At 37.9% G+C, this 256,551-nt stretch overlaps 1 protein-coding gene and 1 pseudogene across 1 annotated transcript; both read left to right on the top strand.

Moving 5' to 3' along the window:
* Positions 1 to 28,822: 28,822 nt before the first annotated feature.
* PTH2R (parathyroid hormone 2 receptor) lies at positions 28,823 to 133,825 on the top strand. The gene is made up of 13 exons (XM_012446226.2): positions 28,823 to 28,897; positions 58,865 to 58,967; positions 77,230 to 77,340; positions 77,454 to 77,575; positions 83,267 to 83,364; positions 84,240 to 84,429; positions 85,636 to 85,789; positions 91,315 to 91,375; positions 99,568 to 99,634; positions 120,805 to 120,899; positions 128,355 to 128,493; positions 129,943 to 129,984; positions 132,586 to 133,825. The coding sequence occupies exons 1-13, from the start codon at positions 28,823 to 28,825 to the stop codon at positions 132,979 to 132,981; spliced, it is 1,653 nt and encodes a 550-aa protein (XP_012301649.1). The 3' UTR covers positions 132,982 to 133,825.
* LOC105712856 (glyceraldehyde-3-phosphate dehydrogenase-like) lies at positions 56,150 to 57,138 on the top strand (annotated as a pseudogene).
* Positions 133,826 to 256,551: the final 122,726 nt, after the last annotated feature.

The following is a 256,551-nucleotide window of genomic DNA, read 5'->3' as shown; positions in this document are numbered from 1 at the left end:
CTTGCTGGAAATAACAGATGTCAATGACATGCAGCTGTGCCCACAGCAAATTTGTCCTGTGGGCCCAGCACACACAGTGCGTGGGGGCTTACTTGCCCAGCCTGTCAGCATCCACACACAGGCCTTGCGGCCTGTGCCACAGGTCATGATGAGGTTACTCTCTGAGGTCCAGTCGATGCCTCATACCTGTCTGTTCTGCTCCTTGAGTTCGGGCACCTTGGTCCACTTGGCCCCACGCTTACAGCACGTGCACCTCATGGTTGTTGAGGCAGATGGTGGCCATCTGGATATGGCCCTTGCTCCAGGCTTGGCAGCCATGGGTTCCCGTAGGCAGCTGTGGGAAGCTGTAGCTGCTCTCCTTTCAGAGTGACCCAGTTGCAGACTCTAGGCAGGATGCACCCAGCCAGTGCTCTGATTTTTTGTAGTTAAGTGCATAATGCAATTTTACCATCTTAACCATTTTTTTAATTGTAAAATCTGGTAGTGTTAAGTATAATCGCGTTGTTGTGAAACAGATCTCCACAACTTTTTCATCTTGCAAAACTAAGTAACTCCTCTTCCCCCACTCCCAGACTCCAGATAATGACTGTTTCTGTTTCTATGAATTTGATTACTTACATTAACTATATAAATAGGTTCATAAGTATTTGTCTTTTCGTGTCTGGTTACATCACTTAGCATAATTTCTTAAGGTTCATTCATGTAGCATGTGTCAGGATTTCCTTTTTTTAAAAAAAGGATGAAGGGTATTCCTTTGTATGTATATGCCACATTTTGTTTATCCATTCATCTTTCTTCAGATGTTTGGGTTGTGTGATGTTTAATTATGTGTCAACTTGACTGGGCAAAGGGATACCCGGATAGCTGGTAAAACATTATTTCTGGGTATGTTAGTGAGGCTGTTTCCAGAAGATATTAGCATTTGGATTGGCAGGGTGAATAAAGGCGATCTGCCCTCATCAATGTGGATGGGCCAGAACAAAACAAAAAGATTGAGAAAGGACAAATTCTCTCCCCACCTCCCCCCTGCTCTTGAGCTGGGACATCCATCTTCTGCCATCAGACATCAGAGCTTCTGGTTCTCAGGCCTTCAGACTCTAGAAGTTATATCAGTGTCTTCCCTGGTTCTTAGGCCTTTGGACTCAGACTGGGGTTTCACCATATGTTTCCCTGATTCTCAGGCCTTTGGAATTGAATTGAATTACAACATAAACTTGCCTAGTTCTCTGGCTTGCATACAGCCTACTGTGGGACTTCTTGACCTCCATAATCATGTGAGCTAATTCGCATAATAAATCTCCTCTTATGTATCTATATTTCGTATAGATATGATACCTATATATCAATCCCATAGATAGATGTCTCATATGTATATGATATCTATATCTCTATATATAGATGTCTCATATATGATATCTTCATAGATATTATATCTATATCATAGATACATAGATATGTATATATCTGTTTCTTTGGAGAATTCTGACTGATACAGGTTGCTTCCACTTCTTGGTTATTGTGAACAATGCTGCTGTAACCATGGGTATGCAAATACTTCTTTGAGACTCTGCTTTGAGTTCTTTTAGGTAAATACCCAAAAGTGGATTGCTGGATGATTTGGTGGTTCTACTTTTAATTTTTTGTGGAAATTCCATACTGTTTTCCATAGTAGTTGCACCATTTTATAATCTCACCAGGAGTGCACAGGATTTTCATTTCTCTACATCCTTATCAGCACTTATTTGTGTGTGTGTGTGTGTGTGTGTGTGTGTGTGTGTAATGGCTGTCCTAATGGGTGCAAGGTGATGTCTCACTGTGGCTCTGATTTGCACCTCTCTGATGATTGGTGGTGTTGAGCATCCTTCCATATGCTTGTTGGTCATTTATATATAATCTTTGGGAAAAAAATGTCTGTTTAAGTCCTTTGTCTATTATTTTTCCTTCCAACTTTTATTTTAGGTTTGGGAGTACATGTGCAGGGTTGTTACATGGAGAAATTGTGTGTCACGGGGATTTGGTGTACAGATTATTTGGTCACCCAGGTAAATGAGCATAGTATCTGATAGATAGCTTTTTGACCCTCACCCTTCTCCCACCCTCCACCTTGAAGCAGGCCCCAGTGTCTTTTGTTCCCTTCTTAGTGTCCATGTGTACTCAATGTTTAGCTCCCACTTATAAGTGAGAAAATGTGGTATTTGGTTTTCTGTTCTTGCATTAACTTGCTTAGGATGATGGCCTCCGGCTGCATCCATGTTAATGCAAAGGACATGATTTCATTCTTATTTATGGCTGCATAGTATTCTGTGGTGTATATGTACCACATTTTCTTTATCCAGTCCACTGTTGATGGGCATCTAGGTTGACTCCATGTCTTTGATATTGTGAATAGTGCTATGATGAACATATGTGTGCATGTGTCTTTGTGGCAGAACAATTTACATTTCTTTGGGTATATATCCAGTAATAGGGTTGCTGGGTCGGGTAATAATTCACTTTTAAGTTATTTGAGAAATCTTTAAACCTCTTTCCCCAGCGGCTGAACTAACTTACTTTACATTCCCACCAGCAGTGTCTAAGCATTTCTTTTTCTCCACAACCTCTCTAACATCTGTTATTTTTTGACTTCTTAATGATAGCCATTCTGACTCATACGAGATGGTATCTTACTGTGGTTTTGACTTGCATTTCTCTAATGATTAGTGATGTAGAGCATTTTGTTCAAATGCTTGTTGGCTGCATGTATGTCTTCTTTGGAGAAGTGTCTGTTCATGTCCTTTGCCCCCTTTTTAATGGGCTTGTTTTTTGCTTGTTAAGTTTTGTGTAGATTCTGATTATTAGACCTTTGTCAGATGCATAGTTTGTGAATAGTTTCTCCCATTCTATAGGTTGTTTACTCTGTTGATAGTTTCTTTTGCTGTGCAGAAGCTCTTTAGTTTAGTTGGTCACAGCTTGTCAATTTTTATTTTTGTTGCTTTGTCTATTTTAAAAAATAGAGTAATTTGATTATTTTGTTTTTGAATTGTAGGAATTCTTTACATACTATGGATGCTAACTCTTATCAGGTATATGATTTGCAAACATTTTCTCTTATTTTATAGGTTGCCTTTTCATTACTGTGTCCTTTGATTAGCAAAAGTTTTTATGTTTGATGCAGTCTCATTTGTCCATTTTTTTTTGTTATTGTTGTTGCCTGTAATTTTTGGTTTAATATCCAAGAATGTGGAACATGTCATGTCCACATTCAATGTCCTCAAGATTTTTTTCTACATTTTCTTTTAGAAGTTTTATTGCTTTGGGTCTTTGGGTTAAGTCTTTAATCTATTTTGAGTTAATTTTTGTATGTGATATAAGAAAAAGGTCCAACTTCATTCTTTTGCATGTAAATATCCAGTTTTCCCAGCATCCTTTGTTGAACAGACTATCTTTTTTCCATTTAGTGCTCTTGGAGCTCTTCTTGGAGATCAGTTAGCCATGTATACATAAGTTTATTTCTGGGTTCTCTATTCTGTTCAATTGATTTGTCTGTCTTTATTTCAGGACCACACTGTTTTATTCTTCTTTTTCAAAATTGTTTGACTCTTTAGGGCCCCTTGAGATTCCATATGAATTTTAAGATGAATTCTTCTACTTCTGCAACAAATGCTATTGGAATTTTGATAAGGATTGCATTGCACCTGTAGACTGTTTTGAGTACTATTAACATCTTAATAATATTAAATCTAATCCATGAACATGAGATGTTTCTATTTATTTATCTCTTATTTAAATTCTTTTTGTAATGTTTTGTAGTTTTCATTTTATGTTTTTTTTACCTCCTTAGTTAATTCCTAAGTATTATTTTCTTTTTGATGCCATTGAAAAGGGAATCATTTTCTAATTTTTTTTCAGATGCTTTCACTGTTTGTGTACAGAAATGTAACTAATTTTTTTTGTGCAAGTTGATTTTGAATCTGGTAACTTTACTGAATTTTTAAATTAGTTCTAACCTTTTTATTTTTTTTGGTGGAATCTTTCATATGTTTGTTGGCTTTATACATGTCTTCTTTTGAAAAGTGTCTGTTCATGTCCTTTGACCACTTTTGAATGGGTTTGTTTTTTTCTTGTATATCTGTTTAGTTCTTTGTAGGTTTTGGATATTAGCCCTTTGTCAGATGGGTAGATTGCAAAAATTTTTTCCCATTCTGTTGTTTGCCAGTTCACTCTAATGATTGTTTCTTTTGTACAGAAGTTCTGGAGTTTAATTAGATCCCATGTGTCTATTTTGGCTTTTGTTGCCAATGCTTTTGGTGTTTTAGTCATGAAGTCCTTTCCTATGCCTATGTCCTGAATGGTTTTGCCTAGATTTTCTTCTAGGGTTTTTATGGGGTTAGGTCTTATGTTTAAGTATTTAATCCATCTGGAGTTAATTTTAGTGTAAGGTGTCAGGAAGGGGTCCAGTTTCTGTTTTCTGCACATTGCTAGCCAGTTTTCCCAACACCATTTATTAAACAGGGAATCCTTTCCCCATTGCTTGTTTTTGTGAGATTTGTCAAAGATCACATGGTTGTAGATGTGCGGCATTGCCTCCGAGGCCTCTGTTCTGTTCCATTGGTCTATATCTCTGTTTTGATTAATGTTAGGCTTGTAGTATAGTTTTAAGTCAGGTAGTGTGATACCTCCAGCTGTGTTCTTTTTGTTTAGAACTAATTTGGCTATGTGGGCTCTCTTTTGGTTCCATATGAAGTTTAAGGTGTTTTTTTCCAGTTCTGTGAAGAGGATCATAGGTAGCTTGATGGAGCTAGCATTGAATCTATAAATTACTTTGGGCAGTATGGCAATTTTCACGATATTGATTCTTCCTAACCATAAGCATGGAATGTTTTTCGATCTGTTTGTGTCCTCTCTTATTTTTGCCCATTCAGTATGATATTGGCTGTGGGTTTGTCGTAAATAGCTTTTATTATTTTGAGATACGTTCCGTTGATACTTAGTTTATTTTTTATCATAAAGGGCTGTTGAATATTGTTGAAGGCATTCTCTCCATCTATTGAGATAATCATGTGGTTTTTGTCTTTGGTTCTGTTTATGTGGTGGATTATGTTATAGACTTGTGTATGTTGAACCAGCCTTGAGTCCCCGGGATGAAGCCTACCTGATCATGTTGGATAAGCTTTTTGATGTGCTGTTGCAATCGGTTTGCCAGTATTTTATTGAAGATTATTGCATCTATGTTCATCATGGATATTGGCCTGAGTTTTCTTTTTTAGTTGAGTCTCTGCTGGGTTTTGCTATCAGGATGATGTTGGTTTCATAAAATTATTTGGGAAGGATTCCCTCTTTTTGGATTGTTTGGAATAGTTTCAGAAGGAATGGTACCAGCTACTCTTTGTATGTCTGGTAGAATTCGGCTGTGAACCCATCTGGACCTGGGCTCTTTTTGGTTGATAGGCTATTAATTTCTGCCTCAATTTCAGCCCTTGTTATTGTTCTATTCAGGGTTTCAACTTCTTCCTGGTTTAGTCTTGGGATGGTGCAAGTGTCCAGGAATTTATCCATTTCTTCCAGGTTTACTGGTTTATATACATAGAGTTTTTTTGCGGTGATCTCTGATGGTAGTTTGTATTTCTGTGGAATCAGTGGTGATATGCCCTTTATTGTTTTTTATTGCATCGATTTGATTCTTCTCTCTTTTCTTTTTTTAAATCTGGCTAGCAGTCTGCCTATTTTGTTGATCTTTTCAAAAAACCAGCTCCTGGATTTATTGATTTTTTGAGGTTTTTTTTGTGTCTCTATCTCCTTCAGTTCTTCTCTGATCTTAGTTATTTCTTGTCTTCTGCTAGATTTTGAGTTTTTTTTGATCTTGCTCCTTTAGCTCTTTCAATTTTGATGACAGGGTGTTGATTTTAGATCTTTCCTTGCTTCTCATGTGAGCATTTATTGCTATAAATTTTCCTCTAGACACTGCTTTAAATCTATCCCAGAAATTCTGGTATGTTGTGTCTTCATTCCATTGGTTTTGAAAAACGTCTTTATTTCTGCCTTTATTTCATTGTTTATCCAGTCCACATTCAAGAGCCAGTTGTTCAGTTTCCATGAAGTTATGCGGTTCTGAGTTAATTTCTTAATTCTGAGTTCTAATTTGATTGCACTGTGGTCTGAGAGACTGTTTGTTATGATTTCCGTTCTTTTGCATTTGGTGAGGAGTGATTTACTTCCAATTATGTGGTCAACTTTAGAGTAGGTGTGATGTGGTGCTGAGAAGAATGTATATTCTGTGGATTTGCAGTGGAGAGTTCTGTATATGTCTATTAGGTTTGCTTGGTCCAGATCTGAGTTCAAGTCCTGGATATCTTTATTAATTTTCTGTCTCGTTAATCTGTGTAATATTGACAGTGGAGTGTTAAAGTCTCCCACTATTATTGTGTGGGAGTCTAAGTCTCTTCATAGGTCATTAAGAACTTGCTTTGTATTTGAGTCCTCCTGTATTGGGTGCATATATATTTAAGATCATCTTTGTTGGTTTAAAGTCCATTTTATGAGACTAGGATTGTAACTTCTGCTTTTTTTGCTCTCCATTTGCTTGGTAAATCTTTATTTTGAATCTATGTGTGTCCTTGCATGTGACATTGGTTTCCCAGATGCAGCACACCGATGATTTTTGACTTTTTATCCAATTTGCCAGTCTGTGTCTTTTGATGGGGACATTTAGCCCATTTACATTTAAGGTTAATATTGTTATGTGTGAATTTGATCCTGCCATTTTGATGTTAGCTGGTTGTTTTGCCCATTAGTTGATGCAGTTTCTCAATTGCGTTGGTGCTCTTTACCATTTGGTACATTTCTGGAGTGGCTGGTACTAGTTGTTCCTTTCTATGTTTAGTGCTTCTTTCAGGAGCTCTTGTAAGGCAGGCCTGGTGGGGATGAAATCTCTCAGCAATTGCTTGTTCGTAAAGGATTTTATTTCTTCTTTGCTTTTGAAGTTTAGTTTGGCTGAATATGAAATTCTAGGTTGAAAGTTCTTTTCTTTAAGGGTGTTGAATATTGGCCCCCACTCTCTTCTGGCTTGCAGGGTTTCTGCTGAGAGATCTGCTGTGAGTCTGATGGGCTTCCCTTTGTCAGTAACCCAACCTTTCTCTCTGGCTGCCCTTAGCATTTTTTCGTTCATTTCAACCCTGATGAATCTGACATTATGTGCCTTAGGGTTGCTCTTCTTGAGGAATATCTTTGTGGTGTTTTCTCTATTTCCTGGACTTGAATATTGGCCTGCCTTGCTAGGTTGGGGAAGTTCTCCTGGATAATATCCTGAAGAGTGTTTTCCAGCTTTGATTCATTCTCTCCGTCACATTCAGGTACACCTATCAAATGTAGATTAGGTCTTTTCACATAGTCCCATATTTCTTTGAGGCTTTGTTCATTTCTTTTCACTCCTTTTTCTCTAATCTTGTCTTCTCGTTTTATTTCATTGAGTTGATCTTCAATCTCTGGATATCCTTTCTTCTGCTTGGTCGATTCAGCTATTGAAACTCGTGTATGCTTTGTGAAGTTCTCGTGTTGTGTTTTTCAGCTCCATTAAGTCATTTATGTTCTTCTCTAAGCTGTTTATTCTCGTTAACATTTCATCAAACCTTTTGTCTAGGTTCTTAGTTTCTTTGCATTGGGTTAGAACATGTTCTTTTAGCTCAGAGAAGTTTGTTATTACCCACCTTCTGAAGCCTGTTTCTGTCAATTCATCAGACTCATTCTCCATCCAGTCTTGTTCTCTTGCTGGTGAGGAGTTGTGATCCCTTGGAGGAGGCGAGGCATTCTGGTTTTGTTTTCATCCTTTTTGGGCTGGTTTCTTCCCATCTTTGTGGATTTATCTACCTGTGGTCTTTGTAGTTGGTGACTTTCGGATGGGATCTCTGAGTGGACATCCTTTTTGTTGATATTGAAGTTATTTCTTCCTGTTTTTTAGTTTTCCTTGTAACAGTCAGGCCCCTCTGCTATAGGACTGCTGGAGGTCCACTCCAGACCCTGCTTGCCTGGGGATCACCTGTGGTAGCTGCAGAACAGTAAGGGTTGCTGCCAGTTTCTTCTTCTGTTATCTTCTTCCCAGAAAGATACCCACCAGGTGTCAGCCTGAGTTCTCCTTTATGAGGTGTCTCTTTGGATATACAGGAGTCGGGGAGCTGCTTGAGGTGACAGTCTGATGCTTATAGGAGCTCAAGTGCTGAGCAGTGATCTTTGTTGTTTCGTTCAGAGCTGCTGGGCAGGTACGTTTAAGTCTGCTGCAGCGGAATTCATAACCGCCTTTTTCCCCAGGTACTCTGTCCTAGAAGGTGAGGCTTTATTTATAAGTTCCTGATGTGCAGCTGCCTTTTTTGAGAGATGCCCTGCCCAGCAAGGAGGTAGCCTAGTCACAGTCTGCCAGCAGAGGCATTGCTGAGCTGACATGGGCTCTGCCCAGCTGCTGTGTGAACTTCCTTGTGGTTTTGTTTACAGAGGTATAGTTAGTACTGCCTTGGTAGTGGCAGCCTGCCTCAGTAATGATGGACTGCCTTGGTAATGGTGGACTGCCTTGGTAATGGTGGACTGCCTCGGTAATGGAGAACTGCCTTGGTAGTGGTGGACTGACTCAGCAATGGCTGACACCCTTCCTGCCACAAAGCTAGACTGTCCAGGGTCCAGCTGTGCTTGCTGCAAAACTCTTAATCCAGAGAGCTTCAGATTGCTGGTCTTTGTCGGGGTGGGACCCACTGAGCCAGGTCACCTGGCTCCCTGTTTCAGCCTCCTTTTTTTCAGTTGAATGGGTGGGTCTCCCAGATGTTCCAGGCACCAATTGAAATGGCCACTCAGATTTGTGTGAGTTTTTGTGTGGAGAACTGCTACACTGGCTGAAACAGACGTACTGGAAACTCGTGGTGCTTTTCAGCCCAGGAATTTCCTGGTCTGTGGGTAGTAATAACTCATTTGGAAATGCAGTGATCACTCACCCTCTCCATTGTTCTTGCCGGGAACTACACTCCAGAGCTGTTCCTATCTGGCCATCTTGGATCCTCTCCAAGCTTAACATTTTAAAAATACAAAATAACTATTCTTTACTTAAATTTTTTTTTTTTAGACACAGAGTTCTGCTCTGTCACCCAGGCTGGAGTGCAGTGGCACAATCATAGCTCACTGCAGCCTCAAACTCCTGGGCTTAAGTGATCCTCCTGCCTCACACTCAGGAGTAGCTGGGATTATAGGCCTGAGCCACAGTGTCCAGCATGCGCTTAAATTTTGAATAAGTCAGACTTACCAATTAATATACTGCTGCATCTGAAAGAGTAATGCAACAATAGAAGCTTTTTAAAGTAATTATTTGTGGTGGGTAGACGACTCCCAAATGACCCACACCCTTGTACAATCAATACCCTTCCCCTTGAGTGACAGTGACTTGCTCTAATCAGTTGACTTTCAGTTAATCAAAAGGGAGATTATCCTGGGCTGAACTAAACTAATCTCAGCAAGATAGCAGGGACTTCAGTCTTACAACCAGAAGCCATATAAAGAGAATCATAGCTGCACATTTGGTTCTTGGGCACTGGGCAGGAATTTGCTAAAGAGCATGGATGTGAATAAAGGTGGGAAATAAAGGTGTATCTGCTGTCTCTGTTCAAAAGCTCACCTGTAGCTATGAGGCGGAGATTTAGGGGAGTGGTATATACAGTCAAGAAGAAATAATACATAGCCTTTGACTCTGGCTTCTTCCAATTAGCATAATGCTTTTGGGGGTCATCCATAGTGTTGCATCAGTAGTTTTTAAATTGTTAAGTAGTATATTACATTGTGTGGATATACCCAGTCTGGGTTTTTTTTTAGACAGAGTTTTGCTCTTGTCACCCAGGCTATAGTGCAGTGGTACAATCTCGGCTCACCACAACCTCCGCCTCCTGGGTTCAAGAGATTCTCCTGCCTCAGCTTCCCAAATAGCTGGGATGACAGCCATGCGCCACCACACCCAGTTATTTTGTATTTTTAGTAGAGACGGGGTTTCTCCATGTTGGTCAAGCTGGTCTCGAACTCCCGACCTCAGCTGATCCGCCCACCTCGGCCTCCCAAAGTGCTGGGGACTACCCAGTGTGTTTATCCATACACATTTATGGATATTTGGGAGTTCCTAGTTTTTAGGCGTCATGAATAAAACTTCTATGAGCATTCGAATATACATGTCATTGTGTGAAAATAGGTTTTCATTTCTCTTGGGTATATATACAGGAGTGGAATTGCTAGGTTATGTGGCAAATACTGCATATATTTAAAATGATAAGAAACTGTTAAACTATTTTCCAAAATGTTTCTACCATACTTGATTTTTCAGAAAAGAGGAAACACACCAGCAATTTTGATGCTATATGTCCACAACCTAAGAGAATCTAATAATAGCGTCCTGGTCTGTCAGTGTAGGAATTGCCTAGGTAATACATGGGAGGTGTGGAGGGAGCAGGTGCACAGGAAATGTGCATTAGAAAGTTTTGCTTTTCCCATCCCACCTCATTTCTGAGTCTGATCCTCCCTACTACTCACAAATAGATTGGTAGATTCATCTGCTGTTGGGTCCTTTTCTGCTCTAGTTACTGAACTCTCAGAGACTTCAGGAAGAACTTAAACTATTCCAGGGAAGTTTTGGTGTTACTCTGTACTTATAGACTCCTGTGTGGCTGAACCTGTCACCCCAGCTGCCAACTTAACTTTGAGTTTATTAGCCTGGCATTGACCAGCACACTGTGATGGTGTCTGAGGCTCACTGCATGCTGTTAGTGTGCCCTGAAGCTGGGCCTTCAGCATTGATCCCACTCTAAGTCCCTTGCTCTGTCTTCCCACTGCTGTCCCTTTGGGGGATCTGGGGGTCTGACATCATTTGCATTATTAGTCAATTCCAAGAAATGCACCTGTGCACTAACCAATTCACTTTTTCTTAGTGGGCAGGTCTAGCCATAGCTCAATCCCTCAATTTCTATACTAAGCCTTTTATTTTAGTAAAACTGTTAGGTTACCTAGAAATTCATCAGTGGGAAAATTACTTCAAGGGAGGTAGAAGCTGTGAGGTGCTAAATATTTTTCTTTCTCTTTAAATGTAATTTGGATCTAAAGTAAGGGTGATTTTCCTTTTATTATTTGTTCAGAATATACCAGTAGGTTCTGTTGGCAGAAATTTATTAAGGGGCCTTGATATGAAATAACAATGTATCTCGTATTGCTTCTCAACAGCTCACATGTAGCTACAAGGCAGAGATTTAGGGGAGTGGGATACACTGCCAATTGAGAAATAGCAACATTGTCAGGGTCTCCAAGACACTTTGGAAGATGTAAAGAATTCCTTGAATTTTCTAGTAGAATTGTTGCAAAAGGCAGACATACTTAAATGGTCATAACTAAAGAGAGCTTTAAATAATGTTTAAATAACATTTTTGTAAAACTCATGCAACTTCAATCATAACTCCTAACAGTTCTCTAAAATTTGATTTATTCTGGCCATATTATGCAGCAAAGAAATACTTGGCTGTTTATTTAAATTTCTTCTGGCCTGTAGATAATCCTAGGAAATAATCTAGAAATATATTTTATTGAAATAATGCATGTGGTACATATCGATTGCCAGTCAATAGTTGAGCTTCAACATAATGCATGAGTGTGGGGACTGGCATTGATGATTCACAATTAACACAGTTGAATATCACTTCCCTGCTGAAACTCGGATATAACCCAATACTACAATGAACATCAGTGGGGATCTGCATGCTCTGGTCAAGACTGATCTTCATGCTGAGTGTCTGTTTGCCATGATGATGAGAACAGTCTGGGAGGAGTGAATGGAGGATGGGGACATGAGGGAAGATGAGGCTGTCTAGTTACAACCCTTTGTGTGGAAGTTAGGAATAGGGTATAAGTGTTTCTGCCTAATATTTAACTTAGAAGGGAAGATATCCATGTGAAAAATACTTAAATACTCAAATGAGAGCATGTGACTAAGCAATAGCATGTGTGGCACAGAAAACCAGTGCAACAGCAGTTTAGCAAAGTGAGAGTTCAGTGTAGGCTGGACTGTTTAGAGCAGGTTTCTGGATGAAGGTGGGGATTGGCAAGAGTTTGGATTGGTGGAAAGTGACAGGGAGGACATCTCACATTAAGAAGTTATGCCAGTGGCTTTCAGGAGTGTTTGTGCAGAAAAGCCTGTAAGAATAGGGCATGATAGTGTAATGAAATGCATGAAAGTATGAAGGATCATGATATTTAGTTTGAGGAGTGCTAACTAGAGGCTCTGAAGATTTGAGAAGAAACATAATGAAAGCTGTTCTTAGCCTGATCTTGGTATAGAGGATCAGTAAACCCCAAACACCTTACCATTCTATTACCTCTCCCTCAAGGAATTTCCTGTAAAAAAGATTGTCAATTCAGTGCTGCTGCTGAATGCTGGTTTCTTTAAACACACACAGTTTTATTTTGAGAATTTTTTTAATTAGATAGATGAACTATTATTTAAATGAAAAAGCACACAGTCCCATAAAACAATTACACATTTTGGTGATAACTTCAAAAGGAGAAATTAAAATGTTCTTATGTTTTGAGCAAGCATTTCCACTTCTAGACTTTGCTGCATAAAGATCTGTAGTTGGGCCGGGTGCAGTGACTCATGCCTGTAATCCCAGCACTTTGGGAGGCCAAGGCCGGCGGATCACCTAATCAGGAGTTTGAGACCAGCCTGACCAACATGGAGAAACTTCGTCCCCGTTAAAAATGCAAAATTAGCTGGGCGTGGTAGCACATGCCTGTCATCCCAGCTACTCGGAAGGCTGAGGCAGGAGACTTGCTTGAACCAGGGAGGTGGAGGTTGCGGTGAGCCAAGATCACGTCATTGTACTCCAGCCTGGGCAACAAGAGTGAAACTCTGACTCAAAATAAAAAATAAAAAAAACCATCTGTGGTCATCTAGGAGAAGGCTTGATCTGGTTCAGAGTATCAGAGCAATTTAGAGTCGTGGAAGTGCTGCAATTTTATCCTGGACTGTCATCATTTTGCAGTGGTCCATTCTCTAATTTTCAACCACATATTACCAGACAATCTCTTAAGTCATACACAACAAAATAATTCTGTTTCAGTGCTTAGAATTAGAATAAAAAAGCATAAGCAAAACTAGCACAAACATTTGAAAAACAATCCTCTTTTCCACCACTCCCTTCTTAGAACAGAAATACAAGCCCTGTGCTTTAAGAAAATGGATGGAAGAATTTTCTTTGTACTTGGCATTCTCCAATTACGTTTACTACCTGATAGTGTTGATACCTTTGTGTAGTACCTTTCTTTAAAATATACAGGGAAATGATCTGTTCCAAGAAACTGTGTTTTTAAATTTAATTATAGTGTGCTATGATGATTTAAAAAATGGCCTTTTGAGTAAAGGACATGAACAAAGCGAGCAGTAAGAGTGGTCAGTAAACACATCAAAAAGGTCCCCTCACTAATATTCAAAGAAATGCAAATTAGAATAATAATACCCTTGTTGCTTGTCAAGTTAATACTTTAACAATTATTATATAAATTTAATGGATAGGATTACGAAGCAACACACCTTTTCTGGCAACTAGTGTACATAATGGAAATTCTAAAAATGTTCATATGCTTCAACCAAGCATTTCCACTTTGCTGCACAAAGATCTGTGGTCATCTAGAAGGCCTGACCTGGTTCAGAGGTATGAGAGCAATGTAAAATGAAAATGTTGCAATTCTATTCTGGGCTGTCATGATTTTTGTAGTGGTCCATTCATTAATTTTCAACCACATATTACCAGACAATCTCTTAAGTCAAATGTATTTGTAGGGCTCTGGATTTGAAATGGAATCAGGCTTTCAACCTTGATGTGGCCACTTCCAACTTCTAAAGGACCTGTGAAGACCTAGACACAGAATAAAACAGAAGATAAGAAAACCAACTTTGAAAGAGAATTTATTGTCAAAATTACTACTGGGTCAATTGAGCAAAAAATTCAAAGAGCATTTTCATGTTAACCAAAGCATCCCTCCTCAATTGAAACATATGAAGAACTTGTTCACCCCTATCCTGACTCAGAGACCCAGAAATCTGGGCATTCATCCTCACCATATTCTGTGCGTAATAGTTTTAAGCAGCTGAATTACTGTTCTCTACTCTTGAGTTTCCTCCATCTCTTCAGATACAGAAAGTTCTGTAAAATACTCAAATGATCAAATCTTTAATTCATTCCATATATCTGGCTCAAGACAGTGTCCCAATAACCTTATTCTAGAGAAAGTCAGATTTAGACTTGTGCTCATTATACTCATGTTCTTGGCATCATTTTAAGCTCCGAGGAGACATGCTCACATAGCTCGCATTGATATGTGTATACATGTTTAACACTCTGTGCTGTGCTGGATGGGCTTAGATGTAGATGTGCATAGATGATGAAGCAGATGGCTGTGGATGCGGTACTGGTGTAGATTTAGTACAGCTGTATAATTGCATCTGTGTTTCACATATCTTGTGTACTGTATCTTGACTGTATCTGTGTTAATACCTAATTGAGTTATAAGGCATAAATATGTGGAACTCTTAACACAATACCTGGCACACTGCAATCAGTCAATGTGTGTGTGTGTGTTTGTGTGTGTGTGTGTGTGTGATAGAAACAGAACCTGCTAATATGCGTAATAGTCAGGTTGGGTTGTTATAACACGGCCGAGGCAGGAGTTCAAGACCAGCTTGACCAACATGATGAAATCCGGTCTCTACTAAAAATACAAAAAACAAACTGGGTGTGGTGGCAGGTGCCTGTAATCCCAGCTACTTTGGAGGCTGAGGGAGGAGAATCACTTGAACCTGGGAGGCAGAGGTTGCAGTGAGCCGAGGTGGCACCATTGCATTCCAACAAGAGCAAAACTCCATCTAAAAAAAAAAAAAGAAAAGGGAAAAAGAAAAAAGAATCATTGTAAGGTTGAGTAAAAGTGGAGAAATAAATACAACTTTAGAAAGGAAACTGTCAAGGACTATGACCCAACCATTAGGATATGAGACATACTAATTCACTGCCCCTATTCTTGAACTTATGCTTCTCCTGATGTTTGATTATAATTCTATCCCCAGGAGGTATAAAGGGTGTTTTTACTTAGCACTTACACCAGGGGAGAGAATACTAATCCAGAGTCTGGCACTATCTTAATAAGAGACAGCATAAGTGCCTTAAAGGAACTGAATGGCCATTTTCCTGCTGATGGGACAATATTGAGACTAAAATTTGGCTATGGAAGACATCTTACTCCTAAGAGTAAGTATACAAAACTTTCCTGTTCCCAGAAGAGGCCTAGAGTCTGATTTCTAACAGTGCAAAAGGAAGCTGCGGTATTACTGTGAAAAAAAAAAGTCCCTCATGTAGAAGATTTCTATTTCCACTAGGTGGTGCTGTTGGCTTAGAAATACTACGAGCTCGCCTGCGACTTGATAGCAAGAAACCTCAATACAGGGGAAAGGAACGCTGTTCCTTGAAGATTTCAATGTCATTTTCTTGATCTTGCCTAAAAGGATAACTTTCCTAGGCTCTAAAAATCTCTGCACATTTCACACAGAGAAAGAGTATGAGACCGTGGATAGAGAAGGAAGGAGAGTTTTGCCACAGGATAGCTGAGGATTCTCTTCCAACACCTGGAATGGACTGTGGGAGGCTGGGCTCAGTCCAGAGGCCTTTGAATCACACCAGGGTGTACTCTGGCCAGAAATTCTCAGTTACCTCAGGACTTTCCCAGCCTCGCGTGATGGCAAGATCTCTCTGTGGAAAGAAGCTGGTTCAAAACATGGCCTACATTCCCAATGATCCTGGGGTATTGGGAGGTTCTCCATGTTTCCACCAGCAAGTCTCTCATCCAAGTCTTTAGTACAGCAGCCAATGCTAAGCGATTGTACCTGTCTGATGGATGCCCATTGATTTATTTGATTTTATTTTAAAATAGAGGCCAAGACCACCTTGGATTGATAGAACAGATTTTAAGCTCGCTCCCATACTTACCACTCTGACAAATTCTGTACCTTGGATTCCTGGCCAGTGCACCAAAATGATGTGGCTCCAATGAGTGAAGGAACACGAGGGTCCTTGGTCTTGCGCCAGTTTGAATAAAACAACACGGACACATGTGGAGTGGTTTTAGGGAGCAGATAATTTAATAGGCAAGAAAGAAGAAAGAGGATCTCCCTGTACAGAGATAGAGGAGGTTGGGGGGCGGGGGGGGGGGTCCTCCAAGATGCAAGAGGGAACCACAAGAGTGGTGAAAAGCTGCCAGTTATATGAGGAGGCTGGAGGAGACGGTGGCTTACTGACATAGGGCCTAGGGGATTGGTTTGACCAGGTATGTCATTCAAGCAGCCAGTGAAAAAGGCTAGGCTCTCCCACCCTAGCCTTTTAATATGCAAATACAGGGCGCCATAATATTCTACGTATGTGGGGATATGTGGAGGCGGCCATGTTGCCAGGCACATGTGGGGACAAGAAGAAGACGGTGGGAATCGCTATGTTTGGGTGGACCCAATTTCTAATGGCCAGCATTTGCATATCTAAGAGCCAGGGCTTTTCTGCTAGACAAGAAACATTTTTGGAGCTGCTTTAAAATTAAAAAAAAAAGTTCCCAAGGACCCCTTTTCTTATCTGCTTAAAATAATTTTTTAATGACTCCTGTAACATAATGATTACTAGAAAGCAATTTATTCATGTATCTTAAAACTAAAATCAAATAATAGAAAATTAATTTATGGGGCTTTGATATTAATATTCTTTAAGCCACAGAAGTCATGGAAAAGACTGTATTTGCCACCCTAGGCATTTCATTAAAAAAAATTAGTTTCTTTTGTCTCAGGATGAAGTAGTCTAAGTTTCAGAGCAGATATATCCTCATTATCCTTAGTGAAATGGTGATGTTTACTTCATTTTTAATGTATAAATAGAGTCCATGTCACATTTATCACTCCTTGGCATTCTCTTCAAGGATCTGATGCTAGAATGGCCATGGAAGTCAACCATGTCTCATGCAAGAAAATGGAGCAAAAAGCATCTATGAGTTTATGGTAATGGTTGGATGGAAGTGTTTACTTTTTGTAGCAGCTGTTGTCAATGTTCCAATCATTTCTGATGTGATTTGGTAGATAATTAGATGTGTGTCCTTAGACCAAGAAACTGCAAAGGCATAGAAGAAAGACAATCACGCTCTGGTGTTCAAAATGAAAAGCTTCTTTAGGGGCATTGTATCATTACTTAGATAATCATTTTAGAGGCTTATAAGAGGTGTCTGGATGGGGTTTGGGGAACGTAATTAGATCAGTTCTCTTAAAACTGTTTAAAATGATTTCTCTCTTTCCATAAGTTATTATATTACTAATTAATTTATTTACTGTCTCAATTTTGTGCGGTTTGAATCTTAAGACAGAAAAGAGTTGTCTCATCTACCTGTATCTCTTGTGATAACAAAAATACTGGAATTATATAATTAAACTCTCTTGAATTCTAGTTCTTAACCAGCACCAAACTTGACTCAGAATTCAAAGGATCAGGCAAACACCAGGCACAAATAAAACAGTCTTTTCTTGGAGAAGTCTGAGATCATTTGGCACAGATATCCAAAATAACCCTATTCTCAACAAGCTTCTTTATAAGCAATATGTGCAGAGACATTGTTCAAACAAAAGGAATAATTCCAGTTATGCGACACCTCTTCTTCACATCTTATTGTTTGCATAATCATCTCTTATTTTCCCACATCATCCATAAATCTGTGAATTCTAAGTTTATTTATAGAAAAAAACCTATACAGTCAAGATGTGTGCTCCTAAAAACAACATATAGGTTTGGACTCTCCATTATCTTTCCATTCCGAGTAAATTCTTAGTGTGTTTATTGGAAAATTTGGTCATTGTCATGTCTGCAGGGAAGGGTTAACTCAGTAGGTCTGAGTTGCTCAAATCCTGCACATCTCCAAGAAAGGCCAGTCCTGAGGACTGGCCCTCGGCTGGCTTCCGGGAGATGAGCTCTAAGTCCTCAGCATAATCTGCTGGATAAGAGTGGTTTGTATACTTGCAGCCTTGGCTATGCTGTACCAATTTGACCATGTAGTTTATGCTAACAATGTGATCTATGGTGAATGCCTGTTTTTGCTTAGGGTGGGGTTATGGTGGGGGTGGATTCCGAGTAGATGATTAAAAACCCTGGACACCAGGACTCAGATAAACTTCCCTGGTTGGCAACACTTTGCACAAGTTGTCATAAATCATTGCTGGGAGAATTAAGATCATCTGTGTGACTCCACTGGGAGAAGACACCTGGAACTTGTTTCTGGTTCTGCCTGAACATCACCTTCTGTGACTTTTCCCTATGTTGAATTTAATCTGTAGCCTTTCACTCTAAGGAATCATAACCATGAGATAACATCTTCTGAGTCCTATGAGTCTTTCTAGGAAATAATTAAGCATGATTGTGATGGTTCTGGGGACTTGCAACACAGCATGTTTACCAAGAGATTTATTTGAGGTTTTTCTTTCCTTTCTGATAGAGAAAAGTTCACACCTGCTGTTCACCTTTTCCTTCCCACCATGTAGTGTGGAGCTATGAACCTGTATGATGATGTCCTTCTACCCCTTTTTACTGATACTCATCCTGTCTCTGGGGCCTTAAACCTTCATTAATAACCCTATGGAAAGTAATAACTCTGTGGAAAGTATGGACACCTATTTCAATAGGTCTCCAGTTATAGCACCTGGAAAATTAAACTCTTCCTAAAACCCAAGTTACTTCTTTCAGCAATTTGATCTATTTTGTTTTTCAGAAAATATTTACTAAAATATTATGTTGTAGAGCGTACATGTCCAGAGGCTAGTAGAGTACTATTGAAAACAAAATAAAATATAAATTCTAAATAGTAATGTCCAAATTCTTCAAAGTGTAAGTGGTAGAATTGGCTTTGGTAGACCATTTCTCCTTTGTAATATATTGTTATAATATCCTGAGACATACTCAGCATGAATATCTGCCCAGTCATTAAATTAGTCATCAGCACCTCTATCTGGGGACTGCCTACAGTGAAAGGATGTGTTCTTCAATGGAGTATTCTTATATTTCCAGGGGTAGCAAGATATATTGAATTTCTCATTAGAATGTCTTTTTCAGATGTCTAGTTTAACCTGGAAACCTAGTAAAAATAGCAACATTATCTGGATCACTAAGGGATGGTTCAGAGTAGATTATATTAGTGGTTATTTTGGTATTAGGTTTGTGGTACTATCTATTGCTTTTTATACAGATGCCATTAATTAATTAAATTAAATTTTTTAATTTTAGTAGAGACAGGGTTTCACCATGTTGGCCAGGCTGGTCTCGAACTCTGACCTCGCGATCTGCCTGCCTTGGCCTCCCAAAGTCCTGGGATTACAGGTATGAGCCAGTATGCCTGGCCAGTTTTAATGTAGGGAAAGTCATTTTAGACATGGATGAATCAGTTAATAACTTAATTTTATCTAAGTGTTGCAAATTAGGTCAGCAAAAGTTCAGTATATAATTGCTAAAATAGTCTCTTTAATTTCTAAAGCATATTTATATTTTATTGGAAATATGATTTATATGCATTATATTCAACTAATAAACATTATATTTAATGTCTCAGTAAGTATTTAACCCAATGTATATGTATCTCTTGAACTTTTATTGCACAAACATAAAAGCTTCGTGGAGAGTAAAAGCAAATTTCATAATAAACCTCAATATATATTTGACAAGTGTTGACCTCATAGTTCTAGAGTAGAAACCAACTGGGTATGATGCATGAGAGTCAGTAGACCTACCTTATGATCATTATGCTAATTCATTGGTTGTATATTCCAAATATCAGAAGGAGGTATACAATAGGATTATGCTATGCTAGAAATATTGGATGAATGTGTATGAATCCTATGAAGAAATCATTGATATTCTCAGACACATGAAGTTTCTTCGCAATCTCACTTTCCACCTGTATGGGAAATATTCCCAAATCTGTTTTCAGCACTTACCTGAGCCCCAATCTCCAATTTCACATTCTTTTCAAAAGCCTCCAAATTCTCTCCTACCTGCCACTTGTATGTTCCAATGTTACCTGAAATGGAACATGAGGAGAGTTAAGGTTCACATCTGTCCCCTGTAATAACAGTGCCCTTTCCTGCCTTCCCACTGCTACCAACACTAGTCTTGTTCTTGGCCTCCGAGACTTGCAAAAAGGTTTTTTTTTTAGCCCTGTCATTCCTTTTACCTTCCAAACTGCTCAGTGACCATGTCCTGTTAATATTTTCTTCATGGTGTCGCTCCTTCCTGTGTATTTTTTAAACTATATCCTTTTCCTCCTCACGGTTTGCAGCCACCCTTCTTCCTCTGTGGCACATCTGCTTTCAGAATCCCTCCTGTTTTGCACGTCTTCGGCTTTGCACATGTTCTTCTCTGCTTCAAATGCCCTCTTCAGCATCCTTCATTGGGTCACATGCAGCCGTTCTTCACACTCAGTTGGGAGGACTCCTCTGGAAATCCTCTGTCTCCACACAGGGCTTAGAGGACTTCTGTTGTCTTCGAGGCTCTGGAAGTGCACTGGGAACAGGACGGGATCATTCTCCTTGAAACTCTTGTGCCTACGAGACGCTAGTTACAGTGTGTTGTTGTTATTACAGGTTGTCCCCTTACACAGCTCCCTGGTTCCTCTCCACTGCACCTGTTCTACAAGAGCAAACAGAACACTTTTTCCTACAAAAACATTTTTGTATCTCAACCATTTGGTGGCACATGACAGGCTACCATACCATTGCAAAAGTCATATCTTAGCCAGGCTTTGAGGGACTCCCAGTTCCTGCTCCTCCTCCTCATATTCCCATTGTTACCAACAAGGCAGTTTTCTTCCTGTTTTTGCACATTATATAGCACACCCAGCTTCTTGGTGTGCTTTTGCCATTCAGAACACTTAAAATGCCCTTTCCCTTTGTCATAGCATCTGAGAAGCTTTGCAGATTTTCTCACTATGCTGGAAGACTTCTTTAAGTAACCTTAGCCCCAAACTAATCAGTCCTTCCCTCTGCAGCCTGTAGCTATGTTTATATTACATTATTCTGTCCCTGTTGATATTTTGCTTTGTCATATAAATCTTTTTTTTTTTTTTTTTGTGAGACGGAGTCTTGCTCTATCATCCAGGTTGAAGTGCTGTGGCGCAATCTCAGCTCACTTCAACCCCGCCTCCTGGGTTCAAGCAATTCTCCCGCCTGAGCCTCCTGAGTAGCTGGGACTACAGGCGCGCACCACCATGCCTGGCTAATTTTTGTATTTTTAGTAGAGACGAGGTTTCACCGTGTTAGCCAGGATGGTCTCGATTTCCTGACATCGTGATCCGCCTGCCTAGGCCTCCCAAAGTGCTGGGATTATAGGCATGAGCCACCGGGCCAGGCCTATCATATAAATTCTTTAGGGCAAAACCAGTATGTTCCTGTTTTTTTTTTTTTCTTTTATCAATATTTACTTCTATAGTGATCTTTCTTGTCTAGAAAGTACCTAGTATAAATTGCTAACAAAATGTCATAGCTCCCTACATCTTAAAAAATCCTTAATCAAATTTTCTTTTTCAAGGCTTCTTGTACTTAAGTGATAAAGAAACAACTAGATTGAAGTTTTCAGTGTTCTTTCCTAATTTATCTCCTAATTAAAGGGTTGTTACTCTTCTTATCTAGGTGAAATTTCTCTTTCTGTGTTATTTGGTACATTCTTGGGAGCCTATGCTTTTGTGTGCTGAAAGACTCGACATGACTTGCTCATAGATATGTCATACTGCCTGCAATGTCGACTGATCCTTTGGTTTAACAAGGATTAAAAATGTAATTTTATTGGGGAGTTATCTCTGTGGGGGAAATGAGAAAATGAATGAGAAGATGCTTAGTACATCTGTGAAGTTCTATGGAAATGCTAAAGCACATTCTATAGGGGCACGGTAGAATAATAGAAAAAGTGATAAATGTGGAAACAGAAGACCTAGGCTGAAGTCTTCACTGGCTGCCATGTGTCCTCCTGCAAGTCATTTAGCTTCTTTCTGAGTTGTGGTTTCTTCATTTAAATGGATACTACCACGAAAATAGGTGTTTTAGTTTATGTACCTCAAAGGCTTGTTTGGGGCATAGGGATATTTTGCTGGATGCAAATAACATTTTGCAGAATGCAAATTTATGAAAGAAAATTGGTAATAAGTTAAAAATATGACGTATTGTTATAGCCAGCAAATGATAGTCATTTAATCCGTGATATTGGCTAGTTAAGTCAGATGTTTTCCATGGAGGGAGCAAGATTTTCATCATTAGAATTGTTTGATTGAGGAAATATGCTGTATGTATGTAGCAATGATTTAGTATTGGGAAGAAGTTAAGAGATTTTTCACATACTAAAATCCTATGGCATTTCTAGAGAAGACTTTACAGCTGTCCTAAATTCTTGACAGAAGAATGTGTCAACTCTGAGAAAGTCATTTAATTTTAGAAAGACAAAATGGAGGTACAAAGAGCAGAAGGGGCTACTTGTCCAGTTAGCATTTGGACAGGATTAAATCCTGGTGCTAAGTGATCTAACGATCAATGAAACCAAATTGTGCTCACATCAGATGCTAGCAGCTAGATGAGATCTTCACACTGCAAGCACAGGAGTTTGATGACAGGATGGTGTTCAGTTATTATTGCTGTGTAGCAAGCTACCCCCAAACTTAATGGCTTAGAGTAAGGACAACCATTTACACAGCTCAGAACTGTGGAATTTGGGCAGGGATCTTCTCTATTTAAGTTGGTATCAACTAAGGCAGCTCAGCTTGGGTTAGCCAACGTGGCTCATTCATAGGGCTGATGAGTTGCCACTGGTTGTTGCCCGGAACAGCAGTTAGGATTGAGACCTGACATCTTCAGTTTCCTGCACTGGGCTTCTCTGTGGGCGCCTTAGACTTCCTCACAGCATGGTGGCTAAATTCCAAGACTGAAAGGAAGTCCTAGAGCCTAGAACTAGAAGCTGTCGGTTTCTTAAGCACAGGGTTTATTTCCACTATATTCTATGGGTCAAGCAATCACAGAGCCCATAATCATGGGAAGGAGACATAGACCCTCACCTTTCAATGAAAAATGTGAGTCCAAGAGTTCTGGGAACATATTTAAAAACCTCTACAGTCAGAGCGTAAAGGAAGAACAGAGAGAAGAACATCAAATCTTAGGAGGATAAGCTTGAGTTGGGCTGTTAGCTACTGAGAAGAAAGTTCTCATCTAATTATTTGAGAAACAAAGACAGAACACTGGTTATTTGACAAGTAGCGCAGTGTAGATTTAAGAGAGAGGAAATGAGATGGTGCCAAGCACATCATTGTCCAACTTCTTAATTTTCTTCAGGTTTTATCTTGACTGAGGTGGGCCTTGAATTTGTTAATAATTTTCTTTAAACCTGAGTAGGGAAACTTTAAGATTGGCTATTGCTTCCTTTCCATTGTCTTCCTTAAGCCACAAATTAATTACTGAGTATTTTCATAATAGACTTTGCATATTAATAATTATAAATTGAATGCAATAGTGTATATGAAAGTATTCTGCAAATACCTAGCTTATTGTCATTTGTATAACTCTGTACGGCTGATAAGCGTTTCTTCGACATTGTCATTATCTCATTTAATTGTGACTTGGTCTTACAAAGTAAGTTGTTATTAGTAATAGCAACCTTTCCTAATTACACAGGGAGAAAGACACCTGCACACGAGCCACTGCACATCAGTTTGGAGTCAAGACAGAAACCCTCACCTTGGGGAGTACCTTTTTCTCTCCAGAAGTGCCCCGAGAAGGACCTGTGTTTGAATGGCCACACTTCTCTGTTGTTATCTGCCTACTTCCTGAGTTCCAGTGAGAAAGTCCTCGGGACTGAGCTTTAGAGGCCTAAGTTCTTCAGCTTTCCAAATCTAACACTCAGGCACTCAGAGGAAAGATTGCCAACCATCTGATGGAGGTGTTTCACATCTGAGTTTGATGAATGGTATTTTACCCTGGATAAACTGGACAGATGCTCTATTCAATCATTTGCAAACCCTGCTTTGAGTTCTAAGCCTCTTCTCTCAGAGCAGCCTTACACAGAGCGTAAGTTGTGATTTCAGAGGCATTAGCAAACTTTCATTCTCCACCTCTCTTCAAAATATCTTTCCCATTAAAAAGATGGATTCTTCTTATTCTTTTTTTTTTTTTTTTTTGAGATGGAGTCTTGCTCTGTCACCCAGGCTGGAGTGCAGTGTCATGATCTCGCCTCACTGTAACCTCCGCCTCCCTGGTTCAAGCAGTTCTCCTGCCTCAGCCTCCTGGGTAGCTGAGATTACAGGCGCACACCATCCCGCTTGGCTAAGTTTTGTATTTTTAGTAGAGATGGGGTTTCACCATGTTGGCCAGGCTGATCTCAAACTCCTGACCTTGTGATCTGCCTACCTTGGCCTCCCAAAATGCTGAGATTACAGGTGTGAGCCACCGCACCCAGCCTAAAAAGATGGATTCTTTAATAAATAGTGTTGCATTAACTGGTTAGGTACTTGGAGAAATTGTTATATTACCTAAACGATTGATACTTTAAAACATTAAATGTAAAAATATGAAATGGTAGAAAAGAACCAGAAAAAAGATATGATAAAAAGATTTTCTAATTTTTAGTATGCAATTTCTTTCTGCATAAAAGCTAAGGAAGAAATTATAAAAGAAAAGATTGATAGATTTAGATACATAAATTAAAAGGAAAAAAAAACCTCTGCACTGATCAAGATATTACAAATTAGGCCAAAAACGAAGTTGAAAAACATTTTGGTATTTATGTCAGAAAAATATTTTATATTGTAAATATAGACAGTGCTTTTCTACATAAATAGGGAATATTCAAACTTGCCACAGTAATTTGCCCATTCACAGACTATGATCATAGGACTAAAAATAGTAATATTCATCATCATCAAACAACACTAATCATACTAGCTAATAATTATTGAGGATTTCCCTGGACTTTGTGTTTGTTTACTCACTTAACTTTTCCAACAAAATTTTGAGGGAGTGCAAAGGGGTAAATGTTTATATTCCCCCCAAAATAAATATGTTGAAGTTCTAGTCCTTAAAGTGATGGTATTACGAGGTAGGGCCTTTGAGAGGTGATTTGGTCACAAAAGGCTCTGAGATTAGTGCACTTATAAAAGAGACCTCAGAAAAATCCTTCATTCCTTCTGCCATGTGAGGCTGTAATGAAAAGACAGCAGTGGTCAATGAGGAAGCAGGCTTTTATCAGACACTGAATCTGCCAGTACCTTGATCTTGGACTTCCCAGCCTCCAGTTCTGTGAGAAATACATTTCTGTTATTTATAAGCCACCCAGTTTATGGTATTTTGTTATAGCATCTGGAGCTGATTAAAGGAGGTTCTCTCATTTCTCCTATCTTACAACGGAGGAGATTAAGAAAAAGAAAGGCCAGTGTGCAATTTGCTCAGGGTTATGCAGCTAGCATGTGGCAGTGCCAGAATTCAAAGCCTTTCTTCCCTCAAGAGGCAAGAACAAGAGATTTTAAAAGGATGTAATACAATTGACCAATTAATGTCTAAAATAGTCAAACTTATGAATAAACTAAAAATTAAAACAATAATATATGTCCATCTTTGCTAAATTGTCAAGACTCTGAAAAATGATACCAACCAAGACGAGAGAGTAGGGAAACATTTCACCAAGACCATGTGTTCAATTTATAAATATTCACAATTAACTTAAATTTGAGCACCTATTTTTAACAAACATTTCATTAAAAATTTATTTCAAGACAATATTCAATTATTTACATAAAATACATGTTCAAGGATAATCATTAGAGATTCAGTAATGATCTGAGTCTAGGAATATGAATTTTAACAAGCACAGCTGATTCTGATACCTTGATCATCATGTGACATGGTGGTCCTGCAAAAGGTAAAAACAAACGGACAAATAAATAAACACCACCAAAAAGCCAAAGCCAAACATTGCCAGAAATGACCAGAAAATGTCATTGGGACTGTGATTGGCTCAGGATTGAGTCTCTTTATCATCAAAATTCCATTTTTCATTTGTAATTGGAGATGGTAAGACCTGTCACCTGCCTTTCATTGATTTAAGGATTGACAAGATGTCATTTGCAGCAATTTGGCAGGTAAGTTATTTCATTGCCTTTGCATAAAGGTTTGTTTTAAAGTTATTAGCTTGTAAAAATAATGTTAATTATTCCTAATTTACCCATGATATAAGCAATTATATATTTTATGGCCAGAGACACAAATATCTTGATATCACAGCAATTTGTGTATTTTTTCACTTTACCTAACATTTTTCATTTATTACAGTCTACTATCCTCAAGGCTTTCAATACTTTCAGTCTGCAGTCTGTGGATTTGTACCTGTTTGTATGAATGGACCACTTGAATAGCATATGTTTAACAAAAATTGGTTTTATCTTATTTGATTGAATGTCTAGCAGTAGTCTTAAATAGCAGTAGTCTTGGGTACCCTTTTTGCTGTAATACAGGGTTTCTCAACGGTGGTACTACTGACTATTTTGGGCCAGATATTTCTCTGATTTAAGGGGCTGTCCTATGAATTGTGGGATGTTTAGCAGCATCCATAGCCCATTCCCACCACATGCCAATAGCATGTGTGACATATCAAAACTGTGACACAACCAAAAATGTTCTCAGACATTGCCAGACTTCTAAAGTGGAGCATGAAATTTTTCTTGGCCCAGAACCCATGCTGTTATGCACAGTGAATTATTCTCAATTTTTGGGAGATAGAACAATGAAATGAAAAAAAAAAAAAAAAACTGCATAGAGAAGTGTTCCTGGTTTTGTGAGTCCTAAGGAACTGATAAAAAATTGTAGTAATATTATTGCATAAATAGAATAGATGACTAGCAGTGCCACAGTGATGGAATATCTGGACCTTGGACAAATACTGTCTATTTCCTTATCTATTAATATGGATAACAATAATACTTATCTCACAGAGTTAAAGATTAGTTAATTTCATGGAAAGTACTTAGAATAGTAACTGAATGTAGTAGCACTTAAAAAATGTTATATAGCAGTATTATTACCATTACCATTATTTTCTTGCTTGAATAGAGTAATGTAACGTGTGCTGATTCTTAATCAAGTAATCAAATTGAAGATTTTAGATAACAGTGACTATAGAGGGTTCTATTTTGAACAAGAGTTTCAACCCTCCCTCCCAAAAAGAAAGAACAGAAAAAAAAAAAAAAAAGCTCAAAACAAAAACCGTAAATGAGTGATGCAATCAGTGGAAAGTAAACTTTGTCAAAAAAAGCATATAAGAGTATTTATAATACATATACATGATATAAATAACACTATTAAAATAGAGATAGGAGTGAACATTTTCAGACATGTAGAAATAGAAATATGTCACTCCTTTAAATGTTTTAGAGCTGACTGGCAATCAATAATCTATATGTTTTATAAGCAAACCCAGTTTTCATTTTGGCAGCAAATGAAGCCAATCTGTGAGGAATCTCAGATCATTGTGAATTATTGTGCTTCATCTATGGGAATCGCCTCTTCCCAACAGTATCAGATCCTGGGAGACTCAATGTCTAAAGCAGTCCCAGGCATCTTGATAATTATGCTTCTAAGGAAAATATAGGAACAGGCTTTGTCCCAAATGAAGGTGTTTACACACCTTCACACGAAGTGTTAAAGAATATTAGGCAGGGCACGGTGGCTCACGCCTGTAATCCCAACACTTTGGGAGGCTGAGGTGGGCGGATCGCCTGAGGTCAAGAGTTCGAGACCAGACTGGCCAACATGGTGAATGGTGAAACCTAGTCTCTACTAAAAATACAAAAAATAAAATAAAACAAAACAAAATAAAATAAAATAACATAACATAAAATAAGCTGGCGGTGGTGGCGCTGTGCCTGTAGTCTCAGCTACATGGGGAGGCTGAGGTAGGAGAATCGCTTGAACCCAGGAGGTGGAGGTTGCAGTGAGCGAAGATCGTGCCACTGCACTCCAGCCTGGGTGAGAGGTAGATTCCATCTCCAAAATATATATATATATATATATGTAAAATATACATATAAAATATACATATAAGTATTATTATAATGATTAGGATAAAATGAATCAGAGCATTTAGAGGGCTTTACGACTGTCCAGCAAACAGCCCAGACGCACGGCCCGCCTGGCCTTGGGAGCCTTTAGCCACACTGTCGCTATCCCCGGGACCCATGGTCAGCGCACGCAGGACAGGAGGGAACTTCTGGACCATTCCGCGAAGACCCAGGGCGTCCCTAGAGAGAGGGCCCTGGAACCCGGGACGGAGTGGAGGGAAGCGGAAGCAATGCGAGTCGGGGGTGGCGGCAGCAGCGCCGTGGGATCCTTGGCCCCCCTCCCCCTGGGCTGCGGGACTCAGTGACGCCGAGGAGCGCGAGCGCAGCCGCGCGGAGCGCACCCGGATCCTCCTGGCGCGGGAGCCGCCCCCTTCCAGCCGCAGGCGGCGCGGGGCTGCGAGTCAAGTCCAGGACTCAGGCCAGTCTCCCCGGAAGACAGGACCAACCTCGAGCCGCGGCGCAGCAGGACCCGGGCGCTCCGGTGACAAGACCCCAAGCACCCTCGGCCGGTGGCCTGGGCCCGACCACTCCAGCCACGCGTCGTTCCTGGCCACAAGTTTGCCTCGCGCCAGCCAAGTTGGCCACTTGGAAGCTTCTCCCGGGCTCTGGAGGAGGGTCCCTGCCTCTCGCTACAGCAGTTCCGGGCATGGCCGGGCTGGGGGCGTCGCTCCACGTCTGGGGTTGGCTGATGCTCAGCAGCTGCCTCCTGGCCAGAGCCCAGGTAAGAGCCAGTGCCCCGCGACACCTGCTTCGCGGATCCTCGGGCGGAGTCGGCTTTAGCGAGCGGAGGCCAGGTGCACGCCAGAGCTTGTTCACGTTCACTCGTCCACACATGCTCGGCACGCACCGAGGCGCACCCGGCAGGTGCTGGCAGGCATTTAGCGGAGCTTCAAAGGTCTGCTTTAGTGGAGTGATGTCCTGGGCCGGCACTGTTCGGACCAGCATCCTGGCATCCGCAAAGTAAGGGTATATTTCCGAACAGCGGAGCCGAGGATCAGGAGTGTGAGGCTGGGAAGGTGAAGGAACTTTTCTTACTCTTAAACTCCGTGGTCTCCGTTTAATTAATTGAAATGACTTTTGCCTGTTGGTAATTTACTATCGCTTTTGAGAATTTAAACTTCTAGGATCGATTGTGATCACTGTCTGAAAGAATAATTGGCTGTCTGTGATACAGAATCACATACCATTCAAGTTAGGAGACAGAATAAAAATATCAACATACAGCTCATTTGTTAATGTTAAGAAGCGGTGGCTGTCACTTTCGTACTGCTAGTATCATTTAGAGATTTTCTGGGCGATCTTTCACAATGAAGCCTCTTTAATGTGCAAGGCACCATTCATACGCACATTTTTTTTTTTTGAGTCAAATCAAATGCAGGGTTTACAGTCAGCTTTTCAGATGAGCTAGAGAGATGCGTGTAGTGCTGGATGTTATGCAGTTCAAGAACCCTGTGAATTTAAGGAGAATCAAGGTTTTTCTCTCTGGTTCGGTAGGGGGTGCACCTAGACCGTCAAATGAAGGCCCAATAAAAAAATTCTTTCACAGTGAGAATTTAAAGCAATGATTTACGTATTGATACTATCTAAACTTAATACTATGTTCTCAGCTTTCAGATGACTAGTTTAAATTTCAATTATTCTATAAGTGCAGTTTTAAAAACCTATCGGTCATAGTCATAACCAGAGACATTCAAACTTAAAGGGGATTTCTAGGGTAGGTGCTATGCTAACAGAGGGCTTTCCTTAACATGACCAAGATGCTTCATGTAGGTTTATTTTGTTAATAAATAAAGTTTGTTAATAAACTAAACAATTTGTGTATCATACATTGACTAATAAAATTAGCAATGGATGCCTGAAAATAGGGTACACTTAAACCTGAAAAAATTCATCAAGTTACTAGAGGAATATGAATGCATGGAAAAAAATTGGTGATAAATTTCCATGACCGTTATAGAACTCTGGTAATCTCTACTGTACTTCCTGCATTTCTATCTTGTAAGATATTTGGATAATATGCTTAAAAATGGCATCTTCTTGTATATAAGAGGCAACTGAACTCTAACCATTTATTTTATTTAATGTTCTAGATTACTCTTTATAAGGAAATGGGGAGGTATTATTTAGTACAATAATTTAAAAAAAGGCTTGGTGTGGTGGCTCATGCCTATAATCCCAGACCTTTGGGAGGAGGGAGGATCTCTTTAGCCCAGGAGTTAGAGGCTGCTCTGAGCTACGATCATGCCACTGCACTCCAGCCTGGCAACAAACTGAGACCCTTTCTCTAAAAGAGAGAGAGAGAGAGAGAGAGAGAGAGAGAGAGAGAGAGAGAGAAAAAGAGAAAGAAATCACCATGGGATTGTGGGCAGAATATTTTATTTTGCTTTCAACAAAACAATCAGGACACCGAATACTTTTATTATAACTTTAAACCAGGTTTCCCAACCTTGGCATGATTGACATTTTGGGCTATATATAATAACTCTTTGTTTTGGTGGGGGTGGAGTGTTGTCTTATATACCTCAGGGTATTTAGTGCCATCCCTGTCTCTTCTATCTACTAGATGCCAGTAGCACGCCTCCCCCTGAGACCACGAAAAATGTCTCTGGATTTTGCTATACGTACTTTGGAAGGCAAAACCACTCCTGGTTGAGAATCTTTGCTTTACACAGATTTCCATTTATAGATATAGATTTTGAATTGCATAAAATGACAGTTTGTGGTATTATATTACATTTGCCAAATTTTTGACATTTTAAACAAAATCTGGAGGTTAAATTCAAGTGATTTACATTGATAAACTGATACATTTTCTGACCTTCAGTTTCTTCACCTTCAAAAGAGTCATATTGATCTAAGATTCTTTTAATTCTATAATTCTTGGCTTATTACTTCAGGTTACAGTCATTCTCTACTCTGAAATTCCATTAGTTAACCTGGAGTATAATAGAGACTAAATACATCCTGGGTATCATGTACTTCAAATATCAGTTGCTGATATTATTAGCTTAAGTATGAGAGACAAGGTATTTATGAAGAATGAGCCTGGCTTTATTAAGTTTTTTAGTGTACCTAGTTAATGATGAATATATTCCTAGTTAACATAGATACTTGAAAAAATTATTCTATATTGATAGAGAACTGAAGGGAACTCATCGAAGCAGAATAAACTTGTGCAGAGTAAATGTGTACTATTCAATAAACACTGGATCTCACCACAAAATAGATGATATAGACTAGTGCTTATCAATTGTTTTAAGGATCTCTGTGGTTTTTGGTTGGTAAAGATGTACTTTTATCTCAATACACAGTTCAAAACCCATGCATTCATACATCATTACGGAGCCCAGCAATGCATTTTCTATAGTCAGATTATCACATGGTAATGAGGACCTCTATATAAACATGCTCAGTGTTTTCTTTACTGTGTTAGTGGGTCCTCCTGGTAACAGACTTTGAGAGGGAATTGGGGTGCAAGAGGTTTATTAGGGGAGGAGGTAATGCTTGTCAAAGATGAAAGGGAGAGGGAGAAGAATTGGACAGGGGAAACAGACCAACAAGCAAATCTGACAAGGTTTTGTCCAACTCAATGGAGAACCCTGGGGGAAAGTTTGCCCATCAGAGGATTCCCATGCTGTGAAAAAATGGCCAGGTCTTAGAACTCCTACTATTGACCTTCCAGTATGAAGATTCAGCGTCTACTAGAAAATCAGAAATCTCTTTCCGGGTGGTGAAAAATGGTAATCAGTGATGCTATTTATTTACTTGCCAAGTACCAAATACTGTGCTAAGTTATTCTGTCACTTAATTCTCATAGTAACTTTATGAGATGGGCACTGTAATTGTTCACACTTTTATAAATGAGAAAATGGGACTACGAGATGTTAGATAATATATTCAACTCACACAAGCAGCCATGATTTATACTCTGGCTTTTACCTCTGGGGCCCACCCCTCCTACTGGTACCCTCATTGTGGTGATCAGCTGGGCACCGCTTAGTGACATTATGTATACACATGTCCTCTGTCCCAGCAATCTCTGCCCCTGAGTCTCTTCCAAGGAATTTCTCACCCAGCTCTATAATGATCATTGCAGTAATTCTGTGGTGTTAGAGAATTAGGGACAATCTGAGTGTTTATAATGGGGTATTGTGCAGCAATAAAAAGCAATGGCTTAAATGTGCACAAATCAGCATGGTTGAGATCGTAAATACAGGATAACATGTGACACAGAAACAATAGGATATATGGTATGATATCATTAGCATACATTAAAATACATGCACATAAAACAGTAATAAATGTTGTATGAACATATTCAGATAAAAGGTTGTGTGTGTGTGTCACATAAATGCTTGTATAAGGGAGGTAGAGAAGTAGGAGTGGGGTACAGAGATAAAAGGGGATAAATCAATAAATCAAGTGGGCCTACACTCTGCATCTCAACTCGGTGTTAATTGGAAAGTGTGGTGATAACAAACAGAACTGTCAAAGCTATTACTGGTGGACTTAAGAATGACGACAGCCAGGCATGGTGGCTCATGCCTGTAATCCCAGCACTTTGGGAGGCTGAGGTGGGGAGATCACTTGAGGTCAGGAGTTCAAGACCAGCCTGGTCAACATGGTATAACACTGTCTCTACTAAAAATACAAAAATTAGCTGGACGTGGTGACACACGCCTGTAGTCCCAGCTCCTTGGGAGGCTGAGGTGGGAGGATCACTTGAACCTGGGAGGCAGAAGTTGCAGTGAGCTGAGATTGCTCCAAGTCCTAAGAATATAGGCAGTGTCTACAGAGTGGGAACTAGGAACTGTCTTTGGCAAAATCAAATGGAAACTTGACTGTTGATTATCTCTATACTATGTTTACTGCCACAAACACTATTTTAGTTAAAGATAAGAGAATTGGTTTGTTCTCATTCTTTTCTGTTGACAACCAGGACTGGTTCCATTTGTCTTCTAGTTTTAAGGAAGCCTTGAATCCCTGAGGGATGGGCTTCTTGGTGGCTGCATTGATTGTGAGTAGTCTCTTCAGCCCTGGTAGACAAGAAGCAGTGAGATGGAAGGGTCTCAGGTGTGGCTTTTTCTTGCCATTGCACAGAAAGTATATTTCATTTTCCCAGGACTTCCTCAGTTCTTTGTGACAAAAGAAAATATTTTCAACCAGCATTCATGCATCTCATTTATTTTCCTGTTTTGAGCTTCAGTTGGTTTTGTCATCTGCTAGAACCCATCTTGTCCTTTCTTTCCCCTCTGTTTTGTTTTTGTCTTTTCTCTGGGCTATTCATAAAACTTTTAAACAGCTATGTGACTTTAGGCAGTTAATTTCACTTCTTGGAGTCTCCATTGGCTCCCCTATAAAATAGGACTCACCTGCAGAATAAGCATTATAGTAACATCTACTCATAGAATGTGAGTCTTGAATTTAAAAATATACAAACAAAAAACTTTAAGGTGCCTGGTAACAGAAGATGTAGACACAGCTACAGTGAAGTCATGATTACAGAAACTCCAAGAGCCAATCTTACCAAGAGATAGCATTTGACACTATCAAGTGTCACTGATGTACAGAAAGAAAAATTAGGCATTAAGGAATGAGAGTGTAAAAAGATTCAGTGCTCAGGAATTATAAAGTGAGTTATTTCAAAATGGAATTTGAGCTGTTATGATTTTAATAGTGGAAGAACTATACTTAATTATTTCTACATTAAACATTTTTATATTTTTGAATATTTTTAACATATGGAATGTAAAATATTGACTAAATGGAACACATATTATTTTTACATTCCTGAAGTTTTCTATGTGTTGCTGAAAACTGTTTATTTATCTGTATTACCTAATTAGCTGCCTGGAATAATGTCACAACTAAAAACTGTAAGGGTTAAAGAAGGAAGAAAGAAACACGAAAAGTGGCCCAACGGTTAAAGACAGGTTTATTTTGGAGAATAAAACTGAGAGGGGCTTCTGGCCAATTTCTGTCAGGAATACTCTCACAGACTAAGAGTATTTAAGGGTTCAGGGCAGGAGAGCTTATCACAGGCTTGGAATGTTTCGTGTCTCTTTGTCTTGCTTATCTGGAAGGGAGAGTTTTTGTGCCTGTTCCCATATATCTTCCTACAGCTGCAGGCATATCCCCTGAGTCTGCTTTTAGCTTCTTTATCTTAGTGCACCTAATGGGAAAGAAATATGCTTATTAGGGCCCACTGTTTTACTGGGGCCCATTGTATGAGTGTGAAGTTTGGCAGTTACCCAAGAGACTTTCCCCCTCCTTCTGTGCCTGGGCAGTCCCTTGTGTGTTTTACTGTCTGCTCTGTCTGGTTGCTTGTTGTAAAAAGAGAAGTAATTTCTTTGAAATGCATGAGGTTAGAAAGGGAGCTGGAACTTAAAATGGTGGTGTTTGTCCAACATGACAGTGTTCCTGCTCTGTCAAAAGCAACTAAAAGTGGAGGTAATATTCACTCCATAACATTCATTCCAAGCTCCCTATTGTCTCAATTGGTGACAATAGTAGTCACTGATATTTTTGTAGTCAGTCTTGTTTATGTATAGATATAATATATCCTACATAGTTACATTCCTCATAGTATTCCCCTAAGTTCACTAAAAGCAATAACCATTGTACTGTTTTTTTTTCTGATTATCTTTTGAATCTTTTGTCAGCTAATGAGGATAGTGAATTTTTTTCATTTTTTTCCTATAAGAATATCTATTAGAATAGGTAATTTTGAGTTGCTATATCCTCAGTTCTCCAACTTTATTCCAAAATTTTTATCCACTAGAACAAAAATAGGCAAACTGTGGTCTTTTATCCAAATTCATTCTATCATGTTTTTGTATGCCTCATAAGAATGAGTTTCACATTTTTAAGTCATTGAATAAAAATCAAAAGAAGGGCTGAGGTTAACATTAAGAGTGAAGTTGGCCAGATGTGGTGGGTCACACCTGTAATCCCAGCACTTTAGGAGGCTGAGACAGGCGGATTATCAGGTCAGGAGTTTGAGACCAGCCTGGCCAACATGGTAAAACCCTGTCTCTACTAAAAAAATACAAAAAATTAGCTGGGCATGGTGGCAGGTGTCTGTAATCCCAGCTAATTGGGAGGCTGAGGCAGGAGAATCGCCTGAACCCAGGAGGTGGAAGTCGCAGTGAGCTGAGATCATGCCATTGCACTCCAGCCTGGGCAACAGAGCAAGACGCTGTCTTGAAAAAAAAAAAAAGAGTGAAGTCATGTTGATAGTGTGCACTCTTGATATGTTATATGAGTGGCGCTTTACTTCTGTGCTTTTTCTTTTCAAAACATATTGGCCCAGTTCAATAATGAGAAAACCATAAAAAAAAACCCAGCAACCCAATTGTGGGACATTATACAAAATATCTGACTAGTGTTTCTCAAAACTGTTAAGATAATTAAAAATGAGAAAAGCCTGAGAAACTATCATAGCCAAAAGAGCCTAAGGAGACGTGACAACTAAACGTGATGTGGTATCTTGATAAGACCCCAGAATAGACAAAGGACGTTAGATAAAAACTAACAAAATCTGAATACAGTATTAACTTTAGTGAATAACAATATATCAGTATTGATTCATTAATTATAGCAAATATACCTACTTATATAAGATTTTAATAAGGGGGAAACTGAGTGTTTATGGGAGCTCTGTACTATCTTATATAATTAAAATTTTTTCTGTAAATCTAAAATGATTCTAAGATTTAAAACATTTTAAAAAGGGATTTTATTGTATTTAAAAAGGATAATATTTTATAGATGTGAAGATTAAATAAAATTTTAGTGTTTGTAAGAATTTTATCTGAACACAGTCACATTCATTCACTTATTGTCTATGGCTGCTTTTATGCTACATTGCAGAGCTGAGTAGGTTTGACAGAGCACTGCTTCACATGGCTGTTTGGTGCATTCTGAATTGCAGTGACTCAGTCATAACTTGACATATTTCAAGTGCTACATGTATTGCTCTACATTTTCACTTAGCTTTTTTTCACTATCAAGGTGAATCCATCATGTCAAAATAAGAAGAGAAAAATGGACTAAGTATTCTGCTTCTAAAGGCACAGTGTATGTGGATTTTTTGCTATTACATAAAATGGAAAAACATTGTGTTTATTATTCAGTGACACCACAGCTGTGCTAATAGAATACAGTATATGTTGACATTTCCAGACTAAGCAATTATTACAATATTCCCAGCTGAAAGCACAGCATTCAGTCAGAAAAAATTAGAAAATTTAGAATATCTCATCACATAATTTCTTTAGAAAAATCAAAGGTTGCCAGAAAAGTAAAGTTCAAAGTAAGGTTCTCATTTGTTAGTTAAGCAAGGAAATCCATTTATCGGTGGTGAACTAACAAATTGGTTAAATCAGGTTTGATTGTAGCAGGCATGAAATGTGTCTAGAGAAAAAACTAGTTTAAAACTACTTACCTTTTGAAAAGAATAGTTAATAGTTGAAGGTGTTGTAGCAACATCAAGAGTCAATTAAAAAATAAAGTAAATGATTTTAAGGAGTTTTCTTTGGCTCTTAATGAGTTAACAAATGTTACAGATATTAATCAGTTGTTTATTTGGGGAGTCAGTGCTGAGTTTGGTTTATTGAAGTGTTTGCCTTTAAAAATAGTCTGTGTGGGAGAACATTTTCAATAAATTTGAGAAAACCACTAATTTAGTACAACCTGAAATGGAATGTGCTAAGATGTGTTAAAAATGATGGTGTTAAACCTTTGTGTGGAAGACCAATCCAAAGATCATGAGAATCTAAAGCATTTAAAATCAATATTCATTGTATTATTTATCCGCAAGCACTTTGTGGGAAATATTTGAATCTATCATGTGTTATTGAGCCAATAATGTCAATGGCCAACTTTGTTCAGTGTTACGAACTTTATTATCATCAGTTATTTAAATTTTTGTCAGAAATAGCAGCTGCAATCTTTGACTTGCACTACTATGGCTTAGTGATGATAAAGCTCACTATGATTTTTCTGAGCTCATGGTGAAAATATTGAAATTAGGTGAATTACTTTTTCAAGGTATCTGCCATTCTGTATGTGATGCTTAATACTGAGTGGCAACTTGATTGGATTGAAGGATGCAAAGTATTGATCATGGGTGTGTCTGTGAGGGTGTTGCCAAAGGAGATTAACATTTGAGTCAGTGGGCTGGGGAAGACACACCCACCCTTAAGCTGGGTAGGCACAATCTAATCAGCTGCCAGCATGGCTAGAAGATAAGCAGGCAGAAAAACGTGAAAAGAGAGATTGGCCTACCCTCCCAGCCTACATCTTTGTCCCATGCTGGATGCTTCCTACCCTTGAACATTGGACTCCAAGTTCTTTAGTTTTGAAACTTGGACTGGCTGTCCTTGCTCCTCAGCCTGCCAACTTGTGATTGTGTGAATTAACACTTAATAAACTGCCTTTTATGTCTATCTATCTATCTATCTATCTATCTATCTATCTATCTGTCTGTCTGTCTGTCTGTCTGTCTGTCTGTCTGTCTGTCTGTCTATCCATCCATCTATCCATCCATCCATCCTATTCTATTAGTTCTGTATCTCTAGAGAACTCTGACTAATACGGTGTACCTCTCAATGAAGATTGAAAAAGAAAGAAGGGTTGAAGAAAAAAGAGTTAAGTTTTATGTCTAACAAGAGTCTCTTAATCTTTGGTATTTCTTTTTTGTTTTTTTGAAGGGATTTATAATTCAGTAGTGATGGAGGAATTTCATATCAGTTTCAGGAAAATTGTTAAAGCTGCCAAAATGTCCTTTCTAGATTTCATTATTTATCTCTTGAAATGCATTAAGGATCCAGTTTACATACATTAAAAATTAGCCTTTTTTGCTGTAATCCTGGAAGTAGAGTAACTAGGCATATGTGTAAAAAAAGAAGAGAGAGAAAATTCCTATGCCAAAATTTGTAACTGTGATGTAGCTAGATGTTTTTTTCTCTTGGAGGCAATCTAGTTCATTTTCAAGAAACGGTTTTGAAAAGACATGGTTTTATTTATTTGAAAAATTCCAGGTCTGTTTATTATAATAAAGTGGGTCATAAAAACACAAGTACTTCTTAAGAGGAAGTACTGTTCAAAGGTGGGAATCTATGGTCTAATAGGAGGAGAACCTCATTAGAATAAGCTGGATAAAATAAGAAAAGCTAAATAGAAAATCCAGGAGTAAAGGTGCAAGTCAGCTCTATTTTGGGGGAAGAAAAAGGGGCAAAATTTCCCAGAAGTAGATCCATTTTGCTTATCATTGCAAAACATGAAATATCAATTCTAACTTTATGTTAAAATACAAATGCCTTATGAGCAATTTTGCCTTTTTTTCTGTTGATCCTGTTGTTTGCAGATGTTAGCAGTACTTTTATAAGAAAGTCATGAGAATTTACTAGAAACTATTAAAACTAAAAAAAGTTCAGTAATATCACCAATAATGACGTTAAAAATAGGAAATAAAATAGCTTCCTTATGTGTAAAAAAACTACTACTTAGCATGATAAAACTATCCTATTAGTAATAGCGATTAAAGAGACTAGAAATGAATAGAAGAATTATGCTGAACCTATATGACAAAAAAGAAAGCTTTACTAAGGCTTAAAAAGATAAATATTAAATAAATGAAGAAACATGCCATATACTTATCAAAGGATGATAAAGAGTATGTCTCATATTTTCAGGAGCCTATATAAGTTGTGAGGGACTACCTAATGTATGATTTCTCTCAATTTTTTTTCCAATGAAGTAGTCTTAATATATTTGCCCTTACTTCAGCTCAAAATAGACTATCTTGCACTTAATTTATAATTAATGTAAAATTTAGTTGGTGTTTTTCATCGCTATAGTTATTTATTTTTTTGAAAGGTAGAACTAGAAGGCACCAGATTTATTCCTTCTTTATTTATTCCACAGACACTGTTAGAGATGGGCACTCTTTTTTTATTTTCGGCTTTTTTTTTTTTATTTTTGTTAGGTATATGCATCCTATCTTCTTTTTTTTTTTAATTGCATTTTAGGTTTTGGGGTACATATGAAGAACAAGTAAGATTGTTGCATAGGTGCACACGTGGCAGTGTGATTTGCTGCCTTCCTCCCCCTCACCTATATGTGGCATTTCTCCCCATGCTAACCCTCCCCAACCTCCCACCCCCTGCTGCCCCTCCCCTATTTCCCCCCAACAGACCCCAGTGTGTAGTGCTCCCCTCCCTGTGTCCATGTGTTCCCATTGTTCAACACCTGCCTATGAGTGAGAACATGCGGTGTTAGATTTTGTGTTCCTGTGTCAGTTTGCTGAGAATGATGGCTTCCAGGTTCATCCATGTCCCTACAAAGGACGCGAACTCATCGTTCTTGATGGCTGCATAATATTCCATGGTGTATATGTGCCACATTTTCCCTGTCCAGTCTATCATTGATGGGCATTTGTGTTGGTTCCAGGTCTTTGCTGTTGTAAACTGTGCTGCTATGATCTTTCGTGTGCATGTGTCTTTACAGTAGAACGATTTATAATCCTTTGGATATATACCCAGTAATGGGATTGCTGGGTCAAACGGAGTTTCTATTTCTAGGTCCTTGAGGAATCGCCACACTGTCTTCCACAATGGTTGAACTAATTTACACTCCCACCAACAGTGTAAGAGTGTTTCTATTTCTTCACATCCTCTCCAGCATCTGTTGTCTTCAGATTTTTTAATGATCGCCATCCTAACTGGCGTGAGATGGTACCTCAATGTAGTTTTGATTTGCATTTCTCTAATGACCAGTGATGATGAGCATTTTTTCATATGTTTGTTGGCCTCATGTATGTCTTCTTTTGTAAAGTGTCTGTTCATATCCTTTGCCCACTTTTGAATGGGCTTGTTTGTTTTTTTCTTGTAAATCTGTTTTAGTTTGTTGTAAATTCTGGATATCAGCCCTTTGTCAGATGGGCAGATCGCAAAAATTTTTTCCCATTCTGTTGGTTGCCAATTCACTCTAATGACTGTTTCTTTTGCCGTGCAGAAGCTGTGGAGTTTGATTAGGTCTCATTTGTCTATTTTGGCTTTTGTTGCCAATGCTTTTGGTGTTTTGGTCATGAAGTCCTTGCCTACGCCTATGTCCTGAATGGTTTTGCCTAGATTTTCTTCTATGGTTTTTATGGTGTTAGGTCTTATGTTTAAGTCTTTAATCCATCTGGAGTTAATTTTAGTGTAAGGTGTCAGGAAGGGGTCGAGTTTCTGCTTTCTGTATATGGCTAGCCAGTTTTCCCAACACCATTTATTAAACAGGGAGTCATTTCCCCATTGCTTGTTTTTATCAGGTTTGTCAAAGATCGGATGGTTGTAGATATGTTGTGTTGCCGCCGACGCCTCTGTTCTGTTCCATTGGTCTATATCTCTGTTTTGGTACCAGTACCATGCTGTTTTGATTACTGTAGGCTTGTAGTATAGTTTGAAGTCCGGTAGTGTGATGCCTCCCACTTTGTTCTTTTTGCTTAGAATTGACTTGGCTATGCGGGCTCTCTTTTGGTTCCATATGAAGTTTAAGGTGGTTTTTTCCAGTTCTGTGAAGAAGGTCATTGGTAGCTTGATGGGGATAGCATTGAATGTGTAAATTACTTTGGGCAGTATGGCCATTTTCACGATATTGATTCTTCCTAACCATGAACATGGAATGTTTCTCATCTGTTTGTGTCCTCTCTTATTTCGTTGAGCAGTGGTTTGTAGTTCTCCTTGAAGAGGTCCTTTACATTCCTTGTTAGTTGTATTCCTAGGTATTTTATTCTCTTTGTAGCAATTGTGAATGGCAGTTTGTTCTTGATTTGGCTCTCTTTAAGTCTGTTATTGGTGTATAGGAATGCTTGTGATTTTTGCAAATTGATTTTGTATCCTGAGACTTTGCTGAAGTTGCTTATCAGTTTCAGGAGATTTTGGGCTGAGATGATGGGGTCTTATAGATATACAATCATGTTGTCTGCAAATAGAGACAATTGGACTTCCTCCTTTCCTAGTTGAATACCCTTTATTTCTTTTTCTTGCCTGATTGCTCTGGCTAGAACTTCAAGTACTATATTGAATAGGAGTGGTGAGAGAGGGCATCCTTGTCTAGTGCCAGGTTTCAAAGGGAATGCTTCCAGTTTTTGCCCATTCAGTATGATATTGGCAGTTGGTTTCTGATAAAAAGCTTTTGTTGTTTTGAGATATGTTCCATCAATACCTAGTTTATTGAGGGTTTGTAGCATAAAGGGTTGTTGAATTTTGTCGAAGGCCTTCTCTGCATCAATTGAGATAATCATGTGGTTTTCGTCTTTGGTTCTATTTATGTGGTGAATTACGTTTATAGACTTGTGTATGTTGAACCAGCCTTGCATCCCCGGGATGAAGCCTACTTGATCATGGTGGATAAGCTTTTTGATGTGCTGTTGCAATCGGCTTGCCAGTATTTTATTGAAGATTTTTGCATCTATGTTCATCATGGATATTGGCCTGTAGTTTTCTTTTCTTGTTGAGTCTCTGCCGGGTTTTGGTATCAGGATGATGTTGGGTCTCATAAAATGATTTGGGAAGGATTCCCTCTTTTTGGATTATTTGGAATAGTTTCAGAAGGAATGGTACCAGCTCCTCTTTGAATGTCTGGTAGAATTCGGCTGTGAACCCATCTGGACCTTGGCTTTTTTTGGGTGATAGGCTCTTATTGCTGCCTGCACTTCAGACCTTGTTATTGGTCTATTTAGGGTTTTGACTTCTTCCTGGTTTAGGCTTGGGAGGAGGCAAGTGTCCTGGAATTTATCCATTTCTTCCAGGTTTTCTAGTTTATGTGCATAGAGTTGTTTGTAATAATCTCTGATGGTGGTTTGAATTTCTGTGGAATCTGTGGTGATATCCCCTTTATCATTTTTTATTACATCTATTTGGTTATTCTCTCTTTTCTTTTTTATTAGTCTGGCTAGTGGTCTGTCTATTTTGTTGATCTTTTCAAAAAACCAGCTCCTGGATTTATTGATTTTCTGAAGGGTTTTTTGTGTCTCTGTCTCCTTCAGTTCTGCTCTGATCTTAGTTATTTCTTGTCCTCTGCTAGGTTTTGAGTTTTTTTGATCTTGCTCCTGTAGCTCTTTCAATTTTGATGATAGGGTGTCAATTTTAGATCTCTTCTTGCTTCTCATGTGGGCACTTATTGCTATATATTTTCCTCTAGAGATTGCTTTAAATGTGTCCCAAAGATTCTGGTATGTGGTGTCTTTGTTCTCGTTGGTTTCGAAGAACATCTTTATTTCTGCCTTCATTTCATTGTTTATCCAGTCAACATTCAAGAGAAAGTTGTTCAGTTTCCATGAAGCTGTGCGGTTCTGGGTTGGTTTCTGAATTCTGAGTTCTAACTTGATTGCACTGTGGCCTTAGAGACTGTTGGTTATGATTTCTGTTCTTTTGCATTTGCTGAGGAGTGATTTACTTCCAATTATGTGGTCAATTTTAGAGTAGGTGTGATGTGGTGCTGAGAAGAATGTATATTCTGTGGATTTGGGGTGGAGAGTTCTGTAAATGTCTATTAGGTTTGCTTGGTCCAGGTCTGAGTTCAAGTCCTGGATATCCTTGTTAATTTTCTGTCGCGTTGATCTGTCTAATATTGACAATGGTGTGTTGAAGTCTCCCACTATTATTGTGTGGGAGTCTAAGTCTCTTTGAAAGTCATTAAGAACTTGCCTTATGTATCTGGGTGCTCCTGTATTAGGTGCATATATATTTAGGATCGTTAGCTCTTCTTGTTGCATTAATCCTTTTACCATTATGTAATGTCCTTCTTTGTCTCTTTTGATCTTTGTTGCTTTAAAGTCTATTTTATCATAGATGAGAATTGCCACTCCTGCTTTTTTTTTGCTCTCCATTTGCTTGGTAAATCTTCCTCCATCCCTTTATTTTGAGCCTTTGTGTATCCTCGCATGTGAGGTGGCTTTCCTGGATACAGCACACCGATGGGTTTTGGCTTTTTATCTAATTTGCCAGTCTGTGTCTTTTGATTGGGGCATTTAGTCCATTTACGTTTAGGGTTAATATTGTTATGTGTGCATTTGATACTGCCATGTTGATGCTAGCTGGCTGTTTTGCCCATTAGTTGATGCAGCTTCTTCATTGTGTTGATGCTCTTTACCATTTGGTATCTTTTTGGAGTTGCTGGTACTGGTTATTCTTTTCTATGTGTAGTGCCTCTTTCAGGAGCTTTTGTAAAGCAGGCCTGGTGATGATGAAATCTCTGAGTACTTGCTTGTTCACAAAGGATTTTATTTTTCCTTCACTTATGAAGCTTAGTGTGGCTGGATATGAAATTCTGGGTTGAAAGTTCTTTTCTTTAAGAAAAGTGTTGTATATTGGCCCCCACTCTCTTCTGGCTTGTAGAGTTTCTGCTGAGAGATCTGCTGTGAGTCTGATGGGCTTCCCTTTGTGGGTAAGCCGACCTTTCTCTCTGGCTGTCCTTACCATTTTCTCCTTCATTTCAACCCTGGTGAATCTGATGATTATGTGACTTGGGGTTGCTCTGCTTGAGGCATATCTTTGTGGTGTTCTCTGCATTTCCTGGACTTGAATACTGGCCTGACTTGCTGGGTTAAGGAAGTTTTCCTGGATAATATCCTGAAGAATATTTTCCAGCTTGGATTCATTCTCTTCGTCACATTCAGGTACACCTATCAAACATAGATTAGGTCTTTTCACATAGTGCCATATTTCTTGTTGACTTTGTTCATTCCTTTTTACCCTTTTTTCTCTAATCTTGCCTTCTCGTTTCATTTCATTGAGTTGATCTTCGACCTCTGATATCCTTTCTTCTGCTTGGTCAATTCGGCTGTTGAAACTTGTGCATGCTTCACTAAGTTCTCGTGTTGTGTTTTTCAGCTCCATCAATTCACTCATATTCCTCTCTAAGTTGTCCATTCTCATTAGCATTTCGTCAAATCTTTTTTCAAGGTTCTTAGTTTCTTTGCATTGGGTTAGAACATGTTCTTTTAGCTCTCGGAAGTTTCTTATTACCCACCTTCTGAAGCCTGATTCTGTCATTTCATCACACTCATTCTCCATCCAGTCTTGTTCCCTTGCAGATGAGGAGTTGTGATTCCTTATAGGAGGAGAGGTGTTCTGGTTTCGGGTGTTTTCATCCTTTTTTCACTGGTTTCTTCTCATCTTTGTGGATTTATCCACCTGTCGTCTTTGTAGTTGCTGACTTTCTGATTGGGTCTCTGAGTGGACATCCTGTTTGTTGATGATGAAGGTATTTCTGTTTCTTAGTTTTCCTTCTAACAGTCTGGCCCCTCTGCTGTAGGACTGATGAGGTCCACTCCAGGCCCTGCTTGCCTGGGTATCACCTGCAGCAGCTGCAGAACAGTAAAGGTTGCCACCAGTTTCTTCTTCTACTTTGTCCCAGAAGGATACCTGCCAAATGTCAGTCTGAGCTCTCCTTTATGAGGTGACTCTTTGGATATATGGGGGTCAGGGAGCTGCTTGAGGAGACAGTCTGTCCTTTATAGTTGCTCAAGTGCTGAGCTGTGAGCTCTATTGTTCATTCAGAGCTGCTGGGCAGGTACGTTTAAGTCTGCTGCAGCAGAACTCATAAACCCCTTTTTTTTCCCCAGGTGTTCTGTCCCAGGGAGTTAGGGCTTTATTTATGAGTTTCCGCTGTGCTGCTGCCTTTTTTTTTTTCTCAGGGCTGCCCTGCTCAGCCAAGAGGCAGCCTAGTCACTGTCTGCCTGCAGGGGCTTCGCTGAGCTGCTGTGGGCTCCGCCCAGCTGCTATGTGAACTTCCCTGCAGTCCTGTTTATATGGGTGTAGTTAGGACTGCCTCGGCAATGGTGGCCCGCCTCTGTAATGATGGACTCTCTCTGTAATGGTGGGTTGCCTTGGCCATGTCGGGTTGCCTCGGCAACGCCAGACTGCCTCCGTAGTGGTGGAGTGCCTCAGTAATGGTGGATGCCCCTCCCCCACAGAGCTGGACCATCCAGGGTTCAGCTGGGATGTGCTTGCTGTGAAAGTCTCAACCCAGAGCATTTCCAATTGCTGTTTTTTTGTTTTTGTTTTTGTGGGGGTGGGACCAGCTGGGCCTGATCACCTGGCTCCCTGTCTCAGAGCCTTTTGTTTTTTTGTTGAATGGTCGGCTCTCTCCCAGGTGTTCAGGGTGCCTGTTGGAAAGGCTCTGGGATCTGTGTGATTTCCCGTGCGGCGACCCACTGTGCCAGCTGAAACAGCGGCTCTGAGATTTGTGGCTCCTTTTTGCCTGGGAATCTCCTGGACTGGCTCCCTGTTTCCGTCCCCCCTTTTTTTTTTAATCAGAGGAATGGGCAACTCTGCCTTCCTGGAGGTTCCCAGAGCTCCCCGGAGCTCCCTTTGCTGGCTAAGAGGGGATCCAGTTCCGTTTACTGTGCACTGGGAACTGCCGTGCCAGGGTGTAGGCAAAACAGCCGCGCCGGCCAAAACAGCTGCACTGGCGACCCGTGGGGCTCCTCTGCCTGGGAATCTCCTGGTCTGTGGGCAATAAAAATCCATCTGGAAATGCGGCATCCACTCACCCTCTGTGCTTTCACTGGGAGCTGCAATCCTGAGCTGCTCCTAACCAGCCATCTTGGATCCAAAAATCGGCTATAGTTATTAAACAATTCCTTAAAACCTTTAGCAGATAAATTAAAAATAATCTGTATTTTGAAAGAATTATAGATTCACATGCAATATAAGAAATAATACAGACACTAAACACCTTTCATATAGTTTCTTTCACTGGTAACATCTTTCATTACTATAGTACAATATTACAATCAGGAAATTGACATTGATATAATCCCTCTGTCTTATGCAGATTCCATTGGTTTTATACATGCTTCTTTGTGTGTGTACACATGTATTTAGTTTATGCAGTTTTATCACCTGTGGAGTTGCATGTGATCACCACCACAGTCGAGTTATAGAATAGTTACAGCACAGGAATCCTTTCATAGTCACAGCCACTTCCTTCTCTTGTCAGCAACACCTGGCAACTGCTAATTGGTTCTTTGTCTCTATCATCATTATATGACTCTTAAAATTGTAACCATGCTTTGTTTCTAAGTAGTAATGGGAGCTCTACAAATATATATAACAAATTCACATGTAGTTAATTAAAATACAAGAGAAAAGGATGAGTGATAGCTTTGAAGGATGACAGCTCAATGTGATCACATTCTTAATGTTTTCATTTAACTGTGTATGAGCCACACCATAGATAGTTGGTTTTTCTTAAACCATTTTCAATTTGCTTCTTGTATGAATAGGGTCATGGGAATTTTTAGAATTTGTAGCCAAATGTGCAAAATCGACTGATCTTCAGATTTAGTTTGAATTAGAGTTCATTATGTGAAAGGATTAAAAACTCAAAAAGCCAAGGCATTTTCATATTGTGTGTGTGTGTGTGTGTGTAGTGTTTGTGTAAGTATGCATGCTTCCTTGTGTTTGCATATTTGTATATTTTTCTTTGTATATTTATACTTCCTTTATATATTTATGCTGTATATCTTATCTGTTTTTCTTTTTTATGTTGAATTAAAAAAGGACTAAACAAAAATAATTTCATAGTTCATAATTTAAAGGTAGATGATTCAATAATATTCTTCTCAAAACTATAATGTTTATTATAACAGATTCCTTTATTTTAAAGCAATATTACAGACAATACATTCTAAATAATTACGAACGTGTTTTCATTGTTAAACCTCCTTTACAACATAAAAGCTTCAGTTGCCTCAAGGGAATCACATTCATGAGTGTGACACTGGCATTTAAGAAAAGGAAAATAAAATAAATAAGTTTATATGAACTTTTTTGAGGCCTGTGGGAAAACATGGAGTAGAGAGTTCATAAAATTGATTTGTTACTTGGCCCTTTAATACCGGAGTATATGAGAAATGCTGAATTCCAAGCAAAATATCTCTTTTAGGCCAGCTCAGTTTTCTCTCAGACTATGGAAAATAGAATGGCTAGCTATATTAGAGTTCTTCAGGGAACAAAACCAGTGGAATATATATACAAAGAGATTTATTCTGAGAAAGTGACTTACACAATGTGGAGGTTGAGAAGTACTAAGATTTGCTGTAAGCAAGCTGAAAATCCAGGAAAGCTAGTGGTATAATTCAGTCCAAGTCTGAAGGTCTGAGAACCAGGGAAGCTGATGGCATAAATCTCAGTCTGAGGGCCAGAGAAGATGAGATGAAATGTTGCCAGGCAGGGGAAAAAAGGGTGCAGATTTCTTCTTCCTCTGCCTTTTGTTCTATTGAAACCCTCAACAAATTAGATGAGGCCCAGTTACATTGCAGGAGGGTAATCTGCTTTGCTGAGTCTACTGATTCAAATGCTCATCTTGGATGAAAACAGACACACAGACACACCGGAAACAAATGTAATCTGGGCATCTATGCCCACTGAAGTTGCTACATAAAATTAACCATCACACTAGCCTAGAAGGGAATTCATTTTTAAAAAACATATCATTTAAATCCTTTCCAAATTAAAGTAAAACTTAACATATAAATATTATAATAACTTTCCAAGAGAACATTATATTCATTAAGGAGACTTCACTTTAGGAAAGAGAGATTTTTGTAAAATTATAAAATAATCATATCTAAAACATTTTTACATACCTTTTTTTCTTATGAGCACCTTGTGGTAGATTTTCATTTACTAGAGTTAGGTAATATTTTGTGTTTTTTAAGTGAGAGAAGAATGCTTCTTTTTTAAAAAATGATTTTTTTGGTGATAATTGTAAATTCACATGCAGTTGCAAGAACTAATGAGAGAGAACATATGTATCCTTTACTCAGTTTCCCTTTTATCACTTGCAAGGTGATAACATCTTATAAAACTACAGTAAAATATCACAACCAAGATAATAACATTGATAACAGTTAAGATACAGAACATTTTCTTCCCAGAAGGATCCCTTCTGATGTTCTTTATACGCAAACCCTCTTCCTTTGCACTTCCCACTCCTCCTCAACTCCTGGCAACCACTATCTCTTTTTTATTTCTATAGTTTAATTTGTGTATTCTTCCTTTTTTTCTTGATTGGCTTTCTAGAAGCTTGTCAGTATTATTGGTAATTTAGAATCACTAGCTCTTGGTTTCACTGACAGTCTGTATTACTTTTCTGTTTCAATTTCATTGATTTCTCCTCTTATTTTTATGATGTCCTTCTTTCTACTTGCTTTGGTTTTATTTTGCTCTTTTTTCTCTAGGTTCTTGAGGTGAGAGATTATATTATTGTTGCAAAACTTTTCTTCTTTCTAATGGATGTATTTAGTGCTATGCATTTCTCTTAGCACTGCTTTAGGTCTGTCCCACCAATTTTGATATGTTGTTCGTGTATTTTCATTCAGTTCAATGTACTTTTGATTTCCCTTCAGACTTTCTTTTTGACCCATGGTTTATTTAGATGTGTGTTTGGTTTCTAAGTATTTGGAGAGTTTTATTATCTTTCTGTTATTGATTTCCAGTTTGATTCCATTGTGGTCTGAGAACACACTCTGTATGCTTGCAATTCTTTTAAAATTGTTGAGATTTGTTTTATGATTTAGGATATGGTCTACCTTGGTATTTGTTCTATATGCATTTGGAAGGAAAGTTTATTCTCCATTACTGGGTGAAGTGTTCAGTAAATGTCTATTAGATCTTGTTGGTTGATGGCATTGTTGAGTTCCATGTTCGTTGTCCTTGCTAATTTTCTGTCGAGTTGTTCCATCAGTTATTGAGAGAGGGGGGTTGAAGTTTCCAATTGTAATTATAGATTTGTTGATCTCTTCTTTCAGTTCTTTTTTTTTCTGAGACGTAGTCTTGCTCTGATGCCAGGCAGGAGTGCTGTGGTGCGATCTTGGCTCACTGCAACATTGGCCATCCGGGTTCAATCTCCTGCCTCAGCCTCCCAGGTAGCTGGGACTATAGGCATGTGCTACCATGCCCAGCTAATTTTTGTATTTTTAGTAGAGATGGGGTTTCACTTTGTTGGCCAGAGTGGTCTCCATCTCTTGACCTTGTGATCTACCCGCCTCAGCCTCCCAAAGTGGTGGGATTACAAATGTGAGCCACTGTGCCCAGCCTCTTCTTTCAGTTCTATCAGTTTTTGCTTCACATATTTTGCAGCTCTTTTTTTTTTTTTTGATGCATATACATTTTAGAGAGCCATGTTTCCTTGATGGAGTGACCCTTGTATTATTATATAATGTCCCTCTTTTAGTCTCTGGTAATTTTGTTTGCTTTACTTTATCTAGTACTAATATAGTTGGGGAAGTGGGGTTATCACCTTATTACTGCTCATGGAATTAGAATTTTTGGTTCCCCAGTCAGCTATCCTTGACACCTATGGTGGGCTGCTCCATGTTCCTGATGGCTGGGGGTATGAGTTCTGCTCCTCATGTGGCCTCCACTGACACTACAATGGGAGTAGCCTTGTTACTGCTAGGCTGACTCTCCACTAGGTCTTCTCTGATACTCCTCCAGCAGAGAAGTAGAGGGATAACATGTTACTGTCAGGAGGGGTGGAAGACCAGGCTCCTCACATGCAGGTTGTGGAGAAAAGGTGGGGGTGTCCAGAAGCCTTGTTACAGGCCAGTGAGGGGGAATGCTTTAATTCTTTACTTTGCTCTTAAACCATTCTGGGACGTTGTAGGGGTCCCCTGTAGTTTTGGGTTGGGTTTGTAAGACAGCATGTCAGGCAAGTGTTCTTGTATAATTGGTTAGCTGTCCTCGTGTTGCTAGCTGTCCTTGTGTAAGCGGTTTCATGTAGTAAACTGTGGTTTGGAAAAATTTCTTGCGATAGTTCCTGTTATCCAGCAAATCGTTTGTGAGAGCCCTGCCTTCATGGTTCTGCCCTGCTCCACTTGCCAAGACTTGACACAAGTTAGTCTAGTTTGAATCTTACAACTTTCACATTTCTCTGAAAGCATCACTGATTGACTCTCCTTTGGGTTGCTTTTGATTGTCCCTTGGTGCCAAGATGCACCTGTCCTGGATTGTTGGTCTGGTCTCACATTGGGGAAAAGTGATTTGCGACTAGGAATCAGTATTAAAACACTTTCAGCCACATTTGAGCAACAAGCTTGACCTGGAGAAAGTGGCTTTCAGGCTAAATCTTCCCAGAGTCCACTGTTCACATTCAATTTTGTTGGTTCCTTAAGTATTGGTTATCATTTGAAGCACTGGGCCAGCATTCTTTATTAGGAGTGTTGTTTCTATAGAATGGGGACAGGCTACAGTTAGGTCCAATATTTAAAGGAAATAATACAAAGTAAAACCAACAGGATCATAACAAATTTATTTTGTACAATGGCATTGAACCAAGAGGCCAAGCCTGAGGGCAACAAACTAAGCAAATCGAAAGACCATGGGGAAACTGGGTGAGACCAGTTATAGCCATTGAGGAGCATTCCGTGGCTGGGTTGAATTAGAGCAGAGTGCCAACTTTATAAATGGGACCACTACACGAAAAGTTATGATGGGGATGTTGTTAAAGTTACTCAGTAGGTGGACTAAAGGATTTCTTAGGTCAGGTTCTGTCGAATTACCCATAATAGTTACTAATTGTGATATTTTAATTACAGCATTATTCTCTCAAGTGGAAAAGGTAGGAATTAAGAGGGGTAACAGTCTTATTGTAATACGGAGTCGTGTTCCAATGATCTTGGGAAGAGCTGTCTAGTGTCATCAGTTTTGCAGTTTTAATGTCTCTAATTATAGCATTGGGCTTGGTGAGATCTCTGTGCGGTCCACACATCAGGCACAAAATTTGTCCCTTGAAATTCATTTGGCTTCAACTTACAGGGCCTTAGGAACAGAGTGGCTCCTATTCTTAGTTGGAGAATTGTAGCCAGATATTGGAAGAACCTAGGAGAATTTAGAATTCAGTCCAATCTACATGTAGATAACAAGAATTCAGAAATAATGCTATAATCTAATAATAGGTATATCATAATCACCCCAATTTTTATCAAAGATAGTCAGAGTAAGACTAATTTGTTTGTAAAATAAATATAGTTTGATCATATTTGGCCTGATTATTTACATAAGTATAGGAAGAGCAGTGATTTAATCTCAGATTAGACTTTAAAAAAATCCTTTAAGGGAAGGAAGCCAAATCAAATCAGGCTTCAGATTTTATCTGCAGTACCTATAAATAATTTTAAATATGACATCTTTGTCATAATATGATTAATATTTCTAATTGTATCCTGTAATAAAGAAAACAGATTTTTATTGAACTTATGTAAATAACTATATTATCATAAAATAAAAAATAGGAATAGTTTCTGAATTTTGGAGAGATTGAGTCAAAAGAAAAAGTAAACATTTTTACCTTTGTTCATAAAAGTATACTTTACCAAACTGCTGTAAATTGTAGATAGCTTAAGACAGAAAGTTTACTTAAACCTGAAAAACAAAACATTTAAGAATTCATAATGTTTCAAATGAAAGTTATAAAAATTATAATTTTTATGAATTATTGAATCTTATATAATTATTTTGTTCTGCTTGATCTTTAGTTGCAGTTTCATGAACCCATTGGTTTTTTCATTAGAGTTTTAGAAATTTTATTTAGTTCTTTAATCTCAAAGTTATTAGAAACCTGTACTGAATGGTACATTTTAGGTCTTTTTTATTAATCTGATTGAGGAAGTCAAGAATTAACACTGTAGATCAGAGGTCTCCAACCCCTGGGCTATGGATTGTTACTGGTCCGTGGCCTGTTAGGACTGGGCCACATGGCAGGAGGTAAGTGGTGGGCCAGCAAGCAAAGTTTCATCTGTATATACAGCTACAGTACTGCCTAAGCTCTGCCTCCTGTATATAGCTCTCATTACTGCCTAAACTCTGCCTCCTGTCTGATCAGCAGTGGCACTGTTTCTCCTAGGAGTGTAAGCCCTATTGTGAACTGTGCATGTAAGGGATCTAGGTTATATAATCCTTATGAGAATCTGATGTCCGATGATCTGTCATTGTCTCCCATCATCCCAAGATGGGGACTGTCTAGTTGTAGGAAAACAAACTTAGGGCTCTCACTAATTCTATGTTACAGTGAGTTGTCTAATTATTTCCTTATATATTACAATGTAATAATAATAGAAATAAAGTGCACAATAAATGTCATGTGCTTGAATCATCCAGAAACCATCCCCCACCCCAGTCTGTGCAAAAACTGTTTTCCATGAAAGTGGTCTTTGGTGCTGAAATGGCTGGGGACTGCTGCTGTAGATAACAACAGCTTACAATAGCTGTAGTTAAAATCTGATTAGATTTCAGCAACTGATGAAGAAATTCAGTTGTTTCTATTGCATTCATCAATTTAAGGTAATGACCAGAATCATAACTGGTAGTATCACACCAAGACCATCTGACCTTTATAAATTTTATATGATCTTTAGAATGTTCACATCAATAACATACTAATATAAATATAGCTTAAAGAAGATTTAGTATCACTTTACTATTTGACGTTGCTTCTCATATAATCCAACATATCAAGGGGCTTGGCTGGAAAATCCCAAAGTCAATTTTAGGTTAAAAGAACTTAGAATTTGAATTTGGGGAAGATTGTAAAGATGTTAACAGGCTTAAAACATTTAATGAAAGTAGAAGCACATGTCATCGAAAAATAATAGTCATTTATTTAGTCCAAATGATAATTAAAAGACTTCAAAACCAAATACAAAAAGTTGCATAATGAAAGAAAAAATTTCGACTTGTATTAGAGATGACAGTTTTTCCATGTAGTCAAACCTAGTAAAGGCAGCACAAAGCAAAAGAAACTACCTTAAAACACAAAATCTCTATTTCTTAGACTGATTACTTAAAAGATAAAGAAAAAAACTCTTTTAGTATGATTTCTTCTCTTTAGGGAAAGACTGTTCGGATAACCTGGAAGTTGAAGCTGATGACAAGATACTTGAATTAAGTTAGACACTAGAAGAATGTGTATCTAAGGTTATGAGTGTATACCATATCATAGAGGAAAAATGTAAACAAGAAAACTAGTACCTTGAGAAAGGGAATGTATGACTTTCAGTAAAACTGAAATCATTTAAAATTGCCCAGTTGGCCAAAACAATTTAGACACATCAAGAAAAGCCAAGAGTACAGGCTCAAGTTATATTGGAGGAAATGTTGTTTTCTTAGGCTTTTAAGACAAACATTTTCACAAGCAGACCACAGTAATAGTAGAGCCAAAACTGGAAAAAAAAAGCTATAGGAACTGATAAAAAAGTTGAGTGAGAGAGTCACTACATTAAGCAAAGCAAAAAGATGTGCCTTTTAAAGGAAAGTACATCATTGTGGAGGCAATGATTCATGACCTGCAAATCACATGTAATGAGAGGGAATAAAAAGCTGAACTCTTGAGATATTGAGGTAGGAGATGGGGCTCAGAGACTGGAACAAATTCAGGACTAGCTAAAACAGGGACAGGGTAGAAGCAGCTTTCCATAAGACACATCCTCCAGTGTGTCATGCCAGTTTACCATTGCCATGGCAACACTGAAAGTTACCGCCCCTTTTCACAGCAATGACCCAATGACCCAGAAGTTACCACTCTTTTTTAAAGAAATTTCTATATAATCTACCCCTTAATTTACATATAAGTAGGTATAAATATGACTATAGAACTGCCTCTGAGCTGCTACTCTGGGCAGACTGCCTACCCCTGCTCTGCAAGGAACAGTACCTCAGCTCCTGCTGTAAACCATCACTTCAATAGAAGTTGCTGTCACCACCAGCTTGCCTTTGAATTCTTTCCTAAGCAGAGTCAAGGACCCTCCAGGCTAAGTCCCAGTTGTGAGCTGCAGCTTTTTCTGTGGTGTTTTTCCAGGTTGTCTTTTTTCTTCCTTGGTTAGAGATCAGGCTTCTCTTGAGACTTTTAAATTTTTTACCTGTGCCTGTTGGTATTCCAGAGTTTCCAGCTTCTTTGCCTCCAAGTTGGGGGTATATAAGACAGAAAGAAAACCCAGGGAATTTACCACCATGTTGTTTTCCAGGATCTGTGGCCTGCTCTGCTATCTTCTCTCTGCCTTTTAGAATCTTGTTATATTCATTTTATATATAATATCTAGGGCTTTTATTTATGTTTACTGAGAAGAATTGGGGAAAGCACATCAACTTTATCATGCTGGAAGTGGAAGTTCCAGAATACCTCTTAAATTAATCTAACTTATAGATTTATGGTTACTTAAAAATGGAATACATGTGAATATTGGGTTAGTTATGAAGATTTTCATATCTTGACATTAAAATTGATATCTATATTAACAACTTTAGGGACTTTTAATAAAGTACAAATTACCAAATTAGGGCTTCTCTTAGCTATCAAATATGTGACAGATTGGAATTCAACATTTCATTTCAAATCATAAATGATCACTTGTCCAAGGAAAGTTACTAACATCTCTTTTTCTAAATGTAACTTTTTTTTGGGTGCAATTGTTGCTTTTGGAGTAATAGACATTGAAAATGTAAACTGCTCTTCTGTTTGAAGTATACTGTCATTTTAATGTCATTCGATGTTAAAGAACACTTGTATCTATAACAAAAGAATTAAAGCAAGCAATATAAAAAACAAATACTTATTTGCTCTTACTGGAAATGACTGATTTGGTTTGGCTGTGCCCCACTCAAAATCTCATCTGGAATTGTAATCCCCATAATCCCCACATGTCAAGAGTGGGAACAAGTGGAGGTAATCAGATCGTGGGGGACGTTTTCCCTATGCTGTTCTGAGAGTGAGTGAATCTCATGAGATCTGATGGTTTTATAAGCATCTGGCATTTCCTCTGCTTGCACTCACTTCGTCCTGCTGCGTAGTGAAGAAGGTGCCCCCTTCTCCTTTGCCTTCTGCCATGATTGTAAGTTTCTTGAGGCTTCCCCAGCAATGCAGAACTGTGAGTCAAATCTCTTTCCTTACCCAGTCTTGGATATTTCTTCATAGCAGTGTGACAATGGACTAATACAATGACTAAAGATCAAGTTAACAGATCATAATTTAGCACATACAGATTATTCTTGCTCCTGGCTAAACCGATCAGATTTTTTAGAACAAAATATCTTTAGAAGCTATAGTTTATAAGATACTTAGTTTCCTGAAAATGTTATCCCAATAAAAAGGCTGCATATGCATAGAAAGAAATAAAAAAGAATATTTTCAAGTAAAAATGGTAGAAGGGGTGATTTGAAATATTCATGTTAGATAATCGAAGTCAAATTTCTCTGAGTCAAATTTACAGATCTAAAATTTGGTCACAATTTACCCAGTGTTTTATAGGATTGACATAAAAGAAAGTAATGGTTTTACTGAAAAAAGAGCCGGGAAAACACAAAACAAAACAAAACAAAACAAAACAAAACAAAACAAAACAAAACTTCATTGGTGCCTGACTGTTTCTAGAGGATGAATTGGAAGGAGTCAATTTTTCCTGCTCTGCCCACTCCCATGATTCAACTGTTTCTAGTTCATTCTCTTTGTTTGATACATGGGATTTTAGGCTCACTTTTAGTATATCTACTTATAATTCAGAATCTGTGTGGTGTTATATTGATAGACAAATTCTGATATGTATTTCAACCCCCAAAATTAGTTTTTGCTTATTCGCCCATTCCTGAAAAAAATCATTAAAGTAAATATGGGCATTGAGCTATGGATATAATCCAGAAATCTCCAAAACTATATATCTGACTATTCATTGGGCTTCTCTTTGTGCTATAAATATCTTGAAAATAATATAATTTTCAGGAATATAATTTTTTGATGCTAAAACACATTCTTACGGTAGATTTTCTTCCTGTATCTTTAATTTCAGTTTAACCTACGAGTCTATCTTTTTATGTGTCATTTAAAATCATAATTATTGGCTCTCTGCTCCTCCTCTGTCTGTGACAGACAGCTGCATCTTCTCTCATACCACCAGCCACATCCCTGAGACACCATGGTGAAGGTGAAGGCTAGAGTTAGTGGATTTGGTCATATTGGGTGCCTGATCACCAGGGCTGCTTTTAACTCTGGTAACGTGGATATTGTCACCATCAATGACCCCTTCATTGACCTCAACTACATGGTATACATGTTCCAGTATGATTCCACCCATGGCAAATTCCATGGCATCATCAGGGCTGAGAATGGGAAGCCTGTCATCAATGGAAATCCCATCACCATCTTCCAGGAGCCAGATCCTTCCAAATCAAATGGGGCAATGCTGGCACTGAGTACATAGTGTAGTCCGCTGGCATCTTCACCACCATGGAGAAGGCTTGGACTCACTTGCTGGAAGGAAGCAAAGGTTCATCATCTCTGCCCCCTTTGCTGATGCCCCCATGTTTGTGATGGGTATGAACCCCGAGAAGTATGACAACAGCCTCAAGATTGTCAGCAATGCCTCCTGCACCACCAACTGCTTACCACCACTGGCCAAGGCCATGACAACTTTGGTATTGTGGAAGGACTCATGACCACAGTCCATGCTATCACTGCCACCCAGAAGACTGTTGATGGCCCCTCCGGGAAACTGTGGCATGACAGCCTCAGGGCTCTCCAGAACATCATCCCTGTCTCTACTGGCACTGCCAAGGCTGTGGGCAAGGTAGTCCCTGAGCTGAACAGGAAGCTCACTGGCATGGCCTTCCATGTCCCCACTGCTTATGTGTCAGTCATGGACCTGAGTTGCCATCTGGAAACAGCTGCCAAATATGATGACATCAAAAAGGTGGTGAAGCAGGCAATGGAGGCTCCCTCAAGGGCATCTTGGGCTATACTGAGCACCAGATTGTCTCCTCCAACTTTAACAGTGACACCCACTCTTCTACCTTCAATGCTGGGACTGGCATTGCCCTCAACACCTACTTTGCCAAGTTCATTTCCTGATAAGACAATGAATTTGGCTATAGCAACAGGATGGTGGACCTCATGGCCCACATGGCCTCCAAAGAGTAAGAACACTGGACCACCAGCCCCAGCAATATCACAAGAGGAAGATAGAGGCCCTCACTGCTGGGGAGTCCTTGCCACAATCAGTTCCCCACCACACTGAGAATCTCCCCTTCTCACAGTTTCCATGCAGACCCCTTCAAGAGGGAGTGGCCTAGGGAGCGCCACCTTGTCATGGAGCTAAAGTCCCCTGTGCTCCACCAATAATAAATAAATAAATAAATAATTATTGATAATCTAAGTGTTCTTTCTATGGTCAATGATGTAAACATCTTTCTGTTTCTAATGTTCATCCATAATGTCTTATTGCACAATTTAAAAAGGTTTGTTTTCTCACTTTTTTAAAAGAATAGTTCTAGAAAATAAGTGTGTTTGAGCCTGAAATTAATGATTTGGTATTTGCAAAGAATTGTAGTATTGAAAGTCTGTCACTCAGGTTAATTAATGGTTTTGTCATTTCATTTGATTTAAGAATCTCTAAGTCCCTGACAGTGAAAAGAAATGCAAAGTTCTGGATGCTGTTATTGTTATTAAATCTGCAGGACACACAATAGTCAGTATTATTTTTCTAGAAAATTGATGACCACATGTAGAAAATTGTGGTTATTTACGATTATATTTACAACTTTTTTGGTACTTGAGGTGAAGATTTACTGGTCTCCCTTTGAGTGAGAGTTGGTGACTTGCTTCTAACAAACAGAATATGGTGGAATTGACCACGAGTGACATCTAAGGGTAGGTCATCAAAGGCATCTTTCTCTCTGGAATCATTCATTCTGTGGGAAACCAGTTGTCATGTTATCAAAACACTTAAGCACCCATTTGGAGAGAACCATGAGGTGAGGAATTAAGGCTTCCTCCCAATTACCACCGAAGAACTGAGACTCCTTTGCTGATAGCTATGTGAGTAGGCCATTTTGAAGGCACACTATTTAGTCTAGACAAATCTTTAAATGACAGCATCTATAACCAAAGTTTTTTTTTTTTTTTTCTGGAGTCTGGAGTTTTATTATTACTCAAATCAGTTTGCCCGAGCATTTGGGGATTGGAGTTTTTAAAGATAACTTGGTGGGTAGGGGGCAGCTAGGGAGTCAGGAGTGCTGATTGATCAGGATGACCAAAGTCTTGACTGTAGCTTCATGAGAGACTCTGATCCAGAACCACCCAGCTAAGCATCTCCCAAACTGTGAAACAAATTAATGTTTGTTGTTTTAAACCACAGCAATATTTTGGGATGTTTTGTTACACAGCTATAGGTGATAAATACAGATTGTTTCTTCTTGAAGATTCTGTTCCTCTGGAACCAACCACTCTTGGTACTAAATAATTTGTGTCATATTATATGAAAGCATATCATTGCAGGAAATTATTTTTTCCTTTGTACATTATTTTTATTTTTTGTAGTATATTATTTGTAATATAATTATTTTTTTCTTAATGTGATATCTCTTATTTTTTTAGTCTATTATCTCTAATATAATTACTAACTATATTAAAATTTTCTCACTATTTCTGGTATAAGATTTTTTAAAAGGCTAATCAGGTAAAAGTAAAATTATTCTAAAATCTTATGCATTGATGGATTTTGAATTTTGATTCAGGTAAAGGTCTATTTCAAATAGCTTGATATCAAAACTCATTTTCAATTAGATTAGAAGGTAAAATAATGAAAGTTTGTATCCTGGCTTTAAAAACGATGATGGAAATGTTTGTATTTTGTTCATTTTTACAGCTGGATTCTGATGGCACCATTACTATAGAGGAGCAGATTGTCCTTGTGCTGAAAGCGAAAGTACAATGTGAACTCAACATCACAGCTCAACTCCAGGAGGGAGGTAAAGATGCCAAGAAAATTGACTCCCCTTGTTCCTCCTATCTGTTCTTGTAAAGATAGCAAATTTCCCTCCTTCTTTAGTGTTAGGGATATCCTTATCAGTCAATCCATATTTCCATGTGGAGGGGTGTGTAGCAGAATAACAACACTCTTTTTATCTCTACTCCACCTGCTTTTCCCTCTCTGTGGAAGGAGTGACTTGCCTGATAGTAAGTTTGAGAATAGCAATTGGGCATGTGCACATCAGCCTATTCCTTAGTCCTTTCTTCAGGATTTGTCTGCCTGTAGAGAGCATGCATACTGATTTGCTCTTGACCATACAGTAAGCTTGGAGGAGCAGGCTCTGTCCCTGTGGACATTGCCTGCAGGTTTAGGTAGTAAGCTCAATTTAAAGCAGTACATAAGCAAGCCCATTTATATACCTAAACCATGTTCTCCAAAAATCCTTTTTTGTTAGTAAAATGATAATTTTATTTCCATTGCCTGACATTTTATGCAATCTCTTAATTAGTTCCAAATTCAAGTTGGAAGTGGGGTATTTGCTTTGCTCCCTGCCTTCCCAAATGAATACAGCAGAAAATGATCTTAAAGTTTTCTCTCTATCATAAAGTGTGCAGTTTGAAATCTACTTCATACCTCTCTAAATACTAAAAAATAATTGTGATTGATTTCTCAATGTTTATGATCAGAGAATGTGGTCTGCATGATACTGAGTTTTAAAAATATGTTGAGACCTAATGGCTTATATTCTTGTTAATTTTGATAATGTTCCATGTGGTCTTCAAAGGTATGTATATTCTCTAGTTTCTGAGTAGACTGTTTTACAGTGTCCACTACATTAAGCTTATTAGTTGGGTGGATCATATATTCTGCGTCCATATGATTTTTTAAATGTGCTTGACCCATTTGTACATGATTTGTAGGTAAGGTAATACAAACTTGGTTTATGGAAAAAATTGAATTTAGTTGCTAAAATTCATTTTTCAGGCCTTTGCTTGTTTGTAAAACTACCATGTAAATGTGTATTTTTTCTTTTGCATTCTATTTTTGTGTTCTTGTTTTGCATCTTTTGCCACACTTAGGTGAGTTACTTATAATTGTTACATATTGTGGATATGATGAAGGAAGAAATGAAATTTGTGCTCATGGATGCAGATTATTTCAGAGCATCTGGTGAAATTAATGAGCAAAAACTTGAAAGGTTTTGGGTATTTTATAAATAACATTCCTCTATATTTCATGTATCATCTCACCTAGAATAGTGAACAATGTAGAGTGTAACATGAAGTACATACAATAAAAGTAAAAATCTTAAAAAAATGTGCTTGACCTATTATTTCCTGATATATATATATATATATCTTAAAATATGCTACTATGATAAGTTTTCAACTTTTCATTGAAAAATTTATCAAATAGTTTTACTTCATATATTTTGAAAATATATGAGGTATATTTAAGTCTAGAAATATTAGATTTCCTGGTGAATTAAAACTTTTATAGATAGGAAGTAGCCCTCTTTATCTCTAGGATACTTTTCCTTCATATTTAAAAAATATGTACAACTTAAAATTATTATATTAAGAAAATTTAACAAATAACACTTGTTTTCTTCTTTCTTGGTTAGTATCTGCCTTGTATATCTTTTCCAGTCCTTTAAAAATGTTTTAATTGTGATAAAACATACATAACATTAAATTTACCATTAAAATTTTTTTAAATTGTACTTTTCAGTAGTGTTAAGTATATTCACATTGTTGTGCAATCAATCTCCAGAAATTTTCCATCTAAAATTGACACTCTGTACTCATTAAATTTTAACAACTCATATTTCCATTCTTTTATTAAACTTTTCTGTATACTTAGATTTCAGGAGTATCTTTTACAAACAGGACACCCATAGAGTTATGCATTCTGATAATCTTTGTCTATTAACTGAAGAATTTAGCTCAATTACATTAATTGTAATTAATAATATACAGTATTTGAGTTTAATTCTAATATCTTATTTGGGCTTTCTATTTCATCAGCTCTTCTTCTGTCTCTTTCACTTCTGCAGCTCTAACTCTTTTTTGGATTGATTGAGACCTTTTTCTCATTTTATTCCATCCCCTGCCACCCCCAACTAGTATTGAAGATATGTATTATATTTAATTCTTTTAGCAGTTATCCTAGAAATTTTTCTCATAAAGTACTATATATATATAGTACTTTAGGTTCTGGGGTACCTGTGCAGATCATGCAGGATTGTTGCATAGGTACATACATGGCGAGGTGGTTTGTTGCCTTCATCCCCCAGCACCTATATCTGGTATTTCTCCCCTCATTATCCCTCCCCACCATCCCCACCCCCCGCTGTCCCTTCCCTAGCCACCCCCAACTGACCACAGTGTGTGATGCTCCCCTCCCTGCGTCGATGTGTTCTTATTGTTCAACGCCCACCTATGAGAACAAGTAGTGTTTGGTTTTCTGTTCTTGTGTCAGTTTGCTGAGAGTGATGGTTTCCAGATTCATCCATGTCCCTATGAAGGACATGAACTCATTGTTTTTTATGGCTGTGTAGTACTCCATGGTGTATATGTGCCACATTTTCTTTATCCAGTCTATCATTGATGGACATTTGGGTTGGTTCCAGGTCTTTGCTATTGTAAACAATGCCGCAGTGAACATACGTGTGCATGTGTCTTTATAATAGAACAATTTGTAATTCTCTGGGTATATACCCAGTAATGGGATGGCTGGGTCAAATGGAATTTCTATTTCTAGATCCTTGAGTAATTGCCACACTGTCTTCCACAGTGGTTGTACTAATTTGCACTCCCACCAACAGTGTAAAAGTGTTTCTATTTCTCCACATCCTCTCCAGCATCTGTCTCCAGATTTTTTAATGATCGCCATTCTAACTGGTGTGAGATGGTATCTCAATGTAGTTTTGATTAGCATTTCTCTAATAATCAGTGATGAGCATTTTTTGATGTTTGTTGGCCTCATAAATATCTTCTTTTGAAAAGTGTCTGTTCATATCCTTTGCCCAATTTTAAATGGGTTTGTTTGTTTTTTTCTTGTAAATCTGTTTTAGTTCTTTATAGATTCTGGTTATTAGCCCTTTGTCAGATGGGTAGATCGCAAAATTTTTTTCCCATTCTGTTGGTTGCCAGTTTGCTCTAATGATTGTTTCCTTTGCTATACAGAAGCTCTGGAGTTTAATTAGATCCCATTTGTCTATTTTGGCTTTTGTTGCCATTGCTTTTGGTGTTTTAGTCATGAAGTCCTTGCCTATGCCTATGTCCTGAATGGTTTTGCCTAGGTTTTCTTCCAGGGTTTTTATGGTGTTAGGTCTTATGTTTAAGTCTTTAATCCATCTGGAGTTAATTTCAGTGTAAGGTGTCAGGAAGGGGTCCAGTTTCTGCTTCCTGTACATTGCTAGCCAGTTTTCCCAACACCATTTATTAAACAGGGAATCCTTTCCCCATTGCTTGTTTTTGTCAGGTTTGTCAAAGATCAGATGACTGTAGATACGTGGTGTTGCTTCTGAGGCCTTTGTTCTGTTCCATTGGTCTATATCTCTGTTTTGGTACCAGTACCATACTGTTTTGATCACTGCCACCTTGTTGTATAGTTTGAAGTCAGGCAGTGTGATGCTTTGTTGTTTGTTCCAGCTTCGTTCTTTTTGCTTAGGATTGCTTTGGCTATGCAGGCTCTCTTTTGGTTCCATATGAAGTTTGAAGTGTTTTTTTTCCAGTTCTGTGAAGAAGGTCTTTGGTAGCTTGATGGGGATAGCATTGAATCTATAAATTACTTTTGGCAGTATGGCCATTTTCATGATGTTGATTCTTCCCAACCACGAGCATGGAATATTTTTCCATCTGTTTGCATCTTCTCGTATTTCCTTGAGCAGTGGTTTGTAGTTCTCCTTGAAAAGGTCCTTTACATCCTTTGTTAGTTTTATTCCTAGGTATTTTATTCTTTTTGTAGCAATTGTGAATGGGAATTCACTTTTGATTTGGCTCTCTGTTTGTCTGTTATTGGTGTATGGAAATGCTTGTGATTTCTACACATTGATTTTGTATCCTGAGACTTTGCTGATGTTGCTTATCAGTTTCTGGGGATTTTGGGCTGAGATGATGGGGTCTTCTAAATATACAATCATGTTGGCTTCCTCCTTTCCTAATTGAATGCTCTTTATTTCTTTTTCTTGCCTTATTGTTCTGGCTAGAACTTCCAATACTATATTGAATAGGAGTGGTGAGAGAGGGCATCCTTGTCTAGTGCCAGATTTCAAAGGGAATGCTTCCAGTTTTTGCCCATTCAATATGATATTGGCTGTGGGTTTGTTGTAAATAGCTTTTATCATTTTGTGATACATACCATTGATACCTAGTTTATTGAGAGTTTTTAGCATAAAGGGCTGTTGAATTTTGTTGAAGGCCTTCTCTGCATCTATTGAGATAATCATGTGGTTTTTGTCTTTGGTTCTGTTTATGTGATGGATTACATTTATAGACTTGCATATGTTGAACCAGCCTTGCAACCCTGGGATGAAGCCTACCTGATCATGATGAATAAGCTTTTTCTTTTGCTTTTGCATTCTGTTTGCCAGTATTTTATTGACGATTTTTGCATCGATGTTCATCATGGATATTATCCTAAAGTTTTTTTTTTTAGTTGCCTCTCTGCCCGGTTTTGGTATTAGCATGATGTTGGTCTCATAAAATGAGTTCGGAAGGATTCCCTTTTTTTGTATTGTTTGGAAAAGTTTCAGAAGGAGTGGTACCAGATCATCTTTGTACGTCTGGTAGAATTTGGTTGTAAACCCATCTGGACCTGGGCTTCTTTTAGTTGATAGGCTATTAATTGCTGCCTCAACTGCAGCCCTTCTTATTGGTCTATTCAGGGATTCAACTTCTTCCTGATTTAGTTGGGAGAGTGCAAGTGTCCAGGAATTTATCCATTTCTTCTAGGTTTACTGGTTTGTGTGCCTAGAGTTGTTTGTGGTAATCTCTGATGGTAGTTTGTATTTCTGTGGAATCGATGATGATGTCCCCTTTATCATTTTTTATTGCGTGTGTTTGATTCTTCTCTCTTTTCTTTTTTATTAGTCTGGCTAGCAGTCTATCTATATTGTTGATCTTTTCAAAAAGCCAGCTCCTGGATTTGTTGATTTTTTGAAGGGTTTTTTGTTTCTGTATCTCCTTCAGTTCTGCTCTGATCTTACTTATTTCCTGTCTTCTACTAGCTTTCGAGTTTTTTTGATCTTGCTCCTCTGACTTCCAATTTTTATGAGAGGGTGTCAATTTTAGATCTGTCCTTGTTTCTCATGTGGGTGTTTATTGCTGTGAATTTCCCTCTAGATACTGCTTTAAATGTGTCCCAGAGATTCTTGTATGTTGTGTCTTCATTCTCATTGGTTTCAAAGAACATCTTTATTTGAGCCTTCATTTCATTGTTTATCCAGTCTACATTCAGGAGCAAGTTGTTCAGTTTCCATGAAGTTGTGCAGTTTTTGGTTAGTTTCTTAATCCTGAGTTCTAATTTGACTGCACTGTGGTCTGGAAGACTGTTATGATTTCCATTCTTTTGCATTTTCTGAGGAGTGATTTACTTCCAATTATGTGGTCAATTTTAGAGTAAGTGTGATGTGGTGCTGAGAAGAATATATTCTGTGGATTTGGGGTTATGAGTTCTGTAAACGTCTATTAAGTTCGCTTGGTCCAGACCTGCATTCAAGTCCTGGATTTCCTCATATTTATTTAATATCAGAAAGTTTAAAGTTTATTATCCACTTGCTTTTTCCAAATAAGATACTCAGTTTGAGATACTTTAATTGCTTCTAAATTATATGGTCTTTAGTTCTACCTTAATTTTATGTTATTATTTTTTTTAAATAAAATGTTCCTTATTTTTGAATCTTTATGTTAGAATATGTTTATAATGATCTCAGTTTTTGTCTGTTGGAAAATGTCTTCATTTCTGTGTTAACCTTGAAAGATACTTTTTCTGGACATATGATCCTTGGTTAAAAATTATTTACTTTTATCACCTGAAGATACATATATATATATATTTTATAGCTCCCATTGTTATCTGACAAATCAATTCTCAGTCTTTCTTGCTGATTAGCTTTTTTCTGTCTGGCTCTTTTTAAGAACTCTTTAACATTGATATTCTGCAGTTTCACTCTGTATGTAGGTATAGATTCATTGGATTTCCTGAATCTGAGCATTTATATCTTTATTCAGTGATGGGAATGTTTTAGTTATTTTGCCTTTGAAATTTGGCTCTCCTTTATTCTCTCTTGTATCCTTCTGGAACTTTAAGAAGACAAATGTGGGACCCACTCATACTACCCTCTGTGTGTCAGTTTCTTACATATTTTCATTTTCTTTGTTTCTTTACTGCCATTTTAGGAATTTCTTTGAATATATTTTCCACTTTGCCAACTCTTTGTTTGGCTTTGTCTTACAACTAACTGCTCAATCCATCCATTAGTAAATTTTGATTATATTTTTATTTTCTAAAAATCTTCATATTCAATTTTGATAGTTTCTTCCTCCTTCAATATTATTTCAAATCTCTTCTTTTTATTCCTATACATGTTTTACATGCTGCATATGATAATTCTAGTATCTACAGACTTTGCTGGTCAATGCTGACCACCACACATGGTGGCTTATTTCCTTGTGTGGCTAATGATTTGTGATGAGCAACTCATGAGGTTCTTGTTTAAAGTGCATTTTTTAGAGAAAATTTGTGTTTTCAACTGAAAGATGACTAGATGAATTATTCACCTAAGTCCAATTTAAACTAAATTTAGATCACACGTGAATGTGAGCTGGTGGTTAGAAATGTTTAGAGAAGAATTGTCTCCCCACTGTTTTCTATTCCAACTCCAAATGTGGCCAAGAGTGACACAAACCAATCTCCTTCTGAAGGATGGTTTTATTTCTTGTCCACCCACTAGCAAGAGAAGTGTCATCTGTTGGGAATACTGACTTTCTAGAGGAGTCTCCTGTTCAATTTCTCCATACCATAAGGCCTCAGGCTCATCTTTTTTTTTACCTGAACACTACAAAAACTCTAACTCTAAGCAAACAGGTCAGTAGAAGCCTCTAAGGTAAACCCCAAATGTAGTGCTTACTGCTCCTATATTTCTAACCTACAATTTATTCCTTTACTTTATAGCCAGCTAAGCCATATTTAAAGAAATAAGGGTTTTATGTTAATATAGCCTTAGTAGGTATCTTCTACTAAGAAAAAGTTTTCTAAATGAAAAAGTTTAATAGTGTCTAAAAAGGGAACTCATGCAACTTCTAAAGAATGCTGATCCTAATATCTTAGATGCAAATCTACTAATAAGGAGATGTATCATTATGAAAAAATATGCAAGCATTATTATCTATGATGGCTGAATAAGCTGTTTTCGATGAAATCTTATAAAATGTTAAGCTACAAGATTCTTCAGAGATCACCTAGGCCAACATTATCATCTTTAGTGTCCCTTTAACGGTTCAACAAATATTATTATGTGCCCAGAGTGTTTTACTTCTGTAGTAAGCTCTGAAAAGTATGAGCAAGATTCTGTCTTTTCCCTGTGGGGTTAATGGTTTAATAAGGAAGGCAGACATCTTTCAGGATGGTGTATGATTTTAACAACTGAGAGATTTTAACAACAATAGAACCATTGAAGAAGCATCTTAATTAATCAGAGAAGACTTCCTGGAAGAATAATGATCTCATGTTGAAAGTAAAGAAGTAGGAATTAGATGTGATGAGGGGAAAGTAAGAATACCGTATTAGTCAAAATTCTCCAGAGGGACAGAACTAATAGGATATACTTATATATGAAAGGGAGTTTATTAGGGAGAATTGGCTCACATGATCACAAAATGAAGTCCCACGATAGGCTGTTTGCAAGCCTGGGAAGAAAGAAGACAGTAGTGGCTCAGTTAAGTACAAGAGCCTCAAAAACAGGAAAGCCTTCAGTCTGTGGCCAAAGATCCAAGAACCATCAACAAACCACTGGTATAAGTCCGAGAGTCCAAAGGCCGAAGAACCTGGAGTCTGATGTCCAAGGGTAGGAGAAATTGATGGAAGCATCCAGCACAGGGGAAAGATAAAAACTGGAAGTCTCAGCAAGCCAACTTATCCCACCTTCTTCCCCCTGTTTGTTCTAGCCAACTGGATGATGCCCACCCTCATTGTGGGTGAGTCTTTCTCTCCCAGTCCACTAACTCAAATGTCAGTCTTCTTTGGCAACACCCTCACAGACACACCCGGAAACAATACTTTACCAGCTATCTAGGCATCCTCCAATCCAATCAAGTTGACTCTAATATTAACCATCACAAAAACAGTCCAGAAAGAGGAAATAGGATGGGCCAAGATAAGCAAGTGTGCATCAGTCACACACCATATGAATTATACATAAAAGAATAAATTAACTGGTTGTAAACTTAGGTAGCATCTAAAATTTGTGAAGATGTGAATGATGTGAAGCATGTAGATGAATAAATATTAAAAGAGAAAAAACTTTTTTGAGATCTTTGTTTTTATGGACATCCTTTTCCATGCAAATAAGACAGAATTAAATGTGATCAAACTTTGGTTTACCTTTCAATTAAAATATCTAATTATATAGAAATTGACTCAAGCATTCTTTACTTTAAAATTGTAAAACACTAGAATGACATTTTGAATTCACTAGCTAATTTAAAGAATTTTCATTTTTACATTCTTCTAAAATCAAGAGATGCATATCAAAATATTTAGTAGTGAGCTGTCAGACTGTCTATAATTTATTTTAAAAATCTGTAGGAAAAATAAATTAGATTATCGCAAAATATTAGTAGCTGTCAATTCTAAGTTATGAGTATATGATTTTCTATTTTATTTATGAAAGATTTTTATAATAAAGGAACATAAGAACATAAAAGTTTTTTAAATGTTTATGAAAGAGAGAAAAGGATATATAAATGCAAACACCCAGCTATAAAACTATTCAAGTACTTAAAAAACAAAGACCAAAATATTATTGATCCAAAATATTATTATTCCAAGTGTGGTCACATTTTGTTTGAAAAGAGAAAAAGATTCTCCAAATTTTAGACTGTTCTGTGTAAATGTCATGGTTTGACAAGCTTCACTCATAATTAGTTTGTCCTGGCACACGAAAAGAATTACAGAGTTATAATTAATGGTGCTGATTTATGAAGAGAGATTGGTGAGCCATTAGTCAATTAATTAGATCCTTGCCAAATAATGAAAGTATTTACTCACATAGGATGGCAGTGATGATCAAGGAGAGAATGCTAGTTAAGATCTCTAATTTTTGGCTAGGCACAGTGGCTCATGGTTGTAATCTCAGCACTTTGGGAGGCCGAGGCAGGTGGATCACCTGAGGTCAGGAGTTTGAGACCAGCATGACCAATATGGTGAAACCCCATCTCTACTAAACATACAAAAATCAGCCTGTCGTGGTGGCATGCACCTGTAGTCCCAGCTACTTGGGAGGCTGATAGGAGAATTGCTTGAACCTGGGAAGCGGAGGTTGCAGTGAGCCGAGATTGTGGCACTGCACTCCAGTTTGGGTGATAGAGTAAGACTCCGTCTCAAAAAAATAAAACAAAACTCTATTTTCTTTTAATTTTATTGTATTTCGGGCTCTGGTGTACATGTGCACATCCTGCATCCTGCAGGATTGTTGCATAGGTATATACATGCCATGGTGGTTTGCTGTCTCCATCCCCCTGGCCTCCCGTGTCATCTACATCAGGCATTTCTCCCTGTGTTATCCCTCCCCATCCTCCCTGCCCTCCCTCTCCCCCTCATTTTCCATCCCCTCCCCTCCCTTCCACCTCCAACACCTAGCCCAGTGAGTGGTGTTCTCTTCCCTGTGCCCAAATATTCTCATTGTTCATCACCTGCCTACAAGAGAAAACATGTGGTGTTTGGTTTTCTGTTTTTGTGTCAGTTTGCTGAGAATGATGGTTTCTAGATTCATTCATGTCTCTACAAAGGACACAAACTCATCATTTTTTATGGCTGCATAGTATTCCATGGTGTATATGTGCTGCATTTTCTTTATCCAGTTTATCATTGATGGGCATTTGGATTGGTTCCAGGTCTTTGCTATTGTACACAGGGCTGCAGTGAACATACGTGTGTAGGTGTCTTTATAATAGAGCGATTTATAATTCTTTGGGTATATACCCAGTAATGGGATTGCCAGGTCAAATGGAATTTCTATTTCTAGATCCTTGAGGAATTGCCACACTGTCTTCCACAATGGTTGAACTAATTTGCACTCCCACCAACAGTGTAAAAGTGTTCCTATTTCTCCATGTCCTCTCCAACATCTGTTGTCTCCAGATTTTTTAACAATTGCCATTCTAACTGGCTTGAGATGGTATCTCAATGTGGTTTTGATTTGCATTATATCTCTGTTTTGGTACCAGTACCATGCTGTTTTGATTTTTTTTAGCCTTGTAGTGTAGTTTGAAGTCAGGTAGCATGATGCCTCCAGCTTTGTTCTTTTTGCTTAGGATTGTCTTGGCTATGCAGGCTCTCTTTTGATTCCATATGAAGTTTAAATTGTTTTTTTCCAGTTCTGTGAAGAAGGTCATTGGTAGCTTGATGGGGATAGCATTGACTCTATAAATTACTTTGGGCAGTATGGCCATTTTCACAATATTGATTCCTCCTAACCATGAACATGGAATGTTTTTCCATCTATTTGCATCCTCTTTTATTTCCTTGAGCAGTGGTTTGTAGTTCTCCTTCAAGAGATATTTTATGTCCTTTGTTAGTTGTATTCCTAGGTATTTTATTCTCTTTGTAGCAATTGTAAATGGGAGTTTGCTCATGATTTGGCCCTCTGTTTGTCTGTTGTTGGTGTATAGAAATGCTTGTGATTTCTGCACATTGATTTTGTACTCTGAGAGTTTGCTGAAGTTGCTTATCAGCTTAAGGAGGTTTTGGGCTGAGATGATGGGGTCTTCTAAATATACAATCATGTCATCTGCAAATAGGGACAATTTGACTTCTTTTCCTAATTGAATCCCCCCTTTTTTTCCTTGCCTAATTACTCTGGCTAGAACTTCCAATACTATAATGAATAGGAGTGGTGAGAGAGGGCATCCTTGTCTAGTGCCAGTTTTTAAAGGGAATGCTTCTAGTTTTTGCCCATTCAGTATGATATTGGCTGTGGGTTTGTCATAAATAGCTTTTATTATTTTGAGATATATTCCACTGATACCTAGTTTATTGAGAATTTTTATCATAAAGGGCTGTTGGATTTTGTTGAAGGCCTTCTCTGCATCTGTTGAGATAATCTTGTGGTTTTTGTCTTTGATTCTGTTTATGTGGTGAATTATGTTTATAGATTTGCATATGTTGAACCAGCCTTGCATCCCTGGGATGAAGCCTACTTGATCATGGTGGATAAGCTTTTTGATGTGCCATTGGATTCAGTTTGCCAGTACTTTATTGAAGATTTTTGAATCAATGTTCATCATGGATATTGGCCTGTAGTTTTCTTTTTTAGTTGTGTCTCTGCCAGGTTTTGGTATCAGGATGATATTGGTCTCATAGAAAGAGTTAGGGAGTATTCTCTCTTTTTGTATTGTTTGGAATAGTTTCAACAGGAATGGTACCAGCTCCTCTTTGTACATCTGGTAGAATTCAGTTGTGAACCGGTCTGGACCTGGACTTTTTTTGGTTGGTAGGCTATTAATTGCTGCCTTGACTTCAGACCTTGTTATTGGTCTATTCAGGGTTTCAACTTCTTCCTGGCTTAGTCATGGGAGTGTGCAAGTGTCCAGGAATTTATCCATTTCTTCCAGATTTACTGGTTTATGTGCATAAAGTTGTTTGTAGTAATCTCTGATGGTAGTTTGTATTTCCAAGGAATCAGTGGTGATCTCTCCTTTATCATTTTTTATTGCATCTATTCAATTCTTCTCTCTTTTCTTTTTTATTAGTCTAGCTAGTTGTCTGTCTAGTTCATTGATCTTTTCAAAAAACCAGCTCCTGGATTTATTGATTTTTATGAAGGGTTTTTTGTGTCTCTGTCTCCTTCAGTTCTGCTCTGATCTTAGTTATTTCCTGTCTTCTGCTTGCTTTTGAGTTTTTTTGATCTTGCTCCTCTAGCTCTTTCCATTTTGATGATAGGGTGTCAATTTTAGATCTTTCCTTGTTTCTCATGTGGGTATTTATTGCTGTGAATTTCCCTCTAGACACTGCTTTAAATGTGTCCCATAGATTCTCGTACATTGTGTCTTTTATCTTGTTGGTTTCAAAGAACATCTTTATTTCTGCCTTCATTTTATTCTTTATCCATTTGTCTTTCAGGAGCAAGTTGTTCAGTTTCCATGTGATTGTGCAGTTTTGAGTGCTTTTCTTAATCCTGAGTTCTAATTTGATTGTGCTGTGGTGTGAGAGACTGTTTGTTATTATTTCTATTCTTTTGCATTTGCTGAGGAGTGATTTACTTCCAATTATGTGGTTAATTTTAGAGTAGGTGTGATGTGGTGCTGAGAAGAATGTGTATTCTGTGGATTTGGAGTGGAGTGTTCTGTAAATGTCTATTAAGTCTGCTTGGTCCGGATATGCGTTCAAGTCCTGGCTATCCTTGTTGACTTTCTGTCTCGTTGATCTGTTCAATATTGTCAGTGGAGTATTAAAGTCTCCCACTACCATTGTGAGGGAGTCCACATCTCTTTGTAGGTCATTAAGAACTTGCTTTATATATCTGCATGCTCCTGCTCCTGCATTGAGTGCATATATATTTAGGATTGTTAGCTCTTCTTATTGCATTGATCCTTTTACCATTATGTAATGCCTTTGTCTCTTTTGATCTTTGTTGCTTTACAGTCCATTTTATCAGAGACTAGGATTGCTCCCCTTGTGTTTTTTTGGTCCCCATTTGCTTGGTAGATCTTTTTCCATCTCTTTATTTTGAGTCTATGTGAGTCTATGCATGTGAGATGAGACTCCTGAATACAGCACACCATTGGGTCTTGACTTTTTATCCAGTTTGCCAGTCTGTGTCTTTTGTTTGGGGCATTTAGGCCATTTACATTCAACATTAATATTGTTATGTGTGAATTTGATCCTATTTTGTTACTGGCTGGTTGTTTTGCTCATTAGTTGATGTGGTTTCTTCATTGTATTGTTGTTCTTTACTATTTGGTTCTTTTTTTGAAGTGGCTGGTATTGGTTGTTCCTTTCCATGTTTAGTACTTCCTTCAGGAGTTCTTGTAAGGCAGGTATTGTAGCGATGATATCTCTCAGCAATTGCTTGTCTGTAAAGGATTTTATTTCTCCTTCCCTTATGAAGCTTTGTTTGGCCAGATATGAAATTCTGGGATGAAAGTTATCTTCTTTAAGGATGTTGTATATTGGCCCCACTCCCTTCTAGCTTGTAGAGTTTCTGCCAAGAGATCCACTGTGAGTCTGTTGGTCTTTCCTTTGTGGGTGACTTGACCTTTCTCTCTGGCTGCCCTTAGGATTTTTTCATTCATTTCAACCCTGGTGAATCTGACAATTACGTGCCTTGGGGTTGCTCTTTTTGAGGAATATCTTTGTAGTGTTCTCTGTATTTCCTGGATTTGAATGTTGGCCTGCCTTGTTAGGTTGGGGAAGTTCTCTTGGATAATATCCTGAAGAGTGTTTTCCAGGTTGGATTCATTCTCCCTGTCACATTCAGGTATGCCGATCAAGCGTAGATTAGGTCTTTTCACATAATCCCATATTTCTTGGAGGCTTTGTTCATTTCTTTTCATACTTTTTTCTCTAATATTGGCTTCTTGTTTTATTTCATTGATTTGAGCTTCTATCTCTGATATCCTTTCTTCTGCTTATTTGATTCAGCTGTTGAAACTTGTGCATGCTTCATGAAGTTCTTGTGCTGCGTTTTTCAGCTCCATCAAGTCATTTATGTTCTTCTCTAAGCTGGTTATTCTAGTTAGCATTTTGTCTAACCTTTTTCAATGTTCTTCGTTTCTTTGCATTGGGTTAGAACATGGTCTTTTAACTCAGAGAAGTTTGTTATTATCCACCTTCTGAAGCCTGCTTCTGTCAATTCATCACACTCATTTTCTGTCTTGTTTTGTTCCCATGAGGGTGAGGAGTTGTGATCCCTGGGAGGGGAAAAAGTGTTCTGATCTTTGATGTTTTCATCCTTTCTATGCTGTTTTTTTCCCATCTTTGTCGATTTATCTTCCTTCGATCTTTGAAGTTGGTGATTTCGGGATAAATATCTGAGTGGATGTCATTTCTGTTGCAGTTGGAGCTATATCTTTTTCAGCCTGTAGAGGCACTGCTGGGCTGCCTCAGATTCAGTCAGGTTGCTGGGTAGACGATCTTCCCCTGGGGTTTGTTTGCAGTTGAAATTAGCCCCACCTTCCCAATGGCATCTCTCCTTCCCTGAGCTCAATCTGCCTGATTGGGGTCATATTCTTGTATTCACTGCCAAGCTCTCTGGCATGTGGTCTTCAGTTTGGGTTTTGTGTGTGTGGTGGGGGAGGGGACCTGCCAGGCCTTATGACCTGTTTCCCTGCTTTCAACTCTGCCTGTTTCTGTGGGATGGGTTGTTCCATCCTGCTGGCGCTAGTCCAAACTCCCACCCAGGTCCCACTGACAACTTACGGCACAAGGGGGGAGTGCTTGCTCAGATTTGCATTGACAATCCACAGTGCCCCTCAGTCTGGTGGGGCTCTCGTGGACCGTGGGTTGCAGGAGGGATGAGGTAAGCGCAGGATCAAAATTGGAACACTGAGGGGGTGAAGTCCCTGGACCCTCTGAGCTGGCTGCATGTTACAGGTGGGGACACACCCCACCCTGTCTTGGTTCGTTCTCCCTGGGTGGCTCTTGCCCTGCTTTGGCTCCCTCTCTGGGCTACTTTCAGAGTTCTTCCAGTCCCCCTAAAATGAACTTGGCACCTCACTTGGAATCATGAAGTCCTCTAGCCCTCTGCGTCTCATTTGCTGGGAGCTGCATTCTGGTGTTGCCTCCTCTTGGCCATCTTGGCACTGCCCCTCAAAAACTCTCTTTGCTATGTGAGGTTCATGGCTTCTTCAATTTTTTTTTGACTTTTTGTGAATATTTACTATTCTCTTTGTCAAAGAGCAACCAGAAAAATAAGCATGATCTACAGAAATATTTTGGAGGAGTGTCTGTTCTCTAAAGTTTGGGCAGTATGTCCATGTGTGTACATGTGTGAGATGGTATCTTGTAGGGAACTAGAAAACTGTCCCTTTTAGAGCATGAATAAAAAAATTTCCATAGCAGTTTTAAAACTATGTAATTATAGAATAAATGGGCCATTGGCTTTTGCTAGAAAATAGCACATGACATGGCAGCATACATTCTGGAGGGAAATCTAGTTACCAAGAAACAAGAAGGTGTGTTCAGGTCCGATTTATGTAGATTATACAATAGATACTGGGCACATATCGACTGGACAGTCCAGATATATAAAGACATGTGACTTGTTAATGAAAAGGCGAATTGAAAGATATCAAGATGTAGTGTTTAGGGCAAAGTTGTTGGGAGAGGTGGAATCATTACATTCTGTATATGAGAAGGAAAACAACAAAGCAGATAATGGTGGAAAGAGAGACAGGTGGAACTGTGCACCAGAAGCAGGCACCAGTGGAATGGGTTCCTGCCTTGCCCATGATATGTAAAACTCTGGCTTTTATTATGTGAGCAAAGCAAGGCTTTTTCTATGAAAATGTTCTTGGAAAGAAATTTTCTTTTATTATTGCTTTGGCAATGCACATAGCAAATCAAGTATTTGTTTCTGTGTGATATGGTGGACACTAATAAGTTAATTTCAGGTTCATAACTGAATTTTTTTTCTGTAGAGATCAGTGTTTCTGTGAGGTTCTATTATGCTGACTGTTCAAAACTGCACAAACAACTTGACAACATGAACATTAGCCAAAACAATAATCCTCAGCACAGTTAGTGTAACTGGCAACTAAAAAATTGAGAGAGCTATAATGGGTAGTACTTGTGATGGCAGAATGATGGCTCTCCCAGGAAGTCCATGCCCTAATACCTGCTGTTATGCCTGTGTATGTTGTGCCACATGGCAGAAGGGACTTTGCCGATAGAATTAAGGTTATGGACCTTAAAATGGGGGAGCTTATTCTGGATTATCTGGGTGGGTTCCATGTGATCATATGGGCCTTTTAAAGTGGAAGAGGAAGGCAAAAGAATCAGAGTTGCAGCAGAAAATGAGAGAGGAGGAGACATTAAAAATGTGAGAATGACTCAATCTGCCTTGATCACTTTGAAGATGGGAGAAGGGGGCCATGAGCCAAGGAAAGCAAGTAGGTTCTGGACATTGGAAACAGTTCTCAGCTGACAGCTGACAGCAAGGAAATAGGAACCTTGGTTCTATGTCTGCAAGGAGTTGAATTCTCCCAACCACCCAAATGAGCCAGGAAACAGATACTCCCTCAGAGCCTCCAGAGAGGAATACAGCCCTGCCCAGCCCTTGATTTTGGTCTCACGGGTCTACAAGCAGAGAAACAGCTGAGCCCAGCAGACTTCTGACCTACAGAAATAGTGAGAAAACAAATTTCTGTCCTTTTAAGCTGTGAAGTTTGTGGCAATTTGTTACAGTAGTGATAGAAAACTAATACAGTAGTCATTGAAGGTATCTCTTTTTGGGAAGTTGGGGTATAATTTGGCTGAGAGGCTGTCTTCTTGGAAGTTTAGTTCATCACTAACTGAAAGGAGTCCTGAAGAGCACAGAGAACTGTCACTGAATATTTGGTAATCCTCCACCAAGTGCCAGGTGCATTTTAGGAACGTGGCTAACGCTTGAGACAAAACAGACAAAAATCTCTACCTTCAGGTTTCTTAAATCCTGTGACTTAGGAATGATAAAATAACACCCAGTATTGGTAGGAAATGAGAACTCAGGTGAAAAATACAGCAGGAAAAGGTATAAGGAACATTTTGGGATGCAATTTTAGATGAGAGTGTTTACTCGGAAATTGACATTTGACTAAAAATATGAAGGAGGTAAGGGAATAAGCCTGTCTGAGGGAGAGGGCAGATCTTATGGACACCTCAGGCATTATAAAAACTTACGTTTTGAGATGGGGAGCTTTTGGAGGATTTGGGGTGATTGTGTCAAAAATAAAGAAAAGGAGGTGTGAAGTAGATTCACTGTGCACTAGTTACCAACTTGTCTAAGTCCAGCGAGGCAGAATACTAGTGTGCAAGTTATATGAAACGGGTTGATTACCCACAGGTAGGCAGCAAGGAACAACAGAAGCCTAGGAGTCATTGGCAACTGGTCCCCCACGGCTCGGGAAATCTGCCTGGACTGGATGGAATCTCAGCTGCTCATGAACTGCATACACCACAGCGGAGGGACCCCATCAAACAGCCCAACCCTGATTATATACCTCAGGGAGCACACGGTGCACTGGGCTAATGTCTGGAGACATCCTGTTTCTGAGAGGGTCTGGAACAGAGCCTGGACTGTTCCAGACAGTTCTCCAGCCCTTATCTCAGCATGTTGTGTTTACAGCACATTCTATAGTTATTCTTGAGAACTACAAGAAAGAGGGGCAGGGAGAATGGGTTCTTCGATGCCACCCAGAAAATTGTCCTGCAGAAAGAAATGTTGGAATCAGGAGAACCAGTCATAGGCTGTCGCACTCAGAAGTGGTTTGGACTATCATGGTAGCAGTGGAGGTTGTGAGAAGTGATGAAGTTCTGAATTCATCTTGAGATGAGTAGAGTTTATAAGAATTTTGTTTGAGATGAATGTTAGACTCAAGGAAATTGCTAAAAGTATTGGCAAAAAGAGAAACTTGAGTTTGGGGCTTACCAGTGAAGGGCACTGTTTCAGGTGTTATGTTCTTTAAAGACAGTTTTCAAGAATTGAGTGTAAAAATGTAGCTACAACTATGGTGGTCAGAAGAACTTGACTACAGAAGCTGTTCACAATGATTTCCAATATTTCTTATAAATTAATTGCTACAGCTATCATAACTAGTATGCTGGAATAATTTGAATATTTTTAATGTGTGCAAAGCAAATGTTCCTATGAATGGACCTTTGATGAAGCCACAGAGACGAATTTTGGGACATTTGCATCGTATCTATCCTATCTAGTTTCTAAAACTACCAATTTGTTTTAATTTTGCTATAGGCAATGACCTGAAATTTTGCATTTTGAATGCGTTTGTTCTCTGGTTCCACCTACATTTTTGTTGAATTTTTTTTTTCTTCATTAGAAGGTAATTGTTTCCCTGAATGGGATGGACTCATTTGTTGGCCCAGAGGAACAGTGGGGAAAATATCGGCTGTTCCATGTCCTCCTTATATTTATGACTTCAACCATAAAGGTATTGACTTTTTCTGAAATGATTAATTTGAAACAAACATTTACTTGTCATTGTTTTTTGATAATTGATTCTAAGGGAACTGAGTGATCTCAGCACCTTTCATGTCTTTACAGGAGTTGCTTTCCGACACTGTAACCCCAATGGAACATGGGATTTTATGCACAGCTTAAATAAAACATATGCCAATTATTCAGACTGCCTTCGTTTTCTGCAGCCAGATATCAGCATAGGAAAGGTAATGGAATTTTTCTATTTGTGAACTCCTAAGGGAAAGCAGAATAATGTTTTAATGCAATTCTTGATTGCCAACTATTATATATAAAAACCCTCTTATTCCATGACACAGGGATCATAAAAGATAAAAGCAAAGTTGCAATCTTTTCAGATGTGTATCGATCATTCTGGTATTTTCTATAACCTAGAGCTACCTGGCTGAGATACATCCATCCATGCTTATAAATATACCTGTGTATGTGTTATGTGTGTTATGTTACATTATGTTATGTTTACATTACATTATATTATGCTATATTACATATAAAAATCCCAGTAGGTAGTTAGCAACATGATTCATTATTTCTTCTTGGTTACCTGTGAATGGCTACATCTCATCTGTATATTCCAGAAGGATCTTTGCATATTAGAGGATATTTTCCACCTCATAAGATTTGCCAGTAGGTGATTTCATTAGAATATAAAAGACTAGAGTTGTAAGATTAAAGAGGAGCAAGGGGCATCATATAAATCTTCCAGTATAATATATTAATTTCACAGATGTGAGTCAACTGAGAACTGGAGATTAGGTATTGGTCAAAGTGACATAGCTTGGTGATAACAGGGTTTAAAGCAGGGCCCTTATGTCCTAATTTCACATCAGTGCTGTTTCCAATATAGAAATCATATGTAAACTTTGAGATATTGTAGAGAGTGACTTTTAAGTTATAAAAGTTGGTTTAAAAGTCATGTTTAAATTGATATCACTTAGACCTCATGAGTAAAAATGCATGATGATATATGCATATGATGCTAAGGGTTAACGTGATAAATTGTGTGTAAATTATCTTTATGTAGACCCTGAGAATAATCTATCATACATAAACTTTTCAAACTTTTGACTTACTTCTTTAGGTCTGGTAATGTTTTGGAGAGGTAGAGAGGGAGAACAGCAGCAAGAGAAGTAGTGAGTTGAAGGTTTCTTTCTTTGATTTTGCATTAATAGAACTTCCTTTCTTAACTTTCTACCTTAATGAGCTCTTTAGGAATTGGTTAAAAGACTTTCAGTTTTGCATTTAATTGTTGAAGAGCTTCTTAGATAAAATAAGTCAAGATGAGGGGATTGGTAGGTACTCTACAGTGGAACTAATGTCAGCATTCAGTTTGGATAAAATGCTTCAAAATAATTTCAATCTCATTGATAGAAATAAATATTCACTAATACTTAGTGTACTCTGTGGTTATCTTTATTTTTGTATTACATGATGTAAAATGCAAACCTTTCAGAATTGTTAAGTGGCCATTAAATTAAACCATGGTTTAATTTATACTGAACTCTAATCTTATAACCATTTTCTGTGATTACTGTGTATTTTAAGAATAAAAATAACTAAAGATGGTTGGTGGCCATACTCAAGATATGCACTAGTTTATGTACAATGATTTAAAAGTTAATAGAAAATTTGAAGAATTGTGTTAAAATAATTTAATTTTATCTCCTTAATTAAAAACACAAAGAACATTTTCTATTGTTGGCAATCTTTAAGTAATAATTTGGGAAAACCCAAGAAAACAAAGTATCTTTAATAAGAAAGCTAGATATATCCTGAAGTTTTGAAACACTGTAAGGCAAAATGATATTACTTATTTATGAGATATAAATTGATAATATTTAATAAAGTTTTTTAATAAGGAAGGAAAAGCAAAAAAACTAAAAAAGTATACATTTAGAATAAACACCTCATTTTTATTGGGAAAACAAGACCAAGATATTTTTGAGCACCTTTTTTTTTCTCTAAATTTTTATATAATTAGCTTGGCAAAATGAGGTAATGATTTTAGTTAAAAAAAAAAGGAAGAAATTCTACTGATAGGTGATAAGATTATTAAATTTTTTTAGAGTGTGATATTTAAAACAGTAGCATTCTATAGAAACTACCATAAAATACATCTGCTGTCCAAAGGCTGGATGTACTTTTGGAAAGCAATTTAGCAGTATATATTTAAAAACTTCAAAGGGATCATATTCTTTGATTTTATGAATTTACTTCTAAAATCAAGCATAAGGATTTAGAATGGGGGAACTGAATGGGAAAAAATGTTCATTGAACAAATTATTATAGTGAATATTTCAACAAGTTTAAATTTCTTTTCTTTTTTTTTTTTATAGAGATGGGGTGTCACCATGTTGGCCTGGCTGGTCTCGAACTCCTGACCTCAGATGATTCACCCATCTCGGCCTCCCAAAGTGCTGGGATTACAGGTGTGAGCCACTGTGCCCGGCCAATCAAAGGAGAGTTTTGGTTATAGATATGCCAAAATTTTTTGAAGTCTTTCTTTCTTTCTCTCTCTTTCTTTCTTTCTTTCTTTCTTTCTTTCTTTCTTTCTTTCTTTCTTTCTTTCTTTCTTTCTTTCTTTCTTTCTTTCTTTCTTTTAATGAGAGAAAGAAAGAAAGAGAAAGAAAAAGGGGGAGAGAGAACAGGATTCTTGCTCTATTGCCCAGGCTGGAATGCAATCTAAAAATAGATATTAAAAACTTCTTTTATGCCAATAATTGTGCTTAACAACGGAGACAGGAAGGAATAAGGGAAGAAAATAACAAACAAACAGCCAACCAATATTTCATTTAAGTCTGTGAAATGCTATGCAAATGCTGAAGAGTGATTTACTTCCAATTATGTAGTCACTTTCAAAATAAGTGTAATATGATACTGAGAAAAATGTATGTTCTGTGGACCTGGGGTGGAGAATTCTATAAATATTCTATATATAAATTTTATCAATATATATAAATATTTATATATATATAAATAAATATATTTGTATATATATTTGTATATATAAATATTCTTATATATATAAATAAATACATATATATAAAAATTCTATTAATATGCACTGTTTACTTATTCCAGGTCTAAGTTCAAATCATAGATGTCCCTATTAATTTTCTATGTCGAGTTTAAATTTCTAATAGAGACTGGTTAAATAAGCTCAAATATATGTATATAAATTTTATAAAGAGTTTGCAGCCTTGAGCAATTATTTTGTCACACAAAAAAGTTCAGAAATAAACTTGTATATAAATTGAGATGCAGATGCTTAAAATAATAGGCAATGCTTTACAGAAATAGAATGAAACGAAGTGCATGAAGTGCTAGCTGGACATGGTGGCCTGTGTCTGTAGTTGCAGCTACTTGGGAGGCTAGGATGGGAGGATCTCTTGAACCAAGAGTTCAAGATCAGCCTGGGCAACATAGGGAGATGCCATCTCTTAAAATAATAACAACAATGACTTCAAGAAATATGTGAAGTACATTAAATACTAACAGTGTTTTTTTCTGATTAGTTAGAATTTATAAGATTTTTTCCCTCCTCTCTTTTATATTTTAAACACTATTCAGATATTTTCTATAAAATGTTTTACTATTATATTAGGCAAAAATAATAAGTAGTAAATAATATTTTTTTAAAAATAACAAGAGGCAAAATCTTCTGCTTCCAGTCATATTGTACACAGTTGCAACAAGAATAAGTTGGGTAAGATGAAAAATCAGTAATTTGTAAAAATGAGTTGAGGATGCCAAGAAATCTAAATGAACTAAATTCCAGAAATGGCAAGCCCTTCCTATGAGAGAAGAGACCCATGGCTGCGTGTGTCCCTAGGACCACAGTAGAAGGGGAGACACCAGGCCATTGAAGGGGATAAAGAGAAAAGAGACGGGGCTGGGCACGGTGGCTCATGCCTGTAATCCCAGCACTTTGGGAGGCCGAGGCGGGTGGATCACGAGGTCGAGAGATCGAGACCATCCTGGTCGACATGGTGAAACTCTGTCTCTACTAAAAATACAAAAAATCAGCTGGACACGGTGGCGCATGCCTGTAATCCCAGCTATGCAGGAGGCTGAGGCAGGAGAATTGCCTGAACCCAGGAGGCGGAGGTTGCGGTGAGCCGAGATCGGGCCATTGCACTCCAGCCTGGGTAACAAGAGCGAAACTCCGTCTCAGAAAAAAAAAAAAAAAAAAAAAAAAAGAGAAAAGAGACAAGCTTTTATACCAACTTTTAGCAGACAAGGGCTGGCATAAGGGCTTAGAATCCCAAGGAGTAAGCCCTAGTCTCAGTGAGCTATGATCCACCTGGTAATTCTTTGCCATGGGAACTTCACCAAGTGCATGGAGGAAGTATGCCAAAGGCTGGGGCAGGTAGAGGGCTCAGAGAAATCCCTTGAGTTGTGCACAGGGCTCTCACAGTGAAAGGCAGCAGTTGGCTGAAGGCATGGATCAGGACAAAGGAACTGAGAAGCATCCCTTGAGGCACATAGGGCCCTCACTAATTGCGTGACTGATGCAGCCCACAGGCCAGAAGAAGGGCAGGGAAGCTGAGAGAAATCCCCTAAAGATGCACAATTCTCACTGAGTGTAAGGCAGTGGCCAATCGCAAGTCCAGGCCTCTGGAACTTCTGACTAATCGCCTTCAAGTTGGGGTTCCCATGAACACTTCTTTAGGCTTGATTAATTTGCTAGAGGAGCTCACAAAACTCAGGGAAACACTTAGGTTTACCATGTATTATTATAAAGGATATTTTAAAGGATACAAATAAGCAGCCAGGTAAAGAGACATACAGGGTGAAGTCTGGAAGAGTCTCAAGTGAAGGAACTTCTGTTCCGGTGGAGTTGGGGTGCCCCACCCTTCTGGTAGATGGATGAGTTCTTGTTCACCTTCCTGTAAGCCTCCATAAGTTCAGCTGTCTAGCAGCTCTCCATATCCCATTTTCTTGGCCCTTTTATGGAGACTTCATTGGGCTGGCCTGATTGAAACATGGAAAGTCCTTGCTGGGTTCCGCATTTAGTCTATTAGTATTAGATCATATCCTTTTTGTCCAGTCACATTTCTACACCATTGTCCAATCTTAAAAGGTCACATACTGTATAATTCTTATGTGACATTTATGAAATGACAAAATTATAGAGATGGAAAACAGATTAAGGGTTGTCAGGTGTTTAGGATGGTGGAGAGGAAGAGGTGTCACAATAAAGAGGCTGAACAAGGGAGAACTTTGTGATGGTGAAATTGTTCTGTACTTGATTACAGTAATGGTTACAAAAATGTATATATGATAAAATGACATAGAACTATAAATATGCACATTGCATCAAGGTTAGATTTCTGGTTCTGATATTTTAGTATAATTGAGTAAGATATAAGCTTTGGAGAATACTGGGTGAAGGGAACCTGGGCTTTCTTACAATATTTTCTACTTCTTTTTAATCTATAATTATTTTAAAATAAAATAATTGAAAAGGAATGAACCATTTATACATGTAACAATATTGATGGATATAAAAAAGAGTATGTTGACAAAAAGAGTATGCTGTATTATGTAATTCTAAGAAGTCTAAGAATAGTCAAGAAGTACATGAAGTGTGTGAACAGAGAAAGCTAATTTGTGGTGACAGATATTGGAACAGTGGTTTTCTGGGGGTGGATGGTGGGTGTTTTTTTTTTTTGGCTAGCAAGGGGCACAAATGAACTTGGTTTGTCAAAACCTATCAAAATACTCACTCCAGATCTCTATATTTTATTGCATGCAAATTACAGATCAAAAAAGTTAAAGAGGATTAGAAATAGTATTCCAAAAATGACGTGGTATTTCTTTGCCAGTTTATTGGTAAAATAGTCCCATATCATACATGAGTATCTCTTCCCTTCCAGCAAGAATTCTTTGAACGCCTGTATGTAATGTACACTGTTGGCTATTCCATCTCCTTTGGTTCCTTGGCTGTGGCTATTCTCATTATTGGTTACTTCAGGTGAGTGATGCCCATCACTTTCTCCATGAAGGGACACATTCTGTTTCCTAGTCAGAGAAGACATAGAGGTCTCACAATATTTTCCTCAAATGCATGTTTTTGAATTCAGCCTAATGTTATTATATTATTTGACAATTAATTTTACATGACAAATTCAGAGTTCTTTGTTTAAAAACTTAAAGCATCAAAGTAGTATTAAACCTCTAAACCAATAAGTTTGTATTGCAGTATATTTGTTGCAAAGTGGGACGGCATCGAGTTAAATGAGTTCCCAAGTGATTTTGGTGCCACTGGACAAAAGTTCATCTTAATTAATTCCCAAAATTATCAGATATCAGCACATAAAGAAACAGTATTTATTGATTTTGTTATGTTTTTTTTTTTTATCCACTTTAACGTGTCCAATTCCATTCAGCTTAATCTAAATCATTATAAAATTCTGAGCACCAATTCAGTCGGCCCTCCATATACGGGATTTCACATCCTCTGATTCAACAGACTGTGGATGGAAAATAGTGAGAAAAAAAGTTTGATTATGTTTGTACTGAATATTTACATACTTAATTTTTTTTGTCATTTTTCTCTAAATAATACAGTATAACATGTACTTACATAGTATTCACATTGTATTTGGTTTTATAAGTAATCTAGAGGTGATTTAAAGTAACAAGATGATATGCATAGTTTATATGCAAATACTACACTATATCATATAAGGGACTTGAGTATCTGCAGATTTGGGAATTTGTGTGGAGTCTTGAACCTGTCCCTGCTGGAGGGGAGCAGGCTGACTGGTGGTGGCAGCAGTCGCCCTGGGTGTTTTCCCCCATTTTTGATTTTATCCAAATTTAAATACTGAATATTTCTCTCCATAGACGATTGCATTGCACCAGGAACTATATCCACATGCACTTATTTGTGTCTTTCATGCTGAGAGCTACAAGCATCTTTGTTAAAGATAGAGTAGTCCATGCTCACATAGGGGTAAAGGAGCTGGAGTCCCTAATAGCGCAGGATGACCCACAAAATTCCATTGAAGCACCTTCTGTGGACAAATCACAATTTGTAAGTGTTTTTACCTTTTTCTCTCATTGCTAATTTGTCTAACATTACAAATAGGTATAATTTTATAGTCTACTAAACATACGATACCTTGTTTTTGCTTATCTTATCTCTGAACTAACTAAAATGGATTATCAATTTGTATAGTGATGTATTCTCCCTCACTTCTGTCCTTTCATGTCTAATCAATCAACATTTTATTAAAAGTTCTTGGGTTTTTCCCTCAAAAACATTCTGGAATGGAAACTGCAAAATACACAAGATTTGAATGGTATTTGGTGTATGCACCACAGCAACTGTCATGGCTCCCCACTTTAGAAAGTAAAAAACCCATCAGCAAAACCAGAAGCTTGCAACTTAAAAGCCCATGATATTTAGTCCCTTTATTCAATACCCAAAGACTTATTCCAATATAAAATTTTATGTTACTTGATTCTGCTCTTGAATTGTCCTGGTGGTAGAAAATAGATTCACTCCAGAATTCACTCAATTAGATCATTGAAGCAATATATCTGAAATTAGGCATAGTAGATTGATTGTCTTGTGGTGTGAAATAATACCCTGTCTGGATCTGTGTCTTTGCCCTGCAACTTTATAGTCCCTGCTGATCCTGATTCTGGGCTGGCACTGTGACTTGCTTTTTCCAACAGAAGGAAGTGGAAGTGATAGTGTACCAGTTGAGAGTAGACGTCTAATGAGTGAGCCTAGCTGAGACAAGCCTAGCCCAGATCAGCAGAACTACCCAGCCAATCCACAGATTTATAAGACATATTAAATGTTTATTGTCATAAGTCACTGACTTTGGGGAGCAGCTTGTTTTGCAGGAGTAGTTGCATAAAAAGACCAAAATAAAATAAATTCAAGCTAGAAATATGGATAATAGTCTCTTCTTTATGCTTTTCTATATGTTCCTAATTTTCTGTGAGGGTCGTGTATGATTTTTATAAAAACAAAAAATTGAGAAAAGTAATTTTTTGGGTAACTTCTTAAAGAAAAAACTTATTTTAAAAGTAGAATCAAGTTCATAGTCTTGAAAAATGCTGCACCAAAATAACTGTTTTGGCCTCTCAGCAGTTTTGACTTTCCTTTGTACAGGAGACATATTAGCCTGAAAAAGAAACTGAAGACTTGTTTTTTAGTGGTCTCATTGTTGGCACCCAGTACGTCGAAGAGTTCTAATATGATGCAATTCTGGTTTATTTGTAACAGATCGGGTGCAAGATTGCTGTTGTGATGTTTATTTACTTCTTGGCTACAAACTATTACTGGATCCTGGTGGAAGGTCTCTACTTGCATAGTCTAATCTTTGTGGCTTTCTTTTCGGACACCAAGTACCTGTGGGGCTTCATCTTGATAGGCTGGGGTAAGCATTTATATCTTTGTTCCTTTCAAATTGGAAGATGGATTTCATGACATTCTGTCGTGCCCATCATTCACATCCCTACAACCTGAAACAATCCCTCCCTTCTTATTTTTATCTCCCTTTCTTTTATTGTTCTATTCTTAGACAAAAATAATAAGATCAAGTCTATAATTTTCTCAGTGGTGATGAACTTTTAAAGTTATTTATGGTTAGTGTTCTTAGGCCAGATTTTTGAGAGGATTCTTTGGAGGAAATAAAAGAGAACTCGTTTTAAGCCATATATGTCAACAACTAAATGTCAGCATTCTGCTTTATCAATAATTTCTTAAAATTTTTTGTTTTTAAATTTCTAAGCTGTAATCATATTTTTGATTTGTATTTCTAGGTCATACAATGAGAATGCTAGGAATGAATTTGTAGGACCATCCTGACTGTATTTTTTTTTTTTTTTTTTTTTTTTTGAGACGGAGTTTCACTCTTGTTACCCAGGCTGGAGTGCAATGGCGCAATCTCGGCTCACTGCAACCTCCGCCTCCTGGGTTCAGGCAATTCTCCTGCCTCAGCCTCCTGAGTAGCTGGGATTACAGGCACGCACCACCATGCCCAACTAATTTTTTGTATTTTTAGTAGAGACGGGGTTTCACCATGTTGACCAGGATGGTCTCGATCTCTTGACCTCGTGGTCCACCCGCCTCGGCCTCCCAAAGTGCTGGGATTGCACTGACTGTATTTAACAAATACAAATTACAAACTAATTATGTGGACTTACCATATGCTTTAGAAGGAAAAGTATTCAGCTCTCATTCCATAAATGACTTAGCAGTACAAGGGGGATTATTGGATTAGGCCCTGACTCAACATGACATGGAGACAAGAAATTGCTTGTTAAAAATTAAGGGAAATTAAAACTCACATTGGTTAAAATTGAGAAGAGGTTGGAGATTAACAGTTGCAAATCTAAATTGCTATTTTAATATTTAAATTAGGAGGTGCTCAGCATAGGAAAAAAAATCAGTAAGTAGCTCAAGACTAAATTTAAAGGGTTTTTTTTCTCTCCAAAATCAGAATATTCCTTTGCCTGTTTTGTCTTAATTTTTTTCTTAATAATTGAAATGTGAAGTAAGGAATGCTGAACTTTCTGCTAGCTAATTAACAACCTTTAAGAAGAAAAAAATCAATGTTACTCTTTACGAAATAATCATCAAAATTAAAGTTTTATTTTTGTAGACAGCTCATCTATTTTAAGGCTCTTCCTTATCTCTTTGATTAGCAGTTACTGAAAATAAAAAATATTTTGCTTTTTTAGAATCCTTGGAAATTTTCTTGACAGTTTTTGGTAGTTTGCCTTCCTTCAAATCTAAATTATATCTGTTGGAAAAAGTGTTGATAGAAAATTCAATAATGAATTTAGACATTTGTTTATTTGGGTTATATTTTATTTTTCCCATTTCCTTATTATTGCTCACATTTGTAATAAATTCTTTTTCTTCTCTTTACTTATGTCTTGATAGTTACCTGGTGCAAGCTTCCTTATCAACTCTTTATTTGGGCTTTATTACTCAGTCTGTCTCTCCTTACAGTAAGGAGTTTGTCCCACTGAATCTCAGAAAACACAAATCTTTCTATGAAAAAGAGAATTTAAAGAAAAGCTAAGGTGCCAGTGAGCTTCTATGCAAGTATGGTTTCCTACCTTCTTTTACAGCTTTTATTAACTTGTCCACCAAAGTTTTGGCATAGAGATGACAACTACAGTAGAAATCTTCATTTCATGAAATAGTTTAAGAACATACATGAAAGCAAGTAGAATTTTCATGGAAACCCTCTGTGAAACCATTTTACATGCCATATTTTGCTTACTTAGCCACAAGTCAAAACAGTAATAACTATTCTTTATGGGATTACGGTTCTATAGCTAGTCTATCTTCTGATTCTTTCTTTGCATTTCCATTCTTTTAAAAAATACTCTAGTCTAGGGAATATATAATGAAAATTATAGTAGTATTCTTTTAAGATTCTCTCTCTGCTCCTAAGACACAGCTATCATTGAATGAAGTGTGTATCAAAATCTGTTTGATTTATGGATTGTCTTTTTCTTATCTCAACACTGAGAGACTGATTTAAAAATATTATTTATATATCTGACTCATTTTTCCAAATTCATTTTCTGAATTATCAAAAACATTATATATGCTTTGCAGGATACTTTGCTAGAATAATTAAGTGAGTCCAATTTTATACTTACTTCCAATGATGTTATTTACTGGCTTCATTAGAGCATAGAACTTGCTTAAATTCCTTTGTTTCTCATTTGGACCCAAATGTTATAACTTTAAGCTCTTTTCAGCTAGGTAAATACTCAGAACTCTGTTAGTCACATTGTAGTGATCTGTGGAGTTACAATTACATTGATTGTGATGATCCTTTCCTTTTAAATGTTGTGTTATTTTATTTATTATTACTTACTAGAGATGTGGTCTTGCAATATTGCCCAGGCTGGTCTTGAACCCCTGGCCTCAAGTGATCCTGCTGCCTTGGCTTCCCAAAGTGCTGGGATTACAGGTGTAAGTGACTGTGCACAATCTGATTGTGATGATTCTTAAGAATAAATTGGGAGGAAAGGAAATGACAATCTGAAGAATAGGTGTCATATCTGACCTTTACTAAATTGAAGGCAAATATTTAAAATAACTTTGTACATTTTTTATTATAGAACCAGATTTATATAGAAGTATAGGTGAATACTGGTGATAACTGTTTTCTTTCAACAAAGCACATTGTTAATTTTCCCCAATCCTTGCCTCAGTTTTCCCATAAATAAGATGCTTTATTCTTAGTTCCATTTTATTTCAACTACACATTTTCCTCTATTTTAATTCTATATGTAAAAGGTATGTCTTGTTTTTTAATTTTTACTCAATATGGTAATTTACTTCTATATTGGCAGCCATCCTTAATTTTCAACTGTCAGATGAAACACCACTATATACATATCATCATACAAAAGCACCTATCCTAGTAATACCATGTAGTCATTTCCCTGTTGCCAAGCTTTTACATAGGATATTTTCATATAATGTGTGCCCTGAAAATAATCAGGAGAAGGTCCCATACTCCTGTTTTATTCCCTTTGTAAAATATCTTAATCCAGCAAACATTTTTTGGTCATCCATTTGGCAGTAAGTGTTTAAATACAGAGACATGTGTTAAAGCCTCCCACACAAGATGCATGCACTCTGACTCTTTAGGTTATTTTTTTGTTTTTTTTTTCCTTGTTGTGATCATATGTATTATATTCAACATTTTAAATTTATAAAACCTGTCTTCACAAAACTTATTTATATGGTATTGACATGTCTTATGAAAATAATTCAACTTTCAGTAAATGCGTATGTTGGATAACATTTAAATTTATATTGTTTACTTAATTTAACATTTAAATTTAAAATAATATTTACATGTCAAGTATTTTTGCCTTTATTTCTGTGTTCTAAATTATGTAACAATGTCATATTAAGACTGGTGATCAAAATCCTTGAAGGATCCCAAAGTGGTTTTCTGTTCTTTATTCTTCTATGGTAGTCTCTGTGCTAGTCTTATGCATAAGATTCTCTAAGATGAGGAAAGAAATTTCATGAAGACATAGTGCTTATGTATGATATTTGATATAATTGTCATCTAAAACATAATGTCAACTCAAGCACCATTAATAAATATTGCATAGAACAGCATTCAGGAAGTACCTGATCAGAAGACTATAAAGGAAGCAGAAGTTGCATATCTAAAAATGATAAAATGTTGCAGATCTAAAACTGATGAAAGACAGGCAGACACTTTTTGAAGATAATTAAGATAGAATAGCTGAGGGATCTATGTCTGGCCTTATGGTAGGATCTATGCCAGGCTGTGGTAGGATTTATATCTCACCATCCCACCAGAAGCAACTGTCCCCTTCCCATTACATAGTATCACTTTTATTTATTCTTCATAGCACCAATTCATAACTAAAGGCAACTAAAACAACTAAAGTTGCTTCATGAATTTTGACTCCTTCACTAGAATATAAGTTTTAGAAAACAGGGATATTGTTTATTTGTTCATTATTTGTGTCATTTAGAACAATCTTTGACAAATAAATAGGCACTTAATAAATGATTAGAGAAATGATAGGATTGATGAATAGAGATAGATAAATACAGACAGAGACAGACAGATAGGTAGATAGATGATTGATAGATAGAATATGCAAACTAAACCTAAGAAATAATCAGAATTAGGTAGATCTATTTTGACAAAAATTTCTTACAGCACAGAATTTGAGCAGATTAAAAAAAGAATACTACAGAAAGAAGAAATAAAATTGGAATATAGAGTCGTACAATTCGTTAGTCACATAGGCAGGCTGAACTTAAATTCGGTGAGTTAGATGATCACCAAGGAGAACAAAGACATTATTGTGCATGTCATTATTTTCATCTTTTTCTGAAAATTGTCTTTTTCTAAGCCTATTCCTTTGTTCATTTTGTTGCTAAGAAAGAATATCTAAAAAAATTACAAATGTGTTTTTTAAAAGGTAAAGAATTTAAAATTGTGCTTGATAAAGAATGTTTTTGGCTAGATCAAAATGCTTTTTTCTCTTTTTGTAAGGTGCTTCCTAGACTCTAAAATGTTTTCATTATGGCTTTTGTGTACCCTTTATTTAAACCTCTTTCATAAAGGCCACATCATGAAAAGTCATCTCTTAAGTCTTTCAGTCCCCTACTGCAGGGTTCCATAAAAGTTATGGTTCCTGAATTTTTGTGTGATGTCAGAGTTGAATCAGCTACAACATGAACTGGACAGTGAACTTTTACTAGGGGCAAAAGAAAGTTAGTATAATGGATTTGATGTTGCAAGTTCAGAAGGTGTTTAGTATTTTTGAAGGACAAATATCTTGTGCTCAAATCCTCAAATGAATGTAGTGGTCACCCTTTCCTATTAATGCATGAAAATGCTTCTATCTTGTGCCATTATGGACTAAAAGAACGAAGAGACTAACCTGGTTAAAACCACCCAATTTTTATATCTTGCCTCTGTATGCCTTCGACTTTTAGGATGAAAAAGTTCTAAATTTTTAAAGCAACAGCATCCCTCAGCTTCTTAGGAGTCCCTGTTGTTGCTTCACTCTTTGAGAGTATATGATGGTCAGTGTGGCATGAGTCAAAGTCAAATGTGCCAACAGTTGCCTATTTCTGACCTTAGGAACCTCAGTCTTCTCCAAATATGGCTTTTTCCTATACCCCTCAAATAAAAATTAGGCCAGTTTTTATCTTCAGACTAGAGGAACAAATAACATCAATATTCTTGCTAATTTCTCAAACTGACACGATTAAAAATTCAGTGGACTTTTCTTGTTCACATATCAGCATTTTTTATGTCTGTTTTTCTCTCTCAACTGCTAATAGTATATTCTTATGTATGGTGAATTTGAGGAAGAAACCCCTTAATCTTAAAATAAATCTAGTCTCTGAATCATTTTCTGATTGCAGGGTTTCCAGCAGTATTTGTTGCAGCATGGGCTGTGGCACGAGCAACCCTGGCTGATGCAAGGTGAGTGAAAAAGAAGAGGAAAAGAGAGAGCCAAAGATGTTCTCAAGACTCAGGCTCAGAATTCACACTTGCTGCTGTTCTTGATGCCATTGCTCTTCAGGGATGCACAAGGATAATTACCTTGATGCAATGGTAGCTTCCGATACATTACCAGTAAGCTGTCTATTCCAGAGGTCATAGAGCAGAAACACTCAGAGACTAGATGAAGGTGACTGAACTCCATAGATTAGGAAATACATTTAAAATATAATGTGAGAAACAAGTGGAACGAGATGGGTAAGAGAATCAATTTAGGATTTAGTGCAAGCAGGTTGAAGAACCACACTACCCGACTCCTAGGATAGGCAACGTTCATACTTCGTCTCTTTCTCTGCCACATCAACTTTCCCTGTTGATGGTGTGGTTATGAGGACCAGGGATAAGGTGGCAGGAAGGGTAACAACAGACAGAATTTGGTGCCCTGGGTCAGTGACACATACTTACTTCCTCAATGAGATGGAGGGGCAATTGTAGTTTCCTAATTAGCCTGCAGAGAGGTTCTGGGTTTTATTTGTGGCCCTTGGGAAAAGGACATGTGGGAAGGAGTTCCATCAATCAGTGGCTGATAATGCCCTCAAAAGTGTTAAGAACTTCCTGTGTATCAGGGATTGTTTATAGTTCTTGTATCTTTAGTATATCATGAATGTTTAGAGCCCATTTGCCTGATATATCTTTAGTACCTGTGTTTAACACACATGTTACTACTTACTCATCACTTATCTATACTTAATGCAAGCGGTGGGTTTCGTGCACTCCATTTCTTTTCCTATCTTCTGTAGCAGAAGTAAGTATTTTAAAATAATAAAACAAACATACATTAGAAGTGGAATTTATCTCTGTGAGTCATTAAGTTCTTCTAGGTAGCATGGGGCTAATTTAATGTATCATTTTAAAGTGAAGGGCAACAATTCTGTAAATCATTTAAAATGTATCATTTTAAGGATGCATTTTAATGTATCATGATTCACCTAATACATTCAAAGAACCATTTAAATATAAAGGATACCTTTGCATTACATGGTAATGAACCCTTTCTTTATATTTTGATAGACCTGAGTTCAAATCTTGATCTAACTGCTCCTAGTTTTGGGACCAAGGGACCTAAAACACATATTCTCTTTGTGTATCAGCTTCTCGTGTATAAAACGAGATAATAATGTATAAATGGCATTAATACATTATTATTAACACTTAGCATAGTACCTGGCACTAAATGGGAGTGTGCTGAGAAGCTCAGGTACAGGTGCCTTATAGGCTTGTTCTGCTACTTCTTGGTTCTGGAACAGCAGATGTATAATCTAACCTCTCTGGGCCTCAGTTTTCTCAGCTGTCAAATGCAGGTAAAATGAATATTACTCTTTACAGAGTTGTTGTAAGAATAGATGAGATAGTGTGTGTAAAATACTTAATGCAAAGTTTGGAATATACTGGTAGTAAGTGCTAAATACTCATTAGCAAGTGTTACTCTTTTGCTTCATTAATTTGTACTCATAGGTAATGTCTAGTTAAAAAAATAAAAAAATAGCATTTTTGTATATTCTTATTTCATTAGAAAGCTGAACTCATCCTTTTATTAATCCTAGCTTACAATATTTGGATTTTGATCCTGTCAAGTTGATGGAAACCTGATTTGGCTGAAGCTAGAGCTTATGAATTAGGCTGTAGAAAAGATGAGGGGTGGAGGCCTTATAGACCCTCCTAGGCCAGATTAGGATGTTTGGTCTTTGTTCAGTGATAGTGCAGCAAATTTGCATTTTGTAAAGATCATCACCAGAACATAGGATAATAATACCTGATGTTGGAAGAATGTAATAATAAAAACAGTTGCTGGCATTTGTGAGTGCTGACCACATTCCAGATACTTTATAATTTTGCAAATATTAAGTTAATCAAAACTCATCATCAACTCTATGACACTGAGGTCAGAGAAGTGGTGCCCAAGGTTGCATGAATGGTAGAAAAGGACTTTGATCTCAGACATTCAGGCTCTAGAGGCATTCAGAAAATACTTATAGGCAGATGAGATGTTTCTATTGAGATAAGTGGAATTTTATTATATGTGGAGGAGTAGAGTTGGAGAGGGATTCTTTTTACAATATCACTGATAGCTTCTCACTCTTCAGTTGATTTAACACATCCGGTAATCAAGAGTGAACAGTGGAAAATGTCCAGAGTACACTAGAGAGATTTTTTTCTTATCTTCACTATGTCTAGCCTTTTGTCTTTTTTTTTTTTTTTTTTGGTACCACTTCTAGTTCCTTCTGTTCTCTGAATCAGAAATAGGTTATTACCTACCATGGACTTTTCAACAATTCCCGTTTTTTGTTGACATGTGAACTCATGCCTGTGAATTTGTATTGCATGTATACATTCAGGGTTGTCTACTGGCATGTTTTTCTCATTCACATGATAAAATTAAATATATCTGCATTTCATGGTATTAAATGATAAAATTAAACATATCTGCATTTCATGGTAAAAACCATAACTACAAATGCTCTATCTTGTTAGTGTGTTTGAAATCTACTATTCCACCATATAAATCTTCCTTATCAAACTCCTGCAGCAGTTAGTATGCATATTATATAATTATTCCTTTCTGCAGCATTTGGTATACATATTATATAATTATTCCTTTCTTATCTACCATCTTATTTCTCTTAATGTGCAAGTGTAACTGTCTCATTTTTCCAACAAATCATGAGTTTTAAATGGGCACAAATGAAATTCCCTCTTTGACAGTAGATAACTCTTTGACATGTGCTGATCAATTCTTGTGGATTTGTCTGGCTATTTTATTTTTTCCCATTTGCTCAGTATCTATTAAGCAATTATAAAGTTTGAGTTAATGCAAGTTGTGAGTTATAAGGAGATGTGGTTTTTCTTCCATTTATGACTTGCAGCAGTTATTCTCAGCCTTAATCTTCCATCTGTAAATGAGAATAATATTCTTGGCCATGACTAATCCTGTGAGTTTGCAGGGGTTATATCTGAAAATTAGATGAGAGGCCATTATGAAAGGACTTTGTAAACTCCAAGTTTTAGACAAACAATAAATATTACCTTCAATGTGGGTAAAGAACCAGTAACTTTTAAATCTTGATCATTATATATAACTAGAAAAAAATCTTGACAGCCATCTCCTGCCATTCCTTGTAAGTGTCTGATAGCTTGTAAGTCACCCTTTACTTCCGTCTGTCCCAAGTGCCTCCATGGCTGACTGCAGGGAGGCTGCCTGGTAAAGGCTTTCAGTTGGCTCAAATGGATTTTGGCCAGAGCCCCCCAGTTGTCTGTGTTTCTCTTGAGGGACTATATGATGAATGAACATGAAAACATTCAATTTTCCGGTGTTATTTCTATTTTAAATAATGATAAGTCAAAGAAAGAAAAGGAAAAGGTAGAAAAGCATTCAGGTACCTGCGCTTTGCTCTCATGGTTAGGCTTACTGCTATGGACTGAATTGTGCCTCCCAAATTTCATATGTTAAAGCCCTAGCCCCCATGTGTCTGTATTTGGAGATAGGATCTATATGGAGCTAATTAAGGTTAAGGAGGTCATAAGAGTGGGGCCCTGATCTGAAAGTAGTGTCCTTATAAGAAGAGATGCCAGAGGGGCTGGCTCTCCCTTTCTCTTTGTGCTCACAAAGAAGAGGTCATGTGGGCATACAGTGAGATGGAAGCTGCTTACAAGCCAGGAAGAGAGGTCTCACTGGAAGCGGACCATGCTGGCATCCTGATCTCAAACTTACAGTCTCCAGACTGAGAAAATAATTGTCTATTGTTTAAGCCACCCAGCCTGTGGTATTTTGCTATGGCACCAGCCTGTGGTATTTTGCTATCCCACATCAAGCAGATTAATACACTTATGATAAATAAAAGGTAATTTAAAGACAGGCAGCTTTAACTTACATATGCAGTAATGCCAAACATTCTTTTATGTTAACAGAGTACAATTTAATATCCACAGATTTTGTATACTTTGTGATAGTAGTTCCTTTTTTTTGTTATCTCCTGGGAAACTTTCTTTAAGCCAATATATTATTTTGAGTTACTAGATGTTTCCTTCAGGAATTATTTTGTCTGCTATGCACTGAAAAAAAAAAAAAAACACATGATGTGAACACCTAAACTCTACAAAGAACCTATCACTCACTGTTCGTGAAAATTGGAACTGTACAGAGTCATTGTCTTTAGGTGCAGCCTTCCTCTTACTTGCTTCAAAGCTCCCCGTTCATCAGTTTCCCTCAGTTCCAAAACTTGTTGGCTTTGCATTTTTTCTTGCTTTGATCCCTTTATGCTGTTTGAATTTGTTAGCAATTGAGGGTTGATGTTATCTACATTGATATCATTATTGCTATATATACACAGTGAGGTTAGAAATCTCAAAGAAAACTTGCAACACCTGCTATTTGATTTTCATGGGAGGGAAGTTGCATTAGTAAAGAGGTACTACTTAATGCGATCATGATCAGATTCTGAGATATGACCTAGATTCAGAATTTTAGAGATAATAGGACCTAAGACATTTTCTGGTCCAATCCTCTCGCATTAGAGATAAGCAAATGTGATCCAGCGACATCGGGACACATTCTCAAGGCTTAAAGCTAGACTGAAGCAGAATTTGGTTTTCATTCAATTAGTTAGATCATGTGAGCACTGTGTAAAATATTTCACTTTCTTCCTAGCTTACTCAGAATAAAATCTTGAATTCTACGGTGCCCAAATATGGGATAATTGGATGAAGGGTCATTTTATATTTAATTTTGCCTATAAACATAAACTGTATTACTACTTATCTGAGATAATTTCAAAATCACCTGATTCGATTTCTCATAAAATTCAGCTTTTCTACAGATAAAGTTTTTGTGGGTTTTCTTGGTTGTTCTCTGATCTATATATAGTGCCATGTGACAACATTCAGGGGAGAGATCAGAATTTAAATACCTTCAAAGAATGGATGGGGTCCATATTCATGTCTACATTCAAGACTCACTGTTTTTTAATCTGGCCTTTCAAAGCTAACTCTCTGGTTTTTTCTGCATCTTGGCCATTTAGAGATAAGTATATCAGACCCAGTTTTAAAAGATACCCTAAACTTTATTGATGTACAAAAGAAGTCTTTTTAAGATCTAAAATTCTATCTAGTGTTATTTAGGCTGATCGTTGTGACTAAGTCTATAATTCCAGCTCTTTGGGAGGTCAAAGCGGGCTGATTGCTTGAAGCCAGGGGTTCAAGACCAGCTTGGCCAATATGGTGCAATGCAAAAAAAAAAAATTAGCTGGGCATGGTGGTGCATGCCTCTAATTCCAGCTACTTGGGAGGCTGAAGCAGGAGATTTGCTTGAACCTGGCAAGTGGAGGCTATAGTGAGCCAAGATTGTGTTACTGCATTACAGCCTGGGCAACAGAGAGAGACTGTCTTAAAAAAAGAAGAGTGTTATTTTACTAAGATCAGCTAAGATAATGGAGTAATTTAGGTTGTGCAAATTAAATTAAAGAGTGAGCAATTTTGTGCTCTTTCTTTTTACTTACAAAAGCAAAAACACTTTATAGGATATCTTATTATCTTCTCTTTGCCTCATTATCAAAGGAGATAAGAGATGCCAACAAGAGAAGAAACCCATCACTTCTTTGCTATATTTTTGTTTCAACATCCAGCAGCAAAGGTGGGAGCTGCAAAGGAAAGGACCAAGAAGCCCTCTGACATTTCTAGAACATCTGCACAGGCTTTTGGGGTCAGATTCTCTCTCTTCTTCTACTCTTATGGTTACAAGTTGTGGAGAGAATGTAGTACTCTGTCAATTCAATTCCCTGGATCCCTTGGGCAGAGCAACATTCCTGTTTCCAGCCCTGGTGGTAGGAAGTTCTACTTTCTAGTCAGACCTTTGTGTCTCAGGCTTCACCATCCAGAGCTGCATTTCCTAGAAGGTTAAAATTTATTTAAAAAAATTTGAACAGAGGGTAGTTTCTGGCCATGTTAACAAAGGCAGTGAGAGTGGGAACATTGAAGAATTAACTAAAAATAAGCATTAATAGCATTTTCTTTAAAAAGTTTGAAATCTCAGTTTCTTTTCTTATATCACAGGGCAAATTTGAAACTTTGACACTGACCATCAAAGACAAGTTTTTTTATGTTTTTAGAGGTAGCTGATTTTGACCTACTTCCAAATACAGGCACGTTATAGAATCTGAATTGTATAATTGAATCCCAGTGTGTTAGGAGACACCATTGGGATTCTGCCATTGAAGCAAAGAAAGAAGACTGTGAAGTTTTACCAAATGCCAAAAACTGAAAAGAAAATTTATGGAATCCAAAAGCCTTGTAGCTTAGATCTTGGCTAAGTGAATCAATGTTCAATTTACAGTCACGTGATATATGCCACCTTCCTTATGGTAGAAAGCTTTTTTAGGGTAGTGTGATTCTGCATAACTCAATAATACTGTCTTTTATCTTCTTGTCTGGTTAAATAATGTGAAAAACAGATGCATGTAAATAATGCTAGAAAATGTTCAATAATATGCAAGTGTAAGATTTTTGTGTCTTAAATTTCCATGTTATTTAAACTTCAAGTCCACTGAGTATATGCATTTCAGTTTGGCTGGACAAGAATTACACTTTAGTGCAGGGTTCTGGTTGATTTGACTGTGGTATACTCTCCCAGTGGAATGCAGAGCTACTGAGCTCTATTGGTACAGATATGCAAATAAATAAAAAATACACTTTTAAAAGGAAAATGCAAATTGCACAATAGTGCATACACTACATTTTTGAACCATAGAGGAAAGTAAGAATATAAGCTTTGTGTTTGTTTGCATTTGCATAAAGAAACATTGGAAACATATACAATAAGGTAATAAAAGATGTTATCTGTAAGGAGGGGGTAGGGGCAGAGGCAGACAGGAATGGGATTGTAGTATTGGGATTGCTGGGTTGAATGATAATTCTTTTAGCTCTTTGAGGAATTGCCATACTGCTTTCCATGGTGGTTGAACTACTTTACCCTCCCACTGACAGTGAATAAGGATTCCCTTTTCTCTGCAACCTTGCCAGCATCTGTCATTTCTTGACTTTTTAATAATAGCCATTCTAACTGGTGTGAGACCGTATCTCATTGTGGTTTTGATTTGCATGTCTCTAGATTTCTTAACCCCATTAATTAATGAGGGAACTACTAAGATGTTATGATTCGTTCAAAGGAGAAATCTAAAGAACCACATTTACATTATTACAATAAATACAGAAATTTTACAAATAAATGCAAAAATCACTCAATATTCACAGGATACTAGTCAATTACATTCCACTGAACATCACAGCTTATTTTCATTTCTACAGACAAGAATAATTTGTATTAATTTTCTGTTGCATTTCTATGGATAAGAATAACTTACATTCTTGTAAGGATCTACAATTTATGAAGTAAAATAGAATTGCTGTAATGTCTCAGAGAGAGAACTTTCTCTATCAATGAATTTAAATTATTATGGCTCATTTCATTAATAGTATAAGTGAAGTATCAATTGTATGACATATAGAAGACTATTTCTTTTTGCAACTCTAGAAACATGGTTTTAACTCTCGTCACAATAAAAGCAATACACTAATATTTATAAATTTTTACTCATCTGCAAGAGGTAGATAATAATATGAAAATCAATACCCACTACATGTTTTTTTTTTTTTTTCCCCATTGACTAGTTTTAAGATAAGATTTCTTTGTCTATTTCTTTTCTTTCTTTTTTCTTTTTTTTGAGATGGAGTCTCACTCTGTCACCAGGCTGGAGTGCAGAGGTGTGATCCCAGCTCACTGCAACCTCCTCCTCCCCAGTTCAAGCGATTCTTCTGCCTCAGCCTCCCAAGTAGCTGGGACTACAGGTGTGCGCCACCACGCCCAACTAATTTTTATATTTTTAGTAGAGACAGGGTTTCACCATGTTGGCCAGGATGATCTTGATCTCTTGACCTCATGATCTACCCACCTCAGCCTGCCAAAGTGCTGGGATTACAGGAGTGAGCCACTGCGTCTGGCTGTGGCTTGTTTCTTAATTGGAAGTATGAGGTTGGAGTTTTTGGTGAAACTTAAAATCCTACTTAATTCTCACTGCCCATTTGCTTTGCCAATTTATTTATGACAGTTTTTTTCAATGTCTCAGGTGCTGGGAACTTACTACTGGAGATATCAAGTGGATTTATCAAGCACCAATCTTAGCAGCTATTGGGGTAAGTTTAAAAGTTTGTATAGTTAAAAAAGAGATGAATAATTAAACCGCTGCTAAAACCCAGAGAAAGTGTGCCTGTCACTGCATTCTGCAATAGATTTGAGAAACTTACATGTATAGCAACAACTGTTGGGAGAGTGTGGGATAGAGATCAGACCCTTATTGTGATTGACACTGAGACCCATGCAGAAAGCCTTCTTTTAATCAGCTAGCCCTTGGGGTCAATTCTGAGACTTCAAAACATCTATGAACATTTATATGTTTTGGGAGTTGGAAGGCCCTAAGTCTCCTTTTTATTCATTATATTATTTTAGCATTTTAACATTCTGATCACCTGTTAGTAGGTCAGTATGATAGGAAAGGAAAGATGGAATAGCAGGAAAACACAGAAATTACTGAGAGAGAAGAGTGGCAATATGATATATAAAGTATTCCCTAAGGCTTTTATTTGGGATACTTCCCCTAAGAAGTTAAGTGGATCCTATACCAAGAAATATCCCAAATAATTCTGTCTAATAGGATAGAATATTGGAATGGAAAGTAATGGCAAAAAACACAATTACTTTTTCACTAACCTAATAATAGGGAGAAAGACTAGAGTCCACAATGCATGTTGCACTGGACCTTATCTGCCTGTAATATCTCCAATGCACATTGCATCTGTGTTGCAAAGGAAAACAAAATCACACACTTCTTTGTATCTAATAAAACTTATCAAAATGTTTACTCTTGATCTTCTTTGAAGACTTTAAGGAATCAGCTTCTTTTGATTTGTTAAAGAAATTATACTACTTTGTGTTTTACTGGTGTTCATGTATGTGATACATGTTACAAGCATTTTAAAAAGAGAATTACTATCTCAATAATAAATTTAAATTATAAAACAATGTAGCAATTTGATTATTAACTAATTTTGATGTTTTTCTTTGTTCCCCAGTTTCATATTCTTCTTGTTTTCTTTTGGACAATGTGTCACTATTTTGTCAGAAGGGCAGCTATTGATGTGGTTGAGGTTTTGTAGGCTCATCCAAAGAATCAGATAAAAGCTTATTTACCTCATAGGAAAAATGCATAAAGAAAATAGGAGAGATCAAAAGGAATCCTCGTTGTAGAAGCTCATTGAAAGAAATGTTTAGAGAGGGAAATAAAATATAGAACACTTTTAGAGAAGTTATTTTGTATCCTTGCTAAACCATCCTATTAACAAATTGGTTCCAATTCCATATGTCCTAGGAGAAACTAAGAAATGGATTATGGATAAATGAATGACTTAAATGTATAAACACCTGTAATTTTAATTTTTAATGTAAATGAAATGCTGCTGTGTTAATCTGGTGATAAACAATCCTAGATCTACAACTATATCCCTGAGAGACAGCAATGAACTTAAAGATAAAAATTAACTGCTCAGATTTCTTTTTTACCCATTGGTACTGTACTTAATCCGTGTTTATTATACTTTCAAGCCTTTTACTTTCCTCCTTTCTAATTCCTCCTCTATGTGTTTGCTCCTCAATATCTTACTATTATCTTTTTAAGGGAACAATCTATATCTTATTATTTTTTCTTTGTCTTTAGTGTCTTATACTGAGACTGATCAATAAGAGATAATTAATGCTGTTAAATTTGCCTACATTTTAATATGATTATATAATAATTACGTTTGATTTTATATTTGATGAAAATGAAGGTGAAATCCAAAAGATCCTTGTAAAATTACCAGGAATTGAAGCAAAGGACAGTGGAGAAAAATCCTAGGGCATTTTTTCATGGGAATGACTGATTTTTATCCAAAGCTTTATAGTTTATTTACAGATCTAAGTCACTCACATCATCAACAGGGATGAAAAATTTATTTTCTGAGGCTTCTAATTTGCAGTATGAAACAGTAAAGCTAGGTGATTAAAGGGCTTCTGAAGATACACCATTGGTGATAGAGAAATAGAAGTGACAGCACACTCAATAAACTTTGAAGAAAACTCATGTGGAAGGCCATTTTCATCTTCTTGAGCTAAAATTAGGACAGTTCTAAGCTAAGAATTCTAAAGTACTTTTCCTATATTACAAAGTTCATTTAATCTCAAAAATCATGGTTGAGATTCAAGAATAGCTTTCTGTTCACTGACAGTTACCTTTTTGTTTCATTATTACAATTCAGCATTATCACAATTCCCTTGAAGTTTCTTAATATACTCATAATCCACTAGTGTATCTGAAAGTTTTCATAAAACATCAAGAATTGGATTTGAAATAAATATTTTACTTATTTTAATCAATAATTTAAAGAAGGCTGAGTTATGAAAGAGAAAACTCAAAAAAGCAAGTAGAAAACTACAGGAAAGAAAAAATAGAATTATAAAGAAAAACTCCAAGGTGGAATTTTCAATTCAAAAGGGGATTACCTCAAGAGACAGTAAGATACACTTCAAGAAAAGAGAGCTCCTAGGAAAGAGATTTGCCCCTCCTGGGAATAAGACTGTGGAAGGCCTGTGTGGATAATTGTATGGTGTGTAACACCAGGTAGTTAGATTGCCTGTGGTAACAGTTCAGAGGATGAACTTAAAGCACACACAGAAATCCTGGAAATCCAGGGATTTGGAATATACATAGTGAACTCAAGTTGATATGTTTTAAAACCTGGATTCCAAAAACAATGATTATTTTACTTAGAATGCCAAGACAAGAGCTCTGTCAGCACTATTGACTTTCAGGAAAAAAAGTACTTTAATATCTGCATTGGAAGTAAATAATAAACAATCATGAGCAAAGATGGTAGTGATTAATGGGGGACATTTATTCATTGCCGATTGGCAGGTTGTCTGAGAGCATTCCAATGGTCTGCGCCAAGGTCGAGTGTGGGTGTAGAATAGTGTCAGGAGCTGAGGCTGCAAAGGAGGCAGGACCAGACCCTGAAGGGGTTTCTAAGCCTCACTAAAGAATTGACACCTAATCCTGCAAGGGGTGACAACCAGAAGTTTAGACATTGGAGAGTGAAGGAATCAGGTTTTTCATTTGGGAAGATCTCAGGGCTTCATTGAAGCTGGCAGTGGAGTAACCACTGTGGGTGTCTCCTGGATAGGGGTTTAAGCCACAGTGATGGCGAGTGGAAAGGACGTGGGTCTGAGAGAGTTAGGGTTGTGGAATTCTGAGCACTGTCCCTTTAAACTCGGCATACACATTTTCCTTATTTCCGTGACCTGGTCCCTTTTTCCTCCCCGATCTCATGTCATGTCATCTTCTTGCTCCTGCTGCCTCAGCTCCACACAATGGCTTTCTTTAGTTCCCTGAACATGCTTCATGTTCCCACCTCAGGGCCTTTGCCTGTGCTGTTCTGTATACCTGACATGCTGTTCCCCCTGCTTGTCCATTCTTCCTTCAGGTGTCAGCTGATGGACAACCTCTTCAGACAGCCCTTTTCTGACCACTTGACGGTGTCACCTTGGTGACAGCATAGGCTCTGGGCCAGGCTGCCTTCTTTTTGAATCCCAGGTCTGCCCTTTTGTCAAGTGTACAGGCTGAAATTTTATGGTGCAGGCTGGCCTTGGGAAAGATATTTAAACTCACAATCCCCTTTTGCCATCTATAAGATGGGAGTAATAGTGTAGATTACAAGAGTTAATCATTGGACTGAGTTAGGAACAGTGGCTGGCACATAGCGCTATAAGCATTAGCTATTATCATTTTTACTTTTCATGTGTTAATAACTTGCCCACACTCCAGGTAGACTTCTCCTCCTCCCCTTAATACATTAACTTAAAAAATGTCTCTATAAAGTCATAAAAATAATATTGGTTTCTGGACCACAATAAGACTAGCACATTGTGCCTTGTATATCAGTAAGTGGCCGTTCCGACCTGAGGGGACTCCCAGGGACGATCTGGCTTCCCAGACTCCACAGTCCCCTAGGATGACACCATGAGTATTTCTGTGTTTTTGCACAGGACCTTCTGATTGCGGAATATCCACTCTTTTTATATCCTATAAAACCTGGCATACCATTGGTTTGATCATTTTTCAAAAGGCTGTAAAGTTATCTACACAAAATGGTATAATTATTACCTCTTGTTGGTGAGTAGAGCTTATTTTTACCATTTTGTTAAACACTTTAGTATTATCCATTTTAGGAGTATCAGAAGGCTTTACTTTATGATCGAGAGATTAATATTTACATTTTAAAAAAGTTATTAAGCTCTCACTTTTGTAGTTTTTCAGGTAAACTATTCCATGATTAACCTTCTATTCAAACACAATAAAACACGAGGTGAGAAAGTATAACATAATGTTTTTTCACTTTCACTTCCTTGCTTCCTATGTGAGGTCCTGTTATTAAATGCAGTAAATACTTGATTAGAAAGAAACATCTTCCTAAGTATGTTTCATGGTCTTCCCCATAACTTGCTGGCAAACCAGACAGATAGTAAGTTAGTGCCCCTGTGATGAACCTGACGGGCACCCAAGGTCTCTTCTCTCCAGGTCTGCGTGAAGATGTAAAGATGGGAGAAGCTCTGCCACACCAGTGCATGATCTGTCTGTCCAGCCCGTTTGAAATGCACGTGGACACAGTGTGAAGAACTAAGGAGGTCTGCCCTTTCTTGGGAGTGATGCCAAATGTGTCACAGTAGTGACAGCATAGACTCTGGGCCAGGCTGCCTTTGTTAGTATCCCAGGCCTGCCCTTCTGTTGTCTGCAGGCTGAAATTTTACTGGGCAGGCTAGACTTGGGCAAGTTTTAAAAACTCAGAGTCCAATTTTGCCACCTATAAAATAGGAATAGACCAGGTGTGGTGGCTCCTGCCTGTAAACCCAGTGCTTTGGCAGGCATAGGCAGAAGGCTAGCTTAAGGCCAGGCATTCAAGATCAGCCTGGGCAACAAAGCAAAACCCGTAATTCTTTTTCCCACAATGACTGTACCTATTCACATTCATATTAGCAGGGTACAATTTTTTCTCTCTCCATATTCTAGCTAACATTTATGTTTTGTCTTTTTGAACTATCAATGGCCATTAAGCCATTCTTTGTTTTTTTGAAACAGGATCTCACTCTGTCACCCAGGCTGGAGTGCAGTGGTGCAGTCATGGCTCACTGCAGCCTTGATCTCCTGGGCTTAAATGATCCTCCTGCGTCAGCCTCCTGAGTAACTAGGACTACAGGCAGGTGCCACCATGCCCAGCTAATGTGTGTATTTTTTGTAGAGATGTGATTTTGCCACGTTGCCCAGGCTAGTCTCAAACTCCTGGGCTCAAGCAGTTCACTCACCTCCACCTCCCATAGTGCTGGGATTACAGGTGGGAGCCACCATGCCCATCCCCATGAAGCCATTCTAACAGGTATGAGGTGATAGCTGGTGGTTTTGATTTGCAGTTCCCTGATAATTAGTGATGATGATCAGTTTTTCACATACTTGTTGGCTATTTGTAAGTCTTTTTTTTTTTTTTTTTTTTTTTTTTTGAGATGGAGTCTTGCTCTGTCATCCAGGCTGGAGTGCAGTGGTACAACCTTGGCACACTGCAACCTTGCCTCTTGGGTTCAAGTGATTCACCTGTCTCAGACTTCTGAGTCGCTGAGATTACAGGCACGTGCCACCATGCCTGGCTAATTTTTGTATTTTTAGTAGAGATGGGGTTCCACCACGTTGGCCAGGCTGGTCTCAAACTCCTGACTTCAAGTGATTCACCTGCCTCGGCCTCCCAAAGTGCTGAGTTTACAGGTGTGAGCCGCTGCACCTGACTAAGTCTTCTTCTTCTTCTTCTTCTTCTTTTTTTTTTAATAGTTTAATACATTTTGGTAGCTAACTGACAGGAACAGCACAAACATATACTTGTATGTAGGATTATTTAGAAAAGTATAGTGAGTGGATGGAATTTACTATATGATAAAAGTGCTACAAGCACAAGTTAGTTGCTGTCAAGAAATCTGTTTTTTAAAAAATCCAAATACTGGCATTGTTCAGAAAAATTTAACAGGTCTATTTATAACTGTTACAAAGGTGAACTGCTGAAACTTGTTCAACTGAAACATTTGGTGTGTATTAATACTTTGTTTCCATGCATTTATATTACAAATTCACACACAAATGAAAATGGAAAAACTGCCAATACCTGATTTCTGTTCCCTATTTTTTCACTTACAGTCATTTACTTAGATGCCTTTTGACTCCATGGGGGTAGTGGCACGGGGTATTTAACGCTCAGAAATACCAATAAGAGGAGGAAGCTTTTAATTTTTTTCGTTGAGAATGAACCGTTTCCTATCATAGTGGATTCTCAAGCAAATTCTCCATGAATGCAGCATGGATGCCTTTTGGCATAATTGTTGCATATTTGGCCTGGATTATACACAGCTCAGTGTCTCCAGAAAGGCCAACCTGATAGATCTCAGTTGCTTCCTGCAAAGCACAAGTAGCTGTGCTCTGGATGTGCCGATCTGTTCTGAAGTCCTTAGCAGTTTCTTGCACCAGATGCTAGGAGGAAAGTTGATGAATTAGGCATTCAGTGGACTTGTGATAACATCTAATTTCACCAAGTGCCTTGGTATCCAGGCTGTTACCCTTCCAGTAGATGGCACACTGGCCTTTGTAGTTTTTTTGTAGGTTGCTTTGAGGGCAATCTGCATGGCATAGAGACCTCCTTCAGCTAGGCTTGGAGAGCTAGAGCTGTATGAGAAACGTTTATTCAGCTCCTTTGCCCATTCTTAAACTGGGTTGTTTCTTGCTTTTCAGTTGCCTGAGTTCCTTATATAATTTGTATATTAGCCCCTTATTGAATACATGGCTTGCAAATATTTCCTCCCATTTCACAGGTTGCCCTTTCACTCTATTGTTTCCTTTGCTGTGCAGAAGCATTTTAGTTTAATGCAATCCTGCTTGTTCATTTTTGTTTTTCTTGCCTGTGCTTTTGGTACTTATTTCTAAGTATTTTATTGTTTTTGTTGTTATTGTCAATTGATTTTTTTTTCTTAATTTTCTTTTTGGCTAGTTCATTGTACAATTTGTTCAACATTTCAACAGAATTCTTTTTATCAGCTAGATTTTGGCATCTGCCCCAAAGAAGCAAGTGCTTACATTCCATCCTCCTTGGAGATGTCAGACTTTCCTTAAATTTTGGGTTAATTGATCATCCTGTAAAATTGTTTTCTGATGCATTTTAAAAAGTTAAAAATAATTTTGTCATATTATCTAGCATTTGTTTGTTATAACGGTGGGAGAAAGGTTTTTTTTCCCCCTAGCTTTCTACTATTGGGGAAATATAATTTAAAACAAAATCTTCTCCATAAAGGGAATAGAGAAAGAAAACACTTTTAATATTAACTTATTAAACCAGAATGTGGTGTACATTAGACAAAATCTGCTAAGAGATTGCAAAGAGAAAGAAACCTCATTCCTTTGTATAGCCAAGCAGTTACAACTCATTATATATAAGTTTTCAAGAGAAACAATAACTAGTCTTCAAGTAAGAGGGACTTGACAATACTATAGGCCACACATGATTCATCCTAATTTTACCTGGTAGTTGGGGTGACCACCTGTTGTGCCTAAGTAGCTTTATTGGAGAAAAAACAAGCTTGTCATTGCTTTATGGCAGGAGGAAGTTTTGCAACTTCAAAATAGGGGCCTATCGAAGTTAAACTCCTACCCTACAAAAAGGGATGCTTTCTCTCTTGATGTTTGCATTTCAAAGAGATGGTTCCTTGGTCCTTGAGAAAGATATTCCCGGGCCATAAAGCTGACCAAAGACCTATCTAATCTTCAAAAGGATTTATAAGCACATCAAAGAGATTAGAAAGTACATATGTGTTTTCTAAGGTAAATGCTCTAAGAAAAAGGAGGAAAGGGAAATCTCTTCCCGCATTTTCAACAGAGAGAATGAAGCCTCTTGCTTTCTAATTTGTATTTGGCCTCACACCATCTCCTAAGCAGCAGATGACATCTCTGGGTTAATTTGATCATAAAATGGTCTTGCAGTGATTTCCAGCAAAACTCTCCTATGTATTTTCCTCCTGGGATTTCAGGTCCACATTCTTAGGGACCGTGCAGCCCATATTCCTCATTTTACTTTAGGACCGGTCTGTAAAGGGAGAAATAAGCCCAGAACTTAACCTCCGTGTGTTCAGAGTGTGGTGCTCCTTCTTCTAAGTTGTTTTGTGTGATGAAGCCAGGAAGAATGAAGATAATAATAGCAACAACAAACATGACATCGTTCTTACAATGAGCTGGGCAGTGCTTTAAGCATTTAATATACATCAATGTATCTAATTCTACCAATAACTCTATATAAGGAAACTGTGCAATAATACCCAATATTAAGTGATGGAGCCGGGTTCTGACTTCAGGATCAGTGTTCCTACCGAATGAACTGCATGCATTTATAATAAAATCTAACATATCTGATAATCCAGCAAAGATGTCTCACTTGTGCCTGTGCCTCTTTACACACCACACCCTGTCTATGTTGTTTATCAGTCAGTTGCTTGACCTTGTCCACCTCTGTTTTTCTCAGGTCTGTTTTACATGCCCCACTGTACTTCTCGAAGGCTGGAATGTGCTTCCTTCTGTGCCTCATTTGAAATACTACTTTTTCTTTGTGACCTTGATGCCCTCCAATCTAAATTAGATCACCAATTGTAATCTACAGGGCACAGCAAGGCTTTTTCTTTTTAACATCACATTGTATCATGTCTCTTGCTGTTGAATGTCCATCTTGTCCACTAAACTGCAAGGTTTTTGTAAATAAGAGCCATGTTTTTTTTTTTTTTCTAAACTTATGATATCTAGTGCTTAGCTAGTTTCCTGGCACAGAATGGCCACTCAATAAATACTTGTTGGAAAAACAAAACATGCATTAAAAAATAGATATCCTGGGGAACTGGGAAGAGGAAAGATGCAAAGTAAGAGCACAAAGCAAGTAAAATTACAGTACTTGTGAGTCCACTTTATGCAATCTTTTCAATTTCTAGAGGAGAAAACTATAGCTCCTGCAGATAAAGGTCACACGACTAGTGTGATGAAACAAAGAATTTAACATGCATTTTGCGACCACGTTCTTTTCACTTGCATTCCAAAACATGTTAAACTATGTCTTGAATTTATGGGAAAAATATTTCCATTTATATGGCTATGTTCATAGTTTTAAAAAATAGCTTAACTTTAGGATATAAAGTTGTTTTTTAGTCATACATTGCATGTGGCATGGTTTTATGTAAATATATGTACCATATATTCTAACGAAAAACTATTTGCCCAGAATTTAAAATCCAAATTAGGTCCCTTACTTAATTCTGTCTTAGGCTATTATAATACTGTAGACTCTATTAATTTGATGTTTGTGTATCTAGGAGTAAAATTAAATAAATTATGGTCAGATTTCTAAGCAATATATGAGATAAACTAAATTTAAGAGAGTAAGGGAATTTGTTAAGTATGAGCAGTCAGAAGAAGTCATGTCAAGAGAACTGATTTTTAGAGATAATCATAGATTCCAGTAAAAGTTTGGAAGGAATCACTTAATTTTGGAATTGTAAAATCTATGATTATAGCATTGTTATTTTCTGTTTTGTTCATGTGTGTTTAAAGTATGTTAAAGAGAACTAGAGTCACTGGAAAATACTAAATTTTGTTCTGAAAATGAATGTCCTCAAATTTAATCATTTATCAGACACCTGTACCATCTTGATGTTGATTTGAGGATGATTTTTAAAATTTTTCCATGTAAGATCAAAATATAAGAGAAATATTTCCTAATTAACAATAGGGCATGATGCTTTGTTTTGGTTCTGGGACTCCTGGAGCATCATGAGAAGGCACAGGGATGCTCAGCCTAAACAGCAGGAGATGCTGCAGGCAGGGCAGCTGGCCTGGAAGAAGTGGGAAAGGTGAGATACATTCTGACCAAGCTGGGGCACTGACCAAGACATGAGCACCTGCATTTGCACTGATGTTAACCAAGAGGCACTGTAACAGCTGAAACAAAATAAAAACAGAGACATAAAAATACAGATTGGGAAATAATGCAGACTTACTCTTGGGCACTTATGAGAGGGCCTTGAGAATGCCAATATTATGGTGTGGAGAGTGGTATGGTACTAGCAGAAACCTGAGATCTTGAATTTACAGGTTAAGGAAAAGAAAAGGAGAAACTCTGTAGTATTTGTCTTTATTTAAATATTTCCTTCAGGCTGTGTTACTCTCCCCATTCACCCATCCTTTCATCCAATATCCATTGATAGGTGATCAAATTGTCTTTCTAGGCCCTGCCCAAATTTTATCTTTACCAAAATGCCTTTGATATGGTTTGGCTGTGTCCCCACCCAAATCTCATCTTGAATTCCCACGTGTTGTGGGAGGGTTCTGTGGGAGGTAATTGAATCATGGGGGCAGGTCTTTCCTGTGCTGTTCTCATGATAATAATAAGTCTTATGAGATCTGATGAGTATATAAAGGGGAGTTTCCTTGCACAAGCTCTCTTCTTTTGTCTGCTGCCATGCAAGACATGCCTTTCACTTTCCACCATGATTGTGAGGCATCCCCAGCCATGTGGAACTGTAAGTCCATTAAATAATTTTTTCTTCCCATTCTCAGGTATGCCTTTATCAGTAGCATGAACACAGACTAATACAGTAAATTGGTACCAATAGAGTGGGGTGCTGCTGAGAAGATACCTGAAAATGTTTAAATGACTTTGGAACTTGGTAACAGGCAGAGGTTAGAATAGTTCAAAGGGATCATAAGACAGGAAAATGTGGGAAAGTTTGGAACTTCCTAGAGACTTGTTGAATGGCTTCAACCAGAATGCTGATAATGATGTGGACAATGAAATCCAGGCAGAGGTGGTCTCAGATGGAGGTGAGGAACTTGTTGGGAACAGGAGCAGAGGTGACTCTTGTTATCTTTTAGCAAAGAGACTGGGCATTTTGCCCCTGCCCTAAAGATTTGTGGAACTTTGAACTGGAGGGAAATTATTTAGGGCATCTGGCAGAAGAAATTTCTAAGCAGCAAAGAATTCAAAAGGTAACTTGGGTGCTGTTGAAGGCATTCAGTTTTAAAAGGGAAACAGAGCATAAAAGTTTGGAAAATTTGCATCCTGACAATGCAATAGAAAAGAAAATTCCATTTTCTGAGGAGAAATTCAAGCTGGTTGCAGAAATTTGTATTAGTAAAAAGGAGCTGAATGTTAATCCCCAAGACAATGGGGAAAAATGTCTCCAGGGCACATCAGGGGTCTTCACAGAAATCCTTTCCATCACAGGTCTGGAGGTTTAGGAGGAAAAAATGATTCATGGGCTGGGCCCAGGGTCCCCATGCTGTGTGCAGCCTAGGAACTTGCTGCCCTGTGTCCCAGCTGCTCCAGCCATGGCTGAAAGGGACCAATGTAGAGATTGGGACATGGCTTCAGAAGGTGCAAGCCCCATTGGTAGTTTCCATGTTGTGTTGAGCCTGTGAGTGCACAGAAGTCAAGAACTGAAGTTTGGACACCTCTGCCTAGATATCAGAAAATGTATGAAAATGCCTGGATGTCCAGGCAGAAGTTTGTTGCAGGGGCAAGGCCCTCATGGAGAACCTCTGCTATGGCAATGCGGAAGGGAAATGTGGGATTCGAGTCTTCACATAGAGTTTAAATACTGGGGCACTGCCCAGGAGGTGGGGGGCTCTACCCAGCAAAGCCACAGGGACAGAGCTGCCTAAGGCCATGGGAGCCCATTTCTTTCATCAACGCAACCTGGATGTGAGACATGGAGTCAAAGGATGTCATTTTGGAGCTTTAAAATTTGATCGCCTCACTGGATTTTGGACTTGCATGGGCCCTGTAGCCCCCTTGTTTTGGCCAATTTCTCCCATTTGGAATGGCTGTATTTACCCAATGCCTGTACCCCCATTGTATCTAGGAAGCAACTAACTTGATTTTGAATTTAGAGGTTCATAGGCAGAAGGGACTTGCCTTTCCTTGAATAAGACTTTGGACTGTAGATTTTTGAGCTGATGCTGAAATGAGTTAAGACTTTAGGGGACTGTTGGGAAGGTGTGATTGGTTTTGAAATATGAGGACATGAGATTTGGGAGGGGCTGGAGTGAAACGATATGGTTTGGCTGTGTCCCCACCCAAATCTCATCTTGAATTTCCACATGTTATGGGAGGTACCTCATGAGAGGTGATTGAATCATGGGATCAGGTCTTCCCTGTGCCATTCTTGTGGTAGTGCATAAGTCTCATGAGATCTGATGATTATATAAGGGGAAGTTTCCCTGCACAAGCTCTCTTCTCTTGTCTGCCATCATGTGAGACATGCCTTTCACCTTCTGTTATGATTGTGAGGCATCCCTAGCCATGTAGAACTGTAAGTCCATTAAGCCTTTTCTTTTCTTTTCAGTTTCAGATATGTCTTTTTCAGCAGCATGAAAACAGACTAATACAGTCTTCCTTTGTCTCTTAACAAAGTTAATCTCCTATATTTTATTAATCATCTGATGAATAAATATTTGAGTACTTTTTTGTTTCAAGAATATTTTAGAGTCTTATTTTTTTGCATTAATCCTCAAACAACTTTCAAGTAGGTATTTTTATTATTCCCAGTTTGGGTTCAAGAAAGGTTATATAACTTGCCTGAGATTATACATTTAGAAAATGCTGAAGCCAAGGTCAAACCCAGTCTATGTGGTGCTGGAGCCCACAGTTTTTGCTCTTTCTTGCCATAGGATTTAAGCTAGAGCGATGTTTCCTTATGTAGGGGAACATACCCTGGTGCATGAGAGGAGAGGACTTAGGTGGTACATGCAAGGTCTTTCAGCAGTATTGAATCATATATGAATATTGGTCCCTTTCCAACTGTTCTAAACACATCAAGGAGAAGGTTTTCTTTTGGTCTTGGTCTTGAACAACTCTCACGTGTGGTGTCTTTCTCTGGGGGTAGGGGGCGGGGGTAGGACAGGCAGCCCAATCTAGATAACATTTCATAAGGCTTTTTGTTTCCATCGTATGCATTTCACAGTTGTCTCTTATTTATAGCAGCTTCTACTAGTTCTCTATTTATGGTTAATGGTATGAAGTTTAAATTTTAAGAATGTAATGAAAGTTGATTGAAAAAAAGTAGACAATAGTAGGTAAATAATATCAGTATGGCAAAATCATGATGATGACACCCTAAATGACTTATTTGGAGATCACTGAACTAGAAAAATTTCTTCAACAATGAAACCTGAAATTACACAAAAGTCCTGGCCAGTGTAAGCAGTGGGTGTTCACATGGTTGTGGGAGGTTAGTTGTGTTTTATGTGATCAGACACTTTAGAAGTGTACCATATGGCATTTTACTTACTAGCTCTGTCTCCCTCTGTGCTACTCATGGGGAGGGATAATCTATTCTCTTATTTTTCTAGAATGACTGCTCTTTATGAGTGCCTAGGAAATATTGCCTGAATAAAAATATAGATATATATTTAATAATATTACTTATTGTGGATCATAAGATTTTTTGATAAGCATGCCACATGTAGGTACCTTACAATCATTTAAAATATAGTTTCCTTTATAGTTAATTGAAATAAATATATCAATATTATTGTTTCAATTTTATGACTGGCAATACTGGCACGCAGAGAAGTATTTGACTTAGAATTAAAAGGTTTTGGAGCTGGGGGTACTCTTAGATTTTGTTGAGTCTCACTAACATTCTAGTCTATAAACAGTCAAACTCATATCCAAGGTCATACAGGTCATTAGTGGAGGAGGTGCAACCTATAGTTTTTATAATAGGGTTGGTATTTGTGTGAACAAGTATATGAATCCTGTGTGAACTCTTACCAGTTGCTGACTGTACTATGATTTAGCCCCTTTTAAAATGAAGTTTTCTAAAAAGGAAATTGGATATTCTAATATATACTTCATAGGGCTATTAGGAGGACTATGTAAGATTATTAATGTGCTTAGTATAATCTATGAAAAGCATTCAATAAATAGTAGCTTATATAGCATTCAATAAATAGACTACTATTTATTGATGGTTCATGTAGTAGTGATACAGGCTTATCTAAGTCTTTCTGTGGCCATTGTGAAGTTCAGAATAAAGACGAGAAAGCACCAAACTCTGTCTGGAGGGCTTAACAAAGGAAACACCAAGAAGGTGAGATTTGAACTAAAAGTATGAAGGAAGAGTAGAAATCACTCACCTAAATCACTTAATAGGTAAAGGGCAGAGAAGAGTTTTCCTGGCATAGAGATTAGTCCCTGACATGTGGGCATGTTATGTTTTCTATGGCTGGAATGAACAGTGCATCTGCAGAATGTGCAGATCAGACTGTGAAGTTGGATGGAAGTGGACTCATGTGTCATGCTAAAGCGCATTTGAATTCTCTTTAAAATTGTGATGAGACATCAAAATATTTTAAGCAGGTTAGTGAGCTGATTGGATTTGGGTTTTAAAAGGAAAACTCTAGAGGTATTATGATGGATGGATAAGATGAACTAGTTTGGAGGTGCAGATGTCTAAGAGAGATACTATTTAAGTGCATAGTCCTATTGGATTGATTCTGACATCTATATGAGAGACTGTACTCTTGATGCAACCTTCCAAGAAAGAGACAGGAATTAGAGTTGCATTAAAATGGGAACAATTGTAAACAACTGTCAGCTGCTGATATGAGAAGTGGAAGGAGATTGGTGCTGCAGCAGCTGGTGAGCATGGGCAGCGAATGTGATGGTGATCCATGGATTTTGCTATTCGATGGGAGTTAGTCCCACATATCCCATTCACTTAAATCCATTTCTTTGGAGATGCTGTAAAGTCTCAAAATATTTTCCTTTACAATGAGTTGATTCATCCTAGCTGAATTAACATGTGAATGTGTAATAAGGAGGACTATTTTTTTTTAAAGAATCAAGAAGAGGTAAATATTGTCATAAAATGTAAATGTATAATTAATTTAATGATATATTTTTTATACTTGAATAATAGAAATTTCTACCAGGGTCACCTTTCTTATAGTATATACACCTAAGCAATGCTTATAGAATGGGAGTAATAAAGAGAAAATCCTAAACTCAGTGTTTAAAGCAACCCTCTACTGGCATTAAAAAAAAAAACCAAAAAATAAAATAAAAAATTAGGGTCTGTCACTCATTGAGACTTTAGAATTCATGTGCTTATTTTCCATAGTAGTTTAGGCAGCAGTTCATTTTATGGCAACTTGATAAAAATAAGACATAGACTCAAAGAATGTTCAAGTTGGGAAGAAATTTGGGGATATTTTGTCCGATGTTTATCTGACAACACTATTGCAGAGATTTTGACCTTTAAATAACCCTCCAGAGAACTAATGTAACTGTGTCAGCTTATGGTTTGCATTAGTGATGTTGACGGGTATTAGGAATATATAGGGCAGTGGTGATTATTTCTTTCTCCGGTCACTTTTTATTGACATGTATTTACTTATGTTAGATGTTTATTTAGTCATGCCTCACATCATCACTGTATATCCAAGCTAAGAAATAATCTTTCTGGTCAATAAACAGTTTGTTTATTGGGCTTGCTCATCATGTGAGTAACGATCAGATTTTAATATTGAATGACTAAGCAAATAGGTGACTCTTGAGGAAGCTGCATACTACATAGAGTGCATTAAATACAGAGCTGCAATTTTTTAAAATAAATGTTTTGTTCTGCATACATGTCACAGGATATCTTAGGGAATTCTGGTGGAAGGAATAAGATGGTATTTCCAACAAAGGCATTTAGGAAATATTTTAGGTGATAAGTTTAAAAAATATTATATCTAGTACACTTTTCAGAATATGAAAAGAAAGAGACAAACGAGGTCCATGCTTCTCAGCTGCTGTCAGGTGAATGATTAATTTTCTCCCAATTGCAAGGAGAGTGCAGTCACCAGAAACAAGGGATGGGGATGAGAAGGATGACTGATAAGGAAAGAATTTTAAGAAAAATGGATAAAAATTTAATCTCTGATCTTTGACACAGTTGTAAATACCAAATTGATTTTTCCCCAGAGAAAAATCTTCCCTTCAGAACTCCTTTTCTTTTCTAAATCAGTTAGAAATATATCTTTAAATGAAATTAAAGTTCTAACATTTACCATAGAAACTGTCTCCAAGTTATAAATTGAATTCCAACTGATTGAATTCTACAAAATATGTAGAAATGAACTACATATTTTGTCATTATATTTGTGATACAGATAATCAAATTTAGTATATGATAGAGATCAGAGATCAGAGAGTTTATTACCTGTTATGTAAAAGTTCAGCATTTAGTACCAATATGTAAATAAGCAAAGCAAAAAGAAATTCTTATGTTTGAATATTAAAAAATAAGCCAAAACATTGGGTGAGCAGATACGATGTATTTAGATTGTCTCTGAGGGAAACTAATACATAGCATCTCTTTTGGCTGCCCTTATTCTAAACATGTTAAGCTATAAAGCAAGGGAGTGAGAGAGAACCTTACTGCTGTGGGAGCCTGGGGTGGATGATGTGACCATAGGTCTGTTAGACAAGTGGGTCTGTTGAAGAACCCCATAATTAGTCAGGATCTTCCCACCTGGGCACAGGATGCTGAGGGGCAGGCTCCTATCCCTGGAGATGCTGCAGAGAAAGTCTGCTCACTGCAAGCTCCCAAGAGAAGGAAGAATGGGCTGCATCAAGCAAGCTCAGTATGTCTTCCCACATTTACTTATCAAATACTCAATCCTTCTCCTCCAGGGATGGAGAATAAAGGGGAGGAGAGAGAAAAGATGGACATATCATTTGAGCCTCTCCCCTGAAAGGAAACATCGGGAATAGGGGGAAAGCACTCCTGCCCAGCCCGTATCCAAAAGCAAAGGTAAAAATGGCAAGTGTAAAGACATGATTTTATAACTGTTTCATAAGTTACCTTTTCTGTGCCTAAATTTTGACTTCTTTCTATGATTATATCTTTTGTGAGTTATGCCTAGAAGTGAAAATTCTACCTTGAAGGGGAATGTGCTAATTGACCTCAATATAAGTAGTGTTTACAGCACACATATCTCATTCACCTATTTATTCACTCTCATTGGACAAATCTTGCTCAAACACCAAGAACATTGCAGGCCCTGTGTGAGGCAATGGAGAGGAGTGAGGAGAGGAGAAGATAGACACCTATTTCTTCTCCCACAGCTAAAGCTTAGTGAGTGAGGCAAACATTTAAACATAACAAATGCTTCTGAGAATAGGTGACGTTTGACTTGAACCCTGAGAACTGACCTAGGAAGGGCAAGTGAGTGGAGAGAGTAAAGGGTCCAGGCAAAGGAAACTCCAGGAACCACGTCTCAGAGACAAGACTGCTTGAGTATCTTCCATGGTGGCTGAAATGTTTTCTTTGTTTTCTTTCATCTGTGTTTCACTCTGAACAAATCTTCATATTTATTTAAATCATTAATTACAGACTGCATATTGGGTATAGTGTATACCCGTCAGGTGATGGGTACACTGAAATCTCAGGAATCACCACAAAAGTACTCTGCAATGTAACGAAAAAACCACCTCTAGCCCAAAATTATTGAAATAAAAAAAAAATCTTTAATTGAAAAATAATTTGATTTCTATATTTGCATTATTTTGAAACCATATTTAAACAAAATTCACTCTATGTGTTATTAGCTTTAATGTTTACTAAAGGTCATGTTATTCTAAGCCCTTCTCTCTTTTTAGTAATTGCTTAGTTTTGTCTGTAGTTTGCCTCAAGCAAAGTTTTTTTCTTTAGGAATTTTATACAAAATGTGCAAGAACTCTTTAATGATTTTTTTTCTTAGAATTATGTCTTCATTAAAAAAAATTATACCTCCTTCTTCTCTTCCTCCTCCTACTACTAAAATATCACCAGAAACTTCCTCTTTGTCTTGTTCTCTTTTATTTCTTTTGCCTGGTATAAAATGTCACCTTCCCATTTGCAGACTCAAGTCTTCCTTTAGTGCAAGAATTTTCTTCTGTTATGTTTTTATTGATTTATTCTATTTGTTGTCAACTTTTCTTCAGAAAGAGAAATAATCTGCCACTGGACTCTTAGTTTCACAACCTCCAGATAGGCATCTTATACCTCATATAGCTCCTCACACCAGTTTTTGTTCTTCTCTTTTTTTAGTGGCTTAAAAGAACATGCATTTGTTCTCTTACAGTTCTGGAAGTCAGAAGTCCTTAAATCAAGGTGTTGGCGGGGATGCCTTCCATATGGAAGTGCTAGAGGAGAATGCTTATATTTTTCAGCTTCTAGAGGCTGCCGGCATTCCGTGATTCTTGGTCCCTTCCTCCATCATCAAAGCCAAAAGTGTAGCAATTTCCACTCTTAAATCCCTTGCCACACCCTCACTCAAATGCCCTTTTTCAAACTCTCAAGTCTCTGTTCTTTTCCCCTCCCTTTGAGAGGATTCTTCAACTGTCTCCTAAGTTGCTGAATTCATTTTTTTTTTTTTTTTGCTTTGTCAGACCTACTGTTTGGCGTTCTAATATTGATTTTAAGATTTGGTTATATTTTAGATTCCTTATAATCTTTTGTTAATCCATCCTGCTCTTAAATTTCTGTCTCCATCTTAGTCTACTATTAACTCAACTCTATTTTATGGATACTATAGTGCAGTGGTTAAGAGTGTAAAGTGTGAATCCAGGCCACATGGGCTGCATTAAGGCCCTACCACTTGCTAGCTGTGTGGCTGGGCAAAATATGTGGAATCTGTGCCTCAGGTTCCTCATCTGTGAAATGGGAACAAGAAAATGCCTGTCTCATAGAGCTGCTGTGAGACTAAGAGTCAATTCATTTACAATAGTTAGTAGTCAGTAACTTAGTTTCTAATGAACCCATGGTCTATATTTTTCTGAATATTCAGAATAATTATTTAGAATTTCATCCAGATGTCACATGTATCAATATTGTGTATATATGTATGTCATGTGTGTATTTTGTTACTTATCTTTTAAAGCATCAATTTTTACTCAGTCTTTTTTTTTTTTTTTTTTTGGAGATGGAGTTTCGCTCTTGTTACCCAGGCTGGAGTGCAATGGCGCGATTTCGGCTCACCGCAACCTCCGCCTCCTGGGTTCAGGCAATTCTCCTGCCTCAGCCTCCTGAGTAGCTGGGATTACAGGCACGCGCCACCATGCCCGGCTAATTTTTTGTATTTTTAGTAGAGACGGGGTTTCACCATGTTGACCAGGATGGTTTCCATCTCTTGACCTCGTGATCCACCCGCCTCGGCCTCCCAAAGTGCTGGGATTACAGGCGTGAGCCACCGCGCCCGGCCTACTCAGTCTTAATATTTTAAAATTCTTAATTCTTTTCACAATCAATTTGGTTGCCCTTGAACATATTTTCTCAGTTATTAAATGGATGAACTGATTGGACTGTATTTCCTTTAGTCAGTTTTCTGGGGGTGGGGGTGCATATTTATTTAGTGTAGTCTACTAATCTAAAGACAGAGTGCTTGGTCCTGGGCCTTTTATAAGGTGAAGCTTAAGGCTGGCCCATCGGAAGCCATCTATACTTCTTCCTTTTCGAGGATAAGGCATGACTTCAGCTCCTACCACTTAGTCCTTCACACAGCAGTTCTACACATCATTCCCCAATATCTTTACCACAGCTACATTGTATTGCCAGGGGCTGTAGTCTTAGAGAGACAGGAATTAATGGGGCATGAAATAAATTCTGTCATTCAGAAAGTAGCACTTGTGCTTCTTTCTCAGTGACCTGAGCAGTACTCAAGTGGCTTTTCACCTTCTTATTAAAACAAAATCTGTCCATGAGCTGCGAGTTGTAGTGGGTGAAGATGGAAGTCCTCAACTCTCATGTTTTGCATTTTTTTGTCCTCCTGATAGAAGGTATCAGATGGTGGTTAAGGATTCACAATACAGACTCACATAGACCTGGTTCAAATTCCAGCCGTGGGTATTCAATGTTAAAATGGTTAATCTCTTTGAGCTAGAGTTTCTTCATCCATAACAAATGGATGTAAACAAATAAAAATGTCTCCTCCATGTTTATGTAAGGTTTTAAATTAGAAAATATTCAGTTAAGTGGCAGCTATTAACAGCCTGGAAACATCCCTTTCCTTTCATCAGCTCACAGCCAACTTTGTTTTTCCCCCATGTGTGGGGCTCAAGGCCCCTCAGTTCTTGAAGAAAGCTGTGATTGTTGAGAGATGCCCACAGGGTAGTCAGTGGTAGAATAGCAGAGTGTGTGGTGGGGTGTTCAGGGCTGATGCAGTCAGCTGAATTTCAGACTGAGACACATAAGTCCTCTGATAACCAAAATTCTCTAACTTCTTGAAATGATTGAGGACTCTGCAAGACAAACTATCCCAGGAATGCAGGGCTTGATGGCTTTCTCTTCTGGCCCCTGCTCTGGCATGGACACAGTGCCTACTGTTGACAATCTACATTTCCATTATTCCTAATCACTAGCACTTTCTGGACAGCAGACATTTCCCTAAATGGAGGGACTCAAGGTTTCAGGCCTCCATCTCCTTATGATTCCAGACCTGGAGACATGCTCTTCATCTTCATTTTGAATGTCTTCACTGATCTTTGAGGTCCTCAGACAGAAAGGGGCTTATTCCTTCAACACTCCACTTCCTCCCCTTTTAAAAGCTAGAACTTGATTATCTCTAGTGGTATTCACACTTATAACATTTTAAAAATCAATCTAATTGGCTACACTGGGGACCTTTTCTTGTATAGCATCTTATCTTGTCTTTTGTTTTTTTAAAGAAACACCTCATATCACCTTCACCCAATACTTTTTGTACATCATAGACAGAGAGTATCCCCAAAATAGCTCTATTATTCCTCTCCCTAAAATAGAGACATACCTGGGAATTCCTTTCAGAGAGGACAGTTGATTACATTTATATAATAACTATTACCCTTTGTCCTGCCAGTTTGCCGAAAGGCTTCATCTAAATTTCAGTTTAGAAAGTCCCTGTGGATCCTGGCAGATCATCCTCTGGTGTTTTCAGTGTTGTTGAAACTTTAAATTTCTTTATAATTTCATGAGGGTGAATGGAGAATCACTGGCCTTCCAATAATCTTATCTCAGTTTCCCCTGTTCACATTTATGGAATGGGTAATTTTTTTTTTTTGAATGGAAAAAATTTCAATTTATGTAAATGTTTATAAAAATCTTGAAGACTAACAATAATTCTTTGTAATCTTACCTTCTTTTTCAGCTGAATTTTGTTCTGTTTCTGAATACGGTTAGAGTTCTAGCTACCAAAATCTGGGAGACCAATGCAGTTGGGCATGACACAAGAAAGCAATACAGGTAATTTCAGGACAGGCATCCATCAGAGGAAATATTTTGGTTACTATTTCTTTTCTTTTCTTTTTTTTTTTTTTTTTTTCTGAGACAGAGTCTCACTCTGTTGCCCAGGCTGCAGTGTAATGGCACAATCTTGGCTCACTGCAACCTCTGCCTCCTGGGTTCAAGCAATTCTCATGCCTCAGCCTCCCAAGTAGCTGGGATTACAGGCATACACCATCACTCCCAGCTAATTTTTGCGTTTTTAGTAGAGATGGGATTTTGCCATGTTACCCATGCTGGTCTCAAACTCCTTACCTCAGGTGATTCACCAGCCTTGGCCTTCCAACGTGCTGGAGTTACAGGTGTGAGCCACCACTCCCAGCCTTTGGTTACTATTTCGAGCAAAGAACAGATACAAATTGGTTTGAAATATCTTTAAGAGATTAAATTTATGAATGTATATTTATTGTGTGATTTATCAGAAAGGTCTATCTATAGTAAGAAAATATAAGATGCTACCCCTTGTCCTTAAATTCTAAGTATATTTTTAAATCTGTTTTTAGCAGATTGGGATGTTCCCGTTAACAGTATTTGAACTCCCAGAAGACATCTTGATGACCTTGGCAGACAACTTTATTTGCATTATACAAATATATCATAACTGAAAATATTAAGTGGATTTGCTGTATTGTTTTGAATGTTTACATCAAATTGTCACCAAATATGCAAATGTATTGATTGAGGGCGGTCCATTCTTTGGCCTTCGTGAAGAAAAGGACAAATTGAGTGCTTGTGGTTTTATCAAACTATCTTAAGGTTGTGTACATTTCTCATAATGATCATTTTGGAAATTTTGAATATTAGTGGCATCTATCCAACTGGACACATACATCCAGTAATCAGGTAGATGTGGATTTGGCTTTATAATCCCCAGTTAACTATTTATTTCTGCCTCAGATTGTTATGAATGCTATCTCAGACATAGAGAGAAAAAATATCATAGCATTTTGATCTTCTCTCACAAATGTTCTGTAAGTCCTCGTTGATTTAGTCCTCTCCACCATTTAGGTAATATTTACTGTTGAGCTGCAAAGACTACAGGTATGACCTGTAGGATGCACAGTATCCTATGACCATAGAATACACAGTATTAACAAACTAGCAGCTGCTAGAGCCAGTTATTTTTAATGTGCTGTCAGTGGTAGTATTATACATTGTGCATGAGTGGTAGTATTACACATTGTGCATGAGTTTATGGTGAAGTTTATGAAGTTTATTAACCACATTATGGTTATTGTGTTGTCAGTGGTAGTATTATGCATTGTGCCTGAGTTATAGTATATTACACTAATATAGCTTATCTCTCACATCACATCCCATCTTTGAAGACAAAGGCCAAAGGATAGAATAATCCAAAATGTAAATAACTTTTCACTCTTCTTCATAAAGTGGAAGAGTGTAGTAATGTTTGAAAGCTACTTATTTCTCTAGTTCTGAACAAAGCTGCTTATTTCTCTAGTTCTGCATAACATGAACTAATAATTTTAGTAAAATGTTGACCAAGGGACATGAGAAAATTTGGAGGGAACAACGGGTGGTCTATCTTTAAAAATTGATAGAATAGACAATATTTTGAATTAATTCATGGGGGATTATTTCCCAGAACAATTAAAGAGAATAATTTATCAATGACTAAAATAATCAACTACTTGGAATTCAGAATAACTTTGAAATAATCTGGTGTCTAGAAGATTTCAAGTGTGAAGTTGTTAATTAGAACAGTTTAGACTAATAGAAGTCAGAAAAAGTATTTTTCAGCTAAATGCTTTTTTTTTTTTTATTTAACACAGAGTTTCACTCTTGTTACCCAGGCTGTAGTGCAATGGCGTGATCTCAGCTCACCGCAACCTCCGCCTCCTGGATTCAGGCAATTCTCCTGCCTCAGCCTCCTGAGTAGCTGGGATTACAGGCACGTGCCACCATGCCCAGCTAATTTTTTGTATTTTTAGTAGAGACGTGGTTTCACCATGTTGACCAGGATGGTCTCCATCTCTTGACCTCGTGATCCACCCTCCTCGGCCTCCCAAAGTGCCAAATGCATTTTTTTATGACTGAAGCATATTTAATATCTTTAATTATGTCCAAAGTTAAGCCACAGATAAAAATGTAGTGAAGAGTGGCTCTTTTTTGAGAGAAAAATGTGGGAACCTACTTGACATCAGTTTCAGAATTCAATTCCATGTTCTGTTTCTGAGGCCTTAGATTATCAAGTTTAAATAGCATGTCACTTTTTAAATAGGCTTAGGAAAATTAAATCTGTGTCACCATCTCAGTGACATTCCTATGATGAGGGTTGAGTATTTAAATTTACATCAGCTAATTTTTGTACCTTTAAACTTATCTTCTATTTTGTTATTACCTTTGTCTAACAAATGTTCAGATATTCTTTCTAAAATAAGACAATACAAAATTTCCAAACGGTGGCATCTTAAAACAGTTACAAAGCGTATTTCCACGCATACTATCGTGAAAAACTGAAAACACCTTTCAGAGCTGAGATAATCTCTCCAGGTCAATGTGTGCTCACACACAGATAAGAAAGACTTCTGAAAAGAGAAGACTTCTAAAAAAAGGAAGACTTCTGAAAACCCTTTAGTTGGCATGGTGGTTTAAAATGGAAGAAATGAATTAATAAAGCAGTTCTTAAAATAACTTTTTATTTTGAGATAATTGTAGATTCACATATAGTTGCAAAAATAATACAAAGAGATCCCATATATCCTTAAACCAGTTTCCCTCAATGGTGGCATAGTGTATAACTACAGTTTACAATCATTTACCATTAAATAAACATGTGTGAATAAAATTAATTCATCTACTAGATTTAATAACACAAATAATACATTTTTTTCTTTTAAATTACAACTCAATTTTTTCATAAAGCAAGAATCAGTTGCCAGGTCTGGAAAAATATAAGAGATGAAAAAGTAAGAGATAAAAAGAAAAACATAAGAGAGATGAAAAACGTAAGAGATAAGAGAAATACAAGATTTAGTGCAAAAGAATACTTGAATGTTTTGACTAAGTTGACTTCCCATTTAATGTTAGACAAAACTCATATTTAATGTTTATTATTTTTAGAATAAATCCAGCCAGTATTTATTATGCAGCATGATAGTAAAGAGGAGAGATTTTAAGGCCGCATCCACCGCTCACTGTGTCACATTGGGTGGATGCTTTCTTTCTCTGAGTCTCTATTCTCCCTTGGCAATGGGATAATAATAGCTCTCTCCCATGGTTGTTAGAATAAAAGGAGGCAAGCAGCATGGGATGTAACAGGAGCGTGGTGCTTAATGGCCAGTAGCTTCATTTGCTGAGTGTCCTTGAACCCACAATTTAGGTGAGGATGGGTAGAGACAGAGAGAGTGGGAGAGATAGATATTATGATTGATTTAATTAAATAAAATGAGGAAAGTACCAACAGAGATGCCCATATAAAGTTCTATGTCTACAGAACAGAGGGAAGGAATAATTCAAGGCCACGAGGGATCAATCAAGAAAGGCTTAAGAGCAATAGTATTTTTTTTTAAAGCTAAATTAATTCTTAAAAGAAAATCAGAGTTTCTAGAGCTGCTCACCTGGGGAGAGATCACCTAGTGAGAGAGACCACAGAATTGGGAATCTATTTTCTAAACAGGACACCGAGTCCCAAAACCACCTGACTTCTTTACATTCCTCTCATGGCTTTGCCCTTGGACGCAGAGCACACCATGTTTCCAGCAAGCCAGAAGACCACTATCAGTTGGTACATCCCTGAATCATCTTATTAGACAGCTGTGCATTTTCAGAGAGCCAGTGTGTAAAAACGTACAATGTGCATATGGATGCTGAAAAAAATCAGTTCCCAGGATTGCTACATGATTTGAATAGAGAGTAAAAGTCCATTTTAAGTGAATAGCCAGACCCATGACCCATGTACACATTTTCCTGGCATATGCAAACTAGCAAAACTCATCAATATCCACAAGGCTATAATTAGTGACATTCCACGGGATAGAATTTGTATTTCTGTGGGTAGGAATTATTTGTATTACTGTGGTAGGCATATTTCTATAAAGGCCCCCAAGATTCCTGCCCCTGGGTATATAAGCTTGTAAAATGCCTGCCCCCACAATACCCTTTGCCTCCAGTGTGGGTAAGACCTATGATGGGCTAGCCTTCCCATCGATTAGTTTACTTTATATGACAAAGGTGTTAAGATATCATTCCTATGATTATGATGTGTTATATTAGACTCCTTTCTGTGAGCTTGGAGAGAGATTCTCCTGCTGGCTTTGAGGAAGCAATCTGACATGTTGTGAGGGCCTGTAGCTAGAACCTGAAAGAAGCCTGCAGGTATTGAATGACTCCTGGTTGACAGCCAACAAATAGCCCTGCAACTCCAAGAATCTGAGATTTTTCTAGCAATCTGAATGAACTTAGAAGTAAACCCTGAGGCCCAGATAAGAGCTTATATCCTTAAGATAAGATAATATCCTTAAAGATGGCAGCCAGCATCTTAATTTTAGCCTTGATAGACTGTGAGCCAAGGACCCAAGGTACGTGCCTGGACTCCTAGCCTATAGAAACTGAGAGAGAATGAATAAGTATTGTTTTAAACCACTAAATTCATAGTAGTTTGTTATACAATAATGGAAAATGAATATAATTGCTACCTGTTTTCTATAAACTAACTTCTATCTTCATGCATTTATAAAAGAGCTTAGTCCTAGAAAAAGAGGGAGAAAACCCATATGGCTGAGCCAGCAGGATACCCACTGTGTTTTGGTTGCCTAAAGCCACTTTTCCTTACTCTGCATTGGACCAAACTGTTCCTTATGTTTAGATTTGTGACAATTTCACAATGTGCTACACTGCTGTATTTTTTGTTTCAACCTAGTTTTGGGCTCCTAGTTATACACAGTACAAAAAATTAGTGGCTTGATTTTAAGAACAATATCTGGGAGGATTTACCCTTTCATCTTAAAGAAGGACATATAATTTTTGCTTTAGAGTGATGTTAGACACGACTTTCATGGTTGATCAAGTGCGGTTAATTCTTTCCCCTTTTATCTGATTAGGCTGAACTAAAATGCCATGAAGGCACTCAAAGTGTCCTGCCCACATAGGCAGTGATGGAAAGAGGGCACTCACTATCAGGATTCAGGAGAACAAGCACATCCCAGGGAGCCCTGAGAGTTGAAAGGATGAGTTAGGTCAGAGGAATCCACTGCTTATCAGGGATGTTGCCTTGGATGGAACAGACTTAAGGTAGAATTTTCATATTGAATAGAGTGTAGGTAACTCAAAGCATGAGGTGTGAGGACGAGGAGCAGCATAGGAGAAAGCCCATAGGTTGCAGGGAAGCTCTGAATGTGAGGACAAGTGGGTGGAGCAAATGGTTCAAGCACTAGTGAGGGATAAGACAAGCAGAGGACAATGAGGTAGAGCAAACGTGCAGCTCCACCTACATTTACATTCAGCATTTCAATATGATTTATGGAACACTGCAGCTCCTGTTGACAAGAGGGTTATGTTAGGAAAGTATATGTACATGGAAAATGATTCCCAGTAAAGCCTGTGAATATTCTGGCTTCTATGGACCTCTAGGACCTATTTCCTCATTTTAGAGATAAAAATAAATCACAGTCACACTAGTAGTTCATGTCAAGTATGGAATCTGAATCAGGATCTCTGTAGCTTTAGTCTAGTGTGATCTCTACTCACTCATACATCTTATTTCCAAGAAGAAAAACAGATAAAGAAAGAAAGCAGCTGAAGGAAAGATTAGTGAGAAAGGAAGAAGATAAATTGTTTGAGATTATTAGAATACAAATAATTCACAGAGAAAGGGAGATATTTGCAATAAGTATGAAACAAGAAGCCAGGTTTGGCAATTTCTTGGATAAATAGTATAAACCCACCCCCACAGGAAAACCTCCCAGAAAATAGTATGCTTGAGTGTGCTAGCTATCTGTTGCTGCAAAAGGAATGATCACAAACCTAGTGGCTCCAAACAACTCCATTGCTATTTCCCAGTTTCTGTAGGTCAGGAATCAGGAATCTGGGTATGGATCCTCTGCTTCAGGATCTCTTACCAGGCTGCAATTGATTTGTCAGCTGGGGCTGTAGTCTTATCTTAAGGTTGAACTGGGAAGAATCTACTTCTAAGTTCATGTGATTGTTGGTAGGATTCAGGATTACTTGCAGGTTGTTGTGCAGATGCCACCTTTCCTTGCCACATGGACCTTTCAATATAGCAGCTCACAACATGGTGAGTTGCTTCATTGAACCAAGCAAGAGAGCCAGTCTGCTAGTGAGATGAAAGTTACAATCCTGTGCAACATAATCTCAGAAGTGGCATGTTGTCATCTTTGCCATAATCTACTTGTTAGACACAAGTCCCAGGTCTTGCCTACACTTAGAAGGAAAGGATAAAACAGGAGGATAAATAGCAGGAAGGGGGATCATTGAGGCCCAATTAGAATAACCATCATATTGGAAAGCCTGGGATTCTTCCAAATACTCAAGAAAATGTGTAGAAAGAGGCAGTTAAGGGGAATGATGAAAATGATATCACTCTACTTATTTTTCCAAAAAAATAGACAAAATAGACCTATAGGCACTTTGAGATAGAGTATTGGGCAGAGACTATTCAGAGAAGGCAAGATAAATTGACTACATATGGCTCATAGAAAAAATATAAAGTGTCTCCAAGAGTAAGCATCATCAGTAATAAATGGATATACAAATGTAAGTAGAAACAAGGGAGTAATTGATTTTAAAATGAACAAAAGAAGCCCCAATACTCCTATGAAAGTAAAGGCAGGTAATCTGGATGGAGGTGACACTTCTTTAAGTCTCAAATATGGAAGTTAAAGGAGACTTAGGACAGACAAAAAAGCACTTTACAACTTTATATAAATAGTATCCTTTAAGCAAGAAGAGTAGAAATGAGACTGGAAAGATTTAGGGGATAGTAATTATAGGGATTGAGAATAAACTACCTGATTCAGTATATAAGTGACAGAAAGAGGGGGGAAAGGAAAAAAAACTAGCAGAAGCAGTGGGATCCAAAGAGATAAGAAAAGTCAGCCGACACCTAGGCAACATGGCAAGACCCTGTCTCTACAGAAAAATAAAATAAAATTAAAAAAACCAGGCAGGCATGGTGGCAAATACCTGTAGTCACAGCTACTTGGGAGGCTGAGGCAGGAGGATTGCTTGAGCTCGGGAGGTCAGTCCTGCAGTGAGCTGTGATCACGCCACTGTACGTCAGGCTGGGAGACAGATATGGTGAAATGCTGTCTCAAGAAAAAATAAAAAGAATTAGCCCCACCCGCATTAGCTTTGCTGTTTCTTTTTTTTCTCCAGCATGCTGTCTCTCCTGAAAGGCACCCTAGTTAATGAATGAAAAGGCTTGCTGTTCTCCTTTAGGAAACTGGCCAAATCGACACTTGTCCTGGTCCTGGTCTTTGGAGTGCATTACATCGTGTTTGTGTGCCTGCCTCACTCCTTCACTGGGCTTGGGTGGGAGATCCGCATGCACTGTGAGCTCTTCTTCAACTCCTTTCAGGTAAAGAGTGCTGCCTAATCATCTGATTCTTGTAATTTGCTCTTTTAATTTTTATTTTGGTTCCTTGCAAATGTCTGCTCTGTTCTCGGCTTTGATACACCTGTCTGGGGAGTCGGGGTGGCAGAAAGGTTGATATTCTATAGTGCCTGTGCTTTTCTGTCCTATAGAGGTCAGGTTAATCCTCTGGTCACAGCAGGAGAAATTCTGGAGCTGTTCCTAGAGATAAGGAAACATCTTGTTGTAAAACATGTAACACCTACAAGAACAAGCACTTCTGCTTGTGTATATGGAAGGTAAATAAATGCAAAAGAAGGTGAAGCAGGGAAGAGAAAAAAGGAGCAGGGAGGGAAGACAAAAATGAGGAAGAGTTTGCTGGTGCACACTTTATCTCATTTGAAGATGTAATTACCATCATCTCTCACGTGGATTACTCTTCGTCCTGCTTACTCATTTGCTAGTCCACATATGATAATCTGGAGAATCTTAAGAATATAAATTTGATCATGTCATCTACTTGCCAGAAATACCCAAAGGTTTCCAGTTGCAGTCAGACTAAAACTCAAATGCCATTGTCTGGCATACACGGCATGTCATGGAGCCTGCCTGCCTCTCATCCGGTATCACACTAGCCTCCATGTAGCCCACTGAGTTAGGGCCACACTATTGCTTCCATACTTTCTGTTGCTTAAGCTCATTTCTGCCTCCAGGGCTCGCACTGGCTATTCCCTTTGCCTGGACTGCTTTTTCCCCACATTTTTACACAGCTGGCTACTTGTTCTTGTCACTCAAACCCACTTGAATATCCCCTTCTCAGAGATACTTTGTTGAGTTCCTCATTTAATATATCCACTGTATTACTCCTTTTAAAATCACTCATTATTTTCATGCATAACCCTTATCATTTTGCATTTTTCTCATGTGCTGTTTACATTTTATCCATGCCTCTTCCCTTCTAGATCAGGGAACTTGTCTGTCTTGTTTACGTTGTTTATCCCTGCCCCTGTCATGCTGAACAGCTACCACACTGCATAAGCTCAATAAATATTTTTTTAATGAATGAAACAAAAGGTTTCTTTGTATTCCTACTATATAATACTTTATGTTTTCAGCATTTATAGCTTATAACTTCCTCTTACCAAGCAGGGGACAGGTATTATGTGATCTATGAGTAGCAACATAAATGAAACTAATATGATATAAACCTGTTCTTTGTGTATCTTGGAGTGTTGTATTTAGTGACTTATTTGGTTCAGCTGACACCAAGGAAAGATCTCAAACGGATTTAATGTAAACCGTAAGGATTTGGAAACACTAAGAGAGAATAGTTTGTATAATTATTTTAAGGAATCATAAAAAACAATTTTTTAACATACACATTTTGTCACAAGATGCTTTAGTGCTGTTAGTTTCATGAGTCAGCAGTGGGCTAACATTCTCTTTTGTCTGCAGGGTTTCTTTGTGTCTATCATCTACTGCTACTGCAATGGAGAGGTAGGTTTGTAGGAACCTCGGACATCCCACAGGTCTCACTTCAGCTTGTAAATGGCCATTATCATGTGTCCTGAATCTCTTTAGAATTCCCAGGATTTATAGGATGGAATGGATGAGGAGAAGGAAGCTATTTTAATCATAAATTATTTTGGAAAAGAAAGAATTAATGTAAATAACCTAAAGTCTTCTTCTTCTAGCACTTTTAAATGTGAACACACCTGTAAACTCTGATATTAAAAACCAACTTATTGGAATACAAACAGATACTTGGAAGGACAGTGAATGTCATATTCCAGTTAATACTTAAAATTCTATTCCATTTCAAGCTCTGTACAAAACTCAAATGTAAGTTTTCCTGGGACAAATTCATTCAAATATTTTGATGTTTTTTGAACTATAAGATGATGATGGGACAATTTCAGTTCATTAAGGAGTTGGCTGGAGAGAAGTAACCACACTAGATAATGCATTTTACCTTGTAACTTTTAACATGCCCTGCTGTTGGATGAGCGGCCATCTTTCTTTTCTCAAATTTTAAGCTTGCTGCAGGCCCCAGAAGTGCGAGGATATTTTTATTGTGGTAGACCAGCTGATGCTTCTGATCATGTTTAGGGTTTGAACATTGTGGCATGCTAGTCCAGTGCTTGCAAAAAGAGCTTAAATTAAGTAGTAACTCATTAATTTCCTGACTTACTTCTGTATTGTTCTTACCTTATTTTGCAGAAGGGGTAAGTAGATCAGTGTAAGAGTCAAAGAAAGAGGAAAGAAACACAGAAAAGCAGCTCAACAGTCAAAGGCGGGTTTATTTTAGAGAATAAATCTGGGAGGGGCTTCTGGCTGAGTTAGGTCAGAGAACCTTCTCTCTTACAGACTAAGAGTTTTTGAGTTTGAGGTGGGAGAGCTTATCACAGGCTTGGACAGCTTCTTTTTCTCTTTGTCTTACTTATCTAGGAGGGAGAGTTTTTGTGTCTCTTCCCATACATCTTCCTGCAGCTGCAGGTATACTGCCCCCGCCCCACACCCCTGCCACCCCCAGTCTGCTTTTAGCTTCCCTATCTTAGTGCACCAAAGGGAAAGGAATGTGCTTATTAGGGCACACTGTTTTACTGGGGCCCATTGTATGAGTGTGAAGTTTGGTGGTTACCCAAGAAGCTTTCCCCACTTCCTCTGTGCCCAAGCTGTCTTATCTGTGTTTTACTGTCTGCTCTTTCTGACTGTTTGTTGTTAGAAGATAAGTGATTTTCTCAAAGTGCATGAGGCTAGAAAGAGAGCTGCAACTTAAAGTGGTGGTGTTTGTCCAAGATGATGGTGCTTCTGTGCTGTCAGTCAGGTGTTGATCAGTCAGATGAACAGATAGAAGTTTGTTGTTTCAGGTGACATCAGCATGCCAAGTTTCCACTGCTTCCCATGGAACTTCCAAATAAGTTCCCTTCTGAAAAGTTGCGATCCAAGTAGAATTGAATCTTCAGTAGTAGGGATGGAAACAAGAGCCCCACCCTATGCATTTGCAGTGCCTGCTTTTCTATTCATAAACCTTCTTTTCTCACTCTTACTCCTCCAGGCTGCCTGTGCAGATTGATAGCATGACAGTTACATTTCAAATTGAGTACCTTCCATGCCATTCCTTAGCCTCAGTTGGTGTCAAAGACATCAGCAATTCAAGTGGTTAAAACAGAGTTTATTCTGTAACTACTGACAGTAGGTGAAAGAGCAGATCCCAATTCCAATTCACACAGAGGTGATTTGGGCATTTTAAAGGAGAATGAGAGAGGGAGGTGGAGTGTATGGGCTCAGTAGAGTCAGAGAAGTGAAAAAATGTTTGGTCAGTATAAACACATTTAGGCTAGCTATGCTAGCAAGCAGGCAGTTATCTAAGTTAGAATTCTATCTTCCCACAGAGACTGGGAGACAAGAGGCCTTCTTCCTCTTGATGATTCTATTTTGAAGGGATGGCTCTCAGGTCCTTGAGAGAGATGCTTCTGAGTTATAACAGCTGCATATTTACAAGTGTAAGCCCTTTATAGTAAATGCCCTAAGAAAGGGGAGTCATGGGCCTATTATCAGGTGTGTGCTGGCTACAGCAAATAGTAAATTCTCCAGGCAGCACTGAGCTTTCTCAGGCAGGCACTGTCAGTGGCTGAGATCATCTTACGGAAGCCACCTCATACTGCTAGAAGCCATGCTTGAGTTTGGGTGGGTTTCAGTGCAGGAGTTCCAATGGGCTTGTCATGTGCTAAGCGAGAGTTCTGAAGTTCTCACTGGCACAGTTTATCTTGACTTTCTCTTCCACCCCAGAATCTCCTTTTTCTCTCCTGTATGTCAGATATATGTATTGGCTGCATTTACACTTCTATTTAGATTTGGATCTTGGACAAGTCCCTTTACCTCCCTCTAACTTTCAATTTGCTCACCTCCAAAACTAACACCTATCTCAAAGGTTTTTTGAGGTTGACAGAAAATACATAGATAAAGTCCCTGGCACATAAAGGAACCTCAATCAATGATCACTGCTGTCATTGAAATCAAGGCAAACATCCTTGTAACAAGGCTTCGGGCTCTCCCTTAGGATTTCTCATGCACAACATGTTTCTCATGGCTTAGGTTCAGGCAGAGGTGAAGAAGATGTGGAATCGGTGGAATCTCTCCGTGGACTGGAAAAGAACACCGCCCTGTGGCAGTCACAGATGCGGCTCAGTGCTCACCACCGTGACGCACAGCACCAGCAGCCAGTCACAAGTGGCGGCCAGCACGCGCATGGTGCTTATCTCTGGCAAAGCTGCCAGGATCCCTAGCAGACAGCCTGACAGCCACATGACTTTACCCGGCTACGTCTGGAGTAACTCAGAGCAGGACTGCCTGGCATACTCAGTCCACGAGGAGACCAAGGAAGGTAGTGGGAGGCAGGGAGATGATATTCTAATGGAGGAATCTTCCAGGCCTATGGAATTTAATCCAGACACTGAAGGATGCCAAGGAGAAACTAAGGATGTTCTCTGAATGGACATTTGTGGCTGACTTTCATGGACTGGTCCAATGGCTGGTTGTGTGAGAGGGTTTGGCTGATATTCCTATGCTTGAGTTCAAAGGCTGAAAATTCAGAGTTAAAGTGTTACTAAAGAAAAGTTTTTAGGCTCTATGAATCGGCTCCTGTAAATACTAAAGACACGAAAAGGCAAGTGTCAATGGTGTAGTTTATTACCTTCTACTGGCATCAAGTCCTCCTCTAAATTGATGTATGGTGTTTGCTCTGTGATTGTTCATTTTTCTGCTATTTTTGGGTAGGAAAAAGTGTCAATTGCTTGCCTGTAGCTTTCTCTCATATATATCACCCTAAATATAATGATGATCATTTAGTGTGTCTCATTTTCCTTTTAGAAACTAGTATTCTCTTATTTCTTACTTTAATGTACTTCTATCATTGCACTTATTTTGCCCTTGCATAGGAGCAATTAAGATCTAAAAAATATATGTGGGAAGATAAACTATCTAAGAACAAGTACTTGCTGGAAAATTAGTAGGCTGGACATTGATAAAATAATGCATTTATAACAATTACAGGTGTTTCTAGGAACAAGGAAAATTTCTCAAAAAAGAATATTTCACATATCCCTTCTTTTGAATGTCCTCTTTGTGTCCAGCCAGACCACAGGTCTTCACTCTTTCTTCTTTGTAAACTATGTCATGTAGAAATGTTTCCTTAGTGAGCTTGAGTCTGCAAATTGATTTTGTTTGTAATTTACTTTGATAGCACATCAGGCTGCATCTATATATTTTTCTTGTTTGATCTATTACTACATTGTAAATGGCATGTGGGATCAATTAAAAGTTTGTTTTAAAAATATATTTGGATCACTTTAAAAAATGTTTCTTTCAACATCTCACTTTATTTTTGAGAAACAAGCAAACTTTCCTTCTCCAAATGTATACATATCAACATTTAACTTTTGTACTTTACTGAACTTGAAATTTCAGTATGTTGCAGTTTTGAAAACATTTATTGAGGGCATGTTACGTATCAGCAGGCATCCTCCTGGGCTCTTACAAGCATTCATTTATTTAATTTCACTATAATTTATGGAGTAAGTCTTATTACTGTCACCCCTTTTGCAGATGGCAGTGTGACTCATAGAGGTGGAGTTAACTTGCCCAAAATTGCACAGCTGGTCATTGACAGCTCTATTGACTTTAAGTCCCATGTTCTTAATCATTATGTTGTATTGTCACCAGTATATACATAGCCTATTAACCCATCAAAAATTCAATGAATTCTGGATAGAGAGTGCTTGGGACTCTTGCTTTGGAGTGTATTTTAGGCTCTTATCCTCATAAAATTTCCACTCTGGTGGAGAAGACATACACCTAGAAAATAAAAAAAAAAATCACAGAACAATGTATTTCCAGCTAAAATGACATGGATCAAGCTGACAAACCCTCTTGAAAAATATTAAACTTCCTCTTTATGCTTTTCCTTTCCTTCCTCTTTTGTACCATAGCCTGGGCCATTTCCACCCTTCCTGTGTAGAAAGGTGTCATTGTGCATATGTAATTCACCTGATTCAATTCTATATTATTAGTTCCCCAGGGTGCCTCCCTGTTAGGAGAGAACCATCGTGAGCTGAGTCAGAGATTAAGTTCTATTGCTAATTATTTTACACAAGGCTTTATAAAATCCCTTACCTTCCTGTACAGTTCAATTTTTCCATCTTTAAAATGAAGACAATATCTGTCTAGCTCAGAGTGATATTCTGTATTAAGGGAAATCACATGTTGAAATTACATGTTGAAAACATATCCATACAGATACTTGGTTTAGGTTCTTGTTTTAAGTTAAATCTCATTTTACCTCATTATATTATAAAAGCTCACATTAGTCACTATCTTATAGGGATTACTAGAATGGATGTATTTTGATAATATAGAAAATATAAAGAGTTCTTACTTTTCAAGCCAACTCCAAATTCTAAGGCTAGACCACTATTACTTTTTTTTCATTTTCTTGCTGCCTTTGAAGACAGAATATTTCTTTACATTAACAAGTATAATAAAGTCCTCAGAGTTTCCAAGATTATTCTTAAAGCTTATCTGTTTGTTAATTCAACAAACATTTACTTATGTTATAATGTTATAGTTAACCCCAAGTTGCTCTTCAAAGAATCAGTACGTCAGTATGTTCAGCTCTCTTATTCTTTCTCTATTTTAAAGTTTAACTTCCTTGTAATTCCAGTAAACAACCTTCTCCACCAGTTCTAATCAGTAGTTCACATCTATTCCCCAGTCCCCAGCTCCATCCTGACTCATCCCAATCACCTGCTCCAGTCACCTGCTCCGGTCACCTTCTTTGACCTAGGTCACCCCGGGCTACCTGCTCTGACCCGCTCATAACTGTCCTTCCTGCCAAAACACACACCCTGCCACTCCAGCTCAGACCCTGCTCTCTTTAAAATAGCCAATCAGGATTAGTCTAGCTTGTGTGATCTAACCCTAGTCAATAGGGGAATGACACAGCAGTAGGGACCACACTGTCAGGCTTAAGTACCCCTTCCCGCCTTGTCCAAATGTGTGGCCACCAGTGTTCCATCCATGAGCTGTACCATTCTATAGAAGTAAATTGCCTTGCTGTGAGGATTTATCTCCGAGGGCTATTTCTTTTGTGGCATCAAAATTTTACTTATAACACTTAGAGCCTATTATGGACCAGATACTATGTTAAGCACTGACCCACAAAAAAGAGCAAGGCATAATCTATTTTCTCAAGGAACAAATAACTTCTTAGTTGCTAGGGCTCTTGATCTCTCTCTCAAAGATGGAGTTTTGCTATGCTGCCCAGGGTGGTTTCAAACTCCTGATTTCAAGGTATATTCCCACCTGAGGCTCCCATGTAGCTGGGACTACAGGAGCACTACACTGTGCCTGGCTTAATCTCATTTTGTGCACATGTATTTTTCCTTCTAGGTTTTGATAATGTCTGCATCCAGTTAGTCCACACAGACAATAAGTTATGCCAGTCTGTTGATTTTATCTTATAACATATTAGACAGTTATTGAGGATTGGCTGATCTAGATCCACAGGTGCAAACTACTGGCTCATGAGCTAAATTTGGTTCATACTTTTATTTGCTCTGCCAGGGGCTCTGAAAATATGTTGTTCAGTTGCCAAAATTTAAAATTTGAGCTATTTCTCATAAATTACACTTTCTAAATTATGAAAATACCTGAGGATTTCATGAGACAACCATGAGCTGGTATTGACTCATGGCTAGCCTATTCAGACAGGCCAAGAGCTCAACTATGGCCAGGTAGGCACTGGGCAGTATTTTGTTACTGTTGAAGCAGGAAATCAGAGACTTGGAGAGACCTAAGGGGGAGCATTTTATTTAATGCAATCATGGGCTCAGTGGAATCACTTCCCAAGACTGAGCAAGGTACAAAGAAACTGAAGGCCTTTTAAGCACTTTTGTGATACAGGATGACGAAGCAGGAAGTGATTTTACAGAACCAAGAACAAAGAGCAGTTCATTAACCTGTGACATGTCTTATGATGTGTTTTACATTTGAAAAATAGCATTTTGAGAAACACATTTTACAATTTTTAGGCTTTATCTGTTCTGTGACCTTGTAGCTGGTCAGCAAGAAAAACAGGAGCCTCTGGATGCCTGGGAACTTTGTTAAGAATGTGGGGAGGATAGATAAGGTTGAATCATTTACTGAGAGTCAGTTAATTTTAAGTAAAGCTGGGGAGTAGGTTTTACACTGAACATAACACAGTAAATTTTGCTTTATTGTACAGCAATGGCAAATTATTAATTTCCCTCTTTACTGTCAGAATAAAAAGTAACTCTAGGTGCCTGGGCTCTGGACACATTTGGTCTGTGTCCTGTGATTTAGATGATGCACTTATATAAAACTAAGCAATTGATTTCTAAAATGTTGTTGAATGATATCTATACAGTTTATCATTTTTTTTCTTTTTTTATTGCAGTTTATCATTTTTAATGAAATGAAGCAACCAAATATCTTTAGGGATAATAGAATTTAATTGTAGCTTGACATATCAACAGTTACTCTGTTTAAAAAAGCCTATTTTAAGAGGGAAGCTCATCACAATTTCTGTATTCATACTGTAGATACCAACCATACTATTCAAAGATTCACTTTCTACATAATCACTCTGAGGTACTTACCTGTGGAAAACATTGTCATCTTTTCTAAAGAGTTTTAAACATCTTATTTTATGGGTTGGATATCAGTTTTCTTCTCTCTTTAGACTTGCTCTGCCTATTCAAGTTTGAGGCCCTCTCTCTAAGACACACAGGGAAGTAATTGTTCAGTAAATCTCTTAGTTGTGCATCCAGAGAAGTACTAGGCTAAAAAATTGGCTTTACTATGGTTGTTTAGGAATAAAATAGAAAAACAATTAATGTAACCTGCTTTATTTTAGAAACTGAGCATAGAATTTTGGGTATATTTTATCATATAATTATTATAACACACAATGGTGTCATTATCCCATTTCAAAAATGTAGAAACAATTAGAGAGGCTAGATGATTCGTTGCAGATTAAAGTGGAGTGGCTGAGTCAGGATTTGAACCCAGTCTGTTTGACTCCAAGGCCCCTGATCATTATTTCACCTATGTGGTCTTTACTTTCTTTGTGAAAAATGTAATAATAAGCCAAATCATTAAGAAAACAAGAACTAGTTTCAACTATTTTGAAGATAAAATTACTAATAATCATGAGAATGTGAAAAACAATAATTATATAATTGTAGTTTTAGATATAAACATCCTTATCTCCCAGTATTTTGTGACTATCAGAATAAAAGTAACCTGTAAATCCAAATTCTCCTTTCAACACCATCCAAAATATGTAACTAGATATAAAAATCTAAATCCTGTTCTTAAACTGCCTCATAAGACCATGGAAATTTGCCCACGTATTGTTGTAAAAATAACTTTGAAAAACTTTAAATTACTCATCTGTATCACATTTAAAGACAGCTTTTATGTAGGTTTCCATTTATTCACTGTTATAATAACTACCCAGGGCAATGGAATATCTATAAATGGTGCAGAAGCCAGGGAAAATGGGCTAATATTCTTATCCCTTACTGACTCTTAATTTAATACTATTAACATTTAAATTCCATTCCTCTTTAGACACCTAATCTCTATTTAAACTACATTTTATTTTGGGAGTTTATATGGTTTATTTGATTAATGATTTAAATGATGAAATATGAAAACAAGATTAGTACCTAAAGGTGTCATTTGCACACATTTTTTTCCCTCATCTCCTGGACATACAGTAGATTCTTGCTGATCAAATACGTTCCAACATTTACCCAGCTTGACCTCCCCAGAGCATGGCAACAGAAATCTGTGCCTCAGAAAAATGCCAACCTGAGCAGGCAAAAGGCAGGCACCCCCAGTTCAGCTTGATTTCAGGGGCCCTGGAGGCACTCCTTTCCAACTCCATTCCAGTTGGCTAGCAGGGCATCTAACATTTTCAAAGGCAGAGTATCTTGGAAAGAATGGCTTACTAAATAAGAACTCCTTAAAATCTGCACATGCCTTGAAAACTGCAATGGCTGATTTAATCTTGTTGGATTTAGTTTTGGGGTCTGATTATGAACAGAATAAACCAAGAAGGTTTTCACAGCTTTTTTTTTTTCCAAATAGAAAATGACTTCTTAATATAGGACTTTTAAACAGGTGCTGTTTCTCTTAAAAAAATCTTATTTTATTCTGGTTTAATAATGAAAAAAAAAAAAACAGAAAAACTTAGATTGAGAAACAGTTCATCAGTACTTAGATTGAGGATGCTTGATCAATACTCCTGAAGACTGTCAGGGTCAGGAAAAAAGGAGATAGACTCAGAAGCTGTCATAGGTTAGAGGAGACTGGCAAGACATGACAACTAAATGCAGTGTGTTACTTTAGGTGGGTGATGGAACAGGAAGCAGGGATTAATGTTAAAACCGGTATATCCAAATAAAGCCTAGAGTTTAGTTATTAGCAATGTGCCCAATGTATAATGGTAATATAAAATGTTAACTATGAAGGAAACTAGGGGTCAGGTACATAAAAAATCTGTACTATTTTTGCAACTTTTCTATAAATCTAAAACTATTCCAAAATAAGAAGTTTTTTTAAAAAAATCTCACTTTACCAGTTTAGGAATAAATTAAGTAAATAATCACAAATATTAAAGTCCAACTCAACTTGAGTTTTCCATGTCAAATATTTGATGTGCTTGGGCTGACATATCACAAAATCACACACCAAGATTCTTTAGTTTATAAATATATACAATATCTATTCTACTTTTGAAAATAGCTAAAAATTACTGAATGTTTTTATCTGAAAAGGCCAAATACTTATTTTTAGCTGTTTCCATACCAAACCTTCTGCCTCTTTCAAATTTAGTAACTACACTGTAAATTTTCCAGTTTTAATGTCTGTACAGTATTTTATCTTAGATGAATTTAGGAATGTTTTATGTCAATGTAAGGGTTTTGAAGCCCTTGGGGAAAAATGATAAACTCTGAAAGTGTAGTCTATGGCCTTAGTTTTAGGAATCTTCCCCTCATCACAATTCTTTTTGGTAAAGGTTCATTGCCACCCTCCCACCTTCCAGATCTTTTGAATGCTATTTTTATTCTAGCTGAATTTCTATTACAGTGAAAAGTAGTTGGTAAAATGTCATATTTAGAGTTCAGCTCCTATAATTTTATTGTATTGGTTGTAATATTTGTAATATCATTCCGCATGTAACAAGCACGTCTCTGCAGATTTCCTGTTTGACAATTGCCTTTTTGTGAAGTTATCAGTTTCCATCATGCAATCTATTTTACATGATTTTCTTTGTAAATAAAAGTTACAATAATCCCATTGTTCTCTCATTACAATTTTCATACACATATACATTGATTGATTCGAGTTGGAGATAAGTAAGGGGGATAACTACTCTTGTAGTGTGTTAGGCTGTATGCTTATAATCTTTGAAACTGCCAACTGAGCAACAGTGGTATGTCAATTTATTCTTTTGTTTAATCAACATCTATTGAACTTTGACTAAAAACAATTGAGTTTAAGACACAGAAATAACAGACTGCTCTTTGATTTACAAATTCAACTGCTCTCAAAAAGCTCACAGCTGAATTTACTTATTTATTTAAATTTTTTAAAAATTGCAGTTGCTTTAGGGATACAATGGTTTTTGGTTACATAGATGGATTGTATAGTGGTGTTATCTGGGCTTTTAGTGTACCCATCATCCGAATAGTATACATCAGTGGTCCCCAAGCTTTTTTGGCACCAGGGAACGATTTTGTGGAAGACAATTTTTCCACTGACTGGAGTGTGTGTAGGGGGAGGGATGGTTTTGGAATGATTCAAGCACTTTACATGTATTGTACACTTCAGTCTATTATTATTACATTGTAATATATAATGAAATAATTATACAACTCACCATAGTGTAGAATCAAGAGACCCCTGAGCATTTTTTCCTGCAACTAAATGGTCGCATCTGGAGCTGATGGGAGACAGTGACAGATCTTCAGGCATTGGATTTGCATAAGGAGCGTACAACCTAGATCCCTCGCATGCACAATTCACAGTAGGGTTTGCGCTCCATGAGATCTAATGCCGTTGCTGCTCTGACAGAAGGTGGAGCTCAGGCAGTAGTGTGAGCAAGGGGGAGCGGCTGGAAATACAGATGGAACTTTGCTCTCTTGCCAGCTGCTCACCTTCTGCTGTGAGGCCTGGTTCCTAACAGGCCATAAACTGGTATTGGCCTGCCTGGGGATTGGGGACCCCTAGTGTACATTGTACCCAATTGGTAGTTTATCCTCTCCCAAGCCCCTCCCACCCTCCCCTCTTCTGAGTTTCCTGTGTTCATTATATCACTCTTTATGCCTTTGCATAAACATAGCTTAGCTCCCACTTAGAAGTGAGAACATTATTTGTTTTTCTATTCCTGAGTTACTTCATTCAGGACAATGGCCTCCAGTTCATTCAAGTTGCTGCAGAAGACAATATTTCATTCTTTTTTATGGCTGAGTGTATTCCATGGTGGGTATATATACCACATTTTTTCTCCATTCATAGATCGATGGACACATAATTTGATTCCACACCTTTGCAGTGCTCACAGTTGAATTTAAAAACTGTTATGAGAGAAGACAGTTATGAGGGTGAAAAGGGGAAGAACTTGGTTTAGATATGGAGCAAAAAGAAGACTTTCTGGGGGAGGTAAAGTGGAATCTCTAAAAGAGATGAGAAGTGAACAGGTGGAGAAGTGAGGAAGATGTTCCAGGCAGTTGGAATTTAGATGGGAAGCTACAAAAGTGTGGGAGAATTTAGTACATTTGGGAACCTGCAAGGGTTTCAGGATGAAGTGTGATCTGGGAGGGAGGAGACATAAGCACCAAGGCTGGAGAGGCGGGGAAGAAAAAGACTGGGAATGGCTTTTATCCTCTGCTTTGCCGGTAAAGATGGTGAGGTCTAAGTAACAGTTTTTAAAAAAATTTAAAGACTTAGTGTTTTAGCACAGTTTTAGTTTTTTTATTTTTATATTTTTAAAAGATAGGGTTTCACCATGTTGGTCAGGCTGGTCTTGAACTCCCGACCTCAGGCGATCCACCCGAATGGGCCTCCAACAGTTTTAAGTTTGCAGCAACTTTGAGAGGAAGGTATAGTGATAGCCCATACATATTAACTATTTTTGTTTTACATTCCCATTCTGATAATTCCAACATTCCTGCCACACACACAATACACGTGACTTGTGACCAAACTGCACCTGTGCTGCTTCTGGCCAGTAGACCAAAGGGAACAGCTGCAACACTAACGAGAATTCTGCCTTTACTAGGCCTGCTCACCTTCTCCACATGTTTTTTTTCAGAATTTAGTCATACATTGGTATGATACCATTTATGACTAAATTCCTAGCCTACCCTGATTATCTGTGATCAGACAAATTTTCCAGTTGAGGTTCTGCTAGTTGGTCTTATCAGATAACATGCCTATTTAGTACAAAAGCTGTGATTCAGAAAGTCAATTAATTTATTAATTTTAGAAAAAATGACTAAAACAACGTTTTGAATTATTAGTACTCAACATTTGTGATCTATCTGGAAACATTGCTTACTTTTGAAACAACTCCATGAGAAACGATTCTTACTTTTCCACAAAATATCTGTGACTGCCACTGTCTGGGGTAAATCAATTTGTAATACTAGTTAGCACATACAGAGAACGTTCTAATTACACATATTTCTTGAGTATATGTATGTACACACATATACATACAAACATACACACACACACTCAATTCTTGTGACAACTATGAGATAAATGCTATTATCCCTATTTAATGGATGAGGCAATTGAGGCAGAGATAAATAAAGTAGCTTTCACAGAAAATATTATCTTAATCAAGAAGGCAGAACTACACTTTTTAATGAAAAGTGGGGTATTAGAGCTCTTAAAGTAGTGGAGGATGAGAGCTGAAAAAAGGCAGAGGACATTGCCTCTGAAGGGAGACTCTATGTCATGGCTCCAGCAAATCCCTGGCCCCAGCAGTGAACTTCCGTCTAAGCCACCTATTCCTCTAGAGCTCTGCTGGCTATACCACTGAGACTTTCCTAAGCTTTACCTATTAAGATCAAAGAAAAGAGTCACAGTTTACTAATTTAAGGCTGTTAAAGGGAGGAAAGAGTCTTGATAGAGATATGCTCTCCTGTGTTGGGAGGCATTCAGGCAGAGGAGCAACCAGCTATTAGGAGCTGTAGAAATATTCATAACAATAAAGGAATATCAAATAACAGGCCCTCTGTACTCCTTTCTGTTCTTTTTTTAAACTCTGATAAAAAATGTAACAACTATGAAAGGCTGAATAACATTTAAATAAAGTATAGGTTTTATTCAAACTGTGACTGATGACAATTAAAGGGTTAGAAGACAAACTATAGAGGACGTTTTTTGCTTCCCAGCATCAGTTCCTTCTTCTAGTATTAATGCTCCAAATTCACTTTGGGAAACCACTTTCCCCTTATGCTCAGGCAGATGATTTAGGTGAGATTGACTCCACGTTTAAGTCCCAGGTGGGACTTGTTAGGCTTTAGTCAAGCAGCTTATCTCTTCCCTCTGGCCAATTATTGGGTTGGTAACAGGCCATAATCAAAAGGAAATAGGTTGAACTTCTGGAGAAGAGACCTCTTATCTACCGGACTGAGTGTTAAGACGTCCCTGAATCTGTCATCATACAGAGCTTGGCAGTAGAGCCAGCCCCAGAGAGGCAAAGCTGATGTGTGCATCCTGGTGACATTGTGAGGTAAGAATTTCCTCTCTTTTTAATGATAAAAGCAATAAACTTTTTCTGTTATGTTCAACTGAAAGGATTTGATATAGTAATATGCCACACACTTTATTTAGAAGTTTGTTTTATTCAACAAATATGTAACATGTGCCAGGCTGTGTTCAAAAAGCTGGGATTATATTCTTGTATTGTATTCTTTGGGAAAATACAGTGCAGACAGTAAAGAAATAAAATGTTGGCCATGAAGCCATAATCAAGGGGAAATAGGCTGGACTTCTGGGGAAGAGACCTCTTCCCTATGAGCTGAGTGTTAAGATGTGTGCCTGAATCTGTTATCATATAGAACTAATGAGATAGTTTCAGAGTGTGTTGGCTGCTATAAAGAGAATTAATAGGGTGACATGATTGAGTGTAATGCTGGAAGAGATGCTTATGATACCATAACACAGGGAAGGCCTCTTCTTGAGGGTGTTGTTTCTGGGTTGAGACACAAAAAATGGAAAAAAGAAACTAGCTATGAAAATATACTTGAGGCAGTTGACACAACAAGTGGAAAATTCTTCAGCATTAAAGAGCTTTGGATATTCTAAAAACATAATGAAAATCAGTATTATTGCAAGATTATGAGCAAGAAAGGGAAAAGATGTGACTGGAGAGGTGAGCTTCATATACCTCTCTTGTGAACAGATCCTACCCTCTCTTTTAACCCAATGTGGGTGGGTGATGAGGATGGATTCCTACTTCATTCACATAGTAATCATTCAACTAAAACTTATGCCTTTTATGTGCCAGATTCTAGAAAGAATTAAGACTTTGGGCATAATTGCATTTTTATATGTGAGAAGGACATGAGATTAGGGAGGGGCCAGAAGCAGAATGATACTGTTTGAATCTGTGTCCCTGACCAAAGCTCATGTTGAATGACGTGGGGCCTGGTGGGAGGTGACTAGATCATCAGGGCAGAGTTCTCATGAATAGGTTAGCAACAACCCCTCAGTGCTGTTCTCATGGTTGTAAATGAGTAGGTTATCATGAGATCTGGTTGCTTAAAAGTGTGTAGCACCTCCTCATTCTCTCACTCTTGCCACTCTGGCCATGTAATGTTCTGGCTCCTTCTTCACCTTCCACCACTATTGTAAGTTTCCTCAGGCCTCCCAGAAACCAAGCAGATGCCACACATGCTTTCTGCACAGTCTGTGGAACCATAGGCCAATTAAACCTCTTTTCTTTATAAATTACCCAGTCTCAGGAGTTTCTTTATAGCAATGTGAGAACAGCCTAATACAAAATGGAATAAAGTACTGATACCTTAACAATGTGGATGATTTTCAAATACATTATGCTACCCCTATGGTAGGCTTCTGCCTGGACATCCAGGCTTTTCCATACATCCTCTGAAATCTAGGTGGAGGCTCCTAAGCCATAACTCTTGTACCGGGAGGCCAAACATCATGGGGAAGCTGCCAAGGCTCATGGCTTGCACCCTCGGGAGCAGTGGTCTGAGCTGTACCTAAGCCCCTTTGAGCCACGTGCTCAAGTGGCAGAGACGCAGGAAGCAGTGTTTCAAGGTTCTGCATGGCAGCAGGTCATGGGCCTGGCCCATTAAACCGTTCTTCCCTCCTAGGCCTCCAGATTGTGATGGGAGGGGCTGCCACAAAGGTCTCTGAGATGCCTTTCAGGCCTTTCTCCCTTGACTTGGCTACTAGCACTTGGCATATTTTTACTTATGCAAATTTCTGCAGCCTGCTTGAATGCCTACCCTGAAAATGAGCTTTTCTTTTTTATCACATGGGCAGGCTGCAAGTTTTTCAAAGTTTTATGCTTTGCTTCCCCTTTAAATATAAGTTCCAACTTGAGGTAATTTCTTTGCTTATACATATGGTCTTAGATTTTTAGAAACAACTAGGATGCTTTTTGAGCACTTTGTAGCTTATAAGTTTCTTCTGCCAGATAACCAAAAATGTCACTCTCAAGTTCAAAGTTTTACATATTCCTGGGTAGGGAAACATGCAGCCACGTTCTTTACTCAGGCAAAATGCAAATGACCTTTGCTCCAGTTCTCAATAAGTTCCTTATCTCCACCTGAGACCTCATCAGGCTGGCCATCTGTTTCTATTATTCTAAACATTTGGCTCACAACTATTCAACAAGTCTCTAGGAAGTTTCAGATTTTTCTTTATCTTCCTGTCTTCTTTTGAGCCCTCTAAAGTCTTCCAATGTCTGCCCATTACACAGTTTCAAACTTGCTTCCACATTTTCAGATATTGTTATAGCAATGTCCCACTCTCAGTACCAATTTTCTGTATTAGGCCATTCTTGCATTGCTATAAAAAATACCAGAGCTGGGTAATTTATAAATTAAAGAGATTTAATTGGCTCAGGGTTCAGCAGGCTAACAGCAAACATGATACTGGCACTTGCTTAGCTTCTTGGGAGGCCTCAGCAAACTTACAATCATGGTGGAAGGCAAAAAGGGAGCCAGTATGTCACATGGCCAGAGCAGCAAGAGAGAGAAAAGAGGGAGGTGCCAAACACTTTTAAACAATCAGATCTCACGAGAACCCACTCATGATGGTGGGAACAGTACCAAGGGGATGGTGCTAAACCATTTATGAGAACTCTGCCCCCATGTCCAATCACCTCCCACCCGGCCCTACCTTTAGCATTGGGGATTAAAATTCAACATGAGATTTGAGCAGGGACAGAGATCCACATCATATCACATTTATTGTTATATAGTATTCCATTCTGTTGCATGGATATACAATATATTTAAAAAAATTAATTTCCTGTTGATTGACATGAGTTGTTTCCAGCTTTTGGTCATTATAACCCTAATGCCACTATAAACACTTATAAGCAAGTCTTTGTGTGAACATGTGTTTTTATTTCTCTTGAGTGAATACTTAGGAGTGGAATTGCTAGGTGATATGTTAAGTGTATGTTTAAGTTCTTTATAAAGAACGACTTAATAGTGTTGTTTGTGTATCCATTTCTTCTAGATTTTCCAGTTTATTTGTGTAGAGGTATTTATAGTATTTTCTGATGGCAGTTTGAATTTCTATGGGATCAGTGGTGATATCCCCTTTATCATTTATTATGTCTATTTGATCCTTCTCTGTTTTCTTATTTATTAGTCTGACTAGCAGTCTACCTGTTCTGTAAATTTTTTCAAAAAACCAGCTCCTGGATTCATTGGTTTTTTTGAAGCGTTTTTCATGTCTCTATCTCCTTCACTTCTGCTCTGATCAGAGTTAATTCTTGTCTTCTGCTAGCTTTTGAATTTGTTTGCTTTTGCTTCTCTAGTTCTTTTAATTATGATGTTAGGGTGTCAATTTTAGATCTTTCCTGCTTTCTCCTGTGGGCATTTAGTGCTATAAATTTCCCTCTAAACATTGCTATAGCTGTGTCCCAGAGATTCTGGTATACGGTGTCTTCATTCTCGTTGGTTTCAAAAAACTTATGTATTTCTGCCTTAATTTTGTTATTTACCCAGTAGTCATTCAGGAGCAAGTTGTTCAGTTTCCATGTAGTTGTGTGGTTTTGAGTGAGTTTCTAAATCCTGAGTTCTAGTTTAATTGCACTGTGGTCTGAGAGATTGTTATGATTTCCATTCTTTGGCATTTGCTGAGGAGTGTTTTACTTTGGATTATGTGATCAGTTTTAGAATAAGTGTGATGTGGTCCTGAGAAGAATGTATATTTTGCCAACTTGGGATGGAGAGTTCTGTAGATGTCTGTTAGGTCTGCTTGGTCAAGAGCTGAGTTCAAGTCCTGAATATCCTTGTTAATTTTCAGTCTTGATCTGTCTAATATTGATGTTGGGGTGTTAAAATCTCTCACTATTATTGTGTGAGAGTTTAAGTCTTTTTTTAGGTTTCTAAAAACTTGCTTTATGTATCTGGGTGCTCCTGTATTGGGTGTATATATATTTAGAATAGGTAGCTCTTCTTGTTGCACTGATCCCTTTACCATTATGTAATGCCCTTCTTTGTGTTTTTTTGATCTTTGTTGGTTTAAAGTTGTTTTATCAGAGACTAGGATTCAAACCCCTGCTTTTTTTTTTCTTTGCTTTCCATTTTTTTGGTAAATATTTCTCCATCCCTTTATTTTGAGCCTATGTGTATCTTGCATATGAGACACGTCTCCTGAATACAGCACACCAATGGGTCTTGACTCTTTATCCAGTTTGCTAGTCTGTGTCTTTTAATTGGGGGTATTCAGCCCATTTACATTTAAGGTTAATATTATTGTATATGAATTTGATTCTGTCATTATGATGCTAACTGGTTATTTTGCCCATTAATCGATGCAGTTTCTTTATAGTGTCGATGGTCTTTACAATTTGGTATGTTCTTGCAGTGGCTAGTACTGGCACTTATTTCTCCTATCTAGCTGTAATTTTGTATTCTTTAGCAAATCTCTGCCTGTCATTCCCTTTCTCCTACACTCCCCTAGCTCTAGTAACCTCAGTTCTAATTTTTACTTCTATAAGATTAACTTGTTTTGGCTTCCATATATAACTGAGAACATATGATATTTTACTTTCTGTTACTGGCTTGTTTCACTTAACATAATGTCTTCCAGTTCCATTCATATTAGTACAAATGACAGGAGTTTTGTGGCTGAATAGTATTCCATTGCATTGTTTTTTTAATCCATTCATCTCATGATATCTTTGTCTAGTTTTGGTATCATGACAATATTGGTCTCATACAATGAGTTATAAAGTCTGTCTTTTTTCTGTTTTTTATGTAATTTGTGTAGGTTTGGTATTTCTTCTTTCTATGTTTAGCCTCTGTATATAGAGTTCTCTTGGTGAAAATGCTTTAATTTATGAAGTCAGTTATTTAAAAATTTGATATGGGGTTATTTGGCTTTTTTACTTCAGTTTTGATTAGTTGTGTCTGTCAAAGTGTTTCTTAATCTAAGATGGCAAATTTACTGGTGTAATATTACCCAAAATATTTTCCTCATTATCTTTTTTTGTTTCAATTTTTTTTTTTGAGATGGAGTCTCACTCTTTCACCCAGGCTGGGGTGCATTGGCATAATCTCAGTTCACTGCAACCTCTGCCTCCTGGGTACAAGTGATTCTCCTGTCTCAGACTCCAAGTATCTGAGACTACAGACATGCACCACCATGCCTGGCTAATTCTTGTATTTTTAGTAGAGACAGGGTTTCACTATGTTGACCAGGCTGGTCTCGAACTCCTGACCTTAGGTAATCCACCTGCCTCAGCCTCCTAAAGTGCTGGGATGACAGGCATAAGCCAACACACCCGACTCCTAATTATCTTTTTAATGTCTGTAGTTATGTTTTTGTTCATTCTTTATATTGCTAATTTGTATTTTTTATTTTTTTAATCAGTCCAGCTAAAGGTTTATGCAAATTTTCAGCCCTTTCAAAGGATCAGCTTTTAATTTTCTTGATTTTCTTACTGTTTGACCATTTTTAATTTCCTTGATTTCTGTTTTTATCTTTATTATTTTATTCTTTCTATTTTGGGTTTACATTTCTCCTCTTTTTTTTAGATGGAGTCTCGATCTGTCTCCCAGGCTGGAGTTCAGTGGTGCATTCTGGGCTCACTGCAATCTCCACCTCCTGGGTTGAAGGAATTCTCCTGCCTCAGCACCCCAAGTAGCTGAGACTACAGGAACCCGCCACTATGCCTGGCTAATTTTTGTATCTTTTTAGAGACAGGGTTTCACTGCCAAATCTGACCTGCAGACTCTGGTCAAGTGATAGATGACAGAAGTACACAGTCACATATTGCTAGGGGATCCCATGGCTTACAGACCCCAAAGAAGGAGTCTGGCCATGCAGCCCTCATATGCTGGAGATGCTTGAATTTATTTTAGAACAGATTTAATGACCAAGGTCTCAAGCAAACACCATTCATGGGTAATTAACATTGCCAATCCCCTGGATAGAGAGCAGTCCTGAGTGTGAATGATCAAAGGTCAGTTTTAGAACAACATGAGTAAACAAGGTATTTAGATAGACTATTCTATGTTTCCTTGTTATCTGCTCTTTGCTGTTAGCTCAAGGTAAGAGGATTAGGCTGCCTTCAGCCATAAACCTTTACTGAAGCTTTTGCAAAACCTTCTGGTTTTTCAAGAAGGTTTATGCCTTTCCTATAATTTTTCCCACCATTCTGACCAATCTCCTACATTCATGATGTTGGCTGGGCTGGTCTTGAACTCCTAACCTGTGATCCACCTGCCTTGGCCTCCCAAAGTGCTGGGATTATAGGCGTGAGCCAACACACCTGGCCTGTTTTTGTAGGTTTATGAAGTGGAAACTTAAATCATTCATTTTAGAACTTTCTCTTTTTTAAAATTAAGCCTCTACCCCTTCAGCACTACCTTTGCCAGCCTTTGGTAGTCATCAATCTTACTATCTTTGTGAGTTTAATTAGAGAAGACAGTTAATGGGTACAAAAATATAGTTAGATTGAAGGAATAAGATCCAGTGTTTTGTAGCACAATAGGATGACTATATCTAATAATAATTTATTGTATATTTGAAAATAACCAACACGTGGAATTGAAATGTTCCCAACAGAAAGAAATGAGAAATGCTTGAGGTCATGGATATCCCAGTTACCCTAATTTGATTATTATACATTATATGCTTATATCAAAATATTACATGCCCCCACAAATACGTATAACTATTATATACACAATAATTAAAAAAATAATTTTTAAAAAATAAGCATTTAAAATTACAAAGTTTTAAAAGCACTGCTTATTAGCATTGCAGATATTTTGATATGTCATGTTTCATTTTTATTTTTTTCAAAATATTTTCTAATTTATCTTGTTATTTCTCTTTGACCAAAATGTACTGTTTAACAATGTTCACTATTCAGGTCATGGGCACACTAAAAGCCCAGTCTTAACTGCTATGTAATATATGCATGTAAGAGACCCGGACTTGAGCCCCCTAAATATATCTTTTGAAACTGTAGTTTAACTTCCAAATACTTGGGGGACTTCTCAGATATGTTTCTGTTGTTTGTCTCCAATTTAATTTTATTGTAATTAGTGAACATATTTTGAACTACTTCAGTTGTTTTAAATTTATGCATTTGTGTATTTATTTTAATTGTACTTTAAGTTCTGGAGTACATGTACAGACCTTACAGGATTGTTGCATAGGTACACACATGCCATGGTGGTTTGCTGTCTCCATTCCCCACTCACCTACATCAGGCATTTCTCCCAGTATTATCCCTCCCCAACCTCCCCAATCACTGCTGTCCCCCCTTAGCCCTCCCACCCCCCAACATATTCCAGTGTGTGATGTTCCTCTCCTTGTGCCCATGTGTTCCCATTGTTCAACACCCACTATGAGTGATAACATGCAGTGTTCAGTTTTCTGTTCTTGTGTCAGTTTGTTGAGAATGATGGTTTCCAAATTCATCCATGTCCCTACAAAGGACATGAACTCATTGCTTTTTATGGCTGCATAGTATTCCATGGTGTATACTTGCCACATTTTCTTTGTCCAGTCTATCATCAATGGGCATTTGGCTTGGTCCCAGGTCTTTGCTACTGTAAACAGTGCTATAATGAACATTTGTGTGCATGTGTCTTTATAATAGAACGATTTATAATTCTTTGGGTATATCCCCAGTAATGGGATTGCTGGGTCAAATGGAATTTCTATTTATAGATCCTTGAGGGATCACCACACTGTCTTCCACAATGGTTGAACTAATTTACACTCCCACCAACAGTGTAAAAGTGTTCCTATTTCTCCACATCCTCTCCAGCATCTGTTGTCTCCAGATTTTTTAATGATCGCTGTTCTAACTAGCATGAGATGGTATCTCAATGTGATTTTGATTTGCATTTCTCTAATGACCAGTGATGATGTGCATTTTTTCATATGTTTGTTGGCCTCATATATGTCTTCCTTTGAAAGGTATCTGTTCATATCCTTCACTCACTTTTGAATAGGTTTTTTTTTTGCTTGTAAATCTGTTTTAGTTCTTTGTAGATTCTGGTTATTAGCCCTTTGCCAGATGGGTAGATCGCAAAAATTTTTTCCCATTCTGTTGGCTGCTGGTTCACTCTAACGATTGTTTCTTTTGCTGTACAGAAGCTGTGCAGTTTAATTAGAACCTATTTGTCTATTTTGACTTTTGTTACCTATGCTTTTGGTGTTTTAGTCATGAAGTCCTTGCCTATGCCTATGTCCTGAATGGTATTGCCTAGGTTTTCTTCTAGGGTTTTTATGGTGTTAGGTCTTATGTTTAAGTCTTTAATCCATCTGGAGTTAATTTTTATGTAAGGTGTAAGGAAGGGGTCCAGTTTCTGCTTTCTATACATGGCTAGCCAGTTTTCCCAACACCATTTGTTAAACAAGGAATCCTTTCCCCATTGCTTGCTTTTGTCAGGTTTGTCAAAGATTAGATGGTAGTAGATGTGTGGCGTTGATTCTGAGGGCTCCGTTCTGTTCCATTGGTCTAAATCTCTGTTTTGGTACCAGTACCATGTTGTTTTGATTACCGTAGCCTTGTAGTATAGTTTGAAGTCAGGTAGCGTGATGCCTTCAGATTTGTTCTTTGTGTTAGGATTGTCTTGGCTATGTGAGCTCTCTTTTGGTTCCATATGAAGTTTAAAGTGGTTTTTTTGTTTTGTGAAGTAGGTTAATGGTAGCTTGATGGGGGTGGTGTTGAATCTATAGATTACTTTGGGCAGTATGGCCATTTTCATGATATTGATTCGTCCTAATCATGAGCATGGAATGTTTTCCAATCTGTTTATGTCTCCTCTTATTTCCTTGAGCAGTGGTCTGTAGTTCTCCTTGTAGAGGTCCTTTATGTCCTTTGTTAGTTGTATTCCTAGGTATTTTGTTCTCTTTGTGATTGGGAGCTCACAGTTGATTTGGCTCTCTGTTTGCCTCTTATTGGTGTATAGGAATGATTGTGATTTCTGCACATTGATTTTGTATCCTGAGAGTTTGCTGAAGTTGCTTATCAATTTAAGGAGATTTTGGGCTGAGACAATGGAGTCTTGTAAATATACTCATGTCATCTGCAAATAGAGACAATTTGACTTCTTCTTTTCCTAATTGAATACTCTTTATTTCTTTTCCTTGCCTGATTGCTCTAGCTAGAACTTTCAATACTATATTGAATAGGAATGGTGAGAGAGGGCATCCTTTCTAGTGCCAGATTTCAAAGGGAACGCTTCCAGTTTTTGCCCTTTCAGTATGATATTGGCTGTGGGTTTGTCATAAGTAGCTTTTATTATTTTGAGATACGTTCCATTGGTACCTAGTTTATTGAGGGTTTTTAGCATAAAGGGCTGTTGAATTTGTCAAAGATCTCTGCATTTATTGAGATAACCATGTGGTTTTTGTCTTTGGTTTTTTTTATGTGATGGATTATGTTTATAGACTTGTATATGTTGAACCAGCCTTGCATTCCCAGGGTGAAGCCTACTTGATTGTGATGGATAAGCTTTTTGATGTGCTGTTGCATTCAGTTTGCCAGTTTTTTATTGAAGATTTTTGCATCTATGTTCATCATAGATATTGGTCTGAAGTTTTCTTTTTTAGTTGAGTCTCTGCCAGGTTTTGGTATCAGGATGATGTTGGTCTCATAAAATAAGTTAGAGAGGATTCCCACGTTTTGTGTTGTTTGGAATAGTTTCAGAAGGAATGGTACCAGCTCCTTTTTGTACATCTGATAGAATTCAGCTGTGAACCAGTCTGAACCTGGACTTTTTTTGGCTGGTAGGCTATTAATTGCTAACTCAACTTCAGCCCCTTGTTATTCAGGGTTTGAACTTCTTCCTGGTTTAGTTTTGGGAGGGTGTAAGTGTCTAGGAATTTATCCATTTCTTCCATATTTACTGGTTTATGTGCATAGAGTTGTTTGTAGTAATCTCTGATGGTAGTTTGTTTTTCTGTGGAATCAGTGGTGATATCCCTTTTATCATTTTTTATTGCATCCCTTTGATTCTTTTCTCTTTTCTTTTTTATTAGTCTGGTTAGTGGAATGTCTATTTTGTTGATCTTTTTAAAAAAAACCAGCTCCTGGATTTATGATTTTTTGAACGGTTTTTGTGTATCTTCTTCAGTTCTGCTCTGATCTTAGTTATTTCTTGTCTTCTACTAGCTTTTGAGTTTTTTTGATCTTGCTCCTCTAGCATTTTCAGTCTTTCAATAGGGTGTCAATTTCAGATCTTTCCTTGCTTCTCATGTGGGCATTTATTGCCATTAATTTTCCTCTAGACACTGCTTTAAACGTGTCCCAGAGATTCTGGTACGTTAATGTACCAGACTGTTTGTTATGATTTCCATTGTTTTGTATTTGCTGGGAAGTGATATACTTCCAATTATGTGGTCAATTTTAGAGTAGGTGTGATGTGCTGCTGAGAAGAATGTATATTCTGTGGATTTGGGGTGGAGAGTTTTGTAGATGTCTATTAGTTCTGCTTGGTTCAGATCTGAGTTCAAGTTCTGGCTATCCTTCTTAATTTTCTATCTCGTTGATCTGTTTAATATTGACAGTGGAGTGTTAAAGTCTCCCAATATTATTGTGCGGGAGTCTAAGTCTCTTTGTAGGTCATTAAGAACTTGCTTTGTGTATCTGGGTGCTTCTGTATTGGGTGCATTTATATTTAGGATAGTTAGCTCTTCTTGTTGCATTGATCCTTTTAACATTATGTAATGCCCTTCTTTGTCTCTTTTGATTTTTGTTGGTTTAAAATCCATTTTATCAGAGACTAGGATTGCAACTCTTGCTTTTTTTTTTTTTGCTCTTCATTTGCTTCGTAAATATTCTTCCACCTCTTTATTTTGAATTTATGTGTGTCTTCGCACATGAGATGGGTCTCCTGAATACATCACACTGATGGGCCATGACTTTTTATCCAGTTTCCCAGTCTGTGTCTTTTGATTGGGGCATTTAGGCTGTTTACATTTAGGGTTAATATTGTTATGTGTGAATTTGGTCCTGCCATTTTGTTACTGGCTGGTTGTTTTGCCTGTTAGTTCATGTGGTTTCTGCATTGCGTTGTTGGTCTTTATGATTTGGTACATTTTTGCAGTGGCTGGTACTGGTTGTTCCTTTCTGTGTTTAGTGCTTCCTTCAGGAACTCTTATAAGGCAGGTCTGATGGTGACCAAATCTCTCAGCAATTGCTTGTCTGTAAAGGATTTTATTTCTCCTTCACTTATGAAGCTTAGTTTGGCTGGATATGAAATTCAAGGCTGAAAGTTCTTTTCTTTAAGGACATTGAATATTGGTCCCACTCTCTTCTGGCTTGTAGGGTTTCTGCTGAGAGATGTGCTGTGAGTCTGGTGGGCTTCCCTTTGTGGGTTACCAGACCTTTCTCTCTGGCTTCCCTTATCATTTTTTTCCTTCGTTTGAAACTGGTAAATCTGATGATTATATGCCTTGGGATTATTGAGGAGTATCTTTGTGGTGTTCTCTGTATTTCCTGCATTTGAATGTTGGCCTGCCTTGCTAGGTTTGGGAAGTTCTCCTGGATAATATCCTGAAGAGTGTTTTCCAGCTTGGATTCATTTTCCCTGTCACATTCAGGTACACCGATCATGTGTAGATTAGGTCTTTTCACATAATCCCATATTTCCTGGAGGCTTTGTTCATTTCTTTTCACTCTTTTTTCTCTATTCTTGCCTTCTCATTTTATTTTATTGAGTTGATCTTCAATCTCTGATATCCTTTCTTTTGCTTGGTCGATTCAGCTATTGAAACTTGTGTATGCTTCATGAAGTTCTTGTGCTGTGTTTCTCAGCTCCATCAAGTCGTTTATGTTCTTCTCTAAGCTGGTTATTCTCATTAGCATTTCTTCTAACCTGTTTTCAAGGTTCTTAGTTTCTTTCCATTAGGTTAGAACATGTTTCTTTAACTCAGAGAAGTTTGTTATTACCCACCTTCTGAAGCCTGCTTCTGTCAATTTATCAAACTCATTCTCCATCCTATTTTGCTCCCTTGCTGGTGAGGAGTTGTGATCCCTTGGAGGAGGAGGGACGTTCTGGTCTTTGATGATTTCATCCTTTTTGTGCTGATTTCTTCCCATCATCATGGGTTTATTTACCTTTGATCTTTGAAGTTGGTGATTTCTTATGGGTTCTCTGAGTGGATGTCCTTTCTGTTGATGTTGAAGCTATTTCTTTTGGTTTTTTAGTTTTCCCTCTAACTATCAGGCCCCTCTGCTGTATCAGGCATTGTTTTTTGGTTATACAGGGGTCAGGGAGCCACTTTTGGAGGCAGTCTATCCCTTATCTTCCTGTAGAGGCACAGCTGAGCTGCCTCAGACTCAGCCTGGCTGCTGTGTAGGCTTCCTCTGGCTTTTGTTTACACAGGTGAGATTAGACCTGCCTTCGAAATGGTGAATGCCCTTCCCTCGCTCAGCTTGATCATCCCAGGTCAAGCTCAAACTGATGTGCTGGCTGTGAAACTCTCAAGTGAGATGGCTTCAGTTTGTTGGTCTTTGTAGGAGTGGGACTTGCCAAGTTGTATCACCTGTCTCCCTGCTTGCTGCTCTCCCTCTTTCTGGGGGGCAGGTAGATCCATCCCTAACAAGTGCTCTTGGTGCTAGCCAAAACCTTTGCCCCAGTTCTGTGCCAACAACTCGCAGCGCTGGGCCAGCCGGAGCTGTCGCTCAGGTCTCCGCTGGCAACTCACAGCGCTTCTCAGCTTGGCAGCATTCTCCCGGACTGTGGGTTGCAAAGGGCCTGGGAGAAGCGCAGTACCTGAACCAGAGTGCTGAGATGGTAAAGTTCCCAATCCTCCAACCAGTTGCACTTCCTGGGTGGGGCAGTGTCCCACCCTGCCTCAGTTCACCCTCTCTGGGCTACACCCACTGTCCAACCAGTCCACTGAAATGAACCTGGTACCTCCGTTGCAAATGCAGAGATCACTTGTCTTCTGCATCACTCTTGCTGGGAACTGTGCTTTGGAACTGTTCCTATTCAGCCATCTGGGAGTTTGGCTACCATCTCATGTCCATTCACATTCCAAGGGTTGTTTTCCTTGCTCCAGACAGGTGATCAGGTCTGGCTTAGAGGCAGCAATACCCAGAAAGACCAGGTTTCTGTAGTTCTTTAACATTAAATTGCTATATAAATTTTGCTATGCAGTGTCCAGGCACTGCCACCCCTCCAGACAGAATCCTATGGCCACATCCTTAAATGTCAACACTCCACCATTTCTAGGCTTTGAGGGGGTCCTGCTGTCTTAGCTGTGGATCTCCAGTACCAGCAGGTCACAGGGCCACAGAGACTGGGCCTCTATGAGAAAAGAACACAGAACAGTGAAGATGAGATCCGGATCTCTGGCTGCAGCAAGAGACAAAGCCCCAGTTGTTTTCAATTTATTGAGACTTGTTTTATGGAACATTATATGGTGTATCTTTGCTCATATTACACATCCACTTGAAGATAATGTATATTCTGCTGTTGTTAAAAAGTTAATTATATTTAATATAGAGTTATATCAGCATTTGTACGGATAGAACCACAATATTGTAATTTTAGTCATTAAAGCACACATTGTTAGCACTGTCGATGAGAGTTTTGGGTATTTTACATAAGATGCTTTTACCTTAAGATACACCCATCCCTTATTCAATAATCCATGTAATTGTCAGCTGGAAATGATCAAGGAAGCAGGTGTAGTAGAATTTTTGAAAGTCAGTAAGTCACACTCAAGTTGCACCCAAATCCAACACATCTGCTGAAAATGGTTTAGTTCTTAATTAATATTTGATTTTGAATGAAAACAACTTTTCCTGTGAGCCAGGGAAAAGACACAGTCATATGCTTAGAAAGAATTGGAGTGGCTTTTATCTTAGGTATCCACATGAGAAACTATCTCAGGTGGTACATGTACTAATATTAACCACAGAAAACATTAAAATCCAGAACTGAAACAGTGTTCTGGGAGGGGAAGATTGAAACTGATGTGAGAGAATTTTCTGAAGTCATGGAAATGTCTTATTTCATCACAAAGGTACAGGTTACACAGTAGTATACATTTGTTAAAATTGTACATATAAGGCACGGCACAGTAGCTCACACCTGTAATCCTAGCACTTTGGGAGGCTGAGGTGGTGGATTGCTTGAGCTCAGGAGTTCAAGATCAGCCTAAGCAACATGGTGAAACCCCATCTCTACAAAAATACAAAAATTAGCTGGGCATGGTGGTGTGTACCTGTAATCCCAGTTACTTGGGAGGCTGAGGCACAAGAATCGCTTGAACCCAGGAGACAGAGGTTGCAGAGAGCTGAGATAGCACCATTGCACTCCAGCCTGGGCAACAGAGTGATACTCTGTCTCAAAAAAAAAAAAAAAAAAAATCACTGTTTAAAGCAAACAACATATTGTGAAATTTATGACATAGAATTTTACTTTAAGAAACTATAAAAATGATTTAAAAGTGTACATTAAAAAAGCCTTTAGTGTCCCTTTTTTTTTTTTTTGGTTTTTTTTTGAGACACAGTGTTCCTCTCTTGCCAAGACTGTGGTGCAGTGGTTCAATCTCTGCTCACTGCAACCTCCACCTCCCAGGTTCAAGCGATTCTCATGCCTCAGCCTCCTGAGGAGCTGGGATTACAGGTGCTGCTCCACCATGCCTGGCTAATTTTTGTATTTTTAGTAGAGACAGGATTTTGCCATGTTGGTCAGGCTGGTCTCAAACTCCTGGCCTCAAGATAGCTGCCTGCCTCAGCCTCCCAGACTTAGTGTGCATATTAAGTATCTAGGATTTTAAATATTTAATTATCATATTCCACAATAAAGATTCTGATTTATTAGGTTGAGGTGAAACCTAGGAACTGGTGTGCTTAACCATTCCAGGTGCTTCCTATAAGGATAGTTCAGTGGCTCACACTTGAGAAATAATGGGCAGAAATAATTCTAAAGGGGACAAAGGAGAGATAGGTTTCTGGTAGTTGGGAAGGGCTTTTTGAAAGAAGTAGGATTTAGGGTAAGCATTGTCAAATAGGAAACTTCTGCTAAAGTTAAATTAACAGTGAGCAGTTACATCAATTTTGTAGGGAAACATTCATTGCCTGAAAATCCTGAGATGTAAGGATCTATCTATTTTGTAAACTTCAATTCTATCATTATTTGGTATATAGAAAGTTTAAAAAACAAACAAAACCAACTGACTTCTGAGCCATGTGTAACCATGGTAACCTTTTTACAACCACTATTCTCTTGAAGAGAAAGTAGTGAAAATGGCTAAGTAAACAATAAAACATCTATTCTTTAAACATCCAAATGAAAACTAGTTGAAGAGAAGAAATGAATGTAGTGAGACATGGAATTACAACTCAAGAAAATATTTTACAACATGGTCTATACTAATCTCTCACACAACGATAACAGGCAAGATAAGGCAGGTTTTTTTTTCCTTTTTGTAAAGACACCTACTTTGATTAGTAATTAGAAGGTCTCTCAAGCTACATTAAAGTGAACACTTGAATGTTGTCCTAATGCATTTAGAATTTCAAGATGAACAGGGATATCTGCAAATGATTTATAATTCACATTGAAGTAGGTATATCATGTATTAAAACTGAATGGTGATTTCAGTGTCAGAAACTTGGTGATTAAGAGGTTTTGGGACTCATCAAGGAACATCATTTTACTCTTTATATCTAGTGATGTCTCATATTCAAAGTCCATGTACTTGTTATGAGTTATATAAAAAGAACACATAATCATTATAGTAATGGAAGGAAGACATCACCCTAAAATAGTAATTGCTAAACTCAGACACAAAGGAAACAGGCATAAACCATTTCCTCCATCCTTTTTGTTGTGTTTGTATGCATGTGTGTATGTGTGTGTAGGCACAGATGTGTGTATATGCATTTTTATATGCTTGTAAGCATTTGTGAATGAAATTGATAGAAGTTAGGGATATAGATAATGAAGTTGTACATTATTTATCAAATTTAATGTCAATGAAATACACAGGGTAAATATACAGCGATTTAATTGAAAATTGAACCAAAAGCCTAATTAATGCAGAAATACATTCAAATTAATTAAAGAGCTATCACAACCAGTCAGAATATTTTCATAGTAACTGAATAGTTTTTAAAATTTCTGCATAAATTAAAAAATCTCGAGCACCTGGAGCATGTTATAATGATCTTATATTGGGAAATAACATATCCTTATCACATAAATGTGCATAATGTTAAATTAATGTCTTTTTGAAAGATGCTGTTAAATATAAAAGAATTAAAGCAGGATACTGGAATACATGTACATATTCACACACAGTGACATTAAGACATTTTAAATGACTAAAAAATAGTCATTTTCCCTCAATCAGAGCAATGAATCAGAATGATGAGGATGTAATGAGGACAGGTCAGTTACTCCTTTTTGTGTTGTCCCTTCATTCAAGGATATGATCCAACCTTGGTGAAATGAAGTGTTTGAGATGAAGGGGGAATAAAGCATAAAAAATATTTAAATGTTAAAGATGTGACTGATGAGTGCCTACTTCAGAGAGTCCCTAAATTGAACAGCCTATCAGTATTAAAGTGAAAAACAATATTTTCATCTTGCTTTAATCAGTCCCATTGAATTCTTACTGGGTTCAAAGTTCTATACTAGACTTAAAAACACAAGGCTTAATGGAGTTGATGCTGAGATAGAACATATTGCCTCCTTCTGCATTAATATTTATAATAATACAATTGGATCCTATCTATAAAGCAAATCAGTTGTGTAAATAGTACTAGTTATTGGGAAAAGGTCTTATGCTAGCTAGTTGCTTAGTGCTTTGTATGTATTCTCACCGTAAACCTACTTTACCATAATAGAACTCATGCCCACAATGTGAACAGGGAGGATTTAAATTTTATTATCTATAGTTATTGATAAATAATGTTCATATTGATGATTAATTTGCCATAATTACAAACTGTTCAACTGGAATTAAACTAGGCAATGAAGAAACTAATCTCATTGAAATTAAATCTACACAGGGCTGAAAGCCACAGGACTTGTCCTACTCCAGCTCTGGAGCAAGCCCGCCAGGTGGTCTCCATAATGTTGCATGTTATTCCATTTTAAAACAGGTGGGTCCACATTCAAACTTGCCATCTGAAATATTTATGTCTGAAATATTTTATCTGGATAATACTTAATCTTTTCATTTGGAAAACAATTTGATAAAATAACAAACTTAGTGGTGTATTTTCTAGTTAAGTTTTAGTGTCATGTTATGACATATGGGTGACTTCCGACTTCTGGCCTGGATATTCACTAACAGTTACTATGATGAGAAACTGCTGGACAAAATAAAAAGAGTCCTCCAGGAGCTCAGACCAGGAGTTTTTCAGCAGCACAGTCTGGTGCACCTATGGGCAGCAGCTGAAGATACTGCCTCTGCCAGGCAGTGAGTGACTGCACATACTGAGGTTTTCTTTTTCTTTTTTTTTGAAGAAAAAAAAAGGAAGAAAGAAAGAGAGAAAGAAAAAAAAGAATGAAGAAGAGGAAGAAAAAGGAAGAGAAAGAGGGAGAGAGAACGGGTGTATTGCTTTATTGCCCAGGCTAGAATGCAGTCTAAAAATGGGAATTGAAAACCTCTTTTATGCCAATAATTGTGCTTAACGATGGAGACAGGAAGGAATAAGGGACGAAAATAACAAACAAGCAGCCAACCAATATTTCATTTAAACCTATGAAATGCTGTGCAATTATTGAGGAGTGATTTACTTCCAATTATGTAGTCACTTTTGGAATAGGTGTGATATGGTACTGATAAGAATGTATGTTTTGTGTATTTGAAGTGGAGAGTTCTATAAATGTTTATTAAGTTTACTTGTTCCGGGTTTGAGTTCAAGTCCTGGATACCTTGTTAATTTTCTATCTTATTGATCAGTCTAATACTGACAATGTGATGTTACAGTCTCCCACTATTGTTGTGTGGGAGGCTAAGTCTCTTTATAAGTCATTAAGAACTTGTCTTATGTATCTGGGTGCTCCTGTATTGGGTACGTGTATATATAGGATCGTGAGCTCTTCTTGTTGCATTGATCCTTTTACCATTAGGTTTTCAATATTTGTTTGCCCTGATATCGTCATTTGCCTAGTTTTTAGATTGCCCCACTGCTTCATAGATGAGTAATAACTGAACACTTTGTCAAAAACATTTGGTTGCCTTAAATCAGAATTTATAAAACACAGTTAATTAGAACATTTCTTGATGAAAAGATCAATGATAATATTATGGGATCTTTGAGGTGTTGTTTTTCTGGCTGGACACCTCTGTGGCTGCTGGAGCCTTTGCCTGAGTTTTGCTCAGGCCTGCTGGGCTTGTTTCACCCACTTGACCTGGCAGGCTGAGCTTGGCTCATGCTACCCGCCCAGGTCCCATGCCTGTCAAGAGTGGGTCAGGCAGGGAACAGTGAGGGTGTGTGAGTGAGCGTGCAGACATGCTGGCTGCTGCAGTGGGGTGGGCAGCTCCAGGTGTTAGCATGGGTGCCAGCTCTGCAAGGCTGTGGCTGGACCAGGTGCACTGCATACAGCTTTCATGGCTGGCACTGGGGAACATGGTGGTGCCTGAAAGCTTGGAGATGTCAGGAACCTCAGGGCCCCAAAGAGGGAGTCACAGCCCTGGCTTGGGGAGCTCCCAGGTCTGGGTCCCCTGAAGGGCTGCAGCTCTTCTTTCCTTCTCTTTGCCCATAACGTGGGAAGTGAGGAACATATCTCAGCCCTATTTGTGTTACAGCTCTTTCAGCCATGCCATTTGGTGGTTTCTGAGTTCTTGTCCTGTGACCAAGGAGAATGAGGTACACAGACAAGTGGAGGGTAAGCCAGATGGAAAGAAGCTTTACTGGACATGAGAACAGCTTAGTGGAAACCTACAGGGGCAGCTCCTTTCCTCGGCCAGGGTGTCCCATCATGTGTTCATTTCCTAGCAGAGAGGGTAGCTCCTCTCTGAAGTTGGTCATTCTGATGTCTGCATCTCTCAGCAAAGAGAAGGCCCTGGAGTGGTAGCTCCTCTTTGAAGCTGGTCGTCCTGACATCTGCTGCTCTCGGCAGAGAGAAGGCCCTGGTGTGGGCACCTCCTGTCTGCAGCTGGTCATCTCCACATCTGCTGGGCACTGGCTGAGCCCAGGGCTTTTATGGGAGGAAGTGCATGCTCACTCATTCATGGGCAGCCATGGGGAGGCCAGAAAAGGCACTACAAGGTTGGTGGTGCCTGGCCAGAAGGTGGGGCCTCACTGGAGACCCACTCTTTTCCACTCGGGTCTGTCTGCCTCCAGCTGCCACTTATGGTGCTCAGGCTGTTTGTGCCAAGGAACACCTGCAGCCAATGCTGAGTTGCCCTCCATCCTCCTTGGCTTCCCTTCCATGCTCATCTGTGCCCAAAGTCTGGAGGGAGCTGAAGCAACAGGGGGCTGGTGTGTCAGCACTGCCCTGAGTGTGGGCACACCCTTCCAGGCTGTGACAACACCTGGGAGAAGTTTCTGGCTGGAAACCTGGCTCAGTCCCAACTTTGCTCCAAGATCTGAGCAGGTGCTGATAGCAGGGAGAAGCCAGGCAGTGGGAGCAGGCATTTCTTTCTTTTCTGTTTTTGAGACGGGCTCTCACTCTGTCACCCAGACTGGAGTGCAGTGCCATGGCATTTCTGAGTCTATGAGGGCAGGGAGGGCCTTCCCAGGCTCCTAAGAGTTCAGGGATGCCTGGGTCTGAAGCTACAATTTGGGCAGCTGCAGTTGTGTAGCGGGCAGGGCTCTTACCTACTCTGTAGAGTGGGAGGCCCCGGTCTGTAGCCATGACTTGGGTGGCCGCAGCTGTGCCTGGGAGGGCAGGACTCCTGCTTGCTTCCAGCCCCGCAAAGAGCACAGGGAGGCTTGGGTCTTCAGTCATGACTTGGGTAGCTGCAGCTGTGCCTGGGAGGGTGGGGCTCCTACCTGGTCCATGGTGCAGGAGATCCTGGTACATAGCAATGATTTGGGCAGCTGTGGCTGCACCTGGGGAACTCCCAACCCGCCAACTCATGAGGGACAGTTCTCCCATTTGTTACTGGCTCCACAGAGTGTTCAGCCCTGGCCGTGCCTCCCTGATGCAGCTGGCATGATGGCAACAGCCACTCTAGACTGGCTGCTGCTGCCATCAATAAGTTTTAGAGTATGAATGTCATGTTATTAGCACATATAATGGATACCTTTTCCATTGAAGCAATTAATCTCTTCTTTGATACCAATATGTAGAAAAAACAATTTCCTTTTGAAAATGTACTGACAAACCCTCTGACACCACTTGATAGAACATGGGGCCATCAAATTCCATTTTGAAGCCAAGGGGTCATGTTCGATATTAGGTCCAAGGGGGTGTGGATAATAAGCTTGGTTTCCCTTTGTCTTTGACTGTTGTCAACTTGAATATAAAAGTTTAGTATTCTGTAGCTGGATTAATAAGATTGAAGTAGAGGTGTTTTTAAGTATGCTTGTGTGTATGTGTTAATAAAAGTGTTCTGTATGTATTATTAATAAACCATATTGATTTTGATGTTACTCTTCTAAGTAATATTTTATTATAAAAATGAAGGAAGACTAAATGTATCCTCCATCTTTCAAAAGCCTCACATTTTAAAATGATGTAGATATTTATTATGAAATGTTTGTTTAATCAAGGAAGGAAGTGATCTTAAAGTAGGAAAAAAGTGGAAAGTCTCTCATGAAAGTAGTGCACATGGATGAAGGCTTTTAATGCTCATTTTTCTAAGCATATATCAAGATTTTGATTTTTTTTCTTCCTCTGAACTAGGTATAGAACTCTTAGGGATGATGCTTTTCATTATATCACTCTCAGCAGAAATCACATTACAAAGAGGAAATTGTGATATGAAGACGGACAATATCTATGTTTTAGTATAAACCTACTACAATATTTTATCATGTTCCTAAATGCACTTTCCCTAACAAGCAAAATTGTTCAATAACTCCATTTATAGGTTATATTTTTTCCCATGGGTTATTTTGTTTCTGTACACTTTTCTCCTCTTCAATTTCTCTTTATACAGATGCAATAACATTGCTTTCCATTTCTTTGAAAGTTAGTGAAACTTGAAAGCACATGTTGCAGTCAATCATTCACTCTTTCAGCAGGCACTTTACTCAAAGCGAAGGAATTATGCAAAAGCTGCTCCCACCTAACACGACAAAGTGAGCAAATGCAAGGCCTCCAATTTTGCTGTCAGAAACACAATTTGTCCTGCTAGCAAGAATTTTAAATTGTTACTCAGAACTACAGGTGTAGAAAACATTCTTTTATTTTGTATAACTAGGGTAATTCCTCCATTTCAGCTGGCCTGCCTCAGAAAGGCTGTTCTCAAGGTGTTCCTAGGACCACTAGGGTGTCCCTAAGGCACTTTCACACAGTTTACAAGGTTCTCTTTTATCCAACTATATATCTGAGTGAGGCCAGATTTTCTTCATATACTTCCACCAAAAACAACACATCCCAACCAACTGGATACCAAAGCAGTTATAAGAATCCAACTGTCTTTCATTAAGCACAACATGAAATAGCTTTTTCTAAAATGTAAGACAATTTTTTCTTTAAAAAATATAGTCATTTTAATACAATGTTTATTATTAAATACAGTACATAATACATACTATTTTTATTGTATAATGATTTGTAAATAGATATTTCTAGATGCTGCAGTATTAATTTCTAATCTGGTTAACATTGATGGATATAACTGACACAGATTAAACATTCCTTTGGGTTCCTGATTTTTAAGAGTGTCAAAGGGTCCTGAAACCAAAAAGTTTCAGATTTGATGTTTTAGATCATGCCATCTACCAACTAAAGCAGAAGACAATTAAAATTTTTTTATCCTTAAAATAAGAATTTCAGAAAATATATTTTTGGGTTTATTGTCTCAAGCATACATTTCAAGGTAGTCTTCATGGCATTGGTGTGAAAGTCTTATAATTGCTAAAATAAACAAATGAAAATATTTAGAATGCTTGTGTGTATTTATTTTTTATTCTAGTTGTGTGACTCAAATGTCTGTATAAATTAAATTAAAAATGACATTTCCAGATAAATAGTTCCCTTGGTGTTATGTGAATTAGATAGTGAAAGGTCATGAGTACAGGCATACCTCATTTTGTTGCTCTTCACTTTATTATGCTTCACATATATATATATTGTGTGTGTGTGTTTGTTTGTTTTTGTTTTACAAATCAAAAGTTTGTGGTAACCTTGCAATGAGTAAGTCTGTCAGTGCCATTTCCCAACAGTTTGTGCTCACTTCATGTCTCTCGTCGTAATTCTCACAATATTTCAAAATTTTTCATCATTATTACGTCTTTCATAATAACTTGTGATCAGTGATCTTTGATGTTACCATTGTAATTTTTTTGGGGTGCCATGAACTGCATGCTTAGAAGACAGTCAACTTAAACAACAAATATGCATGTTCTCACTGCTCCACTGCCAGCCATTCCCCTATGTCTCTCCCTCTCATCTGGCCTCCCTCTTTCCTGAGGCACAACAATATTGACATTAGGTCAATCAATAATCCTACAATGATCTCTCAAGTGTTCAAGTAAAAGGAAGAGTTGCATATCTCTCACCTTAAATCAAAAGCTAGAAACAAGTAAGCTTAGTGAGAAAGGCATGTTGAAAGCCAAGACAGGCTGAAAGCTAGGCCTCTTGTACCAGTTAGCCAAGTTGTAAATGCAAAAGAAAATTTCTTAAAGGAAATTAAATTGCTATTCCAGTGAACACTCAAATAATAAGAAAGTGGAACAGTTTTGTTGCTGATATTGGGAAAGTTTTAGTGGTCTGGATAAAAGATCAAACCAGTCACAGCATTCCCATAAGCCAAAGTCTAATCCAGAGCAAGGCCCTAACTCTCTTTAATTCAATGAAAGAGAACTAAAGGAGAGAGGTGAAGAAGCTGCTGAAGGAAAGTTTGAAGCCAGCAGAGAGGTTGGTTTGTGAGGTTAAAGGAAAGAAGCCACATCCATAACATAAAAGTAAAAGGTGAAGCAGCAAGTGCTGATGAAGAAGCTGCAGCAAATTATTTGGAAGAACTAGCTAAGATCATTGATGAAGGTGGTACAGTAAACAACACATTTTCAGGGTAGACGAAATAGTCTTGTGTTGTAAGAAAATGCCATCTAGGATTTCACAGATACAGAGAAGTCAATGAGTGATTTCAAAGCTTCAAAAAACAGGCTGAGTCTCTCGTTAGAGGGGAACGTAGCTGGTGACTTTAAGTTGAAGGCAGTGCACATTTGCCATTCCAAAAATCCTAGGACCCTAAAGAAATATGCTAAATCTACTCTGCATGTGCTCTATAAATGGAACAACAAAGCCTGGATGACAGCACATCTTTTAGCAGTGTGGTTTACTGAATGTTTTAAGCCCACTGTTGAAAGCTCCTGCCCAAAAGATGTCTTCTGAAATATTACTGCTCATTGACAAGGCACCTAGTTGCTCAAGAGCTCTGATGGAAATGTACAAGAAGATGAATGTTGTTTTCATGCCTGCTACATCCGTTCTGCAGCCCAAGGATCAAGAAGTAATTTTGACTTTCAAGTCTTATTTCAGATATATAGGTTATAGATGCTGTAAATAGAGGTTATTTTTATATATCTGGGTAAAGTAAATTCAAAACCTTCTAGAAAGAACTCACTATTCTAGATGCATTAAGAGGGGTTCAAGACTTTAGTGGAGGATGTAACTACAGATGGAATGGAAACAGCAAGAGAATTAGAATTGGAAGGGGAGTCTAAATATGCGACTGAATTGCTACAATCTCATGATAAAAAACTTGAATGTATAAGGAGTTGCTTCATGTGGATAAGCAAAGCAAGTGATTTTTTGGGAAACTGACTGTTGGTAAAGATGTTGTGAACATTGTTAAAGTGACAGCAAAGGATTTAAATTACATAAACTTAGTTGTCAAAACAGTGGCAGATTTTGAAAGGGTTGACTCCAATTTTGAAAGATATTCTGCTGTGGGTAAAATTCTATCAAACAACATTGCCTGCTCCAGAGAAATCTTTTGTGAAAAGAAGATTCAATGGATGCAGCAGATGTCATCATTATCTTATTTTAAGAAATTGCCACACTACCCCAGTGTTTAGCAACCACCCCCAATTGATCAGCAGCTGTTAACATTGAGGCAAGACCCTCCACCAGTAAAAAGATTATGAATTATTGAGGGCTCAGATAATTCTTAGCATTTTTTTAAAAAGTGAGGTATTTTTAAAATAAGGCACGTACATTTTTAGATTTACTATTGTACATTTAATAAATTATAGTATAGTGTAAATATAACTTTTAAATATACTAGGAAGCCAGAAAACACATGACTCACTTCTTGCAATATTCACTTTATTTTGGTGATCTTGAACCAAATCTGCAATATCTCCAAGGTATGCTTGTATTCTAAATTGTGGCCAAAAATTATTCTGAAACTTGCTTTCATTTTACACCACCTTTATTCCCCATTTGCAGTTGCTAGTTCTTATTTATTTACTGCATTTAGGCATCCAGACTCTTTTTTGAGTCAAGTTATCTTCCTTTTATTTATTTCATGCTAGTCTGGATTATTTTCTTCCAAAAATTGTAAATACCTATAGAAAGAGTTATGTTTAAATTTGTTGCTCCTCACTTATATACTGTTGGTGAGAATGTAAATTAGTACAGCCACTATAGAGAGCAGTTGGGAGATTTCTTAAAGAACTAAAAGTTGAACAACCACTTGGCCCTGCAATCTGATCACTAGGTATACACTCAGTGGAAAACAAATCATTCTACCAAGAGGGCACATGCACCCCTATTCATGATAGCAAACCATGGAATAAACCCAAGTGCCCATCAATGGTGGATTGAATAAAGGACAGGTGGAATATACAGACCATGTGTATTAGTTCATTCTCACACTGTTAATAAAGACATATCTGAGACTGGGTAATTTGTAAAGGAAAGAGGTTTGATTGACTCACAGTTCAGCATGGCTGAGAATGCCTCACAGTCATGGCAGAAGATGAAAAAGGAGCAAAGGCACATCTTAGATGGTGGCAGGCAAGAGAGCGTGTGCAGGGAAACTACCCTTTATAAAATCATCAGATTTTGTGTGACTTATTCACTATCATGAGAACAGCATGGGAAAAACCCACACCCACGATTTAATTACCTTGCAATAGGTACCTCCCACAACACATGGGGATTATGGGAGCTACAATTCAAGATGAGATTTGGCTGGGGACAAAGCTAAACCATATCATTTCACCTTGGACCCTCCCAAATCTCATGTCCTCATATTTCAAAACCAAGCATGCCTTCTTAACAGTCCTCTAAAGTATTAGTTCACTTTAGCATTAACTCAAAAGTCCACAGTCCAAAGTCTTATCTGAGACAAGGCAAGTACCTTCTGCCTATGATCCTGTAAAATCAAAAGCAGGTTAATTACTTCTTACATATAATGGGGGTACAGGCTTTGGGTAAATACAGACATTCCAAATGGGAGAAATTGGCCAAAACAAAGGGGCTACAGGGCCCATGCACGTCTTAAATTCAGTGGGGCAGTCACATTTTAAAGCTCCAAAATAATCTCCTTTGACTCCAGGTCTCACATCCAGGTCACACTGATGCAAAAGATGGGTTCCAATGCTCTTGGGCAGCTCCACTCCTGTTGCTTTGCAAGGTGAAGACTCCCTCCCAGCTGCTTTCATGCATTGAGTTTCTGCAGCTTTTCTAGGTGCACCATGTAAGGTGTCAGTGGATCTATCATTCTGGGGTGTGGAGGATGGTGGCCTTCTTCTCACAGCTCTACTAGGCAGTCCCCAGTGGGAATTATGTGTAGGGGCTCTGACCCCACATTTCCATTCCACACTGCCCTAGCAGAGTTTCTCCATGAAGGCCTCACCCCTGTAGCACACCTCTGCCTGGACATCCAGGTGTTTCTATACCTCCTCTGAAATCTAGGCAGAGGTTCTCAAACCTAAATTTTTGACTTTTGTGTACCTGTAGGTCCAACACCATGTGGAAGCTGCCAAGGCTAGGGGATTATATCTTCTGAAGCCATGGCTGGAGCTATAACTTGGTCCCTCTTAGCTATAGCTGGAGTGGCTATGATGTAGGGCACCGAGTCCCTAGGCTTCATACAGCAGGGGGCCCTGGGCTCAGCCCACAAAAACATTTTTTCCTCCTAGGACTCGGGGCAGGCTGGTGATGGCAGGGGCTGCCTCAAAGTCCTCTGACATGCCCTGGAGACATTTTCCCCATTGTCTTGGTGATAAGCATTTGGCTCCTCGTTGTTTATGAAATTTCTGCAGCTGGCTTGAATTTCTCCCCAGAAAATGGTTTTTTTGTTTCTATCACATTGTCAGGCTGCAATTTTTAAAAACTTTTATGCTCTCCTTCCCTTTTAAACATAAGTTCCAATTTCAGATTATCTCTCCCAAGTTCAAAGTTCCACAGATCTCTAGGGCAGGGGAAAAATGCTGCCAGTCTCTTTGCATAGCAAGAGTGACCTTTATTCCAGTTCCCAACAAGTTCCTCTTCTTTCTGAGACCATCTCAGCCTGGACCTTATTGTCCATAACACTATCAACATTTTGGTCAATTCATTCAAGTCTTTAGGAAGTTCTAAACTTTCCCACACTTTCCTATCTTCTTCTGAGTCCTCTAAACTGTTCCAATGTCTGACTGTTACCCAGTTCCAAAGTTGCTTCCACAATTTCAGGGGTCCTTATAGCAGCACCTTACTCTACTGGTACCAATTTACTGTATTGGTCCAGTCTCATGCTGCTAACAAAGAGATAAACAACACTGGGTAGTTTGTAAAGAAAAGAGGTTTAATTGACTCACTGTTAAGCATTGCTGGGGAGGCCTCACAATCATGGAAGAAGGTGAAGGAAGAGCAAAGGAATGTCTTACATGACAGCAGGCAAGAGACTGTATGCAGGGGAACTGCCCTTTATAAAACCCTTAGATCTCATGAGACTTATTTACTATCATGAGAACAGCAAGGGAAAAAACCTACCCCCATGATTTAATTACCCCCCACCTGGTCCCTCCGACAACATGTGGGGATTATAGGAGCTACAATTCAATGTGAGATTTGGGTGGGGACACAGCCAAACCATATAATTGTGAAATACTTTGTGTCCATAAAAATGAATGAAATCGTATCCTTTGCAGCAACATGGATGCAGCTGGAGGCCATTATCCTAAGTAAATTCATGCAGGAACAAAAAACAAAATACCGTATGTTCTCACTTGTAAGTGGGAGCTAAACATTAGGTCCACATGGACAAAAAGATGGGAACAATAGATACTGGGGTCTGCTAGAAGAGGGAGAGAGGAAGCAGGGTAAGGGTTGAGAAACTACCTATTGGGTACTATGCTCACTACCTGGGTGACAAGTTCAGCCATATCCCAAACCTCAGTATCATGAGAAGTACTTTTGTAACAAACCTGCACATGTACCCCCTGATTCTCAAATAAGAGTTGAAAAGGGAAAAAAATGGTCCCTACAAAATGTACATGTGGATTTGTACATTTTTTAATATAGTAGGTACAAAACAATACTTATTAAATGAATTAGCAGCTGTTATAAAACTTAGTTGGTACAATTAATATTACATTTAATCAATCTAATTGTTTTCTTTTGGGGGAAGTTGCAAAAACAATGGTAAGACTTATGGGACTAAATTGTTTCTACGGGTCTCTTACTCTTTATACTTAATGAAAATGTGTCTTTTCAGAATTCAGTTTTTAAAAATTGTTTCCCCCAAATCAAAGGTTACAATCTAAAATTTTTTGTGTGTTTTGCTTACTGTGTTCCTATTGTCTCAAGAAATAGGAAAAATATACAATATCTTTGTGAAATGTTTATTTCATGAACTTTAAATAAAATTGCTATGATACAAAGAGATGAATGGCTCCTTTAAATCAGAGAGTTAGAAAAACGGTTCTTTGCTTAAAATGTCAGTCAAATTAGCCACATCTGGACCTTCATAAAATCATCCCCACTTTAAAGTGATTTTAGTAAGTTTGGGTGGAAGCTGATTTCAGGTTTAAGAAAACATTTTTTTTTTTTTTTTTGGTCCCTTTCAGAAGTCACTTCCAAAACACAACGGTTTATTAAAAACTTTAAACTTAAAAGTTTAAAATTCAAAACCACAGCTCTGCCTAATGTAAGAGCATTTTGAAAACTGAATGAAACCTGAAAATCGCCACATACACCAGAATTATATGTTTCAAAAAACAAAGCCAACAGTTAGAAGGGGCAGAGAGGAAAAGAGCAAGAGAGAGAGAGAGAGAGAGAGAGAGAGAGAGAGAGAGAGAGAGAGAGAGAGAGAACAATAAGCTTCAGGAATGCACAAAGAAAAGTTTCATTTCTATTATGTAAGTTAGAGCTTAAAGTAGTGTCATAAGCAAAAACTGAGATTTTTTCCATCATTAATAAATTCTTTAATAAAATACTGCAATGATCAACTCTGCAGATGATCTAAAAACATGAAAGATTATAGAAGAAGAGCATCAAAATTATATAATCATAAAAAAGAGTATCAAGACAAATTCTTCAGCTAGGTAATCCCTAATGATGCAGGATTTAAAGTCATATAATTAAGTATTGATAGCTAGTTAACTGATATTGTATACAAATTAAATATTGTGTTTAGCAAACTATTATTCTGTACAAGTGTTTTCCAGCTTGTTTTTAAAAAGTTATCAGCCCCATAAAGAGAAAAAATTTAATTTAAATTTACCTTTTCCCTAATGAGATAATTGAATACTACAGAATAATAATTTTCTGGGTAAGTTACAAACCATTGTAATATATAAGATTTGCTGCCCTGCTGCCACCAAAAGAACTGATCTTACTTCCTCAGGGGCAATATTGCTTTAGTTGAGAATGCATGCTCTATTTGAATTCAAATTGTCTCATTTTTTAATATCAATCATTTCAAAATCTTTCCAATTACAGGTAAAAAAATGAGAACATCAGTGGGAAAATTACTTACCTTTTACAAACCTATTTTCTCCTTTGTTAAGTGGGGTTAATTGCCTGGTCTCTCTCCTTTCTAGATGGGAGCTGAGCCATGTGTAGTTATGTCTGGAAGAAAACCCAGGGACGGGGAAGTGGACCTCTTCCCATGATGTTGGGGACTAGGAGGAGTCCACAGACATTCCAGGAAGGTACATGTCTAGACTGGGAGCAGAATGAAGACCATGAACTCAAATCCAAGGGATCATTTGAGTTGTGAAGCCAAATACCATAAGGTACATTAAGGGTACATTGTTTAGATTGTGAACAGAATAAAGACCAGGAACTCAAATCCAAGTAATCATTTGAGATGTGAAACCAGATACCATAAATTCTGATTTAGAGATATTTACATGGGAAGTTGGAAGTTCTTCTAGACTTTCACACACTACATATTTTAACACATATTTGTAGTCAACCTCTTTTTTAGGTTTTGTAACTTCTTTTATTTTTTCCTGTTAACCGAAGTCCATACTTTATTCATATTTCCTTAGTTCTGGCATTGTTACTTTTTAAAAACCTTTTATTTTAAGTTCATGGGTACATGTACAGGTTTGTTACATAGGTACACTTGTATCATGTGGGTTTGTACAGATTATTTCATCACCCAGGTATTAAGCCTCATACCTTTAGTAATATTTTCTGATGTTCTCCCTTCTTTTACCTTCCACCCTCTGATAGGCCCCAGTGCATGTCGTTCCCTTCTATGCATCCACGTGTTCTCATCATTTAGCTCCCACTTGTGAGAACATGCAGTATTTGCTTTTCTGTTCCTACGCTAGTTAGCTAAGGATAATGGCCTCCAAATCCATCCATGTATCTGCAAAAGACATAACCTTTTCTTTTGTGGATGCATCATATTCCATGGTGTATATGTGCCACATTTTCTTTATTCAGTCTATCATTCACAGGCATTTAGGTTTTTTCCATGTCTTTGCTATTATGAATACTGCTGCAATGAACATACGTGTGCGTGTGTCTTAAAGTCATATTTTTTGTTGTACTTCCTCTTGCAACTCCCTTCTGGAAACAGATGTTATGGCTCTTCTCAGTTTTTCTCCTTCCATCTTTTTCTCATTCATGACATCAGAGGTAGAGGGTGTAGAAACATTGCTGGTCCACAGTAAAATTCACATTGAAAATCTGCTCTGGAGGATGTGACTCTCAAAATTTTTAAAGCTATGCTTGTGAAGTGTTGGGTTGGGTGTGTTTCTAAATGTTCTCTGCCATCTGATATTTGGTTGTGATCTCCGAGATTTGGTTGCAATCTCCTTAGTAACAGAAGAATTCATCTTTCCCCATGTGAGAGTCATTTATGAAACTCATCAACATTCTGTGTCAAAATGTAAGTAATTGAAGTAATGTTGTTATCAGGTAGGAACGAACTCCTATCCCTACACTGCCACAGAGCCAAAGGAGCTTGCTGCATCATGTGCTAGAAGCCAATACAATGACAATGGGATTTTTTTTGGGGAAAAAAAGGCTTTTATTGAAAATTGGCCAACAAAGAGATAGGAATCCAGCTCAAATTTATTCCCTGTGATCTCTTTAAGGCAGTAGTTTGATTAGACAAGATTTAGGTGGTGGAATCTGGGATTAGTAGGTGATTGGTGGAAGGAAAAGGGAGGTCTGGAAAATCCTTGAGCATGCAGTTATTTCTTCACACCAGCTAATGGATAACATGTACAAATTTTGGGAGAAGTTAGTATGAAACATGCAGTGCAAATTTGGGTTGTGATGTCAGCAAGCTGGTTCTGTGCAGAATCTAGTTGGCCATATTGATTCCAACCAATTTTAGCCAGTTGCCTTCTCTTACAAGCAGACAGAGTTTCAGTGTTTTTGCAAGTCATTTCTTTTCTTATCTGTCATCCTGCAAACTCAAGAATATCTGTTAGTCATTGGTGTCTTTAACTCTTTGGGGCATAGTTTCAACACTATTCCTGAATATTAGGTTGATGCAACAGAAATTGTGGTTTCTTGGCATTATTTTTAATTGCAAAAACTACAATTACTTTGCTCCAGCCTAATAGATGCAATCACCTCATGTAAAAAGCAGAGGTAAATTTTCTAGTCTGTTAACTCTGAATTTCTGCTGTTAATGGAAAACATTTTGGACAGTTTATTCCTCCATGTAAACATTTAACACTATTAATTGTTTCTAGATTATTAGTCAGGGCTCTCTAGAGGGACAGAACTAATAGGGTATATGTATAAATGAAGGGGAGTTTATTAAGAAGAGCTGACTCACACAATTACAAGGTGAAGTCCCACAATATGCTGTCTGCAAGCTGAGGAAGAAGGAAGCCAACAGTGGCTTGGTGAGAGTCCAAAAGCCTCAAAAGCAGGGAAGCTGATAGCGCAGCCTCCAGTTTGTGGCTGAAGGCCTGAGAGTCCCTGGAAAACCACTGGTGTAAGTCCAAGAGTCCAAAAGCTGAAGAACCTGGAGTCTGATGACCAAGGGCAGGAAGGATCCAGCATGAAACAAAGAAGAAAGCCGGAAGACTCAGCAAGCCAGCTCATCCAACTTCTTCCTCCTGCTTTGTTCTAGCTGAGCTGGCAGCCAATTGGATGGTGCACATTTACATTGATGGTGTGTCTTCCTCTCCTAATCCACTGACTCAAATGTTGATCTCCTCTGGCAACACCCTCACAGACATACCCAGGAACAATACCAGCTATCTAGGTATCCTTCAATCCAATCAAATTGACACCTAATATTAGCATCACACTGATAATCAGATTTTCAAAAATATGTTGTATTAGAAACTTGGCTGTATTTCTATGACTATTCTTTTATGAAGACAGCCTCACCAAGATATTGCATCTCCATGGATAATTTCTTACAATGCAAACATATACTGATAGTTTATTTCTTTATGTTTACTTATTTTTCCATTCATTAATTTTTTGAAAAGAAAGACAAAATTTAATACAAACTCACTAGTTAAATTCAAGTAGAGGTGATTGTTCAGAGGAAAACTTGGATAAAGATGAGTGTTTTAGAGAATGTGGAACCAATATGAGAAGGAGCTCAAAAACTCTGGCTCTATCTCTGAAGACAAAATGGTGGACAAAACTGTCTCTGCTTCTCTCTTTCTCTCTCTGATTTGGTAGGACTGCTTCTGGATTTTATCTGTTATCATCTGGGCTAAAGTTTAAATTTCCTAGAAAAGCTTCTTTAATAGGGCCAGAGGAGAAATGGTGTGGCCCATCTCAATGTGGAATTAAAGACATGTGGGTCATCTCAGAATTTCGAATCCTACATTTAACATGGAAACTATATATCCAAAAAACAGTGTTCAGAGGCATCAGTAGAGTTGCTATGTAGATATAAGAGCTGGGAGAAGTAAAACAGAGGGAAGTAGAAATGAAGCAAGTTTGATAGGAAGCAAGAAATTCCCAACACACAGATACTTTGGGCAATGTAAGAAGTAGCTTTATTCAATCATTAGATTTGCCTGAGATGTGTCAACTTTAAAGAAATGTGGGAAACTCAGTTCTATCTGATGTGGAGGAATTAGTTATATTTAACAGAATCCCACAGTTTTGTTTTATTGCACTTATAGTCCATTTGAAACACTTTCCTATGTACTTTTAGAATTAGAGTTGCATCTGCCAAAGAATCATTAAGTGTGCCGGCATTACAATACTACCGCTCAAACATTGTTTTTGAACATTTTAGTTCGTTTCCCCTTAGTATTCAGTGAAAATGAATGATTAGAAAATGGTAAAAGATGGCTGTGTTAATACTAATGATTAATTGCATAGGTTTCATAATCACAACACTGTTGAAGAAAGATGGGAGGCATGAAGGCTGTGAAAACAACATCCGTTTTACTGTGTTACTTTTACACGAATAATTGTATATTCAACCATAACATAGAAAGAAACTTTAAAACTATAAGCCTGGGTAACAATACAAACAGGATTCCTATGTCACATGTTATACTAGAATAATGTCAAAATTGATCAAATAATTATTTTAAAAGTTAAAGCATAATGTGGGGAATTTAAAAAAATTATTCCAAGTAAAAAAAGTTCTTTCTAACTGATATAAAAGCCAGGACACCTCAAAGTAAAGGTTAATTATCTCTATTACAAAAAAATCTGCACTACAGAATCTATGATAAAGCAAAAAATAAATATTGGCAACTCATACAAAAGACAAATAAGTAATTCTTATAATTAATTTTACATGTTACTGAATATGTAAAAAAATCCAAAGCATTTCAAGAAATTATCTAGTAAAAAATAAAAATGCAATAGGAAAACGGGCAAAGGAGCCATCATCTCTACTTAAAGTTAGAGGTAAAAACAAATACACACAACAGTAATATATATTTTGCCTTCCTGTTTGTTGAAATAAATGAAAATAGTCTATTTTGATTGATAGAAAAGAAGCTAAAGCTGCCATGATTAAACCCTAATTTTCAGTGTGTTTGCCTAGAGATTCAGAATCTTAAAACTCCTCAGGCCGGGCACGGTGGCTCACGCCTATAATCCCAGCACTTTGGGAGGCTGAGGCAGGTGGATCATGAGGGCAAGAGTTCGAAACCATCCTGGTTAACATGGTGAAACCCCATCTCTACTAAAAATACAAAAATTAGCTGGGCATGGTGGCATACGCCTGTAGTACCAGCTACTAGGGAGGCTGAGGCAGGAGGATTGCTTGAACCCAGGAGGCGGAGGTTGCGGTGAGCCGAGATCATGCCATTGCACTCCAGCCTGGGTAACAAAAGTGAAACTCTGTCCCAAAAAAAAAAAAAAAAAAAAAACTCCTCAGTCAGTTACTGACACCATAGGTATACTGTAAAGTAAATTACTTAACAAAAACTACGTGTCAAAATTCAAGGAGACTGCAAATATTTGTGGTAGAGATGAAAGTGTTCTGATTAGGAATAAATAACATATTTCCAGAGAATTATTAAATGTCACATAAGCAATAGAAATACAACTCAATATACCAGTCTTTTTGATACAGATTTTAAAAAATCTTTTTTTGTTTAAAATGATGGGAATAAATCATGAACATATAGATAGCTTCCATTTGGCCAGGCTGTAGCAGTTAAATGTTTGCAGATGTCACATGTAAAAGATGAATTACTAATATAAAATTTAAAATCATATCAGTAAGAGTCATATGCTGTACCTTTTCAATTTAATTTGTATTATTCTTCAAGTTATACCAGTCCCAATTGTCTGGAGTTTATGGGAAAAGCAATGAATCATATAATGGAAACATGAAAGAGATCTGGGAATTATCTAGCTGATTTTTAAATTAATATTGCATATGCTATTTAATGTGTATTTCAAGTCAAAGTTTTATAAGGATGTTGAATATTGGCCCCCACTCTCTTCTGGCCTGTAGGGTTTCTGCTGAGAGATCTGCTGTGAGTCTGATGGGCTTCCCTTTGTGGGTAACCCAACCTTTCTCTCTGGCTGCCCTTAGTATTTTCTCCTTCATTTCAACCCTGGTGAATCTGATGATTATGTGCCTTGGGGTTGTTCTTCTTGAGGAATATCTTTGTGGTGTTCTCTGTATTTCCTGGACTTGAATATTGGCCTGCCTTGCTAGGTTGGGGAAGTTTTCCTGGATAATATCCTGGAGAGTGTTTTCCAGCTTGGATGCATTCTCTTCGTCACATTCAGGTACACCTATCAAATGTAGATTAGGTCTTTTCACATAGTCTCATATTTCTTGTTGGCTTTGTTCATTCCTTTTTACCCTGTTTTCTCTAATCTTGCCTTCTCGTTTTATTTCATTGAGTTGATCTTCTACCTCTGATATCCTTTCTTCTGCTTGGTCAATTCGGCTGTTGAAACTTGTGCATGCTTCACGAAGTTCTCATGTTGTGTTTTTCAGCTCCATCAATTCACTCATATTCCTCTCTAAGTTGTTCATTCTTGTTAGCATTTCATCAAATCTTTTTTCAAGGTTCTTAGTTTCTTTGCATTGGGTTAGAACATGTTCTTTTAGCTCATGAAAGTTTCTTATTATCCACTTTCTGAAAGCTGATTCTGTCATTTCATCACACTCATTCTCCATCCAGTCTTGTTCCCTTGCTGGTGGGGAGTTGTGCTCCCTTGTGTTCTGATTTTGGGTGTTTTCATCCTTTTTGCGCTGGTTTCTTCCCATCTTTGTGGATTTATCCACCTATCGACTTTGTAGTTGCTGTCTTTCTGATTTTGGTAATTTTAAGTCTACAGCAGCAGAACTCATAAACCCCTTTTTTCTTCCCTCCCGGTGTTCCGTCCCAGGGAGTTAGGGCTTTATGATTTTCCGCTGTCTTGCTGTTGCTTTCCCTGCCCACAAGGTGGCAGCCTAGTCGCACTCAGCCTGCAGAGGCTTCGCTGAGCTGCTGTGGGCTCCGCCCAGCTTCCTTGTGAACTTCCCTGCAGTCCCTCTGCGCTTTCTCTCGGAGCTGCAGTCACGAGTTCCTCCTAATCGGCCATCTTGGATCTCTCTTCTATATTTTTCTGGCTGGTGTCCACCACAGTTGGGGACCTCCTTTTTTGGCTGTGGATCCCACCCACCTCTGTCTCTGTATCAGGGAGCTTCTGTCTTCTCCCTTCCTTCTTGCCTATTAAACTCTCCTCTCAGCTCCACATGGCTGGGGAGGCCTCAGAATCATGGTGAGAGGCAAAATGCACTTCTTACATGGCAGCAGCAAGAGAAAAATGAGCAAGTCAAAACTTTATAAATGTCTTTCACATGCATCACATTTATCCTCACATTAACTGAAAGGTAGGTACAAGCAGCAATACCATTTCTACATTACAGATGGGGCAACTGACCACAGGATTAAAACACCTGTAGCAGAGACTGTCAGTTCCCTGCCTATGTCTCTTCTGGAGTCCCTATTCCTGTGCACAGTAATCTTATGGCTTCCGGCTGGATGCACCTGTGATTGCTTGCAGGCTTCTGCTGGATACTGAGAGTGCTGGAGAGTAAACTTACCTTAGGAGCAGGACTTAAGCAAAGACAGAAGCTGGTGAATACATACCCCAGCTTCTTCACCTTCCTGGTAGAATAAACACTAAGGTGTGTTCTATACAGTCTGCCAGAATTCCTCAGGAGGGTTGACCCCAGTTACCCACAGGAGTAACCTGCTTAATAATGCCCCTGTGTTGTCTTCCTTCCCTTCCCTGTCACATTTCCCATGCCCCTAGAAGTGCTTCCTGGGCTCCCCTCTAATAAACAATATGCCTGCAAATACTTTTCTCAGGGTTTGATTGTGGGGGAACCCAATTTAAGGCAGCAACCCAACCAGAAGCATCATTTAGTGTGCAGCTGAGCCAGGAATAAAAGCTCCAGGTCTCTTGATTATCAATCTAGAGGGCATTTTTTTGGGGTATTACCTTTAATTTTCCTCTCAAACAAAATATATTTAGAAAAAGTAAGACACTGTTGCTTTTTACAAACATAAGTATTTACCAGTAATAAAAATACCAAAATGCTGGACTTTATTGGCATTTAATTTAATCCTACATTTTTATCATCTCAAAGACTTTAAATCCAAATCTTTCTACCGTTGACCTCTGCTACTCATAAAGTACCTCATTATTTTACATGTTGTTTACATTAGATAAAATTGCAATTACACACTGACAATTATATGCTTTGCAATGATGATAATTTAAAAACACTGTCAGTTAATTTTGTGTTGATCAAACACAATTTCTGTTAGACCACTACCAAGTGTAAAGTTGTAGAATGCTTTCCCTTGATTTATATTGCTGTTTTTGTCACTAATCATTTTCATGTTATGTGCAATCAAAATAATATAAAATTAGAAAGGGAAAGTTTTAACTAGCTACTCATATAGCTACTCATATACTGATATGGTTTTAACTAGCTGCATCCCCAAAAGAGAGAGGAAAGGTGTGACTTTTTCCTGGTAGACCTTGAGACATGTTTACATGATACTTTGAGAATGTAAGGACTACTTATATTTAATTATTTTGTATTTCTTAAATTGTTTTGCAAGTCAATACAACATGTTGAATTGTCAAAGTAAAGTCATATGAAATGTCAACTTACCCAATATCAAATTTTATAATAATTAACTGGATACAGGCAGGCATTGGGCATTGATGAAATGTTCATTTCCTAGAGGATCCTGATACCGTAAGACTCAGTTCTCCCAATGTCCTCTTTTTTTCTGCTTTACCTGTTTCAATTTTAGAATTCTTGAGAAATGTTTATAGAAACATTGTTCCCAAAAAGAGACATTCTGCTTTGTAAGACCTCCATTCTACACTTCATAATCACACAACTTACATGGCTACAGCATTCTCCAACCAGACAGGCTCCATGAATCCAAAAATTGTAGGTTTATGCACATGAAACAGTCTAGGTATCTAAAAGACATTTTACAGATTGGGACTTTCTACTAGTAAATATAAGCCTTTTTAAAAGGGGTTGGTAAAGGTTATTCATTTACACTGGAATTTAGATAGAGTAGAGAGAAAATACTTAATGGGCCAATTTTGAAATAAACAATGCTATTATCTCCATCAGTGGATTTTTAGAAATTATTTTTTTGGATAAGTTTGATTTTCTTTTATTATTTATACTTCCTTACAAAACAGAGATGCAGCTATTACTTATTATCTAGGAAAGTAAGCCAGGCTGCATATCTCAAGACATTGATATCCATTTTATCTCTTAAGTGCTTGATATCTACATGACCAGTGAGTTTCTATGCCAGAGGCAATGATTTCTCATTAATCGATTCACTATATGATTCAATATTTGAGTAAAAGTTCTCTGTGTTTTGCTTCCTTCAGGGAGGAAAAGAAAGAAAGGGAAATGCATCATTCTAAGAGCCCAGGGAAAGTTTCACTCTTTGTAACATAGATTCTTGAAGTCAAGGGTTTTGGAATCTTTCTGTTTTTGAGTAACATAAATAGTTCAAATCTTGACTAACGATTCATTGACTCAATATTTATAATCATGAATAGACAAGGTCATAGAAAGGCATAAAGACAGACCACACTCAAGGAGTATGTTTAGCCTGTTTAGCAAGAGGAACTACAAAGTCATATGGCAACTGAAATGAATATGAAAGAGAGTGGGTATGAAGAGTTGGGTCCATCATTGCAATATACCAGTGTCCCAATGATGGTTTTCTCTTATTCAGTACTTATTATTTAACTTACAAAGTAAATAATTATATATTTTTATTCCTTTTTATCTTTGATGTACAATAAAAACATCTATCTAATAATATCTACCTTTTTTTTTGGAAGGGTTAGTAGTTTCTAAAAGGAATGAGAAATATACATTGAGAAATGTATATAGAAACATTGCTCCCAAAAAGAGATATTCTGCTTTGGGGCACCTCCATTCTATACCTCATTAATCACACAGCTTACATGTGTGATTTTGCTTCTAAAAGGAGCAAAGTTCTTTTCCTCTGAATATTTAAATAGCTAAAACATCATTTAAATAAATGTTTATATAATAGCCTGAAGCTGCTATATCCTTCTATTCAAGTCTGGAATTTGCTCAGAACCTATATAACAGCAAGTTTGTAGAATTAGATCACCAGTGACCCCAGAGGGATAAGATGGTGCCTGTGAAAGCACATAGATTAAGAAAAGGAAAATCTACTTCAGAAGGGGTGATTCACTAATGTGGGTAGTAACATTCCATCATTATAGGGGCCTGGAAAAAGAGTGAGAATGTAATTTTTTAAAAAGAGAATATAAAAAAATGTGGAAGATATGAGATTTTATCCTACTTGCAAGCTAACAAGGTAGCCTGCCAGTTTCATGGCTGCTATCACAAACAGGAGCCTCTTGAGTCTGAGACAAAGGACTTTATTATTATGGTATCAAAATATTTGCATCAGTTCCCCTTGCCTCCAAGCCCCAAGCCTCATAGGGGTGATGTGTATGAGCCCAGATGAATGCCTGCATACCCAGTAGGTTGCATCACAAGAGGAGAACCCTGAGCCTAAGCTCACTTTTTTTTTTTTTTTTTTTTTGAGATGCAGTTTTGCTCTTGTTGCCCAGGCTAGAGTGCAACGGTGCGATCTTGGCTCACTGCAATCTCTACCTCCTAGATTCAAGCGATTCTCCTGCCTCAGCCTCCCAAGTAGCTGGGATTACAGGCATGCACCACTTTGCTTGGCTAACTTTTTCTTTTTTTGTATTTAGTAGAGACAGGGTCTTACCATGTTAGTCAGGGTGGTCTTGAACTCCTGATCTCAGGTGATCCACCCACCTCAGTGTCCCAAAGTGCTGGGATTATAGACGTGAACCATTGCTCCGCCCAGCTCAAATATTTTATAACAAATAGTAGGCATATTAGCCCTGTGGTCCAGATGGAGACATTTTCTTATCTTCCAAGGCTGTTTGCCATGCAAAATCTTTAAAAAGATAGTCTAGAACAAAATGTCAGTGCCTCTGCTTGTAAGCTGTACAGAAATCGAAGATATTCTATAAAAGTTATCTACTAGTAGGAAAGAAACATCAGCAGAGCAACTGGGGAGAAGTCTTTTTATTAAATGGAGGAGTAGTTCTATTTTTGCTCAAAGTAAAGATCGGTCCAAGGTCTTGTGATGGTTAATTTTATATTTCAGCTTGACTGGCTATGAGGTGCCCACATACTTGGTCAAACATTATTCTAGGTATTTCTGTGAGGGTGTTTTAGGTGAGATTAATATTTAAATCAGAGAGATTGGAGTAAAGCTGATTGCCCTCTCTAATGTGGGTGGACTTCATCCAATCAGTTGAAGTCTTGAATAGCACAAAGAAGCTGACCTTTCCACAGAGTAGAAGATAATTCGGTCGGGTGCGGTGGCTCACGCCTGTAATCCCAGCACTTTGGGAGGCCATAGGTGGGCAGATCACAAGGTCAGGAGTTTGAGATCAGCCTGGCCAACATGGTGAAACCCCATTTCTACTAAAAATATAAAGAAATTAGCCAGGTGTGGTGGCGCACACCTGTAATCCTAGCTACTCAGGAGGCTGAGGCAGGAGAATTGCTTGAATATGGGAGGCAGAAATTGTAGTGAGCTGAGATAGTACCACTGCACTCCAGCCTGGGTGACAGAGTGAGACTCCGTCTCAAAAAATATATACAATAAATAAAATAAAAATACAGATTCTGGGGTCTTCTCTCCTGATCTAATGATACAGGATTTGGCCAAAAGGTTGAGATGGTAATTTGCATTTTTAACAAGCAAGGTGATTCTTATGCACACTAGAATTTGAAAACCACCTGATTTCTAAAGTCCTTCCAAGCCTATTTTTTCTTTAATCACAAAATTCTCCAAGAAACACAGAAGCAGTCTTCTGAATTATATGCAGGAAAGTTGCTGTGTTTGATGTACGGTCCCTTTTCCTTCTCAGCGTGATGCTGGGATTTGGGGAGTTTTTTTTCCCTGATCATATTTTACTCGGAAGAGCATAGGAATTATGGTGAGCAGGTATCTCGAATTTCTCTACTGGATTCAATGTGACTGTTTTCGCACTTACTTGGGGTACAGGAGCCACTCAGCCAGTTTTGGATTTTTCACCAAAGGAATCTGTCTGTATTTCATTATTGAATTGGTGTGTTCATGGGGTAAAGCAGACTCCAGGGCTTCCTATTTCATCATTTTTGCTGACATTCAAGTAGTTGTCTTTTAACTGGGATAGGAAAAGAAAATGGTTTTAAAACTCATATCTGCTGAAGGACTTGTAAATGTACAACAAACTCTTAAACTTGACAACATAAAAATAAAAAACCCAATTTTTTAATAGGCAAAAGTTCTAAAAAGACACCTCTTCAAAGAAGATATATAGATGGCAAGTACACATATGAAAAGATATTCTACATTACTTGTTAATAGGGAAATCAAAATTAAAACAACAATGATATACAATTCTACCTATTAGAGTAGCTAAAATTTAAGAAACATGACAATACCAGTTGCATGTGAGGATGCAGAGCAATGGGAACTCTCAGTCATTGCTGGTGGGAGTGCAAAATGTTATAGTTGCTTTTCAAGAGAGTTGCCAGTTTTTACGAAGCTAAACTTTGTGTTGCCACATGATCTATCAATTGTGCTCCTAGGTATTTACCCTAATGATGTGAAAACCTACATTCACACAAAAATATCCATGTGGATGTTGATAGAAGTTTTATGATAATCACCGAAAACTGGAATCAATCAAGATTTCATTCAGTAGATAAGTGGATAACCAAACTGTGGCGTATCTTATTATGGAGTACTAGTCATTCCAAAAATGAACGAGCTATCAAGTCATGTAAAATTATGATACTTAAATGCATATTAAGTGCATGTTGCTAAGTAAAAAGTGCATATTGCTAAGTAAAAAAGAAAACTGAAAAGGATTCCGTATTATGGCATTCTAGAAAAGACAAAATTACGGAGACAAAATAAGCAAATCAGTGGTTGCCAGGGGTATGTGGAGTAGGCAGGATTAAATAGATGAGGCATAGGAGATTTGTTAGGATGGTGAAGATATTCTGTATGGCATTTTAATGGTGGACAAATAACACTATCCATTTGTCAGAATCCTTAGAATTTTATAACACAAGGAATCACCTTAATGGATGCAAAGTAACAGAGGCCTCTGGACCCTCAACCATCAGGAAGAAATGTAGACAGTTACTTAGTTGAAAGTATGGGCCATTTTTTTGTGGAAAAGGAAGAATAACTTAGAGTTCAGAGCCAGGAGCCAAGAGTCAAGTGAAGAACCATGCAAAACCACTCTTAGGTAGCAGAACCTAGTATTCCTCCACTAGAGGAATTAGTAACATGCCCATGTAGGTTTCAGAATTGCTATGGCATAGTAACTGCTGTATATCTGCTGTTCCATATTTTTGAAAATGACTATGTATTGACTCCTGTTAATTGCTCTTGTGTAACCCCTTTCCCTCAAGTCTAAGTTGACTCCATAATTCTCTTTTGATCAATAGTATGCAGCAGTAGAGATGAGTCACGAGTCTTGCAGCTTTTACCTGTCCCATAGCCCCAGCTGCCTATCAGTTATGACAAAGAATAGAGCACAGATTAGTTCCACTCAACTGCTGTAAGGACTTTTGATGAAGCACTATGTATTATTCCTCTAGAGAATAATAATTTTAGGTGAATCACTGATAATTATATTGTCTCATTTATTTTTGTTTTAAAAAGCATCATACAAATATTTTAAAATTTTCTATTTTACTGAATCTTAAATGAGACATCTGCTTAAAAGTACAATTCAAGAGAAGGTTTGGTTGAGTGACATTTGATAGGAAGAAAGTTAGCTTCAAGAATTGTTGGTATCGAGGTCTGAATTGAAGAAAAGAGAACTGGAGAAGTGAATGCTGTTGCTGGGCAACAGGAGTTTGCTGTGGAGAAGTCATTTATTAATTGAATTTAATCTAACCTGAGAGTTGTTTATCCTTTGCTTCTTTTTTTGTTTAACCTTTTATTAAAACAGAAGAACTAATTTCTCCAGTGAATGAAGAAATGAACTAGTATGTTAGGCTTGTGACTCCAGGATTTTAACCCAAGGATCTTACAATAGAATTTCCATCAAGTGCTTGATTTTCACTTGTGGTTATTCTGAGTAAAGCAGAGACAAGCTGCCCTCCCAAATGTAGCAAAACTACATGTTAGTGGTCAAGATAATAAAGAGGCTCTCCATCCTCTCTCTGTCCACAGAAGCTAATAAAAAAACAAACAAAAAATAAGACAAAACAAAAACAAAACAAAACAACAAACAAACTCTCTACAGCCTAAGACATGACCAAGAAATAAGAATTTAGGGCATCCCAACACCTGAGTCACAAAATCCCAGGGACTAGATTAAAATCTTTAATCATTACTCTCAGGATTTCTTAATGAATCCTGCATATAAAACACTGTGATATTTAAAAAACTGGCTACATTATGCCTCTTCTGAGTATTCCTAAAAGTAGGAGGATCCTGTCCATAATATTAAAATGATCTTTAAAAATATGCTCCTGGAGTTCCCCAAAGTAGAATCACCTGGTGTGCTATCCCCAGCCAAGACTTACTACTGTGGACCCCTTATTTTTAGCTGCTCAGCATTTGTTTCTCCTTTCAGTAACAGCACCTAGATTTTTTTTTTTTTTTTTCCAGAACCAGCTTCCTGCTCAGTCTCAGTCCGTGTGGCTTGTTTTGAATAATGCCACATCAGCTTAAGGAACCAGCATAATACACTAGCCTGGTTTATCAGAGTTGTATAACCGGTTCTGAAATTATCAGGTGATTCAGAACCAATGAAAATTATAGCATTTGGACTTCGCTTAAAACTATCTTGAAAGTGGTATTTCTCTTCCCTAGCATGGCATATTTGGTAGAATGCAAACCTGGAGCTGTTGGTGGCCATCATTTTCATTACGTATAGAGATCCTCCATGAGAAGAAAGCCAACTCAGAGAGGTGCAGATACTAATTTCCTCTTTTTTTCTTTCCTTCTTTCTTTGTTTCTCTCTCTTTCTTTATTTCTTTTCTTTCGAAATACTTTCAACTTTTATTTTAGATTCGGGTGGTGTCTGTGCAGACTTGTTACCATGATGCTGAAGTTTGAGTTATGATTGATCCCATCACCCAGGTACTGAACATAGTACCCAAATAGTTAGCTTTTCAACCCTTGCTCCCCTTCTTTTCTCCCTCTCTTGTAGTCCTCAGTTTCTATTGTTGCCATCTTTATGTCCACAAGTACCTAATGTTCAGCTCCCATTTATAAGTGAGAACATGCAGCATTTAGTTTTGTTTGTGTTAATTCACTTAGGATGATAGGCTCCAGCTGCATCTCTGTTGGAGAGACAAATTTCCTACAGTACCATCTAAATACTTGGAATCTGTCATTCCTGGAGCTGTGTTGACTCTTTTTAAATTCATTTTGTAATTCAGAACATGTTCTTTTATTTTTAAGTGACTTTAGATTAGCTTTCTATCAGCGGTAAACAAAAGAAACTGCTCTAAAGTAGTCACCAAGTTGGAGTTTCTGGTGTAGATTATATCAGTTATCTATTACTTACATTACAAATGAACAATAAATTTCAGGGAGCATTTTGCTTACAGATCTGCAGGTTGACGGGGGCCATGTGATCTAAGCTAACTGGCTGGCAGCTCTGCTGATTTGACTGGGCTTCATCACTCACCTGGGAGTCAGGGGTGGAGGAGGTGTGGCCGATCAAGGTTGGGTTTGGCTGGATTAACTTGGCTCTGATCCAAGGTGTAGGGCTATTGGCCCCACATGGCCGTGGGGTGTCCCTTATGCTGTGCTGAGGCGCAGGATCTGAGAATTAAAGAGACAGGACACTGAAGAACTGGTGAATAGCAGCTGGATTCGGGAGGCCATGCTACCTATGAGCAGAGACAGGTAAGGCCCCGAACATCCAGAAGTGTCTGTATTTATTAGGTACAGGCAGGGAGAAGGGCCATAAGTGAGGTCATCATTTATAGGCTTAGTGATAGGGCATAATCATGTGAGTAACAAGTGAGGGGGCCACCTCATTATGTCACCTGGGCAGAGAGGTGGACCATGCACAGTAGGGGACTGTACCATCTGCAGTAGTAGAGGGTCGTGTACAGAAAAGGGGTCCACCCCCATTAGGTCACAGAGGCAAGGAGGTGAGCTGGGTGCAACAGGTGTTGTGTGCAACATTTCTTATCTGGGGGCTGGAGACTTCAAAGGATTTCTAATATAAGGATACTGTAAGCCAATGCAGTGGGAGCTGACAGACTTGTGCTCTTCTCTAAGATATTTATGGGAGGATGATTTGAACTAGCACAGAAGCAAGAAAAGACTGACAGGATGTACAGCCACCATGACCCGGTCACACCAGAGGTGTTCTTCTGCCTCGGTTATTTGCAGGATCTTAAGGCCTGAGGCCTACTTTCCACAGGAACTTGATGCAAGGTACTACAACTCCTTTTTTCAGGAGGAGAGGCTCTTGCTCCAAGCCTACCACACAGCGTGTGCCCTTTCAGGCAGGGATGCTACCTCCTGGGTCTTTGGTTCTTGTCCTGGTCTGGCTGTTTGCCCATGTACTGTTCCAGCTTTGTGACTGCTCTAGGCATTCCTCCTACTACAAGCTACTATATGGTTATATAGAAGGATTCTATAAATCAGCACTAAATGTGCCAGTACAGTTCTGACTACAATACCTATATGATTATATAGAAAGATTATATGGAACTAAGTATGCTAGATATAAGTACTAAGTATGATTATATAAGCTAGATATATGTAAGCAGTAAGTTATACTCCAGGCACTAGTGGTTCTGACTATAAACTAATACATGATTATATATAAAGGATTATATAAAGGAAATAGCTGAGTAATAATACTATAAACTAAGATATTCTTCAGGCACTAATTTTGCCTGGGGTTTGCACAGCTCTCCTTCCTCAGAGCCCATGTTGGGGGTTACCCACACTAGGATCTCTCTCATTCTGCTCCTGAGGTCAGCTTGCTAAACCAGGCATGTTATTCTCATAGTAATGTAACTGTCCAGTGGGTTCATCTTGCCTGCTGCCTAGGTAGAGCTGATTTATCAAGGCAAAAGAATTGCAATAGAGAAAAAGTTTAATTCACACAGCTGGCTAAATGGGAGACTGGAGTTTATTACTCAACTCAATTTCCCTGAAAATTAAGAGGCCAGAGTTTTTCAGGGATAGTTTGTCAGGCAAGGAAATGGGTGTTCCTGACATTTGGGAATGCAGTCATAGGGGTATGGAGAATGGTCCTTGTGAACTGAGTCCACTTCTGGGTGGGGGCCATAGGACCAGTTGAGTCAAGAGTCCTGGGTCTGAGTGGGACTGGTCAGTCATCAGAAATGCAAAAACTTGAAAAGACATCTCAAAAGGCCAATCTTGGGTTCTACAATAGTGATGTTATCTGGAGGAGTAATTGAGAGTAAGTTGCAAATCTTATGACATCTGGGATAATGGCTGGTAATCATTTATGCCTGCATCTTAGCAGAATTCAGGCCTCCTCTCATCCTCCTAAACTGATGAGCTTTCATCAATTTTACAAAGGCAGTTTAATTTTGGGGAAGACCTGTTTTTATTTAAACTATAGTTCAAATTCTCTCACAGTTAGCTTGGACTAAACCCAGGAATGACCAACGGCAGTTTGAAGTTTAAAGGCAAGGTGAAGACTGGCTAGATCAGATCCGTTTCACTGTCATAATTTTCCCACTGTTATAATATTTGCAAAGACAGTTTCAGTAATAGCAGTGGTGCCAGTATATAGAACTGATCCCACAAGTGCTTTTCAAGCCTGTGCCTCTGCCACATCTGGTAACATCCTATCAGCCAAAGCAGGTCATGTGGCTCAAAAGAAATCAGGGAGTGGGGAAGTATGCCCCATTACAGTGGAAAGGTATCACATACTTACATGGCAAACGTGTAGAGGGAGAGAAGAACTGAAATATTTATCTAATCTAGCACTACACAATGAGACTAGGAAATGTGACTTCTTATTCATCACCCCAGGTAATTCTAGACACCTTAAAATTTGAGAAACAGAAGCTTAGAGCTTTGGTCCTCAATGCTAGCTGAATCATCTGGGGCTTAAAAAATTCGGTTGCTTATATTCCCAGTCTCCTCCTCTGTCACCTATTTTGATTAATAGGGCCTGGGAATTAGTATTTTAAAGAAAATGTTTCCTAGCTAAGAATCACTCTCCTAGAAAAATTTGAGTTCCAGTGGAAATCACTGTTACGCTTCTTCTCATTTGCTGATATTTGTTATAGAGATGAAATCAGAGGAAAGTCTGAAAGGAAAACCAAACTAAAGTAGCTCTTAAAGACTAGTCTATAAACTGGTCTTTATGCAGTATCTCCTCTATGCTGGGTGTTGTACCTGGCACTGGGGAGACTGTGGCAGATACTACAGATGCAGACCTGGCTGAGTCCTCGAGAAGAGAAGATGGATGATAAGTATTTATTTACAAGTGATTAATTAAATAATCACAAGTATACAAAGTGTTGCAAAACACATGTTCCTGTGTATACTTGAGAACAAATGATAAAGACCTATTTTCACATGCAAATCCATAAATATCCACGATGGAGACAGAAAAGTGGTAAAGGTAAGAAGGGAAAATTAGAATGGGAAAGTCAGAGTCATAGTTCTATTTAATAACTAGTCTCCCCTCTAGAATTTTTTTTGTGTGTGTGTCATTGCTACTTAGCCTGTCTTAAAATGAATGTATTCAGCAGGAGACGTTTCTTAGAACTATTTTAAGAAATGTGGGAGCTAGACCCATAAAAACGCCTGTGATTAGGTCACAGCTGGAATCTAGCAAGCCTATCAAATTTAACTTCCTTGTTGATCCTAATTGACTCCAGTCCTCTAGAGAGTAAAAGCTTTTCTATTGTGTAATGTCTGTCACATGCACAGCATTATGCATAATTACATGATTCTAAAACTGACATTGTTGAAAAGGAGACCTGTTAAAAGTTATAATCTTTAAGTCAGAGCCAGGATAGTAATTCCTGAAGTCTGGCAAGCCTGCCATTTTGGGTTGACCTTCCACCAGGTAAGAATTTGAATATAAATTCAACCAAAAGAGAATTCCTACCAGCAAAAGTAGCTATATATATATTTTTTTAGTTCTGGAAAAATGTGTATCTACCCTGACACCCTATTTTACAAAATTATTATAAGAATTTTATTTAGTTTCTCAATATTTGATCAAATCTATGATGCTTTTGAATTCATTTAGAAATGTGTTTGTTGCTACACTAATTCATTAGAGACATTGTGATTTATAAATTGGCTTTTTAAAAATATTTTACCTGCTGTGAGCATTTAAAAATTATTTGAAAATTTACAGTGGAAATATGCCAATGATTTTATTTTGCCTAATCAATAGAAAATATATAGAATGCCATTCAATAGCTAATCTAAACTTTAAATTACTTTTTGTCACAATACTATTTTTCTCTTATGTAACCATAACCTTTAAAAAATTTTAACTTCATCTTTAGGCTGCTGCACTTATCAAATTAACATTTAAATTTGATGCATGTATTAGATGTCTATTGTTTCATAGCAAATTATCACAAATTTAGGAACTTAAAACAATATATATTCATTATCTCATAGTTTCTGTGAATCAGGAATCCAGTTATGGCTTAACTGGGTTTTCTGCCTCAGGGCATCTCACAAGGCTACAATCAAGGTGTTGCAGGAGGGCCTGGATTCTCATCTGGAGACTGGGCCCTCTTCCATGTTCATGTGAAAGTATATATTTCCTTGCAGCTTTAAAACTCAATGAAGTTTACTTTTTCTTAGAGGTCAGCAGGAGAGCATCTTTCTAACACTTCATCTTCTTTGAAAGACCAAGGTAGTGGGGCACTACTGTAAAGATATCCAAAAATGTGGTAGCAACTTTGGAACTGGGTAACAGAAACAGGTTGGAACAGTTTGGAAGGCTCAGAAGAAGACAGGGAAATATGGGACATAGAATGTACTATGTGCCTGTAAGCATGGCATGTCTAACAGCTATGTAGGCTTAACAAAGTTATTAGCACACTTATTCTTTAACAAGAAAGGAAACTTTAAAAAGGAAGTTTTCTACTTCCCACAGCCTGGCTGCCTTAAGAGAGATTCACTATAGATGCAAATTTCTCCTGCCTGAGTCTGCTGGCCCTGTGGCAGCCATTTCAAAATATGTCAAAGAAATATATGTTGGGGTAAAACATGTTGATTTCCTTCAGAATTGACCATTGTATTGGTCAAGTGGAAGTTATAGTCACTGGTGACATTGAGAAGAACACTTGCATTGGAAGTATGTGGATACAATTTTCATTGGGTGAGTTTAAGAAAACAGATGGAGAGGAAATAGAAACAGGAAGTAGAAAAAAATTGTTTTAAAGATTTTTGATTTATATAGAACAGAATAATGAAGGCGCATTTGGTAGGGGAATGGGTAGACAAGGAAAGGTTTTTCTTTTCAAAATAAGAGATTTTATACTGTTTGTACTGAAAGCAATTATGCAGTGGAAATGGAAAAATAATGGAAGAAATGAAAGAACAAACTAAAACAATTGCCGGAAGTAAACACTGCCCCTCAAATCCTCCTTTGAGTAAATACAGCAGAAAATGTTATGAAGGTGTTCTTGTCACAGCATTCAGTTTAGGTTGGTGGCAAAGCAGCAAAACTCATTTTCATGGAAGTGGACAGATGTAATTGTGCAGCTAGGCACAAAACTTTGCACAGGTCTGGTTAACTCAAGGATAGATTTTCGTGTAGCTGGAGGAATACAGGCACAGGTGTCAATTCTCTAGGCAATCCCGCCTCCTACATTTTAAATTCTTTCCTAATTGAGCTGTTGATAATCTGTAAGGATACTGAGTTGAAAGTTGTCCTCCAGGTTCTTCTAGTGTACTTACAGGAATCACCCCTTTAGTGCTACAGACAGCTGAAATCACTGTCAGCAATAATAGAGTTCCTTAAGCCACCCACCTGGCATTTATTCCCCCAATTTACCAGGGGGCGGTTCTTCCATTATAACCAAAAGGAAGGTGGGAATATATACAAGAAGGTTGCTAAATTTGGCTTGGGACGATGATGTAGTTTTTGTCTGGTAAGTACTGGCAGCTGAAATCACTGTCAGCACTAATAGATTCCCTGAAACAACCCACCTGGCATTTATTACCCCAATTTACCATGGGGCAGTTCTCCCATTATAACCAACAGGAAGGCAGGAATACGTACAAGAAGGTTGCTAAATTTGGTTTGGGAAGATGATGTAGTTTTCATGTGGTAAGTACTATTTTTTTTTCAGTGAAATTAGAAGCAAGGCATCAGTAACAGTGAGACAAAAAGGAAGGGTGAGATAGAAGCTTTTAAATCATCGTCTCAGAAAGAAGGAAACTGAATTCGTTTGGATCATATACTAGGCTTGCTAAATCGGTGCTAGGTGTCCACTTGAGGTTTGTGGTCATGCACTAAAAGACCAGAAAATCTTTTTCTCCAGCCACGTTCAGTTGCTTGGGTACACCTATGGTGAACCACACAGCTATTTAGATTTTGCCAAGGCGGATTTTTAAAGTCCAAGTATGATAGAGAAGAAAGAGAAAGTTAGGAGTGAATATGAAGAAGAGAGTATTGTGATGAATCATAAAATTGCAGCTGGGTAAGGAAGAATGCATAAACAAAAACAAAGGAGTGGCATTAATGATAGGGCTTTGAGTAAACATGGAGCTAAAAACTGCAGAAATAGTGGTCACCAGAGAAAATAATATTAAACATTTGAAGAATTTCAAAATTTCAGAATAGAATTTTAAAGAACTTCTTTGTAACAAAACAGGGGCATGGTCATCACCTGCAGATCATAACCAACACACTTGGCTTTCCCATATGTGTCATTATAACCTTGGTCTTCTCTGAGAACTGGCTTTGTGGTCAGAAAAGGAGTATAGGAAATCTAGTGAGTCTCAGCAGGAGATGGGAGGTGGAATGTGGGGTTATAAATTCTTGAAATGCATAACAGCTCTTTTGAAAAAGTACTAATAAATTACATTTGAAAGAAGTTAGGGTGTTTGTCCCGTGAAACATTTGTTGAGCCTCTAACTTTCCTTCGATAACTTTTTAAGAGTAGTGCTGTCAAGACGGAGGGGCTGACTTTCTCATCCATGGGATGCCCACATCAAGATTTGAGAGCAAGTGTAGTTATTCGTGAAGATGAGGTCTAAGTGATTAAGCTTAAAAAACAATAGATGGAGGCTTGAGATTTTAGTGTCGGATGCAGCCTTTATGAGGATGGTCAAGTCACACAAATAATAACAGGAGGATGGTAAAAAAGCCATTGAAACAAGTGCAAAAGATAAAATAGACAAAATCAGTAGTTGACAAAAAGAGGGGTAGGGAATAGCATAGTCTGATGTGTGTATTTGAATCGAGTTGGATTTTGAGGGAGAAGGAAAGAGAAATGATCCAGAAGCATCATTGAGGCTTCAGAAAGATTTTCTATTTCAGCTTCCTTTGTGAGAGCTACAGGGTATATATTATTATTAAGGAAATGGCAGGTTTCAGTTACAGCAAGGAAGACAAATGTTTGGAGAAGCGGATCTAATTAAAATACTCTGCTGGTGAAAGAACTGATTTCCAGAGGGGAGAAAAGGGTAGAGGGCTGGATAGAAAGCTTTGGTTTTCCCTGTTGGAGTCAGCTAGAGAGTTTCAACTGATCTTTCTGCTCACTTCTGCGGGTACTGTGGAGAGCAGGCACATTACGTAGGATGAAACCAAATATCCACACCACTTTGTCCATGCATCAAGCCTGTGCAAGCTCTTCTCTGCATTCCCAGCCTTTTGGTCTTCTCCTCTGGGTTTTCACATGCTTGTCTCTAGGATTCATCAAGTCCAGAGGGGAGAACTTCTTACATCTACTCCTTGTTGAGCTCCTGAACCAAAGGCTCTACCCACATCTGTCTGTCTGTTGTCAGTAGCAATTTCTGCTTAGCTCAGGAGGGACAGATACTGTGGGGTGATAAATGGGAGTGGCAGGGAGGCTGGACACATCCAAGCTTCCTCCCTCCCATATTTATTTTCTCCTCCTAACCTCACCTCTTTTCTAGGAACTATTTCATTCCACATAACCAGATAGTTTACTATTCTCAGAAACTTAACAGCTTACCTTTCAAAGCAACTTGCAATTTAAAGAAGTAAATAATTGTCATGTAATCTTGAACGAAGAGGCTGGAGATAGGAATCAGGTTAGATGATGTCCCCTGGAATGCTGATATAGAAACCCAAAGAGTAAAGGATCAGAATATACAAATTGGCAAACCATAGAAGAAACACCCATAGCCAATTAATGTAAGAACATATGTACCTCGTGAATAATAAAAGTATGTAAGTTAAAACTTTTTTTCACAGATTGATAACATTGCTGACAATTGTATGGAGCAGACGGTTCATAGTCTCATAGGCTGTTGGTGGTAGTGGGTAGGGTTTTAAGACTTTAGGATGGCAGTCTAGAATTACTCATGAAGTTTGTGGCAGGTACTGCTCTGAGGCAGTGGGGTCATACTGTTACTGGAAAGTTTGGTAATCCTGGGCCCTTAGTCATTTTGAGAGAAAGATTTTGGCCAATAGACAGTCCGGAGATAGCAGAGAGCTTTATTGAAGGGAAACAGGGAGCAATGTATTCAATTAACAAAAGAGAGAGAGAAATAGGGAGCAAAATGTTTAATGTGGAAAAAAAAAATGAGTATATTCCAAGACAAGAGCGGCTGATACTGCAGAGAAAGAGCTGTAGTGGTGCTTATTTAAAGGGACAGTATGCTCTGAAAGACCAGGTAGAACGGGCTGCTGAAAGATAACGATCCAGCGGCCCCATGAGTTCTGTGTTGAGGTTTTTAATATGATGGATTATTTCTTGAAGTTCCCACCTCTGTATTAAGTCTCCTCCTTTTCTCTTTGTCTAGTTTTCTTGCTTCTGCCTTGTGTCCCTGCTTTTCCCTACCTGGTTCCTGCCCCAGGGTTGTGGGATTCTCCCTTACTGTGAGTTGATATGCATGTGCCGGCCTGGTGTTAGGTATGAATTCTACCTCATTCCCGCCACCCCAAGAAGGTTGTATAGTGGTCAACTCTGTACTCACTGCTCCTGGCCTGTGTGTCACTTAGGAATTTCTCCTTTGCCTTTTTCCCTCCTTAGCAGAACCCAGCTAGCTACCTTGTGACAGGTTAACTGCAGAGTGAGGAATACTGGGTATCTTAACAGGCGTCATTCCTTCTTGCATAGGTATTTCCCCTCCTCTCTGCTCCTATCTAGTGTGCTTGTTTTGGGTGGTCTCTGGGGTGTGAGATTTTCCAGATCTCCCTTTTTCTCAGAGCCTCCCCCTTTTGTTCATGTCCGACTATCTGTTTACTCTAGCAACATGAAAATTGTGTGTGGACAAGAAAAAGTGGTCCTTCTTCAAGATATTTTATGGCTTTGACCAGAAATTTATGATACTCATTGTATGAACAGTGCCCCTAAAATTGTATATGGCATAACCACAGGCAGTAAGCTTGAGCTGCTGGTTGGCCACCACCAAAACTCTCAACTCATATCTTGTAACTTCCCCTCTTATCTTTTCCAGCCTCTCTATAGGTAGGACTAACCACAACGCCCAGTTCTGTCCAAAGAGAGATAAGAGAGTGTCAGCTGGAGACTTTTTTACTGATAAAAAGCATGTATCACAACAAAAAGAGCTCCTTTTGTTACCCTTATCTCCTACTTGCTTCCAGATTGGGAGGCTGCTGTGTATGGATAAGATGTCTGCTACAGTCAGCTCGATACCATGAGAAGGACAAGAGAATTGCAGAGACATATATCCAGGGTTCTGATCCAGTTGAGGCACCGAAATAATCTAGAACCACCTTCAAATTTCTTATAAAGAGAGGTAAGTAATTAATATTGTTTTGTACATAACATTTTTAGTTGTGACTGAAAGTATCCGAACTGATCTTGATATCTCAACATCATACATTTATTATATGGGAATTTTTGCAAACAATATAGGTGCAAAGATGTTCACTGTAGCATTATTTGTAATAACAAGAAAATACAAAGAAGCGAAATAGTCAAACAATAGGGAAATAAGAGCAAAATAGTAAACAATAGGGAATTGTTTAACTAAATGTGGACCATTCAATAATATAATTCTACTTAGTCGTATTGCCCAGGCTGGTCTCAAACTCCTGGGCTCTAGCTAGACCAGCCTGGGCAATATGGTGAAACCCTGTGTCTACAAAAAAATACAAAACCTTGTCTCTACAAAAAATACAAAAATTAGCTGGGCTTGGTGGTGTGCACCTGTAGTACCACCTCCCTCAGGAGGTGGAGGTGGGAGGATCCTTTGAGCTCTGGGAGGTTGCAGTGAGCCTAGATTGTGGCACTGCACTCCAGCCTGGGCAACAGAGTGAGATTCTGTCTCAAAAAACCCATAAATAAATAAAGAAGTAAAACACTTTTAAACACTGTACTTCCCCTTCATTTTGTAAAGATTGGGCTCATGCATATTTAAATTATGATAAATGAAGAGAATAGGGTGGGGGAATTTACTTCTGGGTAGCAAAAGCTGCACCCAGCCTAGGACCTGGGAATTTTCCAGCAATACTACATTTGTCCAGTTAATAACAGGATAGACTGAAAAAAGAAAATGTGGTACATATACACCATAGAATACTATGTAGCCATAAAAAGAATGAGATTGGCCGGGCGCAGTGGCTCACGCCTGTAATCCCAGCACTTTAGGAGTCTTGAGGCAGGCAGATCACCTGAGGTCAGGAGTTCAAGACCAGCCTGGCCAATATGGTGAAACCCCATGTCTACTAAAAACACAAAAATTAGCCAGGCATAGTGGTAGATGCCTATAATCTCAGCTACTCAGGAGGCTGAGGCAGGCAAAAAGAAGTGACACTTTGTCTCAAGAAAAAAAAAAGAAAGAAAGAATGAAATCATATTCTTTGCAGAGACATGGATGGAGCTGGAGGCCATTATCCTTAGCAAACTAACACAAGAACAAAACCAAATACTGCATGTCCTTACTTATAAGTGGGAGTTAAATATTGAGAACACAGACACAGAGAACAACAACACACAGTGAGGCCTTTTGGAGGCTGGAGGACGGGAAGAGGAAGTAGATCAGGAAAAATAACGAATGTGTACTAGACTTAATACCTGAGTGATGAAATAATCTGTACAACAAACCCCTCATGATACACGTTGACTTTTGTAAAAAACCTGCACAAGTTCAGGGGCACATGTACACCTGAACTTAAAGTAAAAGTTAAAATAAAACAGAAAGAATTTTAATGGTGTCTCATCTTCAGCAACCCCCCCTGAAATCCTTTTTCCTCTTCTTAGCCTCTCACTTCCTGAAGCTGCTGTGAAAGATGCCTCTCAGAATACTTCCTGTTAATTCTCCTCCCCGCTGCTGGGAGCTCAGCCATGTCATTTAGCCTTTATCCTCCTTCTCCTGGGTCTCTGCGCTCCACAATTCTATCTCTTTCTTCATCTTTCCCATATTCTACATTACAAAAGTCAGAACCAGGGAGGAGCTGTAGGATTCTCTTTGCCCAGTGAGGGATGTGAGAAACTGCAGAAAGATAAAATTCTCGCAATTATTGCCTTATGCACAGATAATTGCCAGCATCTTCAAGTCGAATGCAGAATCTCAGCCTAGATTAGGCACAAATCAGTGTCAGAAATGAAATCAGAGCTCCAGAGGTTGGCTATCTGACAGAAGAATTTGAGGAACCCTTTTTCCTGGCAGCTCACAAAGAGATGTTGGATCCGAGGTCTTATTAGTCTGGTGAGAAGAACTCTTGACAGCTCATAATAATAGGAATCAGCAAACAGCACTTCCCAAACAGGTCTTTGGTCTTAAGGAAAAGAACACTGAAGTGCTTATGAGTCTTGCTTATTAGGTTTTGAGCTTCTTGTTGGTTCCTCTCTTGGCAGTAACCTGAGTGCTTGTAAAATCCCATGTGGTAGCAGAGAACTCTGGGCATTTAGACAACTGTCCGCAGGTGCATTATGATTCATTTACACACATGATTTCAGATTGTAAATATCAGATTTGATTGTAACATTATTTCTCCCATTTCTTTCTAAATTCTTGTTTTAGCAATCTAACTCCTTTCAAAAGAAACATTAATAGAAACCCCAAAATATAAAACAAGTAAGAGCAAATGAATATGACTCCATAGTTTATTAATTAATCATAATTCAGGTGAAAATAATCACTGTTTAAATAACCTTAAAAGGGAAGAAACACACTCTGAAACCCATGTTTGCTTTGTATGTATGTATGTCTGTAATATTTTTATGACCTGAATTTATTTTCTACATTTTTTTTTGCCCAATTCTTAAATTTATACAACAAATGACAAGAAAGGCACAAGAAAATTTTCAGTTTTAGTCATAGCAGAAATGTAGTTAAAAACCTGGGGTCCAAGTGCCAGGTCTGCCACACACTGGTTGTCTGACTTTGGAGGTTCATTTAACACCTCTGGGCAAGGCTGTACTTGTGCAATACCCTAGAGTGTGCACTTGCCCAGCTTTCTGGTGGGAGAGGCCCTGGCCATAGTGTGATGTGAGCTTTTGGAGCCAGACAGTGCTGCTGCATCAATACTTGATTGCTACTTTTACTGGTTGTGATACATAACCGATAGTTTTCAGTATATCAATAACCCATTATGAAAAAGAACATTTTCTCCTAGTTATTCTGTATATAGACCAGTTTAGTTCTGCTGTTTTAAAAATATTTTTGAAAATCAGTCCACTGAGTCATTGCTGCAGACGTTTGCCTAATTTGTGATCATATTGCATAAACCATTTAAAAGGCTACTTTATAACTCAGATTCTTGTTTTATTTCTGAAAAGAAGCTGAAGACTGCAACATTTTGAGGCAGAACTTAAAAACCACATATTTTGAGCTATGTGCTTTTAAAAAAATAGCCATACCATACTTTTTATCTGGTTTTTTTTTTTTTTTTTTTTTTTGAGACTGAGTCCTGCTCTGTCGCCAGGCTGGAGTGCAGTGGTGTGATCTCCGCTCACTGCAATCTCCACTCACTGCAACCTCTGCCCCTCAAGTTTTTTTCTGGATTTTAAAAGACTGATATATTTTACATAAATAAGCCCCAGTTACATTTATCCCCAAAAGAGGAGCAAATTCACTTTAATCATGCCAGTAACCTTATGCTCACATACTCTTCAGGTCTGAACTCTTGAGAAAGAAGAGATTTCTAGTTGGAGTAGAGCCACTGGTTAGCCTTGGTTTACAGTGAGCATGGTCTCTGTTACACATCTGCATTGTGCATTCCTGTTTCAGGTAGCACCTGATTCCTCAGGGAAGGATGCCCATTTATTGCAGCATAATTGTTAAAAGGAGATGGCCCCATGTTTTGGAGGCCATGTTATCTCTCTGTTTTCATGGGAATTTATGAAAATACCATGTGAACTCCAGGATTTTCCATTTCCATAATTTAAAGTTGGGGAGAAAGGATGACTTGAGTGTGTGAATTACCTATTCTCAGCCCTGCTACAGGGTTCAGGAGGTCAACTCTACAAATCCTACCACTTGGGCTTCTGGTTAGATTTAGTCAATGAGAAGCACTGGTAGGAGGTTGGAGGGTAGGAACATAGACAATTTGGTCAGATTGGCCATAGTTTGGGCACTGGCTGAATTTCTGCCAACTGCAGTCAGACAGAACAGTTCTAGTTCTCATTAAATCCTGGTAAGACGTGTTCTTTCCCTTGGCCCATCAGGCCTATGAGTGGGAGCTGCCCATGGTTGCTAGTCCCTGGGTTGCTAGTCACTTTCTCTTGTTTCCTTAACTTTGTCTGTACCTGTGTAGATGGCTCCTTAATTCAATACAGTTCAACCCATGTGTTTATACTAGATTCCTGCTAGGACTATGGTTGATAAAGTATAAAGTTAGCTTATGCTTTTAGGATAAACCCATATATTCCAATTTAATTTTAATTGAGAGTAAGTCTCTGAAGCATTTGTACTTCCATTAATAACATAATACTTAGATTTCCCAGTAAAGGAGGAAAGATTTACAGGGGTGAATTCAGGCATCCCTGCATTTCTGGCAAAAGAAATATCCTAGTGCTGAGAAATGAGAAAATACTATCAATCACTGACTTCCTACCTCTGTTGTCTCTGAACTGTGCACATTTCCTGGCACATACCAGCCTCAGTAAATAATTGTTAAATGAGTGTATTTTGAATGAAGGCATAAAATATTGTACTTATGCTCATGTAAAATATATAACTGTATATTTTTACTCATTAAGTACAGTAATTACATATGTTATTACAGAAAACAACAAATAATGGATATAGAATAGTTCAAAATAGGTGTTTTCGATAGCAGAATAGATCATCCCTCTTCATTCTCTTTGCTAAGGGGAGAAATGATTTTCTTACCAATCTTAGTAAAGAAAAAAAACCACTTTTCTTTGATAGTTGCTTAATGTGTGGGTCTCAGAGACCAAATAGACAACATGCCAGTGGTGCTATTTCAACTCTAACCACTTCCTTCCATTCGTATGTCAGCCTTCCCCATTAAAAATCCAAAGCAGAAAGCCATATTATCTGCGTGTCACTTTCAACCATAAACAGTAGAGTGGTTGTTAGAGTCCATATCTGTGAAGTATATTGGTACAAGTGACTTATTGTCTTTGCATGAAGTGGCTGGACAAAGGGATGCCTGGTTGAGACTAGTTGTAGGAGGAATATTACTGCACATCACTGCTTTGATATAAATCCTGGGCTCGGCAGACCTTGGTTAACCTAGCAGGCATGAGCAGGCCCAGGTGAACTTAATGTACAGAAGTGACATTTGTGTAGCATCTGGCCAGTCTACAACTTCTAATTCTATTCCCAATGCCTAGAATTTCATTTTGATAGCACTGATTCTCAGAGTGTGGTGCCAAGACCGGTAGTATCAGCATCACCAGGAAACTTTGTAGAAGTACCAAATTTGTGGCACCATTCCTGAATCAGAAATTCTGTGGATGAGGCCCAGCAATCTGTTTTAAGAAGCCGTATAGGGGACTCTGATGCTAAAGTTTGAGAACCACTGGCTTAGGGCACTGATATTTATTATACATGTATTCATTAATGTGAATGTGCAAATTCAGAGTAGGTTTGATGCAAGATGGAAGGAAGTAACAGAAGGGATCTTATCCTGAAGTGAGAAGGTCCTAATGAGGTAGGAAAGAGTAGACTTTGTTTTACGTATTGGCTTATTTTTGGTACTTCAGTGAAAGCAGTCAAGCCTAGAAATATCTGATATTATAGTGAATTTAAAATGGTCCTTTGCTAGGCAGGAAATGAAAAATGAGATGGGTAGGGACTACAGATTCTAGGATGGGAAATGTTAGTTGACATGTATCCATTCAGGCATTGGGCTCTGTAACATCGACCCCTTCTAAGGCAGGAAAATCTGTGAGTCGCCCAGTCCTTTCTAGACTCTCTAGACCCTACCCAGCCCAGCCAAACTGGCTCAAGGTTGCTTTTCTTCCCCAGTCTCTGCAAATGTCCTTGAAACCTTGGTAGTATAGGAATCTACTCTGATGCTGTAGGGTCAACACCAAGGCAAAATATTATATGGAGAAAGATGACTATAGTAGAAACTACAGAAAATTCACTCCTTTATGTGCCTTGGGTTATGGAGTGCTTCTTATTTCAAACCCTGGGAAAGGAGAACACAGCTGAATAACCCTTGAAAATCTCCAGGTTTGAGCCTTTAAAGAAATCACCCTCTCTGTGTGCCCTTATATTAAAGGATATAGATCCTCAGAAAAGGTGCCATATTATTAACAGTTACATCTAATGGTTATAATCATTTTACAGCAATAATTATAATTATAATCAGAGATGGTTGATAGCCTCCTGAGGTCCATTGGGCAGTACTTTTCATTCTTTAATGTGCATGAGATGTACCTGGGATCTAGTTACAATGCAGATTCAGTACATCTGGGTTGGGGCCCATGTTGATGCCAATGATGCTGAATCCTTTGACCATAACACACTGTGAATAGCAAGGATATGGAGAAAAAGAACTACATCACATTGCTTTCCAAGCAGAATGGAGTGTAAATGTCATTAGTTTCTACAACTGTTAAGAAGATATTATCTCTGATCCTCACAATTTCTCTGGCAAAAGAACTTTGTAATGAGTATTACAGCTTCGATGATACCACATGAGCTGGATATGCGGGATAATTTGTGCTGCAGTTCTGCACGGCAACCACAGAATAAATGGACATGTCTGGCCTGTTTTAGATTCAAAACCAGAAATCACTTGTGATTAATGGTGGAATAATACACTTTTATTATAAATTGTGGAAGCTTAGGTTCTCAAGCTGGCTTTTCTCCTGCAGGGCTCTTGCAGAAGCGATCTGTTAGTCAAAGCCGTAGGGCAGCAATTAAAGGGGCATTCATTATAGCGCACGTATACTAGAAAGCAGCAAGAAAATGATACTTTCCAAATGTCTGGGAAATTAGGTCAGCACTTACAGATTAAATTCAACAGGGCCTGCCAGACCTGAAGTCCTGATTGCCAATTAAGATCTAATGCTGATACTTACTGGCTATTGAGATTTAGAGGGGATGGAGGACTTCTAAAAATTGAGTGGCTAACACTGTTCTTGAATCCTGATAAGAATATTATCCATTTGCTTTTTAGTGTCTGTGACAATCAAATCAATTTTTCTTTTGTATTTACTTAAGATCCTATTTTTGATGTAAAACAGATATATCTGCAGTTACACAAACAGGGTAAAGATCAATTAAGTAATTTCCACTTTACTGTTTCATACTTATGATCACAATATACATGCTTGCCAAACAGATGAGTAAATATTGTTATTATTTTAAAGAGAAAGGCATTGTCTTAATGTTACATATTTTATAATATTTACTGGGTTGAAATTCAGAGTGGAAGACTTCCAGTGTTGTGCAAGAGCAGAAGCTACTCTTCTGGGAAGAGTAAGTGGCTGAGTAGAGGAGTAGCAAAGACTGATCAAATAGTTAAGAAAGCTACAGACATTTTGATCTAGTAAGTGATTATTTCATTATACCTCAACTTCAGTAGTTATCCTTTAAATTCACTTTATGATCTGAAAATGTTTGCATTTTCTCTCTTATTTAGTTATTGATAGTACATAGATCTGTTTAGAAAAGCTATGAATGGGGTGAGAACAGAGAACTTGTAGAGGCAGAATTTTAAGATGGACCCTGGGATTCCTGCCATCAACAATCAGGTTAAACATGTAGTTTATAAATTCAAAATTTATTTGAAAATCTCTATATACATAATAAATTGTATATACTCTATAGGAATAATTTTAATGAATACTGTGTATAGCATGTATGTAGAAGAATATAAGGAAATTTTTAAAAAATTGGCATTACTAAGTTGAAAGATAGTGTGCTATATTCATGAATAGGAAAACTGAATATTGTTAAGTGAGGGAATGTATTAACTTCTCTTCCTGGGTCCACAAGGGGCGTGGTTTCAAAGGCAAGAACTTCCCAGCGACATGCCCCAGTTGCCTTCTTTCACGTCTCCATCTGGGAGCTTAGAGGTCTTTGTTTACCTTTTGCACACGGGAAGATACACTGCCAAGGTGAACTTCTTTGTTTAGAAAAGCCCTGAAAAGCTATGGGAGGACTGTGGGCCCAACGACCAATCAAATGTCAGAATCAAAGATCAGTCATGCCCCGGAAGTTTGAAGGAACTTCTCTCATGGGATGAAAACCTGGATAGGGCAGGAATAACTCTCAGATTAAAAGACCCCTTGCCCCTTACCTATGCGAATTTCCCTCTCTGGGATCCCCTCCCGTGACAGCATGGGAGCTGGCTTTCTCTCGCTCCCTACTTCTCTTTCTCTCTCTGCCTAATAAATCACTTTTCTGCAAAAGCTCTTGGGGTCTGATATCTACTTAAACAATATCACCGTGCCTGAGCCTCCTACCCATTCTTGGGTGGAGAAAAGCCCAAGGACCTGAGCACACTGGGGCAGCTCCCATCGGGGAGCTAAGCCTCTCCTGCCTCCAGCAACCTGGTAACAGTAAGGATGCCAATTTCCCCTAAATTTGCAGATTTTGTACAATTCGATCAAATTCCCTGTGTGTGAAAATTAAAAAGCTGATTCTATAATGTATTTAAAAGAGCATGGGGCCAATAATATACTTGAGAATTAAAAGAGTAAGATGGAGAAGACTTGTCTTACCAAATATCAAGCCCTATTTTAAAGTCATAATGATTAAGATAGTGGGACAGAAATAGACAAATAGACTGAGTGAAAAAGACAAAGAACTTAGAAAGATACTCAGACTTATATGCAAGTTTGATAGGTAACAAAGAGTTGCCATTGTAGTCCAGTGCAGAAAGGAGGAAATATTCAACAAAAGTTGTTAACACAGTTGGTTATATAGAAATAATAACACTGAATTTTACACCATGTGCAAAAATCAATTCTAGATATCATAAGACATGTATAATAAAATTTTAATATTTTAGAATGAAATATGAGATAATCTGTATTTCTCTAAGACAGGAAGGAATTGGTCTATGGGTGCTGTTGCTGGGTGCCCCAGCTTGTTTCCTGGAGATCATGGTGCAATGGGGTCTACTCTGCTCCACCCCCAGGCAGAAATGCAGGCATTCAGAGCACCCATTTTTCTGGGCTAGCAGCCTGAGCCACTCTGCCCTTTCTGGGCATAGATTGTGGTGCAAGACCTTCTACACTCCAACCTCAGGCAGATCTCCAGGCATTCAGAGCACCTGCTAACACAAACTAGCATCCCGAGTGGCCCCATCCTTCCTGTGCAGAGATCCTCGTGCTGGGGTCCCTCTCTGTTATACTCCCAGACAGATCTCCAGGCATTTGGAGCACCTGCTTGCCTGGTTCAGCAGCCTGAGTTGTCCCACCCTTCTTGGATATAGATTGTGGTACAGCAAGTCCCTCTCTGCTCCACCCTCAGGCAGAGATTTGGGCATTCAAAGCACCTGCTTGCCTGGATTGGTAGCCTGAGCTGCCTCATCCTTCCTATGCAGAGATCATGGTGTATGTGTCGGGGGTGCTTCTCCCTGCTTCATTTTCAGAGAGATCTCCAGGCATTTGGAGCACTTGTTCACCTTGTTCAACAGTGTGAGTCACCCATCCTTCCTGTGCAGAAATAGTGGTGCAGCTGGGTTCTCTGTTCCATGCCCAGGCAGATAGCCAAGAATTTGGAACACCTGCTCACCCAGACTAGCAGTCTGAGCTGCCCCTCCCTTCCTGCACAGAGATTGTGGTATGGCAGGGCCCCTCTCTGCTCCACCCTGAGGCAGATCTCCAGAAGTTCAGAGCACTCACTTGCCTGAATCAGCAGCCTAAGGTGGCCCATGTTTCCTGTGCTGAGACTATGGGGAAGAGGAGCTTTCTTTGCTCCTCTTCCATGCCCAGGCATATCTCCAGACAGTCAAAGCACCAGTTCACCGGGGTTAGCAGCCTGAGCCATCCCAGCCTTTCTGTGCAGAAATTCGAGAGTAGCAGGGCCCTCTACATTCAATACACAGACAGATCTCCAAGCATCTGGAGCACCCACTCTCCCAAATTAGTAGTTTAGGCCACCTCCTCCATGCAGAGAAGTTGTCATTGAGGAGGTTTTCCAGCTCCATGACTAGGTGTAACTCTGGGTGCTTGGTGGCCACCCACTGGATTCTCCTTCAGTGCTGGTGTTGGGCCTGCTACTGGGGGCCTGTAAGTGGGCCTGCCCAGTTTGGCCCTGTCCATCTTTCTCCCTGTCCTTGTGTGGTTAGGAAGGGAGTTCAGACCACTGAGCACTCCACAGGTCAGCCTGAGATAAAAGATTGCTTCTCCCAGTAAATAAGGATCAAGTCTACACCCAGTCATATTGGCCACAGCAGGCTCTTACCCATAAGTGCCATCTACTGGCTTGTAGATTGATTTATACAATCTAGATAAAACCTTCAGATAGAATTGGATGGGGCTATGGAAGCAAAGCCAAAAGGCCATATCCAGCATTCTCTACAGTCATTCCTCCTAGGAAGGGGAGAAAAGGAAAAGGAGGAAAAACCCCAATAATTTTATAGGAAAAGAAAAAAAAATAAAGTCCTACCTACACACAAAAAGTGCTGGCCTTTCCGGATCAGAAGAAACCAGCACAGGAATTCTGGCCTTATGGACAATCTGCATGTAGTGACATCACCAAAGGATCACACTAACTCTTCAGCTATAGTCCCTAACCAAAATGAAAACTCAGGAATGACAAAGAATTCAAAGTATGGATTGCACAGAAGTGCAATAAGATCCAAGAAAAGTTTAAAATCAACACAAAGAAACTTCAAAAGCAATCCAGGAAATGAAGGAAGAGATAAACATAAAATAAAATCAATCAGAGTTTCTGAAATGAAAAAACTCACTTAAGGAATTTCAAATACAATTCAAAGCTTTATCAATAGATTGGAGCAGACAAAAGAAAGAATTTCAGAGCTTGAAGAAGGGTCTTTTAAACTTTACCAGTAAGACAATTATAAAATGAAAAATTTAAAAAAATATCTAGGCACCCAACATTGGAACACTCACTTTCAAAAGATAAGTACTTTTAGACTTACAAAAAGACTTAGCCTCGCAATAATAGTGGGTGACTTCAATGTCCCACTGGCAGTATTAGTATTAAGGTAGAAAACTAGCAAAGAAATTCTGGACTTGAATTCAACACTTGGCAAATTGGACTTAAAAGAAACTACGGAATACCCATTAGCCACAGAGTAAACATTCTTATCTATGCACTGAACATTTTCCAAGATTGACCATAGGCTTGGCCATAAAGCAACTGTGAATAAATTTAAAAAACCTGAATCATACCAACCATATTCTTGGACCATACTAGAATACAAATATGAATCAATACCAAGAACTCCAAAACCATTCAATTATATGGAAATTAAATGACTTGCTTCTAAATGACTTTTGGGTAAACAGCAAAATTAAGGAAGAAATAAAATTCTTTGAAATGAATGAAAATAGACAGAGCATACCAAAATCTCCGAGATGCAGTGAAATTAGTATTAGGAGGAAAGTGTATAGCGCTAAACACCTCCCCTTCTCACCACTCCTATTCAATATAGTACTGGAAGTCCTAGCCAGTGCAATCAGTCAAGAGAAAAATATAAAAGACATCCAAATAGGAAAAGAAGTCAAACCATATCTCTTTGCTGATGATGTAACTCTGTACCTAAAAATTCCTAATGACTCCACCAAAAGGCTCCTGGAATTGAAAAATGACTTCAGTAAAGCTTTAGTATACAAAATCAATGTACAAAAATTAGTAGCATTTCTATACACCAATCAATAACATTTAAGCTGAGAACCAAATCAAAAACACAATCACATTTACAATAGCCACACACACAAAAGAATATCTAGGAATTCATCTAACTAAGGAGATGAAAGATCTCTACAAGAGGAACTATAAAAAACTGCTGAAAGAAATTATAGGTGATACAAACAAATGGAAAAATATTCTGTTCTCATGGATTGCAAAAATTAATATCATTAAAATGGTCATACTGCCCCAAGTGACCTACAGATTCAGTGCTATTCCTATCAAATTACCAACATCATTTTTTACAAAATTAGAAAAAAACTATTCTAAAATTTATATAAAATCCAAAAAGAGCTCAAATAGCTAAAGCAATCCTAAGCAAAAAGTAAAAGGGTAGAGGCATCATACCTGAATTCAAAATATACCACCAGGCTACAATAACCCAAACACCATGATACTAGTACAGAAACAACACATAGATCAATGGAACAGAATAGAGAACCCAGAAATAAAGTCACACACCTATAGCTGTCTGATCTTTGACAAAGTTGACAAAAATAGGCAACAGAGAAAGGATTCCCTGTTGAGTAAATTGTGCGAGGATAGTTGGCTAACCATAGGCATCTGTACTCCCAACTTTCACCACATAAAAAATTAACTCAAGATAGATTAAAGATTTTAATGTAAGACTTCAAACTATAAGAATCCTAGCAGAAAATCTAGGAAACACTATTCTGGACATTGGTCTTGGGAAAAAACCAAGCAATTGCAACAAAAGCAATCGCAGCAAAAATGAAAATTGACAAGTGGGACCTAATTAAACTAAAGAGATTCTGCACATCAAAAGAAGGTATAAGCAGGGTAAACAGACAACCTACAGAATGGGAGAAAATATTTGAAAATGATGCATTCAATGCAGGTTTAATATCCAGAATCTATAAGGAACTTAATTCACAAGCAAAAAATAAATAACCCTGTTAAAAAGTATGCAAAAGACATGAACAGACACTTCTAAAAAGAAGTCATACAAGCAGACAACAACCATATACAAATTCTTCACATCACTAATCATGAGAGAAAGGCAAGTCAAAAGCACAATAAGATGTCATCTTACACCAGTCAGAATGGCTATTATTAAAAAGTCAAAAATTACAATGTTGGTGAGACTGTAGAGAAAATGGGACGCTTATACACTGTTGGTGGTTATGTAAATTAGTTCAACCACTGTGGAAAGCAATCTGGAGATTTCTCAAATAACTTAAAAAAAGCTACCATTCAACCAATGAATTCCATTAACATATACATATCCAAAGGAAAATAAATCATTCTGCTAAAAAGTCACATGCATTTGTGTGTTCATTGTGGCACTATTCACAATAGCAAAGACATGGAATGAACCTAGATACCCATCAATTGTGGACTGGATAAAGAAAATGTAGTACAGATACACCACGGAATACTACACAGCCATAAAAAGGAATGAGATGTTCTTTGCAGCAACATGGATGCAGCTGGAGGCTATTATTCTAAGTGAATTACTGCACGAACAGAAAACCCAATACTGTTTGTTTTCACTTATAAGTGAGAGGTAAACATTGGATACTCATGAACATAAGGATGGCAACGTGACTGCTAGACGAGGGAAGGAGAAAAGGTGCAAGGACTGAAATACTATTGGGTACCATGCTCACTAACTGGGTGATGGGATCAATTGTACTCCAAGCCCCACCATCACACAATATATCTATGTAACAAATCACATACATTCCCTGAATCTCAAATAAAAGTTGAAATTATTTAAAAGAAATATGATGGACTTTACATCTGTAATAAGAAGTCTGACTCCATTTTGATGTTTGATTATTAGTAACTTTCAAGCCCTCTCTCTCTCTTCCTCTTCTGCCTCAGATGTGGACAAACTCATAAGAATGCCCAGATGCATCCTTCTTTGGTGCAGGAGGGAAGTTCAAACCACATAAGCTCTTATCCATGCTTAGGAAACTTCCCTGAGAGCCCTACCTTTTGACCACAATAAAAGCCAAAGCCAGTTGTCACTCCTTGCTCCTTAATGTCATTTTCAGACCTGTTTGATGGCCTGCCTTGTTCTTTCCAGAAATCATCATTATGTGAGTAATAAATTTCTTGACACCCTCCTGGTGTGTCTGTGTGTGGGGTCATCAATTTTGAGGCAGAATTTCTTCTTCAGGAAGTCTCAGTTTTTGTTCTTAAGGCCTTTAACTGATTGGATAAAGCCCACTTATATATCAAAGATGATCTTTTTTACTTAAAGTCAACTGATTGTAGGTCAGTTGAATCAATTTTGTATGGGGTGGTGGAAGGTCCAGCCTGTTTCTGTAAGGTGATCTATATGCTATTCTTTTCTTATTTTAAAGAGTCACCCAAAATAATCACTGGTAATGCACTTATCCTACTACAATAAAAGCTGTAGCTATAGCCCTAAAATATGAACTTTATAATACCAGAGAAAACACAGCATGTGCTTTTCATGTTTAAAAACTATAACCCGGCCGGGCGCAGTGGCTCACGCCTGTAATCCCAGCACTTTGGGAGGCCGAGGCGGGTGGATCACAAGGTCATGAGATCAAGACCAACCTGGTCAACATGGTGAAACCCCGTCTCTATTAAAAGTACAAAAATTAGCTGGGCATGGTGGCACGTGCCTGTAATCCCAGCTACTCAGGAGGCTGAGGCAGGAGAATTGCCTGAACCCAGGAGGCGGAGGTTGCAGTGAGCCAAGATGGCGCCATTGCACTCCAGCCTGGGAGCGAAACTCCGTCTCAAAAAAAAAACCAAAAACTATAAGCCAAGTTTTACATGGCAAATCCCCACCTTCTTTATTGAAATACACATGAAAATGAAAAAAAAGAAAAGAAATATATGCCTTTAGATGAACAAAGAGAATGATAAGTCAAAGAGAAACAAATATGGGCATTTATTGCTATATATTATATTTTCCTCTAGACACTACTTTAAATGTGTCCCAGAGATTCTGGTATGTTGTGTCTTCATTCTCATTGGTTTTGGAGAATGTCTTTATTTCTGTCTTCCTTTCATTGTTTATACAGTCAACATTCAAAAGCCAGTTGTTCAGTTTCCATGAAGCTGTGCAGTTCTGAGTTAGTTTCTGAATTCTGAGTTCTAACTTGATTGCACTGTGGTCTGAGAGACTGTTTGTTATGATTTCTGTTCTTTTGCATTTGCTGAGGAGTGATTTACTTCCAATTATGTGGTCAGTTTTAGAGTAGGTGTGATGTGGTGCTGAGAAGAATGTATATTCTGTGGATTTGGGGTGGAGAGTTCTGTAAATGTCTATTAGGTTTGCTTTGTCCGGGTCTGAGTTCAAGTCCTGTATATCCTTAATTTTCTGTCTTGTTGATCTGTGTAATATCGACAGTGGAGTGTTAAAGTCTCCTAGTATTATTGTGTGGGAGTCTAAGCCTCTTTGTAAATCATTAAGAACTTGCTTTATGTATCTGGGTGCTCCTGTATTAGGTGTGTATATATTTAGGATCATTAGCTCTTCTTGTTGCATTGATCCTTTTACTATTATTTAATGTCCTTCTTTTTCTCTTTTGATCTTTGTTGGTTTAAAGTCTATTTTATCAGAGACTGGGATTGCAACTCCTGCTTTTTCTTGCTCTCCATTTGCTTGGTAAATCTTCCTCCATCTCTTTATTTTAAGCCTTTGTGTATCCTTGCATGTGAGTTGGGTTTCCTGGATACAGCACACCGATGGGTTTTGGCTTTTTATCCAATTTGCCAGTCTGTGTCTTTTGATTGGGGCATTTAGCCCATTTACATTTAGGGCTAATATTGTTATGTTTGAATTTGATCCTGCTATTTTGATGCTAGCTGGCTGTTTTTTCTGTTAGTTGATGCAGAAAAAAATAAAAATAGTTAGAAGTGGAAGAAAATTCACCATTTTAGTATGTTTATAAATCCTTTCTCTTACAAGTATCAAATGTTGCATTATTTACCTTTAGCTTTTCCTTTAATTTTTTGTTTTTTACAATTTCTGAAATACCATTTATATTTAAAAAGTGTTAGTCATTTAAATTACTAAAGTAATAAATGCTTGTTGCATAATTCACAAAACATAAAGTGTCAAAAATCAAGTGAACATAAGCCCCCTCCCAACTAATTACATTGCTATTTCCTTATCATAGTCATACATATCATCATATGTTCATGTTACAGCACTGACAATTAAAAAAATAAAAATGGATTTATTCTACTAATATTCTAAAGCTTAACATGTTAACTTTAGCAGTCCTTCCAGGCTAATAACTATTTTATTCTTTTATTTTATTGAAAGCTTTCTCTAGTTTTCAACATTTAAATTATTCTAAAGAGTTTGCAATGATAGTCATTGTTCAATACTCATTCTCTCTGTTTCTATCACAGAATTTTTATTTCTAGATGAATTCCTGGAATTGAAACTGTTGCATTAAAACTGATGTACATATTTCAATTTGAGAAAACACATCCTGAAATGTAACATTTGAAATTGCTACCAACAATGAACACACAATAATATCCATATTTTCCCTCATTTACCTGCTCTGGTTTTTTTTTTTTAAAAAATCTTTCTTTTGCCAATATAATAGATAAAAAGGTTATTTTATTCCATGTGTACAATTCTGAACTCTTGAGGGTGATTTCCTTTTCTGAATTTCTTCTTTTATGAATTTTCTGTTCATATCTTTTGCCCATTTTTTCTTAGACTTTTGCCTTTTGTTATTACTTTGTGGGACCTTTTTGTATATTTACAATGTTAATCATTTTATTTTGTACACATTTCTCTGTTAAATTTTTTCCTACAAAAAGTCATGCCAAAAGGATTATAAATCATTCTACTACAAAGACACATGCACATGTTATGTTTATTGCAGCACTGTTCACAATAGCAAAGACTTGGAACCAACCCAATTGCCCATCAGTGATAGACTGGATAAAGAAAATGTGGCACATATATACTATGGAATACTATGCAGCCATAAAAAAGAAGAGTTCATTTCCTTTGTAGGAACATGGATGAAGCTGGAAACTGTCATTCTCAGCAAACTAGCATGAGAACAGAAAACCAAACACCACATGTTCTCACTCATAAGTGGGAGCTGAACAGTGAGAACATGTAGACACAGGGAGGGGAACATCACACACTGGGGACCTGTCAAGGGGTTGGGGGAAAGGGAGGGATAACATTGGGAGAAATACCTAATGTAGATGATGGGTTGATGGGTGCAGCAAACCACCAGGGCACGTGTATACCTATGTAACAAACCTGCATGTTTGGCACATGTATCTCAAAACTTGAAGTGTGTATATATATATATATCTCATAGAGTGTTAGCACAAATGATTTAATATACTCCTCTGCCACCACATTGCAAGACTTAAAAAACTAACATTGTTTCTAACAGCTCAAGTTCACATTTCTAGAGTGATTTGTCCTACCCCTCCTTAAAGTGACTCCCTGAAAAAGCTTAAGGCTGCCAAAAGAATTGCCATTTATTCTAGCCAACACCTGAAGATGGGTCTCTGACCATCTTTTCTTAGAGCATTTACTCAAAAGGGCTTACAGCTGCAAATCTTTCCTTTGTCTCTTTGAGATGTTTATGTATCTCCTACAACTCATTATTGCCTTTCTGAAAGACCTGAAAGCCATTCCTTTAAAATGTAGAGCTTCTGTCTCCCAGTCTCTTTGGGAGAACAGAACCCTAACCTCCATAATTGTTACTTAACAGACATAGCTGGGTTCATCAGCATTTACAGTGATCAGCCCTTGCAATTTTTCAATTCTTCGAGTTCACTGAGCTCCTGTTTACCACCTTCTCTAGTCCCTCATTCTCTCTTTAAAACATCTGTGTAGACTTCAAAGTTGAATTTAGTTCACACCTGGACTCCCTCCCTATTGCAATGGTATATTACTGATTAAAATCTGCCCTTCCCACTTTAGTGTTTGGCTGTGTTTATCTTTGACACTACCATGTGACAGAATTAAGAGGCAATCTAATTGTCCATAATCCTGATGTTAGAGTAGCCAGATAGCTAGACATAAGCAAGTTGGGGGAGCTCCTTAAAAAAAGAAGGTCTGGAAAATCTCTCACCCCAGAGACCACCCAAAACATTCTTGCTAGATATGAGCATGGAGGAGGGGTAATACCTGTGCAGAAAGGAATGCCCCTTAAGATGCCCAGTAATAACTTGCTTTGCAATTAACTTGTCAGAATGTAGATAGCTCCATGATGCTAAGGATGGAAAGAAGGCAAAGGAGAAATTCTTAAGAGATAAGCAGGTGTAGTAAGTATAGATTTGACTGCTGTACAGAGTTCCTGGGGTGGTGGTAATGAGCAAGGCAACCATGAGGTAGAATTCGTATTCAATACTGTGCCAATGTATGCACACCCACTAATAGTGAGGGAGAGTCTCACAAGCCTGGGTGGGAACTAGGCAGGGACAAAGGCAGGGATTTAGGGCAGGAGTGGGAAAACCAGACAAAGAAAAAAGGTGGGAACTTAAGAATAGAGGCAGGAACTTCAAGAAAAAATTCAGACATCATAAAAGCCCAAGCTAGAACTCTCAGGGCTGCTGATTCGTTCTCTTTCAACAGCCTTCTCTGCTTCATCTTTCAGAGTGTACGGCTCCTTTAAATAAACACAGCTACTGCCACTGCTGCTGCTCCCAGCCTAGTCCACCTGCTCCTCTCTAGGAGTGTACTCTTATCTTCTTAATGAATCTTTTGCTTACATTACTAATTGTCTCTTGGCTGAATTCTTTCCTCCAAGTTAGACAAGAATTGAGAATTCTGCATCTCAGTAACACTGAGACACTGACAGGTATTATTAAACTCACTTAGAATCTTGATCTCAATTTTGCATCTCAAAAAATGTATTGTATTAATGTTGTCAATAAAATGCTCCTGCCCATTTTACAGATACTGAAAATGGTAAAAAAAAAAAAAAAAAAAAAAAAAAAAAAAAAAAAAAGTTGCCCAAAATTTTGAATATTGTGTTTGTAGGAGATGGAGATGTAGAATCCTGTCTTTGGCAAAATTCCTCTTGAGTATATTTTCCTTGTAAATAATTGGCCTCGTCCCTAACTTTTTCTCAAAACATAATCACTTTCAATAGCTGAATTTTGCTGTTTCAAAGATGATGAAAGCCAAATTATTTAGGTTTCTGTCTTGACAACAAAAACCCAATTAACTGAATAAAAAGTCAAAAATGCTTGGTTCTATCTATAGAAGGATAAATTTCTACCAGTTTCCACTGAAGGCTTGAAAATGAAAATACCTTGTGGCTAAGATAATTTGAATAATTGTCAGTCATTTGATTCTATTATTCTAGTGAAGGCAGAAAATTTAAATTGCTGAACAGAACTCCAGCCTCCTAATGTAGACTTTATTGAACAAATTCTGCTCTCTGGGGATATAGGGAGCTGTCTCATACCATTCAGAATGGATTTTTTTACTGGGATGTGATATACTAGGTACCCTTCATTATTAGTGTGTGTTCTTATAATTTGCCTCAGCATATAAATTAACTCCTATTTAAATAGCTTAAAGAGAAGAAAGACTGAGTTTTGGGAATGTGAACATGAACAACTGATTCAAGTTTGTTAAAAGTATTATTTTCTGTATCCTAGTCACCTGAACTATTTTTGGGTTCATCTTGATGGTAGAGCTGATTAAATACATGAACTGAGTCTACTATTTATAAAACCTGGGAGTTTGGAAAAAGGAGTATTAGTTTTAGGCAAGACAAAATGAAAAGAAGTAATTCTAAAATATAATTATACTTTTATATTTTATGATTATTTTAATAAAGTGCAATTTTAATTGTATCATTATTTTGAATTATAAAGTGATATTTAAAATTTTAAAATTAGATCACTCTGCAGAAGGTCCTTGAATAACATTGTTTCCTTCAACATCAGTTTGTTTCAACATCAATGAGAAAAAAAAATTGTTTCTCTGCTGGGGCCACTATCTATGTGGTGTTTTCATGTTCTATTCACATCTGTGTGGGTTTTCTCCAGGTACTCTGGTTACTTCCTACATTCCAAAGATGTGACCATTCAGTTAACTGACCTGTTGAAATGGTCCAGTCTGAGTATGGATGTGTGCGAGTGCTCTGGAATGGGATAGAATCCTCTCCAGGGTGGGTTTCTACCTTGCACTCTAAGGTGTTGAAATAGGTTTGGCCACCTAAGCCCCTTAACTGGATTAAGTGAGTTGGGAAATCAATGAATGAATAAATATAAATGATTGTAAAATGAAAATTCATAAAGTCTATAGTAATCACACAAATGCAAGACAATAAATGATGTGGTATGAAAGTGCTCATCAATCCTTCCATATTTGTGATTGTTTTTGAACTATGTGGTGGTAGGAGGTGCTCCTTAAAATTTTCACTTTGCAAACACTTATACTTTGATTTAAGAAACTCACCACCACTACAACTGCCATCACTACTGGATCCTGAAAAATGATAAATAATTATTTAACTTGTTTTTATCGATATTTCTTCAATGAATGTATAGCTCACATTTATTGCAGTGCTTAATGTTAAAAGTGTTTGGGGTCTTTATTTAGAAGTTTGGTGATGCTTTTGTGACCATAAGTATGCCATAAGAACTTTTGTTTGTATCAATTAGCCTATTGTAAAACTGGTTTTGTTCTATGACATTTTGCTTAAAGTTGCAGTTTCCAAGAACCTATTATCAACATTGTGAGGACTTAATGTAATTCAGTTATATCATTACAAAATTATACCTTGACTTTGATCACTATTACTTTTTGAAATTATAATTTTAATGTTGTTAGTGGTAAAACCATATAAACTAATTACTTCAAGTTACTTAAAACATGACAATTTTCTCATCCCCAGGACAAAAACCTGTAAAACACCAGAAACTGTTTTCTATAATCACACTATTTAGCATAGTTCTAGTTTTGTTATTTTGAGGCCGTTGTATGTAAACTGTAGGATAAACCAAATGAATAATTAGGAGAACTATAATTTTCTTTTTTTAATTGTATTTTAAGTTCTAGGGTACATGTGCAGAATGTGCAGGTTTTTTAAATAGATATTCACATGCAATGGTGGTTTGCTGCATCCATCACCCTGTCATCTGCATTAGGTATTTCTCCTAATGCTATCCCTCACTAATCCCTACAACTCCCTGCTATCCCTCCCCTAGACCCCCACCCACCAACAGGCCCCAGTGTGAGATGTTCCCCTCCCTGTGTGTATGTGTTCTCATTATTCAACACCCACTTATGAACTCATCCTTTATATATATTTTATTGCATTTTAGGTTCTGGGGTGCATGTGAAGAACATGCTGGATTGTTGCATAGGTACATACATGGCAATGTGGTTTGCTGCCTCCATCCCCATCACCTATATCTGACACTTCTCCCCATGTTATCCCTACCCAACTCCCTACCCCTCGCTGTCCATCCCCTAGTCCCCCACCACAGATCTCAGTGTGTGATGCTCCCCTCCCTGTGTCCATGTGTTCTCATTGTTCAACACCTGCCTATGTGTGAGAAAATGTGGTGTTTGATATTCTGTTCTTGTGTCAGTTTGCTGAGAATAATGGTTTCCAGGTTCATCCATGTCCCTACAAAGGACATGAACTCATGTTTTTTATGACTGCACAGTATTCCATGGTGTATATGTGCCACATTTTCCCTGTCCAGTCTATTATTGATGGATGTTTGGGTTGGTTCCAAGTCTTTCCTATTGTAAACAGTGCTTCAATGAACATACCTGTGCATGTGTTTTTATAATAGAACAATTTATAATCCTTTGGATATATATCCAGTAATGGGATTGCTGGGTCAAATGGAATTCCTATTTCTAGGTCCTTGAGGAATCGCCATACTGTCTTCCACAATGGTTGAACTAATTTACACTCCCACCAACAGTGTAAAAGTGTTCCTACTTCTCCACATCCTCTCCAGCATCTGTTGTCTCCAGATTTTTTAATGATTACCATTCTAACTGGTGTGAGATAGTATCTCAGTGTAGTTTTGATTTGCATTTCTCTAATGACCAGTGATGATGAGCATTTTTTCATGTTTGTTGGCCTCATATATGTCGTCTTTTGAAAAGTGTCTGTTCATATCCTTCACCTACTTTTGAATGGCTTTGTTTGTTTTTTTCTTGTAAATCTGTTTTAGTTCTTTGTAGATTCTGGATATTAGCCCTTTGTCAGATGGGTAGATTGCAAATTTTTTTCCCCATTCTGTTGGTTAGCTGGTTCACTCTAATGATTGTTTCCTTTGCTGTGCAGAAGTTCTGGAGTTTAATTAGATCCCATTTGTCTATTTTGGCTTTTGTTGCCAATGCTTTTGGTGTTTTAGTCATGAGGTCCTTGCCTATGCCTATGTCCTGAATGGTTTTGCCTAGGTTTTCTTCTAGAGATTTTATGGCGTTAGGTCTTATGTTTAAGTCTTTAATCCATCTGGAGTTAATTTTAGTGTCATGTGTCAGGAAGGGGTCCAGGTTCTGCTTTCTGCACATGGCTAAACAGTTTTCCCAACACCATTTATTAAACAGGGAATCCTTTCCCCAGTGCTTGTTTGTGTCATGTTCGTCAAAGATCAGATGGTTGTAGATGTGTGGCATTGCCTCAGAGGCCTCTGTTATGTTCCTTTGGTCTATGTATCTGTTTTGGTACCAGTACCATGCTGTTTTGTTTACTGTAGCCTTGTAGTATAGTTTGAAGTCAGGTAGTGTGATGCCTTCAGCTTTGTTCTTTTTGCTTAGAATTGACTTGGGTATGCAGGCTCTCTTTTGGTTCCATATGAAGTTTAAGGTGGTTTTTTCCAGTTCTGTGAAGAAGGACATTGGTAGCTTGATGGAGATAGCATTGAATCTATAAATTACTTTGGACAGTATGGCCATTTTTACAATATTGATTCTTCCTAACCATGAGCATGGAATGTTTCTCCATCTGTTTTTGTCCTCTCTTATTTCATTGAGCAGTGGTTTGTAGTTCTCCTTGAAGAGGTCTTTTACATCCTTTGTTAGTTGTATTCCTAGGTAGTTTATTCTGTTTGTAACAATTGTTAATGGCAGTTCATTCTTGATTTGGATCTCTTTAAGTCTGTTATTGATGTATAGGAATGCTTGTGATTTTTGCACATTGATTTTCTATCCCGAGACTTTACTGAAGTTGCCTATCCATTTCAGTAGATTTTGGGCTGAGATGATGGGGTATTCTAAATATACAATAATGACATCTGCAAATAGAGACAATTTGACTTCCTCCTTTCTAATTGAATACCCTTTATTTCTTTTTCTTGCCTGATTTCTCTGGTTAGAACTTCCAATACTATAGTGAATAGGAGTGGTGAGAGAGGGCATTCTTGTCTAGTGCTAGATTTCAAAGGGAATGCTTCCAGTATGCATTGCCCATTCAGTATGATATTGGCTGTGGGTTTGTTATAATAGATTTTATTATTTTGAGCTACATTCCATCGATACATAGTTTATTGAGAGTTTTTAGCATAAAGCGCTGTTGAATTTTGTCATAGGTCTTCTCTGCGTCTATTGAGATAATCATGTAGTTTTAGTCTTTGGTTCTGTTTATGTGGTGAATTATGTTTATAGACTTGCGTATGTTGAACCAGTCTTGCATCCCCAGGATGAAGCCTACTTGATAGTGATGGATAAGCTTTTTTTTTTTTTTTTTTTTTTTTAGACGGAGTTTCGCTCTCATTACCCAGGCTGGAGTGCAATGGCGTGCTCTCGGCTCACTGCAACCTCTGCCTCCTGGGTTCAGGTAACTCTCCTGTCTCAGCCTCCTGAGTAGCTGGGATTACAGGCATACACCACCATGCCCAGCTAATTTTTTGTATTTTTAGTAGAGATGGGGTTTCACCATGTTGACCAAGATGGTCTTGATTTCTTGACCTCGTGATCCACCTGCCTCAGCCTCCCAAAGTGCTGGGATTACAGGCGTGAGCCACCGCGCCCAGCCTGGATAAGCTTTTTGATGTGCTGTTGCAATTGGTTTGCCAATATTTTATTGAAGATTTTTTCATCTATGTTCATCATGGATATTGGCCTGAGGTTTTCTTTTCTTGTTGAGTCTGTTGCATTTTGGTATCAGGATGATGTTGGTCTCATAAAATGATTTGGGAGGGATTCCTCCTTTTTTATTGTTTGGAATAGTTTCAGAAGGAGTGGTACCAGCTCCTGTTTATATGTCTGGTAGAATTCAGCTGTGAACCCATCTGGACCTGGGATTTTTTTGGTTGGTAGGCTATTAATTGCTACCTTAACTTCAGCCCTTGTAACTGGTCTATTCAGGGTTTCGACTTCTTCTGAAGTCTTGGTTTAGTCTTGGGAGGGTGCAAGTGTCTAGGAATTTGTCCATTTCATCCAGGTTTACTGGTTTATGTGCATAGCTTTGTCTGTAGTAATCTCTGATGGAGGTTTGTATTTCTGTGGAATCTGTGGTGATATCTCCTTTATTGTTTTTTCTTGCATCTTTTTGATTCTTTTCTTTTTTTCTTTTTTGTTGATCTGGCTAGCAGTCTGTGTATTTTGTTGATCTTTTCAAAGAAGAGGCTTCTGGATTTATTTATTTTTTTGAAGGGATTTTTGTGTCTCTATCTCCTTCAGTTCTGCTCTGATCTAAGTTATTTCTTGTCTTCTGCTAGCTTTGGAGTTTTTTTTGATCTTGCTCCTCTAGCTCTTTCAATTTTGACGATAGGGTGTCAATTTTAGATCTTTCCTTTCTTCTCATGTGGGCATTTATTGCTATCAAATTTCCTCTAGACACTGCTTAAATGTGTCCCAGATAATCTGGTATGTTGTGTCTTCATTCTCATTGGTTTTGAAGAACATCTTTCTGTCTGCCTTCGTTTTATTGTTTATCCAGTCAACATTCAAGAGCCAGTTGTTCTGTTTCCATCAAGTTGTGCAGTTCTGAGGTTGTTTCTGAATTCTGAGTTCTAATTTGATTGCACCGTGGTGTGAAAGACTGTTTGCTATGATTTCTATTCTGTTGCATTTGCTGAGAAGTGATTTACCTCCAATTATGTGGTCAATTTCAGGGTAGGCGCAACATGTTTCTGAGAAGGATGTATCTTCTGTGGATTTGTGGTGGAGAATTCTGTAAATGTCTATTAGGTTTGCTTGGTCCAGGTCTGAGTTCAAGTCCTGTATATTCTTGTTAATTTTCTGTCTTGTTGGTCTGTCTAATATTGACAGTGGAGTGTTAAAGTCTCCCAGTATTATTGTGTGGGAGTCTAAGTCTCTTTGTAGGTCATTAAGAACTTGCCTTATGTATCTGGGTGCTCCTATATTGGGTGCATATATATTTAGGATCATTAGCTTTTCTTGTTGCATTGATCCTTTTACCATTATGTAATGCCTTTCTTTGTCTCTTTTGATCTTTGCTGGTTTGAAGTCTATTTTACGGAGACTAGGATTGCAATTCCTGCTTTTTTTTTACTCTCCATTTGCTTGGTAAATTTCCTCCATCTCTTTATTTTGAGCCTTTGTGTATCCTTGCATGTGAGATGGGTTTCCTGGATACAGCACACCAATGGGTTTTGACTTTTTTTCCAATTTGCCAGTCTGTGTCTTTTGATTGGGGCATTTAGTCCATTTACATTTAAGGTTAATATTGTTATGTGTGAATTTGATCCTGCCATTTTGGTGCTAGCTGGTTGTTTTGTCCATTAGTTGATGCAGTTTCTTTATTGTGTTGATGCTTTTTACCATTTGGTATGTTTTTGGAGTGGCTGGTACCGTTTGTTCCTTTCTATGTTAAGCGTTTCTTTCAGGAGCTCTTGTAAAGCAGGACTGGTGGTGATGAAATCTCTGAGCAATTGCTTGTTTGTAAAGGATTTTATTTCTCCTTTGCTTATGAAGCTTAGTTTGGCTGAATATGAAATTCTGGGTTGAAAGTTCTTTTCTTTAAGGATGTTGAATATTGGCCCCCACTCTCTTCTGGCTTGTAGGGTTTCTGCTGAGAGATCCTCTGTGAGTCTCATGGGCTTCCCTTTGTAGGTAACCCGACCTTTCTCTCTGGCTGCCCGTAGTATTTTTTTCCTGTATTTTAACCCTGGTGAATCTGACAGTTGTGTGCCTTGGGGTTGCTCATCTTGAGGAATATCTTTGTGGTGTTCTCTGTATTTCCTGGACTTGAATGTTGGCCTGCCTTGCTAGGTTGGGGAAATTCTCCTGGATAATATCCTGAAGAGCATTTTCCAGCTTGGATTCATCCTCTCTATCACATTCAGGTACACCTATCAAACGTAGATGAGGTCTTTTCACATAATCCCATATTTCTTGGAGGCTTTGTTCATTTCTTGTTACTCTTTTTTCTCCAATCTTGCCTTCTCATTTTATTTCATTGAGTTGATCTTCAATCTCTGATATCCTTTCTTCTGCTTGGTTAATTAGGCTATTGAAACTTGTGTATGCTTCGTGAAGTTCTCGTGTTGTGTTTTTCAGCTCCATGAATTCATTTATATTTCTCTCTAAGCTGTTTATTCTCGTTAGCATTTCATCAAACCTTTTTTCAATGTTTTTAGTTTGTTTGCATTGGGTTAGAACATGATCTTTTAGCTCAGAGAAGTGTTATTACCCACCTTCTGAAGGCTGTTTCTGTCAATTCATCAGACTCATTCTCCATCGAGCCTTGTTCCCTTGCTGGTGAGGAGTCGTCATCCCTTGGAGGATGAGATGCATTCTGGTTTTGGGTGTTTTCATCCTTTTTGCCCTGGTTTTTTCCCACCCTTGTGGATTTATCTACCTGTGGTGTTTGCCTTTGGTGTTTCAGATGGGGTCTCTGAGTGGACGTCCTTTTTGTTGACGATGAAGTTATTTATTTTTGTTTCTTAGTTTTCCTTCTAACAGTGAGGCCCCTCTGCTGTAAGACTGCTGGAGGTCCACTCCAGACCCTGCTTGCCTGGGGATCACCTTCAGTGGCCTCTGCATTTTTACTGAGAACTGCAATCCAGAGCTGTTCCTATTCGGCCATCTTTAACCCAGTCATCCAACTCATGTTTTTTTTATAGCTGCATAGTATTCCATGGTGTATATGTGCCACATTTTCTATATCTAGTCTATCATTGATGGGCATTTGAATTGGTTCCAAGTGTTTCCTTTTGTAAACAGTGCTGCAATAAACATATGTGTGCATGTGTCTTTATAATAGAATGATTTATAATCCTTTGGGTATATACCCAGTAATGGGATTGCTGGATCAAATGGTTTCTATTTCTAGATCCTTGAGGAATTGCCACACTGTCTTCCACAATGGTTGAACTTATTTACACTCCCATCAACAGTGTAAAAGTGTTCCTATTTTTCCACATCCTCTCCAGCATCTGTTGTAATGATCGCCATTCTAACTGGCGTGAAGTGGTATCTCAATGTGGTTTTGATTTGCATTTCTCTAATGACCAGTGATGATAAGCTTTTTTTTCCTATGTCTGTTGGCTACATAAATGTCTTCTTTTGAAAAGTGTCTGTTCATATCCTTCACCCGCTTTTGGATGGATTTTTTTTTTTTCTTCTTGTAAATCTGTTTTAGTTCTTTGTAGATTCTGGATATTAGCCCTTGTCAGATGGTAGATTGCAATTTTTTTTTCCCATTCTGTTGGTTTTCAGTTCACTCTAATGAGTTTCTTTTGCTGTGCAGAAGCTCTTAAGTTTAATTAGATCCCATTTGTCTATTTTGGCATCTGATGTCATTGTTTTTGGTGTTTTAGTCTTGAAGTCCTTCCCCTGCCTATGTCCTCAGTTTTATTCTAGAGTTTTTATGGTGTTAGGTCTTAAGCTTAAATCTTTAATCCATTTGGAGTTAATTTTTGTATAAGGTGTAAGGAAGGGATCCAGTTTCAGCTTTCTGCATATGGCTAGCTAGTCTTCCCAACACTATTTATTAAATAGGGAATCCTTTCCCCATTGCTTGTTTTTGTCAGGTTTGTCAAATATCAGATAGTTGTAGATGTGTGACATTATTTATGAGGACTCTGTTTTGTTCCCTTTGTCTATATCATTGTTTTGCTACTAGTATCATGCTATTTTGATTACTGTAGCCTTGTAGTATAGTTTGAAGTCAGGTAATGTGATGACTCCAGCTTTGTGGTTTTTTTTTTTTTTTTTTTTTGCTTAGGATTGTCTTGGCTATGGGGCTTTTTTTTGGTTCCATGTAAAGTTTAAGGTGTTTTTTTCCAGTTCTGTGAAGAAGGTCATTGGTAGCTTGATGGGGATAGCGTTGAATCTATAAATTACTTTGGGCACTATGCCATTTTCATGATATTGATTCTTCCTAACCATGAGCATGGAATGTTTTTCCATCTGTTTCTGTCCTCCCTTATTTCCTTGGGCAGTAGTTTGTAGTTCTCTTTGAAGAGGTCCTTTACGTTCCTTGTTAGTTGTATTCCTAGGTATTTTATTCTCTTTGTAGCAATTGTGAATGGGAATTCACTCATTATTTGGCTCTCTGTAAGTCTATTATTAGTGTATAGGAATGCTTGTGATTTTTGCACATTGATTTTTGTATCCCAAGACTTTGCTGAAGTTGCTTATCACCTTAAGGAGATTTAGTATCCTGAGACTTTGATGAAGTTGCTTATCAGCTTAATCTTAAGGCTGAGATGATGGGGTCTTCTAACTATCCAATCATGTCGTCTGCAAATAGAGACAACTTGACTTCATCTTTTCCTAAGTGAATACCCTTTATGTCTTTTTCTTGCCTGATTGCCCTGGCCAGAACTTCCAATACTGTTGAATAGGAGTAATGAGAGATGGCACCCTTGTCTTGTGCAAGTTTTCAAAGGGAATGCTTCCAGTTTTTGGCCAATTCAGTATGATATTGGCTATAGGTTTGTCATAAATAGCTCTTATTATTTTGAACTACATTCAATTGATACCAGGCAGAAGTCCGCTGCAGAGGCAGAAACCTCATGGAGAATGCTTGAGGGGATGAATATTTCATTTTCCAATATGTGATTATTATACATCACATGCCTATATAAAACATTTAGTGTACCCCATCAATATATATACCTACTGTGTACCCATACAAATTAAAAATTAAAAAATTATTTTTAAAAATAAAGAGACTATCAAGAAAGATATGGCCAGGGTTTAGCAAAACCAGCAAGTGGTAGTGTATCCCATACTTGACAAGGCAAGAAAGACCAAGGAGACTGCCATAATCCACAGTGGCCTCATTGAGGACAGCCTTCAGTAGAAGGGAAAGGGTAAATCCATCTATAACCACCATTAGATGATTTCTTTCAACATGGAGAAGTAGAACAAGTTAAGAGAGTCCCTGGGAGGAAAACTTACCTCTTATTCATTAAGAATGTTGTATTTGATACTTTTCTTTGCCCTCCAAGATTCTTTAGTCTTCTCCTGCCTCATTCTAGACATGTTAAACCAACTGAGTTGAGGAGTGGCTAGCCTGACAATGAGTATACATCTTGTAAATTAAAGCATCATTCACTGATTTTAAAAGTTTGATTGAATTTTATGCGTACATTCACATTATCACAATAATTTTCACCATATTTGTCAGTGGATGGAAAGAAGAACTATTAGATTAAAAAAAATTCAATTGTAACTTCTTAATGTTGAATTGTAGGTTAAAAGAGTTTTATTTTTGTCTCTGTCTTATAAAATAATGTTTCTCATCTATAGACAGTATCCAGAATGTGAAGAGAATATTCTAAATAATGGACCATGTATAGCCATTTCAAACCCCAAACATGTGTCCAAAGAATCAAGCTCAAAGTTATTAAAGTTTTTGAAGTATCTGCTTGAATGTTTTATACATATTTAATATTAAACATCTTCCCTAATATACTTTTATCTTATAATTGTATAACGTAAAGAAATAGAATAAATTTACATCAGACTATTTAAATATTCCCCTAAGTCACCACCACTATGTCAGCATAATAGTGAATTTTGTCATTTGCTATATATGTCTTGAAATTGAAACCTTTGCAAAGTACCCACAACAGATTGCATTAAGAGCACAAGATTGACTTAAGGGAAAAACTTCTCCCAGATTTCAGTGGAGCTGCCTTTCACTCAGGTTTCTCACTAGTCAGAAAAAGGGTTACAAATTAAGGAAGCAAGGAGGGTCCAAGATAAAACTTCTGGTGTTGAATTAGAAGTTGAGGTATCAGTATGCCTCTGATGGCTTTTCAAACAATTGGATATGAAGATAAATGTTAAAGCACATAGATACAGGAATATATTTGGGTATGTGTGTATATGCATTTATATATGTATATCCTAGCCTGTGGGCTGAGCAGGACTTAAAGCAATTAGCACCCAGCTCTTGGTTCTAAATATCACTCTCTAATGAAAGGAACCACAACTCCTTGGACAAATGGTGGATTTGAGGGCTTGAATAAGGAAAGAACAAGATTGATCTGGAATATATTATGGAACCAAAATATAAGGAAGTGCTCAAAAATGGTGGTGACATGTTAAAGCAGCTATCCCCAACCTTTTTGGCAGCAGGGACCAGTTTTGTGGAAGATTGTTTTTCCATGGACAAGGTGAGTGTATGGGGGATAGTTTTGGGATGATTCAAGTGCATTAGATTCATTGTGTACTTTATTTCTATTATTACATTGTAATATATAATGAAATAATTATACAACTTATCATAAGGTAGACTCAGTGGGAGCCCTGAGCTTTTCTTCCTGCAACTAGACGGTCCCATCGGGGGGTGATGGGAGACAGTGATAGATCATCAGGCATTAGATTCTCTTAAGGAGCACACAACCTAGATCCCTTGTGTACGTAGTTTACAACAGGATTTGTGCTCCTATGAGAATCTAATGCTGTCACTGATCTGACAGGAGGTGGAACTTAGGCAGTGATGCAAGCAATGGGGAGCAGCTGTAAATACAAGTGAAGCTTCACCTGCTTGCCAGCCCCTAGCCTCCTGCTGTGTAGCCCAGTTCATAAGAGATCATGGATGGGTACCAGTCGATAGCATGGAGGTTGGGACCCCTGTGTTAAGGGATATAGGAGCCAACTTGAAGTCAATCTCAATGGGCAAGTCAATAACAAAATAAATTGTGACAATGATGAATTATAATCCATTGAATAAAATATAAGTCTATGAGTCAAGAGTGATATAAATCTATGAGTCAAGAGTGATATAAATAATTTTTAAAAATCAAGGGAGAGAAGAGAAAGCTTTTCTTTATAGCAGCATCCCAAATAATAAGTATAAAAGAATACTGAGAAGAGGACATTTTAATTTGGCAAACACTACATTAATAATTGCTTCAGGCAGGAGTTATCAATGGATGCTAAAATTAGTGGCCGAAAGTGTGACAGAAAACAGAATATTGAGATCATGTCTTTTTTTTCTCCCAATTTTTCTCCCTATAAGTTACGTATTAATTACAAAGGTAAACATAGTAATTTTATATTGGAGAAACCAGAGACACCAGCTGGAATAGGTTGAATTGTGTTCCCCCTTCTTAAATTCATACATTAAAATTTTAACTCCCAGAATCTCACGATGTGACCTTATTTGAAAATAGGTTCATTGCAGATGTAATTAGTTAAGATGAAGTCATACTGGAGTAGGATGGGCCCCTAATCTAATCCGATTGGTGTCCTTATAAAACAGGGAAATTTAGACACAGATGCATGCATGCACACGGGGAGAATGCATGCAAAAATGAAGGCAAGATTGGAGTGCTGCTTCTATAGGCCAAGGAGCACCAAAGATAGCCAGTAAATCATTGGAACCTAGGGGAGAGGCATGGGACAGGTTCTTTTTGATAGCCCTCAGAAGGAGCCAACCCTGTCAACACCTTGATCTTGGACTTCTAGCTTCCAGAGCTGTGAGATAATAAATTTCTATTGTTTAAGTCATTCACTCTGTGGTACTTCGTTACATCAGTCCTTGAAAACTAATACAAAACCTTAAATGAGTAATCAAAGTCAACATCACCAATAATGGAACATTATCTGCTGAAAATGCATCAAGAAAGATACAACATCACACTTGTGAGATTTTACCCAAAATGAATAATCTGAGTTTAATAATAATGAAATGGCAGGCAAGTTCATATTGAGGGACATTTATAAAATCACTGGCCAGTATCACTCATAAGTATGAAAGTCATGAAAGACAAAGAAAAACTGAGGACTTGTTTCATATTAAAAAAGGGACAGGAGACATGATGCATAGTGTAAGGTGGATCTAGATTAGATCCTGGAATAAAAGAGGGCATTAATGGGACAAATGAAAAGCTTTGAATGAAGTCTTTGTATTTGATTAGCTATTATTATTGCATTAATATTAATTTTCTCATTTGATAATTACACTATGGTTATACAGGATGCTAATATTTGAGGAATCTTTATGAAGGATATCCAGGAATTCTTTATACTATATTTACAACTAATATGTGAATCTGAAATTTTTTCAAAGTGAAAAGTTAAGAACATTAAAACAAAACCAAAGTCACACTATAGATGCAAGTCAGCAGAAAACTTGCTTTTTCGTTTGTAATATTCCTTATCAAACTGTCAATGACGTCTTTTCAATTCTGTGAAGGTGTGGATTAGAAGCAATTCTGAACATTTATATAGCTACTCCCACGGCCTTAGGCAATACTGTATTCAAGCCATCATAGCCCAGTAATTTGACAGAAGATTCAAATATTAATTCCCCTTTTCTATCATTTGAAAATTATTTCTCCAAGTCCTTCTCTTTAATTTTCAAATTATTTTATGCTCCTCAAAGATATGAATGAATACTTCTGATCATCCAAAATTGCATTTAAATATGGTAAAATTAAAGCTACATTTCAGAATGTGAAAAAGTACTTACTACACTGTGTTGATAGGGTCATAAAAATACTTATTGACATTTCAGATAATGAGACTATAATGGTCATAGACAGAACAGATGGTTTTCTGATGAAACCAGATAATTTACCAACATAGAATGTCCTTTTCAGCTGTTTTCCTGATGAAGAGAGCTTATATCTCTTTTCAGAGATTACACGTTTGGATACATATGGTAAAGTAAGAATTTTTATCCTCTTAAAACTTACAACTTTTTAGGTGTCTACATGTGCTAGAAATTCTCAATTCTTAGTTTTTGTTTTTGTTTTTGATGGGGCTGGGGTTTGGACAATGTCTGGAACTATAAATGAACCATGGTTAACACAGAAACAATTAAATAATTTCTCAGACTGCAACTGGGTATTAGTTTTGCTACAACAGCAGCTGGCAGACAGCACCTACCATCTGGTACAATTAATTTACAGTTAAGCTTCCAAGTTGCTGCCTACAATTTAGAGCAGGAGAGAGGCTGTACACACATTCAGATGGGTGCAGTATTAGAGGAAATATGACTTGTGATGTTTCTCCAAGAGAGCAAAGAGTTACCATGTCTATGTATCTATTCAGGTTGGCATTTCCTTGACTTTCCAAGGGAGTATGATGCCCATCTTTTTTTGTAGTTATATGAATGTGTTTATAGCTTCTTGTAGTGGAAACATATTAAGGTGACCCCTAGTGAGTTATATCTTTGTATAATCCTTTCTGTTGGAGTGTGGGCAGGACCTCTGACTTGCTTTTAACAAATAGAATACAGCAAAGATGATGGGATGTCATTCCCTGGATTAGGTTGCATTACATAAGACTTCCTCTTAGCAGAGTGATTAGACACCATTTGCTGGCTCTGGAGAAGTGAGCTGCCATGTTCTGAGGGCCTTCAGAGAGACCCACATGGCAAGTAACTGCTGGTGGCCACCAGGAGTGGAGATGGTCCCTGGACACCAGCCAGCAATAACACAGGGACCTCAGTTCTGTATATGCAAAGAGATGAATTCTGTCAGCAAACTGAAGAATTCTGGAAGTGGATCTTCCTCAGTAGATCCCAGATGAGAACACAGCCTCAGCTAACACCTTGATTACTGTGAGACTGGGAAGCACAGAATCCTGTTAAGTGTACCAAGACTCCCAACTTGAGTAAACCACGATGTAATAAATATGTGTTGTTTTAAGCTATTAAGTTTTTGGTAATTTGTTACACATTAAGCGAAAACCAGGCCCCTTTCCCCCCAAATTCCTGTATTATCATAAAATACTTGACTGACAGTGGGTGTTGAAAACGAGAACACGTGGACTCAGGGAGAGGAGCATCACACACAGGGGACAGTTGGTGGGGTAGGGGAAAGACAACAGGGGGTGGGGAGGTATAACATGGGGAGAAATGCCAGATATAGTATGCACCAAAAGTAAAATAAATTAAAAAAATAATAATAATAAAGGAAAAAAAAAGGCAGAATGAGCAGCATTGTTGGCATTATTTCAGAAGTGATGTTTTACATCCATCCTGATACACTGGGCTAGATGTGTCAGTATATTAAAACATGCCTGAATCTTAAAAAAAAAATACTTGACTGAATTAAATAAATAGGCACTTATTTGTCATTCACAAGAGGCACAGAGTCATTGCTGGTTGATTATTTTTGGTTTTGCTTACAGATAGCAATGGTAGCTGTTACATTGTAAATTTAAATTTACATTGCACAAATAATGGCACATTCCTTAACACTAAACATCATATATTTGGGGAATGTTCACTGATGTGAAAAAATGTCTTTGGCAAAATATAGTGCTATCCCCAAGTATTCCATGTGCTTTTCCACACGAACTTTCCCAACAGCCTCCCAGGGGCCACATAAGAGCAGAAACAATATTTCACTTCCAGACTGAGGCAGTGAAAAACTTATACATAACAGCAATTCTTCCTTCTCCTGCAATGCCAACTGCTCTGGCCACATGTTCAGACCATACAGCTAAGGATGATAAAGCTTTCTCCAGCCTGTGTTCCTGGAGAGCCTTTTGGAAGAGGCAACCCCTCGTGTCCTCTATGGTTCGTCTAGCAGGCTAGAGAAATAAAGATTCAATGTCCTCAATCACTAGGATTTGGGGGTTTTGTTTCTACAACATAATACAGCTATTCTTATTACTTTAAATGCTATTATATTAACTTCAACACAGAGGATAAAACTTGTTCTATACAGAGAAAAGAACTAAAATAAAGAAAAATAGGGTAAGATATATACCAAAATGTCAATAGTGGTTATTTCTGGATGGTGAGCTGCATAGTGAGATTGCAAGCAATTGCTAATTTCTTTGACATATGACAAATTTCCCCAAATATCTGTGGTGCACACGTGTATATACAGACATAAATTATAATTAAAAATATAATTTTAAAATTGGAATTGCCAATGAGATATTTTAGTATTTAGTTACTTCAAGTTTTCTTCTTATGTCTAAGACTCTGTAAGTATGAAGTTCTACCAACCATTAGGACAACATGCTATTTCACATTGAAATAAAAAGAAACTATGTGACAAATGTTAAACAATTTGTCTATTTCTGAGGCTTTCAGAAATATAAAGGAGACCTAGGTTTCTTTGAAGGGGAATGATAGGAGAGGAGAGGGGTATGATCTAATTGTCTTACTTGTGAAAGTAAAACTGCAAACCATTGCTTTCTTTTTTTAATGCAAAATCCTAAAACACCAAATGAAATAATGTAGCAACTAATTAGAGGTTCAATCTTAGACAATTTTCCCCAAATTTTGGAGTATTCAGATTTCACCACAGATGGATAAAGTCTGAAAGTCACTTTTAAAGATATTTGAAATAGCTAAATTTCGTTCATCCAAGATACATTTAATTTTTCCTATCCAAATTTTCTGCAGTTAAAGGACTTGATCATAGGGAGAGGGAGGCAAAGAATATGGGGTGATGGATCCTGACCATCTATTGGGCAGGATTTCATCTATTACACTGTCATTCTTAATTAGAGATTTTCTTTTTTTTGCCGTTTCATGAAGACGGTCCCTGTTCTTACATCAAATTGGATAAATTTTATTTTATTATTTTAGTAGAAACTCTATCTTTAAAAATATTTATTTTTCAATAGTTTTTTGGGGAACAGATGGTGTTTGATTGCATGAAAAAAATTTTTAGTGGTGATTTCTGAGATATTGGTGCACCCATCAGCTGAGCAGTGCACACTATACCCAATGTGTAGTCTTTTATTCCTTGCCCCCTCCCATCTTTCCTCCAAGTCCCCAAAGTCCATTATATAATTCTTATGTCTTTGTGTCCTCATAGCTTAGTGCCCACTTATAAGTGAGAATATAAGATGTTTGATTTTCTATTCCTGAGATACTTCATTTAGCATAATGGTATTTAACTTCATCCAGGTTGCTGTGGATGCCATTATTTCATTTCTTTCTATGGCTGAATAGTATTCCATGGTATATGTACACACCACATTTTCTTTATTATTGGTTGATGGGCATCTAGGCTAGTTCCATATTTTTGCAATTGTGAATTGTGCTGCTATAAACATGCATGTGTAAGTAAGTGTCTTTTTCATATAATGTCTTCTTTTCTTCTGGGTACTCAGTAGTGGGATTGCTGGATCAGATGGTAGTTCTACTTTTAGTTCTTTAAGGAATCTCCACACTGTTTTCCATAGTGGTTGAACTAGTTTACAGTCTTACCAACGATGTGAAAGTGTTCTCTTTTTCTCATATCCACACCAACATCTGTTTTTTTTTTTATATTTTGGTTATGGCCATTCTTGCAGGAGTAAGGTGGTATCTCATTGTGGTTTTAGTTTGCATTTTCCTTATCATTAGTGATGTTGAACATTTTTTCATATGTTTGTTGGCCATTTGGTTATCTTCTTTTGAGAATTGGCTATTGATGTTCTTAGCCCATTTTTTGATGAGATTATTTGTTTTTTTCTCTTGCTGATTTGTTTGAGTTCTTGTAGGTTCTGGATATTAGCCTTTTGTCAGATGCATAGTTTGTGAATATTTTCTTCTTCTCTTTGGGATGTCTGTCTACTTTGCTGATTATTTCTTTTGCTATGCAGAAGCCTTTTAGTCCAGTTACATGCCATCTATTTATCTTTTTTTGTTGCATTTTCTTTTGGGATTTTGGTCATAAACTCTTGGTCTAATCTAATGTCTGGAAGAGTTTTTTCCAACATTATCTCTAGAATTTTTATGGTTTCAGGCCTTAGATTTAAGTCTTTGATCTATCTTGAGTGGATTTTTGTATAAAGTGAGATATGAGGATCCAGCTTCATTCTTCTACATGTGCCTTGCAAATTATCACAGCACCATTTGTTGAATAGGGTATTCTTTCCCCACTTTACATTTTTGTTTGCTTTGTCAAAGATCAGTTGGCTGTAAGTGTTTGGCTTTATTTCTGGGTTATCTATTATGTTCTCTTGGTCTATGTGCCTATTTTTATACTAGTAACTGTTTTGGTTACTGTAGCCTTGTAGTATAGTTTGAAGTCGGGTAATGTGATGCCTCCAGATTTGTTCCTTTTGTTTAGTCTTGCTTTGACTATGCAAGGTCTTTTTGGTTCAGTACGAATTGGGGATTGAAGTTATATGAAGAATGATGATGGTATTTTGATGAGAATTGCATTGAATTTGTAGATTGCTTTTGTCAGTATGAGCATTTTCACAATATTGATTCTATCCTTCCATGAGCATGGGATATGTTTCCATTTGTTTGTGTCATCTATAATTTCTTTCAGCAGTGTTTTATAGTTTTCCTTGTAGGGATACTTCACCTCCTTGATTAGGTATATTCCTAAGTATTTTATTATTATTTTTTGCAGCTGTTGCAAAAGGGGTTGAGTACTTGATTTTATTTTAGCTTGGTCATTATTGGTATATAGTAGTGCTACTGATTTGTGTACATTGATTTTGTATCCTGACACTTTACTGCATTCATTTGTCAGATCTAGGAGCTTTTTGGATGAGTCTTTAGGGTTTTCTAGGTGTACAATTATATCATCAATAAACAGTGACAGTTCGACTTCCACTTTACCAATTTAGATACCATTTATTTCTTTCTCTTGTCTGATTGCTCTGACTAGAACTTCCAGTACAATGTAGAATAGCAGTGCTGAAAGTGGGTATATTTATCTTGTTCCAGTTCTCAGGGAGAATGCTTTCAACTTTTCCCCATTTAGTATAACATTGGCTGTGGGTTTATCATAGATGGCTTTTAGTACCTTGAGGTATGTCCCTTCTATACCAATTTTTGCTGAGGGTTTTAATCATAAAGTCATGCTGGATTTTGTCAAATACTTTTTCTGCATCTATTGAGATGATCATGTAATTTTTGTTTTTAATTCTGTTTATGTGATATATCACATTCACCGACTTGCATATGTTAAACCATCCTTGCATCCTTGGTATAAAACCTACTTGATCATGGCTGATTATCCTTTTAATATACTGTCAGATTCAGTTAGCTAGCATTTTGTTGAGGATTTTTGCATCTATGTTTATCAGGGATATTGATGCATAGTTTTCTTTTTTTGTTGTTGCTATGTCCTTTCCTGTTTTTGGTATTAGGGTGATATTGGCTTCATAGAATGATTTAGGGAGGATTCTCTCTTTCTCTATCATTTGTAATAGTTTCAGTAACATTGTATTAATTCTTCTTTGAATGCTTGACAGAATTTAGCTGTGAATCCATGTGATCCTGGACTTTTTTTGGTTGGCATTTAAAAAAATTACTGTTTCAACCTTGCTACTTGTTATTGGTCTGCTCAGAGTTTCTATTTCTTTCTGATTGAATCTAGGAGGGTTATGTATTTTCAGAAGCTTTCCTCGATTCTTTTGAATAGCATTTATTCTTAGGTTTGGCTGCTTAACCTCAAATTTCTTGGAGAGATTAAAAAATTTTTTTTTGAGATGGAGTTTCACTCTGTTGTCCAGGCTGGAGTGCAGTGACATGATCTCGGCTCACTGCAACCTCTACCTCCCAGATTCAAGTGATTCTTCTCCCTCAGTCTCCTGAGTAGCTGGGACTATAGGCATGTGCACCAAGCCCAGCTAATTTTTTTGTATTTTTAAGTAGAGATGGGGTTTCACCATGTTGGCCAGGCTGGTCTTGAACTCCTGACCTCAGGTGATCTGCCCATCTTGGCCTTCCAAAGTGTTGGGATTACAGGCATGAGCCACCACACCCAGTCCTACTTTGTTCATTTTTTTGATTGTTTTTTTCTTTGTCTTGGTCTTATTGGGTTAATTCAAAAGCCTTGTCTTCAGTCTCTGAAGTTCTTTCTTCTACTTGTTCTAATCTATTGTTGACATTTTGCAGTGCATTTTTTATTTTTCTAAGTGTGTCTTTTCCTTCTAGAAGTTGTGGTTGTTTTTTTCTGTATAATATCTATTTCTCTGGAGCATTTTTCCATCCATATCCTGTATTAAAAAATTTTTTTAAGTTGTTTTTCATGTTTCTATGGTTTCTCCTTGAGCAGCTTAATAACCTACCTTCTGAATTCTTTATTTGGCAATTTAGAGATTGCTTCCTGGTTTGGATCCATTGCTGGGAAGGTAGTGTGATCTTCTGGGGGAGTCATAGAAACTTGTTTCATCATATTACCAGAATTACTTTCCTGATTCCTTCTCATTTGGGTAGATTATTTCAGTAGAAAATCTGCTGTTCAGATTTTATTGTCCCATAGGGTGATCCTTTGATGTGGTGTGTTCCTGCTTCCCCTAGGGATAGGGCTTCATGAGAGTTGGACTGCAGTGATTGTTATTGCTCTTTTGGGTCTACACACCCAGCAGGGGTACCAGGCTCTAGGCTGTGCTGGGGAGTGTCTGCAAAGAGTCCTGCAATGTGATCCATCTTCAGGTCTCCCAGGTATGGAGACCTTCTCTGATGGAGGTGGCAGGGGAGTGAAGTAGACTATGAGAGTCCTATCTTTGTAGATGTTTTTAGTGTGCTTGTTTTCTTAAATGCTGGTTATGCTAGCAGTGAAGTTTTCATGTGGACAGACTCAGGACCTCTGGTTAGCCAGGATGTTGCAGTCAGTAGAATTATCAGCTGTTTTCTCCTTCCTTGGAGCAGGGTTATTCTGCTATGAGTTGCTAGGTACTGAGTTTGTTGACCTCCAGCCAGAAGATTGCATTTTTAAGAAACCACCAACTGTGACAGTAGAAGGGGATATAAGCTTGTCCTAAGTTGGCCAAGATAAGTATTCAGGGTTCTCAGTTGATGGGTGGGGCCATAAAGCTCCCCAAAGTTTATGTCTTTTGTGATAGGCTACCAGGGCAGGTAGAGAAATACCAGGTATCAGGTAGGGGCAGGTAAGGCAGGTCTGAGCTCAGACTCTCCTCGGGCAGTGCTTGCTGCAGCCGCTGTGAAGGATGGGTGGGGGGTGGTTTTTGGGCCAATGGGGTTATGTTCTAGAGGGGATTATGACTCCCTCTGTCACCAGGGAAGTGGAAGAAACCTGCTAGCAATAGGCCTCACCCAGCTTCCGTGCAGTTGGTGAGGCTAGTCTTGCTCCTGTTGTGTCCCGCTAACAGCACCTAGTTTATCTCCAAGCAGGCTTGCTGGTGTTCTAAGACATTCTCTGCTTCAATACTAGTTACCATTTAAATTCTAGAAAGAGGATTTCTACTTTTTTCAGAACTAAACTCTGATTAATGAAACAAACCATAATGTGTCAAAAGTCACAGCACATTCTTTGATTTAATTGTCACAATTAATGTTCCAAATTAGCAAGGCATTAAATGCTGAGGTGGCATGACCTTGTAACCCTCTTAGCCTAACTGACTTAGTTTAAGGAAATCTCTTAATTGGCATCTCTTATGGAGTAAAGAAATCAGGCACTCTTATTGCATTCTTCCATTTCTGTGATCCTTCATGCAATGTTAATTAGTACAAAAAAGAATTTCTGACTTTATTAATTATCTGATGACTATCATAGCACCTGGATTTTTTCCCTTTGCAGGGTTCTAAGTATGTTTGATATACAGTCTAATGCTAGCCCTAATTTAGGATTACCCTAATGAAAGACACAGTTTACTTAGGCTTCTTTTCTCCCCAACCTAGAATTCTGACTTTATTTATGTGATGCTCTCATGAAAAAACAAAGTCACTCTCCTTACTGTTCAATTTTTACTAAAGACTACCCAATATTGAACAGAGGGCCTATATTGTAGAAATAAATGAAAATGAAAGTGTTCAGCTGAACTCAAATGATTTTTTTTTTACTTGTATCCTATATAAGCATTTTAGTTAATGATACCCACTGGAGCTGGAAAGACAATTGATGGGAATTGTGATACAAGAGATTGCTCTCCTCGGTTCAGTATTTCAGTAGTTGAAATGGAGTGGAGAACATAGTCCAAGCTATTCTTTTCACTAATTGGTCATTGAATTAATTTTGTTGTTAAAACAGGAGCACTATAAAGACATCATTCTATTTGTATTAAAGTTAAAATGAATTTTATAAAACTTGATTCAAGCAGAAGTAGACAAACGAGGTGTTTAAAGAGCTAGCCAAGTGTTCTTATCTACAGATCAAACATGTCAAATGCTTTTTGGTTCTTCTGTGAGGAAATGCATTTCTGTGAAACCACTGCTTTTCCCCAAACACTCCATTCCCTCTTTTTTTTTTTTTTTTTTTGCTTGCATTGATTGCATTTGTACTTTTTACCTACAAACATCTCCTGGTCCAGGAGATCTGCCCACATCGAGGTTCTATAACATGGTGCGTGTGTGTTTGTGTGTGTGCAAATGGGTACACATGTGTGCCAGTGACATACTTCAGCACTACCAGGGGGCCTGTGGGAACTAGGTCTATTCTGCTTATGGTAGACTAATGCCATAATATGTAGAATCACTATGGTTAGGCTGTAGGCAAAGTGTACTATGAACTGGGATAACAGGACCTAACTCCATTGCTCAGCTGAGCTTTAACAGAGGAACCCTCTAGACATTGAGGGAAACAGGCATCGGCTTTCTAGTATACAGCAGAGATAGGCAGTTCCAGGAACAGCAGGCCCCTACATGGCTTTAGAAAAGTTGGAGAACTGTGCCCTTGATATGGCCATCTGGGCTATAGCCATCAGCAAGTGCCAGGAGCAGTGGCCACAGAGAGATGGCTCACACAGGACCCCTGACAGCAGGATCATCTGCTGTAGACATAGTCAAAGGGATCCCCATTAGGGGAGGGATGAAGGGGAAAATGTCACATCTGTGAACACATGTGAAATATGCCCTGGATATACCAAAAAAAATGCTTCAGAAAGAGCTAGAGGGCTTGAAATAATGAGCAGGAACAAGAAGCAGAAATGCTGTTTATTATGGCTAATATAATTACATTTTCCCCCAGGCTGAAGGGGCTTATTGATATATGGGTTATATACTCAAACAAAAGTTTTAAAACAGTAAACAAACTTTGCTCAGTGCCTGATTAGACAGATAATGGAAGTTATCCAATACAATGTGGTTTTGCCTAGGCAATATGTTTGTCCTAACCCAGTTTCCTCTCTTGGAATAAAATGTTACATAGATTTAGGAAGCTGCATACCAGTGACTAAAAGCACATGGGCTGAAATTAAACTACCTATGTCTAAATTCTGGATCCCAAGTAATTAGCTATGTGACTTCAGTACTTCAGTGTTTTTCTTTATGAAATCATGGAAATTAAATGAGAGAATGCATTTGGGCTTTCAGTTAGTACCTGGCACATGGTCAATTTTCAAAAAATAATTAGATTTCTTTCATATGCTTTAATAAAAATTGGTGAACAAAGGCTGATTTAGAATATTAATTGATATTTGGATTTGGGTTTATTTTGCTGGGGTTTTGTTGTATTTTCAAATATAGATTTTAAACCTTCAATTATTTTTTTGCAGTTATGACAATAAAATGTACTTCTTTAACTTATGATGATGTATTTTCAAGTAATATTTAAGGTGCTTCACAATGTCAGAACTTTACACCTTATGATTTCATTTCCTCCCTTCCTGCTTTTGTGTTCTTGTCACATATTTACTTACATGTAATAATATGTAATAAATAATTTACTTACACATAATAAACCTCACAATATAGTGTTATTACATTTATTTTAAGTTAGACAATAGCCTTTTAAATATATATATATATTTATTCCAAATATATTGAATATAAATATTTATATATATTCATATTTTATATATATTTATATTCAACATATATATTCAAGATATATATATTCTGCTTTGGTTTTGCCTATTTTCTAGTCTGTTGGTTAATATCTTTTGTATCATGGAAAATTCTTGGCTATTGTTTTTAAAAATATTATTTCCCATTCTTTGTCTTTTCTCCTTCTGTGCCTCCAATTGTTCATCTATTACACCATTTGCTACTTTCCTCCAAATCCTGACACTTTCACTTTTTTCATTCATTTAAAAGAAATTTTGTGTGTAATTTCTGTTGACCCATCTTTAAGTTCCTTTTTTTTTTTTTTTTTTTGGCTGTATCCAGTCTTTTGATAAGTCTTCAAGTGAGTTCACTTTTCAATTTGAAAATTGTACTTTTCATTTCTAACATTTTCATTTGCTTATTTTTTTATAGTTTTATTTCTCTACTGAAATTACTTGTCTATGCTTTAGTATTATATACAAGATACAGAACATTTCCGTCTCTTTAGAAATCCTTCTTGTGCTTCTTTATAGTTGATCCCATCTACCAGTACTGGGCCTTGAGTAACTGTTGATCTGCTTTCTGCCACCTACTGTTTGTTTCTGCTATAATTTCATATAAATTTAGATTCATGCATTATGTAGTATTCTTTTTTAAATTTTCAATTATCTTTTTTTTATTGCATTTTAGGTTTTGGGGTACACGTGAAGAACAGCAAGATTGTTGCATAGGTACACACATGGTAGTGTGATTTGCTGCCTTCCTCCCCATCACCTATATCTGGCATTTCTCCCCCTGCTATCTCTCCCCAACTCCCCACCCTCCGCTGTGCGTCCCCTATTTCCCCCCGACAGACCCCAGTGTGTGATGCTCCCCTCCCTGTGTCCATCTGTTCTCATTGTTCAACACCCGCCTATGAGTGAGAACATGCGGTGTGGGATTTTCTGTTCTTGTGTCAGTTTGCTGAGAATGATGGTTTCCACGTTCATCCATGTCCCTACAAAGGACACGAACTCATCGTTTTTGATGGCTGCATAATATTCCATGGTGTATATGTGCCACATTTTCCCTGTCCAGTCTATCATTGATGGGCATTTGGGTTGGTTCCAGGTCTTTGCTATTGTAAACAGTGCTGCAATGAACATTCGTGTGCATGTGTCCTTATAGTAGAATGATTTATAATCCTTTGGATATATACCCAGTAATGAGATTGCTGGGTCAAACGGTATTTCTATTTCTAGGTCCTTGAGGAATCGCCACACGGTCTTCCACAATGGTTGAACTAATTTACACTCCCACCAACAGTGTAAAAGTGTTCTTATTTCTCCACATCCCCTCTAGCATCTGTTGTCTCCAGATTTTTTAATGATTGCCATTCTAACTGGCGTGAGATGGTATATCAATGTAGATTTGATTTGCATTTCTCTAATGACCAGTGATGATGAGCATTTTTTCATATGTTTGTTGGCCTCATGTATGTCTTCTTTTGTAAAGTGTCTGTTCATATCCTTTGCCCACTTTTGAATGGGCTTGTTTGTTTTTTTCTTGTAAATCTGTTTTAGTTCTTTATAGATTCTGGATATCAGCCCTTTTTCAGATGGGTAGATGCAAAAATTTTTTTCCCATTCTATTGGTTGCTGATTCACTCTAATGACTGATTCTTTTGCTGTGCAGAAGCTGTGGAGTATGATTAGGTCCCATTTGTCTATTTTGGCTTTTGTTGCCAATGCTTTTGGTGTTTTGGTCATAAAGTCCTTGCCTACGCCTATGTCCTTAATGGTTTTGCCTAGGTTTTCTTCTAGGGTTTTTATGGTGTTAGGTCTTATGTTTAAGTCTTTAATCCATCTGGAGTTAATTTTAGTGTAAAGTGTCAGAAAGGGGTCCAGTTTCTGCTTTCTGCATATGGCTAGCCAGTTTTCCCAACACCATTTATTAAACAGGGAATCCTTTCCCCATTGCTTGTTTTTGTGAGGTTTGTCAAAGATCAGATGGTTGTAGATTTGTTGTGTTGCCTCTGATGCCTCTGATGCCTCTGATGCCTCTGTTCTGTTCCATTGGTCTATATCTCTGTTTTGGTACCAGTACCATGCTGTTTTAATTACTGTAGCCTTGTAGTAGAGTTTGAAGTCCGGTAGTGTGATGCCTCCCGCTTTGTTCTTTTTGCTTAGAATTGACTTGGCTATGCGGGCTCTCTTTTGGTTCCATATGAAGTTTAAGGTGGTTTTTCCAGTTCTGTGAAGAAGGTCATTGGTAGCTTGATGGGGATAGCATTGAATCTGTAAATTACTTTGGGGAGTATGGCCATTTTCATGATACTGATTCTTCCTAACCATGAACATGGAATGTTTCTCCATCTGTTTGTGTCCTCTCTTATTTTGTTGGGCAGTGGTTTGTAGCTCTCCTTGAAGAGATCTTTTATGTTCCTTGTTAGTTGTATTCCTAGGTATTTTATTCTCTTTGTAGCAATTGTGAATGGCAGTTCGTTCTTGATTTGGCTCTCTTTAAGTCTGTTATTGGTGTATAGGAATGCTTGTGATTTTTGCACATTGATTTTGTATCCTGAGACTTTACTGAAGTTGCTTATCAGTTTCAGGAGATTTTGGGCTGAGACGATGGGGTCTTCTAGATATACAATCATGTCATCTGCAAATAGAGACAATTTGACTTCCTCCTTTCCTATTTGAATACCCTTTATTTCTTTTTCTTGCCTGATTGCTCTGGCTAGAACTTCCAGTCCTATATTGAATAGGAGTGGTGAGAGAGGGCATCCTTGTCTGGTGCCAGATTTCAAAGGGAATGCTTCCAGTTTTTTCCCATTCAGTATGATATTGGCTGTTGGTTTGTCATAAATAATTTTTATTATTTTGAGATATGTTCAATCAATACCTAGTTTATTGAGGGTTTTTAGCATAAAGGGCTGTTGAATTTTGTCAAAGGCCTTCTCTGCGTTGATTGAGATAATCATGTGGTTTGTGTCTTTGATTCTGTTTATGTGGTGAATTACGTTTATAGACTTGCGTATGTTGAACCAGCCTTGCATCCCCGGGATGAATCCTACTTGATCATGGTGGATAAGCTTTTTGATGTGCTGTTGCAATCAGCTTGCCAGTATTTTATTGAAGATTTTTGCATCTATGTTCATCATGGATATTGGACCGAAGTTTTCTTTTCTTGTTGAGTCTCTGCCGGGTTTTGGTATGAGGATGATGTTGGTCTCATAAAATGATTTGGGAAGGACTCCCTCTTTTTGGATTATTTGGAATAGTTTCAGAAGGAATGGTACCAGCTCCTCTTTGTACATCTGGTAGAATTCGGCTGTGAACCCATCTGGACCTGGGCTTTTTTTGGATGGTAGGCTCTTAATTGCTGCCTCAACTTCAGACCTTGTTATTGGTCTATTCAGGGTTTCGGCTTCTTCCTGGTTTAGGCTTGGGAGGAGGCAAATGTCCAGGAATTTATCCATTTCTTACAGGTTTGCTAGTTTATGTGCATAGAGTTGCTTGTAATAATCTCTGATGATGGTTTGAATTTCTGTGGAATCTGTGGTGATATCCCCTTTATCGTTTTTTATTGCATCTATTTGACTCTTCTCTCTCTCTCTTTTTTTTTTATTAATCTGGCTAGAGGTCTATTTTGTTGACCTTTTCAAAAAACCAGCTCCTGGATTTATTGATTTGTTGAAGGGTTTTTTGTGTCTCTATCTCCTTCAGTTCTGCTCTGATCTTTGTTATTTCTTGTCTTCTGCTAGGTTTTAAGTTTTTTTGATCTTGCTCCTCTAGCTCTTTCAATTTTTATGATAGGGGGTCAATTTAAGATCTCTTCTTGCTTCTCATGTGGGCACTTATTGCTGTATATTTTCCTCTAGAGACTGCATTAAATGTGTCACAGAGACTCTGATATGTTGTGTCTTTGTTCGCTTTGGTTTCGAAGAACATCTTTATTTCTGCCTTCATTTCATTGTTTATCCAGTCAACATTCAAGAGTCAGTTGTTCAGTTTCCATGAAGCTGTGCGGTTCTGAGTTAGTTTCTGAATTCTGAGTTCTAACTTGATTCCACTGTGTTCTGAGAGACTGTTTGCCATGATTTCCATTCTTTTGCATTTACTGAGGAGTGATTTCCTTCCAATTATGTGGTCAATTTTAGAGTAGGTGTGATATGTTGCTGAGAAGAATGTATATTCTGTGGATTTGGGGTGGAGAGTTCTGTAAATGTCTATTAGGTTTGCTTGTTCCAGGTCTGAGTTCAAGTCCTGGATATCCTTGTTAATTTTCTATCTGGTTGATCTGTCTAATCTTGACAATGGTGTGTTGAAATCTCCCACTATTATTGTGTGGGAGTCTAAGTCTCTTTGTAAGTCATTAAGAACTTGCCTTATGTATCTGGGTGCTCCTGTATTGGGTATGTATATATTTAGGATCGTTAGCTCTTCTGTTGCATTGATCCTTTTACCATTATGTAATGTCCTTCTTTGTCTCTTATGATCTTTGTTGCTTTAAAGTCTATTTTATCAAAGACGAGAATTGCAACTCCTGCTTTTTTTCACTCTCCATTTGCTTGGTAAATCTTCCTCCATCCCTTTATTTTGAGCCTTTGTGTATCCTTGCATGTGAGATGGGTTTCCTGGATACAGCATACCGATGGGTTTTGGCTTTTTATGCAATTTGCCAGTCTGTGTCTTTTGATTGGGGCATTTAGTCCATTTGTATTTAGGGTTAATGTTGTTATGTGTGAATTTGATCCTGCCGTTTTGATGCTAGTTGGCTGTTTTGTCCATCAGTTGATGCAGATTCTTCAATGTGTTGATGCTCTTTACCATTTGGTATGTTTTTGGAGTGGCTCGTACTGATTGTTCCTTTCTATGTGTAGTGCCTCTTTCAGGAGCTCTTTTAAGGCAGGCCTGGTGGTGATGAAATCTCTGAGTACTTGCTTGTTTGCAAAGGATTTTATTTTTCCTTCACTTATGAAGCTTAGTTTGGCTGGATATGAAATTCTGGTTTGAAGGTTCTTTCCTTTAAGGATGTTGAATATTGGCCCTCACTCTCTTCTGGCTTGTTGGGTTTCTGCTGAGAGATCTGCTGTGAGTCTGATAGGCTTCCCTTTGTGGGTAACCCGACCTTTCTCTCTGGCTGCCCTTAGCATTTTTTCCTTCATTTCAACCCTGGTGAATCTGATGATTATGTGCCTTGGGGTTGCTCTTCTTGAGGAATAGCTTTGTGGTGTTCTCTGTATTTCCTGGACTTGAATATTGGCCTGCCTTGCTAGGTTGGGGAAGTTTTCCTGGATAATATCCTGAGGAGTGTTTTCCAGCTTGGATTCATTCTCTTCGTCACATTCAGGTACACCTATCAAACGTAGATTAGGTCTTTTCACGTAGTCCCATATTTCTTGGAGACTTTGTTTATTCCTTTTCACCATTTTTTCTGTAATCTTGCCTTTTCATTTTATTTCATTGAGTTGATCTTCGACCTCTGATATCCTTTCTTCTGCTTGGTCAATTCAGCTGTTGAAACTTGTGTATGCTTTGTGAAGTTCTCGTGTTGTGTTTTTCAGCTTCATCAATTCACTTATATTCCCCTCTAAGTTGTTTATTCTCATTAGCATTTCATCAAATCTTTTTTCAAGGTTCTTAGTTTCTTTGCATTGGGTTAGAACATGTTCTTTTAGCTCACAGAAGTTTCTTATTACCCACCTTCTGAAACCTGATTCTGTCAATTCATCAGGCTCATTCTCCATCCAGCCTTGTTCCCTTGCTGGTGAGGAGTTGTGATCCCTTGTAAGAGGAGAGGCATTCTGGTTTCTGGTGTTTTCATCCTTTTTGTGCTGGTTTCTTCCCATCTTTGTGGATTTATCCACCTGTCATCTTTGTAGTTGTTGACTTTCAGATTGGGTCTCTTAGTGGATGTCCCATTTGTTGATGATGAAGTTATTTCTTTCTGTTTCTTAGTTTTCCTTCTAACAGTCTGGCCCCTCTGCTGTAGGACTTCTGAGGTCCACTCCAGTCCCTTCTTGCTGGGGGATCACCTTCAGCGGCTGCAGAACAGTAAGCATTGCTGCCAGTTTCTTCTTCTGCTATCTTTGTCCCAGAAAGATACCTGCTACATGTCAGCCTGAGCTCTCCTTTATGAGGTGTCTCTTTAGTTATACAGGGTTGGGGAGCTTCTTGAGGAGACAGTCTGTCCTTTATAGGAGCTCAAGTGCTGAGCTGTGAGCTCCATTGTTCATTCAGAGCTGCTGGGCAGGTACGTTTAAGTCTGCTGCAGCAGAACTCATAACCCCCACCTTTTTTTCCCCAGGTGCTCTGTCCTGGGGAGTTAGGGCTTTATTTATGAGTTTCTGTTGTGCTGCTGGCTTTTTTTGGGGCTGCCCTGCCCCGCGAGGAGGCAGCCTAGTCACTGTTTGCCTGCAGAGGCTTTGCTGAGCTACTGTGGGCTCTGCCCAGCTGCCATTTGAACTTCCCTGCAGTCCTGTTTATATGGGTGTAGTTAGAACTGCCTCGGCATTGGCAGCCCACCTCTGTAATGGTGGACTCTCTCTGTAATGGCAGGCTGCCCCAGCAAAGGCGAACTGCCTCAGCAATGGCAAACTACCTCTGTAGTGGTGGACTGCCTCAGTAATGGTGGACGCCCCTCCCCCACAGAGCTGGACTGTCCCAGGTTCAGCTGTGCTTGCTGTGAAACTCTCAATCCAGAGCATTTCCGATTGCTGTTTTTTTTTGTGGGGGTGGGACGAGCCGAGCCTGATCAACTGGCTCCCTGCCTCAGAGCCCCTTTTTAAAAAAATTTTTTTAGTTGAACAGCCGACTGTCTCCCAGGTGTTCCAGTTGCCTATTGAAACGGCGCTGGGATCTGTGTGATTTCCCATGCAGTGACCCACTTTCATGGTGCTTTTTTGCCCGAGAATCTCCTCGCCTGGCTCCCTGTTTCAGTCCCATTTTTAATCAGATAAATGGGCAACTCTGCCTTCCCAGAGCTCCAATCACCAACTAAAATGGCGCCCAGCCATGTGTATTTTGTATGGAGAACTGCCGCACTGGGGCACCAGCAAAACAGCCACGCAGGCGAAAACAGACATGCTGGCCAAAACAGTCGCAGGGGGCCAAACCAGTTGTGCTGGTGACCTGTGGGGCTTCTCCACTTGGGAATCTCCTGGTCTTTGGGCAATAAAAATCCGTCTGGAAATTCAGTGTCCACTCACCCGCTGCACTTTTGCTGGGAGCTACGATCCTGAGCTGCTCCTAATCGGCCATCTAGGATTGCATTATGTAGTATTTTATGTGTTATATTTGACTTAGCTTTTTTTGAGGTTCATTCATAGTTTCACTTATATTAATATTTTATTTATTTGTCATGTGGTGAGATATTCCACAGTACGGATATATCATGATTTTTTTTTCAGCAACTTTTAAGTTCTATGCAGGATGTGCAGGTTTGTTACATAGGTAGATGTGTGCCATAGTGGTTTGCTGTACAGTCAACGCATCACCTAGTTAGTAAGCCCAGCACCCATTCGCTGTTCTTTCTGATGCTCTTCCTCTCCTGGCCCACCTTACAGAAAAACCAGTGTGTGTTTTTCACTGCCATGTATCCATGTGTTCTCATCATACAGCTCCCACATATAAGTGAGAACATGTGGGTTTCAGTTTTCTGTTCCTGCTTTTGTTAGCTGAGGGTAATGGCTTCCAGCTTCATCCATGTTCCTGCAAAGGGCATGACATCATTTCTTTCTGTGGCTGCATATGTGCTCTTCAACATTCATACTACTTTTAGCACCCATCGAAAAGGGGATTTGAACACTTATTTTGATGATAACAGTTTTCCAATCTTGATATTTTTTCTTACCACTTTTAATGCTTTAGTTGAGACTGATTTTGTTTTTTAATCAGAGGGAGAAAGGAGAAAAATAGAGAATAAGTGGTAATTCCATGGTGTATATGTACCACGTTTTCTTTATCCAGTCTATTATTGATGGGCATTTGGGTTGATTCTATGTCTTTGCTATTTGAATAGTGCTGCAATGAACATATGTGTGAATGTATCTTTATAATGGAATGATTTATATTCCTCTGGGTACATACCCAGTAATGGGATTGCTGGGTCAAATGGCATTTCTACCTCGAGATCATTGAGGATAAGATATTTGAAACTCACTCTTTTTTTTCAAAATTATTTTGACTACTCTAGCATTTTTGCTTTTTCACAGATATTTTAGCAATATTTTATCAATTCATTTAAATTAAAAAGTAAAAATTTTAAAAAGTAAAAATAAAAAAACCATGCTAGGATTATGATTATGATTATGATTGCATTGTATCTGTGAAAATATTTTGGGAGAGAAAAGCCATCTTAATAGTGAGTCTTTAGTCAATGAACATGGTGTATCTCTCCATTTATTTAAGTCTTAATTACCCTTTGTAATATTTTGTAGTTTTTAATGTACAGGACTTTTATATCTTTATTTAAATATAATCTTTTAAACATTTTTGATTTTCATAGGTACATAGTAGGTGTATATGTTTATGTGTTACATGAGATACTTTGAAATTGGCATGCAGTGTGTAATAATCACATCATGGTGAATGGGTTATCTATCCCCTCAAGTATTTATCTTTTGTGTTGCAAACAATCCAATTGTGTCTTTTAATTATTGTAAAATGTACAATTAAATTCTTGTTAACTATTGTCACTGTGTTGTGCTGTCAAATACTAGGTCTTATTTCTTCTTTCTATTTTTTTTTTGTACCCATTAACCACCCCCACTTTAGACTGCATTCTGAACATTATGAACGCTAAATTGTAGAATTCCTAATTTCTCTTATTTTTATCTGATGAATATAGATTCTATTTTTTTGTTGTTGATTTAAAAAATTTATTTAACATTGGTAACTAACAAAAGATTGATAAGTACTGTGACAGGGTCAGGGCTGAACAAAAATGAACTGAAACATACATAGCAACAGAAAAATCACATTAGGAAATGCTTTCTGCAATAGAGAAAATATGAAATTTGGTCAAGGTTTAATTAGATAAATATGAATGCTTTGACTTTCAAATCATACTAGTGTAACATCTATATTTTTGCCAATATAAATCTTCAGTGGATCAAATTACTTGTGGTAATCACAGAATCTCCCTGGCACCTTTTAGTTGAAAATCTGTACAACAAATAGCACAAAGCTGTTTTTCTTGGACATTTATTATTTGGTATTATACACTTGGTGGGAGAGATTGTTCCTCTACTTATATTATTGGTCCTGTAGTGAGACTAAAATATTAAAAATTGTAGGAAAAATTCCTTGGTCTGGTGATATACACCTGTAGTTCCAGTTACTTGGCAGTTTGAGGTTGCCTGAGACCAGGAGTTTGAGAACCACTTGGGCAGCATAACAAGGCTGCATCTGATTTATTTATTATTAAAAATTATACTAAGTTCTGGGGTACATATGCAGAATATGCAGGTTTGTTACATAGGTATACACGTGCTATGGTGGTTTGCTGCATCCATCCCCCTGTCATCTACATTAGGTATTTCTCCTAATGTTATCCCTCCCCAATCCCCTCTACCCCCTGCTATTCCTCCCTTACCCCCTACTCCTCCCAACAGTCCTTGGTGTGTGACATTCCCCTCCCTTTATCCCTGTTCTTACTGTTCAACACCCACTTATGAGTGATAACATGCAGTGTTTGGTTTTCTGTTCTTGTGTCAGTTTTCTGAGAATGATGGTTTCCAGTTTCATCCATGTCCCTGCAAAGGACATGAACTCATCCTTTTTTATGGCTGCATAGTATTCCATGGTGTGTATGTGCCACATTTTCTTTAGCCAGTCTATCATTGATGGTTATTTAGGTTGGTTCCAAGTCTTTGCTATTGTAAACAGTGCTGCAATAATCATATGTGTGCATATGTCTTTATAACAGAATGATTTATAATCCTTTGGGTATATACCCAGTAATGGGATAGCTGGGTCAAATGGTATTTCTAGTTCTATATCTTGAGGAATTGTCACATTGTCTTCCACAGTGGCTGAACTAATTTACACTCCTGCCAACAGTGTAAATGTGTTCCTATTTCTCCACATCCCCTCCAGCATCTGTTGTCTCCTGATTTTTTAATGGTCGTCATTCTAACTAGCATGAGATGGTATCTCAATGCGATTTTGATTTGCATTTCTCTAATGACCAGTGATGATGAGCTTTTTTTCATGTTCATTGGCTGCATAAATGTCTTCTTTTGAGAAGCGTCTGTTCATATCCATTGCCCACTTTCTGATGGGTTTTTTTCTTGTAAATTTGTTTTGTTTAATTTCTTTCTGGATTCTGGGTATTAGCCATTTGTCAGATGAGTAGATTGTAAAAATTTTTTCCCATTCTGTTGGTTGCTGGTTCACTCTAATGATTGTTTCTTTTGCTGTGCAGAAGCTCTTAAGTTTAATTAGAACCCACTGGTGTATTTTGGCTTTTGTTACCATTGCTTTTGGTGTTTTAGTCATGAAGTTCTTGCCTATGCCTATGTCCTGAATGGTATTGCCTAGGTTTTCTTCTAGGGTTTTTATGGTGTTAGGTCTTATGCTTAAATCTTTAATCCATCTGGAGTTAATCTGTGTATAAGGTTTAAGGAGGGATGTAGTTTCAGCTTTCTGCAGATGGCTAGCCAGTTTTCCCAACACCATTTACTAAATAGGGAATCCTTTCCCCATTGCATGTTTTTGTAATATTTGTCAAAGATGAGATGGTTGTAGATTTGTGGCATTACTTCTGAGGCCTCTCTTTTATTCCATTGGTCTTTATCTCTGTTTTGCTATTAGTACCATGCTGTTTTGATTACTGTAGCCTTGTAGTATAGTTTGAAGTCAGGTAGCATGATGCCTCTAGCTTTTTTTGTTGTTGTTTGTGCATGAAGGCAGCCACACAGCTGAGGATGTCCAAATCTGAAGCTAAAGCAAGAGCAGTCCAGTGTATGGCTTTCCCAGGCCAAGCCTTCTGCAGAGATTTAAGCTACTCATGGCTCTTGTGTTTATCACATTCAAGGTGATAAACTTGCAGGACAGAGTTGGTGTCTCTGAGACCACATGGCCAGCACAAGCAGATTCAAGATAACTCCTGTGATCCACCAGAAGGTGATCCTGGACAGGAAGGAGGTGCTGGACTCTGGAAAGGGATTCCCTCTGCCACCACCTTCCACCTCCATCTCAGCCTGTGCTGCCTGAATATAGATTCTTTAAGTAATTACCTTGATTGGATTGAACTGATTTTTTTTTTTTTACAAGCAACTACAATATAATTTTTAAAACATTTCCTTTAGTGAAATTGCATTGACCCTACCTTGCATGTATGTGGTTCAGGGGGTCGGTCAGAGATGTGGGTGGATAAAATTTGGGGATACCTTTTCTACCCCTTTCTCTTTCAGAGTTCCTACACTCTCTTCAGCTGTCATTTGTAAATCAGACTCTATATATCTACTGTAGAATTTACACCAACCTGAAACAGAAATGGCTTAAAAAATATGTTCATAATAGATCACTTGGTTTGAGTGGCTTAACAAAACAAAACTCAATTTAAAACATTCACCAGAGATGGCGTTTTATAATATGCATTAAACTAGCTTCATAAAAAATACACCCAAATTCTAATTGATAACATGTCAAAGTGCTTTTCAACATTCATACTACTTTGAAAACCCATCAAAAAGGGGATTTGAACACTTATTTTGATGATATCCGTTTTCCAATCTTGATATTTTTCTTAAAAGTTTTAATGCTTTAGTTGAGACTGATTATTTTTAATCAGAGGGAGAAAAGAGAAAGAGAGAGTAAGTGGCAATATATATCTATATAAAGTGTTTCAATAATCTTGAAGACACTTCTCTAACATACCCAGTTCTTGCTATTACCTTTACTCCTTAAAAGATTTATCTCTGTGCTCCTTTAGTTGAAGAATATAATTTTTATTTCTTAGTCATAACTTCAAAATGTACTGCTTGCTTTCTCTTATTTCTAGTTTGTTATGGTTGTGAAAATGTAGTGAGTGTACTCAGAATGCCATCGTCTAGATCTTTGTTATAAACCAGTCCTCAAAGAGAGCCTGCACAGCCAAGTCAATGCTAAGCAAAAAGAACAAAGCTGGAGGCTTCTCACTACCTGACTTTGAACTATACTACAAGGCTGCAGTAAGCAAAACAGTACCTTACGGGTACCAAAACAGAGATATAGACCAATGGAACAGAACAGAGGCCTCGGAGGCAATACCACACATCTACAACCATATGATCTTTGACAAACTTGACAAAAACAAACATTGGGGAAAGGATTCCCTGTTTAATAAATGGTGTTGGGAAAACTGGCTAGACATGTGCAGAAAGCAGAAACTGGACCCCTTCCTGACACCTTACACTCAGATTAACTCCAGATGGATTAAAGACTTAAACATAAGACCTAAAACCATAAAAGCCCTAGAAGAAAACCTAGGCAAAACCATTCAGGACATAGGCATAGGCAAGGACTTCATGACTAAAACACCAAAAGCATTGGCAACAAAAGCCAAAATAGACAAATGGGATCTAATTAAATTCCAGAACTTCTGCACACAAAAGCAACAATCATTAGAGTGAAGCGGCAACCAACAGAATGGGAAAAAATTTTTACAATCTACTCATCTGACAAAGGGCTAATATCCAGAATCTACAAAGAACTTAAACAAATTTTTAAGAGGAAAAAAAAAATCAACAACCCCATTCAAAAGTGGGCAAAGGATATAAACAGACACTTTTCAAAAGAAGACATATATGAGGCCAACAAACATGAAAAAGTGCTCATCATCAGTGGTCACTAGAGAAATGCAAATCAAAATTACATTGAGATACCATCTTACACCAGTTAGAATGGCAATCATTAAAAAATCAGGAGACAGATGCTGGAAATGATGTGGAGAAATAGGAACACTTTTACACTGTTGGTGGGAGTGTAAATTAGTTCAACCGTTGTGGAAGACAGTGTGGCAATTCTTAAGGACCTAGAAATAGAAATTCCATTTGACCCAACAATCCCATTACTGGGTATATATTCAAAGGATTATAAATCATTCTATTATAAGGACACATGCACATGTGTGTTCATTGCAGCACTGTTTACAATAGCAAAGACTTGGAACCAACCCAAATGCCCATCGATGATAGATTGGACAGGGAAAATGTGACACATATACACCACGGAATACTTTGCAGCCATCAAAAACGAGGAGTTCGCGTCCTTTGTAGGGACATGGTTGAACCTGGAAACCATCATTCTCAGCAAACTGACACAAGAACAGAAAATCAAACACTGCATGTTCTGACTCATAGGTGGGTGTTGAACAATGAGAACACATGGACACAGGGAGGGGAGCATCACACACTGGGGTCTGTGGGGGAGAAATGGGAGGGACAGTGGGGGGTAGGGAGTTGGGGAGGGATAACATGGGGAGAAATGCCAGATATAGTTGATGGGTATGGAGGCAGCAAACCACATTGCCATGTATGTACCTATGCAACAATCCTGTGTGTTCTTTACATGTACCCCAGAACCTAAAATGCAATAATATGTATATAAATATATATAATATATATATTTATATGTATATAATATATATAAATATATGTATTATATATATAATATATATACACACACACACACATACACACACACACATACAGTCCTCAATGACATTAATGAAGCATAAAATGTCACTTGTATGCTGAATTCAGGTATTATTCAATTCTATTTTAAATGGTATTATCATTTTGATAATATACATCTCAGGTCATTAAATATATGTTTTTTGAAATAAACTAAAAACTCTACACAACTTTTCTTAAATTCAAGAAAGATAGTAGGCATTCTTATTATTATTATTTGAGATGGCTTGCTCTGTTGCCTGGGTTGGAATGCAGTGGCACAATCTTGGCTCACCGCAACCTCTGACTCCCTGGTTCAAGCAAATTCTTCTGTCTCAGCCTCCCGAGTAGCTGGGACTACGGGCACCAGCCATCACACCTGGCTAATTTTTGTATGGTTTCACCATATTCGTCAGGCTGGATTAAACTCCTGACCTCAGGTGATCTGCCCACGTCAGTTTCCCAAAGTGCTGGGATTACAGATGTGAGCCACTGTGCCTGGCCAAAAGTAGGTATTATTTAAAAAATATTATTGACACATCCTTGTTCATTGGGAAATAATTATTTAACCAGAAGTGTCAGGTAGAGTTAAAGGTTTAAAATTGTAACCCACCTGAAATAGACACACTATTTTTAGAGATCTTATTGACTAAAATGTTTTTTTTTTTTTATAAAACCAATTTGTTGTGATTGTAGCTATAATTATTTATAGCATAGGATATTACTTTAGTTGTGGTAGTAGTTGAAAACTTTAAAATAACATGTATTTTTTCTTTAAATCTGAATAACATGTCTTTTTTTCAGAATGAATCACTCCGCTGAAAGAGAGAGTTTAAAAAAATCTTTTCCGATATAATATTTATGTATATTTAAATTTATTTTAAACTTTCAAATCCTTGCAAGAGCGATAAAACATTGCAAGAGGATATTTTTGATAACTTATCAAGTCACAGCAATTGCAAGGAACATTATCTTATTTTCAAAAGTCAACATTACCAAAGACAAATATTTACGTGTTTTTAACTTCTGCTTTATTTTGTTTGTCCCTCAGCAGGAGTGCAGTGTAAGGGACTAAAGCATAAAAATCATAAATGTGGGTTGATAACAACATCAACATTTGACATCACACAAATATACACAGAAATCCCAAGACAGCTTGATTATAATTTTGCTGAATCTATATGGTTTCTGACAATAATCATTGAGGAAACGTTTTCAGTTTCTTTACTTGAGCTAGGTTCTTAAAAAGTCTTTCAGGGTTATAAAAAGTTTTAGAGTTCATCTAATTCAGCTACCTCATTGAACAGGTGAAATTATTAAAGCACAAAGATTAAGTATCTTATCCATGGTTACATAACTGTTTAGAGAGAGCGAGTCATGGGCTTTTGACCTCCATTTTTGTTATTCTTGATTATGTCTTAACTCTTTGTTTCCAGTATATTTAATTTCATTCTTTGTAAGTTTTCTTCGAACTATATTGGGTGCTTTTGAATTTCTCTCATTTAAGAAACAAATTATACTTGTCGAAGTATTAAACTCTCTGTTTCTTTGGAGATGTAGTATCCAGTATAAGAATATGAGCTTTGGAGTAAAGTAGACCTGAGTTAGAATGAGGGCCCCGTCACTTACTATCTTTGTGACATAGAGAAGCTATTTATCCTTTCTAAGCTCTATCTTCTCCAAAGGTAATAATATCAAACTAATTGCTTTATTTTTAAGATTAAATGTAAAATAATATGAGTTATTGCGTCACTCAATAAGTATGCATAGTGTGAACCTTTCATGAATATAAAGATGAATTTCAAATCCTTTGTTTAAAAAGCCAGAAAATTAAATACAGATTACTTTTAGATAAAATGTCATTCAGTATCATTTTTGTATGTATGGTTGCTATATAAAATTGAAACAAAAAATAATAAACATGCACCTTCCTTTGAGGTATTTATTATTTATTGAGGAAGACAGCTAACTGAACATAGAAGATAGAAGTTTGGCTTTGGGATTCAAGAGTAGGAAAAGAAAACATTCGAGAAATATTAATTTGGAAAAGAATTGCAGAGGATGTATACTGAAAGATGATGAGTACATAGCTTGTTAGCATAGAGAAGGATATTCTAAGTATTAATTTCAATAACAGGTGAAATAGCTCAAAGCTTTGATTGGGGAAACAAGATACATGGTTTCTGCCTGTAGGAGACTTCACACAAAATCAATTTTTAAAATAATTTATTCCCTTTTTCAAAAGTTACTTAAAACACTAAATGCAAAAAAACCAGATATAATAACGAAATATGAAAACATAAAAATAAGGTAATATAAGAGGTTCAAAAGAAGGTGCACTTGACCATATTCACAGACAAGAAAAGCTTAATTGAACAAAAATTGCTGTTATGAGAACCTTTGTTGTAGGCCCTTGAAAAGCTCTGGTTCTTTCTCAGCCCAATTATTAAATCCTTATTCATCGTGTCCTGTTACTTTATTGTATGTACACAACCAAAAAAATGTTTTGAGACAGAAATAGTTTATAATCCATATATGAATAACAGTGCTTCAACAGATAGAAAACTAAACAAATAAAATATATGGCTATTATCTTAAGGAGATCAAAGGCAGATTAAGGTTCAAGATTATTATATTGCTTATGTGGTAATTTACTTCATAATATTTCATTTGAATTGTGTGATATAAATTGTTAAGTATATTAACTTTAATATATAACATCACATATGTTATAGCATATACTATAGTATACTAGTAGGATTTGAAAGACTTTAATCAGCTATTCTTATTCCAGTTACGGTTTCATATGTTCTTTAAATATTACAGTAATCTTCTCCACAGGAGTCACTGGTTAGCATAGAAATGCTAGAAATAATTTTCCATTGGCTAAATTAGTGAAGTTCAAGATACACCATTGACTAAAACAATTGTTTAGGCACCATCACCTTCTGTGGTTTAGGTTTAAGAGTTCATTAAACCTAGCTGCATAACGCCTATGGTATAGTGTTACAGATCTAGAGACTCCTTTGATATTATGTACCCTGCATTTTGCCTGTTGCCTGACACAAAAGAAGTTAGATGACCTGTTTGTTAGGATATTATTGTATGAGCTTTAGAATGAGGATCTTATTCAGTAGGCTTGTTGGATTGTATATGGGTAGAGATTTTTTAGTGCCTGAGGAGAAAAGAACAGGTTATAAGTTGTTTTGTGTCTGCTAATGAATGTCTGTAAGTGTGTCAGGCTTGGTTCTAACACTTGCTTTTATTATAATATGTCAAAGAGATTCCTGGGAAAGGAGATGCATAAATTCCTCTTTCTTCTAATCACCAGAAGCCACTGATATTACTACAAGGTACTTGATATTACAAATTGTCAAGTTTGCTGAGATAGGTGTAAAATAGACAGCTAAATAAAACAATATTTGAAAAAAAATAGAATGGCATTCATTATTTTTTTCCTCCTAAAATCTGAGTGTCTAGCTGCTTTTTTGATAACCTGTTTTTTCCTGCCTTCTCTCAAAATTGCTCAAAACAGGTGAGGTCAACTATGGAAAAACTGTTCCGTATACTTCTCTTTAGCATATTTTAATAAAACTATGGTCCTAAACTATAAATGCATCTTCTTTAATACAGAGGTACTAAGATAT

Source organism: Aotus nancymaae, unplaced genomic scaffold (genome assembly GCF_030222135.1).
Source record: "Aotus nancymaae isolate 86718 unplaced genomic scaffold, 86718_ANA_hifiasm-v0.15.2.pri h1tg000008l, whole genome shotgun sequence".
Lineage (NCBI taxonomy): Eukaryota > Metazoa > Chordata > Mammalia > Primates > Aotidae > Aotus > Aotus nancymaae.
Note: the sequence above shows the minus strand (reverse complement) of the source record. Positions and strands in the feature narration are given on the sequence as shown.

What these genes read in the sequence shown, in the direction of transcription:
- PTH2R (XM_012446226.2), top strand. Translation starts at nt 28,823, where the DNA reads ATGGCCGGGCTGGGGGCGTCGCTCCACGTCTGGGGTTGGCTGATGCTC. An exon ending in GACACAAGAAAGCAATACAG is followed by an intron (nt 120,900 to 128,354) that starts GTAATTTCAGGA and finishes GTTCTCCTTTAG; the next exon opens with GAAACTGGCCAAATCGACAC. An exon ending in TCTTCTTCAACTCCTTTCAG is followed by an intron (nt 128,494 to 129,942) that starts GTAAAGAGTGCT and finishes TTTTGTCTGCAG; the next exon opens with GGTTTCTTTGTGTCTATCAT.